At 46.8% G+C, this 240921-nt stretch overlaps 2 protein-coding genes across 3 annotated transcripts; one reads left to right on the top strand and one right to left on the bottom strand.

The window, feature by feature from the left end:
• Positions 1-214: 214 nt before the first annotated feature.
• Positions 215-165226, bottom strand: LOC146809300 (cytochrome c oxidase subunit 6B1-like). 2 transcript variants are annotated; one of them, XM_085616111.1, is made up of 5 exons: positions 165108-165186; positions 116617-116758; positions 11024-11136; positions 5775-5875; positions 215-456 (listed from the first exon to the last, which is right to left on the bottom strand). In XM_085616111.1, exons 3-5 carry the CDS (start codon positions 11127-11129, stop codon positions 403-405), a joined length of 261 nt encoding a protein of 86 aa, XP_085472237.1. In that variant the 5' UTR covers positions 11130-11136; positions 116617-116758; positions 165108-165186; the 3' UTR covers positions 215-402. The 2 variants fall into 2 exon arrangements, with proteins under 2 accessions (XP_085472237.1, XP_085472236.1); XM_085616110.1 differs by lacking the exon at positions 116617-116758 and having other exon boundaries at positions 165108-165226.
• A 1197-nt stretch (positions 165227-166423) lies between these two features.
• LOC146809299 (cytochrome c oxidase subunit 6B1-like) lies at positions 166424-228054 on the top strand. Its single transcript, XM_085616109.1, has 4 exons — positions 166424-166558; positions 192904-193022; positions 203230-203330; positions 227786-228054. The coding sequence occupies exons 2-4, from the start codon at positions 192917-192919 to the stop codon at positions 227837-227839; spliced, it is 261 nt and encodes an 86-aa protein (XP_085472235.1). The 5' UTR covers positions 166424-166558; positions 192904-192916; the 3' UTR covers positions 227840-228054.
• Positions 228055-240921: the final 12867 nt, after the last annotated feature.

Here is a 240921-nt window from a genome sequence, read left to right as displayed (position 1 = left end):
GAATAGAGGCTGTGTGGTTGGGGCTTAGAACAGGCCGGTTGGACAGGTACTTCAAGAGACAAAGATACTATACCACAACAAATCCACCTCGACCAATGAGCAGGGTGCCTTGCAAGGTGGCGCATGGTTTATGATTCGCTCTTCTCAACATCCACAGAGACTGAGCCTATGGAGGGATAGAAAAAGAACCGGGAAATGAAGAGGCGCACACAACTTACGGTCCCTGAGGGTTTATTGAGGTAATCAGATGATGCCCCGAACTTTCAAACAATTCCGTAAACACCACCAGGAATGCGGGCCCAGGAATGACGAAGAAACAAACAACATACATTATATATTAACTCCATTTTACGGCCACAGTGTGGGCTACAAATTCATTTTCAGGAAGTGAGTACTCCCCATTCAGATCTTTCCAGGAAAGGTCCCGGCCGCAATCTCATCATCCCACTTATTAACCTGGAAAAACAGACAGAAAGATTAATGTTCAGTGTCCAGAGGTGACCTGAACACAGACATGTGAACACATTCCAATGATACAAGCACACACAAGCTTCAAAGTAGGCTAGAACGTACAGAATAACTATTCGTAATACAACAATGTATCCAAGAGAACACGTGAGACACGACACCAGCTCCCACCCAACACCACACAGCGAGGCCGATTCAAGGAGAGGCTCTGGGTCCTAACAACATGCCACGATGTCAGTTCTTTACTTGTTTGTGCTGTGTGACCTTTCATTGATGAAGGGCACGCCAGGGGTGTACACAATGCAAGAACTGGTCTCTTCTTTAGGCCACTCTCCTGCCACTACACCACAGAATATGCCCCTAAGTCCCCTGCTCTAGCCTATCTTCCCCTGGTTGCGTGTCAAGCTGTTTTCCCAATATTTATAGGACTGACGTGTGAATATTAATTTTACAAATTCAAGAGTATTATGAGAAAGGGTCCATGCAAACAGCCATCGTAAAGGTATCTTCCACGACTGCAGACCTACATCAAATTCACCCGCACCAGCAACGCCCAAAACAGTATGGAATGAGCTAAAGACGGGTAACAGGGGACTTCTTGAGAGGTTTGGGCAACCTGCAGTTTCCAATCCAAGCATACAGCTCAGTTACACAACTGTCCGCTGTGCAGATGTGGGTGTGTGTCTTGTACTTGTGTGACCCACAACCAGCAGTTCACAGCCTGCAGTCATGCTACAACAGCTCAGTGGGTGATAGCGCTGACTGCAGGTATCTTTATGTTAGCTGCAAGTAAGTTCAAATCGCGGCAGTGATGACTCAGCCTTTCAAGCTTCTGAAGTAGATACATTGGGTCCCATGAAGTTCACAATATCAACAGCCGCTGCAGATACTGGAACCCAATTCATTTTTACAAAAAGTATTCCAACTTGTGATGTGCACATTACCCACAGAGCTCCGGGTGCTTATCCCACTATTTAAATAATTTTTCTGCCTGCTAAAAATAAATAATTTCTTTTATCTGGTTTCACTGTTTGCATCTTCCAAAATTTGATTTATAAACGCCCCAGAAAATGTGTTCCTGTTCCTGTGACCAGCTCCGGCCAGGAACTCGAGGCATTTACATTTATAAGTTGACTTAAAATTTCCAGACGCGGGCCAACTTTCAGAAACGTCAAAACTCAAACTTTTAAGGTTTTAGTGACCAAAGCAACCTAAAAGTGTCCTGAAAATTCTGGCAGCTCGATGTTTGCTGAGCTAGTTCTCCTGGGCGTCCTCTGCAGACAAGCTCCACGTCTATGGGTTCAGGAAGGACAGTACCCAATGTTGAAAGTGCAGGACAGACCACTCCATAAAGCGCCTTGACTTGAGCTATGCACGATTCCCTGACAGCCAGAGCGGCTCATCTGAGGAGCAGCGGCCCCGTTCATCCTCGCAGAGGAGCCCTTGATGCCTCAGCTTTCGCTGAAGGGCAATCTTAAGGCTGACATAACCATCCCAGGCGGGGACGTCAGTGTCACCTGTTTATTACTTTACTCAGTGGGTGGAGCCTCTGATGACTCCAAGTGGCTTTGAACCCTACGAGTATCCCCTCCCCCAATACTGTCTTAACATTGAGGCAAGAGAAATACAAATACAGTTCATTAATTTAATTAAAAAGGATCGAATTATTGTTCATAGCAAAGAAAAAGTGCGTTTTGGGGAACAAAATGAAAACGGATGGAGTCTATATGACATTAATGAGATAGTGTAATAGCAGGGAGACATTTACCATAACAGGGACAGTGTGATTGTTTGAGCTCAGCGATCAGTGGGACTCACTCCATTTTGCACACCGGAAACAGACACCGAATGAATGAACTTGTAAAAAAGTAAGGAAATGTTAAAGAAAGAAGGACAAAGGGGGTGGTCCTCAAGAGTGTGAGCTTAAAGCGTGCCACGTGCAGTAGTGCTAGTGGGGGCCTCGTGTGCAGCCTTGCTCTTGGGGCGATGTGCATATGGAATGCAAGAGAGCGTAGAAGGGAAGAGGATGGTAGTGTCCCGCAGCAGATGGCATATGTCCCAGATAGATGATACAGCCTCCTCCGAAGGATACGCTCTTTTTGTAGGGTGTCTATTGTTGTGCACAAATAGAATATTCTTTGAACTGGTGACGCTATTGTTTTCTGAAGGTTGATCTGGTTTCCCAGTTTGTGTAGCAGTCCTGAGGTTGTTAACAAGTCTGGCTTACTTTTGCCTGACAATGAGCTTTTAGCAACATTTTGTCTAGGTCAGTGGTGCTGGAACAATGTTCAGAGTGGAGGTGCTGCCATCAATCTTGTATCGCTGAAGTCATTGAGATGCTGGAAATTCCAAGACTCATGCAAACAAGTGTAGCAAATAAACCACCCCCATTCAGCAGAACGGTAAGGGTGTGGACAGTGCTGGAAATGGAAAAATAGAAGTGCAGGTACCCTGTGTCAGAGTACCTGCTTGTTTCTGAGAAGTGCCAGCACTCTCTAATTAAAAGTATGACGTCACTCTCGAGAAGTGCCGGTACTATCCCTCTTAAAATAAAAAAGTGCCGGTACTCAGTACCGGGCCATTTAAAACACTGGGTGTGGAACATAGTTGATGATGCATTTTGGAGCACACTTTCACAAATATATTGCTAAAGCATAGTGTGTTAGTCCGCTGTCATTTACAGACAGCACGCCGTCTACTGGAATGGCCACTAAATTTGCACAGACATGTAGTTTTACTGATAAAACTATATAGCGCAGGAACAATAATGTGTTGGAATCGAGTTTTTAGCGATTATTTATCATTTGTGCTTTACCAAGTTAAGTAACATGATTTGTTCTGATCCTATTAAATTCTTTGTTTCCATCACACTTCAGAATTACATGCAAAATTTGCTTCAGTTGTGTTTTTCTAACTGCGGTTATATTTTGAAATATTTGCCCAGATTTTTTTACAGGTATTCACATTTTGAAGTGTATTACAAAACAAATGACATCTTATAGCCTTTCCTTTCCACGTCCATTACCCCAGCAAGAATGTCGCATCTTGGAGGGTGTCACTGGTGGGTTTCAGAGGGCCATGGGGCACGCCGGGGTTACTGGGCCCAAGTGTGATGGTTGAGGCCTTTTAATCCTGATGTCCCAGGGCCTGACCTATTATGGATCCTGCTCAACTGGACCAAGTACACCTTCTGTACTTGACTCTCAGTGGTAGCTGCAATCGAGCAATCAAGGCCTCCTCGGGAAAAATAGTTACAGGTCAGTGAATACAACTCATAACTCAAAGCGCTAACAGTACAAACAATAATTTAATGTCCAGTCAAACACTTGCTTTTATAAGAAAAAGTAGTATTTTATTTCTAGCTGTGTGACCTGCATGCCAGGACTAGTGACTAGTGAACTTAGCAGCTGCGCCGTATACCAGAAGGACCTGCTGTGGTGTGGGCGATTGCGCCTGAGGAGTGTACGTTGTATCATGAAAGATGTCTATCACAACAGGCAAGTCTCTGCCGCTGACTGTTCCACAACACAATTCATGGGAGTGACCAGAGTTCAACCTGGATGTCAGCCACAGTGATTTGTGCATCAAAAGGTTAATCCCAGTTCCCCAGCGCTACACTTCTTGATTCCCTTATCTGCCCTATCTCTCTCCCTGAAATGTGTCCAAGTACCCTTCCTTGTGATCTATCACTCAATCAGAGCAGTCTTTTGAAGTGAAAAGATAGTCTATTTCTTCTCCATCCAGTTTGTCTCACACCTAGCTCCCAGGAATGCAGCAATGCACAAATCTGTCTGGGGATTCCTCTCCTCATGACTTGACCTGGCATGCCTGGGCTTCCCAAAATGGAACCAAGGGTCCTCCATAAACAGGGAACAGTCTTTTACCATGACATTTTTACATGGCAATTACAACGCATTTTTTACATCGCAATTACTTGTACCATGCAAGTCTTTACCAAGCAAGTCTTTACAATGCATATATGTTTCTATTGGTGAGTATGTGATAAGTAGTTTGTATATTTTAAAGGGTAATTAAAAAGGGGGGGGGGTTAAAATATTAGCAAACCTGTAAACAACAGAAATGTCATTTTTTAATATATATATATATATATATATATAATCTTTTTGTTCATATATTGATTAACCATCTGCTCAGCTCACACATCCTCTTTTGCCCGTCTTTTCAATAATCCCTGGTCATGCTGCACTTCTGAGATGCTGGTTTTAACTAGCAAACCTAGTGATGCAGTGTTTGCCAGACGAAGAACATCCAGGTCTCTCCAGATGTTGATTGAAAAGAGGAGAGAATTATAATGGATCACAATCATTAAAGGTGAAATGTTTCGAAATAAATATTCGAGAGAGCTTAGACTTTTATGTAGTGCTACATGTTTCATCTAGGGTTGATTGATTCAAAGCACTAGGTGAAATCCGGGGAGTCTAATGCCTCTAGTCACTAACCACAGAGGCGTGGGTTTAGTTAAACACAAGTTGAAATAGTCCAGTTTGAGCACTTCAAAGCAGACTGGCATGGAAAAGGATGGTCACACCATGGCGTGTTCATCAACTCGCTGGTTCGTTCAGCGATGGAAGAAGACAAGCTAAGCCTCCCTGTCCTTTCTGGGGAAGAGGGCCCCCCAAGAAGAACCATCAGAGTTATTTCCAAGCTCTTTCTGCTTGGCTCAGAGACAAACCCCCTTTCTGTCCACGGTTATCCATAATGCTTCTCCTAACTGATCTTGCTGGTGTGTGAGTCTCGAAGGAGGCCATGCACATCTCAGGGTTGCCCTCCTGAACACTTTTCCACCATAGGAATGAAACCAAGCAGGATGAAGGAAAAACTGGATGAGTGAAGGAATATGTCATTAAAAATAAAAAAATACTTCTATCTTGATAAAAGAAAAGGGCCACCTATCGTCCAAAGACCATGAGAGCGTGTAACAGAGAGAGAGTGTCATAATAGAGAACCATGTTTCTTTATATATGCATTATAAATGTACTTGTATGTTACAGGTATAGCTGCTCCCAACTAGAGCATCATGCTCTCCCCTTTCAGCCTCCTCTCCCGCATTCACCTGCCAGCCAGTAGCAATCTACACCACATAAATAACCCCATGTGCCACACTACATACCAGGCGGTGCCATCTACTCCACACAGATATCCAATACATTACTCTACACCAGAGGGAGAGACAATGGCACGCACTCCTTATAGACATGCACAACAAATGTAAATCAAAGTTCATAAACGTTAAAGTACAGACAAATGATTCTTTTCAACTCCACCATTTTCTCACTGGCACCTACCCAGGACATGGGGCAAAGGGTTTTGTACACACGAAAGTACCACTGGCAAGGGTACGGATCGACACCTTTCTCCTTCAGAGAGCGATCACAACGATGAAAATCTGAAATGGAAGATACATCTCTTAATAAGTAAAACAAAAATAGCATTTTTTGGTGTCTAATCAACACTAGGCAAAGAAGGCAAATCACACGCACTTTGACTTCCTCCCAGTGACGTCAGAGGACATCAGGTCACATGACGGTCTAGCCCAATGAAACCATAGGAAGGGGCTCCACACAAACTTTAACCAGTATGGCACCACACAAAAGTAATAACAAAATGGATACAAAACTTACAATTTGTTTAAAATGCATAAGATAAATACATCATATTATTGAGCAGATCATGCACTTTTAGTAACCAGAGATGTGTTAATGGCGGTGCAGTTGTTAAATGTCATGATGGTCTGAGCCTCTGCTAGAGTGCGAGCCAGTGTGCTGCCAACAATACATATCAGGGTGCTGGCATCATACGTCAAGACTATCACAATATGTCAAGGGCAGTTCCATCGGATGCCAGGTCTCAGTTCAATGTACCATGGCTGTTAGAATCCCCAGGATCCATGGTTGGCTGAGGTAGTTACCATAGGCCAAACAGGGAACCGTGAGCCCCAACATTAGGGAAAAGACAGGTCACCTCTAGAGATAGCCCCTGCCCCACCCCCTTGGTATCTTGGCTCAAGCAGCCAGGCTTATCTTCAAAGCCAATGTGTAAAGTATTTGGAATTGCGCTCACAGCAACCCAATGATGACACCACAAATTGACTACACACATGTTTCATATAAAATAAGTATATGTTTATAAAAAGATATACGATGTGACCACACAATACTAAACCAACATTTGCATCGGGGTGATATTCCCCTGGCCTATTATTATTGAGCTAAACTAAACAATCCTAATGTCATAATATGCAGTTCGTTATGCAACAGTCCGGTACTTCACAACATAAGAATAATGCAGATTGTAACACGGTTATCTGGCGATATGTACTGTCACGGTAACGCAATGCGTAGCGCAACAACGTGGTAAACTGTTATGCCCCCGTAATGCAATGCGTACGGTCCCCTTTCAGGTACTCTGTTTGGAAAAAGCAATGCAACGTGTAATACAGTTATCAAGCAGCTCGTTATGCGAAACTAATGCAATGCGAAACACATATATCCGGCAGTTCAGTATGCAACACTAATACCATGTGTAATACGACAATCCAGCAGATCGTGATGCAGGACTTAAGACACAGTGTAACACATCTATCAGGCAGTTCGTTATGCAAACCTAGTGCAATGCGTAACACACCTATCAGGCAGTTCGTTAGGCAAACTAATGCAATGGGCAATACGACAGAACAGGCAGTCCGTTGAGCAGAAATAAAGCAATGCGTCATACAATCATCAGATACTCCGCTATGCATGAGTAATGCAATACGTAAGTTACTCCGGAACCGTTCACGGTGCCTCCGGTGGTCTCTCCGCCACTCGTACTAGCTTGCGGTTAGTCTCCGGCCACAGTTGCTACTCCCTCACGGGTAAGATAGAACACAATCATTACAACGCGTGTTATTACAACGCGTGCAGTTACATCGCATGCTTTACAACGCATGCGATGTTACAACGCTATGCCATTACAATGCAAGTCTTTACATCGACTTGCACTAGATGGCGTGCTAACATTAGAAAAGTGTCATTTACTATTCCAACTTCAGTCCACGTAACAGTAGAGAAGGTGTTGGGATAGTAAACTACACTATTTGTAATGTTAGCACGCCATCTAGCGCAAGTCGATGTAAAGACTTGCGTTGTAATGGCATTGTGTTGTAACATCGCATGCGTTGTAACGCATGCGATGTAAAAGCTGCGCACGGTAAAAACCGCGTTGTAATGGCTGTTCCCCCACCCGCACACTGAGTCAATCAGACTCACGGAACCTCCGGGTGCACGATAACCCACAACTCCTCATAATGGTCTCAGGCTGCGCACGGCACACGCACGCAGCATCGCCGAGACACACTTGATCTTCTGGTGCCCATGATCACACGGCACCCCTTGCGCAGATCTCAAGCCGTAGAAAGGACACGCACTCCACGTCACTTGAGACACACTTTATCCTCCGGTGCCCCCGATCACAGGGCACCCCTTGCGCAGGTCTCAGGCAGTAGAAAGGACACGCACTCCGTGCCGCTGAGATACACTTTATCTTCCGGTGCCCCCGAACAAAGGGCACCTCCAGCGAGGGTCTCAGGCCGCGAACAGCACACGCACGCCACATCACTGAGACACACTTGCTCTTCTGGTGTGCACGATCACAGACAATCCACACGAAAGTCTCAGGCTGCCCCCAAGCACATGCACACTCTGTCGCTGACACTTACTTGGATCCCCGGTACACACGTCCACAGGATGATCCTCTCGAAGGACTCAGGCTAGACGGAGCACACGCACACCAAGTATCAGAGTCTCGGTTGGAACTCCCGGTGCCCAAGATAACAGGGCACAACTTGCGAAAGTCTCAGGCTAGACAGAGCACACGCACCCACGGCGTATCTGAGAGTCTTCTCTGGAAGATTTTGTGTTCCTGTGTTTCCAAACAGGGAGCCAGCTCACCTCAGGCCCTTGGGGATAGCTACTTCAGGACACAGCACACAGCAAAGTCCTTCAAGCAGGGGGACACAGCACACAGTAAAGTCCCTACAGCCTTTCCTTAGTTGAAACAGCAAACTGCAGGCCAGCCCCAGATCACACAGCAAGAGCAGTCCTATCCAGCAGTGTCTTCAGGTATTTCTTCCTTGGCAAAGGTTCCTCTTGATCCACGAAGTAGCTCAAGTCTTGTTCAAGCCATTCTCCAAAGTTTAGGGGCTTCAGCTTGCATAGTTATACCCCTCAATGGCTTTGAAGTCTTTGTGTTACAGGGGGCACTGACCCCTGCTCAAACCAGTTCTGGGTGCCTCTCTCCCAATGACACCTTCTTCCTTTGATTAGTGGGGGTCTGGATTCTCAAACTCTCAGCAGGAGATGGGACAATTGTTTTATAGCACCAGCCCAGACCTCTTCACCTCTAGGCCTACTCCTCCTCTGACACTCCAGCTACAGGTCAGCCCGTGCTGTCTCACCTCCTCCCCTGAATCAAGACATTCCCCAGATCCTATCACTTTCAAATCCAACCAGTCAATCCACAACCAGGCAGAGACACACAGAAATGTTTAAAGCACAAAAACTCAGTCACTTCTAAAAGAGTGGCTTACAAACACACAATGCAAAAACCATCTTTATAAAAAGATGTGTTATTGCAGGGTGAGTTCAGGCATACTAAACCTCACCTCTCCATCTTAAGCCCTTTGGGAAGACAGGCTGGAAAACATATTACACAGCCTTCCCATTCTATTCTAACGGGAAAGATGGCCTTTCAGCAGTGAAAACAAAATGGAGATTATTTCAGTGCTAGGACATGGTACGCACCTTTCACATGCACTGCACCCTGTCCAGGGGGTACCCTAGACCTACCATAGGGGTGCCTGAGGTGTATGGAATGGGAAGGGCAGAGTCTGGTAAGTGTGTGCACTTACCAAAACAACATGGCAGTTTAGGAATCTGCGCGCAGGCCCTGCAATGGCAGGCTTGTGTTCCCCTTCCAAGGCTACTTGAGTGGGTGGCACAATAAGTGCTGCAGGCCCACCAGTAGCATTTGCATTACTAGCCCTGGCACACATAGTGCACCTCACTAGGGACTTTACTAGTAAAGCAAACATACCAGTAATGGACAACCAATCACCATTACACTTTACACAGGGAGCACTTGCACGTTGACACTGTTTAGTAGTGGCAAAGAGTCAAAAGCCTTTAAGTTGGCAACACCATATCCATCACAGCACCAAAAATAGAGGAGGTAGAGGCAAAAAGTCAGGGGTAGTCACGCCAAGAAATGCCAGGCCTAACAATGGCGATCCAAGAAACTGCAGATTGACTATTGCAATCACATATCCGAAGCGTGCTGCCATCTTGTGTCAGGGATGTGCAACTATCATTTGCTAAGGGGTAGGGCGCTACCATTATGTCAGGTACATGCTGACATTATATTCTAGAAGTGCTGCCCTATTAGGCTCAGGTCATGCCGCCTTTTTAAGTCTGGTATGCTACTATCATAAGGCATGGATGTTCTGGCACTAATGGGCAAGAGTACGCTGCCATCATATGTCAGAGTGCTATTCAATATGCCTGTGGGCTGCTCCTGCTTGGCATGCCATACCTCACCTCAGGCAATATTTCATTTACAGAGATTCAGGCCTAATTCCTTTCAGAGGGACCTCGCTCCGCTGCCGGGGAGAGAGCGCTGTTGGTTCCTTTACAAAGTGAGATCTGGCTCGCCAGCCTACCATCTGGTGTGAGAAGAGAAGCACCCGAAAGGCTAAGAGTCCCTGTAGGGCCTCTTAGTGCCAGCCTTTGGCCAAGTGTAGGGATTTCTGGGTGTAGGGCATGGCCTCTGTCCAGGCCCTACTCCCAGTCACTGTCCCACCCAAACCACCTGCATGCGGCCTTCAGCTAAGCAGAGTGGGCTCTGGATATAGGACTCGGCTTATGGCCAGGCCATGGGTCCAGCCTCCATCCACAAGAATCAGCTGTTTGGTCTTTGGTCATGGGTATCATAATTAAACCAGCTGACCTGGCATTTGGCCATGGACAGTGACACAGGAGTGTCTACAGCCAAGCCCTGTGTCTAGCCCATATTTCACCAAAACCAGCTGCGCATAGACTTCAGCTACACACAGCGACTTCTGGGTTAGGACCTAGGCTGTAGTCATGCTGTTTGTTTCTCAGCACTTATCCCACCCATACCAGCTGTGCCTTCTGTCTAGCTCACATGTTCATGTTGGTCATTGAACGGGGCCTTTTCCATGCAATGTCACACTGTGAATTTACATGTATCTGTTTTTTTTTGTAAAGATTTGCAAACCCATTTCCGCAGATCTGCACCCGTAAATCCAATGCAAAATGCTGGCGGGTTTTCAGTTGCAACCAGCCAATCAGACTGCTACGATTCTCGGATTCTCCTCCAAGGATATCACCAACAACCACCTTTTTTATGCAAACTAAAGCATCCTGTACTTTTGAGCCTGGCCCTAGTTCTGCCGTCATGGAACTTACAACAGTGTAAAGTACATTTTACGAAATAAAATCATACGTCATTATAGCTATGCTTATATTTGATGTCTTACCAAGGTAATTCCGATAGCAGTTTCTGGTCTGGCTCACACTAGGAAATCGGGCATCGAAGGGGGCAGTTTTGTAGTTTTCCAACTTCTTCCGGACTTCCTCTGCCATTGCCTTGCTTTAACACACAATTGAAAACGTTTCATTTTAGACAGTGCCACCAAACAGTCAGAGTTTTTCAAGATGATGCTGACTAAGTTAGAAGACCTTTGGAAAAGGCATGGGGGTATTTCTATAGGGCGCAGTGCTAAACAAAGTATCTCAGTGTGCCATAAAACAGGAGAAAGAGATGAAAGAACAGAGAATAGAAAGGGAGAAAACAGTTTGTTGAGCATTGCTTTAGTAAAACAGTCTTAGGAAGATGGCGATGGCCCTGGAGGCAGTGGTACCTCATTGGTCCCTTGGGCTCAGGGCTGGACACACTAGAATCCTCCTCCAGGATCCCTGGCATTTGTGTATCATTCTATTGAAGCATCGTTACCGCTCCCTCTCACATCAGTGCATCCTATGCCTCACTCATAAAGGTTCAGATTGTGTAATCATCAGAAGGCGCAAAAACCAGAAGTATCAACTCATGGCAGCTACGTGTTAGGTTGATCGACCAATGTGGTTAACACAGCAGAGGTGAATCGTCGGGGAGTATTTAGGTATAAATCAGGCCCGGGGTCCCTCCCATTGGCACAGGGAGCAATGGACCTGCAGCCACACCCATGCCACTAAACTAAAAAAATGGCTTCCCCATTGGTGAATCAAATAGCTAAAAAAGTTGGCCACATTTGAAAATTGGGGTATTTTTGAATTTACAAAGAGGCACAGTATATGGAGGTTTGCAAGGTATGGGTGACTGCATGCATTTATGCTTGCTGCAGGCAATGTTTGCAATAATATCAAGGAAAATCAATAGTGAAAACAATCACACCAAGCATAAAATAGGTCCAAAAATAGCCAAAAAAACGGCCCACAGACTGACTTGTCAGAGCAGCACTAGTGACACTCCGAGATTGCCCTATAGGCAGAGCTGTCTTAACGCAGGGGCAGGCTGAGCAGTTGCCTGGGGACCCTAGGAGCAAAGGGGCCCCATGCAGACCAGAATTTAACACTAATTTTCAGTTAAACATTTGGATTCCTGTGAGTGGTTGTGTGGGCAGAGCCCAGTGCACTGCTTTGCCCAGTGGCCTATAATCCTGTTAAGATGGCGCTACCTGTGGGCCAGGCCGACCTTGCCCGTGAGTCAGACAGCACAGCACCTTCACTCCCATACTGCAAAGCGAGTAACAGGATTCTGCTACACACTCTGTTATGAAGATAACATAATCCAAGGAGAGAACTATCGCCTTAAAATGTTTCTGAAATCGTTTACTATCCTATGTGATTTGGTTACGAATCCAAAGGTGTAGTTGAGGGAATGTCTAGTTGGCTTTGATATTTGATATTGAACAGTGTAATCAAACACAGCTACTACAAACGAACTCCCATGTAATACATACATCAAACTCAAGAGAACCATTTATACCATTGACACTTTAAAATGCCTTGCGACCCTCTGGGTATGAGGCATGTTATATTTGCAGTTAACTAAACAACGTGTGAGATAATGAGAGAAAAATGTAATGAACAAGAATACAAACATCAAACTTTGCTAAATAGTTTAAAAATTGCTTCATAGATGTAAAACAAATATTGGCAAAGTCAATAGGTCCGGTGTGAGATGCCAGTCTTTTGGCTATGTCAATGTCCTTTTTGTTTTGTCATGAGTTTTGTAAAACTCCATTGTTGGGGAAGCAGCTGTATCTCGTCAATCTGGAAAAAACAGCAGTTAGAAGTACAAACATTGTTTTACAGTCACAAAGCACTCTTTGCCACAGTTCTCCCTGGTGCTGAAGAGAACTACTTTCTATTGATATGCGTTTTCTGAAAGAGAGGAATGAAGTCCCTCACAGTGAGGTTAGCCAATGGCTGAAGTGGGCAGAAGGAAAATGTGAAAAACACAACAACAAGCCAATGGATGAAGATGAAAAGGGTTGTCTGAAAGTCCCTTTAAGTATATATATATATATATAAAATTCACTGAAAAAACCATAGGTTTCACACACGTTATAGTTAGGAATTAGCATTTAAAAAACCTTGCAAATTCACTTAAAAAACCATAGGTTTCACACATGTTATAGTTAGCTGGGCATTTCACTCGTGAAAAACCAATGAAATTCCCCCGTTATAGTTAGTGCAGGCAACTATAACTCACGCGACCGCAATCCTCTGCTGATGACGTCAGATATTACATCACTGTATTTAGACACTTATTTACCCATGTCTTCTTCCATTAATTTTTAGCTATACATATATTACAAATATTTTTTTTTCCAGAAAGACACATATGTCATCAGTGATGTATTATCTGACGTCATCAGCAGAGGATTGCGGTCGCGTGAGTTATAGTTGCCTGCACTAACTATAACGGGGGAATTTCATTGGTTTTTCACGAGTGAAATGCCCAGCTAACTATAACATGTGTGAAACCTATGGTTTTTTAAGTGAATTTGCAAGGTTTTTTAAATGCTAATTCCTAACTATAACGTGTGTGAAACCTATGGTTTTTTCAGTGAATTTGTACGGTTTTTTAAATGCTAAGTTATGTATTTATTTATTTATTTATTTATTTTAAGGTTTTTCACCGTGCGCCCACGTTACGTAGTTCACGCAATTTTTCCGTTTCTACCGTGCGCGTACGCTACGCGCACTCCGCGATTTTTCATAAAAAATTTTAAATACATTTTTGCCCTTGGGGGTCCTTCTGGGACCCCCTGACCAAGGCTAGGGGGTCAGGAACAGTCCAGCCTGCCCCCATTACACGTTATCCACCTTTGTTTTTCACCCCCTCAGACTGCGAGAGACAAAATGGCGGCCGACACTTCCTGGTTTCGACCGATTCGAATGTTTACTAAGATCTAACAACCAATCAGAATCGCGCTCGCGCACGGCGGCGTGCGCGTACGGTAAGCTTACGGTACGCGCTCGGAGCGCGCCTATAGATATATATATTGATTTAAATGCTATTTTCTCAGGAAATAATGAACAGATTTACACGAGACCTTCAAAAGGCACATCCCTGACCTGAGGGCTACCTCTCTGCCAAATTTCAAGTAATTCTGTTCAGCAGTTCGGGCTGTAGCTCGGACTAAAGGTCCTATGGAAAAATGCATGGGGAAAACGCGTTTTGGGACCTCCCCTTTTTCTCAGCCCCCGCTTGACGAATCCCCCCGAGACTTTCAGGGAAGGAGCGGAGCGGAGCGCCCCACCTATTTTGAGAATTTCGCGAGGATTCGTCAATCGGCGCCAAAGTTATTCAAAATAGAATGTTGCAGATTTCCTATGGAAACACGGTCCTAACTATAACTATCTACTGGCGACCGCCAGTAGATAATATATATATATATATATATATATAGATAGATAGATAGATAGATAGATAGATAGATAGATAGATAGATAGATAGATAGATAGATAGATAGATAGATAGATAGATAGATAGATAGATAGATAGATAGATAGATAGATAGATAGATATTTGTGAGAGCTCAAGCATTTGCCACAGTTTACCTTGCATTGTATTGCATTGATATTTCTATAGGACTTGTACTTGGATAAAACCATCCATGAAGTGGCAATGAGGGAAAGACGTAAAAGGGAAATGTATTAGATCAACAGGGTCAATTAGACAGGACAGTAAGGAAGTAATTTTGAACTTGGTGAGGCTGGAGCACCACCATAAATAGGGCCTGTTGGACACAGGGCTGTCAGGACATAGTAACCTGTGTATTTCTAAAGCACACACTCACCACTTGGGACATCTTGTTATACAACTCAATGGCCCTCATTTTGTTGATCCCGAAAGGATGAAAGACGCAGTGGACGTGCTGGAATTTGAACCTGTGACCACAAAGTCAAATGGAAAATCCTAAAGTGGATGCATTAATCCACTGGCCCTCCCTATTTATCTAATGATGGTTGCAGAGCAAGAGCGTCACAATGTCTTCAAAGAAGTTGCCAAAGTAGCAGATCTATTGAAGCTAACTGAATCTCTGCTTGCCTTGTGGGGATCTCTAAAAGAGAGATGTAACAAAGGGCCCCATGGTACAGGGAGCCCCCAGGTCACCTGAGGAGGCCCACTCAGCCACCTGCCACCCTTGCCATGATAGTCTGTCCGGGTGAAAGAAGGGGTGTACTTTCAAGGTGGTGGGAGGCAGTATGATTTCATTGCACACCTAATCTAATTATGGCGGAGGTTTGGGCCAGAGAGCGGGCCATCACTGTGCTCATACTCTAAATCAGGCCCTCTGGGCTCAAACAGGTGCAGCAGTGGATGGTATCTGGGCAGTGGCGGGGGAGGAGGGAACCAGGAACGGACAACAACATTAAAACTAAGGGGCATATTATCAAGAAACGGCGTTAAAATTATCGCCGCTTTAGCGGCAGAAAACTGCCGCTAAAGCGGCGATAATGAGCTTGATAATATGCCCTTGAGAATTCCCATAGAAGCCCTTGTTCTGGCGTCAACATGGGCTTCTATTGGAATTCTCTGCGGCATATTATCAAGCCCATTATCGCCGCTTTAGCGGCAGTTTTCTGCCGCTAAAGCGGCAATAATTTTAACGCCGTGCTTGATAATATGCCCCTAACTTACCTGCATCCACAATTATCCGATCTAGCACCGTGCACTGCAGGCACAGGCTCCGAGAATCCCCTGCTGCCACACCTGACACTGCATGAAAGCGGCGTCATGATTGTCCAGAGCGCCGCGAATTTGCGCTCCCAGGTAGACTGCGAGCCTGTGCCTGCTCTCTAACCCAGCAAAGCAGGTGGGATTGGAGAGAGCTTCAGCGCTCATGACGGTTTGGCCGTCCTGAGACGGTCGGCCAAACCATCATGCACACTGTTTATAGTGCAAAACACTCCTTCACCAGCCTGTCATCTCTGGTCCTGCCTCCAAGCCTCGGCTCTGACAGTCAAAATGAAACGATATTAAACAAGCATTTATTATCAGATTTTTTTTTGGCAGCTGGCAGGGGGTTGGGGGGGAGTGATGCTCCCCTGCTATAGCGGAGTAGCTGCCTTTTTATCGGGTGCAAATTGCATTTGTGCTGCATTTACCAGCATGCCACATTAGCAACTGAATGAATTAAGCTTGGTCTTGGTTTACACTGGCAGTTAACAGAAGCTGTTAACTGATGGTAGCTCCTTGTAAAACAGTGTGCAAGGGTAATAACACTAGGGAAACGGCTGCAAAAGTCAAATGCTGATGCTGCTCCCCATACTAGATGAAGCTGGTGTCATAGGGGTTATGCGTCAGAAATCGAATCCTTCGATATCCTCAAGAAGTAATAAGATGGGATTTTACCAGATACAGAGTAGTGCCTTCTGCGTACAAATCGTTCATACCAGTTGCTATCTTTGAACTAATATGTTACGCTATGTTATGGTATATTGATTTGAATAGTGCACTAATCACCCAAGAGGGTATCCAGGTGCTTGGACAGGTGTGTAGGTTTGAGGTCCCCAAGGTGCTTATACGAAGAGCCAAGTCTTAAGCTTCTTACGCACTCAAGAAGAGAGAAGGAGGCACTGATGCGTTGAGGGAGGTCGTTCCATGTCTTGGGTGCAATGCAGGAGAATGATCGACCTCCAGTTGGGCTTTTCAGGATGCGGGGATTGTGTTCAAGTAAGAGTGAGGCAGAGCGTAGAATGTCTGGTGGGTTGGTGAAAGTGGATGCAGATGTTCAGGCATTCTGGTACTGTGTTATTGTTATATTTGTTATCTATTCAGGGTTCCTTTTGGAACGCGGAAGTTGGAATGCATTGGGGATTCTAGAACGAAGTTCCAGGATAGTCAGTTTACTGCTGACATCTGGAGTTGAGGGCCAAATGGAAACAATGGTTCAAAGGTTTGGCAAGGTACATTATAGTAATGGATGGGTCCATATGTAAGCCAGTCAGAAAGCTGGAGCTTTTATATAATTCTTGGGGATCAGAAGGCCAACGCATTTTTGATCATCTTCCATTGGTTTTGCAACCTGATGTTCATAAGAAAGCAGTATATAGGTTAAGTAACTTCTTCAAGGATGCTACAAGTATAATAGTGGAAAGACACAGATTTTATACCAGGTGTCAGCTACAACATGAGTCCATTGAATTTATTTAGCTGAATTGCGAGTATTATTTGCTACTTGTGAATTTGATGGTTGTATTGATTCATATTTGAGGGATCAATTAATTGTGAATTGTCTTAACAAGAAAACACAAGAGAGACTTCTATGTTGCAGAAACCCCAGTTTAAATGAGACGCTGGAAATTACTAGAGGCTTTGAGAGATCAGCCTTAGCCTCAAAGGAATTAAATTAATCTAAAAATTAATCTGATGCTGAATCAGTTAATGCAGTGGTATCCGAACCAAAAGTTGTTACACATAAGACTCTAGAGAATAAAAAGCAAGGTTACTGTTTTATATGTGGATCGTTCACGCATTTAGCTAATGCAAAAAACTGCCCAGCTATAGGTAAACCTTGCATGAACTGCAGGAAGGTTAGACATTTTGCACGAATGTGCAAGAATACTTAGAGTTGGCATACTTGAACAATACGATGAGAATGTAGATCATATTTCTGTCAATACTAGAAGGATTATCATAGTAATGGCCTAGGCCTATTTCATTAAATCTGACTTTGACATAACTAAGCCAGGGGATAGCCTTGGCATTATCCATGGCCATGCAGTCCTTAATAATCGCCCTTGTGAGCTTTAAGTCTTCTGACTGCCAGACTTTGGCCCACAGAATCAACGGGGCGATATGAATCAGATCTTCAATAAAACCCATCCCAACCTCAGAATGGCAGAATGCTGTGGAGGCACATTTTGGGAGCATCGACAATCTTTTTAAGAACTTGTTTTCTAATGTTTGCAGCTGGGTGCCTTTATGAACTCCCCATACTCCCGCCCCATAGGTGGCAATAGACAAGCATTTTGCTTTGTATAAAGTGATAATTTCTACTATGGGTTTGTGGCCTAGCTTACATGCGAAGCGAAAAAGGCCTTCCACAGCACGGTTGGTGTTCATCACCCTAGATGTAATAACGAGGTCCCAGTTATATTTATTAAAAAGAACATTCCCCAGATAGTTAAAATTAGAAATCTTTTCAAATTGCTTGCCCTTTACAATGAATTTCCTTGATTTGGTATGGCATGGACCGCAAACCATAATATAAGATTTTGTGAAATTAACTTTTAGGTCCAAGTCTAACATAAAGTCAGCGGGCCCGATTCACAGAACTAACTTAAGAGAAAATCCTAAACTTACTACCATTTTGGTATTCACAGAAGGCACTTACTCATTTTGGTATTCACAGAAAGCACTTACTCATTTCAGTATTCACAGAAGTTAGGAGTCCTAACTTTAGGTCTCCTAAATGCCTTCTGTGAATACCTAAAGCCTTAAAGTAAGTATTTTTCTCAGTTTAGGAGTAGCACAGTTAGGAGTCCTAACTTTACTACTCCTAAACTGAGAAAAATCCTAACTTTAAGACTTTCGGTATTCACAGAAGGCATTTAGGAGTCCTAAAGTTAGGAGTCCTAACTTTACTACTCCTAAACTGAGAAAAATCCTAACTTTAAGACTTTCGATATTCACATAAGGCATTTAGGAGTCCTAAAGTTAGGAGTCCTAACTTAACTACTGCTAAACTGAGAAAAATCCTAACTTTAAGACTTTTGGTATTCACAGAAGACATTTAGGAGTCCTAAAGTTAGGAGTCCTAACTTCTGTGAATACCGAAATGAGTAAGTGCCTTCTGTAAATACCAAAATGGTAGTAAGTTTAGGATTTGGTCTTAAATTAGTTCTGTGAATCGGGCCCAGTGAAGGTATTCAAAGACTTCTGCAGGCTGTTTGCGGTTAGGGCCATTAAAACCGTGTTGTCCACATATGACAGCAACGGGACCGGACTGCCACCAATTTTCGGAAAATCTAAATTCTGTTCTCTGAGGGCTGCTTCTAGGCCATTTGTATACATGATGAAGAGAATCAGGGTCAGGTTGAGACACTGTGCATTTGTCCCCATGCCTCTTCTGAATCCATATTGGGTTTTGGACATGAGCCCAGATGAATCTGCCCATGTTTCAAATCGCGCCAGGATGACCCTTCCCATCACCTTCACTTTGGCATTAATCAGGGAGATGGGCCTATAACAGGCCGGGTCATCCTTAATATCCTTTTTATACACGGGTACCACTATAGCCTCTTTCCATGAAGTAGGAATGAGGCCACATATAGCCACTCTAAAAACATTTGTCAGAAGGGGTGCCCAAAGTTGAATATTACTTTTAAATAAGTCGAGGGGCACCCATTCAGGCCCTGCAGCTTTAATTTGTATGCCTTTCGTAAGGGCATCTGCAAATTCGCTCACTGCTATGGAAGAGCTCAAAAGTGTGCAGTGGCTTGGTTTGCTGGGGCATCGTGGCTTATGTCCTGGCTAGTGATCCCCTTTGGATTAAAAATGTTTGTGTAGTGCAATTCCCACTCTTTCTCTGGTATTAGTGAATCCATTCCCCTTTTATCCTCTGAGAATAAAGGGCAGTTTATGACCTCCCAAAAACTCCTAGGGCCTTTGAGTGCGCTCGCTTTCTGTAAATCTGTCCAGGCCTCCTTTCTCAATTCCTGCTTCCACTGCGCTACTGCATTGTTGTAGGCCTGTCTTGCACTCTTGATTAGGGTTTTATCCTTAGGGATTATGTGTAGAGCCTTTTTTAAATCCTATTGGGTCATTGAACACTGTGCGTTGAACAATTTAGTCCCCCTAGGTTCTCTAGCTACTATTGTGTTTGTCAAATTTCGAGAAACGTCCCTACAGATTCCCTCAAAACCCTGTATATCTATTTCCGGGGGGGAGTCCTGATCTAAACATTTCAGTATGGAGCTCAAGTTTGCTTTAACAATGCTCTCCTCAAATTGCGGGGGGTTTATCTTATTCCATTTAATTCTCACCCTCTGGTTACGGTTATACTGGAGAGGGCGGCCATCGCCTTTCACCTCCTGAGCAATTACATGTAAGGAGGCGATAAGGGGATTATGATAGCTGGCATTGTTGTGCTCCACTTCAAAACTGCCCACCAACGAGGCAGAATTTCTGGATATTAGCATAACATCAATGACACTTTCACTCCCTCTGCCCATGAAGGTGGGATATTTAATTAATGAGTTACTAGCTACGGTATCCACAAAAATTAAATCATTCACTATGATAATGTCATTTAGGGCATCTCCCTGTGGGGTGTGTACAAAGTGCATCAGGGGTTGTCCTTCAGTGTCCGTTAACCCACATACTCTATCTGTACAATGCCGACATATAGAACAATTAAAATCCCCCACCCAATAAATACACAGGGGCTGCCACTTCCCCGCGACTTTTTCAATTTCCTCCTTAAGATTTATAATAATATCACAGATATTTGAGTCAAAACATTATAATACCAATTAATTAAGAGAGTCTTGACTTGAAACAAGTTAAAAATCAAAATCAATTGATACCACGGTGATTCCACGATGGGCTTTGCTTTAATTGACCCGTATTTAAGGGAAATCAGTGTCGCTAGTCCTCCTTTTGCTCTTCCTGCTGGGGATGCAATCGCATGTACATTCAGGGAACAAAAACCATCTAGTTCAATATTCTCCATGGACCATGTTTCCTGAATGCAGATAATATCAAAACCAGCTATATACTTTAACCACGTATCATCTTCTAGTTTGAGTTCACGGGCTTCTGAGAATGTTATGTTTAAAGACAGATCAATTGTCACTAAAGTATATGTGGCAAAGAAAGGATACAACATTTTAGGATGGGAATATCAAGGGAAATTTGAGATGGTTTTAAGACCAGACACAGCATGTCTAATTTCTTGGTGGGTCTACCCGCAACTAATGATGCTCTTCAGCAGTCGATGCTCAAGCACAATGCCCTATTTGAGGATAGACTAGGCGTGTTGCAAGGTTTTGAACATAAAATAATTCTTAAAAAGGAAGCTGTGCCAGTTATCCATAAAGTACGAAAACTTTTTTTATTGGGTATTCGAGAGTCGTTGTGTGCTGATATGGTTATTGAACATATTGATACTTCACCCTGGATTTCATCCATTGTCATCGCGAAGAAAAAGGGCACGGGTGATATCAGACTTTGCATCGATTTGAAGTCACTGAACATGAACATTTTAATTGATTGCTTCCTTTTGCCAAAGATTCAAGAGATGCTTGCTCAGATGGGTGGTGTCAAGCTCTTTTCATGATAAGACTTGAAGGGGGCTTACCATCAAGTGGAGTTGATCACGCTCTTTGACTGCTTTTAACACTCCCTTTGGAGCTTTTAGGTTCTTGAGGATGCCTTTTGATCTAGCATCCGCTGCCTCTGTTTTTCAGAAGTTAATGTTCAGGCTGTTTGGGGAGTGTAGGAACGTTCTAGCGTATCAGGATGACATGATTTTCTCAAAAGATGCTGAGGAGCACTTGCATGTTTTGAGTGGGTTGTTATGCACTTTGGAGAAACACAGATTCACAGTTAGGAATGTAAAATGTAGGGGCCCGATTCACAGAACTAACTTAAGACAAAATCCTAAACTTACTACCATTTTGGTATTCACAGAAGGCACTTACTCATTTTGGTATTCACATAAGGCACTTACTCATTTCGGTATTCACAGAAGTTAGGAGTCCTAACTTTAGGACTCCTAAATGCCTTCTGTGAATACCGAAAGCCTTAAAATTAGGATTTTTCTCAGTTTAGTAGTAGTACAGTTAGGACTCCTAACTGTAGGACTCCTAAATGCCTTCTGTGAATACCGAAAGTCTTAAAATAAGGATTTTTCTCAATTTAGTAGTAGTAAAGTTAGGACTTCTAACTTTAGGACTCCTAAATGCCTTCTGTGAATACCGAAAGCCTTCAAATTAGGATTTTTCTCAGTTCAGTAGTAGTATAGTTAGGACTCCTAACTTTAGGACTCCTAAATGCCTTCTGTGAATACCGAAAGTCTTAAAATAAGGATTTTTCTCAATTTAGTAGTAGTAAAGTTAGGACTCCTAACTTTAGGACTCCTAAATGCCTTCTGTGAATACCGAAAGCCTTAAAATTAGGATTTTTCTCAGTTTAGTAGTAGTAAAGTTAGGAGTCCTAACTTTAGGACTCCTAAACTGAGAAAAATCCTAATTTTAAGACTTTCGGTATTCACAGAAGGCATTTAGGAGTCCTAAAGTTAGGACTCCTAACGTCTGTGAATACCGCAGTGAGTAAGTGTCTTCTGTGAATACCAAAATGAGTAAGTGCCTTCTGTGAATACCAAAAGCAGTAAGTGCATTCTGTGAATACGAAAATGGTAGTAAGTTTAGGATTGTGTCTTAAGTTAGTTCTGTGAATCGGGCCCTAAATTTTTAGTTGGCCATATAGATTATCTGGGTCACCACATTTCAGGAGCAGGAATTGAACCTAAAGCTGACCTTGTCAAGGTGATCGCTGACAGTCCTAGACCGGAGAACAAAGACCGATTGAGGTCTTTTCTGGGACTTTGTGAATATTATTTATAATTCATTGATAATTTTGCCTCCCAAACAGAGCCCTTTAGAAAATGATTGAGGAAATTAGAGCAATTTGTGTGGGAAGAGCCTGAGACATCAGCGTTTGGTACTTTGAAGGAACTCATTCTGAAAGCACCCGTGTAACATGCGTTTAGGGATAATGTGCAATCCATTGTAACAGTAGATGCAAGCGGGGTAGACCTTGGTTCTGTTCTCACACAAATAGAAGATGGGCAGGTAACAGACTGTTGGTTTCACTTCAAGGTCTCTCTATTCGATGGAGCGCAAGTACAGTACAATAGAAGGGCAGCATTTAGCCTGCATTTAGGCGACCAAACACTTTAAAACCTTTTTTGTGGGGAAACAAATGTGTCCTTGTTACTGATCACAAGCCTCCTGTTTATTTAATGTTTAAGAATGACCATGACAAAGTACTTCCAAGATTGGTGAGTTTGTAACGAAGAATATTTGAATTTAATTTTACAGTAAGGCACATTCCTGTAGGAAAGAATCCTTGTGCATACTTTCTGTCTAGATGTCCCATGGATGAGTTTCAGTATGATGAAGATGTGGAATGTGTGGTTGGTGTAGTTGATGGGTTAGTGGTCCTGGATGGAGCAATAAGCAAACATGAATGGATTGAGTGCTCCAAACGTGACAATACTCAAGAGTTGATTAAGGATTTCATTGTCAAGGGTTGGCCTGAGATGAGGAACCTATATTGCAGTCCTTTCAGAAGGTTAAGGATGAGTTAACTATTGAAGATAATGCCATCATGAGAGGAAATTAACTGGTTCCTCCATCTGAACTAAGATCTGGATTAATTAATTTTGCCCATCAAGGTCATCTTGGGACGATCGGCACAAATAAACGCTTGTGGCAGTATTTTTGGTGGCCCAAAATAGATGTTGAAGTTGAGACATATGTGGGGGAGTGTGTGAATTGCCAAGATGCAGATAAAACTGTGAGTGTGCGCAACACTCCTCTCCAGCCAGTGAGTTCTCCTAATGGCTCCTGGAAGAAGCTGGGTATGGATTTCATAGGCCCAATGTATAAACTTAGTACAGATATGAGGTATACGTTGGTGAAGATTGATTATTACTCAAAGTGGATTGAATGCAAATTTTAGAGAGAACCTACCACCACTGCTGGGTAGAACTATTGAAGGATATATTTTGCAGGGAGGGAGTTCCCCAGATTTTGGTTTCGTACAATGGTGTCCAGTTTAAGTCGCAGGTGATTCAATCGTTAATGAAGATGATGGGAGTTGATCACTTGACAGTGGCCTTGTATAGTCCGCAAGGCACTGGTAAGGTGGAGAAAGAGAACAGGATGCTGAAGGAGATGATTCAGATGATTAAGGGCGGGCGCAAGGGTGTCTGAAGCTGTGCAAGAAAGATTGTGGAGTTATCACAATACTCCACACTCTCTAACTGGGGTTTCGCCTTTTGTGCTGTTAAAGGGACGATATGTATTTTGCAAGTTAAGTGCCAGTTGGGTGTTGGAGCATATGCGCAGTGCGGACAGAATGCCTGATCTGGATCAAGTGTGTGACAAAGTAGAGAATTAAAAACCAAGCTGAGTTATGATAATAATAAGAAGGTGAAAGAAGTTCGGTTTCAAGTGGGTCATGTTATTAAAGTGAAAAGACCAATGGGGATGAAGAAGAACAATTCTAAGTTTTTCCCGAAGATGCACATTGTTAAGGAGTCCAAACTTGCAGTTCGCGTGGAGAATGGGAAATGGTGGAGCAAAAGAAGTGTGGTTTTAGTGGGGAACAAAGGTCTAGTGGATGATAGCTGTGAGGATTCAGGGATGGAATTGTGGCACTTGTTTGAGCAGCATGTTTCTGGCATGCCAGTCCACAATCATTTGGGTGAGAACCACATGCCGAATTTGGGTGAAGGAGATGCCATGCCAGTCAAGGATCACTTGGGTGAGAAGCATATGCTGAATTCGGGTGAAGGAGACACGGCTGGTGGAGCGTTGATTGAAGGGCAAGATAGGAGCCAGGTGGGAGCCCATATGGAGGGCCCTGTGGTTGCAAGGGAGAATCGTAGAAGAGTGCGTCCTCCTCAATATTTGAAATATTATGTGTTGGGATGAGGTGTTACTTTCTGGACACCTGTTCTTAGGCACCTGTTTTCATTCTGTTGTTAGACTTAGTTTTGTCAGGGTGGTCTTAATTGTGCTGTGTTATTTCGTGGCTATTGTTTTGGAATATTTTTGTGTTTGGTGTCTTGTTTCTTTGGGTGTGTTTTTTGTGGTGTGGGTTTAAGTTTCCCTTAGTGGTATGTGTTATAAGGGAGAAGATGTGTTATGATTCGCATATATTCGGGGTTCCTTTTGGAATGTGGGCTTGGAATGCACTGGGAATTCTTGAACGAAGTTTCAGGTTTGTCAGTTTACTGCTGGCACCTGGAGCTGAGGGTTGTCATTGTGCTGTCTGGAAAGAAAGAAATGTACTTGCCTATGCCACAAGTGGATTCCTTTTCTTTCACTGCTCAGAAGAACTCATCAGTTATGTAGGGCTTTGTATGTGTACGTGAGAATTTTGAATTGTCTGCGCTTGTGCATGGGGAGCCAGTGAAGCTTCCCGAGGTGCGGTATGATGTGGGTGCGGCATGGAAGGTTGAGTATGATTTTTGCAGCTGTGTTCTGGATGGTCTGTAGTCTGTGATGGAGTTGTTTGGAGATTCAGGCATAGAGAGGTGCTTGCAAGATGGTCTGCCTGGTGTTCTGATGCTACCATTTGAAAATTATTTGCAGCATGCGTAGGATGTGGAAGCACGAGGTGCACACCGTGATGACTTAAGCCATCATGTTGAGCTTGTCATCTAGGATGATCCCTAGATTTCTTGCGTCGTCTGTGGGTGTTGGTCCTAGCCGAAGACCAGTACTTCTGTCTTGTCTGAGTTGAGCTGCAGGCGATAGGCTTGTATCCAGCCTGCTACCACAATCATGCAGTTAGTGAAGTTGGTTCTGGCGGTGGTTGCTTTGTCCGTCACAGCGAGGATGAGTTGGATGTCATCGGCATAGGAGATGACATTGATGTCTTGTAATCGGATGGTGCTGGCAAGCGCTGACATCATACCCCAACATTTTGTACCAGTGCTCTCTGAATGGCATCGGACATGCAATGTGTGCAAAGAAATGCCTTTAGGTCTGCTTGGAAACGCTATTCACTCAACGGCTCTCAGAATCAGCCAAAATGTTACTACTGCTAGTATTATTGTTGCTATTATTGTCATCTTTATTACCATTATCTATTACCATAAACTATGAATAATATTATTGTTATTATTATGCTTAATTCAATAACATGAATAACATGAAAAATTTGAATGTGTGTAATAACCTCGGTCGTTAGCTTGATGCCTTACTGTTGATTTATCGCGGTGATCTGAAAATAATTCTGAAGTACAGCAATGGATATAGATGAACACCAGGGGGCGCTATGCTTTTAGAGTTGGAACAGTTTGAAGCCCAGCAGCAGAAGCAAACGAATTTTCAGCTTATTTTTGATTGGCTTTTATTTTACGAATCCGGCATGAGACCTTATCGAATGAGATCATATTTCGTTTCACTTTAGTGTTTAACATGGTAATATAAAAGCGTGCTTGCTACTGAGAAGAGGTTTTATTTTACCATTAAAAGTTTTGCATAACTCCAGAGAAGTTGTGGTACTCTCCCTTTCAAAATAAAGAACAGATGCTCAGTGCCTGCCCACTTCAAACACTGCCCTCAACCCAATACTGAGGAGCCGCCTCGCGCTGTGATTAAAGGAACCACGTGACGCTGTTGTGGGCAGTGACGCATGCGTACGCAGTGGGGTGAATTCCTTAAATCGAAACAGATATATATTGAGTGGAAAAAAACTAGTTGATCGAGGGTTTAATGTTGTGTTGGAACACTATCAATCGATGCAATACAAAACACACATAGGCCGGGACAGTGCAGCCTGAATGTGTGCATGATTCCACACGAAGCCATTAGTGTGTAGTGTGGAGTTGGCGGGCCCACATACTCGTAAAAAGGATTACACGGACACAGTTGGTTAGGGTGCATAACTGGCCATGAGCACATGCGCTCGGCCCCATTTATTCTCAGGGTCACCTGACTGGTGACGCCTGTGGTGGGTGGGTGTTCAGTGTGTGGTACAACAGGGGGAAACACTAGAATGCTGATCGAACGATCACTACATCCCTGCCAAACTTTAATAAAGGTCAAAACAATGAAGTCCGAACCTGTGGGAGAGAACATAATATGAAAACAAACACAACACAATAATAATGACTTCCACGGAGTCTCTTTCGTTGCTGGCCAACCGCCGACGTGGGTACCCTTGCAGCCGGGACCACTATTTCTCCTTGGCACGATGTCAGGGTGCCCTGTGAAGGTAGTCTTTCTTGGACTTGCAACGTGGAAGTGTGATCTACAGTCTCTCTCTTCCTATTCCACATCCAGTGAAAGTGCAGATGGAAGGATGGTGGATCAGTTATGTGTTATTTTCCACTGTACAGTCCTGGGTGAAGTACTTTCTCCATCTGGTGATTCTCTACCGTCAACGGGATTTGCAGTTGCAGGACGTCCCTCTCACGGATGCCCCTCCCCCCATGGTGTCCCCTCTCACCAGACGACCCGGGGGCCCTTTGCTGCCAGGCTTCCACTGGACCAGTGGACTTCCGCTGTGTCGCTCCAATGAGGTTGGAGGAGTCGCTACGGGTCACCTCTGCATGTCCTAAGTACCACCGGAAAGGGTGTTGTTGGCACTTGCTCCTTTGCATTCTACCTTTGTCCTCCCAGAGGCCTCTGCCCCTTGGACATCCACGGTCCTGTGTCCGTTCCATTCGAGAGGTGGTTGTTACCAATGGACCGGCCTGCTCGCCTCTGTCGTCACCGGGTGATCTTGGGATTCGCAAGTAGATGTGTACTTCCAGTGATACTGATGTTTTCCAGGCATCCGTGTTCCGATGTTCTTGCACCTTTGCACTTTCTTCTTTCAGGTGTTCCCCTTCTGGTGTGTTGACCTGTCACGCACACTTCTTTACTCTTTTCCTCTTCTTTTCTTCCTTCACCATGGCTTCTTGCCACTCAAGTTCTGTCTTCTCTTTCCTTCCTTCGCGACGCGGTCTGGTCTTCTCTCATGCTGGTCTGCCCTAACCAGGCCTCTCCGTGTAGCGTGCACTCTACACGTGTCTCCCTGGTCTTGTCCTCCCCTAGGACACTATCTTCACCTCGATCTGTGACTGGACCTGCCGCCGCGACCTTCTTTCGTTCGATTACTTCTGATTTCTAGTTAATGTCTTTAAACTTCTCTTCTGTCACTTCCTGGTCCTCTTCGCGGACCTCTCCTCGGTCGTTCACTTCACGGACCTCTTGTCAGATCTCTTCCCTCTCTCTGACCTCTTCGCAGGTCACTTCGCTCTCTGACCTCTTGTAGGTCGGTGTCATCCTTGCGACCATCTGGTAGGTCGGCTTCTTCCTGTTTGCGACCATCTGGCTGGTCGGCTTCTTCCTCCTTGTGACCATCTGGCAGGTCGGCTTCGTCCTCCTTGCAACCATCTGGCTGGTCGGTTTCTTCCCCTTTTGCGGGTTTTCGTGCTCCTGGTGGCCTGTGCAACCACTTCTTCTTCTCTCCGCAGTCGCATTGCTTTGGCGCGCTTCTGATTGCGCCCTTCGTTTGCTTCATTGGGCGTACTTGCTGCACATTCTCTTCAGTCTTTCATTCCTGAAGCTGTAGCCACCGTTCCTGCTCTGCTGCGCACTTGTTTGATGCTGGGTTCCTGAATCACCCTTGTGTTTCTGGTGGTGCTCCTGCTTTGTCTCCGCTGCTGCAGCAACAGCCTGTGGCCACCAGGCATCACTGCGCTCTCTGTCTCAGCTAGGTTCAGTGCTTCTTGTGGTCTGAGGCAGTATTCCTTTTCTCCACGCCCCACTCACTGCTGGTCTTTTGAGGGCGCTTTTGAGGGCGGTCTGCCACTTCTCTGCATGCAGGTACTTTTTCTTTCATTTCCAGCCACGTTGAGCAGCATTTGCGGTCGCTGTGCATTTCTGTTCCCTGTAGTAGTTTCTTTTAGATACGGAGAACACACTGCCGTCAGGGCTGCCACTCCACTTTATTCTGGTACCTTTATTTGCCTTTCACTTGGCCTCAAAACTGTAGCAGCGTGCAAGTTGTCTTGCTGGGCACCATCCTTTATGCCCGGGGAGCCTTCACTGTGTTCTAGGCACATGTTGCTATGCCTTTTTCCTGCAGCTGGTGCAGTACTGCTCCTCGGCCACTAGATGGCGCCACTGTACTGTTCTTTGCGGTCTGCGGCCTTAGTGTGGTGTAGCTCCGTGTTCTTTTGTACAGAGCCTCTCTCCTCTCTACCGGCGCTCTGTCACCACCGTGTGGGGCCTTCACAGGACACGAAGTTTGGCCCGCTGCTGCTGGCCTCTCCCTCGCTGGTGTTCCCCACTATCGGTTGATGTCGGGCACTTCCAGGTCTTCCCTGTTGATCCTGCCGGCCCTGCGCTTTTCAACCACATGGGAGGCGCTCCTGTCCAGACGGCTGCCGCCCGGGACACACGCACACTCGCAGCCCGGTCCTGCAGGACCACCACCCCATCACCGCGGTAAGTGTTTTATTTATTTATTTTTGTTAGCAGCGCCGGCCGCACGCAGTCACTTGGTGCACATGGTACCTGGCAGCAGACCCTTTCACTTTCCAGGCTGTGTGGGGGCTCGTGTCACTGCAGCTGCGGGTGGGCTCCGTGTTAATCTTTTACGACTGACAGCCCATGCCACTGAGGGCCGCCTGGGCTGACATTATCTCGGCATTGTTCGGACAGGCTCTATCAATTGCTCCGGTCGTGCTGGGGCCACACAGAGGGCTGGCGTGGCCTACTCTTTTGCACCTGCTGGCTACACATACAGTCTTTCCTCGAGCGGGGCGCTTACACAAAGGTGGCTCCTCCGAATACATGCCGCCGGAGGCTCTTTCATCACTCAGGTGTCCCGGACCCCACCAGAAGGCTCCGTCTTCAGCCAAGTAAGTGTCCTGACTTTTCGCTGTTTGTGTCATTTGGGTGCCGAGCCCTCGCTGCCACACGCGCTTTGGGGCGGGTACGCACTTTCCGCTACTCTGGGCACTTTCACATTTGCCGCCCCTGTCGGCCGCTGCCCAGACGCTGTCTCCTTTCTCCTCCACCCCACCGCCGCAGCCTCATACCTCACACGCTGCGCGGGGTGGGGGGAGACAGGCACCGTTTGTCGTCTTAGCGGGGGTGGGGAGTAGTTAGCTACTCCACTCCCCGTCCTCCCGCGGCCGGCACACCTTCTCCTGTTTGAGGCGGGGTGGGCTCCCGCGGACCTCCGCTGGTAGTCAGTCTTCGTCGCGCTGTGGTCCCCACACCCCTTCGTGTCTATGGACTCACCTCCTTCCTCAGATGCGGGGTATGCTGCCACTCACCTTCTTTTTCATGCAGGCCTGGGGCACTTTACATGCCCATTGGGCCGTTAGGCGGGCGGCGCGCCTCATCGCCGGGGGTGCCCTCTACATGGGCAGCTCTCTCCCCTATTCCCCATTTGCAGGGCTGCTGCACGCACAGGCACAGCCCCCCTCGTCGCCAATGTGGAGTTGGCGGGCGCTAGGCCCACATACCCGTAAAAGGATTACACGGACACAGTTGGTTAGGGTGCATAACTGGCCATGAGCACGTGCGCTTGGCCCCTTTTATTCTCAGGGTCACCTGATTGGTGACGCCTGTGGTGGATGGGTGTTCAGTGTGTGGTACAGCAGGGTGAAACACTAGAATGCTGATCGGCTCACTGGTTAGAGGAGGCAGACCTGGAAGCAGAGGTCAGCCCAGGACCAGGGTTCAATTCCTGGCTCGGCTGGGTCTTGAGTCCATAAAATGTCCATGGACTCGATAATTCTCGTTCCAGTGCCTACTCGACTCATGGGTTCACACTCTGCGACTCTGGGCAATAGCTTGCTTAATCTCCACATGGGCCCCTCGCGGCGGGATGCCTGGCTTTCACCTTGTGGATGCCCTGCTGGGTTATCTCACAGGGGAATACCAGGACGGGTTCCCTAAGCAAGCGCTTAGAGACCGCTTGGTGATTTGCGCTATATAAATTCCTGCACATTTACATTTACATTTACATGTAGCAGACCTAAGTTTTCTTCCAGGACGAGATCTTGAACGAGAAAGCTATGCTTGTGAATGTGCTGCAGGAAGCTTTCGCCTTTTAAAAGGTAGTTGACTGGTTAAGTACGGTAACAGTCAAAACATCCTAACAATGCATAAGATGAGATGGTGGCTTATAAAAAACACGCACAGCAAACAGGACTGCACACGACTGATGAAGAAATAATACGAAATAACACAAATCCTATCAGATAAAATTCACCCCCTCGGGGGTTCTGCAAGCAAGCCTCAAGCAAAGGAAAAAGGAGTGGAAGGTTATTATATCACTGCCTCAGGCAGACAGAATGCACAGGGTCAGTTCCGGAAATATGCGACAGGAATGTGCGCCAACCCTTCAAGCAATCTCCAATTTACAAATGCCTCAATTAATTTTTAATTAAATCTATACAAATCGTACATTTCGTGGAATATAGACAATATGAAGACGCTTCTAGAGCCCTTCACTATTCCACTCACCTCTGAAGACATGAGGACCAGTCCGTGGCAGATAGTTATTGGCTGAGCAGGCAACCAATACTATGATTGGACTGGGCAAGACTGACTTCCTGCAAAATATTACACAGAAAGAGCTATGCTAGTACCTCAATGTATCCCTGACACTTGAGGCCCGAACACTTTTCAAGACATAGCTCTGACCAGACCACGCCCTTTTCTGAGCATTACTGCTGTGTCACACAGTACCAGTTTCAGTGCCTCCTCACGGTCTATGTTGCGCTTAAGTGCTCACCCACACTGCCCTCTGAAAAGTCAAGATCCAGTCGGCAATGCAACAGTACCAATGGCCATAGGACACCAACGGTAAACAAATCTCACCAGAGAACTGCCCAGTTAACAATGACTGCCCCAGGACCTGCAGAAAAGACCTGAAACACAGGATCCATAATCAAAGGCTAGGCTGTTCCTGTGCAAGCAAACGACATGTTGACTGAAATGTATGTATTTGATTTGACAGCAGGTAAAGAAACAAGAAATTCAGATTATGGCCAAAAACCTGTGGTCACCTCATTCTTCTCTTCTCCCTCCCAACAAAGTACAGACCACATGCCAGAGGGCACTCAGACTAAAATAAGGATAGGCAGGGTCAAACCAAGTTACAGTTAACGCGTTATCACTGCATGTAAAAAGGCACTTAACGCTTGTTGATGTAACTGTCCCCTGACGAAGGGCTGATTGCCCAAAATGCATCGGGAGGGACTTGAACTAAATAATGGATAATCACAATTTCAATTTATAATCCTATGTTTGGATTTATCATCAGTGGTTAAATGTGATATTATAATTATTCTCCATGAGCATTTGGAGAAACAAATAAATATTCACAATTAGAAGCTTGGATGAAGCCTTATTGAGTTGTAAAGATTTCAACAACCCCTGGGGGGGTTCCTGTTGTGCCTATGGGGACTGACCCTATTTAGGGTACGCTATTTTGATACTTTTAGAAAGCTGGCATTTTCCTGTACCTGCAGCCTGTTCCTGGGTCACATAACTGGGTGTAGTTGGTAGTTGGACTTTGTTTATTCCTCCCAGACTGCCACACAATAGATGGATTAGGTGTGCCTGGATGGGCACAACCCCACTTGCAAATCAATAGGCTGTGCCCTGCCTTCACACAAAGGACTTCACACAGCCTCATTGTGCCTGTAGTCAGACTGGAACTAGGGCAGGGGAGGCAGGAAATCCAGAGCAATTCAAGGGAAAATCTCTAGAAACTTCTGCTACTTCAAAGAAGGCACCAGATATAAAAATAGGACCCTCAGGCTTAGTCTTCAGGTCACTTACTGGACCTGTGGAAGGACTCTCAGCACTTTCTGAACCTGCTGCTGTGGACTGCTGTGTACTTGAGAAGGCTGCTTTGCAGAACCTGGAAGGACCACTCTTCTGCCTAATGCCTGCCTTGACCCCTCGGAGGCTTGCCCTGCGGCTTGAGCCTTCTTTCACCTGTTGGACCCTGGACTACCAGACTGACTCCGAGGGCTAGTTGGCTGGCCCCCTAATCAGAGCCTTGGTGATAGAAAAACTCCCACTATCAAGAATCAGCTCCTGGACCTAGCCTGAGTGAGTCCTGTCCCTGCAAGTGCTGCCTCTCCAGTCCTGGACCCTAGGAATTGTTGCCAAGAGTGTTCAGATAGCTAAAATCAAAATTTGGGAGTTAAAAACATTTGGCTCAAAAGTGCTCGGAGAACCAAGAAGAGACCAGGACCTACCTACTCGTCGGTCCACCCAGGATGCATCGCCAGTTGGCCGTAATTCGATGCAGCTCTCTTTAAATTCTTCTCAGCAGTAGCAAATCCTTTTCAGCGGTTGTTAGACCTGGCATCCTTGGCGTGATTTCCTCTAACTTTTTGCCCCTATCTCTTGTATTTTTGGACGTTGTGCTTGCTTAGATGCTTTGGGCACTTTGTCACTGCTGATCAGTGTCAAAGTGCAAGTGCTCCGTGTAAATTACTATTGTCATTGGTTATCCATGATTGACATATTTGAGTTAATGGTAAGCCCCTAGTAAAGTGCACTGAGTGTGCCAGGGCCTGTATGTCAAATGCTACTAGTGGGCCTGCAGCACTGCTTGTGCCACCCACATGAGTAGCCCTGGAAAGGTCTCTCAGACCTGCCACTGCTGCGTCTCCACGCAGTTTTAAACTGCCATGCCAGCCTGCGAATGTACCCACTTGCCAGGCCCTAACCTTCCCTCTTAATACATGTAAGGCACCCCTCAGGAAGAGCCAAGGTACCCTGATGGGTAGGGTGAAGTGTATGTGAAAGGCGGGATATGTACTGGTGTGAATGACATGTCCTGATAGTGAAATACTGCCAATTCCATTTTGAAAGGCTATCAGTCCTATAGAATAACATGAGGGATGCTGTGTAACATCTTACAAGTTATCAGAATTTAATAACACATATTTTAGTAAAGATGTTTTTTAAATGGTGTGTTTGAAAATGCCACTTTTAGAAAGTAGACATTTTCTTTTTTAACCATTCTGTGTGCCTCTGCTTGTTTGTGGATTGACTGTCTGGTTTTGGAGTGACAGGTGCTAGAGATGTGCATTCACTGTAGACAGCCACTTGTGGGGGTGGGGGCGGTGTGTCTGGCCCTTCCTGGATGACTCAGGGCTAGGCTGAATAGACCTTGGCTGCATTTACAGTAGTGGGAGGAGTTTTTCTTGCACCTGAATAGGGCCTGTCTTGCACAATGCTGTTTCCACACCCTGTGGTCATACTGCACCAGTGAGGACAGAACTGGTTTGGACTGGGTTCAGAGACCTTTGCCACAAAGAGAACAATTACATTGTGGGGTATGAGTATTACACCTAAAACCCGAGGACGTTAGAAGACTTCAAGGAACAAGTGCACCCTGCCAACAAGAAGTGTTAAAATGTAAAATCTGATTCTCTTGTTTTCGATTAAGCTATGCCTCATCCATTTCTCACCCCTGCTCTGCCTTTAGCCTGGCTCTATCTTTGACACCGCATCTGTATAAATATGAGTAAATAATCTAGATTGGGGCATTGTAGGCTGTGAATACATGCAGAGTCAGCGCAAAAGAACAGCTGGCGTCTGCACTGGGTTTTTCAGACAGTGGTAAAGCCTCAAGTAAAGATTGCTCAGATAGCATATCTTGTTGTGCAGCTTCAGGATGCGACAGTTACACAAGGCACCAAGGCTTTTGATTCTTACCAATTGTTTCATTTGTGTGTTCTTCCCAAAGCTCTATTTACCACTGGGTGTCCCTTGTTTGTGATCTATTGCTATAAAAACCCATGTAACTATTGTTCGGTATGCTCTCTCCTTGAGTATCTCTATAGTGCTTGTCGGACGGAGCCCCATTCATGAATGCTAATTAAATGACCTATGGTTTGTACTTCGCTCCAGTGTCGATTCCTCCTTACTTGTTAAGAACAAAGGGACTAAAGGGTGACCCTGCACCAGTGGGTTATTAATAATCCACTTGCACACTTGGCACTCAATGTAGGGCCCCATAAAGGGTTTGCAGTCGGACCAGGGGAGGAGATCGGGTCGGTAAGACGAACTTCGCTGAGGTGCGCCCCACCTGAAGAGACTAGTGTTGCTCGTGGTCCGAGGTGATTTTTCGGCTCTCCAACTCTGATCTTCCTGGCGGCTGCTGGCCTAGACTGGGGCCCTCAGACGGTCATTCTTTTGGATCAGGGAGGATCGACAGGTGGGAGTTGAGGACTACACATAAGGTAAATCTGTATTGAACCAGTTCATTTGGTTAGAATTTGTTTTGTATTTGCCTTGGCATTTGTTTGGTATCCATTCGGAAACTACTTGGAATTTTGGAATTTAGAATCTGTTTTGGAACTTGCTATTTGTTTTGACTAACAACTAATATGAGAATATTTTTTATTTTTCTCCGTTTTTTATATCTTATATAACATGCCTGTGATTAGCACTTTTTGGAAGTTTTGTTGTTGCCGCTGCGATAAGCAGAGCATTTTGGAAGCAAGTCAGCCGGCGCCACCAGAAGGTGTGGAAATTTAGCTTGTAACTGAACATTATCTGCGCCATCTTGCCTCTCCCCAGCGCCACGCACAGCGAACGCACGGCCGCCATTTTAGGCACCCCACTCTCTCCCCTGCTCATTGTCGATCGCCAGCGCGTTCCCCTGGCGCTGCAAGCATCCCCCGCGCGCCGGCCACCCCCGCTCTCTCATACACGGGCCATAAACCCTCTCCTTCTGCGCGACCCTGTCATGGAACCACATCCTACGCCTGACCGACATCCCATACATGGTCATGCATCTCTTCTTGATAACCCCCTTCCTCTGCGCCCCATTGTCCGAATCGATCCCAGGCCATCACCTAGCCCTGCGGATGCAGTTTATTGCCCCTACTGTAAGGGAAACACCCCACATCAAAGGGATTACAGTAGATCAAAGCCCCTACTCCCTGAGACCCGGCCGGTCGCACACACCCCCGGGAATTGGCGGAATGTCCAGCTGTGTGATAGCCATCTCCTACTGTGGATGGGGTGGGGACTTCCACTGTAGATATGTGTGGGAACGAGCTCGAAGTGGGGATTCCGAGGATGTTCTTTCATGTTCCAAGACAATCTCAAGAATGTGCCATGTATGATAAACCTGCAATAAAGTCATAAACCTGTGTATAAGAGGCCAGGCCTCAGAGATACAGTTAGAGCACCTCGTCACGATACCTTGCTGTCTGATCTGATGTGTTCTGCTCCGACGGAATAAAAACTTTGTTTCCTGCCTTCCAGTCTCCGGCGCCTGCCTCTTTCATTGGTAAATTATCGAATGGTATGAGAGGCGATTACCGCCGGGCAAATACTTGAAGGGTTATCGACTGAAATTGCCGCTACCATTTAACAATTGGCGTCCCAAGCGTGGGGCCCATCAGCGACACGTGGATCCAGTGGGAGAGGTCCTGACGACAGAGTGAACGACTGCAACGATCGGGAGAGCTCCTGCCCGATAGTCCCTCATCTGGCAGCCGATCATCCGAACTTCACTAGTTCCGAGCAGACCTCTCTCGGGTGATCTACGGTCCTGACTGGGAACCATCAGGAGTGCCGCGGCAAATACGGAGAGTAGAGGACGATCGGGCGCTGGAGGCGGAAGACGAGAAACTGTCCACGCGGTCCGGGTAAGGTCGTGAAACACGACAAATTGCGAAATAATTGATTGATTCTTTGAAATACTAGTATTGCTCATTGATTGTTCTCTTTGAGATATTCGCTGTCTACAAACGGGGAGGAGTAGAAATACTCTCTCTCTCTCCCTTTGCAGATAGTGAAGGGTAGGTAACGCAGACTTTTGTCCCCGTTGTAACCCGTCGTGCCTATCTTTATCTCTCCACTGATTGATTGTCCGAACATTGATTGTTTTATGTTTAAAACGTTTTTATTGAGACAAAACAAACCATGGGGGAGGGGGATAGGAGGTTAGGGTTACATACAATACAGTAAAAGAAAAAGGTGCAACTCAGGAGGGTTGGCGAAGGGTAGCTCGGTGGTCCAGAGGAAAAGCACAGTAAATGAAAGGCAAAAAATGCAATCTGTGGAATCCCTGCGTGCATATCCAACACCCCAAATCTGAGCAATGAAAGCCAGCAGCAACTCAACAAAGCACAATCCAACCCCCCCATCCCCCATCCCCCACCCCCCCAGTAAAGGAAAGAGGAAAAAAAAAACAATACCCCAACACCCCCGTCCAATGGTCCCGCACCAGGTTTATCCGCCCCAAAAAGCCCGCACCCCCCTCCCCGAGGATCCCGTCTCACATGTAGTCTAGTCCGCCGGGATCACCGGCGGCGTCAGCCTAAGAAGCCTAAGATACCTCGGGCAGGTGAGCTCCCGGAATTCGGTGGACAGCAGCGCTAGGAAGGGTTGCCACAGCTCTTCAAATTGGTCTATCTCCCCCGCCACCGTAAGCGACAACTTCTCCATTCCCAGCACATGCCAGAGCCTATGCAACCAACCCGTAATGGAGGGAACAGTGGTGGTGCGCCAGTGGATAAGGATGTTCTGGACCGCAGACCCCAGCGCAATCGCGATCTGCCTACCCCTGCGGGACTTCAGTGGGTACATTAGGTCATTGGGCAGGCCCAGCAGGACATACGCCGGAAAGCGCGGCAGCTCTATCTCAAAGTGCTTATCCACCTCGTCCAAAACTTCCTTCCAGTAAGCGGTCAGCACGGGGCAATCCCAAAGAATGTGTGAGAGGGTACCCTCCTGCCCGCAGCCCCGCCAGCACCCCTTGTCAGTGTGTCTATGCATTTCATACAGTCTCTCCGGGGTGTAGTACCAATAAGTGGACACCTTAGTAAAGGTCTCCGTAAGGCCCGTATGATATGCAGAGTGCCGCGCCCGATACGCAATTTTGTCCCATTCCTTGTGGCTGAGTGTCCTACCCAATTCTCTGTGCCAGCGCTCCCTCCCTGGGTTATAATAGTGAAACGGCGGGGGTTGTAGGTACTTGTACAAATCGGTAATTAGCTTAGCATCGGAGGTCCGGGTAGCCAACCACCTCTCATACGGTGTAATTTGACGAGCAGCGGTGTCACGCACCTGGGGCTGGAGGGCCCAATGCCGAACCTGCATGTAGCGCAATCTGTCCAGCTCCGTCAGGCCGAATTCCCGCCGAAGTTGCTGAAAAGGAATCACGCCCTCCGGTCCATAGATCTGGAAGAGCACCCTGCAGCCCGCATGCACCCAATGGGAAAAAGCTCCCGGCTCCATCCCTGGGGAGAAGTCCGGGTTGCCCACTATGGGTGTGAACGGCGAAGGGAAGGTGGTAAGGCCCCGAACCTCGCAGACTGCATCCCACACCCTCAGGGGGACCCGCGTAACAAAAGAGGCGTAAAGGTTAGGGGGGCGATGCGCGCGGCGCAAGAATGGAACCTCTTGTAAGGTGCGGCCCGCCACTGCCTGGTCTTGAAAAAGCCAGTGTTTGTCGGACTCCCACCTGCTCCACTCCACCAGATATCGCAGCTGCGCCGCTTGAAAGTACTTACGGAGGTCCGGGATACCGAGACCCCCCGCCTCCGGAGCAAGCGTGGAGAGGACCCTCTTCATCCGCGGCTTGCGGCCCTGCCAGACAAAGCGGGAGATGTCAGCCTGCGTTTGTCGTATCCAGCCCACCGGGGGCTGGAGAGGTAAGGCCCGAAAAAGATACAGTATCTGGGGCAACACCGTCATCTTAACCGCCGCGATTCGCCCCAGCCAGGACAGTAGGCCCTTGCTCCAGCGGCCAAGCTCCTCCTTGATCTTCCTGCTGAGGGAGGTATAATTGGCCGTAACCATCTCCGGTAATGTGGGCGCCAGCAGAATCCCCAGGTATGGCACCGTGGACGAGGACCACTGCATGGGGAAGAGTCGCTGAAGGTCCCTCCTGGTATCCGCAACCAGGGACACATCTAACGCCACCAACTTGCTCATATTCATTTTGAAGCCGGCCACACGTGCAAAGGTGTCCAGTTCCTGGAGGCAAGCAGGCAGCGACCTCCTAGGGTCGTCCAAGGTCAACAGGACATCGTCCGCATAGAGACTAACCGTGTGGACATACTGGCCCATCTGGACCCCAATAGCATCCGGGTTGTTGCGAATCCTCTGAGCAAACGGCTCCATGTAGAGGGCAAACAAAAGCGGCGAGAGGGGGCAGCCCTGCCTCGTGCCGCGTTCGATAGCAAATCCACCGGAGCTACACCCATTGACCCGCACCGACGCTGAAGGATGCTTATAACAGTTGAATACCATGGTGCGGAACTTATCACCGATTCCCAGTTTCTTGAGAACCAGCTCGAGATACGGCCAGTGAACTCTGTCGAAGGCCTTCTCCGCATCAACGGACAGCAGCATCCGCTCCCCCGGGATCCGCGAGGCCTTCTACAGAACATGCGTCACCCGCTTGGTATTGTCAACCGTCTGTCTGCCGGGTACAAAGCCAGCCTGGTCCGCCTCCACTAATCCGGGGAGGTGTGGGCCCAGCCTGGACGCTAGAATCCCCGTATACAACTTGAGGTCGACATTTAAAAGCGAAATGGGTCGATACGAACCGCAGAAGGCCCGGTCCTTCCCAGGTTTCGGGATTACCGAGACCGTCACCCTCAGAGATCCGGTGGGATGGCTCCCGGTTCGGAGAAGGAATTAAATAGCCGAGCAAGGACAGGGGCCACAGCCGTGCAAAAAGTCTTATAAAACAGGGACGTGTACCCTTCCGGACCCGGGGCCTTACCATGCTTCAGCCGCGCTATAGCGGAAATCACTTCCTCAACATGGATATCCCGCTCCAGATGGTCCGCCTGAGCAGGATCCAGCGCCGGAAGGGCCACTGATTCCAAATAGTCTTCGGCGTCCCGCAGCGAGGAGGGCTCCTCAGCATACAGCGCCTCGTAGAAGCCGCGGAAAGATTCCGCTACCTCTGCGTCCCCGGAAACGACCACCCCGTCCGTACCCACCAGTTCCTTCACGACGCTACGCTGCTGCGTGACCCGGAGCCGGTGTGCCAGGAGCTTACCACATTTGTCCCCCCCAGTGTAGAAGGCATGCTTCAAGCGCAAGGCGGCATACTCCGCCCTATCAAGATCCAGTGCCGACAGGAGTTTCCTCGCAGCCTTCAACTGCCTCCACACCCTTGTAGCCCCCGTACGGCGGTGGACCTGCTCAAGCTCCCGGACCTGAACGGTCAGCTCGTCCCTTTTCCGTTGCCGCTCCCTATTTTCGGCTGAGGAGATGGAAATAAATTCCCCCCGGAGGACTGCCTTCAATGCCGCCCACCGTGTCGCTTGTGAAGTGTCGGTGTTGCTATTGTGAGTTAAGTAATCCTGTATGACCTCCCCAATGCGTTTCACTACAGACTTTTTGTGTAAAAGGGTATCTCGAAGGCGCCACACCCCCCTAGAGGGAGAGGCCGCCGGCCACTTGAAAACGCCGGCGACTGGTGCATGGTCAGACAGGGTCAGGACCCCAATGTCCGCCGCTGTGGCGGCGGCGCGCATCGGTCCACTCACCAGAAGATAGTCCAGCCGTGAGTAGGTTCGGTGCGCGTGTGAAAAGTAAGAGTAGTCCCTATCAGTGGGGTGCATGGAGCGCCAAAGGTCGTGTAAGTCCATTTCCGCAATCCGGGCCTTCACAGCCTGGGACAGTTCCCCCGTCTGCGGGGAGCGCTGTGCCGACCTGTCCATCACAGAATCGAAGACAATATTAAGGTCTCCCCCCAAGATGACGTGGCGGTCAGGAGAAGCAGTGACATCCACCAACACGGAGTCCAGGAAACGCTCTTGGTGGTCATTTGGGCTATAAACGGAGCCGACTGTGAACGCTATGCCTCCTAAGCGCATGCGATACGCAAGAAGCCTCCCTTTCTGTTCAGCATACTTATACAAAACCTCCCCCCTAAAGGAGCTCGCTAGAAGAATGGCTACCCCCGCAGTCTTGTTCGCTGCCGAGGAGAAGAACTGGGTGGGGAACTTAGCAGAGCGCAGCCTATGGCAATCCCGGGACAATAAGTGGGTCTCCTGCAAGAGGCAAATGTCCGCCTGCGTCCCCTCCAGCAAAGATAAGATCGCTCTGCGCTTCACAGGGTTATTCAGACCCTGAACATTAAGGGTCACTACCTTTAGGGCCGACATTCCTCCCGGGGATCAGGAACGCTGTGCAATGGGCAAGGGATCAGCGGGTGGGGCGCGCGGGGCAGTTGCGCGGGACAAGGCAAAACAGACCAAGCGTGGGCACGGACGACATCGGATGGAACTTCCCCAACCCCAGAACAACCCCTACACCCACCCAAAACACAACCATGGCAACTAGCCAAATGCAAACTTAAACACCCCATTGTCCCAGTCAAGCCCCAAAACGGGCAAGTCCGTAGAAAAAAGCGAAGTGGACGTTCAGCCACTCACCTCCATCCGCTCCCCCCCGACCCCCCCGCCCCATACCCAGCATTAAAGAGCATCTCCCCCCGGAGTGAGTGTTAGGCCGTCAAGGCCACGCCGGTGGAGCCGGCCGAGTCCCTGGCCGCCGCCCTCAAAGCGTCGGCCATGTCCGCCCTGATAGTAGGGGAATCAGGACGCCCTGCACTGGCCGCCGATTGTCTCCTCGTCGACCTCCGCCGGCTCCGTCTCTCCGAGTGCCTCCACGACGGTGTAGCCCCTTCCTCCTCCACCGCCGTAAGCCCCAGGACCCCACAAATGTCCTGCAAGGAGCGTAGCTGATGCAGCACCCCATTCCACCGGAAGATCAGGCGGAAGGGATGTCCCCAAGAGTACGGCGTCTCGTGTTCGCGCAGAAAGTCAGTGGCAATCCTGAAGGACCTGCGTTTCTGCAGCGTGATGGCGGATAGGTCCTGATAAAGCGCTACAGGCCGCTCCCGGAAAGTCAGGGGCTGTTTCCTGCGGGCCTCAGTCATGATGCGTTCCTTCAGCGGGAAGTTGGGCAGGAAAGCCAAAATATCCGATGGAGGTGCCGATGACTGGCGCTGCCGGCCAACTCTGTGTGCCCTATCAATGCGAATAGGGAAGTCCGCAGCTACCCCCAGGATCTCCCGGAACAGGTCTTGCAGATAGCCCCCCAGGTCGGTCCCTTCGTCCGCGGACGGCACACCACGCACTCGGATGTTGTTCCTCCGTGACCTGTTCTCAAGGTCCTCAGAGTGGGCCTGGAGCTCAACACACTGCTCCCGGAGGCGGAGAACGTCCTGTTGAAGATGGACTATCTCCTCATCCCGGCGTTGGGCCTCCGTCTCCACCGTTTCAACGCGCTCGCCAAGGCCCTCCACTTCCCTACGCACTTCCCGGACCTCGCTGGCCACTTCCCGCTTCAGCGTCTGGAAGTCCTCTTTGAGGGAGCTAAACAGTTCTTCCATAAAGGACCTCGTGACCGGTGGCTCCCCCCCAGTCACATCCGCCGAGGCCCGGGAAGACCCCGGCGAGGGCTGTGTTCTGTCCCGTAGTTGCTGGGCCCTGCCAAGCATGTCCGGCAGGGTGCGGTCCCCCTTCCTCGAACCGCCTCTTCCAGTCATCGCAAACGCTGCGGTCGACGAGTAGGCATAGGTCCAGCCGCCCCAGGGATGCCCAGCCGCTGGCAAGCGCTCGACGTGGGGACCCCCCTGCAAGCAGAGTCGCTGCGTCACAGGGGATGAGATGGCGGTTCAGTCCGGGCACCGCCAGCCGCGGGCGCCCATCCGAGACAGCAATTGAAAGCTATAGTAGGGGGCTCCTCATCAGCACGTCCCTCAGAGAGTCAGCCCGGCAGCGGTGGCGGTCACATACATCCGCCAGCAAGGGCTCCTGTGAAGGCCAACACCACCGATCCCTCGGGGACAAAATGGCGGCAGGGCGGGGCAGGGCAGAACGGCCAGGCCCGGCGACACCACCGGGGCCCCCTAGAAACACAGCAATCTGAGAAGTTCCACAGCCGGTTTCACTCTGTCACACACAAGGGCCCAGATGGTCCGACCCCAACAGTGAGTCCGCCGTACTTCGGCCAAGGGATAGGGGCCCACACAGTGCGGGGCGTCGCCGACACAAGTCTGAGCGCCAAAGCACACGTCCAAAGTCCTCCGCACCGCCGGTTCCCAGCCCGCAAAGCTCCTTTATCCTCCGTCGAGCGACGGGTCAGACTTCCTCCAGATCGTCAGCTTTCAGCACCAGGCCCAGCCGAGGCGCCCGGACAGCACTCCGATTCGCTCCGCCTCCCAGGCCCTCCGTCACTCCTCGAACTTGATCGGACTTTTGGGGTACTTCCCCCGAGGCGATCAGGGCCAAAGCGACAGCAACGTGCGCGCCAGGTGCTCCGCCGCACTCCTCTCACACGCTGAGCATCAGCGGGGGGAGAAAAGCGTAAGAAAAGGGCTCGAGCTTAGCCGGGCCGGAGGAGCTACGGGGGGAAGCGTCCGCTCACCCCGCCATCTTGGCCACACCCCCCCACATTGATTGTTTTGAAGAATAGTGCTCTTTGAGATATTCTCTGTTTGCAAATAACGTAGAATAGAAATATTCTGTCTAGTCTTTGCAGATAGTGAAGGGTAGGTAACGCAGACTTTTGTCCCCATTGAAACCCGTCGTGCCTATCTTTATCTCCCCATTGATTGATTGATTGATTGTCCGAACACTAGTTGTTCGATATTGGTTCTTTGGAGGTATTCCCTGCTTACAAATAACGAGGAATAGAGATATTCTGTCTAGTCTTTGCAAGCAGTGAAAAGATAGGTAGTGCTGACTTTTGTCCCCGTTGAAACCCGTCATGCCTATCTTCTCCCCACTGATTGGTAGTTGGTTCTGCCCGGACCGCTTATTAGAGGTGAACCATCCGGCTCCACTGGAGGGCACCCCCTAATAAGGACATGTTCACTAAATATGGACTAGTCGCCGTAGCTTATAGCAAGCTATGGCATAAATATACAAGGAAGGACCCCGAGAGTCAGTGGCCACTGATGGGATCCTTCGACGACCATAAGATAGAAGTGCTAGAAATAGCTCTGCGTAGCAATAAGACGACGCCTACTATGCTTGACAGTATCGGCATGTGGCGCAAAGAAGCAACACAACGGAAAAAGAGGGAAGAAGTAAAAGCAGAAAAGGAATTACGAAAGGCAGCTCACCTTGCCGCTAGAAAGTTAGAAGAAGAAATAAAGGAGAGAAGGGAAACTAAACTAAGACAGGAGCCCGAAACATCAGGCCAGTACGCTGTTAGGACCCCCTCTATGCTCTACCCTGAGTTGTCCTCTAAGCAACGAACGAATGACGAATTACTATTAGGTCCCCCGATCATTTACATGCCCCCTCCATACGCACCCTCCCAATCGGTAGTGCAACACCCACAACCCCCAAACACGAGCGAAAGCAGTACAGGGGCCTCGGTCCTCACGGCCTCCGCGCCGGCCGAGCCTCTTGTACTGAACACAACGTCGGCAATAACGTTGGATGACCCTGAGATGAGAAAGAAAGATTCCACCAGAATGAATCGTCTAACAAAGGATGAACGAGCAGGAATCGACAAGATAGTAGGGACACTGGTGGAGCGAAAGGAAAGTGAGGAGTATATAACAGACGTGTATAACTTGTATGCCGACAGCCGCAGACGACACTTTGTCGTACGACTTTGTTATCACGCCCTGAATACATATGAGGATAGGTACCACGATAAAGGTCCCGAAGGCTTAGCAGCCCTATACAGGAAGGTAGACATTGGGTAAGAAGGAGAGGGCGATGTGACGAACCTCTTCACTCGTACACTCGAGGTCTATCGACACCTTAGAGAACACAGGCAGACCACCAAAGCAGAGACCCCCATAGCGACTAAGCCCCAGGAAGGAAGGACTGATACCATGATGCCCATCAAAGAGGCCGCCCCCTACTGGGTCCCCCCACGAGGTCAGGGAACACACGACGACATCAACCACCAAGATGCGATGGGAAGGGTTGTATATAATTGGGTCTACCAGCCATGGGACCGACAAGATATTTTGACCTTTAGAAAAACTCTACCCGACTTAAGAAAGAACCCGACTGCCTTCTACACCGAACTGGGTACAGCCTTAGGTTCAACAATAATGACTTTAGCAGATATCGACTTGTTCTTCGGGCTATGTCTGCCGGCTGATGTGTGGAAGCAAATCCGGAAAGTTGACCATGCTGAGCCGTTTGGATATACCTGGGTACAACTCGATACCATAGATAAACAGCGAGAACCGGGACAGAAACCCCCGAAAGCCATATTGGAGCTCCCAGACAAGATTGTACAGAAGTTGAAGACTCTAATCCCAGAAAGAAAGGTAGACTGGTCGATAGTGACGGCTTGTCGCCAGAAACCCCAGGAGGATGTGTCTGAATACTTCTCCCGATTCGAGACTGTGTTTTCCGATTATAGTGGCCAGGACATGACCACTGAAACCGGACATCACCTCTTTGTCCAGAATTATGTGAAAGGTCTGTCACAAGAAGTCTCCCAGAAGCTACAGACCAGCGAGAGTAGTTGGGCAGCCTCCAAACCCGCAGCTATCCTCCAGATGGCCCAATACTACGAAAACCAAAAGAATGAGAACGATAGGGCGTCAGAGAGGAAGAAAAAGGAACTGAAGGAGAGGGTAATGATAGCACAGTTGCAAGGGGTGACCATAGGAAGGGAACCCCCGAAAGGGAATTACCAACCAACCGCCCCTAGAAAGCTACCCCCTAGAGACCATACACCTGCACCCTACAACGGACGGAGAGACTTAGATGGGAACCAATGTGCGTTCTGTAGAGGGTTCGGACACTGGAAATCTCAGTGCCCGGTCCTTCTGGAATTGAACAAAAACAGGGACCCCAGAGACACAGCATATGACCCCAGAAATAGAGGACAGGGACGAGGGTACACGAACGACGCCATCAACGACAGGCCAGGCAGACCAAACACCTTTGATCGCCCCCGACAAAACCAGTGTCAGCAGTCCGACTACGAAAGCACCCATGACTTCGCATAGGACCGCCAGGGGCAAGGGAGGGATCCAGTCGAACTCCGTGTTGACCAGCAAGGTCCTTACGTCACCGCTAAGGTCTTGGGCACAAAATCTCCATTCCTGGTAGATACTGGGGCGACACGTAGCGCGTTATCTAAACGACTGATTCCTAGGGCACCCTTGTCTGGCTCACACGTAACCTCAATAGGCTTCGATGGAACGCCCTCCACTAACCCCTTATCAGCACCAATCTCCTTTGACGTAGAAGATAACACCACTGACACGACCTTTCTGCTCTCCTCCAACACCCCCGATGCTATTATCGGACTTGATTTGCTAAAACATTTTCGAGCTACCATCAGATGCTCCCCAGACGGAGTTCGAGTCATCCTGCACGATAACCCAGATCTGTTCAGACCCTGTCACACACGGCGTATGCTCTCTATAACCGATGCTGACCTATCCCTACTCGACACATTACCTTCACATCTATGGGCTAAAACCGACTCAGATGTAGGGCGCATGGTGATCGACCCAGTACACATAACCGTCCGACCGGACGCAGTGCTCCCAAAGCTTCCACAGTATCGGATATCGCCCGAAGGCGAGAAGGCATTAGTGGAAATCATCGAGTCCCTAGTCGATGCAGGAGTGGTAGAAGAAGTAGTCAGTAATGTTTGCAACAGTCCTATCCTACCCATTGTAAAGAAGCAAGGCGAGGGAGATGAGAAAGCATACCGCTTTATTGTTGACTTACGAGAAGTTAACAAAGTAGTCATACCTCAGTACCCCGTGGTCTCAGACATCACCACCATCCTCACCCTGATTCCATCCACTGCCACCACCTTTATCGTCCTTGATCTCAAGAACGCATTCTTTTCCATCCCCATCCACCCAGACAGCCGCTACCTGTTCGGCTTCACTTTAAAAGCCCGTTCGTACAGATTCTGTAGGGCACCCCAAGGCTACACTGAGAGTCCCAGCATTTATAGCCAAGCCCTCAAGAGGCAACTAGATGCAGTCCAACTACCCAATGGAGTGGTGTTAATACAGTACGTCGATGACATTCTTTTGGCGGCCGACACCACTCCACTTGCCGTCACAGCCACCATTCACCTCCTCCACTTCCTCGCGGAGAACGGTCACAAGGTCTCCAGGAAGAAATTGCAATTCTGCCAACCCCAAGTAACATATCTAGGCCACCTACTATCCAAAGACGGGAGAAAACTTACCCCTGACCGAATTCAGACCATCCTACAAACCCCTGTTCCCAAAACTCAGAAGCAAGTGCGGTCCCTAGTAGGCCTCACCTCCTTTTGTCGACAATGGTTGCCAAACTTCAGTCTCATCGTAAAACCTCTGCTTTCCCTGCTGGCTAAAGATGTCCCCTTCCCCCTCCCCTGGACACCCGAATGCCAATCCTCCTTCAAAGAATTACAAGACGCCCTCTGCTCGGCCCCAGTCCTAGGAACCCCAGACTACACTAAACCTTTCTCCCTCTACACCCACGAAAGGGAGGGATGTGCACTGTCTGTCCTAAACCAGTCCATAGGCCCTAAACAACGCCCTTGTGCCTACTTCTCTGCCACTCTTGACCCCGTAGCCAGAGCTTTACCCGCCTGCCTTCGAGCAGTAGCCGCCGCTGCTGTCTCCATCCGACAAAGTGAGGGGATCGTGCTCTCGAACCCCCTCACGGTATTGGTACCCCATGCGGTTGACACCCTCCTGAACCAAACCAAGACTCAACACCTGACTAGCGCACGACTGACTGGTTACGAACTGACTTTACTCGCACCCCACATCACATTGAAACGATGCACCACTCTGAATCCAGCTACTCTACTACCTCTCCCTGACGCTGACCCCAATGCGTCCCCTATACATGACTGCGTGACCCTCAACGACGAACAGACCAAGAGTAGGGTTGACCTCCGGGACACTGCCTTCCCGGACCCTGACGGAGAACTGTGGGTGGATGGCTCATGCATCAAGCTCCCCGATGGCACCACCTCAGCTGCCTATGCAGTCACCACAGCCCGAACAGTTGTTGAGACAGCCCGCATCACGCAGCGATCCGCACAGGCGGCGGAACTAATTGCTCTCACACGAGCCTGCATCCTGGCAGCAGGGACAACCGCAAACATTTACACAGACAGTCAGTATGCCTTCGGGGTAGTTCACCACTTTGGGCTCTTATGGAAAGAGAGGGGATTCTTGACTTCCCATGGCACACCCATCCTGCATGGAGATCTAGTCTCTGCCCTGACCGAAGCAGTCCTCCTCCCCACACGGCTGGCGGTGATCAAATGCCAGGCACACAAGAAGGTGACAGACATTGTAGGACAGGGAAATGCACTAGCTGACATTACTGCCCGAACCACAGCCGAGAATAGGTCCACGACCCATATGTACGTGACCAGGTCACAAACTGAGAAATGGAAGGATGCTAGGGAAACGATTAGGGATATCCAACTAGCCAGCACACCACACGAATGAACTGAATGGGCCCGGGTGGGATTGAAGGACGATGACGGTTGCTGGCGAACTAAAGACTCAAACAAATGGTTGCTACCCGACTCATACTTGGTCCCCATGCTGACCATGGCACACTCCCCCGCACACATAGGGTCTGCTCCCATGATCGAACTCATCTCCAAAGTCTGGCACAACGACAAAATCCCAGACTCAGCCAAACGCCTGGTCCAACAATGCCTGGTATGCCTCCAACACAACCCTGGGAAAGGAACTGCTGTACCCCAGGGAGGGTTTGGGGTCCCCAATCACCCCTTTGAAGTCCTGCAAATGGACTACGTCCAGTTAGAAAGGTGCCAAGTTTTGAAGTACGTACTTGTCGTTGTGTGTGCCTTCAGCAAGTGGGTGGAAGCCTATCCAACCCACGACAACACTGCTATGACTACCGCAAAAGTACTACTGAAAGAATTCTTCCCCAGATACGGCCTTTGTCGAATTTTGTGGAGCGACAACGGCCCCCACTTTGTAGCCGAGGTTATCCAACTCATCTTAAAGGGGCTGGGTGTAAAACAGAAGTTCCATGCGGTCTTCCATCCCCAGTCTGCAGGCTTGGTTGAGCGACATAATGCCACATTGAAGCTTAAGATAGCAAAAATAGTCGCAACTACAGGACTGAAATGGCCAGATGCCCTCCCGCTAGCATTGCTATCAATGCGTTCCACCCCCACTAAACACCACTTGACACCCTACGAGGTCGTTTTCGGGCGGACCATGAACCTTTGGACTGCACCAAAGCCAACATCCATCCACGACGTCCCGGACGTCCTCATGTCTGACTATTTGTATAACCTAACTAAAACGTTGTCTGTTATCCATCAGCAGGTGCTGCACGCCATTCCCGATGTTTCCAGGGGCCCCGGACACGACATCCAACCCAGTGACTTCGTCTTAGTGCGTAACTTCCAGCGCACCAAGAGTCTGGAGCCCCGGTGGACGGGCCCCCTGCAAGTCCTGATCACCACCCGAACAGCTCTTCGAGTGGAGGGGAAACGCAATTGGCTGCATGCACACCACTGCAAGAAGGTATCACCGACCCCGACGGCCACAGACAACATCACCGCCCAAGAAGAACTTCTGGATAAAGATCGACCATCCCTGAGCCGCTGCCCAGATACAGAGACACTTGAATTAGTGAAATATCCCGATCCCACCGTGCCATCCAAGGAAGGGTATAACTTACGGCGAAAGGAGGGAACTTCGGCTAAGCAGACCACAAACTAAGTGGAAATCTCAGAGCGGTAGCCTAGTCACCTCAAAGGCCACCAGGAGAGAAACTAAACAAAGTCTGTGGTTCTGCCCGCTACCGAGTCCCTTGAAGGTGATGGAAGCGCCCGACATGAAGATGATGGAAGCAACCGGATGTCCGAAGATCCACTACAAAAACCCAAAGACTGACAGAATGCACAGCTCAAAGACTATTGCACTTTTCATTACCCTTCTCTTTTGCCTTCTCCTCGTGGTCACCTTCTGGATCATGGAAGAGAGCACACCCGCTCATAAGACATTGCTGACCACCGTTCAACCTACCACCATGAAAGAACACCATCTGATCTCACTCTCACCCCAACTCCGAGAGAGGCGTAAGGAGTTCTGGAATAACTCTTTTGTGCAGTTGCTCCACCAACACAATCTTGCCGCCAACGCCACTAACTGCTGGATCTGTGGATTGCTACCACATGCCACTGGACACTCAATCCCTTTCATCCCTTCACCTTTTTCTGTCCATGGTTCCTGCCTCGCCTGGCTAATCCTCCTGCAGGAAAGCTACAAGGACAATGCCACTTCCGGCAAAACTGTGTCACACTTCTACCATGGGTTCTGGCTGAACAAAACTGGAAAAACTTCTGCCCTCTTCTGCCCTCTGAGATCAAACACTTCCTTTCACATGGACATCCCTGCCAAAGAACGAGTTGAAATGCAAGTGTTCAACAACCCAGCCAGACCTACCTTCTCTTACCTCCGGAAACGAACGGCCGCCACCCTGACAGTGGCCCTATCCGTCATCAACATCACTGGATTTGTGTGCCTCGAAGGCCTGGGGGCGCAGCTGGTGGGCCACAGCTCCTGCCTCATCACCCGAACATTGGACTCAGTCGATCCACCCTCCTTTGTTGCCTCCCCGAATATGTACTTCATCTGTGGTACTAAGGCCTACACCTGGCTCCCGAAAGGTTGGGGGGGCACCTGCTACATCGCTTTTGTCCTTCCACCGACATATGTGGCTCCAGCAAACCATCACCGACAGAAACGTGCCAAAGACCTTGTACAAGCTGACTCCACCGGGGCACAGTTCATGGATGCAGTAAAGGGACTTGTTCCACTCTGGGGCCCAATGGCAAACAGCCGTGCCATCCGCCACTTAACCCAGGCAGTCGAGACGGCAATGAACATTACGGCTGGCATCCTCGCCAACAACACTGCCGAGCTTCAGGCCGTCCGCCTGGTGGCTCTTCAGAACCGCCTCGTTCTAGATGTGGTTCTGGCTGATCGTGGAGGAGCATGCCGCATCATTGGGTCCAGCTGTTGTACCTACGTGCCGGATAACTCACCCTCAGTCTACAAAGCAATTGAACACCTCCACAGACTTTCCGCAGAGGTTCATCAGGAGCAAGAAGGATGGTCCCTTGGAAGCTGGTTTTGGGACACTATTAAAAGTTGGGGATGGAGGCTATTTTCATTTATCCTAATACCGATTGTGATACTATGTGGATGTTGCTTGGGGATTCAGTGTCTGCCACCTTTATGTTCGCTTTTTATGAACTGCATCTGCCCTAAGACTTTGAACTTTGAAGCAGAGCGAATGAAAGCTCTTTATGAGGTGGAAGTTCGTAGTATTATGGGGATAGATCCGAACTAGACAAGCTGGCGAGATATGTTAAAAGGGAGGACTGTGGAAATTTAGCTTGTAACTGAACATTATCTGCGCCATCTTGCCTCTCCCCAGCGCCACGCACAGCGAACGCACGGCGGCCATTTTAGGCACCCCACTCTCTCCCCTGCTCATTGTCGATCGCCAGCGCGTTCCCCTGGCGCTGCAAGCATCCCCCGCACGCAGGCCACCCCCGCTCTCTCATACACGGGCCATAAACCCTCTCCTTCTGCGCGACCCTGTCATGGAACCACATCCTACGCCTGACCGACATCCCATACATGGTCATGCATCTCTTCTTGATAACCCCCTTCCTCTGCGCCCCATTGTCCGAATCGATCCCAGGCCATCACCTAGCCCTGCGGATGCAGTTTATTGCCCCTACTGTAAGGGAAACACCCCACATCAAAGGGATTACAGTAGATCAAAGCCCCTACTCCCTGAGACCCGGCCGGTCGCACACACCCCCGGGAATTGGCGGAATGTCCAGCTGTGTGATAGCCATCTCCTACTGTGGATGGGGTGGGGACTTCCACTGTAGATATGTGTGGGAACGAGCTCGAAGTGGGGATTCCGAGGATGTTCTTTCATGTTCCAAGACAATCTCAAGAATGTGCCATGTATGATAAACCTGCAATAAAGTCATAAACCTGTGTATAAGAGGCCAGGCCTCAGAGATACAGTTAGAGCACCTCGTGACGATATCTTGCTGTCTGATCTGATGTGTTCTGCTCCGACGGAATAAAAACTTTGTTTCCTGCCTTCCAGTCTCCGGCGCCTGCCTCTTTCATTGGTAAATTATCGAATGGTATGAGAGGCGATTACCGCCGGGCAAATACTTGAAGGGTTATCGACTGAAATTGCCGCTACCATTTAACAAAGGTACGCCGAATTTTGAGATGTACATCAAATATGGTATTTGTCCCATCATGTATAATGCATTGTGGAACAAATATACAAAAGGGGATCCCCAATTGCAATGGCCATTAGCGGGAACAATGGACCCTCACAAGCTCGAGTATCTAGAGAAACGATGTTTTTTAAAGAAAGTTAGGCCAGCTATGTTTGACAGTTTGCGTATGTGGAGAAAAGAAGTTAAGGAGTAGCAGCTCAAGGCAGAGACAGTACAAAGGAAACATGAAAGGAAGACAGAGTATCAGAAGTATAAGGAATTGAAGGATAAGGAACTTCAGGAGAAAAAGGAATGTTTAGATAGAGAGCATAGATTATTAATATCTAAGGAATATATAGTTAAACCTACAGTAGCAGTTCAGGTCCACCAAGAGGATGTGGATTCAGACATTGATGGACTATTGATCGAACGACCCCCACCCCCATATGTACCCTTAACACCTCTTCCTCCTGGACCACCAAATGTCGTTCCCCCTGTACCTCCGGTTCCACCTCCTTTGCCCACGGTTGTCCAGCTCCCTATTTTTCAACCAGTACCGGTACATCCTCTACCCCCTCCATTCCAGGCCACTGCGCCCACATCCCAGGCTACTGCACCCAAAATGACTGTGTTGTCCTGTACTTTCTGTATCTGTCGTGACCACTCAAATTCTTCGTTCTACTGTATCTTAATCACGTAAGGATGTGATAAGATTGATGGTATTATATTGGTTGAGTGATCTAGAAATGGAGGTAGGAGAAATGATAGATCAGATACAGGATTTTTCTGAGGACGAGCTTCTTTGTCTCATAAATAAGTTTTCTCATCAACTTATGCTCCAATGGGAGATGACTACAGGACAGAATGGCCCTGATGATGTTAGAGCTATTAATCGACAGTGTCAGATAGTAGCCTTCCCTGTAAGTAGGATTAACACTGCCATAGCATCGATAATTGGATATCGTAATGAACTCTCTTCCTCTGCTCAAATAAGACCTATGAGGGAAGCTGCGCCACAGTTCATTCCTGGAAGAGGGAATGCAGATAATGATGACCCTAATAGTCCTGATGCTAGAGCCCATTTTTTGTATAATTGGATATATACGCCCTGGAAAAGGACGGATGTACTAACTTTAAAAGCCTCCTTACCAGACATACGGAAAAATCTTAGAGGATTTTTTGATGATGTACAGGCAGCCATTGATTCTTGTATCATGACCTTAGCAGATATTGATATGTTTTTTGGTATGATCCTGCCACCAGATAAGTGGCGACTTAGCCGGAAACAGGATCATGCTGTTGACTTGGGAGGAGACTGGGCTGCCATAGTTGCAGCCAATAGGGATATGAACCCTGGTAAGAAACCTAGTCAGCTCTTACTGGATCTTCCTGGAAACATACTCACTTATATAAAAACGATGGTTCCGGCCAGGAAAATAGATTGGGCACTTCTCACTGCTTGTAAAGAAAAACAGGGAGAGGCCGTCCCTGATTTCTTTACTCGCTTTGAGGAAGTGTTCCACAATTTTAGTGGGCAAGATACATGCACATTTATTTGTAGATCAATTTGTGGGAAATTTACTTCCTGATATATCAGTTTGCTTAAAAAATTCTGAGAGTACATGGGCGTCAGTAACCCCGAAAGCTATATTAGATATGGCTCAGTATTATCAGAATCAGGTAACCACTGAGCAAGAGCAAAAATAAGGAAAACTATAAAAATTGAAAACTAAGGTGATGATGGTCAAGGCCTATGGACCTCAAGGTCGAGGTCGTGGTCAAAATTATGGTCAGAATTTCAGGCAACCACCTCTAGTAGGGCCACCGCGTAGACAAACTCCACTAGTGCTGGATCAATGTGCCTATTGTAAGGAAAAGGGACATTGGCGTTCCGAATGTCCTGTTTTAGCTGCTGGTGGGAGAGGAAGGGGACAAGTGAATGGTAGTCAAGGGACATCATCGCCCGACAGCAGCCACAGCAGGTTCAAGCTCCAGAGAGAAATAGGTCAGGAAATTATTTTGATCAACAAAATAATCAATATTCTATGGAGGGTTGGGAATCAGAGGAAACTGTGGGAACACATTTTGCCTCGGACAGCGTAGGACCAGTTGACCAGTCAGGGCCCTATATAACAGCCACTATCCTTTGGCAGGATCAGACATTTTTAGTGAATACAGGGGCGACACATAGTACAATATCTCAGAAACTGGTCCCTGGGTCACCCTTGTCTGGCCAAGTGATTACATCAATAGGATTTGATGGAACACCAACTCCTAGCCCTGTGTCCCAAAAACTACTTTTGCAGGTTAAAATTTTCATCACTACAGCCCCCTTTTTACTTCCCCCACATGCTCCAGATAACATGCTCCAGATAATCTGATGGGACTCGATCTTTTGAAATATTTCCATGCTACTATGCATTGTTCCCCATCTGGAGTACGTGTCATTTTTGGGAAAAAGACATTGCCTAAACAATATAATTTTTCTTTATGTTCGGACCTTGATTCTGTCCCTTCATGTGTTTGGGCTACTGCTGACACAGATGTGGGAAGAATGGACATTTCCCCAGTACATATACAGGTTCGGGAGGATGCTTCCTTACCAAGGGTCCCGCAACATAAAATATCAAAGGAAGGTGAGGATGCGCTGATATCTATCATTGGTGACATGATACGTACAGGAGTGGTTAAGGAAGTTTCCTCTAATATATGCAATAGCCCCATTCTCCCTAACTTAAAACAGGGTGATGAAACAGGGGATAAGATTTACTGATTCATGATTGATTTTAGAGAAGTCTACAAAATAATGATTCCTCAATATCCTGTCGTCTCTGATATTATGACCTTGTTGACATTAATCCCACCTACAGCCACTGTATTTTCCGTTATCGGCCTCAAGAACGCCTTTTCCTATACATGAAAACAGCAGATATCTATTTGGATTTTCATTACGGGGCCGCTCATTTAGATTCTCTAGGGCTCCACAAGGCAATACAGAGAGTCCTAGCATTTACAGTCAGGCACTTAAACGATAGTTGGATGAACTTCTTTTGCCACCAAGAGTTACACTTGTGCAATATGTCGATGATATTTTGCTAGCCGCAGATACAGTTGAGCATTGTAGAGAGGCCACTCTCTCCCTATTGCATCATCTTGCTGTTAAGGGACATAAGGTCTCTAAGAATAAGCTGCAATTTTGTCAGTCTGAGGTCACTTATTTGGGTCACCTCTTGTCTAAGGAAGGCCGCACTCTAACTAAAGACAGGATTCAAACTATCCTAAGAATTCCTATTCCAAGTACTCAAAAAGAAGTCAGGGCACTTATTGGTATTACTTCCTACTCTAGACAGTGGATCCCAAACTTCTCACTTATCATCAAACCTCTTTTGTCCCTTGTTACTGATGACACTCCCTCTCCTCTACCATGGACATCTGAATGTCAGGAAGCATATCAGCAGCTTCGTGCATCCCTTTGTTCTGCTCCAGTGTCAGGCACTCCAGACTATGCAAAACCTTTCATACTATCTGTACACAAGAGAGAAGGATGTGCATTGCCCATCTTCACACAACCATATGCTATTAAGCATCATCCATGTGCTTATGTCTCAGCTGTATTAGACCCAGTGGCCAGAGGACTTCCAGGTTGTCTTAGGGCAGTTGCTGCCACCGCCATCTCTATACGACAATCTGAAGGGATAGTGCTGAGTAACAAGCTTATGGTTATGGTACCACATTCTGTAGATGCACTCCAAAACCAGACTAAAACCCAACACTTGACTAGCGCTAGACTCACAGGATACAAACCTATGCTTTTGGCACCTCATATCACACTCAAGAGATGTTTGACATTAAACCCAGCAACATTATTACCTTTGCCAGCTGAACAAACTCAAGATTTACATGACTGTATTTTCCTCACAGGAGAACAAACTAAGGGAAGAATAGATCTTAAGGATGCACCTTTGTCAGATCCTGAGGGAGAACTATGGGTGGATGGCTCTTGTTTAAAACTACCTGATGGCACCACCTCTGCATCCTATGCTATAACCACATTACAAACTGTGGTGGAAACAGCCTGTATCCCACAAAACTGTGCCCAAGCAGCTGAACTCATTGCGCTTTTAAGGGCTTGCAAACTCAGTCAGGGATTATCAGTAAATATTTATATGGATAGCCAGTTTGCATTTGGTGTGGCACACAATTCTGGCAAACTTTGGAAGGTACGGGGATTCCTAACCTCCCATGGTTCTAAAATGCAACATGGCGAATTAGTCAATAGTCTTATTACTGCCTTGACATTGCCAAAGAGTTTAGCCATTATCAAATGTAGTGCCCACAAGAAAATTACAGACAAGGTGGGACAAGAAAATGCTTTCGCTGACGAAGTTGCACGAGATACTGCATGTGCACTCACGAGTAAAGTATATGTACTACGATCCCAAGCTGAAAGATGGGAAAACGTGTATACAGAGATTAAGGAAATACAGCAGTCAGCCACTGAACAAGAAAGGGCAGAATGGCAAAAGGAAGGAGCGTTAGATGATGAGGGATGTTGGAGGTCCAAAGATATGTTAAAATGGAAGTTGCCCTATGCCTATTTATTACCTTTTGTGACTATGGCTCATGGACCTGCTCACGTTAGTGCCAAAAACACTGTCTCCCAAGTAGATCAGGTCTGGGATAAAACACACTCATTTGGAAAACGGCTGAGCATTTGATTAAACATTGTATGATATGTTTACAGTATAATCCTGGGAAGGGAGTATCAACCCCTACTGGTGGATTTTCTCCAACTCAGGTTCCCTTTGAAGCACTTCAAATGAATTATATTCAGTTGGAGTGCTGTAATAATTTAAAGTATGTAATAGTTGTGGTTTGTTCCTTTAGTAAGTGGGTAGAAGCTTATCCCACCAAAGACAACACAGCCTTGACAACAGCTAAAGTTCTGTTGAAGGAGTTCTTGCCCCGTTTTGTAATTTGTAGAGTCTTATGGAGTGACAACGGCCCCCACTTCACTGGCCAGATAATAGAGTACCTAATGAAGGGTTTAGGGGTAAAACAGACATTTCATGCTGCTACTTATCCTCAGGCAGCAGGTCTGGTAGAAAGGTACAATGCCACATTGAAGTTGAAACAAGCAAAGATACAATCAACGACGGGCCTTAATTGGCCAGATGCCTTGCCTCTAGCATTGTTATTTGTTCGTTCCATCCCACATAGCAAGATTGGACTTTCTCCCTATGAGATAGTCTTTGGTAGGCCTATGAATGTATGGGGACCCCCAAGGCCAAATGTAATTAAAGAAATACAGTACCCTGTTTTGAGTGATTACCTAAACAACTTGACGGAGAAACTGTCTCTGATTCATCAGCAGGTGCATGAAGCTATTCCAGACAAGTCAGAGGGTCCGGCTCATGGTCTTCAAAATGGTGACTTCGTCCTTGTAAAAAACTTCCAACGTTCTAAAAATTTGGAGCCTCGCTGGAAGAATACGGAGCAGATCTTGCTTGCGACTCGAACTGCTGTCTGTGTCACCAACAGACGCCATTGGATTAATGTAGCACACTGCAAGCGAATCCCAGCAACTGTTCTCCAGCCAGAAGGCAGAAACGATCTGAAAGACATCTTACAGACTCAGAAAAGTGCTGCTCCTCTGAACGAAGACACTTTATTTCCTGATCAAACTATGCCTTTAACAACAAGGTATGATTTACGACCAAGGAAGGGAAGGAGCAGATAGAGATACCGGAGGACCGGTTTCAATTAGTGGAACGGTTCGGCTGTGACACAGTAGGATCACCGAATCGGCTGAACTAGCTTCAGAGGGGATTGTGATACGTGTTCAGTGGTGCCTGGATCTCTCTCCGACCTGCGGTTGTATCGATACCAAGAAGGAGAAATGCAGAAATTGGTATCCAAGTTGCGAAGTACTGACAAGACTCTGTATATGGTGACTCTAATCATATTGTTGATAATATTGGCAGCAGTTTTTTGGACAATGGAGAAAGGGATTCCGGCTCGAACCCTATTGCCCGCTACTACTCCTGTCTCACGGAACAGTATTACTACACTCTTCCCTACCATGGATGTCCTACCTCAATAACACTTTCATCCAAATGTTACATCATACTCATAATGCTACGAACACTACCAACTGCTGGGTATGTGGAATGATGCCAGCTCATCAGAAGAAGGGAGGAACACCTTTCATTACCTTGCCATTTTCAGATAATGGCTCCTGTAGAGCCTGGTTCGCACTTTTGTGGGCCTCTACAATTAGTAATATCACTCAAGCTGATGTAGGAAGACTCTTCCCAGCTAAAAGGTTTGTTTCCCCGATGAGGAAGGGGATCTACAAGCAAAAGGAACTGTATGGGAAATGGAGGAGTATCGCAGAGGGAATTCCTCCACAAGATATGTTTTTTTCAAAACTCGAACAGCCAAGGGTAATGGGTCTCCTGTTGTTGCTGTAACTAGAGCCCGAGTAGAACTTTGTGTGAGCAGTATTGGCAGTATTCCCGTGGGAAAAAGTGGCTGTACTACAGTGTTGAATATCACTGGTACGAACAATAGCAGTTTTTTTTTTTCCCATAATACTTACTTCCTTTGTGGTAACAAAGGGTATTATCATCTACTAGTCAGTTTGTCCGGCATCTGTTATGTGTCCTTTTTGCTTCCTCCTGTGTTCTTAGCACCTGCCTCTTATCACAAAGACCAGAAACTGTTTAATGACATTTCTTTGAATAGATTTAAAAGAACTGTAAATAATGATGAGGTAGATCAGACTGATACAGCATTACAGCAATAAGATGATTTGAATTTGGGACTCTTTTTCTTTGTTGATGCGGGCCTAAATAGTAGAAAGATTAGACGCCTGACCCGAGTGGTAGAAGCAATGACTAATCAGACAGCAATCGCTCTAGGAAATATTACAGAAGAGCTCCAAATTACAAGGATTGTAATGCTTCAAAACAGAATGGTGCTTGATGTAGTACTCACCGATCGTGGTGGAGCATGTCGCATCATCGGTAGTAGCTGTTGCGTGTTCATACCTGACCACGCCCCTGCTGTCTATGACTCCATTTCCAAATTACATAAAATAGCTACAGAAATACATCAAGACCAAGGAACATGGTCCTGGTCTGAATGGTTATAGGAACTTATTTCCACTTGGAGTTGTAAATTATTAATGGGAATAGAAATTATAGGAGCCATCTTTCTCACGTGCTGCTGCTGCATTCAATGTGCTCCTACGATATGTACAGCCTGTATAACCACTTGTAATCATATTAAACCTCCCCCGATTAATGTTCATGAATTGAATCGAGAAATGATGATGCACACTGAAATTTACGAACTTATGAATATCAACATTCAAGATTAATATGTATACTTTTTTAGAATGGATTCAGCATAGCTGAAACGGAAGGACTGTTAAAATGTAAAATCAGATTCTCTCGTTTTTAGGTCTCGCCTAGCGGTGCAGCGCATGCGCTGCTCGCTTTGCGAGGCATGCAGTATACACCATTAGTGAGGGAAGCCCCGCCCTCTCACCCGCCCACTTTTTCATTGGCTTGTGGCTTTGCTGTTTCTAAATGCTGCCTTCTGATTGGCTTAGAGGCTGCTAGTCCCGCCTTATAACAGCCATGTCTCCTTCCACGGCTATTGGCCCCTTTACTGGTGTTTCCTGAGCACTACTTTATACCCGTGCCACCCCCTCCCGCTGTACTTGCCTTCTCTCCTGCCCCTCCCACTCCCGTTTTTCATGCTTTAATCAAGCCCGCCCACCCGCACTCCGTCTGCAATACATTAGGTCACGCGTAAATGTGAGTCCTCTTGCATTGCAAATGCTTATTATATCATTGAAGGTAAGGCAATTGGGTGTACTAGGCTCTTAGCAAGACAGAAGGTGTGTAATCCTCTGTTTGGTTAATGCTAACATCGTAGTCCTCTCCTTCTACTGTGCCCGTGAAACGTCAGCCATTTCGTTGTCCTACCTTTATGGCTATGACAACAACAGCAAACTCTGTCCTGGTGTCCCTTGTCTAGTTCCATGACCGGTCCTGTCTATTGACGCTCGGTGCAATCCGTTCTCTATGTCACTGCTCTGCCGTGGCACCCTCCGGTGACCCGGTGGTTTGAGTTGGGGGTAAGACCTAGAAGATGGCGGAGAAGGAATTGTTACTCTGACAGATCGAGCTGCTGCAGGGTGAGTAGGGGATGGAGCCAGGGAGAGGGTGGAGCCAGACCTAGGGGCAGAGGCAGCACAATCACAGGCTTCGTAGTTAGTGTCAGCTTCAGCTTGCTTGTTCCGTTACAATTGACGCTTCCAACGCTTGCCACATGCTTGTTCTGCCACATTATCTGCCTGCTCCAACCAGTGATCGAAGTGGACGAAATCGACAGGGCACGGCTTGCCCCTACTTCTTAAATTCAATCGAATCCGTACCTCTACTTCTTTGATTAAAATATGTGTCCCGGGACGGCTGAAATAGCCTACAGATAAGGCTTGGCGTGCGGGGACGGGTGAGCAGAGAAGGAAAAGGACTCTGGCTTTTCCTTCATGCCCAGAGAAGACAAGGACAGTGTCCACTTCTGCTTTGCCACTGTCAGCTGCCTCATATTCCCTCTCTTTCTGTCTCCCTCCTCCTCACTTACTGAAAACCACAAGCCTCGGTTCTCACCCTCTCTCCTCTGCTCGTTTATTCTTTCCCCTGTGAAATGGATCCTAAAAAGAAAAACACTTTTGCTGGAAAGGTAATCTTTTTCTGACATTTTTCTATTCCAATGTGCAGCCTCTGGATGGAGAGAAATAAAAGGTTAAAAATCTGAAAAATAAATAAATAAAGCAAGTCGAAGCTGTCGCAAAGTGGCCAGATTGGTTTTCTTCTTCACACCTAAACACATTAGTGCCACTTTCCAGTTTGCCAGTGAAGCGCTACTTTCGTATTCTCGTCTTTCTTTGAACAACATTGTTTTCCCCAGGTGGGGAAGTGCACTATTCCTGGGGGTGCTACAGTTCCTGGTTAATGTGTTCATGGATGTGGTCTTTTTAAACCGTACTGCTCACGCTCTGTAAGGATAGAAGCAATGGGCATTAAAACAGGTCCCTTCCTGGCCATGTAGTCACGTCCTTAACTTTTCAGACAAAATCACTAATTGATTTATGAAGAATGAGTATATAAAAGCATTAAGGTAAACATGTTGTTCCTGCTTACATTTCACATGCTTTACTTAATTTTGCATTCCATTGAGTGTTTGCTTTTTCCAGGATATTGTTACTTTCTTTTTAGCGAGCATATTGCTCTTTTCTAGTGCGTAATTTGAATTGAGTGGCTTCCAGGTGTTTATACCGGGGCACAATTGGGTTGTAGTTGAAGGCAGTGCGAGTTTCTCTCCGTGGGGCAGTATGGTGTTCGGTGGAGGGGTGGAGGATGTGGCACTATGGTCAGAGCTGCCGAACTTGGAACTGGGGAACCAGGTTCAGCCTTCATGACCAGTCCACCAGATCACTCCTGAGAGAGCTCATTCCCATGCTAGACCTTAGAAGGCCCGCAAGACTTTAGATGCCCAGGTGTCTTAGCCCCAGCAGGTGGACTCTAACAGTGGCAAGTGTGGGTTAACCTTGAAGGCCTGTCCACCACAATCCATACTGAAGTTCACCTTCAGTCTTGTCGGCAGGCCTACGAAGTAGCACATCCTAGAGTAACAGTGACCCTGTCACTGAGGTCACAGGACCTTTGAGCACGGCATCTCTAGGGCGGTGCGATATCCTCCGGGCGCTGACTTTGGGTGGGGCCATCATGTTTGCAAGTATATTATGGTTTTAAATGCACTTGCTGCCTCCTTCCTGGCCTCCAGACATTTTCAGCAACAATAAAAATGCCATGATAACTTCGGTGATTAATGTTCTTCTAGAGAGAGGTCAGAGTTTTGTCTAGTGGAAATTTTGACTCGTGGAAAGGTAGCTTAGAAGCTTAATGTGCCTGCTGCAAAGGACATGTAACATTCAGATCACAACGTGCACGCAATGTAAATACGTTTGTGGGTTACTGCTTTTGTCAGAGAGATCCTTTTGTTACTTGCAGTTTATAAGTTAAAATCCTAACATTGAACAGTGAGCTATTAACTGTCATCTAAGAGCTGCATGCAAACTGCAAGGCATACATTAGAGTGTTATGTTCTCCCCCGCCCCCCAGTCTTTGATTATCCTAATGTTGCAGAAAAAGGGTTCATTTGGATAGAAATCAACTCTGGTTATTAAAGAGAACCCCCAACCATGGTATTATGTTTTAAATTCTGAGTTTGTGTTTTTCCAGACCAATCACTATTAAACTATACGGCCTACTAGTATGGTTGTCATGTGACTCCTACACCTTGCAGTCTTTAGTCTTATGTAACATTTTCTATACAGTGATTTACACAAGTATAATTGATTGTCTCTAAGTAATGTGTTTAATGTAAAGTGCCCTGACACCCTACACTGGTATCAGTGGCGCTGTAAATCACACTAAATGAATGTGAGAGAGAGTGTGGTTATGGAGACTTGAGGGGCATTGTTAAAGGGTGGTAGTGAGGGAATCCGTGGCGGAGGTGGTCATTGGGAGGCACCAACAAACATTGCACAGGGTGCTGCCAGTGCTAAAGCCGGCCCTGTCCTTGAGGCCAGTCTGCCTTACCCATTGGTACCTTTATTGTCCTTGTTTCAGCAGTAGCAGCTGTAATTTACCAGGGATCGACAGTGCAGGATTTGCATGCACACCAAACTAAGGGGCATATGTACAAGCCCCTATCGCCACCACAACGTCACTTTTTCCGACGTGGTGGCGATAGGGGCTTCCCCTTATTTACAAGGCAGTGTTAAGCCACTTAATGTGGCTTAACGCTGCCTTGTAAATATGGCCTCTTTTCACGCAATGGTTAACGTGAAAGGGGTGGGCAGTGGGTGTTGCGGTGGGCACCCCCTAGCTGTTCACACAGACCTTTCTTTCCCGCTCGCACACACTGTCAAGAGAGGAGCAGGGAGATGCAGGGGAGAAGTGTTATCACTGATTGTCCAGCAAGAGGAGCTTGCAGCACAAAGGAGAGCTCATCACAGCGTGGACTTTTTAAACACCCTGCAAGGCTCTTTATTTCATCAGAGCACGCCGGACCCAGGGCCAAGTCAGCACATATAACACTTGATAGTAAAGCTTTGCATATGTGGAGCTGACACTTGGTCATTAAGAAGGAAGTATGTCAGGATAATTTCCTATTTCATAAAATAGTATTTTATATTCCACAACATTCTAAGCTTAATATGATTAGAATGCAGCTTTTAATCGAATGTCTAACTGGTTTCATCTCTTTTTGTCTATTAATGTAGCTGGCCTTCATGTGTTTCTCCCTGAGAGAATAGGCGCGGTGACGTCGCACATAATATAATTTTGTCCAGGGAAAATTGAGTTTATGCGAACGCAGCTTCACGCTGCAGTGACTGAGCAGTTGTTGGGTAGGGGGGTGTGCAGCTCAGATTATGCAGAGGAAGAGTAGATATAACAAGTATTCACAAAGCCAAAAGCTCTACCTTCTGGGACAGCTTTTAAATTTAGCAACCAAGAGGGGATGGCTAACGGGGGAGGAGGGTTGGATAACTGACTGATTTGAAAAGAGTACTAGAAAGCGTACTGTGCTGCATGCTTCATAGCGCTTTTAGGTCCAGATTGCAGAGAGAGGGTAGGTGTGAGGGGGTGAGGAAGGAGGAAGAAAAAGAGTACAAGGGAGGGAAATGGGAAAACGAGACTGTGGGAAGAAGGGAAAAAGCAAAAAAGAGGACAAAAGGGAAGAAGGAGTTTAAGAACATGAACCACATATTCGCAAAACTGTATTTGGTGAGGATTAGCTGTGAGTTACTACTTTTCACCAGGTTAGTGCCCTTCCATTTCTGGTGCTTTTACAACAGTTTTAAGCACTTATTAGAGTTTCACATTGCTCAAATTGGTATAATTTCTCATTTTTATATATTTCCCTCATCTTCATTGCTTAATTTTGCTTGCGAGAAAATGTCACTCATAGCTGTTGAATGTCACTCATAATTACTCTGAAATTTTGAAAATGTCATACATAAGCCGTCTGAAACCTTGGCAGCTATGCATGTATGAGGTTCCCAGGGCTGTCAATCTTGTAGCGTGCGAAACGCTACGAATGACGGCCAGGGCATCATTTTTGGCCAGCCCCGCGCAGTGCTGCTAAAATGCAGCAGTGACACGTGCCACCACGCGCTCCCTTGAATGAGTGGATTCTCGGCAGCCAAGGGAGTGCTGGGCGATTTGCAGAACCCCTACAGTAGGGGCCCTGCCTCTACTGTGGAGTCTACAGGAGAGGGAAGCTAAATATTCTATTCAGTTGTTTGTGTGCATACAGTTACTGGCTGTAACTTTCTGAACACAAAACAACCTGTATTGCAGAGGACACTTGAAGTCTGATGTTGGGGCTATGTGGGTCTACCTTCATGTATGCCTAAAGGAGCTCTCAATTGTTCTCACACCTGCTTTCATTAGGATTCTATGTTTCTTAGGAGTGATGAGAAGAATTTGTCTGGAATATTGGTAGTGGTGAGTGTTAACATTGCAGTAATGTGCGCTAATGTGCTGCATCGGTAAACAGTTATAAGGTCCTAAAGGCGAGACCGATTGCATTGCAAATGCTTGTTTGATTAATCTATGCCTCATACATTTCTCACCAGTTCTCTGCTTTCAGCCTACCTCTATCCTTGACACCGCATCTGTATAAACATGAGTAAAGAATCTAGATTGGAGCATTGTAGGCTGTGTATACATGCAGTGTCAGCGCAAAAGAACAGCTGGCGTCTGCACGGGGTTTTTCAGACATTGGTAAAGCCTCAAGTTAAGTTTGCTCAGATAGCATATCTTGTTGTGCAGCTTCAGGACGCGACAGTTACACAAGGCACCAAGGCTGCTGATTCTTACTAATTGTTTCATTTGTGTGTTCTTCCCAAAGCTCTATTTACCTCTGGGCATCCCTTGTTTGTGATCTTTTGCTATAAAAACCCATGTAACTATCGTTCAGTGTGCTCTCTCCTTGAGTATCTCTATGGTGCTTGTCGGACGGAGCACCATTCATGAATGCTAATCAAATGACCTATAGTTTGTACTTCGCTCCAGTGTCGATTCCTCCTTACTTGTTAAGAACCCGTGGACTAAAGGGTGACCCTGCACCAGTGGGTTATTAATAATCCACTTTCAGAGAAGAGCGGAAGGAATGTATTAGGAGAGCTGCCTTTTCTGTGTGAGTGGTGGGTTGGCCTGTAGTTGATGCTTCTGTCTATGGTGGAGGAAACAAACTGATTCTTTTTTGCCCTGCTGTGGTATCCTGCTTGTGAATAAGTCTCCAAGGGCCTGTGTGTGCTGGCCTCCTGTTTTAGGAAACTCAGGAACATCAAAGTTTCCACTGTTGCTTGCCAAATCTACAAGGATTACTTAAGGCTTATACTTCCTGAGAAATCCTCTCTGGGTTCTGTGTGGGGAAAGTCTCCCGTGTGCATTCACTGGGCTCATTATCTGGGGCCTGAGGTGCTGAGAGCCTCGTCCTGCGGGTTTTGTGTGTCCCCCAAGCGTTCCCCAGGCTCTGAACTGAGCCCCACCCGCTGTGGAAATGCGACAGGAGCCAGTGGAGGTCTCGCCCAGCAAAAGTGCAGGCAGAAAAGATAAAGGAGTCCTTAGAGATCCCAACCAATCCACTGCCGAAGTTACTGGTGTTGCCCAGCAACCTGCAAGGATCCAAAGAACGCAGTGGGACACCAGTGCAGTTTGAACCGCCAGCAGGCACCACAATGAGTCGTCGGTGGGATCTGTTCTATAAGGATCCCTAGTCCGTAGCAGGATGCCAGCGCAGGCTGAGCCACCAGCAGGCACAACAACAAGTCGTCAGTGCGTTCAGCGCTGTGAGGATCCTGAGCCAAAGCACCGCCAAACAGTACCGCCGGGCGGCGCTTCACTGTGAGGAGTCGGCGCCTCGCGTCTCCCACCTTAGGGACCAGAGAGGGTCCACCTACAGGCATCGGGCATATCGGTCGTTTACCTTTCATCATGCATAAGCAAGTAAGGCATGGGTCGGAGGCCCCACCGCGCGGAGCGACGTGAGCACACCAGGAGGGTGTGCTCGCTAACAGCAAGCCCGAGGTGCTGGTCCCAGAGAAGTGGGCCTGTCAGCTGGTTATTTTCCTCCATTGAGAGGGTCGGGCTGGTTGCGACTAGCCAGTAGTTCCCCTCTTGGCCCAGTTTGATTGAAAGGCCCCACTTCAGGGCCCGGCCAGATAGCCGCGGGTGAATCTGTGCACTGTGAGTTAATACATGTGGCAAATACGTATGCTACCTCTAGGGCACTACCACTGGTGTTAGCCATGCATAACTGACATCGTTCATTTTTCTGCAAGTAATCATGTGCACTGCAAGTTATATATTTTCATACTTGACATCGTTCATTTCTTGACAAAGGGATCTATGTGCAAAGCAAGTGATATGGTTGCCTAATCAACATTGTTCCTTTCTTTACAAAGTGATATATGTGTAAAGCAAGAATTAATTTATGTGATTTGTGGGCTAATGTGTTTTGGTGTACAACACAAAGGAAATATTTTTTTATATACCCTTGTGTGGAGTCTCTTTGTGGTGTGCCTAGTATGTCACTAGTGTGCATGTGTGTTGTGCAAACGCTTTACACATTACCTCTGGGCTATGCCTGATTGTTCTGCCAAGCTACCAAGGGGGTGAGAAGGGGTTATTTTGGGTGTGTAACTCCCTTATCCTGACTACAGTGGTGGGTTCCGCCTGGCTTAGGTGCATACCGTAGCTAACCAGAAACCCCATTCAGCAGACCCGCCAGGATAATGCGATTTCCGAAAACATTGCTAAATAGTCCGTTTTGTAAAAAGTCTATGCTTTTTACAAAACAGCCAGCGAAATGTAATGAATATGACTCCTTTTATTGGCCCAGTGTTGACCGCTGAGTCAAATAAAAGGAGGAGGTCAGTGAGTAGGCGAGATGCTTGTTTACTCACCTACCTGCTGTGTCACATTTCCCTACCTGGAGGCACCTGGAGCGAGCCTGCTGCTGAAGACAGAAGAGGAAGAAGACAGAAGACAATAGAGAGGAAGGAAGAGAGAAGACAGAATGGACAAAAAGAAGACAGAAAAAAAAGTACTCAGGCACGCTAGTTGTGGGCATACGGCAGGTCCAGGTAGGGAGAAAATGTTAAAAAAGAAAAGAATTCAGGCCTGCCACCGTGGGCATGCAGCGGATCCCGCTAGAGGCAATGCTTTTTTTTTAAAGAAAAAATTAGGCCTTGCTGCCCATAGGCATGCAGTTGGTCGCACTACGGGCAATATGATTTTTAAAAAACTAATTCTGGCCCGCCACTTGTGGACATGCTGTGGGACTCGCTGGGGGCAATGTTTAAAAAAGGAAAGTAAAATAATTTGCCATTAAATTCCGCAAAATTCCAATTTTTATTCTACTAAATTCCCATTTTTGTGCCGCTAATTTATGCTGCAATATTCTGGTAGTCTGATTCGGCCTCGTGGAGCCCTCTCCAGCTACAGCTTGCAGCTTCATCCTCCTGGAGGTTTTCAACTTTAAAAAAAGAGACATCGTCCAGTGGCTCTCCAATGATAATGCCTCCTCCTCCCATACTGCCTGCAGCCTTGCCCTGCTGAACTTTACGTTCTCAGACATTTTTCCACTAAATTTCTTCTTAGTCTGTGCCCAATCCACTTCTGGTATTCGACCACTGCCTCATTATTACTGTTTGTGTGCTGCATAAATACTTTACACATTGCCTCCAAATTAAGCCTGACTGCTTTTGTGCCAAACTGCCAGAGTTTTTTTGTATAAGTTAATTTAGTGACTTTGGTGCTGGGATTGTGGCTGTTGCTTGAGCAGGGTTAACATCCCCCCTCAACCAACAACCAAATTTCTCACAACGGTATGTAGCGACAACAGAGTACCCTCAGATGAACCACATGGCAATGATTGACTAAGTGAGCAAGTGCGACCATCTTTTGTTCATTCTTTCCATATTATTTTATGTTAATCATTATTCCATTTTTCCCTTTCTCCGTTGCTCTTTGTAATTTTTCCATTTATGTTTCCTTCAGGCCATTCTTCTTTCATTCAGTCTCTCTTTTTCTTTCAGTCCTTCATTATGTTTTATTTTATTTCCTTTTTCCTCACTTTACTCATTATTCTTTCGTTTTTCACACTTCCTTTTTCTTAACCTGTCATTCCTTTTATGCTTTTCATCCTTCTTTTTTCTTATTGTCCCTGCTTTAATTCTTTTCATTTTTCTCTTCTACCTTCCTTTCATCGCCCTTCCTTGCTAGTTTCATTCCTTCTTTTCACCTCTCCTTCCTTTTTTATATGTTGCTTTTCTTTTTTGAGTTCACATTTTATATTCCTGCTTTCCGTTTCTTCTTTCCCTACTTACCTTTATATCTTTAAAGCCTACTTTTTTTTTCTTTTAGCCATTCTTCATTCTTTCTAATCTTCTTTCCTCCTTCCTTGTTTCTTTCTTTCATTCACTTTCCTCATTTCTAGTGTTCTTTCCATTCTTCCTTTGTTCCTTTTTACTTCTTCAGACGCTGCTCCTTTTCTTTCCTCTTTTTTGCATTGCTCTTTCCATTTTTCTTCACTTTCTCACTTCATTGGCATTTTACCTATTTGTTTTTGTTATTTTCACCATTGTTGCTCTCTCGCATGTTTGCCTCTTTTGGCACACCAGGCTCCCAACCAGAAGCTTGAGCATTTCCTTTCCTGCTGGATTTATTAGCTTCAACTTCTCTCTTGTGACCTAATAGTCAAATAAGAAAGAAACTTGAGGCTGTAAAACTGTTTAAACTGACTGTGAGGCACCCTTACTGAAACTGGTAGTGGGGCTTCGCAACGCCCTTGTGTTGATATGAAATGTGTAAGAAATTGGGTTATTGGTTGAGGAGTGAAAACCGCACTCAGGCAACATACACAATCCTTGTCAAGGTGCACCACCAAAGTCACTAAATTAGTCTGTGCTTAACTTTCTGGCAGTTTGGCACATAAGCAGTCAGGCTTAACTTTCAGGAAATGTGTAAAGCAGGCTTCTCCAACAAGTAGCTCGTGAACTACTGGTAGCTCACTCAGCTACCTTTAAGTAGCTCTCCTATGTGCAGTCCAGTCTTCTAAATTAGTAGCTGTTGATTGGTTGCATTATTATATTTATACCAAATTTAAAAAGAGAGTGTTGGAGATGAAAATATGTGTATTTTTATGACTCATAAGCTGATGTTTTGAGAAAAATGATAGACTCTATAAAATATATTCAAAGACGATATATGAAAGATAAATCAAGCAGCATCAGGGAGACCTATACTTCATATTATTACTTTGGTGCCAGGGGTATCACAGCTATGGCTATTATGAATTACATATGTAGAGGCATTCTAAATTGATAAAGCCTTTTTTTTTTAATTACTGGTGGTGATCACTGCTGATAATCTCACATGGGTGGAAGCTAACGTAATCTTGTCTGGTATGATCAATAGTACAATGGTAATAACAGTACCTCGGAATGATATTCATTGAACATAAGTAGCTTTTTTGTAGAAAAGGTTGAAGGTCCCTGGTGTAAAGTATTTATGTAGCACTCAAACAGCAATAAAGTGGCAATACGATAAAAGAAAAATCCCACACCAATTTACAAAAGTAGAGTAATCTTTAGTAAATAAAACAACAGAACAACAAAAATCCAATCTGTAGAAATGGAGATATACAATTTCAATTTTAGGCATATAGCACCTAAAATCACAAAGCTATTCTCTCAGTTATCTGGTCCTGGGTAAAGACACAAGTACAGGGCTACTGTGATGGAGTGAAGGCCGGATAGAGGAACCAGGTAAGCCCAGCAAAAAATGTTGCCTTCTCAAAGTCTGGCGCAAAGAGTCCAGCTCGCGCTGGAGGATGCTGTGAGGAGCAGAGAGAGCGTCACAAATGGTTGTCGCTGTAGCGCAAAGAGTAGGCCAGGCACCACAGACGGTTGTCACTGTAGCATGAAGATCTAGTCAGGTGTTGTAGATGATCGCTGCTGGAGCTTCTCGTTGGCAGTCATTGCAGCCTAGCATTGCTGTAGCACACATCTCACGTTGCTGGTCATCTCTGGCAGTTGCTATCACATGAAGAGTTGGGCTCACGTGAGCTTCGTGTTGCAGGTCCAGGCAGGTCTAGTTGCAGCAGGTCACCTGGGCAGTTGCAGGGAAGACTCTGGAACTTGTTGGGCCCTATACCTCAGAACAGGCAGTTAGCCAACTTGATGCCACTCAGGTTAGCCTGGGATGAATTGAGTAGGTCCACTTTTTCATCTCAGAGAGCAGGGCAGGCCTCAAGCAGCAGGGCAGTCTGCCTAAAAACAAGGCAGACCTCAACCAGGGCAGTCCTCTGAAGGACTGGAATTTTATGATAAACAAATTGAAGCCATGACATGTCAGAGTTTAACTAAAATCACGAATTACAGGGCACATCTAAGAGATCAACATTGGTTACATAAGATCCATTGGCTAAATCTGCCTGGTAGCAGGAGTGAGGCATAGTCTCGTAGTCTAATGTAGAAGCAATAAGTTGAAACTTGCTCCACCATTCTCCTCAAGAAGTGTCCTCCTAATCTGTGACCCAGAGTTCCTAATATGGGAGCTCAGCAAAGTGTACCTGTTCACGCCAGACTATCTCATCATGTATACTAAAACTCAGGATCAAAGACACACTCCCTCAAGACCTATATTTCTTTGTTATTGGTTTTCATAAGCTCAAATTACGGGGCATTAAAAAAAATGTTCTCTATGACGACAATAAATGCGTATACTAATTATACCTTTAATGTGGATCCTCAATGTTTCCACTGTAGTTCATAAAAGGGCACTGCCAAGGCACTGCTAAGGATCCTAATTGCTCGATCTTATGGTATTCCGGTCGGTAATATCCTCCTGATTTGAAAGGAGACACTATTATCAGTGGGTGGACCTTAATCTAATAGACAACATGTAACCACAACATGTAACAGGTTGATGATGAAAAAGGTGTCAGTGTGTGGGGGAATGTTTATTGGTTTCACTAATTAATCTTAGATGTCGTTACACAGGTGCTGAGATCAGTTGTAACGCATATGGCATTAGTTTTTGAACAATGATATAGCTACAGCAATGTATATGTAAAATGATGTAAAAGGAAATGAAATGATTATGTGTAATGTGTGAAAAAAGAAGAAAACAAAAAGAAAATATGAAATAATAGAAAATAATTTTGTGTGGAGAAGACATTTTTTTTTAATGCCCCGTAATTTGAGCTTATGAAAGCCAATAACAAAGAAATATAGGTCTTGAGGGAGTGTGTCTTTGATCCTTTGGTTGTTTTTTCCCCCTTTTTCCCTGACCTTTAAAGTAATTTCTTACAGGGGGTCGCCTTCTCATCTCAAAATACTAAGGCTCAGGAGCAGGAGGAAGGAGGATCACAGAAGCCAATTTATAAGAACTAAAATAAAAACAAAGTTAACCAAACTGTCTCAAGGATCGCATATACCATGTAACAAAAGGGAGCCTAACACCTCAGATAGGGAAAGGTGGGATGGCCTGACTGATGCCAATAGGGGAGCCTTGGTAGCAGAAACAATGCATAAGAATTCCAGGGGAGGGGAGGGGAGTGGAGCGGAGGCCGACGCCTATAGAGCTACAATAAAAGAGGGCAACGGTGGACTAACAGACCACAGCAGACAGTCATACCTAACGCCTACTTCCTTCTTCATCTGAATCTCCTGAGGAGTCCTCTCTATCCCACTCTACTGGCCCAGCCTGTTTGTCAGGCCTCCCCTCTGTGTCTCCCTCTGGGTGCTCCCAGGCCTCCAACACCTCCATCCACAACCCTGCAATCGGTTGCCTCCTCACCCCTCGAGCATCTTCACAAATCAGCGCCCACTCCTCGGCCCTGGCCCACATGGAGACATTTTTCACCCATGTAACTACCACCGCACCCGTCTTGGACTTCCAAGCCATTGCTATCCTTCTCTTAGCCAGCACTATGGTCAAATCTAAGAACCTACAGCCCACATTCTGTATTCTTGTTCTATGAAAGAATCCCAAGAGGCAGACCTCTAAAGTACAATCGAGAGTTCGGCTCAGGGCGGCATTCAGTGTATCGATCACCATTTCCCAGTATGGTCATAAGTGAGAGCAACTCCAGGTATGTGGCAGACATCTGCATCTAGGGCAGCCTTGCGATTCACTGCCATAAATGATCTTTTGTCTGTGGAATGTTAAGTAAGTCAAATAAACCAAGTTGAATTGAGTGTATTTTAATCTCATATTCCTGGAGACCTTCTTAGGATATGCAAAAACCCTGCACCACTGTAAAGTCTCACCCTAGTATCTCTCCGCACCTATGTCGACGTGTCAACAGGGACTTCCGGACAATTTCGGACAACGATTTATAAAACCACTTCATCAAATGCCTCGCCATGCCCATGGACACCGGCAAATATAGTACTGCATGTGTCATCGGTTCGTCACACCCTCCGGCCCACAAGTCCCTAAACGTCCATGTCAAGGCCTCATAATTCAGAAACTGCTCCAGAGGTAGGTCATATTGGGTTACCAAATCTTCTAGCAGGAGCAGAGCTCCCAGCTAGTACCAGTCACCAACTGCCAGCAGGCCAGCATCTATCCAGGCCAATTGCACTGCCGTAAAAAATGTGAGATGGTCGCCACGTGGGAGAACCACTAACGGTAGAGCAGAGGCGTAAAGAGCTGTCCCCATAGTCCTCAGAACACACCACCTCCAACTTTTCAAGGCCACCGCTAATGGCACGCCGGTTTGGGAGTTGCCATTGTCGGGCATAGCAGCTTTGCCAGCAGTGCACTCTGATGGTGAGCCAGTCTCATCGGGCCTAACTCTTCTTGTGGGGCCTGTCAGGTTAGGCTAAATGGCCCTGTCAAGCTGGACCAACTGGAGCTTTGCCGCTATAATATACAGATCAAAGTCCAGAGCACCTATGCCCCCTAGAACCTCCAGTGACACTCTATGGTGGCCCCCATTCCACATCAGCTCTATAAGCATGATGTCTAATTGTCGAAACGAGAGGCAGGAACCCATACTGGGATGCAGGTTTTGAGTGATCTGAGAGCCCTTCCCAAGTTACCCTCTGGCAAATCCTCCCGGAAGTAAAATATTTGAATTAACAGGTATTTAAATGCAGAGGAGGACCAAGTCAAGCCTTGTGGAATGTCCAACGGCCGCTGGACGCCCCAGGTGTAATGGATAACAAACAGATTTTTGTTTCATTGACTCGAAGGCCAGAAAGTGCCTTAAATTCCCCCCGGAAGGAGTAGCGCGATCACCACACCCATAGGGCATTGGCCAGGTACAGTAGGAGGCCATCTGCATATAAGGAAATAATGTGTACTACTACTACACCGGAGCCCACCCCCTCTTTCCAAAAGAGCTCCACCATTGGCTCAATAGCCAACAAGAAGAGAAGAGAAGGGGGGATAGTGAGCATCCCTGTCTGGTGCCTCCAGAGACATTGTATTACGGGGAGATGGTCTTGCCCGTTCTAACTTGTGCAGTCCAAGCAGTATAAAGTAACTTAACCCAATTAATCCAACGCTCCCCTACACCGATCCAACGAATAGCTTCGAACAAGAAATCCCAACGTACCAAATCAAAGGCCTTTTCAAAGTCCCTAGAAATAAGCAATGCCCAGGTTAAGACTGCACTTCTGGATGACTGAGGACATAATATAACTGCCGAAGATTAAGGGAAGGACTGCGGGCTGTAATGAAATGGCTTTTGGTATTCATGTATCAATGTGAGCATATGAGTAAGTAGCCAAAGGCCAGAACCTTGCTAGGAATTTTGAAGTCCATGTTCACCTTGGACAGAGGGCGAAATGCCGTGGTAGGTGCGCCCTGTATATTAGTCTTGGGAAGTGGGATCAGGACAACGTCTTGTGTGGATTTAGACAGTGATCCATGTTTTAAAGAGTCAGTGTATAGCGACTCCAACCTTGGAGCCTGACTTTCTGCAAAAGCAGACTAGAACGCAGGCAAGCTGTGCGGGCCTGGGATTTTCCCCGTAGCCATTTCCCGGATTGCGAGCCGAATCTCCTAGGTTGTGACAGGGCCCCACAGACTCTCCTGAGCCTCTCAAGGAAGTTCTCTCTGTGGCATTTGTGCAGAAAGGCAGCCTGTCCCCCGATGGATAATCCCAAGGGCACCTATATAATGTTTCATAATATTCCTGAAATGAGGTGGTGATGGTCTTGGGATAGAAAAGCAGCATTCCATTCTCTGCTTGGAGTTGTGTGATGGGGTTCCCTCAGGACTCCGGTCCAATGAGCCGAGCTAGGAACCTACCCGGCAAACCCTCTTTTTTGTGTGCCTTAGCGATGTAATTTTTATAATCATGATACCGCAGTCACTCTCAGATGGTATTAAACTGTTCCCTAGCTTCCCAGAGTCTAGTCTTTGCAGCATTGTTCGTCCCCAGAGCATTATCTAATTTGTGCAGTCTGTTGTCCAATGTTTGAAGTTTGCCATTCAGTTCTCTCCAAACTCCCATAGAGTGACCGAAACAGTGACCGCAAATCAGCACCTTAAAGGCTTCCCACTTAATCAGGCTGGAGGAAGCAGAACCCGGGCTCAATTCGGAGTACCCGGCAATAGCCTCCCTCAAGGAGTTTCAAAAGCAAGCATCCTCTAGGGCAGAGGTCTTCAAACTTTTGGGTGCCGAGACCCCCCTGTCAACATTTTCAGTCATAAGGACCCCATCCTGATAAACATTTCTAAACCTGTAGGCAGGGCTTCTGGAATTACGAGGCAGGTGAGGACCAAATTACACGACAGGCTTGACTAAATAGTGTGGGAAGAAAATTTAAATAATGTTATGTGATGCAGCATTATTTTGGGATAGAATTGCTTCATTATTTTGAATTTTTTTGCACACAGTAACACTGAGGAAAGATTTCACCCCATCAGTACCAGTTTATAACCAAAATACAGCAATTAACATCAGAAAGATGTCTAGTCAACCTTTGTGATGGGCCTTCCACTCCGCAGGAATACGTGCTGCCACATTAGAAGCTCACCTGGCCCTGGCCGGGAGCAGCAGGGGTCCCTTAAAACCCTGGCGGTCTTGTGCAGAGTTGAGCAATTTACCCATGCCACTTTCCTCTCACCCCTCCCTTCCATCCCTCTCTCCTCTCCTCTCCCAATCCTGGATCCCTCTCTCACTTTGCAGGCCATTTTCTTTCACCCCTTCTTACAACTTCTAAACTCTCCCCATTCAACTTCTCACTTCACCCTTAATCACCTCTTGCCATTCTGCCTTTTCACTGACCTCATCTCTAACAGTTTCTCGCATTTATCTCATGGCCTCTCTGGCCCTGTCACCTCCCGTGCCCATCTGCACTTCTCATTCATTTCAAGTCTCTCCGTTCAAATTGTTGTCTATTTGTTTCCTACACCTCTCCAGTCCCCCATTCATCTTTCACATCTATCCTTTGTTTTTTCACACCTTCTTGAACCAATGTCCCTCTCCCCTGTTACCTCAGCACCAGTGCTTAATTTGAGCAGGTGGTTTCCGTTGCTCCGCACTGGCACCTAATTTTGCACACTGGCAATATGACCGTCTGCCACATGCCACTTGATGGCTCTGTCTGTGTAATTTAGAGATGAGCAGAACAGCTGTTTATTAATTCAATGTACATTAAAACCGATAAACTCCTGACATCCATGCCATTCTTATAGCTTTGGGGGCTTGAAATAGTCACAATTGTACAGTATTATGGTTGGTAGTTGCATAGGTATTGTCATTGGCCGCACATGCAAGGCAATGGGTGGGTGGTTAAAGTTGCAGTGGCCTACTGGTGAGGTTCCTGGCACATGTTTAATTACAAATTAATCACTGCTCAGCACCCACCCCAGTACTCCCTCTCTTCCCCTATAGCTGCTGTCCCTCACCAATGTCGCATCAAATTACTTTTTAGGTCACAGATCATCTCTCAGCTATCTTCTCTCAGGGTTTTTCAGTAGCCCTCCTCTGTGCCCTCAACTTTCCCTCACACTCACTTCTTGCGTGTCCGCACTTCCCTTCGGCACTTCACATTTCTCCTCATCCCTGACCTCTTCAATCAAATTCCCTCACTCCCTTGCTGTCCTTTCTCATCCTCTCATCTCTCCTCACCGAGCACACGGGTTGGACCCGTATGCTACTCTTGGCCTGTGCCACTCTGCTTAATTGTTCCCTAATTCAGGAAGGCACGAATTGTCTGTCTTGCTGTTTTGGTGCAGACCACACAGTTATGGAACGTCCACCCTCCTTTGCTTCGCTCCACCAAGAATCTATTATCCTTTAGGAAGATATAAAAACCTGGCTCTATGCTCTGTAGGTCATCCCATTTGGCTGGTTCTCCTTCCCCTTCTGTATGTTTCTCATTTGCCTTCAGGCAGCAGATGGCTATTAGCCCCAGGACACCTTTTGGTAATAGCAGCACACTACAAATGTAAATAATAATAGTAGTAGGCAGAAGCATGGGAGCGACTAGACCCAAACTTCGCGAGGGGGCCTGCACTCCCAGGCAGGGCTGGCCATAGCACTGGCCACTCACGGCGCAACAGTCTTTTTTGGTGCCCCATCCCCGTTTCCTCCTTCTCCATAAATTCCCTCACTACCACTCACCAACAAAGCACCTCATCTCTCTGTAGCACCTTTCTGACAAACATTTTTTTTTTTTATAGTGCTACTCAGTTTACTCACAGTTCTGTGATCTGCATAGTACATGTTCTTTGTAGCAGGCACATTAACCCTCTGCACTCTGTGGATGAGAAGTGTGCCCATGTGAGTGCACGGTGAGTGATGCAACAGTGTGAGAGTAGGGAAAGAGGAGTGACTGCAGGGTGAGTGAGGTGACCATGAATTTGGGTGCGGATGTAAGTGCAGAGTGGGACGAATTAAGGCAAGGTTAATGATGGGCTTGTTTCAGCAAGTTGCAAATTGAGCAGTGAGGGGACAGGTGAATGAGGTGTCACATGAGTGCAGATGAGTGGTGTGACTGCAGGCTGAGGTACAGGGTGAATAACGCAAGTGCATTGTGATTGCAGAGTGATCACTGTGAGTGCAGTGTGAGAGGGTGAATGATGTGAGTGCATGGTGATCAGTGTGAGTGCATTGTGATCGCTGTGAGTGCAGGGTGAGCGTGAAAGTGTAGTACGAGAATGAGAAGTGAGTTCTCTGAATGCAGGGTGCATTCCCAAACACTTGAAGTAACTCAGCATATTATTGACGGCAGCGTAGGGTTTAAGATATAAGTTAAATTATTGCTATTATGACATTAATCAGGGATCGAGGGTGGAGGAAATAAATAATATGCTGATCCTGCAACACACTTCCAGTCCTATGGTTAGGGTTGCCTGTTCATTATTTTGATGTCCCAGACGGTACAAAAATAAGCAGTCACCTAAAGCTGTATATTTCAGCACTCATCTGTGCGTACTTGGAACAGCAAATATAAATATAAAGCACTTTTAATTGTGTTCTAGGGCTGCCTCAATGATCCATGACTGATAATTAAAGGGAACAAAGACAGAAAAGTCACATTACGAATGAATGCATATGATTTTATTTACAATCCCATTTAGTGTCAAGAGGAGGCCTTTGCAGGCTCTTTAAACATCAAATGGCTGGTATTTTTCTTCTTGCAACCCTACTTTATATTTATTTTCATGAAATGCATTCTCACACTACTGCATTAACTGTAAAATACAAATGTAAGGAAAAGGCAGAGTTGGGGCCCAGGGGGTACTGGAACTAGAAAAACAAGCATTTGCAATGCAATAGGTCTCGCATTTACGGGAGTTTGAGCTATTGGCATTGTAAATGACAATGCCTTTTATTTATGTTTTGGTTTTTAAAACATAAAATAAAAGGCATTGTCATTTACAATGCCAATAGCTTCCTCGCGTAAATGCGAGACCTGTTGCATTTTCAATGCTTGTTAGATGAGCTTCAAAGACTTTTGAATGGAAGCATTAAAAGAAAACCTCTCATAACTGTACCAACAAATAGGTCCTTTTTCTCACCAGGCACATGGCATGCATGATTAGAAGCTGTGTAGAAATAGTGTTTCGCGGTACTGTGGTAAACACTAATGTACTGGATTCTTTATTTGAATCCCTTTCGGAGCAGTCAGTAAAAGTGGCAAATATAATTGAAAAATTGAGCAGTTAACATGCACCTTTTGGTTTCACTTTTCCAAAATTATCCTACATAAAATCCTACTGAGCAATGTGCTGGGGGTTACTCACTTGGTGCACATGGGGTCTAAGTTTATACTTTTTGACAGGGCTGTTTTAAATTACCAGTCCGGCCCTGGACGTGTTCCAGAGTCGAGTCAATGACAAAGAAGTGGTCCAAATGCTACATTCAGAAGGGGGAGGGTGTGGCTTAACGGCCAGTGCAGCCGACTTGGGCGCTGAGAGATCCAGGTTTAAGTCTCGTTGTGTGCTCAACATCCTGTGATTCTGGGCAAATCACTTCCCCCTGCCTACGGACAGCGCCTACAGACCCTCACAGGTTATTAGCGGCGCTATACAAATCCAAGTATTATATTATAGTATAATTATTAAGAAGAGAAAGAAGCAGCCAAAAGACGAGGATCAAATTTCCAAGCAAAATGGAAAAAGTGGCCTAGAAGGAGACTAGATAAGAGGGGGGGGGGGGGAGGAGTGGCCCGAACGCTACTCTTAAAAGCTGATGAAACACAACTAGCAGAAATTGACAAAGTATTGAGGAACTATATGCAGCCGTTCCAGGCATTCTGAATTTCCGGTACCGACGGGAATCTCTGTACGCAATTACGAGTTTGCAGACCAAGAATTACTTGGTATAATTCTGCATGGAAAGAAGCATGTTTAAAGCTACAGATCACATTTTTAATGAAACTGCGCTACAGCAACAGCACCGGCCCTGATATAATATTAATGGCCGCCGAGCAGCACGGTAGCAGCAGAAAGCCTTTTAGGCTCTTACGTAACACGTAGCTAAATTAATTATTTGCAGGGAAAGGATCCCATACACCCGGCAGCCTCCGAGGGATCAGTGAGAGCCGGACTGCGGAGGCTCTCATTAGCGACCCTCAAATGTTAGACACCGGGAGGAAAGAAGAGGCCTGACAGGGAAGGAGACACAGTGACACAGAGATCTGGAAGGGAGGGGGCGCGAGAAAGACAGGGACAGCGAGGTACAATGATGGAAGAGGTGGCGACGGAGCGGGCACAAAGAGGGGAAAGGGCGCGAGGTAGACGAGGACTGCAGGTTAGACAGGGGCAGCGAGGTACAATGATGGAAGAGGTGGCGAAGTGAGAAAGGGAGCGGGCACAAAGAGGGGAGAGGGCGCGAGGTAGACGGGGACCACAGGTTAGAGATAGGAAATGATGGAAGGCTCGTGAGAGAGAGCAGGATAGAATGGGGAGAGCGGGAGAGACAAAGAGCAGTAAATTCAAACATAAGCGAAGAGAGAGAGAGCAGTAAATACCGACATAAGCGAAAGGGAATGGGGTCGTAAGAGAGACAGAGGCCTAGGAAAAGGAGGGGAGCCAGGTAGAGAACAAATGCGTATTACGAAGAAAACAAGACAAGCCCGGCTTCTAAAGTGGTCCGGACGCGAGCGCCCGCCGCGCGAAAGTGAAAGCAAATTTGTCACGGCGAGACGCGGCGGAGCGTGGCGCGCGCGCTTGGCGGGGGCGGGGGAGCACATTCCAGGCGGGGGAGCGGACGCTTTGAAGTATGATGCCGAGGGCGCCAGTGGGCTGAAGCGCTTCCCCAAACGGATTGCATGGCGGCACGATGCACGTGATTGTGCGCGTGCTCGCCATGCAATCCACTTTTGGGAGCACTTTGAAATGCCCCTCTTACTAGAGTCTCGCATAGCGATTGCGTAAACGCAATAGCTAGGCAAGACCTAAAAAACTAAGCCTCAGTAACCCCTTTACAAAAGGTATGTAAATCTGCAAATGGTCCTTAACGACCTGTGAAAAACCCAGGAGATAAGACTGCAGACAGCCCAGCGGAGCCCACAGCAGCTCGAGCTGAGACACACTACGGGGGAGGAGGGGGGCTGAATCCCTTGTTGTGCCTGGGCAGAAGTGTGACCGGGAATACGCGACCCCCTTTCCATCACTTCACGGCCCCCCTGGGGGTCGCGCCCCACACTTTGAAGACCCCTGCTCTAGGGACATAGGGTTAAGTCACTATGTGGGAATCTCCAAATGTTCCTCAGTCAGCCAGAAGCTCAACAGCAAGGGACTGTGGTCCGAGACGGCAAGTCCCAGTACTCAGTGTAGGTAACATACTGGCTGAGCCTGTTTGAACACAAATTTATCTAAACTAGTGTGGAGGTAATAAATGTGGGAGCAATAGAAGTAATCTCGCATTACCCCATGTTGGGTCCTTCAAGGGTCCAACAGTTCCTATCTATCTAACCAGTCCCTGAGGCACTCAGCTGTCTTGTAAGCTGTTGTACCTGGTAATGGAGAGGAGTGGGGAGGGGCATTGGGGGGTAGAACGGCCAAGCGCGACATCAGCTAAATCTCCACCAAGCAAAAGGTCAGCTGTAACAAGCGGTGCCAACGGAGCAGAGAGAGCAAAAGAAAGTTGTTTGATCTTGGTTTGGGACATAAATACTTCCTAGAGTAATTTGCCTGCCCAGTTATCTACCCTTAAGTACAATATAGCGCCCTTACTTGTTGATAGTGGAGGGCATAAGCTCAAAGGGTGTTCCCATTTAAAAAAAGAAAGTGATCCCCTTGAAAAAGCAGAAAAGGAGGTAGCATACAACTGGCTTTGCCATGTATGTCACAAGCGCTCAATTTCTCATCTGGCAAAGAAAGTCTCTTGTTATATAGCTACCTGCAACCCCCTACACCACAGGTATTCGTGAATTTAATGGCTAAACCCATCCTCGGGATATTCCAGGTAAAGAAAGTTAGTGTATGATGCTGGTCTTGCATCTGATCAGTGTGTGTGTGTCCTATATACACACTCCAGGCAACCCCCAGTGACCAACTCCCCCACTTCAATTAGTGGTGTAATCCCCAAAACAACCCATACGTACCCCAACTGTTACCTCCCCTGTCCAAGAGCAGCCCAGCACAGGCTGGCCGCCAAAACCTGTAAAGTGAAAACTTTGTCAACAGAACGCCACCTCCAGTCTCCTGGCAGTGGCCAATCGAGAAGGGGTAGGCTATGGAGTGCAGGCTAAACCAGTTCCACACCGACCCCACATTTGAGTACTGTCTGGGCACTCAGGCAAGTGCACACCTAGCATCAAGGGTACCCTCGATCCAGAGTTTCAAAATAAATAGCAGAAGTATATGTCGCAGATTCCACAAACCTAGAACTTCCATAAACCCCCGTCCAGCAGTGCAAAAACAACACCTCTGTTCCACATCCTTTAGTTTGCAGTCTTGCCAGTAACCCAGTTTTGGACCTGGCTATTTTTCAGGGTTATCCCCAAACTTTATGCCATCCGCCTGTATTTTTTCTGACCTGTTTTTGTTGGCTTTGGGACTCAGAGAACTTTACCACAGCTGAACAGTGCTAAAGTGCATGTGCTCTCTCCTTTAAACTTGGCAAGATTGGTCTACAACTGTACTGTAATGTACATGCAAGTCCCTTGTACAGTGGTATCCTATATACACAGGGCCTGTAAAGTAAATGCTACTAGTGGGCCTGCAGCACTGCTTGCGCCACCCACAGAGATAGAGATTCAAACCTGTCTCAGGCCTCTGCCACTGCAGGGCCTGCGTGCACAGTTTACTACCACAGAGACTTGGCATTCAAAGTTACTTGCAAAGCCTGGAATTCCCCTTTTACTACATATAGGTCACCCCTAAGGTAGGCCCTAGATAGCCCTATGGGCAGGGTGCTGTGTAAGTAAAAGGTAGGACATGCGCCTTTGTTGGCTGGCGTGTCCTGGAAGTGACAAACAGCCTATTTGGTTTCTCACTGCTGTGAGGCCTGCTCCTCTCATAGGTTTGCATTAGGAATTCCCTGATATCTGTTTCAGTAGTAATTTCTGATCTGGAATGAGTAGCGTTGCCATGTTTAGTAGGTTTGGAACAGCAGTGATAAATTCTGCTTATAGGTGAATGTAGATTTTTTTATTACTTTTTTTTTTAATGCCACTATAAGAAAGTATTACAGCAAAAAAATGATGGACGGAATGCTGACAATCCAAACAGTCTCCCCCAGTCAAAAGATCTGGGTTAAAACCATCGTTCTTTTGCCCACTACGCCACCCCAGTTTGGACCCAGCCAAATGCAAATCAGTCTTGACCCTGTGCCTCATGGGAACAGTCCGGACCGAACTGCTCCGTGCCGTGCTCTCCATGCCACTGGAATCAAGCTATCCTGGCTGAAGAGGGGTGAAACCCCGAAACCGGTCCTAGGATGCTTGTTTCCAGCCCAGAGAGGACCAGTTCGAGCTGGACTGTTCCCATTGGGCACAGGGTCAAGACTGATTTGCATATGGCTGGGTCCAAACTGGAATGGCATGGTGAGCAAAAAAACTATGGATTTAGGCCCAGATCTCTGTACTGGGGTGAATGTATGACATTGTTCTGCATTCTGTCCATCAATAGTTTTTTTTGCATTTGTCACTCCGAGTGGGACGGGTATGCTCAGACGTGAGTCCCGTGCTCTCCATGCCACTGGAATCAAGTTATCCTGGCTGAAGAGGGGTGAAACCCCAAAAACAGTCCTAGGATGCTTGTTTCCAGTCCAGGGAGGACCTGGCCTGGCAGTTTGGGCTAGACTGTTTCCATTGGGCACAGGGTCAAGACTGATTTGCATATGGCTGGGTCCAAACTGGAATGGCATGGTGAGCAAAAAAACGATGGATTTAGGCCCAGATATCTGTACTGGGGTGAATGTATGACATTGTTCTGCATTCTGTCCATCAATAGTTCTTTTTGCATTTGTCACTCCGAGTGGGACGGGTATGCTCAGACGTGAGTCCCGTGCTCTCCATGCCACTGGAATCAAGCTATCCTGGCTGGAATGGCATGGTGAGCAAAAAAACTATGGATTTAGGCCCAGATCTCTGTACTGGGGTGAATGTATGACACTGTTCTGCATTCTGTCCATCAGTAGTTCTTTTTGCATTTGTCACTCCGAGTGGGACGGGTATGCTCAGACGTGAGTCCCGTGCTCTCCATGCCACTGGAATCAAGCTATCCTGGCTGAAGAGGGGTGAAACCCCAAAACCGGTCCTAGGATGCTTGTTTCAAGTCCAGGGAGGACCTGGCCTGGCAGTTCGGGCTGGACTGTTCCCATTGGGCACAGGGTCAAGACTGATTTGCATACGGCTGGGTCCAAACTGGAATGGCATGGTGAGCAAAAAAATGATGGATTTAGGCCCATATCTCTGTACTGGGGTGAATGTATGACATTGTTTTGCATTCTGTCCATCAATAGTTCTTTTTGCAACTATAAGAAAGTAGGCATTTCTGTGTGCTTATGACTCTATGTGCTTGCAGCCTGACTCTAATCAACGTTTAGACTGAGAGGAGCCTGTTTTCTGCATTCACTCTAGACAGTCAGCAAAGGAGTTGAGGTGTGCCCTGCATATTCTTATGGGTATTCCTGAGCTAGGGTGGTGGGAGGAGCAGTCACCTGCACCTGAATAGGGCTGTGTTTGTCCTCTCACAATGCTGTCTACACCCCTTTGTAGTGTGTCTGGAGCCAGGGCTAGGGATTGAATGGGGGTTTTGTGTACTTCTAAAGTTTGTTTGAAGTTGCCACCACATCAAAAACAATTTGAGTATAAGTACAGGGGTTCTGACCCCATTATTTAAGACACTGTGTGGGACTTGCACCAGACACTGCTGGCTTTACATGCTGCACATTGCCAGGGACTATTATGCTGCCATTTGGACCATTTGCTTTGTTGAGCTGACCTGCTTTAGAGACTGCCACCTTGCTACAAGGATCCGTGTGCTGGCCTGCCTGTCTGTACCCTGCTCTGAGCCCCCAGTGTTCTGTAGGGACTTGTGGGCTTGCCTGCCCTCCCCTTGTTCTGGTGAGAGGTTCTGGAAAAACTCCTTTAAAGTTTTCAGTGTGCCCTGTGTCCGTCAACTCAGCGAGTGGAGAGCACTGCTTAGGGCTCCTTGAACCCAGCATATGAAGAGCGCTTTTTAGGTCTCACTGAGTCAGCGCTCATGCGCTGCTCGGAGAGACATTTTGTATGTGAGATTTCAAAGTGCTGCTGGCTGGCCTAGCGCTTCCGTGCACGTGAGCATGCACGCGTGCAGCTGCCATGCACAGCCGCCATGCATCTTTCCTCCGCGCAATCACTATCACTTCTTCACTTTCGCGTGCGCGCACACAACTCCCAGTCACAACTCCCGGTCGCGTCCGCACGTCTTGTTACTTTCACTTCATCACTTTCGCGTGCGCGTACACAACTCCCGGTCGCACCTGCATGTCTTGCTTGTTTTTTTTTTTGCTAAATGTAACAGGCCGCCATTTGCGTATTATAGGACGGTCTCGAAAGCTTATCAGCTTAGGAGGCGACCGGGGTTAAATGCAACACTATTCATAGCAGAGGTGGAACTTTTTTGTCCCAGTTTAGGACTTACTAGCCCCTCCGTAGCTGCATGTTCTGCCTGTTTCATTCTGTTCTCCCCCCCCACCCTTTTCTTTTCCCTTCCCCTCAGCCCCACATACTTCTTTCTGTAACCCCTCCTCCAAAAGCTTTGTCGAACATTTTTACTCTACTTTATGTATTACTTAAGCGCGTGCTCCTTTCTCTGTGGGTCTTAGGCTTGTGTCACTGTCTCGCGCTAGCAGTGCCCCGTGCGCTGCTCCTTTGTGTGCTGTTCTCTGCGCTCTCTGTGCAGTTTTACACAGCGTGAGCCTGGCCCAACGGTATCGGAGCGCTTTTCATGAGCACCAGATTACATTACAAAGGGGCCGTTTTTAGGCACGGGGTAATTATGCGATGTGGCCAGAATCACAGGATGTTGGGCCGAGGCCGGGACTAGATCTCGGTTTACCAGTTCCATGCTAGGCAGCTCTGGCCTCTTCGGTGACCCTACAGACTCTAATGCACGCACCCCTTTTTAGGTCTCGCTGAGCCAGTGCATGCGCTGTCAGCGAGACATTTAGTATGTGGGCTACCAAAAGTGCTACCAAAAGCTGGCTGGCCACGGGCGTGCGGTTACGCGCACAATGACGAGCAGAGGTGCCATATGGCTTTCCTCTCTCGTCATGGTGCACGCACACCACACAACACTCGCCAGCCAACCTGCTTTCACTTTTGAGCCTCCGTCTTGCCCGCTCTGCTTCAATGCTCCTCCCCCTCCTCGACCACAGAGCACAGCGTGAGAGATGGCGTTACAAAAAAAGAAGCATTAAGATTACTGAACATGACCCTCTTATTCGAAAGAAGAAAAGTTCTGACTTACACAAAACCTGTTAACTAGAGGTTTGTTTGCACGCGGATTGCTGCAGAAGCCACTCTTACCCCTTCAATATATCTTTCCCAGCACATACCCGCAACGATACAAATGCATATCACGTGCAATGTGCAAATCACCTTAAACAGAACATGGCTTGTTTCACCCATGAAAGAAGGCACTCTCTCTTGCGAGATATTCTTTTCTTGTTTTTTTTTTTACTGCTGGACTTTTTTTCTTTCTAATGCGATCTTGCCTACAAGTTGTGAAAAGCACGTCTGATCGCAATGTCCGGATCTGCCCCGCGCCTCCCCAGCTGCTCCCTCCCAGGGAGTGTGGTATCCGTGGCCGCCGGGTCCCTTGGGTTGCGGGAGTGATGCTAGCTGCTTTCAGGGAGCACACTCACTCCACAAGGGAACCGCAAAAGGACACTGGTGCTATTCTACTTTTACCTCCCCCTCTCCCCCCCCATGGTTTTAAAGGAATCTATGGGGCCATTGAAGTGGCTTTGTCATACAATTTGTTGGTATGCGTCGATGGCTTCAAATATGGGAAGGGCTGCAGCGATGCGCTAGACGAAATTTAAATTATGTTAATATTTTGTTCGCAAATAAAATACTGCGATGACTCTGGCATGTGAACGTCAGCTCATCTGTTCGAAAGCTGCAGAGTCTGGATTTTCTTTTGACACAGTTCTGTGTGTTTTCGATCTTTGAATTCTTGTTTTTGTTAATTTGCCTTTAATATGAACAGTTTGTCACTTTATCGTGTTATGAACTCATTGTTTTCTGATACCTCAGCCGGTTTGGATGCATGTTCCTCTGAAATGCCTTATGCAGAACCTACAAGTCCAGACATTCCAGCCCTCGGCAGATGCAGCCAACATACAGTTCAACATGCCATATTCCTTTAAATCAATTTATCAATTTATTTAAAAATAACAAATAACTGCCGTTCAAGCCATAGTTATAGCTTTGGGGGCCTCGATTAGTCTAAATTGGTGCAAATTACTATCACCTGATCAAGAGGGGTTTGGCATTTATGTTATTTTTTTTTCTTTACAAATTAAGCGCTGCGGCAGAGCCTCCTCACCCACTGTGGGCCTGTTCACACCATAGCTACCCTAAACACACTGGAAAGCCAGCAGCAAAGCCGGCGTGGAACTTTTCCCTGACTGCCTGCTGCACGCTCTCACTCAGTCTGGTTTATTCACGTGCTCGTCTCTCTCAGGCACTACAATCCCCACCTCCCCCCAACACCATTATTTTTCTTTTTGCAATTATATAGCTGTTATCTAGTGCTTAATTTGTAATTAAATAAAATGAATACTCCTGTGTTTTACCTTCGGGTCTGCGGCGGTGACTTTTCTTCCTTGGTTTGCTGTGATCTGGCCCTTGACTCGTCCTGTCTCCCGCCGCCGCTTCAACATCCATAGCGGCCGCGGAGCGGAGACAGGACTACACCTCCCAGCGACCCCTGCGGCAGGAAGCCGCCGACGCCGTTTCCGCGCCAGGAGGCGCTTAAGAGATCGCCCCAACCCCCGCTTTGCGGGGCCGCGCGCGGGCAGCGCCGGGCTAAGCCCGGGCAAAGGGCGGGCCCTCTGTGGCCCTCAGAGGCCAGAGGAGGCTGGGCTGGGCCCGAGACTTTGCTGCTACTAAGTTGTTGGACGTAACGCTGCTTTGCACAGTGAGACTTTTATATTATATTGCGTCGGACTGTCCTTTATTGTTTTGTATGTGAAATGTGCTATTTCACCAGTTGATGGTGTGTAAAATCTAGTATAATTCTGTAAGCTTTATTCGGGTATTATTGTATTTTAACTATCCTTGTAGTATGTCTAAGCAGAAGGCCCCTCCTGGACCACGTACCTTGGATAATTATTTGGTGCAGGTGGTGAGCAAAATAAATAATGAAAGGCAGCAGTCACTAGGGATAAGTACATCTCCACCGCGGGCAACCCCTACCCAGTCGCAGTCAGCCCCTTCACTATTGGATAATAATAGTTGTATTCATACTAATAATAATTTGGATGGTTTAGCTGGGGTACTGACCGAGCATGAGCTGATTCTCGCCATTTTAGCGGATTTAGATGATTCTATTGATAACGTAGTACAACACTCTCCAGCCCCAGTAGTGCGGCAAGTTAGAGCATGTAGGAAAAACCAAAATAAAAGAGGGGGAACACGCACTGTAAGGAAACGGGCAGCCTCCCCATTAAAACATTTTGACACAGATGAGGTTGCCAAGTCTAATGATGTCAAATTAGACGCCGATTTAATGAAGAACCTAGCGGACATTATTGACCTAAAGATCAGAGGTATTATGCACCCACTTGTGTCAAAAATTGAACAACCAACAGTAGAAGTCGCTAGACTGGGCGGACTCCTTAAAAAGGCTATTGAAGAACCAGGAAGTGTAACTACCCCTATAATTAGCGGAAAATGCAACACCCAGGTTGTCCCCTCTATGAAGACTACAGGCAGTGGGGAGAATGTTACACATGACTCCACAGCACCCCAAGCGTCAATTTGCAGTGACAGTCAGACTGCCACTATTACCAAAAGTAGTGAGTGTTGGAAAGAAATAAGGAAAGGGCATGTTACTAACCTCCCGCCTGAATGCGCACATATGTGGTAGTACTCATGAATGTACCGCCATTAGAAAATGGGGGTCACCAGGAAACACATGCCTCCTTAAAAAAATACAAGTATAGCCTGCTGAACAAGCAATGTGGTTTTCCGTTAAATCTTTCTGACCAAATCCTGACTACCAGGAGAGTTAAATGGATAGGGAGTTCTAGGAAAAGCTCAAGGGGGGATTGTGTGATTGTAAACTTCAAACATCCACAACATGCTGCCACTGTTTTCCTAAGAGCTGCGTCTCTCCCGACCTCTGATGCTAACGTATGTGCTCGATCGTTGGCTTTCTTTTATAGTCATCTTAACACTAATCATTGTGAGAACAGAGGCAATATCACCTACTCGGCTACCTACAGACCTTACCCTGGTATTCCAACTCAAAATAGATTTCATGCCTTTAGCTCCCTGGACTCTAATGATTGACTTAAACTGGGGGAAGAGCAGTACCAAGAGAAGGATAAAAGTATTGGTAGGGATGACTGTGTAATTAAAACTACAATCATGGCTACACGACCTATGTCCTCATTGACCGAGGTAGAGACTGTTGTAGAGAGATATGAGGAACTGTGTAAAATGGGTCAGCCTATCGGGGGGGCCTCTGTCACTGGACCTGTAATCACCAATGTTAGTAGAAGAGGCACCCGTACCACATTGGTTTGCTGGAACGTGGCCGGCTTAAAATCAAAGGGCAGAGATCCAGGCTGGAAAACGTTTATTAGCAAGTATGATATTTTATGTTTCCAAGAAACCTGGTGCAAAGGTGATGTTAATTATGAGGGATTTGTGTCCTATAACCTACCCGCACGGGGAGAGGGACCTGGTAGAGCCAGAGGTGGTCTACTTATACTTATATTGGTCCACCGCCGGATAGTGGTTAATAAGCATATACCAGTAGGTGATCTTGTTCAGATGCTCTGGATCTCTGAGGGCAAAGGCCGCAATATCCTTTTGATTAACTATTACAATAATATCTTCGACAGCACCAGGAGTAAAGTAGTAACAGATTTGGCCAGTGCCATTGATGCTCTGAGTTTGGAATCCAATGTTGTATTTGATATTATTTGGTGTGGGGACTTTAACACCACGTTGTGTGAATTGTCACCGTTAAAGGCTTGCGGGGTTACTAATAATGCTGGATGGGACGTACTGCACTTTGGTCATGATACCTACGGGGAAACCTTGCATAAACTAATGGGTTGTCATGACCTGGAAATATTGGAATGTTGTAAGGATGGAAATGGCTTGCCCGTTCCAACTTTCAAAAATTGGCGTACTGCTTCTGTGATTGATCATGTGATAGTATCTTCCAGCATTATAGATTGCTTTGCCCCTCCGGAAATTGAAATATCAGCCATACGTGACCACAATTGTATTATTATGGCCACCACTTTGTGGGAAGATAGTGCTGTAGAGGTGGGAACTACAATCGATAATGTAGAAGCTCACAGGGCTAATGGGGTAAGGCTTAGGTGGGTAGGGGAAAAAGCCTCGGAATTGACTATCTCTATAATAAAGGAGAATTTGGTAGACATTGTTTTTATTTTGGAAAATAGATTTGACCAGAGCGGGTCTTATCTTTTTTTAAAGGAATCAACACTGCCATTGATGCAAAGTTTACCGGTCGTAATAGGGGCCGCATAAGGATCGAATTTGAGGACAGACTATAAAAACGCTCTTAAACATAGGAAGGGGGAACTGCAGCAGCAAGCTTGGGACTCACTTAATCAAGCTGCAGAACTATCTAATTGCACACTGTTCTGGGCAACGGTTAACTCACCATTTCTTAAAGAGGCAAATGTACCCGAGTTAACTGCAAATGTTTCCAGTGAAGGGTGGATTACCCACTTTTCGATTATTTTTGACTCTGGTAAAATTACTGATGCTTGTTCCTCCAGTTGGCCTATTTTGCCACTTGATATCTCTGTTAGGGAGGTCGAAAGTGGAATTCGGGCGAGTAAGGGTGGGAAAGCCCAAGGCCCGGATGGGGTGCCGATTGACGTCTATAAAGCTGCACCTGAAGTATGGGGACCATTGCTGGCCGTTGTCTTTAATGCTGCTGTTTGTACTGAGCCCCCCCCCAACTTAGGGGGAGTCTATTATTGTCCCAATTTATAAAAAGGGAAGCAGGTCCGATGCAAAGAACTACCGCCCTATCTCTCTATTGGACTCCTCTATAAAGGTTATGAGTAGAGTCATGCTTGTGAGATTGGAGGAATGGGTGGAACAGGATTGTATTCTGGCAGATAGCCAGTACGGATTCAGGAAAGGCAGGGGTTGATCAGTGTGTTAATTTAGAACTGCTGATCGGGAAGTATACCGATGCAAAACCAGGCCTTATGTACCTGTGCTTCTCAGAGCTGAGCAGCGCCTTCGACATGGTGGACCACTCGATCTTGTGGCCAACCTTGTTGAAAATGGGAGCACCAGAGGGTATAATATTCTTTCTTGCCAGAATGTACGAGAAATTAAAAACTTATGTGCGCTTTGGTAATAAGGGAGAATGTACCCCAAACTTTGGCGTCAAACGTGGTATAAGGCAGAGTTGTGTTTTAGCTCCTCTTTTATTTATTTTATTTATTAATTGAATTGATGCTATTTTAAAGGAAGTAAACGCAGATGCTCCCATGATCAATGGTGTTCCAGTGCCGGTGCTATTATACGCCGATGCCGCTGTTTTGTTATCTAGAACATCTGTGGGACTGCAGCGGCTGATGGATAGCTTTTCGTCCTTTATTAAAGATAGGAAACTTGTTATTAACAAAGGGAAAACACGCACCTTGATTTGTGGTTTAAAGAATATAAAACATACTAATAAAGGTTATTTTATTGATAATGAAAAGGTGCAACAAGTGGATAAGTTCTGCTACCTAGGTATTACCTTTTCTTGTGATAAGAAGTGGATTCATGAATTTAATAATATTCGTAATAAAATGGCTAGAAATGCCCACGGCATCTTCAGATTTGCCACCAAAATCGGGGACCGCAGGACCGGGGATATGCTTAAAATTTATCAGGCCAGATGTGTAACTATTGCACTGTATGGGGCAGGAGTTTGGGGCTATTGTTGTGCCCATAATATACAGCTGGAAGAAAATCTTTTCCTTAAAAAACTTCTATGCTTGCCTACCTCGGCCTCTAATGCTCTGAGTCACCGTGAATTATCTGTTAATTACTTACTTGACTTTTTATCCCTTAGGCCTTTGATGACCTGGCGGTCTATATGGCTGAAGGATGAGAAGTCCTTTACTAGATCTATTATCCAGGACTGTCTGCTATTAGATAAATTTGTAGCAATACCCTGGATTAAATACATCGTTGTATGCTTTTCAGATATTTTTAACATGAATATTGTAAAAGATCCTAAAGCAGTTTTATCAATCCCTAAAGCTGAGCTAAAAAGGGCTTTTCTGGATTTCGCTGGGAGAAAGAGGGCAGTTGCAGACGGTACTTTGTCCACTGTTATGTTTTACAATAGGTATCCATCTATGGAAGGATTTCCTGTCTATTTAACCTTGGTTACTAGGCCCTCGCATAAATTTGTGTTAACAAGACTCAGATTTGGAATGGCACACCATTTGGTGGCCCATCCGATTGCGAGTAAACATCCATTTGGGCCCTGTAGATGTGATGGGATCTCCACACAAAGCACACTGCACTTTATTTTGTTCTGTAAACTGTACACAAATTTTTGTATCGCTTTTCTTAAACCTTTGTTTGTTAAAAATGGAATACGTACAGTTGAGCATGCAATGAAATTAATATTTAATTTGCAATCTGCGGACATCTGTTTTTATACTGCAACTTTTTTAAACAAATGCATCAACTCCAGGAAAAGTATGTGTTTTTAACAAATTGTGTTTTTTCTGTGTTTTAACCAATTCATTGTGATTTTTAAAGTGTTGCCAATGTTCACTGTAACTCTCCTTTTGTACTTTTATAATGTGTATTTTTTGTGCTTTTATGGTCATTAATTTGAACCGAATAAAGCTTAATTGAACTGCCAAAATGAATACAAAAAACAAATGTCAAGGCAAGGGAAAAAGTTTTCTAAGGAGCCCACCGCTGACCGTACTAAGCCCAAACTGTAGTACTGCCTCTTGCCTGTTACTCCTCCTACCCTACACGGCCTGCGCCTGCCTCCTTATCCCTTTCTTGTCCTTAGTCACTGTTTCCCCATAGTTGTCTCCCTTTCCTGCCTTCCTCTCTGCTGCTCAAACTGCAGGCTTTTGGTTTAAGTTTTGTAGCACAAACCGCAAGTTCAACCCGGAGCTGTTGCAGGGCTTACCACGAGCACCAGCTATACTATACACAATGAGTGACACATTCATATAATTCATATTTTTTGTAGACAGATTAATCGGCAACCCATGACATTACTTAAAGCTCTTTAACAGAGATGCGATTAATCTCCCTGTGTCTACAAAAAATATCAACATTTTGTAAGTTACTTTAATGCAGTTAATCACACGTGAGTATGTTTACTTTTATTATGGGTTTACTCATCAGTTTTTTTTAAACTGCGCACAGGTCGAAAGTGGCAAATTCCATTGTGATATTCCTAACAAGAAAAAGCATTACAGTGGTGCACTGTCCTTTGTTATAATCTCGTGATAAGCACCTCTCCCTCCAACCTCACAAACTCCCATACAGTATTACAGTATGCAAACGCTCAGGCAAACCACAGATAAGGACTGAATATTTGAGGGGCTTTTTGAGAAAGTCATCGGGGGCATGTATGTTTTACAAGATAAAATTAAAATCATTAAAGTGGTGCACTGTAAAATCAGGTGTGTCACCTTCACATATAAAAGACACACAGTTTAGCAGCATTAGTTATTTGTTCCTTGTAATAGCTGCTGAGTGTTAGAAATATGACTGGTAATTCCTGATTCTTAGTCCTCTAGAAGGTGCTGTAGCTGCATCTCTGGTCCCAGTGGTAATTCCTCACTCTAAATCCTTTACACAGTGCTGCAGCTGCTACTTTTGTCCCATAGGTAATTCCTGATTCAAAGTCCTCCAGACAGTACTGTTAGGCGCTAGTATGGTCCTGTTTTCAATTCCTCATTCTAAGTCCTCTAGGCAGTGCTGCTGCTGTGGTCCAATCGGTAATTCCTCATTTTAAGTCCTTTAGACAGTGCTGCTAGCTGCTGCTCTGGTACCGTCGGTAATTCCTCATTCTAAGTCCTCTAGACAGTGCTGCTAGCTGCTGCTCTGGTACCGCCGGTAAATCCTCATTTCAAGTCCTCTAGACAGCGCTGCTAGCTGCTGCTCTGGTCCTGTCGGTATTTCCTCATTCTAACCCCTCCACACATTTCTGCAGCTGCTTCTCTGTTCCTATCAGTAATTCACACATTGTAAGTCCTCTAGACAGCATACATGCCAACATTTCAGAAGAGCAAAGTGGGAGATATTTTAGAAAAAATCGGGAGAATGGGGCCTTGAATCGGGTTACTGTCATGTATGTACTTTGGAAGTGTGCTGCTGCAGGATCGGGCATTTGAAACGCAAATGCACTTTTTTTCTTCAAGGAGCGTAATGGCAGGCAGAGAGAGGGCGATGCAAGTGTTGTGCACTGGCCTGGCAGGTTGCTGGCAGTGCATACACCAACACACCCCTCCTCCCCCCTGTGTGGCAGCCCGGCTGAAACAGCTTCCCGGGCACCCACACAGCGCTCCCGGGTACTTCACAGGTCTTTTAAAGACCATTCACTTATTAACGAGGCTTTGTTGGTTTTTCACCCCTTCTAGAGCCCCCGCATCGCCACTCTGACTATTGTTGGAAGAATTAGCACGTTACACAATACCAAGCCCTGTCAGCTGAAACCCAGAGGAATCGGGTTTCTGGATGCTTGAATCGGGAGGCGGGAGACTAGCCTTGAAATCGGTAGTCTCCCGCCTGAATCGGAAGGGTTGGCATGTCTGCTAGACAGTGCTGCAGCTTTGTCTCTGTTCATAGGTCCACTACACTCCAAACAAAACAAGCATTGGCATAGCTAATAGGTCTCGCCTTTGGGACCTTAGAAGTGTTTAGCCATGCAACAGTTGATGTTGTTGCACCAAGGATATTGTGCTGCATAACTAAAAACTTATAAGGTCCCAAAAGCGAGACCTATTGGCTATGCCAATGCTTGTTGTTTCTTTGAGGAAAAGCTCGTTGTAGTGAGGTTCCACACTTCATTCAGGAAAGGAGGAATCATACGAGGATTAAAGTGACAGCTCCAATGTTTATTTCATGTTACTGAGTACAGCCAGAGACCAGCAGCTCATCCAGCACAACGGACACTCAGTTGGAACTCCCACTCATCCCATAACATTCTTATTACAGGTGTAGGTTCTATTCCTACTCACAAGCCTACTTAAAGCGATACACCATCGCTACGCTCGTGCTAATGACCTAGTGTTTTTGGGGCCAAAAGCCCAGTGTCCGCTGGAGACTGCTCCTCACCCCTATAAAGATATTGTGACGAAGCGCTGGTCAAAGCGCCGTGGGCAACAGAGATGCTGAAGTACCGAGGAAAGACTGGGAGCACGGCCCCCACTGTGATCGCGGGCTTCCCCAATGACTGCAGATTCAGTCCGCTGCAGCTATAAAAAGAAACCCCAGGGAGTGGCGAGAACAGGGCTGAGGAACTCTGCTGACATCATGCTGGGCCCCCCGGTATTCACAGCAGGAAGAGGGATTGCCGCCCAGGGAGCCGAAATCCCTGCACTGCTTTCGTACTCCCAGTACGGTTGTTCGCGATGGTAAGGGTCCAGGGAAGTAACAAGGCTTTCCCACCCACAGGTTGGAAAGGTACGCCCTCTAATTACAGAAGCAGCTCCGGCGGCAGTCTATGCATGTTTGCAGGCAGATGCCTTTTAATTTCCTTTCCTGCGGCGGAGACCGAGCAGGATCTCTCCACGGATCGCCACCTGTGTGCGCCCTCCCGCTTCTGTACATACTGTGGGGGAACAGGATCTTGTTCCCAGGGTGGGGTAAATCCTCGACAGTGGTTCCCGGTGTATCCCTTGGAATAAGCACACAGGCAGAGACGTTTTAAGGCATGGGCAAAGTGGGCTCTGGCCCAGGGCCCCAGCCATTCAGGGGGCCCCCTGATAGAGCCAGCTCTGTTCTGCAGCTAGTCCTTCCCTGATGACCTTGACCTAATTCTTAAACAGATTGTTTTAAGTACTGTTTTCCTTTCATTTACGTTTTTTTTACAACTGGTTTTATTACGTTTTTTCTTCATAATAAACACATACCAGGCACACATTGGTTTATTAAGTTGAGACACGCAACAATAACTGACAAAAAAAGAAGGATATTTCTGATATTACATCTTTTGTATCTTGCCTGGCGTCAGGCACATTGTCTTGGGTATATGTCTGTGGTGTCAGTGATGATGTTCCTAATACGTTTTACGCTGTGCAACTGCGCTGTGCCTGCATTTGTCACGATGTGCTCCATAACTGTGGAGGAGGGGTGTTAACGAAACTGTGGCAAAATAATGCTTAAAGGGTTAGGGATCTCAACTGTGAGGCTGGCGTTCAGGTACCCTGGGAGCAACTATCTTGGCATTAATGTCTGTCATTTGTGCTCTGGCGCTGGCTGCTAGCTTGGCAGAGGGATGCTCATGGTTGCACTTATTCGGTGCGTTGGAATACTTTACCTCACTCCTTTCCGCTTCTCCTCCCCGCGTGCTCTCCTCTATGGTATGCGCTCTTGAGGTGTGTCATCTACAGGAGGCTGAGAGGGCATGGCTTTCCCTTGTGTGTGGGTCAGTGCGGTTAGGATTTCATCCCAACTTGCAGCGAGGGGGATCTTGCGGATCCCAAGCGTGTCCTCGCATCTGAGTGCGGTGCTTTCTACTTTGACCCAGTTTAGCATGGAGCGTCTCCACATTATTATGAGCGGCGGGTCAGGGTCCTTCCATCTTTTTGCGATTAGCCTTTTTGCTACTGCAAACCCTAGATCTAAAAATCTAGACGTGGTTTTATTGTTGCGGCTTCTATGTTATAAATGCAGAAAATATACGTGCCATTCAAACAGGAGTGTGCGACCTGTGTAGTGCGCTAGCGCGTCAGCTACTACTGACCAATATTCTGTTAATGTGGGGCACTCCTATAACAGATGCAGCAAGTCCGCATCTAAATGCATACATCCGGGGCATTTGGTGTCTTGGTGTCTAAAGTATTGATTGATCTTCGCTGGTGTGAGGTACGCTCCAGGGATGATATAGAATTGTATTCGTTGCAGGTGCACCTTCCTTGGAACCTGAGTTGAGCTCGCCAATACCGAGGCCCATTCCGTGTCTGTGAGCTGGCGTCCTATGTCTGCCTCCCAGTGCTGGCAGAGGGCCGATAGGTTTGCCGCTGTGTGATGCCTGAGGGATGCTTATGGAGCGTATAGTGTGGTTTTGCGGGTGATATACAGTGCTCTATGAAAGCTCTTGTAGGCCACATTCAGCAGTAGTGAGTCCGGCGGCATGGCTTTTGAACATGGCTGGAATATTACCGCTAGCTCCGTGATCGGTAGGGAGGGTTGTGTGGTTGCTGTATCTCCACTGTGGCGGTACGCAAACCATCTTGTAACGCATTGTATTTGGGCTGCTCAGTAGTACTTTTCCAAGTGTGGAACTGCCAGGCCACCTTGGTTACCGGTAAGTAGAGTTTGCTGATCGCCCTCCTGTGTCTAGATTTTCCCCATATGAAATCTTTTACTAATCTTTCGAGGGGCTGGAAGAAGGACGAAGGGATGTAGTGTAGGAGACTTGTGAAATAATACAAAAACCTGGGCAGTATTACCATCTTTACTATGGCCACTTTCCCTGTCACTGATAGTGGGAGCATGTCCCAAAACGCCATCTGGAAGTGGACTGCGGTCAGTGCTCTGCCCAGGTTGCCATCTTCCAAGTCTTTTGGGCTTCTGTATATGCGAATGCCCAGGTAGCAGGATGTGTATGCGCACCAACGGACACGTGTTCCGTCGAGCACATACTCTGGGTCACCGCATTGTTCACTGAAGAGATATAGACAGGATTTAGTGACGTTTACTCATAGTCCTGATATAGAAGTGAAGTTTTCCAGTATGTTTGCTAATCCCTGTGGGATGCAGTGGATGTCTCTTATGTATAGTAGAAGATCGTACGCGTACAAAGATATCGTGTGTGTGCCGTCTCCTAGTGCAATGTCGTCTGGTTTCTCCGTGTGTATTGCTTCCACTAGTGGCTCAATCGCCAGTGCGAAGAGCAATGGAGACTGCGGGCAGCCCTGCGAGTCCCTCTGCGGACTTCCGTGAGGCCGGATATGAAGGGGCCTGTTTTAACCCTCGCAGTAGGGGCACTATACAGTAGCTTCACCATGTTGAGAAAAGACTCCCCCAGGTTATATTTGTCTAGTGCGACAAATGGGATTCCCTACTCCAGGGAGTCGAATGCCTTCTCCAGGTCAAATATGAGGTAGCCTGCTCTTGGCCATTGGGTTTGCGAATACGTGGCAATCGAAAAGAAGCACCGAAGGTTTAAGGAGGTGCTTCTCGAGGGTACCAACCCGTTTTGGTCATCGTGACCCAGGGAGGGGACCACCGGTGCCAGTCTATTTGCCAAAAGCTTTGCTAGTACTTTGAATCTACGTTAAGTAGGGCAAGCAGCCTTTCCTTTCATTTACTTTTAATGTGGGTAATGTGTGAGTCTGTTACAGACATTTTGCAGAGAAATTATGTGTTTAAGTTTCAAGCAGTGTTCATATAAAAGTGTCTTTTAGGTTAAAACAGGACCTCACATATAAGAAATGGGAGGGTGTCTCAGTAATAATTTCCAGTAATATTAGTGAGCTGCTGCTGTGTTACAATATTGAAAACACACATCACGATCACTGAATATTAGGTGTAAACACATTTAAAATTTGAATGGGTGTGTCTGTGCACTTTCAGTGACTTGGCCAAAGAGGGCATGAAGGAGCTGAAATTGGATCATGAATTAAAAATTGTCCCAAACAGGGGCCCCCAAAACACGTTTGGCCCAGGGCCCCCAAAATCCTTAAGATGTCCCTGCACACAGGTGCTCTGGGTCCTACGCTTGGTGATTGATTACTGTATAACCCATAATAGGTGTGCATGTGCGCTGCAACCTATATTCTAATGGGGATATTTTGTGATCCATGCTGTTATGGTGATGTGATGATTTGTAGGATTTATTTTTAAACTTGTTGCATTTGTCATGTTTATGCCTTGCGCATTCAGGATAACGAGTAATAATGCAGGATTGCCTCGTATGTACAGCATTTATGACTCCATGTGATATCCCTAACATTCCTGCCCTGATGTTATGATATGTGTCATTTTATGCCTTGTAGTGACAGGATAACAAGTCTTATTTCAGGATCTGCATAATATGTACAGGGATGGTGTTTTTATGATGTGAGCAACATACAAGTCTTTATCTTACTGCATTACCTGTGATGTGATGACAATTGACTTCTTGGCAAAGTGATTCATGGTGTATGTCATGTTTGGTTTCTGTGTTATATGCAATATAGGAGATCTTTTTATATATTACTGAGTGGTGTCTCTTTTGTGATGTATTTATTGTGTCACAAGTTTGTGTGTGTTGCACAAACACTTTACACATTGCCTCTGGAATAAGTCTGACTGCTCTGCCAAGCTACCAAGGGGGTGAGCAGGGGTTTTCTTGGTTGTGTACCTCCCCTACACTGACTAGAGTACTGGGTTCTGTCTGGCTTAGGAGCATACCCTAGCCAATCAGAAACCCCATTTGTAACACCCAGCACTTCAGATCAGTTTGTCCACCGACTGTGGAGTCACCAAAGGCAGGGCATTGCCATCCACCAGTGAAGTTCCAGACTCCGAGACCACTGGTCATCAGACCGAACGGGCGTCTATCTCGGAATCTGACTCCTGAATTGACACAATCTCGGCCACTGCTTGGAGTGCGGCAGGCCTTTCTTGTTCAGTAAGTGAAGGGAATGACTGCTTCAGCAACCGGCTGCCTTGGGACCACATGAGGCCTGCGTCTAGGTACTCCCTTTTTGGGTCAGCCACTAGCAAAGTGGACGCTGCCCTTTTGGCCTCCAACCAGTCCCATGCCATGCCTGGATCTTCACAAAAGTGAGCAGTCCCATCAGGTATGATTCTGACTTTGGCAGGGAACATCAAAGAGTACAAGCCTTCCTCTCCGAAGGCATCCTTTACTTCCAAGAAGGAAGCCCGCTTAGCTTGTAATGTTGCAGTGAAGTCGGAAAACACTGATACTTTACTATTGCCCACTGCGAAGAGGTCCCCCGTTTGTGCCTTTTGGAGTATGATATCTGTCCTTATAATGTAGTAATCCTGCCACCACAGGGTAGGGCAGGCGACCGGGCGTCAATAGGTGGGCCAGCACCCTGTGGGCATGTTCCAGTGCAAAGAAGGGGATAGGGTGATTTGGGGCAACCTATGTTTTACGCACTTGGTCAAGATACATCAACCTATCGTCTCCCTCCGTATCCTCAGGGATATTGTTTTGGTGGTTGCAGCCTTCTGCATCTTCCGCCTGATGTTCTAATATGCGTACCCTGTCGGTCAGATTTTCAATCCGACAAGACAGTGTTTGGTGTTCCGGCTGCAGCACTCCACGGAGGCCTCCATTTCCTTAATCTGGTCACTCAACTTAAGGTGTTCAGCCTGCAGAAGGCCAAAGACTACTGTTACTGCACTAATGTCTTTTTGGAGGGTTTCCTTGGGATAAGATATAGTGGCAAGAATCTTGTCTAGGTGGAGATGAATAGAGTTCGATGGGGCATCTGGTCCCTCAGTCTCCATGGCGGGAGCTAGGAAGACTCCCCTGGTTCAGGCTGGGTGCCCACCACCTTGGTCTTTGGATTCACTATAAAAATATGGCCTAAGTCACAACAAAGTACAGGACAACTAGCCCCGGATATGTTTGAGTCACACTCAGCGGTATGGCAGTGGTCTCCCATACAGGGAGCGGGAGCATCCCCGGAGCCCTGAGTCTAAGTAAGCATGTGCCTCACCAGGAGAGGGACAGCTCTTCTAGTAAACCCCCCAAGATGCAGGTCTACGCCATCAGAATCCCAAACAGCCACTCCAGTAAATAGGTAGGGCCCAAGGCATCTCCTCCAATTACCCAAGACCATGAAGCACACTTCAGACCAGGTAAAACGTCAGGGCGTTCCCCTAAGTCCTAAAAGGTGTCAATTGCACCTTGTCGTCCCTGATGGGAGGCTCTGGCACAGAAAGAGCAGGCAAAATTAGTGCTCCACGCCAGGGGGAGGCCCACAAAGCAGCAGACACAAGTCTATGTCAGTATAGTTCATACAGGACCCAGCAGTTATTCCATACCTCCAGTTCATATCTAGGGAGAGAAAGCAGTGACTGCCCTCCACTCAGAGTGCTCAGGGTGAAGTCAATGTCAGAATAGTTCATACAGGCCCCCAGCAGTTTTTCCATACCTCCAGTTCATATCTAAGGAGAGAAGGCAGTGACCGCCCTCCACTCACAGTGCTCAGGGTGAAGTCAGCATAAAGTAGTGGCTTCCAAGACCCTCATCCAAGGCCGCTCCAGTTACCCCAGGCAGGGAACCTCAAATCCTCAATGCCTGAGTTGTAAGCAGCTTGGGCCTCCTGGGGTAGCAGGCAATCTCAGTCCCTCACACCCATCGGTTCAAGTCGACCCCACAGGCCACACACTAACAGTACTATTCAGGCAGCCCCCAGCCCAGTGCAGCAGTTGTTACTAATCGCAAGGGGAGGACTGCTGGCCGGCCCCCAGTCCTTCCCTAGCAGATGCCTTGGCGCCAGGCTCCCAGATAGGCCCTGAGGTACACTGGTCACTTTGTCTGGTGAGCCCTTTCCCCACACAGTTACGTCCTGTAGCCCATAAGTTGGTCGGCCCAGAAGAAAGGCAACCCCGCTAATTCCCTGGCACCATCCCAGGAGTCATGGCCTCGAACAAGGGCAATCTGCACAAATGGAGATACTGAGCCAGGCCCCCAGAGCCCACGCACAACAGGAAGAGGGGTAGCTGGACAGTCCCTCGCCAAACCATTGCCTCACTCTTTACTACTGGACCCAGCTATGGGCCCAACATTTTCTCACTTCCCGGGAGCCAGTGCCCACCGGTCGAAATGGCGTACCCTAGTCAAAAAACAGAGCTTTATTCAGCACCCCCCTCAAAAGTTCAAATCATCCAGACTGTACTGGAAGAATGTTTATTTTACGGTAGGATTCTGAATATCAATTCAATTATTTAAACAGTATTGTAGAGACGAGCCAATAGTAACTCAGCACAAAGTATAAAGAAGTTCCAATTAGTCCAAAGATTCTGTTTGTTGATTTTATTCTTTTTACAGTGTTCCCAGCATGAAAACTGCCATTTGCCAACAAGTGTTCCGTCTTTTACAAGACTTTTTCAAGGCTGGAAAAAGTAGATATCATACATTTATATTTGTTCTTTGTGCAAAAAAAAAATTATTTTTAAAGCTAGTTTAGACCACAGAGGGTGTTAATCACTTAAGAGAATATATTTCAACAAATAGGTAGTAATCTACATTGGGTGGAAAACCCATGAATGTTTCATCTCTATTCTAACCAACTTATGGTTCGCTCTAACAGATGGTTTTTGGATCTTTTCATTTCTCTGATTCTTTTCCGATTGGAAACAAACCTCTTGGCTTGAATAGGGCTAATTTTGTACTAAACTTGTTTTAAAAATTAATTATATCTTTTGCACAAAGAACAAATATAAATGTATGATATCTACTTTTTCCAGCCTTGAAAAAGTCTTGTAAAAGACGAAACACGTGTTGGCAAAGGGCAGTTTTCGTGCTGGGAACACTGTAAAAAGAATAAAATCAACAAACATAATCTTTGGCCTACTTGGAACTTCTATATACTTTGTGCTGAATTACTATTGGCTTGTTTCTACAATACTGTTTAAATAATTGAATTGATAATCAGAATCATATTTTAAGACATTTTTCCAGAACAGTCTGGATGATTTGAACTTTTGAGTGGAGTGCTGAATGTAGCTCTGTTTTTGACTTATGTATACACGTTAGTTTCTAATGTGTTAGTGGTACCTTTTGGTAGTAGGTGTATTGAGTTGCAATAGCACCCCATTCAAACTAAGAATAGAAAATCTACTAATTCACACATGACTGCTTTGATGTTAATACCGATCATTTATTGATTGTGCGGTACCTTCCCTTTTAGGGACCACTACTACCTATTGAATTGTGGAAATGACGTACCCTACTCACCGTTGAAGAGCCGAGAGAAGCCGGCTCTTCCAGAAGACACTTAGGGGTTACTTCACGGGCAAGTTGACCTATGTTAACAGGGGCAGTCCACTTCTCGTGCCCAGCCTGTTCCAACTGGGGAAAACAGCACCATCAATCCCCAGTCACCATCTTGAAGGTGGGGGGCAAACGCTGTGCACAATCTGGCCAGTCTCTACCATCGCAGGGACAGAACTCCTTGCCTTTATAAAGTGGCCCTAAGGAAGCTGCCACTAAGGAAATGGTGCCAGCAAGGAGAGTGTTGCCCCCAAGCAGCAGATGGTGTAGGATAGATGATGGGCCAACACGGAGCAGCAAGCTCATGCGTCTGCCATCTTCAGCTCGTTAGCCATGCCCATAGTTGTGTCAATTACTTATCGTTCATGTTGATACTATGAAATGCTTAACACATGTTCCTCTAGTAAAGCCTGACTGCTCTGTGCCACAATACCAGGACTGAGCTTAGGATTTATTAATGTGAATTCAAGGACCATCTTTGGGGTATTGTGATAGTATTATATGGTGAGGTCTGACCCCGACACCACATAATACTCCACTTTCCTACACATGTTTTCTTCTAAAGTGCCAATGTAGGAAACTGGCCCTATATATACTACACTAAAATGAGGTATAGTGTTATAGTGTTCATGCGACCCCAGAGGTAGGCAGAGTTTAAAGATAGATAGAACCTTACTCTCTATTTGTGGTAGGGTGGTTGAGCAGTAATGCAATGTCAGAGGACAGTGTTAAGCATTTGATGTATACACTCAGTCAGCAAATGAATGCACACACTCAAGAACTGAACTCTAGGCCAAATGTTTTGGTATAAAAAAAAACTGTTATGTTTTTTTTTTTAGAACCAAGCAAGCCTGGCACAGGTAAGCATTAAATATGTTTCAGTAATAAGTTGTTGAATATAGAACAGTTTGAAAATGCTATAGAAATTGTACTTTGTTTGATTTACAGGGGATGCAGTAGGTTGCAACACTTAGCAAATACAGTACATTGAAATGAATAGGCTTTTTCAGTAAATTATAGGTAAGTTACTTTTTACGTTACTTTTCTAACTCAGTGCTGGATACCTAGATTCAGCACTAGGACATTTCCTGCAAACAGGTAAGTAATTATGTTTTGGTTATTTGTGCGATTTTTAAAGAATATTTTTAGATTTCAAAACTCCAGACACAGAAACTTTTTGGAAGAAAATTGTCAATGTTATCCCATGGAGGAAAAACAGGTTTTCGGTTCACAGGTAAGTAATCGACTGTGGGAGTTAAGGTTCTGGGGTTAGACTCAGGAGTCCCCTAGGGTCAGTGATGCACTGTTGTTGCACCCTCAGCAGCACTAGGGCGGCCGGGTGCTGAGTGTTGACGCCCAATGTTATCCAATGGGGGGTAGGGAGCCTCCGGTTGGTGGCTGCTGGCAAGCAGGCCACTGGGTTGTGGGAGCAAAGCTCCTAGGGTTTAGGTCAGGGCACACGGGGAAACAATGTAGCATAAAAGGTGTACCCTCAACGGCACTGAGGCGGCCGGGTGCAGAGTGCTGTTTTGACGTTGGGTGCCCTGTTGTTTTCTATGGAGAACCTCTGGTTTGCAAAAGCACTGCAGGAAGGGAGACAAAGGAATTCTGGGTGCGACCACCACGTGCAGAGGTAAGTTGGGAAGTTAAGGGTTGGTTAGGCACCGTTGGTTTGGGCACACAAGGCCGTGGGGTCGGATCTTCTTACCAGCTCCAGGTTGCGGTTAGGGGGGCCTTCTGGATTTAGACTGCAGGCGTCAGCTGGAGGCAGGTCAGGGGTCGCCGGATCTCGGGTCAGGATCACCGGGGTGACCTCCTCGTGGTGTTTTTCCACTCGAGCTCGGGCCAGGTTTGGCGGGTGCAGAATGGGCTGGATTTGCGGTCTCCAGCTGCTGCCAGAGGTTGCAGTTGAACAAATCCGGTGTTCACGGGAGAAGCAGTCTTTGGAAGTGATGGCAGGCAGGTCCTTCTGGGTTTTCGAGGTTGCTGGCTCCAGGACATACCAGGATTTCGCAGAAGCAGGTTCAAGGGGAGACAGGCCAGTGGGGCTGGGGCCAAATCAGTGGGTGTCTTTCTCCTGTTAGCTGGCTGCATGGCTGTTCGGTCCTTCTTCTTCTTTTCTTCCTGTTGTCAGGCTGCATCTGAGGAAGCACGGTTCAGGGTGCCCCCTAAATATTAAATGTAGGGGCATTACAGGTAGGTAAAGGGCAGGGGCCAATGGGTCCCTTCCTTGGGGTGGGTACAACCCCTATTCTGCCACTCTCCAGTGGGAGGGCGGCAGGAGCCTGTCCCTGGTTGGCTGGGTCTCCCCATCCTCAAGATGGCGGGGACTCGAGGTTGTGCTTAACCTCGCCTTCCCCACCTGAGGGGTGGAGTTGGCAGAGGTGGGCACACCTCTTTCCCTCACTTGTTTTTCCCGCCGGTTCTCCCGCGCCAAATTGGGTGGAAGAACCAGTGGGGACCAGTTGCTGAAAGCAGCAAGTGGTCTGGGGAAGCTCACAAAGGCGCCATGCCTTTGAAGCTTCCCCTTCGTGAACCCTGCCCATCCTGGGGGAGGAGACTTGGCAAACTTTCCCACAGTAGGACACAGTCATGCACTGTTACAAGCAGAAAAGCAGAAAACTATGCACTGACACAAACATCCATTCAGTGACACGCTCACAACCACATGTAGTTATAAACACCCATCCATACACATTCGTGCAAGGACTGTCTCACTCGCACGCACAGACACACACACTCTCTCTCACTTTCATGCACAAATCGCATGGGATACATGCATACTAAACTTTAGAGGCAGAAAGTGATAACCATGACGTGTCTGTTGTGCAGACGCTGGCATGAAACAGGACATACCTGAGCAGTGGAACTGTGAAGTTCAGGATCAAGGCGAGGTAGATTCAGGTGGAAGTTGTTTAGTAAATGAGACTGACTGTGATATGGATACACTCTTGGGGAAAGCAATTGTGCTGGAGGAAACTCTGGCGTAGGATAGGTTGTGGTGGTGAGACCACGAAGTTACGGGGATGGTGCTTGCTAGAAATGGATGGAGTCTCTGTGACATCTCTTACATACCACACATCCAGGCAGTTGATGATGATTAATGATGTGGTGTCCAGATGGGGAGCGGAAAGGTGGGGTACGGAATGCATTCAGATGGTCGATAGAGGATGTTTCTTTAGTAGTAGTGGCAGTACACTTTTAAGTTATATTTCTTTGTATCTTGTTATAAAGAGGTACGGGAGTCCATTAGTTCATGTAAGATACTTCTTTAATGGTAGCTTGGTTCCATCACATGTGGTCAGGATAACAGGAGGAAGTTAGATAGTACAAGATTAGCCCCACCAGGAGCAAGCTCCTTTCAGCTCAGCCTGAGTACACCAACTGACAATCTCCCCTAGAGCAACAACTTCTCGTTGATTTTGTGTGGTGCTGACTGAAGAGGAGACAGAAGATAGACTTTGAGAGGAAGGCTCTGATAGGGAAGGTTGCGATGTGGGTGTAGCCGTGGAAAGGGCTGACTATGTGAAGGGCTGAGCTGTACAGCAGAAACAAAACAGTTAAAAGTGGGGGATACAGACGGGACTTTCCATGGACCTCTAACTTGTCATAAGCCTTGAATGGGTAAGATTAGCTGCCCTCCCTGGACTAGTGAACATCAGCTTCCCCGGCAATTAATTATTTACATCCAAAGTAAACAGAAGGAAGACCGAAGCCTGTTCACCATCTGCCGTTGCCAACTGCCGTCTAGGATCGTGATAAATAGAAAGGAACAGTAGGCGAAAGGAAACATACATGAAAGAAAATGTCACGCGGCAAGAATTGTGATGAAACAAAAATATAAACACTAGTAAAAAAAAGAAAAATATTTTTAAAAGCCATTATACATATACAAATGTCAAATATATCTTTCTGACTGTAATGAAATGTAACCAGGATACTGGTAAGAGAGCCGACCCATTTCAGTACATCCAGGTTAAAAGGAGGGCCCTTGGACCTATGCCTGCTGGTGATAAACACATGGTGCAAGATCAAATAGTACAAATTAGAAAGCCACACGCCCTTCAAGGGTTCATGTAAATGTGGTAGCTGTCCGGGAGCAGAGACATGCTTTATTCTGCGGTCGCCTTCATTTTCTTCTTTTCTTCCTCGTACTGCACCTTTAACGTCTTCTTACCAAGGGTCTCTCCATTGACAGGGCTGCTGCGATCACTCAATGGAAGCATAACATTTTGAGCCCCAATTTAAAAGAATGTAAGCAGAATGCATCCACGTCTGCAACAATTGCAGACTTTCCTCCTATAGCAGGGATATCTTCACCACAATTACTCCAGCAAGAACATAAAAAGCAAGTACCAGGCAGGATAAAGATGTCACAGGTGGTCATGAGAAACTATTGCTTATGTGGTGAAAGGATATGTACCCCCAGTTAAAATCTTAAGACCAAACATACAAATACTCATTTACAGACCAGGATGTTTAATTTGCACACCTTCTGGTTTCTGAACGTGTGCGCAGTTTGCACATGACCTGTGTACTAACAGGCAGTATCACAAATGAGTCATTTGCAGGTAACAAAACGACCTGCCTAATAAATAAATGAAGGTCGCAATTTACGATCACAGAGATTGCTTGCATGTGTAAAGATGGAAGCCTGCAAGGACAGTAGACCACCTTCCTTGAATCTGCATTCCCATTCCAGAATTATTTTCTATTTTTAAAAAGTGCCTGTCCATTAATGAGACAGGTGCTGCATTTCTAAAAATAATAATAAACAATAAGATTTAGGAAGACTTCAGTAATGCAGCTCCACACGATTCCCAAAGGGGACGCTGTCTCATTTCGGTGGTCAGTAACTGATTAATAATTTGCAACCACAATTGTGGTCACAAATACTTGATGTATACGTCTGTTACTTGTAAATAGGTGAGGGGTGCCCATTTAAAGCAGCCTCCTATTTGTGATTCAGTAAAGTTTATGTAATGTTAAATTGATTTGTATAGCGCACTAATCATCCCAGAGGATATTCAGGCGCTTGGGCAGGTGTGAAGGTTTGTGGTCCCCAAGGTCCCTGTGGGACTCAGCATATCAATTTCTTGGTCTTGGATGTGAAGGGTGGCAGCCTGACACTTTGGGTTCTTCCCGTGAGGAAGGATCAGATCCATTTGAGATTGGATCCGTATATGCCATTTCATGGAGTCTTCTGATGAGGGTGTTATGGGAAACAGTGTTGAAGGCCGCAGAGAGGTCGAGCACTCTGAGGGCTGCTTTTTCTCCTCAGTCCAGAATGTTTCGAATTTCATTGGTGGCCACGATGAGTGTTGTTTCAGTGCAGTGGTTCTCTCTTAATCTTGCTTGAGTGTTGTCTCGAAGATGGTGAAGTTTGAGGTGGGTTGTGAGTTGCTTGTTGATGGCCTTCTCAATCACTTTGGCTGGCTAGGGAAGCAGAGAGATGGGTCAAATGTTACTCAGTTGATTGGGGCCAGCTATGGGCATCTTGAGGATGTTTTTTATTCTGCAAGTTTCCATTCATCTAGGAAAGTGACAGACGTGAAGAAGGTGTTGATGATGTGGGGTAGGGTAATGCCGATTAGTGATGTTTCCAGGTTGTACATGAGGTGGGGGCATGGGTTCACTGGGGCCCCTAAGTGGATGGGCTGTATGATTGTCGCTGTGTTGTTTCTGGTGAGGGTTGCCCATTTGGTCAGGTGGCCATCTCGGTTGGTGGTGGGTAGGTTAGCAATGAGTTCTCTAGGGTTGGGTTGGTGTGCAAAGTTGCTGTAGATGTTTACGATTTTTCTGTAGAAGAAGTTGGATAGGTTGTAGCAGTGTTTCTGAGAGGCATCGATGTTGGTGACAGTGGCTGAGGGCGAGGTGAATTCCTTAACAATTGAGAAGATCTCCTAGCAGCTGTTGGAACTTTCTTCGATGCGGTCCACTAGGGCTTTTTTCTTGGTGTAGCTTATTTGCTGGTGAGAGCTTCTGAGTGCAACCTTGCAGGTAGGTCTGTCGCGGCTGGCTCTCCATTTCCTTTCTTGCTATTTACAGTGTTGTTTGATCTCGGAGGTCTTCTGTGTAACATCCAGCCTGTTTGTATGATCTACTATGCTTGTTGGGTTTGATGGGTGCAGGGAGTCTGCACAGTTATTTATCCAGTAGCGGAAGTCATTAATGTCCTTGTTGAGGTTGGCTATGGGGCTAGATTGATCGTGTTGAAGGCACTGAGACAGTCTGCTTCTGTGATTTTGCCCTAGCTGCAGCTTGAAATGCTGAGCCTGGTAGGAGTGTTATTTTAGGTGTGTTGATTTGGAAGTGGATGATGGAGTGATTGGTCCATGTTAGTGGTGTGGTGGAGTTGTAATTGATGCTGTCACTTGTGGTGAAGACGGGAGTCCAGTGTGTGTCCTGTGGTGTGTGTTGGTTCTGGGACGAACTGTGTGAATCTGATGTTGCTCACGCTTTTCAAGAAATGCTGTAGAGGAGGGGTCGTTTGGGTCTTCCAGATAAGGGGTTGAGCAAGGTCTCTCTGGTAAAGAGGATGTCAGGTGCATCAATACTCAGCAGGTTACATATTTTGCTTGTGTGTTTGCTGAGTGAGCGTGTGTTGAGAAGCATGCATGCGAGTGGGAGTTAACTTGCTGGTTTGCTGCGGAGTGTGGTATGGGGTGGTGTTGAAGGTGTTGTTTGTGTGTTGGCAGGGTTGTTGAGGGAGTTGTTAGTATTAGTGTGGGATATGTGGCTGCTGGAGAACTGGCAGTGGGTGCAGGTGAAAGCTCCAATTGTGGTGCGAGGTGCAGCACATCAGCAGTTGAGGGAACGGCGTCGGTGTCTTGTGACCTATGAAGTATCGATGGGCATTGATTTGACCAGGCTTCCTGGCGATAGACACGGTCCTGATGCAAATGGGTGCATATGGGCTTGCCTTCGGCGCACCAGCGGCGTGCCCAGTATGCGTCCATGATTAAGTAGGTCTTGGGAGAGGGGAGGAGTACAGGATGCTGTGATGTCATTGTCCTGTGCTGATGGATGATGGGGAATGAAACTCTCTTTCTTGGCTTCCTCTTTTAAAGACGGTTTTGGCGCAAAATCAATTATGCCACTTCCTGTCCAGATGTATGATGGGAAATTCAATATCACTTCCTGTGTAGGTAGATGATGGGGAGATTCAGTGATGTTAGTGCCAAGTGCCACTGGAGGCTCGCCAGTGGTTTGAAGGATGTGTTGCGGATAGCGCATTCCTGTATGGATATATTAAAGTGGCCAGACAGTGTTAAGTGTATACTGTCCCACAGCATGACTGCATAGAGATATGTAAAGAGAGGTAGCATAATAACGTAATTACAGAGCTGTAGACGTTCACCACACAGTGGATCGGCTTCACAGAAGAACAGTGTCAATGTTAGAGCAGAGTTGTTCCAAACAAGAGGACACTACATGGGCACAATAAACCCCCACAGTGGATTACTAGATCTATCAAAAATGCTGTGTCGAAACACGCCCTGTCATAGGCAGCCAAGAAGCTACAGAAGTTCACCTCAAAACATTTACAAAACTACGAAGAGAGTAAAAAACCAAATTAGCATGGTCACGTTAAGTCCCATACTTGTGGGGTCAATCCACTAACCTACCTAGGCCTAACAGTGGATACATATATCCTATTAAATGAGCTATTATGAGGTAAGTAAAGACTCACCATAGATAGCCAGTAATCTGCCCACCAAATAACATTTACAGCTATATACCAAGTAGCATCACACACCAACACGGTCCATGTTCAGCCCAGTCTGTTTACAGTGGGGAACAAGTTGGACAATAGTACAAAATATCAAACCTTAAACCGATGAGTTCCCCGGGGAGAGGTCTGCATCCAGTTGGGATTCAGATTTATTGTCCAAAAAAGTACAGAGCTCTGCCGGGTCCAAGAAATCTTTGTATTTTGGGCTATTGTATTTTGGGCTATGTCACGCACCGTATACAGCTTTTTGAGGATTATGTCTAGTGTGGAGGAAGTGTCTGGCTCGTCTTTCACCGGAGACTTCAGAATCGGAGGGTCTTGTTTCGAGCGTTCCAGTTTAGCTTTAATTTCCTTTCATGCTGGTGTCCTTGTGGTCAGCCAAGATGTGAGTTTTGTGAAGCAGTCTTATCGTCCAAAGAGTAGAACTGTCTGATTAGCAGTGACGTGCACAGCCTCATGCTTCCGATGATCCAGGAATTAGCAAGGATTTGGTGATTTTCACTGAAGATTGTGCCACTAATGACAAAGTGGGCCAACTAGAGTTTCTCATGTATTACCCCAAGGGTGTGATCTAGCATGTGGGCGCTGAGCACAAAGATCAGGATATGACTCTTGGGGAAACTTTTGAGTGGTTAATATGGCACTTATTTTACTGAACTGATGTGGGGGTCCGGTAGTGCACAGAAAGTTAATCACCGGTCCTTTCACCATCTGACCAAGTGAATTACCGGTCTAGCCACGCCCTCCGTCCCTCTCCACTGCAGGAAGGGATTAGGTATAGAGAACAAGGCACAGAGGCAAAAATGCGGCTGTCACATCAGTCCCAACAGCATTCCTGAAGAAGTTATTGGGCACGCTAAGTTCACAGGCCCTCCATGCGGGGAGTGTTCCTCCTCTGTTGTCTGTATTTGGTGCTCCCATTGTGGGCGTCACCATCTCAGAAGTAACGCTGGGGCAGAGTAGCTGCAGGGTCATCACGATAATTATGACTGAGATGCTCAGGTTTATGGAAGGGAAGCACTTACTGTGACCTTTGCTCCCTTTGCTCTTGTCCCATTGAGTTTCATGGTGCCATCATAAATATGCTCGCTAGAGAGACCCTGAAGTGATCGGTGCTTCAGGTGCATTTGCCATCTTGGGTGAGATCGTCCGATCCGCTCAAGTACGGGGCCCCGCGCTGACACTTGTTGCGGTGGCCCAAGTGCTGGAAACAACTCCCCTCAAGTCCCAACCATTTCCACTTCACCAGATCTTACTTGGAGGTACCGGCATGGCTGTTGCCGGAGATGCATCGGAGGCTTGCCAGAGCTCAGAAATTAGCTGCCATCTTAGCAATGGACCAGGACACACCTCCCTTAATTTAAAACCTTCTTTAATGGTAAAGTCTGATTTTTAATCACAACTTTGAAAATGCCACTTTTGGAAAGTTGGTGTTTTCTTGTCCTATTTGGTGCCAGCAGCCTGGTCCTGGATCACATGAGTAGGTGCAGTTGGCCTTTGCGTATTCCTCCCAGACAGTCACAAAACAGAGAGTTGGGTGTCTGCAGCTGTTGGAGCGGTCACCTGCTACCATTGCAATTTAATGGGGCGGCCTCAGCACAGACACACAAAGGACTTCACACTAGCGCACAATATCCCCAGACAGATTGGGACCAGGGAAAGGAGGCAGGAAATTCCAGAGACCTCTGGAGGGGGAAACTCCAGAAGCTTCTCCCACTTCAAAGTGGGTACCATGTATAAATATTGGACCTTCAGACCTAACTCTTCAGTACACTCCTGAACCTGAGGATACTACGGAAGAAGGATGCCTGCTGCTTGAGGCGTTCCCTGCTTGCTGAGAATGAAAACCTGACCTGCACCGTTCATCCCTGGCTGAACTGACTCCAAGGGTCCACTGACTGACCTCCTGTTGGAGCTACAGAGACATAACAATTTCCAAAGGCCTACCTACATCTGCCTAGCTGGCCTACTGTCTGGATCTGCCTGACCCCCAAGAGGTGCCCCTCAAGTCCTCAAACCTTAATGTGGCATCAACTTAACTCCGAATTATCCAAAAGAGGTTACCCCCTCAACATACTTTGAGGTCCAGGGGCCAGAGGGGAAAAAACATAGAAAAATCGCATGAACAAATGCTCCTGTCAGACCTATATCAATTTATCCAATGGCCAGCTATGGGCTCAAATTGGGCAGTCCCCACAAATCGGTCTAACCATACTCCAATGTGCAAAAATATATTAATTTGTATTCATCTTTTTCCTTTTTTAAAATGTTTAATCATTGTAGCATGTCTGCTGTGACAAATATCACCACGAACATAATGAGCAATTTATTCATTATCATATAGAAATGGCATCTACTAATAGTGTTATTTACAGGTAAAATGCATGAGTAGACACATGAATCTGCTCTTGATCATTCAAACACACAGAAAAAGCCCTGTCAGATGTCCTCACATAAAACAACCGCACCTCTCATACAACACTCTCACAAACAAAACACCCTCACCCATCTCAAAATTCTCACACATCAAACTACAAAGAGAGAACCCCAAATATTTCTTTGGCATACACAAATAACAGGGATAACGGGCTGAGTAAATCACAGTTTTCATCCGCTTTGGTGTTGTCTTGTCAGGGTTCCCGGCAAACTGGTCAACGCACATTTCGGTGGAAATAAACAGCTGCTACTTTAATCAGGACCACTCTTTTGGACAAATTTCAGGTGAGTGGAGTAAGGGGAATCTTGTCAAAACCTGGTAATGGTCTGGATGAATTTCTTATGCTGCCACCGGGGCAAATTGGTGAGAAATCCTCGTATATGGTGATACATGTCAGGTCACACAGGCTGGTCTTGCTATAGTCTCGCTATTGGTACATCATGGGCAATAACTTGTGGATGCCTGCGGGTCTTCTCCAAATAATTTAAGCCAGGGCTTATCCTCTACAGGAAGTCTGAGGTCTTGGCATCTGGTTGCACTTAATGTCCTCCGCTTAAAGATATGGGCAGACTTGAAACACCATGGTTGCGTCTTATATCTCGGAACCAATCGGAAGTGGCATCCCAGTTGAACTCCTCCTTTAAGGTAGGGAGAAATTATGACATTTTGAGCTCTTCACGAATAGGCAGGTTTGCGCCAAGATCTTGCACTTCATGCTACAGCATTGACAGCTCATGTTGACCACCAACATAAATCTCCAACAATGACCATCCGCAAAGGCTGACAGGATCTTCGCACTAAAGTGATGTAGGTCCGAGATACCCAGCCTACTACTCGCGCAAAAGCGACAACCATACGCAATGCTCTCTCTGCTACTCGCTGCCTCCTCCACCACAAACTTTTTCAATGGGTCGTTTAGGCCAACCGTGATGGAGTGCGGGCCAGACACAAGAACCATCACTGTATCCGGCCCGCACTCCATTGCAGTTGTCCTGAATGTGTAACTTTTACCCCGTCTAACATGACTAGATAAACCACCAGTGGTGCTTTGTGCTTTTAGGCGCTATACTTACCTTAAATCTTTAAAATTGCACATCTCCGGTTTTACTGATAGTATTTCTTTATTTTATGAAATTCTATTTGTTTTCTAAATTGGTGAGGCATTTTTCCTCAGTTTTGTTTTTACTTTACATACTGCTCTAAGTTAAGCCTGACTGCTTTTGTGTGAAACAACTAGAGTGTTTAACACCATTTAATTTGGGTTTGAGTTTGACCCTGACAAGAATTGTGGTTGCTGCTTGAGTAGAGTTTCACCCCCCTTAATCAGTACCCCAATTTCAATTTCCTACAATAATCATTTATTGAACTAACAACTAATTTTTATCAGTTGCTTGAGTGGGAAGCACAGGGCATATTCTTCATAACATTAGACATGATTAGTATTAAGAAGAACAAAAGATAGAATACAGAAAGAGAAGCATGAAAAAAGGCACTGGCAGCAACCAAGAGAGGTGGCATTTTTCTCTGTGTCTGTGATGTATAATGTTAAGATGTGTATATAGACGGGGTGGTAGATGTAAGGTGCCAAACCACCGAGATCACAACACTAAAGGTTAAGGTTTCTCGCTTGAAACAAGGAGTAACTGTATTACAAACAAACAGTGGTAAAAGGCCTTGCCTACATGAGATCTATTGACTATGTCTATTTACTCCTTCGCTGCTAGGCCCCCCTCCCCAGCGCTTAGCCTTTTTTTTGATATTTCGCGTAGTTCGTGCTTAGGCCTCTGTAACATGTTGACCACATAAGGTATCCACGCCAAATTTGCCTCCTTTTCTTCCAACATCATGGTGATTCTAAAGGTACCCTGGGTTTGTAGATTCCCCTGGAGGGGACCCAGAAATGAGCTCAAATACAGCTTAATTTGGGTTTTTTGGGGGGAAAAAGTGCTGCAAATTAAAGTGTCTGTTTTTTTCCCTGCAAATGGTATCAACAAAGGGTTTGTGGGGCTGAAATCACAATTTTTTCAGCTTTCAGAGACTGACAGACTTTTGTCAGAAAAACATTTTTTACACAGATTTGGCATTTTACTGGGACATTGTCTATTTTTGCTATTTTTTGTGCTTTCAACCTTCTTCCAGTTGATGGTAGAAATGGGTATGAAAGCAATAATGGATTTTGGAAAGCTATACATTTTAGAAAAGTAGACATATTTCTGAATTCAGCAAGGGGTCATTTGTGTAGATCCTTCAAGGTTTCTTTATAGAACCTAACAGTTAAAAATAGAAAGAATTGAAAATGAGTTGAGAAAAACAGCCATTTGTACCAACGTTTTCACCTGTAACTTCTTCTAACTATGACAGATGTGTGAAAGCAATATACAGTTAATCCGCTGGACCTTTCTAGTTGTGGGGATATATAGGACTTGTAGGTTCACCACGAACTCGACGAACCCAGAGCCAATAACTTAGCAGCGTCTTGCAATGGTTTTTTATTATGCACCGGGTATATAGCAATTAATTTGGGAAAATATATACAGTGAAAAATTGGGATGAAAGACTTCTATGTATTTCTGAAATTGGAACAAAATATAGAGTTTAGAAACAGTAGCTATTTGCACATTTCCGAAATTGTGAGTACCCATATTAGCATGTGAATTATAGTGACTTCTTTTTTACACATTGTCTTTCATTTGGAAGACTTAAATGCATCAAACGTCAATAGGTTATAGTAGTTGCTCTACAATTCTGTGTTACTCTAAGTCTCCCGAGAAAAATGGTACCTCACTTGTGTGGGTAGGCCTAGTGCCCGCAAAAGGAAACGGCCCAAAATGCAACGTGGATACATCACATTTTCACAGTGAAAATTGACCCTTTTTTTGCAAAATGCCTAGCTGTAGGTTTTGAATCCTAGCTCTGCCGGCACCTAGGTAAACCTAGCAAACCTATACATTTTTTTAAAACTAGACACCTAGGGGAATCCAGGATGGGGTGACTTGTCTGGCTCTCACCAGGTTATGTTACCCAGAATCCCTTGCAAACCTCAAACTTGTCCAAAAAAAAAATGTTTCCCACATTTCTGTGGTGGAAAGTTCTGGAATCTGCGTGGATCCACAACATTCCACCCACCCCGCATTCCACAAAGTCTTTTGAGAAAAATGGTACCTCACTTGTGTGGGTAGGCCTAGTGTACGCGACAGGAAATAGCCCAAAACACAACGTGGATACACCACATTTTCACAGTGAAACAGACCCTTTTTTTGCAAAGTGCCTAGCTGTAGATTTTGAACCCTAGCTCTGCCGGCACCTAGGGAAACCTAGCAAACCTATACATTTTTTTAAAACTAGACACCCAGAGGAATCCAGCATGGGGTGACTTGTCTGGCTCTCACCAGGTTCTGTTACCCAGAATCCGTTGCTAACCTCAAAATCTGTTAAAAAAAAAAAAAACATTTTCGGCACATTTCTGTGGTGGAACGTTCTGGATTCGGCATGGATCCACAAAATTCCAACCACCCTGCATTCCCCAAAGTCTATAGAGAAAAATGGTACCTCACTTCTGTTGGCTGGCTTAGTGCCCGCGACAGGAAACGGCCCAACGTGTACACACCGCATTTTCACAGTGAAAACTGACCCTTTTTTTGCAAAGTGCCTAGCTGTAGATTTTGAACCCTAGCTCTGCCGGCACCTAGGGAAACCTAGCAAACCTATACATTTTTTAAAACTAGACACGCAGGGGAATCCAGGATGGGGTCATTTGTCTGGCTCTCACCAGGTTCTGTTACCCAGAATTGCGATTCTCATATTACCATGACTAGAGAATCTGGATTTCATTAAGACAAGGAGGCTGACATTATGCATTATTCCTTTAATGCAGTCCAAGCAGCCGCATACATCACAATATTAAAAGGTTCTAGAATAGAACAATAGCAACACAAAAGAGGCATGAGCCATCAACAATCTACCTCTTTTAAATGTGGAGGAAAATAAGTTCATGAAACTTGAAACTTCTAAACTTCAAAACGATCTTCTGATGAGCAGGATGAAGGAGAAGGAAAAATGAAGGTAAATCCAAAGGCCAGATGACAGGCAGTTAAGGAGTATTACCTGAAAAGAGAAAGAAGTAAATATCTCTTGAATGTAAAAAAATGTGTAAAGCTTATCGAGCTAATAGAAGAAGTAAGGGATGAAACAAGTACTGTTAATAAAAAGTACATTACTAAACTGTAATAAAAAGAGCATTAAATCAGTGTAAGACCACCGAGGGGTGGGATGGGAGGTATAATGTCAGCCTCTGTGTCTTTAATGAAATCCAGATTCTCTAGTTATGGTAATATGAGCATCGCAATTTCATTACAAGAACGAAGGCTACATTATGCATGTTGGTAGCTTTGTAAAACAACATCAGACATATGTTCGATAGGCTTGCAATAATGACGTGCAAAGGTGCTAGCATTTGACCAGTCAGTAGCTTTAAGAATGTCACCCAACTTACCTCCAGACCAGAGAGATTTAATGGCCATAGCACCTCTAAGGGAGTGAGCTTGAAATTTCTTTAAGTCAATACCTGCTAAACTCATAACAGTCTTAACCCATTTAGCAATAGAGGTCAAGGTTATGCCTTTGTGGGGTTTAAAAAAGTATATAAGTAATTGGTTAACACCCTGAGGGCGAAGAGCAAACATTCTGCGATCATACTCTCTCATGCAGTCCACTATGCAAAGTTTTGGACATAATTCAAAACGTGGGTAAAAGATTGAATCAGACATAGTCTTTATTTTTCTATAAATCTCAAATTTGACTCCGAACATGTTAGAAGATCTATTTGTAATCTCCAGGGCTTTGACATCAGAGACCCTTCTGCATGAGATTAGGCATAGTAGAGTAGCCAGCTTAATGGAAAGGCTTTTTCTATTTAGGAGAGTATTAACAGGCCAGTTATTGAAAAGATCAAGGATTAGTTTGACATCCCAGAGACTTTCATATTTAGGTTTAGGAGGTCATCTTAAACAAATGCTTTTCATCACTCTACAAACAGCGACATTTTTACCTACCTTTTTATCGTTGACAAGGACATGACCAGCAGAAATTGCCGATCTAGAGCAATTGATAGTTCTATAGCGGAGACCTTTATCAAATTGTTCAACAAGGAAATTAACTATGTCAACAATAGGTGCTCCCAAGGAATCCAGGTTCCTTTCCAGGCACCAACGTACCCAGATTCTCCATATGTTGTTATATCTGTAGTGAGTGCCTGGGGCCCAAGACTTTACGAGGAGAGTTGCAGCCGCTGCTGAAAGTCCTGAGATTTCATTGGATCTCCTGACACTCTCCAGGCAAGAAGGGTTAACTTCCCGTTATGAATTAGGGGGTGAACTCCTCAGTCTACGTCTGCAAGAAGATTCTCTAGGGTAGGAATTAAGAAGGGGGGGATTGCAAGCTAGTTCTAGAGTGGCGGGTAAACATGCTTGGGATGGCCAAAAGGGAGTTACTAGGACAAGGAATCACTTCTCTGATGAACTCTCTGAATCATGGCAAAGGGAGGGAATGCTTACACCTTGGATCCTTTCGAAGATTGTAGGAAGACATTGACTGCCAGAGCACCAAGGTCGGGCATTCAGCTGAAGTAGTTCTCGAGTTGAAAGGTTAGTCTGCTCGCAAATAAGTCTATCTCTAGAGGGCCCCACATCTTGTTTAGGGTACTGAACACGGATACATTCAGTTTCCAATCGCTGTGATCTAACAGGAATCTTGAGTTCCAGTCTGCAGAGATGTTCGATTTCCCCGGAAGGCATTCCGCTTTCAGAGCGATCTTGTGTTCCAGACAGTACATCCAAAGTTTCTTTGCTAGATTCGAGAGGTCCGCAGATTTGGTGCCTCCCAGATGAATTATATAGGCTAGCGCTGACATGGTGTCCATCTTTAGAGTGAGTGACCTCCCCTGGAGAGAATGTTTGAAGCTCAATAGGGCGTAAAGCCCAGCTGTTCTAAATAATTTATGTGGTGAGATGATTCCTCTTGTGACTAGATACCACCAGTGTTCTGATTGAGAAGGCAAGCTCCCCAGCCATGAAGGCTTGCATCTGATTCTAAAACAAAGATTGCTTTTCTGTTCCACGCGTCTAGGTTCTCGAGCCACCAGGCTAGTTCCGATTTGGCTTCTTGATCCAGACAGATCCGATCTCTGTACCAGAGGCCAGATCTTAGGGCTCTCGCCTTTACCCTTTGGAGGGCCCGATAGTTGAGGGGACCGGGAAAGATGACTTGGCTAGAGGAGGAGAGGAGACCCAGAAGTCTGGCTAGCTGTAGTGATGGCACTTCACACTTTCTTCCCCATAGTCTCCTGCCTAGCCTGTAGAATGTTGACATCATGATGATGTATTAGAATGCTGCAGTGCTCTTGGTTGTCAGTTGAGAGTTAGGGCTGAGCTGGTACCATCCTGCTCCTGGTGGGGTTTATTATATCTTTATTATTTCCTTTACTTTAACTTAATTTATGTACTCTTTTCCTGTACCATCTACTTAAAATAAATATACTTGATCAACTACCTCGATTCCAAGTTCATCCTTCACTACACTAGCTCTCTCAGAGATAAGCCTTGTTGTTTCAGGACGTGTCTTATTTCCTTCCTGATTTTGGTAATTGTTTGGGGAAGGTAGGAAAAGGAGACCTTTCAATGTGTCTACTGTGAAACCTAGGAACTCCAGAGATCTGGAAGGGGTCAGAATTGATTTTTCTTTGTTTATGATGAATCCTAAACTTTTTAGGAGCTCCATCACGGTCTTCAGGTCTTTGGCTAGTTGTGAAGGATCTTGAGACATTATAAGAATGTCGTCTAAGTAAATGATTAAACAAATGCCCCTTATTTTTTTAGATGAGGCAACAGCTCTCATGACCTCGGTGAAGCACCAAGGGGCAGAGGAGAGTCCGAAGGGGAGAGCCTGATATTGGTAAAGACGATTTTTCCAGACAAATTGAAGAAAAGGTTGGTGGGATTCGGCCTAAGGAATGGTGAAGTAAGCATTCATTAGGTCCAATTTGACTAGCTAAGTCTCCCTCTAAAAGTAAATCCCTCAAGAGATGGATGCCCTCCATCTTGAAATGTCTGTAAACCAAATATTTGTTTAGTTCTCTTAAGTTTATGACAGGTCTCCAACCTTTGACTTTCTTTTTTACAAGAAAGAGTGTGCTTATAAATCTTAAGGTTTGTAATGGGATCTCTATTATGGCTCCTTTCTGAAGCATAGAGGAGATCTCCTCCTCTATTATTTTTTGTTGCTCTGGAGAGAGAGGCATGTCTCTCGGGAAAGAGGTTTGTAAAGGTACGAGAGTAGAGTCTATCGTTACCCCATTGACAGTGTTTAAGGCCCAAGGATCTTGAGTGATCAATCTCCAATTGTGAAGGGAGTATTTGGGTCTGCCACCCACTTTTTGGGGAAAGAAGGAGAAGGGAGAGAGGAGAGAGTACTCACTTGCAGGTTTGTTTGAGATGGAGGTTCCATGGGAGCTAAATCCTCTCTTGCGTTGGCCTCTACCTCTCTGGGGGTAGAATTGAGGCACGTTGTACTGCTGATACCCTCTTCCGAAACCACTAGATCTTGGAAATGGCCTTTGATTGAAGCGGCCGGAGGAGAGGCCCCGTCTTCCGGCCCGCCCAAAAAGGTTAGGATTGAATACTCTGCGGATATCTTGTTGTGCCTTGTCCAGTGCGGTGAAAGTGGAGACATATTTCCCCAAGGATTTAATGAGTTCTTCTCCAAAGAGTAAACCTTTTGGGTTTTGCGAGGGTTCTTTATCCGCCATGTCACTTAGTTTTGGATTTATTTTAGTCAAAACGACTCTTCATCTTTCTGCATTAATGCTAGCGTTGGCAATACCCAGTAGTATTAATGCTCTCTGGCTCCATCCCCTGATGAGATTGGTGTTGAGAGGGGTGCTGTTAGAACTGGCACATTGGCGTGAGTCTCCCTTCCACTTTTCTGTTGCTGTGCCTCATGTGTTTTGCTGGTGTTGGCAGCTCAGAGCACTGTGCCACTGCCAACCACTGCCACAGTGCAAGTGCTCCCTATATAAAATGTATATGTTGGTTGGACTCCATGATTGGCCTATTTGGTTTACTGTCAGACCCCAGTAAAGTGCACCAGGAGTGCCCAGGGCGTGTAAATATGAATGCTGCTGGTGGGCTTGCAGCACTGGTTGTGTCACCCACAGAAGTAGCCTTGTAAAATGTGTCTAAGATCTGCCATTGCAGAACCTGCGTGCAGTCTGTAATATCATGCTGACTGGGCAAGTGCACCCACTTGCCAGTCCCTAAACCTTCCCTTTACTTCATGTGAGTCACCCCTATGGTAGGCCCAAGGGCAGGGTGCATTGTAAGCATAAGGTAGGACAAGCCCTGATGTGTGTGGCATGTCCTAATAGTGAATTACAGCCATTTTCGTGTTTCACTATTGCAAGGCTACCTGTTCTCATAGGCCAGAATGGGCTGTTAGAATTGTTACATTCTATGATCCTAACAGACCCAGGGAACATGGTAGAAATTCGAGTTTAGTATGCCTGAACTCAGAATAATAAAATACATCTTTTAGTAAAGTTTATTTTAATATTCTGTGTTTGCAAATACCACTTTTAGAAAGCTGGTATTTGCTTGCCTAACCATTTCAGCCCGCCTCAGCTATGATGTGTATCTGCTGTCTGGTTTCTGTGAGTGACAGGGCTGGGGAATTCCAGGAGACAGGCTGGGGCAGCCCGGTGGTGAATAGAGAGATTACATATAGATGGGTGGGAGGAGTACACCTGCACTCTGAATAGGGCTGTGCTCTGCCACCACAATGCTGGCTCCACCTCCTGTGGAGTGTGACAGCTGCACACTGAAAGGAGAAGCCAGAGTCCGGTAAACAAAGTACTCCAGAACTGGGTTGAACTGGGCAAAGGACCCCTGGCCTGCAAGAACAAAAGAATTGCACTATAAGTATTGGGACCCTGCTCCCAAGAAATTAGATCCTGCTAACAAGACGAACCTCTGCCTGAGGAGAAGGAACCGGGAAAGCTGTAAGGAGGAGTACTGTCCCTGACCTGGGGGATTGGCCTGCAGTGGTTGCCTTGCTGCTGAAGGAGAGGAGAAAGATTGCTGAGAAACTTTATTTCAACTTGTGCTTTTAAGATCTCCAATGGCTTGTGACCGAGCTTGCCCCCTAAACGAAGTCCCAGGACCAGTGGACTTCACCCCCCTTGAGAGCCGCCGCCGAGAACCGCCGTTCTCACCGTGAAACCGAAGCAGAGAGAAGTGTGCGCCTCCTAGATCGGCGCGTACACTAGAAAGCCTGTGCCCAGCTGTCCGGCCCAAACAACGCGACTAAGGCCCCCCTACGAGCCATAGCTCGCACCGAGAAGGAAGGACTTCGTGCCGCACTTTGATTTCCCCTCTCAGCATCGTACTGCTCAAGCGTGCCCCCCTACCCCTGTTGTGGGCAGGCTGCGGCGCGTGGAGTGGTTGGTACGTCGCTCACCATCGGTGTGTACTGCCTGCTTCGCACCGCGCTTTAGGAAAAGGCGCCTCTCTCAAGGTACGGCTCGTACGCCGCAACGAACAGCCAATGATTAAACAAATGCCCCTTATTTTTTTAGATGAGGCAACAGCTCTCATGACCTCGGTGAAGCACCAAGGGGCAGAGGAGAGTCCGAAGGGGAGAGCCTGATATTGGTAAAGACGATTTTTCCAGACAAATTGAAGAAAAGGTTGGTGGGATTCGGCCTAAGGAATGGTGAAGTAAGCATTCATTAGGTCCAATTTGACTAGCTAAGTCTCCCTCTAAAAGTAAATCCCTCAAGAGATGGATGCCCTCCATCTTGAAATGTCTGTAAACCAAATATTTGTTTAGTTCTCTTAAGTTTATGACAGGTCTCCAACCTTTGACTTTCTTTTTTACAAGAAAGAGTGTGCTTATAAATCTTAAGGTTTGTAATGGGATCTCTATTATGGCTCCTTTCTGAAGCATAGAGGAGATCTCCTCCTCTATTATTTTTTGTTGCTCTGGAGAGAGAGGCATGTCTCTCGGGAAAGAGGTTTGTAAAGGTACGAGAGTAGAGTCTATCGTTACCCCATTGACAGTGTTTAAGGCCCAAGGATCTTGAGTGATCAATCTCCAATTGTGAAGGGAGTATTTGGGTCTGCCACCCACTTTTTGGGGAAAGAAGGAGAAGGGAGAGAGGAGAGAGTACTCACTTGCAGGTTTGTTTGAGATGGAGGTTCCATGGGAGCTAAATCCTCTCTTGCGTTGGCCTCTACCTCTCTGGGGGTAGAATTGAGGCACGTTGTACTGCTGATACCCTCTTCCGAAACCACTAGATCTTGGAAATGGCCTTTGATTGAAGCGGCCGGAGGAGAGGCCCCGTCTTCCGGCCCGCCCAAAAAGGTTAGGATTGAATACTCTGCGGATATCTTGTTGTGCCTTGTCCAGTGCGGTGAAAGTGGAGACATATTTCCCCAAGGATTTAATGAGTTCTTCTCCAAAGAGTAAACCTTTTGGGTTTTGCGAGGGTTCTTTATCCGCCATGTCACTTAGTTTTGGATTTATTTTAGTCAAAACGACTCTTCATCTTTCTGCATTAATGCTAGCGTTGGCAATACCCAGTAGTATTAATGCTCTCTGGCTCCATCCCCTGATGAGATTGGTGTTGAGAGGGGTGCTGTTAGAACTGGCACATTGGCGTGAGTCTCCCTTCCACTTTTCTGTTGCTGTGCCTCATGTGTTTTGCTGGTGTTGGCAGCTCAGAGCACTGTGCCACTGCCAACCACTGCCACAGTGCAAGTGCTCCCTATATAAAATGTATATGTTGGTTGGACTCCATGATTGGCCTATTTGGTTTACTGTCAGACCCCAGTAAAGTGCACCAGGAGTGCCCAGGGCGTGTAAATATGAATGCTGCTGGTGGGCTTGCAGCACTGGTTGTGTCACCCACAGAAGTAGCCTTGTAAAATGTGTCTAAGATCTGCCATTGCAGAACCTGCGTGCAGTCTGTAATATCATGCTGACTGGGCAAGTGCACCCACTTGCCAGTCCCTAAACCTTCCCTTTACTTCATGTGAGTCACCCCTATGGTAGGCCCAAGGGCAGGGTGCATTGTAAGCATAAGGTAGGACAAGCCCTGATGTGTGTGGCATGTCCTAATAGTGAATTACAGCCATTTTCGTGTTTCACTATTGCAAGGCTACCTGTTCTCATAGGCCAGAATGGGCTGTTAGAATTGTTACATTCTATGATCCTAACAGACCCAGGGAACATGGTAGAAATTCGAGTTTAGTATGCCTGAACTCAGAATAATAAAATACATCTTTTAGTAAAGTTTATTTTAATATTCTGTGTTTGCAAATACCACTTTTAGAAAGCTGGTATTTGCTTGCCTAACCATTTCAGCCCGCCTCAGCTATGATGTGTATCTGCTGTCTGGTTTCTGTGAGTGACAGGGCTGGGGAATTCCAGGAGACAGGCTGGGGCAGCCCGGTGGTGAATAGAGAGATTACATATAGATGGGTGGGAGGAGTACACCTGCACTCTGAATAGGGCTGTGCTCTGCCACCACAATGCTGGCTCCACCTCCTGTGGAGTGTGACAGCTGCACACTGAAAGGAGAAGCCAGAGTCCGGTAAACAAAGTACTCCAGAACTGGGTTGAACTGGGCAAAGGACCCCTGGCCTGCAAGAACAAAAGAATTGCACTATAAGTATTGGGACCCTGCTCCCAAGAAATTAGATCCTGCTAACAAGACGAACCTCTGCCTGAGGAGAAGGAACCGGGAAAGCTGTAAGGAGGAGTACTGTCCCTGACCTGGGGGATTGGCCTGCAGTGGTTGCCTTGCTGCTGAAGGAGAGGAGAAAGATTGCTGAGAAACTTTATTTCAACTTGTGCTTTTAAGATCTCCAATGGCTTGTGACCGAGCTTGCCCCCTAAACGAAGTCCCAGGACCAGTGGACTTCACCCCCCTTGAGAGCCGCCGCCGAGAACCGCCGTTCTCACCGTGAAACCGAAGCAGAGAGAAGTGTGCGCCTCCTAGATCGGCGCGTACACTAGAAAGCCTGTGCCCAGCTGTCCGGCCCAAACAACGCGACTAAGGCCCCCCTACGAGCCATAGCTCGCACCGAGAAGGAAGGACTTCGTGCCGCACTTTGATTTCCCCTCTCAGCATCGTACTGCTCAAGCGTGCCCCCCTACCCCTGTTGTGGGCAGGCTGCGGCGCGTGGAGTGGTTGGTACGTCGCTCACCATCGGTGTGTACTGCCTGCTTCGCACCGCGCTTTAGGAAAAGGCGCCTCTCTCAAGGTACGGCTCGTACGCCGCAACGAACAGCCAATGATTAAACAAATGCCCCTTATTTTTTTAGATGAGGCAACAGCTCTCATGACCTCGGTGAAGCACCAAGGGGCAGAGGAGAGTCCGAAGGGGAGAGCCTGATATTGGTAAAGACGATTTTTCCAGACAAATTGAAGAAAAGGTTGGTGGGATTCGGCCTAAGGAATGGTGAAGTAAGCATTCATTAGGTCCAATTTGACTAGCTAAGTCTCCCTCTAAAAGTAAATCCCTCAAGAGATGGATGCCCTCCATCTTGAAATGTCTGTAAACCAAATATTTGTTTAGTTCTCTTAAGTTTATGACAGGTCTCCAACCTTTGACTTTCTTTTTTACAAGAAAGAGTGTGCTTATAAATCTTAAGGTTTGTAATGGGATCTCTATTATGGCTCCTTTCTGAAGCATAGAGGAGATCTCCTCCTCTATTATTTTTTGTTGCTCTGGAGAGAGAGGCATGTCTCTCGGGAAAGAGGTTTGTAAAGGTACGAGAGTAGAGTCTATCGTTACCCCATTGACAGTGTTTAAGGCCCAAGGATCTTGAGTGATCAATCTCCAATTGTGAAGGGAGTATTTGGGTCTGCCACCCACTTTTTGGGGAAAGAAGGAGAAGGGAGAGAGGAGAGAGTACTCACTTGCAGGTTTGTTTGAGATGGAGGTTCCATGGGAGCTAAATCCTCTCTTGCGTTGGCCTCTACCTCTCTGGGGGTAGAATTGAGGCACGTTGTACTGCTGATACCCTCTTCCGAAACCACTAGATCTTGGAAATGGCCTTTGATTGAAGCGGCCGGAGGAGAGGCCCCGTCTTCCGGCCCGCCCAAAAAGGTTAGGATTGAATACTCTGCGGATATCTTGTTGTGCCTTGTCCAGTGCGGTGAAAGTGGAGACATATTTCCCCAAGGATTTAATGAGTTCTTCTCCAAAGAGTAAACCTTTTGGGTTTTGCGAGGGTTCTTTATCCGCCATGTCACTTAGTTTTGGATTTATTTTAGTCAAAACGACTCTTCATCTTTCTGCATTAATGCTAGCGTTGGCAATACCCAGTAGTATTAATGCTCTCTGGCTCCATCCCCTGATGAGATTGGTGTTGAGAGGGGTGCTGTTAGAACTGGCACATTGGCGTGAGTCTCCCTTCCACTTTTCTGTTGCTGTGCCTCATGTGTTTTGCTGGTGTTGGCAGCTCAGAGCACTGTGCCACTGCCAACCACTGCCACAGTGCAAGTGCTCCCTATATAAAATGTATATGTTGGTTGGACTCCATGATTGGCCTATTTGGTTTACTGTCAGACCCCAGTAAAGTGCACCAGGAGTGCCCAGGGCGTGTAAATATGAATGCTGCTGGTGGGCTTGCAGCACTGGTTGTGTCACCCACAGAAGTAGCCTTGTAAAATGTGTCTAAGATCTGCCATTGCAGAACCTGCGTGCAGTCTGTAATATCATGCTGACTGGGCAAGTGCACCCACTTGCCAGTCCCTAAACCTTCCCTTTACTTCATGTGAGTCACCCCTATGGTAGGCCCAAGGGCAGGGTGCATTGTAAGCATAAGGTAGGACAAGCCCTGATGTGTGTGGCATGTCCTAATAGTGAATTACAGCCATTTTCGTGTTTCACTATTGCAAGGCTACCTGTTCTCATAGGCCAGAATGGGCTGTTAGAATTGTTACATTCTATGATCCTAACAGACCCAGGGAACATGGTAGAAATTCGAGTTTAGTATGCCTGAACTCAGAATAATAAAATACATCTTTTAGTAAAGTTTATTTTAATATTCTGTGTTTGCAAATACCACTTTTAGAAAGCTGGTATTTGCTTGCCTAACCATTTCAGCCCGCCTCAGCTATGATGTGTATCTGCTGTCTGGTTTCTGTGAGTGACAGGGCTGGGGAATTCCAGGAGACAGGCTGGGGCAGCCCGGTGGTGAATAGAGAGATTACATATAGATGGGTGGGAGGAGTACACCTGCACTCTGAATAGGGCTGTGCTCTGCCACCACAATGCTGGCTCCACCTCCTGTGGAGTGTGACAGCTGCACACTGAAAGGAGAAGCCAGAGTCCGGTAAACAAAGTACTCCAGAACTGGGTTGAACTGGGCAAAGGACCCCTGGCCTGCAAGAACAAAAGAATTGCACTATAAGTATTGGGACCCTGCTCCCAAGAAATTAGATCCTGCTAACAAGACGAACCTCTGCCTGAGGAGAAGGAACCGGGAAAGCTGTAAGGAGGAGTACTGTCCCTGACCTGGGGGATTGGCCTGCAGTGGTTGCCTTGCTGCTGAAGGAGAGGAGAAAGATTGCTGAGAAACTTTATTTCAACTTGTGCTTTTAAGATCTCCAATGGCTTGTGACCGAGCTTGCCCCCTAAACGAAGTCCCAGGACCAGTGGACTTCACCCCCCTTGAGAGCCGCCGCCGAGAACCGCCGTTCTCACCGTGAAACCGAAGCAGAGAGAAGTGTGCGCCTCCTAGATCGGCGCGTACACTAGAAAGCCTGTGCCCAGCTGTCCGGCCCAAACAACGCGACTAAGGCCCCCCTACGAGCCATAGCTCGCACCGAGAAGGAAGGACTTCGTGCCGCACTTTGATTTCCCCTCTCAGCATCGTACTGCTCAAGCGTGCCCCCCTACCCCTGTTGTGGGCAGGCTGCGGCGCGTGGAGTGGTTGGTACGTCGCTCACCATCGGTGTGTACTGCCTGCTTCGCACCGCGCTTTAGGAAAAGGCGCCTCTCTCAAGGTACGGCTCGTACGCCGCAACGAACAGCCAATGATTAAACAAATGCCCCTTATTTTTTTAGATGAGGCAACAGCTCTCATGACCTCGGTGAAGCACCAAGGGGCAGAGGAGAGTCCGAAGGGGAGAGCCTGATATTGGTAAAGACGATTTTTCCAGACAAATTGAAGAAAAGGTTGGTGGGATTCGGCCTAAGGAATGGTGAAGTAAGCATTCATTAGGTCCAATTTGACTAGCTAAGTCTCCCTCTAAAAGTAAATCCCTCAAGAGATGGATGCCCTCCATCTTGAAATGTCTGTAAACCAAATATTTGTTTAGTTCTCTTAAGTTTATGACAGGTCTCCAACCTTTGACTTTCTTTTTTACAAGAAAGAGTGTGCTTATAAATCTTAAGGTTTGTAATGGGATCTCTATTATGGCTCCTTTCTGAAGCATAGAGGAGATCTCCTCCTCTATTATTTTTTGTTGCTCTGGAGAGAGAGGCATGTCTCTCGGGAAAGAGGTTTGTAAAGGTACGAGAGTAGAGTCTATCGTTACCCCATTGACAGTGTTTAAGGCCCAAGGATCTTGAGTGATCAATCTCCAATTGTGAAGGGAGTATTTGGGTCTGCCACCCACTTTTTGGGGAAAGAAGGAGAAGGGAGAGAGGAGAGAGTACTCACTTGCAGGTTTGTTTGAGATGGAGGTTCCATGGGAGCTAAATCCTCTCTTGCGTTGGCCTCTACCTCTCTGGGGGTAGAATTGAGGCACGTTGTACTGCTGATACCCTCTTCCGAAACCACTAGATCTTGGAAATGGCCTTTGATTGAAGCGGCCGGAGGAGAGGCCCCGTCTTCCGGCCCGCCCAAAAAGGTTAGGATTGAATACTCTGCGGATATCTTGTTGTGCCTTGTCCAGTGCGGTGAAAGTGGAGACATATTTCCCCAAGGATTTAATGAGTTCTTCTCCAAAGAGTAAACCTTTTGGGTTTTGCGAGGGTTCTTTATCCGCCATGTCACTTAGTTTTGGATTTATTTTAGTCAAAACGACTCTTCATCTTTCTGCATTAATGCTAGCGTTGGCAATACCCAGTAGTATTAATGCTCTCTGGCTCCATCCCCTGATGAGATTGGTGTTGAGAGGGGTGCTGTTAGAACTGGCACATTGGCGTGAGTCTCCCTTCCACTTTTCTGTTGCTGTGCCTCATGTGTTTTGCTGGTGTTGGCAGCTCAGAGCACTGTGCCACTGCCAACCACTGCCACAGTGCAAGTGCTCCCTATATAAAATGTATATGTTGGTTGGACTCCATGATTGGCCTATTTGGCTTACTGTCAGACCCCAGTAAAGTGCACCAGGAGTGCCCAGGGCGTGTAAATATGAATGCTGCTGGTGGGCTTGCAGCACTGGTTGTGTCACCCACAGAAGTAGCCTTGTAAAATGTGTCTAAGATCTGCCATTGCAGAACCTGCGTGCAGTCTGTAATATCATGCTGACTGGGCAAGTGCACCCACTTGCCAGTCCCTAAACCTTCCCTTTACTTCATGTGAGTCACCCCTATGGTAGGCCCAAGGGCAGGGTGCATTGTAAGCATAAGGTAGGACAAGCCCTGATGTGTGTGGCATGTCCTAATAGTGAATTACAGCCATTTTCGTGTTTCACTATTGCAAGGCTACCTGTTCTCATAGGCCAGAATGGGCTGTTAGAATTGTTACATTCTATGATCCTAACAGACCCAGGGAACATGGTAGAAATTCGAGTTTAGTATGCCTGAACTCAGAATAATAAAATACATCTTTTAGTAAAGTTTATTTTAATATTCTGTGTTTGCAAATACCACTTTTAGAAAGCTGGTATTTGCTTGCCTAACCATTTCAGCCCGCCTCAGCTATGATGTGTATCTGCTGTCTGGTTTCTGTGAGTGACAGGGCTGGGGAATTCCAGGAGACAGGCTGGGGCAGCCCGGTGGTGAATAGAGAGATTACATATAGATGGGTGGGAGGAGTACACCTGCACTCTGAATAGGGCTGTGCTCTGCCACCACAATGCTGGCTCCACCTCCTGTGGAGTGTGACAGCTGCACACTGAAAGGAGAAGCCAGAGTCCGGTAAACAAAGTACTCCAGAACTGGGTTGAACTGGGCAAAGGACCCCTGGCCTGCAAGAACAAAAGAATTGCACTATAAGTATTGGGACCCTGCTCCCAAGAAATTAGATCCTGCTAACAAGACGAACCTCTGCCTGAGGAGAAGGAACCGGGAAAGCTGTAAGGAGGAGTACTGTCCCTGACCTGGGGGATTGGCCTGCAGTGGTTGCCTTGCTGCTGAAGGAGAGGAGAAAGATTGCTGAGAAACTTTATTTCAACTTGTGCTTTTAAGATCTCCAATGGCTTGTGACCGAGCTTGCCCCCTAAACGAAGTCCCAGGACCAGTGGACTTCACCCCCCTTGAGAGCCGCCGCCGAGAACCGCCGTTCTCACCGTGAAACCGAAGCAGAGAGAAGTGTGCGCCTCCTAGATCGGCGCGTACACTAGAAAGCCTGTGCCCAGCTGTCCGGCCCAAACAACGCGACTAAGGCCCCCCTACGAGCCATAGCTCGCACCGAGAAGGAAGGACTTCGTGCCGCACTTTGATTTCCCCTCTCAGCATCGTACTGCTCAAGCGTGCCCCCCTACCCCTGTTGTGGGCAGGCTGCGGCGCGTGGAGTGGTTGGTACGTCGCTCACCATCGGTGTGTACTGCCTGCTTCGCACCGCGCTTTAGGAAAAGGCGCCTCTCTCAAGGTACGGCTCGTACGCCGCAACGAACAGCCAATGATTAAACAAATGCCCCTTATTTTTTTAGATGAGGCAACAGCTCTCATGACCTCGGTGAAGCACCAAGGGGCAGAGGAGAGTCCGAAGGGGAGAGCCTGATATTGGTAAAGACGATTTTTCCAGACAAATTGAAGAAAAGGTTGGTGGGATTCGGCCTAAGGAATGGTGAAGTAAGCATTCATTAGGTCCAATTTGACTAGCTAAGTCTCCCTCTAAAAGTAAATCCCTCAAGAGATGGATGCCCTCCATCTTGAAATGTCTGTAAACCAAATATTTGTTTAGTTCTCTTAAGTTTATGACAGGTCTCCAACCTTTGACTTTCTTTTTTACAAGAAAGAGTGTGCTTATAAATCTTAAGGTTTGTAATGGGATCTCTATTATGGCTCCTTTCTGAAGCATAGAGGAGATCTCCTCCTCTATTATTTTTTGTTGCTCTGGAGAGAGAGGCATGTCTCTCGGGAAAGAGGTTTGTAAAGGTACGAGAGTAGAGTCTATCGTTACCCCATTGACAGTGTTTAAGGCCCAAGGATCTTGAGTGATCAATCTCCAATTGTGAAGGGAGTATTTGGGTCTGCCACCCACTTTTTGGGGAAAGAAGGAGAAGGGAGAGAGGAGAGAGTACTCACTTGCAGGTTTGTTTGAGATGGAGGTTCCATGGGAGCTAAATCCTCTCTTGCGTTGGCCTCTACCTCTCTGGGGGTAGAATTGAGGCACGTTGTACTGCTGATACCCTCTTCCGAAACCACTAGATCTTGGAAATGGCCTTTGATTGAAGCGGCCGGAGGAGAGGCCCCGTCTTCCGGCCCGCCCAAAAAGGTTAGGATTGAATACTCTGCGGATATCTTGTTGTGCCTTGTCCAGTGCGGTGAAAGTGGAGACATATTTCCCCAAGGATTTAATGAGTTCTTCTCCAAAGAGTAAACCTTTTGGGTTTTGCGAGGGTTCTTTATCCGCCATGTCACTTAGTTTTGGATTTATTTTAGTCAAAACGACTCTTCATCTTTCTGCATTAATGCTAGCGTTGGCAATACCCAGTAGTATTAATGCTCTCTGGCTCCATCCCCTGATGAGATTGGTGTTGAGAGGGGTGCTGTTAGAACTGGCACATTGGCGTGAGTCTCCCTTCCACTTTTCTGTTGCTGTGCCTCATGTGTTTTGCTGGTGTTGGCAGCTCAGAGCACTGTGCCACTGCCAACCACTGCCACAGTGCAAGTGCTCCCTATATAAAATGTATATGTTGGTTGGACTCCATGATTGGCCTATTTGGCTTACTGTCAGACCCCAGTAAAGTGCACCAGGAGTGCCCAGGGCGTGTAAATATGAATGCTGCTGGTGGGCTTGCAGCACTGGTTGTGTCACCCACAGAAGTAGCCTTGTAAAATGTGTCTAAGATCTGCCATTGCAGAACCTGCGTGCAGTCTGTAATATCATGCTGACTGGGCAAGTGCACCCACTTGCCAGTCCCTAAACCTTCCCTTTACTTCATGTGAGTCACCCCTATGGTAGGCCCAAGGGCAGGGTGCATTGTAAGCATAAGGTAGGACAAGCCCTGATGTGTGTGGCATGTCCTAATAGTGAATTACAGCCATTTTCGTGTTTCACTATTGCAAGGCTACCTGTTCTCATAGGCCAGAATGGGCTGTTAGAATTGTTACATTCTATGATCCTAACAGACCCAGGGAACATGGTAGAAATTCGAGTTTAGTATGCCTGAACTCAGAATAATAAAATACATCTTTTAGTAAAGTTTATTTTAATATTCTGTGTTTGCAAATACCACTTTTAGAAAGCTGGTATTTGCTTGCCTAACCATTTCAGCCCGCCTCAGCTATGATGTGTATCTGCTGTCTGGTTTCTGTGAGTGACAGGGCTGGGGAATTCCAGGAGACAGGCTGGGGCAGCCCGGTGGTGAATAGAGAGATTACATATAGATGGGTGGGAGGAGTACACCTGCACTCTGAATAGGGCTGTGCTCTGCCACCACAATGCTGGCTCCACCTCCTGTGGAGTGTGACAGCTGCACACTGAAAGGAGAAGCCAGAGTCCGGTAAACAAAGTACTCCAGAACTGGGTTGAACTGGGCAAAGGACCCCTGGCCTGCAAGAACAAAAGAATTGCACTATAAGTATTGGGACCCTGCTCCCAAGAAATTAGATCCTGCTAACAAGACGAACCTCTGCCTGAGGAGAAGGAACCGGGAAAGCTGTAAGGAGGAGTACTGTCCCTGACCTGGGGGATTGGCCTGCAGTGGTTGCCTTGCTGCTGAAGGAGAGGAGAAAGATTGCTGAGAAACTTTATTTCAACTTGTGCTTTTAAGATCTCCAATGGCTTGTGACCGAGCTTGCCCCCTAAACGAAGTCCCAGGACCAGTGGACTTCACCCCCCTCGAGAGCCGCCGCCGAGAACCGCCGTTCTCACCGTGAAACCGAAGCAGAGAGAAGTGTGCGCCTCCTAGATCGGCGCGTACACTAGAAAGCCTGTGCCCAGCTGTCCGGCCCAAACAACGCGACTAAGGCCCCCCTACGAGCCATAGCTCGCACCGAGAAGGAAGGACTTCGTGCCGCACTTTGATTTCCCCTCTCAGCATCGTACTGCTCAAGCGTGCCCCCCTACCCCTGTTGTGGGCAGGCTGCGGCGCGTGGAGTGGTTGGTACGTCGCTCACCATCGGTGTGTACTGCCTGCTTCGCACCGCGCTTTAGGAAAAGGCGCCTCTCTCAAGGTACAGCTCGTACGCCGCAACGAACAGCCAGAGCACCGTACCTACGCACCGTCCCCTCGAACATCGTGACTAAGGCCCCCTACGAGCCATAGCACGCACCGTAACAGGACGACATCGCAACGTACAACGCGCTGGGATTCACCGCATCGTCCGTGACGAACTTTCAATGATAAGGTTCTGTGTACGTAAGCACCGCAAGGTGTACGCTTCGCACCGGAGCGTCTGCAGCGTTTGTGAGCCCCGTTCGTAAGCCCCGCAGGCTGTACACTTCGCACCGGAGCATCTGCAGCGCTTGTGAGACCCGTTCCTAAGCATCTCTCATCCCCGTACGAACTGTACGACGAGGAACGAACCGCACAGAACTTTAACATTACGCTTGCATCAAAGAACTGCTTATTACCAATAGTATTGTGGGCCTTTTTATCATTATTGGGTCTTGTGCTAAGTCTTATTATATAAAAACAATTATTTTTGATAAACCCAGTGTGGAGTCCATTTCTGGGGATATCATTGATTTACTGTATGTGGTCACAAATGCTTAACCATTACGCCCTGAGATAAGCCTTGTCTGCTCGCGCCAAGCTACCTAGAGGGTGAGCAGGGGTTGTGTTGGGAGTGTAACCCCTTACCCTGACTAGAGGAGAGGATTCCTGCTTGACACAAGTCTCTCCCTGTGCCAACCAGAGACCCCGATTCTAACATTGGTGGTCAGCGGTGAGGATTCTTAATTTGCAATTGTGATTCATGTACAGTGATTAGGTGAACGCCACTTAGTGAGTTCAGACCCATAACGTAGCCACATACTTTTTCGATTTTTGGTTGCCAAGGAAAAATCCATTTTTGAAGAATCATGCCTGGTTCAGTCATTATTTAGAAAGCGCCATCTGTAGACTCCGAAAGCGAAGAAGTAGAATGGGAAGAAGAGAGACTAGAGAGCGACACCAAGGCTTAGCTGAAGGGCTTCTGCAAAAAGTTCAAAGTTCCCCATGCTGGATGCAAGGTCAAGGCAGATCTACTCAAGGCGCTGAGGGCCTGGATTGAGTCAAGGTCAACCGAGGATGCGGTAATAATTGAACCAGCAGAAAGCGTCCATAGCTTTGGCAGCGGCCTGTCGCCAGAAGAGTTGGCAGATAGGAAAGAAACCAGGATGCATGAAATGGAGATGGCAAAACTTAAATTGAATGGGCAACTGGAGCTGGAAAGCAAAAAGCTGGCTCTGGAAGAAAGAAAAATCCAAATGGAGCATGAAATGAGGTTGAGGGAATTAGATCTAAAGGCTAAGAGTTTAGAGTCTACTCCCTCTGGTGGCAGCACACCGTCCGTGCAGGTAGAATCAAGGGTGTACATACCAAAGGATGTGGTGAAAGAATTTTTTAAGAATGATGACATAGGGCAGTGGTTCAAAGCCTATGAAGTAGCCATGTCTTCCCACCGGGTCCCTGAGAAGGATTGGGGAGCGGGGTTGTGGGGACGGTTCCTTAGTGAGGGGCGGGACACACTGCTAGACTTACCTTCAGATGTTTATAATTCTTATCCCCATATGAAGGAAGCTTTGATGACTAGGTATGGGTTAACCCCTGAGTTGTATAGGCAAATGTTCAGGGGTTGCACAAAGATTCCAAACAGTACGTATGTTGAGTATGTAACTTTTATTTGCAGGGCACTGGATGGTTGGGTGAAGGGTAGCAAGGTTGATGATTTTCAAGGGCTTCTTGATTTAATGGCATGGGAGCACTTGTCCAGTAATTGTTTTCCTGAGCTACGCCAGCACCTGATTGATAGTAGGCTGACTAACCCTAGAAAGCTTGCTGAGTAGGCGGACCGCTGGGTCAGTACCAGGGTCCACAAGGGTCCAGTGGGAGACTCCGCCAAAGGTGGGCAGGGTCCCCAGCAGAAGAGTGGGGGGGACAGGGGTAACCAGAGGGAGTTCCCAAGAAGGCCCCAAAGTAATCCCCAAGGGAACCAAGGGAAAGGTTCTCAGCCTCCCCACCCCAGAAACCGACCGGGGCCCCGACAGGTCCACCTGTTCAAAAGGGGCCCATAAAATGTTACAAGTGTGGTAACATGGGGCATTTTGCCTCTGATTTGAAGTGTCCTTTGTATGGTAAACCAGCACCCACTGGTGCTCCACCCCGGCAGATGGCTAGTGTAGCCTTGGGGGAGGAGATGGCAGTCCAAGGTGGGTGGGATTCCGCAGAGATGTCCCTTATCTCATTAGGAGACTGTGAGATGGTCCCCCAAACCCAGCTGCCTGATAACTCTAAGAAATACAGGCAGTGGGTGACCATCAATGGCCGTAGGGTTGAAGCTCTGAGAGATACAGGAGCCAGTGTGACAGCTGTCAAGTGTCACCTGGTGTCTTAAGAGCAGGTTGTCCCAGGAGCATTCTATCCAGTTGTTGCCGCTGACAACACAGAGAGTCACTGCAAGGTGGCTCAGGTTCCCTTTGAGTGGGGGGGGGGGGTCTCTGGTACTCTTCAGGTAGCTGTGAGGCCCGCCATGCCTGTAGACTGTCTGTTAGGAAACGATTTGGAGAGCTCACCTTGGGCTAAGGTGGAGCGGAGTGCTCACCTGGAGATGTTGGGTATGCCGGATTGGGCGTGTGTCACCACATGGTCCATGGCAGCAAGTCGAGGTGCTCAAGAGGTCCTGGAGCCTGAGAGGGAGGCCCAGGGACCGGCCTTAGAGAGAAGATGTAGGGGGCGCGGGAAACCAGCCCCTGAAGTTCCCACGGCCCAGGAGGAAGCAGACCTTGAGGGGGATGCCCTGGAGCCTACCGGGGAAGAGATAGCTGAACTGGGGGACCTGCCTGAGCTGACCCATTGGCAGCAAGAAGGAGGGCCCTCCAGGGAGGACTTTTGTAAGGTGCAGAAAAAATGCCCTTCTCTTGTGGGTATGCAGCAGCAGGCTGCAGACCAGGCCACAGGTGATCAGTCTGGGTCACATTTCATTTACTGGGAGAACGACCTCCTATATACAGAGCCTAAGGTTGCTGAGCCTGGGTCAGCCCGTGTGCTGGTGGTAGCCCAGGACTTCAGAGCCTTCCTACTGGGGCTGGCTCACGATGTGCCATTGGCAGGACATTTGGGGCAGGACAAGACCTTTGAAAGGCTTGTCACCCACTTTTATTGGCCTAAAATGCGCAGGAGTTCAGACACTCACAGCAGGACCTGTCAGACTTGCCAGGCAAGTGGAAAGAGTGGGAGGAAGCAGAAGGCTCCTCTCCAGCCATTCCTTGTGGTCAGTACCCCATTCCAGCGAGTGGGGATTAACATTGTGGGGCCCCTGGACCCCAGGACAGCCATGGGCAACAGGTTTATCCTGGTCCTGGTGGACCATGCCACCGGGTACCCGGAAGCCATCCCTCTGAGGACAGTGACGGCCCCCGTGGTGGGACGTGCACTGATGGGAATTTTCTCCAGAGTGGGATTCCCTCCTGAGGTGGTGTCTGACCGGGGTACCAATTTCATATCCAAGTATATGAAATCCCTTTGGCAAGAGTGTGGTGTAACCTACAAGTTTACCACACCTTACCACCCCCAAGGAAATGGGTTGGTTGAGAGATTCAACCGTACCCTCAAAGGCATGATAATGGGTCTGGAAGAACCCATGAGGAGTAAGTGGGACGTCCTCTTACCATGCCTTCTCTTTGCTTATCGTGAGGTGCCACAGAAGTCTCTAGGATTCAGCCCCTTTGAGCTCCTGTATGGCCACCCAGTGAGAGGACCTCTAAGTCTGGTCAAGGAAGGCTGGGAGCAATCTCCCAGGAAACCTCCCCAGAATGTATATAGCTACATGCTGGCCTTCAGGAATCAGACTGGGCGTTTCAGGCAACTTGCTGAGGCAAATCTGGAAGCCAGCCAGGAGGAGATGAAGCGGTGGTACGACCAGATGCCACTCTGGTAGAGCTTCAGCCTGGACAGAAGGTGTGGGTCTTGGCCCCGTGGAGCCTTGTACGCTCCAGGATAAGTGGACCGGTCCCTTTGAGGTTGTGGCGCGCAAGAGTCCTGTTACCTATTTGGTGGACTTGCGGTCTCCCAGGAACCCCTTGAGGGTCCTACATGTCAACCGCCTGAAGCCTCACTTGGAGAGGTCCCAAGTGGGCATGCTCTTGGCAACAGATGCTGGGATGGAAGAGGAGACCGAGCCTCTTCCTGACCTCCTGTCAGCACAGGAGCAAGATGGGTCAGTGGATGGTGTCATCCTCTCTTCCACCCTGACCCCTGAGCAACAGAATTATTGTCTCCAGCTGCTGGGACAATTTTCTGATCTGTTTTCCCTGGTTCCCGGTGTCAGTGATTGGTGCAGCCATGATGTGGACACTGGGGATAGTACACCTGTGAGGCACAAGGCCTACAGGGTGACTGACAGGGTGAGAGCGTGCATCAAGGAGGAGGTCTCCAAGATGTTTGCACTCGGGTAATTGAGTCCTCCGGCAGTGCTTGGGCCAGCCCAGTGGTCTTGGTCCCAAAGGCTGCAGCACCGGGAGTCACACCCCACTCCGGTTCTGTGTGGACTACAGAGGACTCAATTCAGTCACCAGGACTGACGCACACCCCATCCCCAGAGCTGATGAGCTCATAGATCGGCTAGGGGCTGCCAAGTACCTAAGCATGTTTGATTTAACATCTGGGTACTGGCAGATCGCCTTGAGCGATGGGGCCAAAGAGAGGTCAGCATTTTCCACCCCAGATGGGCACTACCAGTTCCGGGTTATGCCCTTTGGGATGAAGAATTCCCCTGCCACCTTCCAGAGGTTGGTCAACCAGGTGTTGGCTGGACTAGATTCGTTCAGTGCTGCCTACCTGGATGACATCGCAGTGTTCAGCTTCACTTGAGAAGAACACCTGCGCAACCTCTGGGAAGTGTTGATGGCGCAGCGGAGGGCAGGCCTCACGATCAAGGCAAGTAAGTGTCAGATCGGGCAGGGTTCCGTGGTGTACTTGGGGCACCAGGTTGGGAGCGGCCAGGTGGCGCCCCTTCAACCCAAGATAGAAACCATCCTGAATTGGGAGTCGCCCAAAACCCAGAAAGAGGTGAGAGCCTTCCTAGGTCTCACCGGGTACTACAGGAGGTTTGTCAAGGGGTATGGCAACATTGTTGCCCCCTTGACAGCGCTGACTTCCAGGAAGCAGCCCAGGAAAGTGATTTGGACTGACACCTGTCAGAAAGCTTTTGAGGCCCTGAAAGCTGCTATGTGCACGGCGCCCGTGCTCTTGGCTCCCAACTTCTCCACAGAGTTTATCGTTCAGACAGACGCTTCAGAGCATGGTGTGGGGGCTGTTCTTTCACAGATTAATGAAAAGGGCCTAGATCAACCTGTAGCCTTCCTTAGCAGGAGGTTACTTCCACGGGAACAGAGATGGAGTGCTATTGAGCGCGAGGCATTTGCTGTGGTCTGGGCACTGAAGAAGTTAAGACCATACCTGTTTGCGTCTCCCTTCCGGGTTCAGACAGACCACAGGCCCCTCAGATGGTTGATGCATATGAGGGGTGAGAATCCTAAGCTGTTGAGGTGGTCCATTTCCCTACAGTGTATGGATTTCACGGTGGAACATCGCCCTGGTACAGATCATGCCAATGCTGACGGTCTGTGCAGATTTTTCCGCCTTAGTGATGAGGAACTCTCTGGGGTAGGGTAGTTCTCCCCACATTTCAGCTGGAGGGGACACATGTTAGACCGGGCACATTGGTGTGAGTCTCCCTTCCACTTTTCTGTTGCTGTGCCTCATGTGTTTTGCTGGTGTTGGCAGCTCAGAGCACTGTGCCACTGCCAACCAGTGCCACAGTGCAAGTGCTCCCTACATAAAATGTATATGTTGGTTGGATTCCATGATTGGCTTATTTGGTTTACTGTCAGACCCCAGTAAAGTGCACCAGGAGTGCCCAGGGCTTGTAAATACGAATGCTGCTGGTGGGCTTGCAGCACTGGTTGTGCCACTCACAGAAGCAGCCTTGTAAAATGTGTCTAAGGTCTGCCATTGCAGAACCTGCGTGCAGTCTGGTACTGTCATTCTGACTGGGCAAGTGCACCCACTTGCCAGTCCCTACACCTTCCCTTTACTTCATGTGAGTCACCCCTATGGTAGTCCCAAGGGCAGGGTGCATTGTAAGCATAAGGTAGGACAAGCCCTGATGTGTGTGGCATGTCCTAATAGTGAATTACAGCCATTTTCGTTTTTCACTATTGCAAGGCTACCTGTTCTCATAGGCCAGAATGGGCTGTTAGAATTGTTACATTCTATGATCCTAACAGACCCAGGGAACATGGTAGAAATTTGAGTTTAGTATGCCTGAACTCAGAATAATAAAATACATCTTTTAGTAAAGTTTATTTTAATATTCTGTGTTTGCAAATACCATTTTTAGAAAGCTGGTATTTGCTTGCCTAACCATTTCAGCCCGCCTCTGCTATGATGTGTATCTGCTGTCTGGTTTCTGTGAGTGACAGGGCTGGGGAATTCCAGGAGACAGGCTGGGGCAGCCCGGTGGTGAATAGAGAGATTACATATAGATGGGTGGGAGGAGTACACCTTCTCTCTGAATAGGGCTGTGCTCTGCCACCACAATGCTGGCTCCACCTCCTGTGGAGCGGCTGATGTCTCTGCCCTGCACACTGAAAGGAGAAGCCAGAGTCCGGTAAACAAAGTACTGCAGAACTGGGTTGAACTGGGAAAAGGCCCCCTGGCCTGCAAGAACAAAAGAATTGCACTATAAGTATTGGGACCCTGCTCACAAGAAATTAGATCCTGCTAACAAGACGAACCTCTGCCTGAGGAGAAGGAACCGGGAAAGCTGTAAGGAGGAGTACTGTCCCTGACCTGGGGGATTGGCCTGCAGTGGTTGCCTTGCTGCTGAAGGAGAGGAGAAAGATTGCTGAGAAACTTTATTTCAACTTGTGCTTTTAAGATCTCCAATGGCTTGTGACCGAGCTTGCCCCCTGAACGAAGTCCCAGGACCAGTGGACTTCACCCCCCTAGAGAGCCGCAGCCGAGAACCGCCGTTCTCACCATGAAACCGAAGCCGAGAGAAGTGTGCACCTCCTAGATCGTCGCGTGCACTAGAAAGCCTGTGCCCAGCTGTCCGGCCCAAACAACGCGACTAAGGCCCCGCTACGAGCCGTAGCTCGCACCGTGAAGGAAGGACTTTGTGCCGCACTTTGATTTCCCCTCTCCGCATCGTACTGCTCAAGCGTGCCCCCCCTACCCCTGTTGTGGGCAGGCTGCAGCGCATGGAGTGGTTGGTACGTCGCTCACCATCGGAGCTACTGCCTGCTTCGCACCGCGCTTTAGGAAAAGGCGCCTCTCTCAAGGTACGGCTCGTACGCCGCAACGAACAGCCAGAGCACCGTACCTACGCACTGTCCCCTCGAACATCATGACTAAGGCCCCCTGCGAGCCGTAGCTCGCACCGTAACAGGAGGACATCGCAACGTACAACGCGCTGGGATTCACCGCATCGTCCGTGACGAACTTTCAACGATAAGGTACTGTGTACATAAGCACCGCAGGGTGTACGCTTTGCACCGGAGCGTCTGCAGCGTTTGTGAGCCCCGTTCGTAAGCACCGCAAGGTGTACGCTTCGCACCGGAGCGTCTGCAGCGTTTGTGAGCCCCTTTCGTAAGCCCCACAGGCTGTACGCTTCGCACCGGAGCGTCTGCAGCGCTTGTGAGACCCGTTCCTAAGCATCCGTACGACGAGGAACAAACCGCACAGAACTTTAACATTACGCTTGAATCAAAGAACTGCTTATTACCAATAGTATTGTGGGCCTTTTTATCGTTATTGGGTCTTGTGCTAAGTCTTATTATATAAAAACAATTATTTTTGATAACCCCAGTGTGGAGTCCATTTGTGGGGGTATCATTGAATTACTATATTTGGTCACAAATGCTTAACCATTACGCCCTGAGATAAGCCTTGTCTGCTCGCGCCAAGCTACCTAGAGGGTGAGCAGGGGTTGTGTTGGGAGTGTAACCCCTTACCCTGACTAGAGGAGAGGATCCCAGCTTGACACAAGTCTCTACCTGTGCCAACCAGAGACCCCCGATTCTAACAGGAGCCATTGATTTGACTGCCTTCTGCGGAATCTAGGATTCTAGCTAATGGTCCCAGTACGTCGAGAAGATGATCTTGGCACCCTTTCAGGGATCTTTCCATCCCTTTTCTTGGATCACGTCCAAGTTTGAATAGGAATGTAATGAATTAGGGTCCAAGTTGCAGGTTTTATCCTCGATAGAAGGTCTAGAGCATTCAGCTCTAAGGATGTTACGAGTGTCCCTTTCTAAGAGGTTTCTTAGCCATTTTTAATGAATTTTGCGACATGGTCCCGAGGGAACCACTCGGAACTTCTTGGGTGTTTCAGATTTAATGGGGAAAACATTTCTTATATATAATGTTATATAATGTCTTTAGAGGATGATGGGAGTTCCTCTTTTGGATTGTAAAATTCTTGATCATCTTCATCAAGATCAAGGACATACTCATCAGGTGTGTCTGAGGATTCTATACCATTAGATTCATTATCTTCCATATTGTAAAGAGAATTATCATATTTTGTGCCGTTAGGGACACACAGATGTTTTGTGCCTCTAAGGACACCCTGATAAGTCTTGCCGCTAGGGACACCTTGGGAGTTCGAGGGGCGAGGACCTCCATTAGAAGTTGAGCTAAGACCTCCCTGAATTGATGAGGTGCTAGGACCTCCTATATTGCTCTTATCAATGTTTTTAGTTTTCTTAAGTCTTTTACCCCTTAATTCAGTGATGTTGTCAGAGTAGGGGTTTGAAATTTCTGTGATTTCCTCCTCATCAAGGAGTGACCTTTTAGAGGACATGATCTGACTTAAGGTCTCAAACATGCAGGACCTCATTTCCTTATGAAAGATTTTTTGCAGGGCTTCGTTGTCTATGTTAGGAGTAGGGGCAGAAGCCTCGTCAGAGTCAGACATAGTATATAGGAAATGTTAACTTGTAAATAGTGGTATAGCCCTTTAATGAAAAGATAATTAGGGAGGGATTTCCCTTAATAATAGTGACATGGTTTATAGATGAAGGAATGCCAAGAGAATATTTCCTCTCTTATTATTATTATTTTGTTATAGAATGTTGAAAAGTCCAGTTAAATGAGGATTTCCTGCTAAAACACCCTTTTTTTATATATATTTATACGGTTGTAGAACTATGACTACTTGCGGTGATACGAAGAGCAGCAGCTGATCGCGTTAGCGCCAAATAACTGACACTCTTGCGATCAGCTGCTGTTGCTATGATGAAATCCGGCATCGAGCGAGAACGTGAATGATCAGCTGGAGGCCGGGAGACAGCGTTATGAGGAAAGACACTTAGCAACAGGTGGAGGAAGCGTCACAATTGCTAACGTGCGTTCCTCTAATCCAACGAGAGATGCAGATCCGCGATAGAGTGCGTGGCCTGCATCGGGGGGGTATAGGCATGACAAACCGAAATAATAAAAGTAGCGAAGAGAGGTGAAAAACGGGAGTTAAACGGAGACATTAGGTAAGCTCATTGTGGCATGAGGAGGTAGAACAAGGATGAAATTGAAGAATAATTGTTTAAACAAACATCAAAATATTAAGGGTCGATTAAACATCTGAAAATCTTTAAATATATTCAAACATTAGAAAATAGTACATTACCTGAGAATATAGTACATAGCCTGAAAAGAAAAGGTAGGTTAATCTGGTCAGTCACGCAAGGATGGGATTAGGGAAAGGGATGTAGGGAGATCTCCGTAAATTGGAGATCGGTATAGAGGCAGTAGGAAGGGGATGGGGTTAAGCCACACACATGGGCACTTCAAAATAGAGATAAAAAATGAATAATAGTAATGAAGGAAGATTAACTTTTCTGCTTGGAGCAGCATTTAAAAGAGGCAGATTGTTGATGGCTCATTCCTCTTAAGTGTTGCTATTGTTCTATTCTGGAACCTTTTAATATTGTGTTGTATGCGGCTGCTTGGACTGCATTAAAGGAATAATGCATAATGTAGCCTCCGTTCTTGTAATAAAATCCCTTGCAAACCTCAAAATCTGTCCAAAAAAACACATTTTCCTCACATTTCTGTGGTGGCAAGTTCTGAAATCTGCTTAGATCCACACATTTCCTACCACCCAACGTTACCCCAGGTCTCCCGATAAAAATGATACCCCACTCATGTGGGTGCCCCAAGTACCCCCCGATAGGCAAGGGCCCATAACATATTGAGGAGACATCAAAATGACCTATCACAAAACAATCTGGTTTTGCAAGGGGAGTCTTCTGGGTTTTTGGCCCCAGGCTAGGCGGCCATCTTGAGAATTCAACCAAACCCACACATTTCAGAAAACACCCGGGGGAGTCCAGCAAGATATGGCTTGCGTGGGTCCCCCAACCTTTTCCGATCCAGAATCCCCTGCAAGCCTCAAATTAAGCTGTAAAATCCCTTTTTTCTCACATTTCTGTGTGAGAAAGTTGTGGAATCTGTGTGGATCCACTAATTTCCTACCACCCAGCGTTCCCCCAGGTCTCCCAATAAAAATGGTACCTCACTCGCATGGGTGGGTCAAGTACCCGCGACAGGGAAGAGCCCAAAACGTATCGAGGAGACATCAAAATTACCTATTACAAAACAACCTAGTTTTGTAAGGGGTCACCTGGGTTTTTGGCCCCGGGCTCCTTGGGAGCCCGGGGCCAACCCCACACATTTCTGAAAACTAGACACCCGGGGGAGAGCGAAGTATGGCTTGCATGCATCCCCAATGTTTTCCTACTCAGAATCCCCTTTCAAACCTCAAATTTAGCTGAAAAAAACACTTTTTCCTTACATTTTTGAGTGGGGTCACTGTACCGGCACAAATGTCCTACCACCACTCCCACGCTGCTCTCAATGCTGCCAGGTAAATCTGTGAGTAGCTAAACCAGTCCGTTGTTCTCCTCTGCATTTTGGGCCTCATAGTTTTCGTTTAGTAATGAGCTAAACATGGCCAAAATTTTATTAAAAATAGTCGGACTGAATGAGCAGTTCGTTGGAAATAGCTACGAAACGCAAGAGCTCGGCACCAGTTATTTTCACATGTAGAAGGGGCGTTTAATCCCTTTAAAGCTGATAAAATTGACAACCTGGGTAGATAAAAGCAAGGGGCCGGCAGTGTCCCAGCAGGGGCTTAGACAGAGCTCTATGAATGCTGCAGGCCCGTCCTTGAATGCCCCCAGTGGAGACCAGGCTTCACGGGACCCCCCCTCCCCCCGCTGCATTACAATGGCTTCCTGTGCAGCTCTTAATGAGCCAAATGTCTGCATTTTAAACACGTAAATTGCAAACGTTTCAATTGGAGATAGCTAAGGTGGTGTTTATTTGGTGGCAAAAAAGCAGTAAAATTAGTGGCCCAGTCTGGCGACCTCACAAGGCCGATTTGCCATCGGTTGGTAGTACACAGTTTGTGAAAGATAAGAGTCCAGCGAGTACACTGCCTGTTGTGTACTTTGGAGGGCTGGCTTTTATAACCAGTGGCTCCTCACTTGCCCGCATGGTGTTATCCTCTGCAAATAAATTTGTGACCATTTGTTACACTCAAACTGAACAATGGGTGTTGGGGGTGCAGCCGCCCACGCAGTATTTAAGGATTGTTGCAGCCTCCGGGCAATATTTTGCAGTTTATATAACTCGTGATTTTAAGCAGTGACATGTCCTGTAATGGCTGCACGCGTACTGCTTCCGTGCATCGATCTCCAGTTTGCAGAGCAAAGCTGTGTACAAACTAAAAGGAAGAGCTATAAATTTAAAAAAAATTTAAACTTCTAGAAGCTACATCTTATTGTCTGACATTCTAATAGCTAGCGCCATGAAGTAGCTTGTGGGCGCATGTCAGCGCTGTAAAGCAAACCGTTCTGAATACTGTGAGGCGTGTACACACACTTGAGAAGAGTGGGAGGGGGGGCAAACAGAGCGTAGGCTGCTAATTAAAACAAGTCCGACAGTCTCAGAAACAGAGCTGCAAAAGCGCTTTGCACTGATGCAGAGAGGAATCGTCTTACACTGCTCGAGTCAACACTAATAGCTCGTCTTCATGACATGGTTTGATGTGCAGGGCACGGGTTGCAGCGTATAATTATATCAACCTAACTACCTAAGCATGCTCAGAACTTAGCATATAAATTGTTTGTATTAAAATACAATTCTAAATTCAACATTTCTTCTCATTTTATCATGCTCAGAACGGTGAAAGGCTGAGCCGTCACAGTGGTGTCTTGAAGTGTCGACATGCGGCTCACACAGAGGGTTCAGAAGCAGTTCTTAACTCGCGGAGAACTCCGGCTGGTCGACGCGTTGTCAATGGTCAAACAGGAAGCGTATTATCTTTACCCCACAGCTGATTGAACAAGCCTTGGAGGTAGAGATGAGCTCATCCGAAGAGGTGGCCAAACCCATCAGTGCAAGTTACCAGGCCATGCGGAAAATACAACGCACATAGATAATTCAGTAAAACTATCCCTTGGTTTGGAAACAAAGCAACATGTTCGATATCGCACGTTGAGTTTTCCCACCATCTCTTTAAGGATGCGATGCAAAACTGTTCATCACTGTTCCAATAAAAACAAGCAAAAGTGCACCAGAGCCAGCGCGACCACGCAACGGTGGGTGAAAGGTGGCACCACGAGCCGAGTCAAAGGAAACAAGCAGTAGTATGATACACAGTCTGTAAAGTATTGATGAAATATTTACCGGGGTGTGGGTTTAAATCATGTAGAGGGTGCCGTGAGGTCAATCTGTGCGGGATGGCGGAAGAATTCAAAGACAGATCTGAAATAGATCTGTGAGTCAAAATTGAGCAGTGATTTACTGGATATAAAGTAAGAGAAGGGTCCGGACAGGGTCTTACCTGAAGCGTTTGTACTCCGAACTCCTCACGGCCGATCACTGTGTTCCGGATAAGGACACGTGATTGACAAGGCCGGAGTTCACTTTTAAAGATACTGCGTAAGCGCTATTTAAAACTAGAACGTTAACCTAATTGATCTAATTGGAACTGTAAGTGTACAAACGTTCTCAAGTAGAGCGGCGCAACAGAGGGAGGGCTTGTGTCTATAACAAGAGTAACATTATTGTATAGGTTCAATGACAATATTGCGCAACCGAGGGAAGGCTCGTGTTCCATTGCAAAAGAAACTTTATTATTGAAGTAAATATAATTGTTGTATTTCCCAGCCAATAAAAAGGTCACCCCTATGAAAAGAATTGTAACGAGGAGAAAGATGAAAAAAATGACAATTGGTACGTATCCCCTGTGACAGGATTTAAATAGAGACAAGGATGTGAAGGATGAAAATAGGGTACATTGCTACCAAGCTTACCATGTCTGAAGAGATAAGAAAGGCAGATGGAAGCTGCGCGATGTGCGGCCGACTGGTGCTAATGACCCGTGAAAGACAGATTGCGCGCATGCACGCTCGCGTGAACGCAAGCGCTAGGCCAGGCAGTAGCACTTTGAAAACTCACCTACTAAATGTCTCGCTGAGCAGCGCATGCGCTGACTCCGCGAGACCTAAAAAGGCAGCGTAGTCGCTGTCGCCTAGTGGGCTTTCTGCCCCCCCCCCCCCGGTGGGCAGATCAAGACTGAAATTTCTCTGGGGGGTGGGTGTAGGTCCTGGGGTCTCCAGGCCCTATGGGGTGGTAACGTGACACGAGCGGTCAGGCCACCAAAGGTCTGTGTGTAAAGCAACCATACAACACGCACCTCAAATGGGATGAGGAACACACACAATAAGTGACGCCACACTGGAGGAGTTATGTAAATACTCAAGTTTATCCAAGTAGATCACGTTAGATGCAGTTCATGAGGTAGCAGTACATTTCAGAAGCAGATAACACAATTCCTAGCGATATACAGATCAGTCAGGAGTTATAAATGTTGATCATACCATAACTGCAATTCATGACATATCAGTACTGCCTGAGATATAATCACCATTCACGTATATGCACTCGCGCGCTTCATTTTCCTGTAGCGCCTGAGGGAGGGTGATTATAGCGCTAGGCGCGCTAAGCGGTGACGACCTCAGAACGGGGCATCTAGCACAGAGAGCTACTCGTAATCAAGGACATTTAGCACTTCAATATGGAACATGAATAACAGAGCGCTATTCGTAATCAATAGCACTTAGCATTTCAATATGGGCGCGAATAACAGAGCGCTACTCGTAATCAATAGCACGTAGCACTTCAATATGAAATATGAATAACAGAGCGCTACTCGTAATCAATAGCACGTAACACTTCAATATGGCACATGAATAACAGAGCGCTACTCGTAATCAATAGCACGTAACACTTCGATATGGCACATGAATAACAGAGCGCTACTCGTAATCAATAGCACGTAACACTTCGATATGGCACATGCATAACGGAGCGCTACTCGTAATTACTGACATTTAGCACTTCAATATGGCACAGGAGCAACAGAGCGCTACTCGTAATTACGGGCACTGAGTACTTCAATACGGGGTAGGACAGTCAATGCGCCTCACGGAGCTTTTAGCGGGGAGTGCCCGGGACTGGAGGAGCGAGTCTCTCGGCTCCGGTGCAGTTCGTAGGGCACCACGCGTCAATACAGTCACGGGGGACACCAGGGAGGGATCCCTCGGCGGGGTCTCTCTGTCGCGTTGATAGGAGGAACTCCCACGGAGAGGGAACCCGGGCTGAGGGTGCGGTGCGGCTCCCGACCAGTAGGGGGCGCACCGGGGACAATCCCAGCCTCCGGGCTTACCTCGTTCTCGGCGTCCGACGGCATCCGCTCCAGCGACGATGGGGAACTCGGCCCCAGGCCTCGCGCACCTTCTCACACAGCTGCGACGGCAGCGGCGGGACCCCGGGCTTCTCACGGGCCTCGCGACTCTGCAGGGCACTTCTTCCGGCCTCCGGGCCGCGGCGGTGAGCGCGCTGGCTTCCACGTCACAGGGGGGTGCTCAAGTTAAGGATGGGGGTTCCGCGCTCAGTGGAGCACGCTGCCGGGGGTCCCAGGCCTGGTCAGGGAGCGCAGGGGTCCCAGCGCTAATACCTGGTCGATCCCCGGTGGCTTTGCATACGGCTTCAGGGGTCAGTCTGGACACGCAGTCTCAGCGCTTGGCATATAAGTTTAGAGTGAATTGAATGAACGAGCGCAGCAGCGTGTTCACAGCTACGATCCAGACGACCTGAGATTACTTCAGGTTGTGCATGTTTTTAAAATCAGTCCCGCTCCTGTTTGCCGACGGTAGCTTGCTCCTAGCAACAGAAGCGCAGCGCACTGTATTTGTTTTAAAATATTTGTCACTATTTTCGCTGTCTCACTCACCTAATTTGCACCAGGCGTGTTCTACTGCTCCACCACCAAAAGTTTGGCAGTGTGGAGGGAACGAGCGCCACACCCGGAAGACCTCCCTCTCCACTTCCGGTGTGCCACCACCTCCTGCAAGGTTAGCTGTCTAGCTCTCCGCCTACCCCACGGTACATAAGACCTGAAGGGCGCTTTTGCAAGGCAGATTGAATTGAATGAACGAGCGCAGCAGCGTGTTCACAGCTACGATCCAGACGACCTGAGATTACTTCAGGTTGTGCATGTTTTTAAAATCAGTCCCGCTCCTGTTTGCCGACGGTAGCTTGCTCCTAGCAACAGAAGCGCAGCGCACTGTATTTGTTTTAAAATATTTGTCACTATTTTCGCTGTCTCACTCACCTAATTTGCACCAGGCGTGTTCTACTGCTCCACCACCAAAAGTTTGGCAGTGTGGAGGGAACGAGCGCCACACCCGGAAGACCTCCCTCTCCACTTCCGGTGTGCCACCACCTCCTGCAAGGTTAGCTGTCTAGCTCTCCGCCTACCCCACGGTACATAAGACCTGAAGGGCGCTTTTGCAAGGCAGATTGAATTGAATGAACGAGCGCAGCAGCGTGTTCACAGCTACGATCCAGACGACCTGACATTACTTCAGGTTGTGCATGTTTTAAAATCAGTCCCGCTCCTGTTTGCCGACGGTAGCTTGCTCCTAGCAACAGAAGCGCAGCGCACTATATTTGTTTTAAAATATTTGTCACTATTTTCGCTGCCTCACTCACCTAATTTGCACCAGGCGTGTTCTACTGCTCCACCACCAAAAGTTTGGCAGTGTGGAGGGAACGAGCGCCACACCCGGAAGACCTCCCTCTCCACTTCCGGTGTGCCACCACCTCCTGCAAGGTTAGCTGTCTAGCTCTCTGCCTACCCCACGGTACATAAGGCGATGCATTCAGTCAAGCGCAGCGGACGTGCGCAGCCGGCGCGCCGTCAGCGCGCCAGAGTCATGCCCGTCTGCGCCCGTCCGCGCCTGGGCCGTGCCGCGTGCCACTCCCCCTGGCCCATCCTCTCTCCACTATATTTACAGTTCCGCGCAACTGCATGCACTGAGACCCTCTCTATTGCTATCACATATGTCCCCTCAATTCTCCCTTTCAGATCACAATTGTGGACCATCTATCTGCAAACTATGTATACGTTCCCCTCCCAAACAAAAAGTATCTAAACCACTACAGGCGGCTCTCATAAATGCACGCTCCCTCTCAAAAGACCATCTTGACATCTTTAACTTTATCTCAGCACACTCGCTGGACATACTGTTTGTCACAGAGACGTGGGGAGATGCAGCAGCTGACCCTGACTTTACGGCGGCTCTTCCACCTGGCTTCTGTGTCAATCGACTAGACAGACCATTAAAAAAGGGAGGCGGCTTGGCCATCATATATAGAGAACATCTTCGCACTATTACTTCCCCCCTCCCCAACATGGACTGCGAAGCACTTTCGTTCACGATCATAATCTCTGGCAATCAGTCATTTACAGGGATTTTAGTCTACCGCCCTCCAGGTTTACGCTCCAAATTCCTAGCCAATGTTAACAGCCTCTTAGAAAATGCTGCAGGGAAATCTAATTTTACCATTCTAGGCGATTTTAATTTCCACCTAGAGGCCAAAACTGACACCGACACGACCTCGCTCCTGGAAGACATGGCAGCCACAGGACTCATCCAACTAGTCACGGCACCAACACATACGGCAGGGCACACCCTTGACGGGATATTCAGTAACAATACTAACATTACCTATTCCTCACAATTACCTCTCACCTGGACTGACCACTCAGCGGTACTGTTCTATATTAAATTTAAACCACCCACGGTTCCTCCATCCAAACCCGGGGCACCAGTCAAGTCCAGGAACTGGAGAAACATCAATATTCCCGAACTAGAGGCTACCCTTGCAACCACACTAGACTCTTCTGACATCGATCCAGTCACAGCTTCCACTAACTATCTTACTCACCTTAATAACGCAATAAATCATCAGGCACCTCTGAAAACAACTTATCCAAATCGTATTTCTCCGTCAGCACCTTGGTTTTCCGAAAACCTGCGCCTGCAGAGACAATTCTGCAAGAATTTAGAAAGAAATTGGCGCAAACATTACAACCTTACTGATCAAATCACATATAAAAACGCGCTTACTAAATACAAACAGCAGCTAGCTACGGAGAAAAGCAGTTATTATGTCACCCAGATCACTTCAGCAGAAAATTCCACCAGAAAGCTCTTTCAGGTGGTCAACCATTTGGCCAACCCTCCCACTCCACCTGAAAACACTTCACAAGAATTCTGCAACTCATTGGCAGACTTTTTTACTGCTAAAGTCACCTCCATATTTTCTGCATTCACACCCCAATCCATACCCAAGGCAAAGATCTCTGTCTCTACCGCATCCCCCATCACCCGATCTTTTCCACATTTTCAGTCTGTCACACTTGAACAAATCTCACACCTCATCACAACCACCAAATCAGGCTCACCACTAGACCCATACCCTCCCTCTATCCTTAACCTTATTCCGGGGGCAATTTCACCAGCCTTAGCCAACATATGCAATAACATGTTTCAAACCGGTATCTACCCAACAGTGTGGAAAAAAGCAATTATTAGACCTTTGTTAAAAAAACCTTCCCTTGATCCCACCGATCCGGCTAGCTATAGACCTATTGCATGCTTACCCTTCCCAGCCAAAATTTTTGAAAACATCATGAATCAACAATTATCACACCCACAACCTTCTGGACGATACACAATTTGGATTCAGGAAAGGCCACGGAACAGAGACAGCACTCATCAAGGCAGCAGATGAGATAAGACACACCATGGACAAGGGAGGAGCGGCAGTCCTGGTGTTGCTGGACTTATCCGCGGCCTTCGACACGGTCGACCACAACATCCTTATCGACCGTGTCGCTGCCATGGGCGTTGTACATAAAGCTAGGGATCTCATTGCTTCTTTCCTAAACAACCGTTCTCACAATGTTAAACTGGGTTCCTTTCTATCATCTCCCCTTTCCCTTCCCTGTGGTGTCCCACAGGGCTCCTCGCTAAGTCCGACCCTTTTTAACATCTATGTGTCGGACCTAGCGAGGGTGATTAAGGAACATGGCATCAGCCTTACTACCTACGCTGATGATACTCACTTAGTCCTTTCAATACACCAGGACGGAGACAGGGTGGCTGCCAACTTCCAACAGGGAATGTTGGCCATCAGTTCCTGGATGGCAGCCAACTGTCTCAAACTGAATTCCAACAAGACCGAGATCATGACCTTCGGTAAACTAGAGCCCTGTTGGTCCCCTCAGTGGTGGCCTAATGATCTGGGCCCTCTTCCTACACCTGTGACTAAAGTGAGAAATCTTGGAGTCATCTTTGATGATCGGCTTCTTTTTAATCATCACGTCAATAATGTTGTCTCAACCTCTTTCTTCACCCTCAGGAAAATTAAAAAGCTTCTACCCTACATCCCAATCTCGGCCGCAAAGACCCTAATCACTTCCCTGGTATTCTCAAAAACCGACTATTGCAACTCTTTACTTCTCAACGCTCAGGAAAAGGTGCTCAAAAAACTTCAGTTGGTACAGAACGCCGCAGCCAGGCTTCTGCTTAACATCCCCAAACATAATTCCATCTCCCACTCCATCCGCACACTTCACTGGCTCCCTGTGAGGTGCCGTATTAAGTTCAAGGCCCTCTGCATAGCTTACAAGGCCATTAATAACTCTGGCCCTCTGTTCCTAAAATACGCTTTTAGACCTTTAGAAACATCCAGAACACTTCGTTCTGCATCAGCCCACCTCCTCAATGTTCCACGCACTAAAAAGGTCACTTGGGGCGACAGAAGCTTCACAGTTGCTACTGCCAAACTGTGGAACTCACTTCCCCTCAGAATCAAGATATGCCCTACACTGCTCAGTTTTAGGAAACAGCTCAAAACGTGGATGTTCGCATAATTGCTGCCCTACTTGTTCAGTTTGATCATCAAAGCGCCGAGACACCCTTTGGGTATTTGCGCGCTGTAAAAATCACAAAAATAAATAAATAAATAAAATAAATAAATAGAGTTCAATCTGGACACGCAGTCTCAGTGCTTGGCATATAAGTTTAGAGTTCAATCTGGACACGCAGTCTCAGTGCTTGGCATCTAAGTTTAGAGTTCAATCTGGACACGCAGTCTCAGTGCTTGGCATATAAGTCTCTGTTCTCAGATGTTAGATGAAGTCTTGTTGGCGCAGATGTATCTGGCGCCCTTAAGGGGTTCTGTTACATGGGGGTAGGGATGGAGAAGGCGACTAGGTCCTTCCTAGTCAGGCTGGGCAGAGGTTCTCTGGGTCCTCCTACTGCTGGGCAAGATCAGTGGGTTTCACAGGGTCCCTCACTCACTTAAGAGGCAGCACCTAAATCCTGTCACTCTCAGAGGCATAAGTCCCTGGCTAGGCCCTACCGCCTACACTCCTGGTGGATTCTTCCAGCTCCGCTTCACCCCACTGGCCAACTCAACTCAAAAAGTTCCCTCCCTTACTTAAGTAGCCCTAGGTCAGGTGACCTCTGGCCAAGGCGGCAAAAGAAAAACCACACCTCCCTTCTAGAAGGTTCCAGCACATTCCAGGAGCTTCCCCACTCTACCTATGGGACAAAAAGGCGGGCTGGTGTCGCAACATTGTTGTGGGGTTCCAGCCAGCTCCTGGCAACTAGGGTGCTACTATGAAAGACCACTCTGCAGTAGCAGGGGCCTGTGGCAGCCATCTTGGGAGAAGGGAGCACCTGCACCTTAACACTGATTGGCAATGAAAAGGCGCCCGGAGACCTAGTCCAACATAAAAATGAGGGTGGAAAAAATGAGGCACGATCAAAAATGGAAGGGGAGACCACCCTAGGGCTGACAGGTCCAACATGCATCCCCCCCAGCCAAAAGAGGGGAGAGCTACCCAACCTCTAGGGAGTTCTCATCACTAAGGCGGAAAAACCTGGAGAGACCGTCAGCATTGGCGTGGTCAACTCCAGGCTGATGTTCCACCCGAAAGTCCATCCCCTGTAGGGAAATGGACCACCTCAACAACTTGGGGTTTTCGCCTCTCATCTGCATGAGCCAGCGAAGAGGCCGGTGGTCGGTCTGAATAAGGAAGTGAGTTCCAAAGAGATATGGCCTCAACTTCTTCAGAGCCCAGACCACCGCGAAGGCTTCTCTCTCAATGGTGCTCCATCGCCGTTCCCGAGGGAGGAGTCTTCTTGATATGAAGGCCACTGGTTGATCTTGGCCCTCGGTATTGAGTTGCGGGAGCACCACACCTATGCCGTGCTCTGAGGTGTCTGTCTGTACAATAAATTCCTTGCTGAAATCTGGTGTTGCTAGTACTGGAGCGGTACACATCGCCTGTTTCAGCGTGTCAAAGGCTTCTTGGCATGCAGTTGTCCATATGACCTTGCGAGGTTGCTTCTTTGAGGTCAATTCCGTCAAGGGGGCTACGATGGTACCATATCCCTTGACGAACCGGCGGTAATACCCAGTGAGGCCGAGGAAAGCTCGGACCTCTGTTTGGGTCTTGGGGGGCTCCCAAGCCAAGATGGTCTCTATTTTGGCCTGGGGGGGTTGCACCTTACCTCTGCCCACCAGGTGTCCCAGGTACACGACAGATCCCTGTCCAATCTGGCACTTGCTGGCTTTAATTGTTAAGCCAGGGCGTTGCAGCGCCTGCAATACCTCCTGGAGGTGTTGCAGATGGTCCTCCCAGGTGCTACTGAAGACAGCTATGTCATCCAGGTAGGCCGCTGAGAAGGACTCCAGGCCAGATAGTACCTTATTCACTAACCGCTGGAATGTGGCCGGAGCATTTTTAAGCCCAAAGGGCATCACTCGAAACTGGTAGTGGCCCTCGGGGGTGGAGAACGTTGTCTTCTCCCTTGCTCCATCGGCCATGGCAATTTGCCAATACCCGGATGTCAGATCAATGGTGCTGAGGTACCGGGCTGCTCCCAGCCGGTCCACCAGCTCATCTGCACGGGGGATGGGGTGAGCATCTGTCTTCGTGACCGAGTTCAACCCCCGGTAGTCCACACAGAACCGAAGCTCCGGTGTCGTACCCGGTGGAGCCGCTTTCGGCACCAACACCACTGGACTAGCCCAGGGGATGCTGGAAGGTTCTATCACCCCCAGCTCAAGGATCTTTGCCACCACATGCTGGATGCTATCCTTCACTCGGTCAAAGAGCCGGTAAGACTTGTTCTTCACCGGGGGGCTGTCCCCTGTGTCCACATCATAGGTACACAAATGAGTGATTCCAGGCGTGAGGGAGAACAACGAGGCGAACTGTCCCAGGACATGGCGACAGTCCCTCTGTTGCTCTGGCGTCAAGGATGGGGAGAGGACTACACCTTCCACCGAACCATCCTTCTCTCGTACCGCTAGAAGGTCAGGAAGAGCCTCACTCTCTTCCTCTTCGCTCCCATCCGTCACCATAAGGAGAGCAAGCTCTGATCGCTCATGGTGCGGCTTCAGGCGGTTGACGTGGAGCACCCTGAGGGGCTGACGGGGGGTTTTCATATCGACTACGTACGTGGTCTGGCCTCGCCGCTCCACAATGTCGAACGGGCCAGTCCACCGGTCCTGGAGGGCACAAAGCTCCCCAGGTTCCATAACCCACACCTTCTGTCCAACGTCTAACTCGACCGTCCGAGCGTTGCAGTCATACCACTCCTTCATCACGGTCTGGCTAGCCTCCAGGTTCTCTGTGGCTGCCTTCCACAGCTTGGCCATCTGGCTGCGGAACGCCAGCATGTAGCTGACAATGTCACGGGGAAGCTTCTGCGAAGTCTTCTCCCACCCCTCTTTCACTAAACTGAGGGGACCCCTAACGGGATGGCCATAGAGCAATTCAAACGGGCTGAACCCGACTCCCTTCTGCGGTACCTCCCGATAGGAGAATAACAAGCAGGGGAGGAGGACGTCCCATTTCCGCCTCAAGCCCTCTGGCAGGCTTCGGATCATCCCCTCCAATGTCTTATTGAAGCGCTCTACAAGTCCGTTAGTCTGGGGATGGTAAGGAGAGGAGAACCGGTAGGTCACCCCACACTCCTTCCACATGGCCTGCATGTAGGCCGACATGAAATTGGTGCCCCTGTCCGACACCACGACCTTGGGGAATCCCACTCGGGTAAAAATCCCCAACAGTGCCCGCGCCACCACCGGTGCAGTGATGGTCCTCAGAGGAATAGCCTCTGGGTACCTTGTGGCGTGGTCCACCAAAACCAAGATGAACCGGTGTCCCGCTGCGGTCGGAGGGTCCAATGGCCCAACAATATCGATACCGACCCTCTCAAAAGGTGTCCCGACCACGGGGAGCGGTTCCAACGGGACCTTCAACTTAGTCCCAGTCTTGCCACTGGCCTGACAAGACTTGCAGGTCTTGCAAAAGGTGTCTGAGGCAATCCTCATCCTGGGCCAATAAAAATGGGGGACCAACCGTGCAAAGGTTTTGTCCTGACCCAGGTGTCCGGCTAAGGGTACCTCGTGCGCTAACTCCAGCAGAAAGGCCCGGTAACATTGGGGGACCACTATGGCCCTCGAAGATCCATGTACCGGCACCCTGGGCTCACTGTATAGGAGACCATCCTCCCAATACACGTGATAACCTCCCAGTTCCTGACTGGCCACTTGGGCTTCGGCCTGCCGTCGCATGCCTTCAAGCGTGGGGCACGCCCTTTGTGCCTGACAAAATTCCTCCCGGGTAGGCCCTCCTTCCACATGCCAGTCAGCAAGGGTCGGCAAGTCCTCCACCGGAACGACATCTACCTCCGCGGACTCCGGGGGCACCTTTGCAGCCTCCCCATCCATCTCACGGGGCATGTCCTCTACCACCTTCTTCTTTCCATGTTTGGCTTTGGGTTGGGCCATTATTCCAGGCTCCAACCCAGGGTGAGTTCCATGCCGGGCAGCCATGCACCGCATGCTTACGCAAGTCCACCCTGGTAATCCCAGCATCTCGGTGTGAGCGTGAAACTCGACATCTTTCCACTTGGTGTGCTCCAGGTCGTTCCCTAGCAAACACCCCACAGGCAAGGCAGGGCTCACAGCAACTCTCAGTAGGCCTCTGACTCCTCCCCACTCAAATGGAACACGAGCCACTGGATAGTGACTCATACTGCCGTCAGCCAATACGGCCGGATGGAACTCCTCGGGGACTACTTGGTCTGGGGACACCAGCCGACGCACGACAGTGGTCATGCTGGCCCCTGTGTCTCTCAGAGCTTCCACCTCCTCCCCATTAATTCTCACCCTCTGCTGATATTTAGCAGTGTTCGGGGGCAGGGACACTACGGGGACTACCTCTCTATCCCCGAGTGAAACCAGCGTCAGGCCTGTCCACTCCCCTTCCCTATCTAAGGGCAGCTCCACCCCAAGCGCTATACTACTCACCCCGGGACTTTTCCCGCCCGTTGGGGCTAGTGGTCGCTTGCGACACTTGGGATCTCCCCTGTAGTGTCCAATCTCCCCACACTCGTAGCACCGCACAATCCTAGGCTGCTGACTCCTGTCAGGGTAAGTGGGTCTTGTGGAATTGGACGGGGGTGGGGTTCCTACTCCCTTCCCAAACTTATTTTGGGGACCTTTCGAGAACTCCACCTTTTTATCTCCCCCCTCTTTCTTCTGGGGGAAACCCTGTCCGCCTTCGAGCCATCTCCCCCGGGGCCCATGTGAGACACCCGGGTGCTCACCCAAATATCTGCCTCCTCCGCAAGCTCACGGGGATCCATCAACTTGCAGTCCACCAGATGTTGGCGCAGCTCCGGAAAGCTCTTATCCAAGAGGTGCTCCCTTAAAAAAAGATCGTACAACCCTTGGTAGTCCTGCACCTCGCTGCCACGCACCCAACCATCTAGTGCCTTCCTCGCATAATCAAAAAAATCTACCCATGTCTGTGTGGACAGCTTATGGCTGCCACAAAACTTTTGCCTGTACCTCTCGGGGTTGAGACCAAACTTTTTTTAACAAGGCCTCTTTCATGGGGGCATACCTTACCTGATCCGCCTTGGCCAAATATAGCAGGGTGTCCCTAACATTGGGAGGTATATACCGGTATGAACCACCTCCCCAATTACTCTCGGGTACCCCATGGGCCGTCAAGGCTACCTCGTATGCCTCCAACCATTTCATGATGTCGTCCCCCACTGTGTAATTGGCAATTACCTCTTTAGGTAGGTAGAACTTTGACTCTTGAGGTTCCTTAGGTATGCTGCCACCATTTTCCTTATTGGACGCGTTCAATTGGAGGGCGCGTAGCTCCAGCTCTTTTAGCTGAAGCTCGTGCGCCAGCTTCTTTTCCTCCATTGCCCATCACCTATTCTCTCTTTCCTGTTCCACTCTGACCAATTCCCTTTCTTTCTCTTGTTCTAACTTGGCCAGCTCCCACCTTAACTGCCTCTCTTCCCTCCTGTCCTCGTACTCCTCTGGAGACGCGCTCCTCCTCGACCCTGTCCTACTACTGGCCCCAGAACGTCTCCCTGGGGGCACATTTTCAGACACATCTTCGTGTAAGGTGTCGATCACTTCTTGGGCGCTCTCCTCCTGAGGTGCATCTGGCGCCTCCTGTCCCTCATCCCCTCTCCCTTCTGGGTGGGCTTCTACCCATGCCCTAATGGAGGTGCGGAGTTCCGGTCCTTTGGCCTTCCGCATCCCAGGCACCCCCATCCCCTGCCCGAATTCCCTTAGTTGCTTCACAGTGTACCCTTCGAGGTCAGCTAACCGGAATTCCATTCTGGCAGGTGGGGACCTAGACACTAAGGAGAAAAATTCCTAGGGTATAGGCAACAGTTATCAGCTAACCAGGCTCCTTGCACTCTCAACCTGGACAGTGGAAACAATAATGCAGCAATCAATGGTTTTCGAGCTCTGGAACAAATAGGTGTTTAATTGTGGCGCCCATACCCTCACGGAAGGGTGCTGTATGGTCACAGGTCCTAAGGATCCCACCGCTCGCCAACAATGTAGGACCTGGGGTCTCCAGGCCCTATGGGGCGGTAACGTAACACGAGCGGTCGGGCCACCAAAGGTCTGTGTGTAAAGCAACCATTCAACACGCACCTCACATGGGACGAGGAACACACACAATAAGTGACGCCACACTGGAGGAGTTATGTAAATACTCAAGTTTATCCAAGTAGATCACGTTAGATGCAGTTCATGAGGTAGCAGTACATTTCAGAAGCAGATAACACAATTCCTAGCGATATACAGATCAGTCAGGAGTTATAAATGTTGATCATACCATAACTGCAATTCATGACATATCAGTACTGCCTGAGATATAATCACCATTCACGTATATGCACTTGCGCGCTTCACTTTCCTGTAGCGCCTGACGGGGGGTGATTATAGCGCTAGGCGCGCTAAGCGGTGACGACCTCAGAACGGGGCATCTAGCACAGAGAGCTACTCGTAATCAAGGACATTTAGCACTTCAATATGGAACATGAATAACAGAGCGCTATTCGTAATCAATAGCACTTAGCATTTCAATATGGGCGCGAATAACAGAGCGCTACTCGTAATCAATAGCACGTAGCACTTCAATATGAAATATGAATAACAGAGCGCTACTCGTAATCAATAGCACGTAACACTTCAATATGGCACATGAATAACAGAGCGCTATTCGTAATCAATAGCACGTAACACTTCGATATGGCACATGAATAACGGAGCGCTACTCGTAATTACTGACATTTAGCACTTCAACATGGCACAGGAGCAACAGAGCGCTACTCGTAATTACGGGCACTGAGTACTTCAATACGGGTAGGACAGTCAATGCGCCCCACGGAGCTTTTAGCGGGGAGTGCCCGGGACTGGAGGAGCGAGTCTCTCGGCTCCGGTGCAGTTCGTAGGGCACCGCGCGTCAATACAGTCACGGGGGACACCAGGGAGGGATCCCTCGGCGGGGTCTCTCTGTCGCGTTGATAGGGGGAACTCCCACGGAGAGGGAACCCGGGCTGAGGGTGCGGTGCGGCTCCCGACCAGTAGGGGGCGCACCGGGGACAATCCCAGCCTCCGTGCTTACCTCGTTCTCGGCGTCCGACGGCGTCCGCTCCAGCGACGATGGGGAACTCGGCCCCAGGCCTCGCGCACCTTCTCACACAGCTGCGACGGCAGTGGCGGGGCCCCGGGCTTCTCACGGGCCTCGCGACTCTGCAGGGCACTTCTTCCGGCCTCCGGGCCGCGGCGAAGAGGGCGCTGGCTTCCACGTCACAGGGGGGTGCTCAAGTTAAGGATGGGGGTTCCGCGCTCAGCGGAGCACCCTGCCGGGGGTCCCAGGCCAGGTCAGGGAGCGCAGGGGTCACAGCGCTAATACCTGGTCGATCCCCGGTGGCTCTTCAATCTGCTTTGCATACGGCTTCAGGGGTCAGTCTGGACACGCAGTCTCAGCGCTTGGCATATAAGTTTAGAGTTCAATCTGGACACGCAGTCTCAGTGCTTGGCATATAAGTTTAGAGTTCAATCTGGACACGCAGTCTCAGTGCTTGGCATCTAAGTTTAGAGTTCAATCTGGACACGCTGTCTCAGTGCTTGGCATATAAGTCTCTGTTCTCAGATGTTAGATGAAGTCTTGTTGGCGCAGATGTATCTGGCGCTCTTAAGAGGTTCTGTTACAGGGGGGTAGGGATGGAGAAGGCGACTAGGTCCTTCCTAGTCAGGCTGGGCAGAGGTTCTCTGGGTCCTCCTACTGCTGGGCAAGATCAGTGGGTTTCACGGGGTCCCTCACTCACTTAAGAGGCAGCACCTAAATCCTGTCACTCTCAGAGGCATAAGTCCCTGGCTAGGCCCTACCGCCTACACTCCTGGTGGATTCTTCCAGCTCCGCTTCACCCCACTGGCCAACTCAACTCAAAAAGTTCCCTCCCTCACTTAAGTAGCCCTAGGTCAGGTGACCTCTGGCCAAGGCGGCAAAAGAAAAACCACACCTCCCTTCTAGATGGTTCCAGCACATTCCAGGAGCTTCCCCACTCTACCTATGGGACAAAAAGGCGGGCTGGTGTCGCAACATTGTTGTGGGGTTCCAGCCAGCTCCTGGCAGCTAGGGTGCTACTATGAAAGACCACTCTGCAGTAGCAGGGGCCTGTGGCAGCCATCTTGGGAGAAGGGAGCACCTGCACCTTAACACTGATTGGCAATGAAAAGGCGCCTTGAGACCTAGTCCAACATAAAAATGAGGGTGGAAAAAATGAGGCACGATCAAAAATGGAAGGGGAGACCACCCTAGGGCTGACAGGTCCAACAGTGGGGGTATTGTCACGTGCATTTTGGGCAGCCCCACCCCTACATGAATACAAAAAAAAATCCCTGGTTTCTAGTGGGCTTTCTGCCCCCATGGGTTTTTTGTCCCCCCGGGGGTGCAGATTGGGGACTACTGCCTCCATCTGCCTCTCCGGCGGGGGGGGGCAGACAGGCTGTAATTTTTATGGGGGGGTGGGACATTGGCATGCCCGTTTTGGGCAGCCCCCACCCCTAATAGTACTTGCAAAAAAATCCCTGGTTCTAGTGGGGGGAGGGGGCAGAAAGGCTGTAATTTTGGTGGGGGCATTGGCATTCCCATTTTGGGCAGGCCCCACCCTAATTCAAATTGCCAAAAAAAATGCCTGGCGGCGGGTGGGCTTTGAAGGGGGGCAGAAAGACTGAATTTAGCCAAGTTTTTTTGGGGAGAGCAAAGGCCCTTGCCCAAGGGGCCACTCCCCTCCCCCTGATGTCTAGTGGGTGGATCCCTGGTTGGGGATCGCCCAAGCAGGGATCCACTGGGGAGGGGTACCAATGAAAAGGGGAGATTCTCTCCTTTCCAATGATATCCCTCCCGTCTTTCTATGTGCTCGGGGGGCTGAGATAGCCCCCTGAGCATATAGAAAGTGAAACTAAAATGAGCTCATTTCAGTTTTGTTTTCTAGACGTGCGCGCAGATCGTCATTTCATAGAAAACGGGGAGGGGGGGGCCTCGGGAACTGGGGTAGCTCTTCCCCAGATCCCGGGGCTTTGGGGGGAGAAAAAGAAATCCCTCTGGTGCCTGCACCAGAGGGATTTCCGGTGCCATGTGCCAGGACGGCAGGGAGCCATCCTGCGCACACGAGCACTGCAACGCACGACGGCTCCCGGTCGTCATGCGCACACAAAGGGTTAAGTTGTATTATAGTATAGCCTGTCATTGTATAGTATGATATGGTATGGCCCGTCATTGAATAGTATGGTATGGTATGCTACCATCTGTTATTGAATTGTATGTATGGTATGGCGTATTATTGGATAGTATGGTATGGACTATGGTTGTGTGGTATGTCAAGACCTGTTATTGTATAGTATGGTACGTATGATATGACCTATCAATATATATATGGCATGGTAAGTTACAGCCCGTCATTGTATTGTATGGCATGGGCTGTCAATATTTGGTACAGTGTGGCCTGTTATTGTATACTATGAAATAATATGTCATTGTATGGCATGGTATGCCATTGTATAGTATGATATGACCTGCTGTCCAGTATGTTATGGGATGTTATTTTATAGTATTTTATTGCATGGGATGATATGGTATAGACTATCATTGCACTGCTGGTATGTATTATATAGGATGGTATGGCTTGCCATTGTATAGCATTGTATGGCCTGTCATTGTATAGGGTGGTTAAGGTATGGTACTAACTGCTTCCCACTGCTACTGTGTTAGCGCAGAGAAGAGAAACAGCAGAGAAAAATAAGAAGTTGCCCTCGAATAACAAGATAGGTCCCAACAAGGCCACTACACGCATCCAGGGACACCCTTTTGTGATACTCAGCTTTCGCAAAACAAGAATCAGAGGATGGTGGTATTCATTACTTGCTCCTAAAGCCTGGAATTCTTGTCTGTTGCATATCCACTTTCTCACAATTGAAACTTTTAGACATGCATTGAAAAGCAGGCTGTTTAAGAAAGCATTTGGCTCATGTGTATAAGGCTAGTTCCCGTAATCAGTACAGTGTCTTTTTGGGATATAGCGTCATGATTCATTTGCGTGAACAATAACTGCTTTACAAAAAAAGAAACATTCCACGTTGAAAAAAAGAAAAGAGTTTTAAACAATAAATAAGTCCTTGGCTACAGTGTCATCCTGAAGGATGAGCAATGTTTAGTAAAGATTGTATTTGTAAAAGGAACAAAATGTATTTGCACATTGAAAAAAATATACACTTTCAAATATGAAATAAGTCCATCCCTACAGTGTGAACTCAGAGAAGAGGCACAGCAGACAAAAACATCCACTGGTATGAACTGCTTTCCATCGCTGCACTATAGTGCTAGTGCGGGGAAATGCAAAGCAGAGGAAAACATGCAGTCACAGGAACTGCTTTAATAAAAATGTAAAATTGCACGTTGAAAAGATGATTGTTGTTCCTCTTTATTTTATCACTTATGTATGCTTAACAGTTCCCACATTGAAATGTTATTATGGAGTCCGTTTCCGACGCGCGAGATGATTGAAGAAGCTTCAGTAATCAGTCTTGGTTGCCCGAGCTTCCTGCTCCCTGGACACCTCTGCATGCTTGGCGGGTGCACATCCTGAAAGCCCTACTTATTGAAGTGTATCGATCCGATACAACATGGCTTCCTCCTTGGTGCGCTCTTGGACGTACCTTAAGGGTTTATATGAGTATACCGATGCTTGAAACATATGACTGCATGCATTTTCAGGAAGGTGAAACAACACTAGACGAAAAGAGCTCTACAAACGCACGGCTGAGAAAATAAGAACTGAAAATGAGAGCTTTCGAATGTTTGTTTCTAGGTGGCAAGAGACGAAAGGGCAAAGGGGCATTCCATAGTGCCACACCCTGTGAAGGGAGTTTTTTTAATGACTGTTCAGACTGTTTCGTGTGAATTTACTACAAAAAAAAGGGAACCTTAAAACTGGAAGTTCGGCTATCAATTTTCACTTAAAACAACAATGCACTCACTTATGTCGTCCCAGTTCACCTTGATTGAAGGTAAACTGAAGATCGTTTAACTCTGTATATACGTGCCTTCTTTTGGATAGCCCGGGATAGGCTCTGGCTCCGAGAATTTGCTAAATATATATTGAACTCTATAATGTGAATGCGGAGTGTGTAAATTTAACTGGCGGCCATGAACGAAACCCAATTACGATGACATAATCCCATACGTAAATTATGAACGTTTGACGTAATCTTCATGCTGGTACCTGGTTTTGAATTTAGAAACAGTAACTATGCAATGCAACCCCAGATTACATTTATAGCATCCAACAAGCTCACACACCAATTCGTTGTCAATAAGAGAGACTGCCAGGTTAATGTCAGTTCTCCATTAATGTGGACGCGTACTTAGGTTCATGCACCTGCTGCACAAACGTTTATTTGCGCGAAACGTCACGGTTACTTTTACTATAGGTTGGTTTCTTTGACAGTGTGAATTGTAAACCACTTAAACACCTCGAAGTTGAGGTGCTGTACAATGAATAGCGAACTAAATGAATTACTCAAGCCTTAAAGTCAGGTTATTTTGGGAACCTGGCTTCAAACTTCGAAGGTTGATGTGAAGGGGGGGGGGGGTGGAGTACGTCTGTGTGCCGAGTGTTGAGTCGAGTGTTGCTGATGCAAGCTAAACCCGTTTCGGAGTTCGGAGGGCCAGCTCCTTAACCTGTGTTTTTAAAATATGATGTGCACATTTCATAAGAATACTGATTTGAACACGCCTGGTCGCCTGCTTCCACTTCATACCCCTATTAACTATCTATGCCTACCCTTCTCCCAATGTGGAGCACAGAAGCGCACATTGGATGCAAGTTTTATTGGAGCGCAGTTTCACTCAAACCACGGTCATCATTTGATGAAAGCCTGACACTTTGCAAGCACTGCCAAACACAGACATTCGGGAAACTTAGAATAAGGTTCATGTGTCTTATTTTAGGACACCTAGTTTCATAAGAAAATTGTGAAATAAATAAACAACGAGGAAAATGTTCGTCAATATTAGGAAATACAAGGGGGGGGGTCTTGCGTAGCTGTCAAATAGAGTTTAAATTATTAAGAGAATCAGGGGCGCGAATGAAAAGAAGACCCTTTCGACCACAATTAGAAAATCGATAACGACGGCCTCATCTATTCTTCAAACAAGCTCGATCTAAATAATTTACAGAGATTCCCCGCTGACGTGTTTAAGCAGTCTGTCTCAGTTCCACACAAAGTAGATCTTACTACTCAGCACGTAGTCTCAACCTGAGGTCTCACCTACGGATGTAGACCTGCTGTCAAAACCACTAGGTCGGAGTGCTAGGGTGAGAGCCTCAACCCTTTGAGCACAGTCACGATCTCAAGTACTTTAAGTCCGGCTCAGAGTCTGCGTGTCTAATATTTTAAAGCACAGTTTCAGTCTTAGCCAACTTTTGGCTTAATACACTCAAATTATACTTAAGAACTATCTGGCATCTCTGCATTAAACAAAGTCCTGCTGTGTATTCTGGTACTCACCCAGTCTCTGGCTCGATCTCAGCTCTCTCCCTTTCTGCAGTAGTGACTACTCACGATGTGCCTCCTACAAGCGTGTCAACTCGAGTAGGGCAGTCCAGGATTGCGTCAGAGGCATGGGGGAGGGAGCGTGGTTTACAATTGTGTTGTGCAGCAATAACCACTCAATCTGGCTTTAGGGGAGGGGTGGGGGTCACATTCAGCGATGCGCATTTGTGATATCCTAGCAATGCGCTCCCACCTCCCGGTGTTAGAAAACTAATACACGAGCGACAAAAATACATTACGTTTTGTATAGAATGTCGAAAGCACTGGAAAGGAAACGAATAGTGTACATACACGTTTACCAGAAGGAAGAAATACTACAAGACGTGCTAAAACAGTATGCATGAATTCAAAATAAATACAGGAATGCGTTCGGACTAGCACATAATTAGATCTGAATCGTTATTCTCCAATATATCAAATAAACTAAAAACAATCTGAAATGCTAGCTTATACACAGGTCTACACTGCCAGTGTTACGTGAGTGTATTTCCAATCAACAGTGAAAGGGATGTAGTTGGACATCTGCTCCTACGGTCTCATGGAAATACCGCATCCTCCGACAGGGAGCGATGGTCCAGTTGTTGGAAGGCAAAACAACACTGAAACTGAAATAAAGAACTCCACTGTCGGAAAATAAAGTCTTAAAGAGCAAAAAACTGGAGGTCAAATTAAACGGGCGCTATTATCCCTCACTTCAAAACAACAATTTACTGAAAACGGCAGTCTAGAGGAAACGGTTTCTTCTTCTGTAATATTCTAGCTTCTTCTGTAAAGGTGATGGATTTTGGTCCTTCTTCCGTTTCTCCCCCCCCCCTCACGCATGCGCTCTTGTTGTTCAAGGGGGTGTGCTAGGGCATCGAGGGCTTCGCTCGGTGGTCTCCATTTCAGGGCAGCAGACATAAAAGAAAGCCTCTACGTCTGCTTTTCCAACGACTTTTGTGTGATCTGCGCAGGTGACACAGTATCCGAAACGCAAGAGCCGTCGAAGCATTAAGAACCAAGCAACAGTTTTAACGTATACGAAGAGCACTTGCAGTGTTAACCAACAAACAGTACGGTTTATGTTATATTATGAGAGGATTGTGGTATTTATTTACACGACACCCCCTGCGCCAACTACATTTTGCAGTGCTTGATAACCTCTTATCCGTACAATAAAAATTGTATTTTATGAGCATAACGAAGGTTGTAAGCTCTCTGTGACTATGCTCGTGTGAAGGGTTCACCAGTAGTCTTTTTCCCAACATGGCGCCTACGCTCTAACGCTAGAGCCCGCCTCTTTCCATTCCCCACTACCTCCCCTTCCCAGGCTCCGGTTTCCGACCGCGCTCTTCCGCTTCCTTAAAGTGACTTTGAGGGCAGCTGCAGCGGACTCTGATCGGGCGGTGCAGGAAGAGAACAATACTGTAAGTGCAGGCGTGTGCCGGGGCGCACGTACGCAGGGCCCAGGGGAGAGGCCCGGGGAGCGGTGCGCGTGACTAGGGGGAGGCGCTGCGGCGGAATTCGCTGAACTGCAGACACCCTCAGGGGGCCACGGCTTCCTCCCGACGGAAGTCTGCCCGTAAATGTACATGTGGTTTCCAAATTGGGGAGTCGCTTGACGTTATGCGCTGACACCTACTTGTATGTACCTGATTGCCTCAGGCCCTGGTTACCTCTCCCAAAGGGGTTTGGGTGTTCTTTTTTTTTAACCTCAGCAGAGCACACCCGTGATAATACGCAGAGGGTCACAGTGTCCTTCAAGGTTGACATCTCTTTTGTCGTTGTTTAATGTTTTCAACCTTTCAAACTGTAAGTGCTTAATACGGTTGTATGGCAAGGCCTGTTTCGAAACGCAGTTTTTGATGTAAGATACTGTAACTATAATCTATGCTGTGTACATATCCTCTTGGAGTAATTACAAGTTCAATGTTTTATTCAAGAAGCCAAAAGAAAGCGTGATCCACCTCTCGCCAGTCGCAGCTCAACTGACAAAGTAGAATCTCCACACAATACATGCATTCTGCAGAACCCTTGTAAGTGAGATTAAAACATATGACGATACTAAATCCCCATGCTGGAATCTAACTCTTGGACATGGTCCTCCCGGTAATGTAGCAGTCTGCGAATTCTGGCCGGGGGTACTTCCCCCTGCGTTGACTGGAACACCATCTATACTACCAACCGGGGTTGTAGTTTCAACTTCAGTTTCCCCATTAACAAAACCCTCAGCACTCGAACCTAGTCTTCTCTCGTCACTCCCAGAAGACCTACTCCTCCTCACATCACTTCCACCTTTCTCGAAGGCACATCTCACACCACGAGTGAAATTCCCAATTAACTCTTGGTCACCAGCCAACATAAAACTGCTTATACCCCCGGGCCATACCTTGTTCGCCTTTGGCATATACACTGTCCCACTTACAGTTTTCGGAAGATTCCACTTATTGCCATTCTCCAACGCAAATTCTTCTCCAGAAGTTAGACAATCCACCACACCCTCAGCCACGCTTGACCTTCACCCAATCACCAGCCCTGACCAGAGTCGGAATGATTTTTCTCCCTGCCTTCCGCACTAGTTTTGTTGCCCTTTTTCGTTAATCATGCAGGTGTCCACATGGTACCACATTTTCTCCCCTCATCCTGTCAAACAGGGTTGTTGAGCGATGAGCCCAAATCATGCCATCCACCACCACATCACTGCCACACTGGTTTGCCATCAAAATGGCACTCATGACCACCCGGTTGGCCCTCTACCATTCAGTTGGCTTGAGGGTAAAGGGATGTGCAATGGTGTTTCACTTTACATTTATCCATATATGCCCTCGTTTCATGTGAAGTAAGTTGTCCCATTGTCTGTGATCAAAAGGCAGGGTCTCCTCTTAAAAAAAACTTTACGTAATGTTCTGATGGTGGTTTTCGTAGTCACTTCTGAAACAAACTTCACAATCAACCACTTAAAGGACACATCCACATAGGTCCTATAAAATCCAAACAAATGGTGCTACATGGTTTCCCTGTATCACTTATATGGCCATGTACTGCCTGAAGACCTGTCTTGAGTTTCTTCTCACTCTCCCTACTGATCACACTGTTCTGCCAACTGCGCGACTTGCCCATCCATCCATGGGACCCAAAGTTCTCATGCAGCTTATTTTTTTCGGTTTAATTTGCACCAAATGCCCCTTGTGGGTCATACTATAAATCCTCTCCTTCAAACCATGAGGCGGCACAAATTTCTCATTTCGGGTAGTTCATCAATAAGGGAATTTTTAAGCACGCTGCTCACACGTGAGGGTCTTGCGGTGCTGGGGGAGAGGGGTAGCAGCTCAGCTTAGTCAAAGAGCTAGGTCTTGAGGGTCTTCCTGAAGATGTGCAGGATGGGGCATGTCTGATGTCGATTGGCAGCTCGTTCCAGATTTTGGCTGCAATGTGGGCAAAGGTTCTTCAACCTGATCTTGTCTTGCGAATGCGTGGGTTTCGTCGAGGTCGGCGGATCAGAGGTTTCTCTTGGGTACGCGGAAGGAGCCCCTGTCGTTGAGATATTGAGGTCCGGTGTTGTGGAGGCATTTCTAGACATGAACAACAGTTCAGCCAACATCTTCACGAACTGTCTCAAAGAAGGTGCAACAGTGCTCTCCCACTGCCTACCACCGGTTTCTTCACACCCTCTAGAACATTATCATCTTCCATACACTTCTACCACTCAGCAGCAGCAAAGACTCCACAGGCACAGTCTTAGCATCGATCACACAAGACACAGCTTCCTCTTCTTCTTTTAGCCATAATATCCTGGCCTCTGACCATTCTAAAGATAACCAAAAAATACAGTTAAGTTGGACATTCTTTCAGCCCAGAATATGTTCTAGCTTATACCTATACTCTTGCACTCTCGAGGCGAGCCTAGCCAACCTGGCAGACCACTTACAAGCACCATCTGGGGTCACCACCTTTACCAAAGGTTTGATCCATACGGATATAAAATTCCAAACCCCAAAAGAAAGTCCTGAAATGTTAAACACTCCTTCCAGCAGCCAAAGCTTCACGTTCAATGACCGTGATTACGTTAACGATCAGTCAATAAGCGTGAAGTGAAGGCCATGGTTCTTTTTCCTCCCTTATGCAATTGTGACAGAAGAGCTCCTATTCCACAAGCACTAGCATCTACAGTCAACATAGACTTTATCCTGGTATCAAAGGGAATGAAGATGCCTGCCTCACACACCCTTCCTCACCATATCAAATGCTTATTGTTCTGCTTCCCATTTGAAGGTGCACCCCTTCTGCAACAACTTTCTCAGATTTTCACTATTAGCTGCAAAGTTGACGACAAACGTAGAAAAATATTCAATCAGCTTCATAAAGGAGCGCAACTGATCCTAGTCTTGTGGCGCTGGAGCTACCTGTATAGGTTTGAGGAGATCACCTTTGGTCTTAAGCCGCTCCCCATAAATGGTATGGCCTAAGTACTCTATTTCCTTGACCAAAACACTTGCACGTGTCCTTCCTAAGGGTAGGCCCCAACTCGCACAGCTTTCTTTAAACAGCCCTAGCGCAACATTATGATCCTGCCTTCCCTTCCCTAATACCAAGATGCCATCCTGGGAAAAAAAATACTAGACCCTTTAAAACTTCCGTCACCATATGCTGGAACACGCTCGCAGCAGAGGAGCCTGAAGGGCATCCTCTTGAACGTGCCCTCCACGGTGACAAATGCTGTCAACTCTTTGGACTCTTCATGCAAGGTTTAAATTTGACCCCTCTGTGCCTTACTGCCCTGTTCACCCTCGTTACTAGACATGTGAAGAGGCACCTTATTTGAGAGCATTTTGCTCCTTGGTTTGTGGTGTTGAACAAAGGCGTTGTCCCATTTCATCAGCAAATGATCAGTGGCCGTTTCCATTCTGCATGCTTTCACTGTTGGGGAGTTTAATGGATGTGAACGTAATCCATATCGGTAGCCGAGACTGCCTTATGGAGACTGATTGCAGCACAATTGGTGTCTATGGCTTGTAAAAGCCCCCGGATACTTTGCCAGAGATATGGTGGGTGAGCACTGCCCCTATTTATTTTAATCTTTTCATTAGAAGACTACTACATTTTGCAAGCTTAGCCATACACAATTTCAATAGTCTGATGAAATTCGTTTTTTTCTTCTTGTAAAGATGAGTGCATACCTTAAACAAGCATTTACAATGCAATGGTCTCGGCAATATTATAGGTAGAGCTATTGGTATTGCTCTTTTTTTTATTTATAAATGGCATTGTCATTTCTATTGGCATTAGCTTTTTTTTTTTTTTGCATATGTGATACCTATTGCATTAGCAGAGAGAGAGAGTGACTTGCGGTGACGGATGCAAAAAGAACAACTGACGGACAGAATGTTGCACAATGTCAAACATTCACCCCAGTACAGAGATCTGCGCCTAAAGCCATCGTTTTTTTTTTTTGCTCCCCATGCCATTCCAGTGCTAGGTCTTGGCATCAAACACAAGCAACATTTACACAAACACTCTTTTAGGCATCGCACTGTAACTCGGAACAGGTAAAGATTCCAATCCAAACACCATCGACTTAATAAATGGTATACTGCCACCACTGCTCACCATACACGTCTCTCCTTGGCCTGGGAGCCAAGCTCTCATGATAAATATCGCGTTTGGGCCCAAGGTATACACAGGATTTCATGGACAGAAAGAAAGCAGGGGTGCCAGATTCTTGGTTGCTGAAATTCACGGTTCACCGCCAGTCAAAATTAAAAGACGGAAGAATGTCAAAATATCATTACAATACCATTAGGACTTATTTTATCCTAAAATTAAAGAGCATGGCGGGATAAGAAATAGGGCTTTTATATCATTGTTTTCCACCGAAAGAAACGTCCTTTATCACTGAAACTACTAAAGACAGCGATGAATAATAGGCATTGTTTACCATTGCACACATGCTCCTTAGTGTCAGCTACCATGAAGCCCCTTAAGGGTACGGGTGCTATGCTGAATGAGATTTGCATACAAGTCAGAGGCACAACTAGAGTCACATTTCGGTGGGGGGAGGGGCTTATTCTTCCAGCAATAGGCAGAGTGGAGTGTGGAGATGAAGGGGTGAAAAAACATCAAAGCCTCGTTAACACGTAAATGGTCTTTTAAAGACCTGTGAAGTACTCTGGTGCGGCTGCGATAAGCTCAAAACCTGACTGTGTGTCAGGTCGGGAAGCTGTCTCAGCCTTAAGCCATTTGAGTCCTATGGGCACAGCAGGGTGCGAATCTAGCAAGTGTCGTGAAAATAATACCCACATGGATCTTAAAGAACGATCACCGCATCTTTCCAGGCTCCTGTTACGCCAGGTATGGCTGTCACAACCGACTTGAGCAGAAGCTAGGAGGGCCTCCCTATCAATTATTAACAGACGTGGTGATAGTCAAGATATAACCCCTCCGCCCATAACATTCCTCCCGTCAGGAAGGACAGAGGATAACGAAACAAACTGCCCCTGCCCGGTCCGTAACCACCCATCTTAGGAAGACCTCCAGCCAAGCCAAAACACCGGCAGGCAGCACCAAAAAGTGCAGACACTCACGTGCAGAACGCACAGCCAATAGCACTTTAGAATTCTGTGTAGCGCACTAGGATTGGGTGAGGTGCCCCCCGATCCTCCAATCTGAGGTCATTTTACAGATTTGCGGAGCCTCCCGCTCCAATTCCAAACCGACTCATAGAATATGTTCCGCCTAGAGATTAACGACTCGGAAGTTCTAAAGTTATGGCCAAATGAATCCGTTAAAACATCAAGAGCAGCTGTAAAGCTGAACTCCGTGTGAGTAGCGAACATGTGTTCACTTGAAGAATGAGGACATTGGGGATAGAAGAAGTTTGAGTGCGTTAAAGTGAAAGCATTCGGGCAGTTTAAAAGCATGTTATGTTAAATCGTTCACGAGATGCTACAGTCCCAACCAAGCATCTTTTAGTATTGTAGTACTGTTTACTTACAGTTAACTCGTGCACCCCTACCAAGAGCAGGGGTAGAGGACACCATGAACACCGCCGCCTTTCTCCGAGGCGAAGCAGAAATGCCTCGGAGAAACGCAGCGGCAGTTTCAGATTCGGGGGCGTGTTTCTTTTTCTCTCCTCTTGCCATTGGCTGGAGGAGAGAAAAACCCGCCCCAGAATCTGAAAAAGACTGAGCCTATTTGGAGGGACGGCTCTCTCCTCCAATGGCTGGCCTCCGTTTAGGAAGCCAGCCAATGGAGGAGAGGCAAAAAGAGGCGGGCTAAGGAGCCACTCTCAAACATTAAATCTCCGACTTCCGGTTCTGCCTTCGGCAGACCGGATAGTCCTCGACCTAAAAACATGGTAGGGGATTTGTCTAGTAGAAAACGCGTAATTGAGGACTGTGTTGTAACCAAAAAGCTAATTAGTAGTCGTACAACAAGATGGAAAAATACTGCATAGTATATTCCTGTTTTTCCATGAAGTATTTTCTTTCATTCAATTTTGATCCTATAATACCTAGGGAAGGGAAGAAGCACCATTTTGTCCACCTTACACCTTATCAAAACTCATTTGAGTCTATCCTAATCCTACCAAAGATCTATTTCAGTTTCAGTGAATCCACAATCGTTGACTGACCTTTAAGAGTTGCAGATGTATCACTTTTCTAAGTAAACTAGATACCAGTTGATGGAAAAAAAACTCCAAATTAGATATTATTAATTGGTCCTGAATGAGGTTGAGCATTGGTAGTACTCCAGTGCTTGTCAAATCTTTGAACAGAGATCTCCATGTATGTTTGCAAAACATGGCCATCCAATGGGAAATGGACTTTTGAGGTCTACTGTGAGCAGTGAGACAGTGCTGCTTTAGAATATGGGGGGGGGGGGGGGAGGAGGGAGAACCCTGAAGTTAATCATTGGATAATAATTTACAAACAGATGACCATGTCAGTGGCTGTGGACATTGATGCTTTCAAGCATCACAATCGAAGTTAGGCCGAAACCTGGCATACATAAATCCCCCACTGCAGTGAGCCCAATTTGCACACTCGCCACACAGACACCCAATGCTCCAGTTATATTAGGTTCTAAACTTGGACACACTTCAAATTTGACAACCCAAGCAAAAACACACCAAAAGTTATCTGTAAAGAGCCAGGAGGCCTCATTGAGAGTAAAGTAATTGTATGGTGGAATCCAGATGTTAGTCTGCATTTCATGTTAATGAAAGAATCATCAAATTTTGCACCGTGTATGTATATTCACCATTACTGGATTCAATCTAGCCTAGCTGATGAGGGGTGTTAATCCAAAACTAGTCCCAGTATGCTTATTTTCCGATCCAAGGAGAACCTGGCCAGGCAGTTTGGGCTGGACTGTTCCCATGAGGAGTAGGGTTGAGACTGATTTGCAAATGGCTAGGTCCAAACTGGAATGGCTTGGCAAGCACAGAACAATGCATTTTAGTCCCGACTGGACTGGGTGTGAATGTTTGACACTGTCAGCATTCCGTCCATCCTTGTTTTGCAATTTTCACACTAAGTGGCAAGGGTATGGCCAGACGTGGGTCACTTGCTCGCGATGCCACCGGATTCAAGCTTACCTGGCTAATGAGGTGTTATGCCCCCAAACCGGTCCCAGGACTCTGGTTTTCAAGTTCAGGGAGGACCTGCTTTGGCAGTTTGGGCTGGACTGTTCACATGAGGAGCAGGAGGAAGAGTTATTTGCACATGGCTAAGTCCAAAGTGGAATGGCGAGTAAAGAAGCAATGGATTTAATCGCAGGCGGGACTGCCGGCGAATGCTTGACACAGTTCAGTGTTCCGTTCATTGTCTTTATATCGTTATATACATGCGTACAAATGTATTTTCACCACAAAAACAAGAACATTAGTTGTTACTCAAATACTGGTTTCTAGCGCGCACAATGCATACCATTAGTTTTGCCAGCTACCATGTTGTTCTAATGATTGCTGTGTTCTTTGTTTCTGTACCTTTTGCAAATTCGTATATTGAGCCAGGGAGTTGTCCTGTGTTATGGCATGATGTGTTCACTGATAACCGGCGCCTGTTCCCCTCCCTCCCCCCCCCCCCCCCCCCTTCCCCCTATTTGACATGTTTGAGCCAGAACCAAAACACTTTAACTGTCGTTTTAAGTGCATTTCAATGTGTGTTTTCTTAATGATGTATTTAATTTCTGCACCCTGCTGTGCATTGCCTTTCCCTTAAAGGAAAATGAAATGCTTAAACAGAATAGAGATGATGATGATGATGATTCTTCTTCTAATGGATCACTGCCTACTCTTAAGTGTTTTTCAACATTCTCAAAGGAAAGAGTTCGCTTAGGGGACTTGGAGTGCGTTCCGCACCACCTGCCATTTCACATGCACCCGCCTGACTCCCACTCCTAACCTAACACTCAACACATATGCATATACACCTGACCCCTCCCCACCACATCGCTCACTGCCCTGCAAGTGCCTCAAAACACATTCCGTCACTAAACGGTCCACCAAATTTTGGGATCTTCTTCACAACCACTCACCTGACTTGCTCTTGCTAACTGAAACCTGGCTGACTCCCTCTGGGAACATCCCCAAAGCAGTCTCCATGGATACAAGATCACGTGACAGGGCAAACCAACCTAGAGGTGAAATATATAGCCTCTTCAAAGAATCCTTCCAATGCTCCACCACCTCGAAAAGCATGACTCAGGCTCTGCAAAGGACAAGACAAAAGTAGTAATATTCGGGGAAGATACCTCTCTCTGAGACTTTGCCTGCTAGCCTGCCAAACTTTTACCCACACCTCCCACCTGATCGATCATGGTTTTCCCTGGGTGCGGGTTTATCTTTAGCCTACGTAAGATCCCCACCTGTGACTGGGTTGTGGACTCATGGCCTGGAAGTCCACATCTCTGACTGGGTTGATATTGAGCTCTCCTTGGGTGAATCCAACAGCAGTAATACAACTTCTACAAATAATGTGGCATCCATTGATGTGTTTACTGACATCCTCAATTTTGTACGTACAGTTGACCTAGTATACATTATTATTGTCTTTTCTGATATTGGCATTGTTATGTATGTATGGATTATGGCATACATTGACATTGTTTCTACTGGTCTCGACATTGTTATGCAGGCATAGTTTATGGTATAAATTGACGTTGCATTTATTGGTATTGCCATTGTCCGGCCTGCAAATATTATGGTACATATTGACACAATTTTCATCTATACTAACAATACCGCAAGTGCTGTACTGGAAACAAAAAAAGGGGAAAATGTGTTTTGACTGTTGTAAGGAAAAAAAAAAGTGTAGATGGGTAAGACTTGAATATATGTACTATTGACATGTGTACAAAATATTCGTAATCTCAGTTAATTCCTTCGTTGGTAAACAAACAATTGAAAATCAGTTATTTATTTTATTCCAATCTCACGAGTTGAATCTTCTGTTTACCCTGTTTGTTTCCTAGGCTAGGAATGATGTCTATACTAAAGTACCTCATGACTTCCTATTAGCTATTCTATGCCTCAGTTGGCTCGGAACCTGCCCAGTGGTTGGCTTTGTCACTCATTCGCTTGCTTCATATTCCAGGACTTGCCTTACCATTTTTTTGATAAGCTGACTTGTATCCTTCCACTACTCACATTTAGGCAACTAATGTTCCTGCTTAATCTCCTTTGATCCCCCAAATTCCTCGCAGCCTCAAACATTTATTTATTTAATTTTGGTGAGCCCTGCAGCTACCACTTGCTTTGAAGACACTCTGCTGTGCTGAAAGTACTTTCATGGATTCATTTTTATTTTAATTTTTTTTTTTTAAGTTAGTGATTCTCAGTGGTCAGCCATCTTGGATCATTAAATGTGGTTTGGGGTAGCTAAGAAAGTGTTTACCCAGGTCATTCTGCTAGTGTATGCATGTCTAGCGACCATGCAGTGGAATTAAGCGGCTACTTTCTTTTTTTGTCTCTGCAGCTCAGCACTTACAAAGCCAGTAGGTCAACAAGATAAAGCGTATTGGCTATCAGTGCTTGTTATCTAACACCCTATAAATTATATCAGGGACTGCAGCATGAATAATCGTATGGGACCTAATAATGCTTACAATTTTATTAGTGTTAGGTTTTGTCACTATTTCCACATTGGCTCAAAAAATAACCTAATATGGAAAACCTAAAGATGTCTGGTACAGCTTAAATAAAAATTAGGTCCAATCTTCAGAAAGTGTTTTTTATATTATTAATATAACACTTAGTAAAGGAACACATTTTAGAATCAAGTTAATGTTGTACCGTGTATTTTCTTTGTCAACTAACAACGAGGATCTTTATTTTGCACGTGCACTTACAATATAACTTTGTTGTATACGGTCCATATAATAATCTTCAAACCATATGACGTTGTTGTCAATAAGCATAGATTGTCTCGTTTTCCAAATTTTGTATGACTATTTTGACTGCTGTATGAATAAATTATTTGAAAGCGCCCAAATCACTCTGTTGTGCTGGCTGGCGGGTTCTGGCTGAGGGAGGTAGTGAGCTGGTCGGTGGTGATCTTGTTCCAGCTCCTGCGAGGAGCCTGTTGTGGGTGGTGGTGAGTCGTGGTCCTTCTGAAGCTGAAGTGGACGCAGCAGTGGTCAGTCCAGTGAAGTCCGGTAGAGTGGCTGAAGGCGATGTGGTTGCTGGAGGAGAAGACTGGGTCAAGCGTGTGGCCGGCGTAGTGGGTGGGGTTGTTCACCAGTTGCTTGAGTCCGAGGTTGTCCAGCAGGGTCGTGGTGTTGCTGTCGTTGTTGTTCTCCAGGTGGAAGTTGAGGTCCCCTAGGAGGATGTAGTCCGAGGAGGCGAGGGCGTGCGGGCTGATGAAGTCTGCGATGTTTTCGCTGAATTGTGTGCGCGGTCCCGGGGGTCTGTAGATGAGGGTGCCTCTTGGGGTTGGTGTGTATCTGGAAGTGGAGGTGTGCGGCGGTGAGGGTGTCGTCGTAGTTGGTCGTGATGCGGATGGTGTTCTTGTGTACGATGGCGATGCCTCCTCCGGTCTGGTTGACGCGGTCCCTCCGGGTGATCTTGTATCCGTCCGGGATGGCGATGTCGGGCGCTGATGAGGCGTTCATCCAGGTTTCCGTGAGGAAGGCGACGTCCGGTGATGTTGTGTCGAGCAGGTTCCAGAGTTCCACGGCGTGTCTGTGGATGGAGTGGGTGTTGAGCAGGATGCACTTGAGGTGGTTGCTGCTTGTGATAGGCTTGGCGGGTGTGGTGCGGGTCCGGAGGCAGGTGAAACGGCAGGCTTGGCAGGCGAAGGGTCCGTGGGTGCATTTCGGGGTGGCTTGGTAGCAGGCAGGGTACCGGCTGTCGTTGAGTGTGTGGAGGGTGGCGGCGTCGTAGGTTCGACGTGTGGTCTGGCGGGGGCCAGGGGTCCCGGCGCTGGGCGCGGTCCGGTCGTGGACGGGCGCAGACGGGCTTGCCTTTGGCGCGCCCGCTGTGCGTACACATGGGCTCTGCCATAAGTGGCGTGGAGGGAGGAGCAGCTGGGAGGCGGGAGCGGGGTGGTGGCAAGGAGGGGGTGATGATACAGAACGAAGAAGGGGGGCGGGGCCGCGGGGGAGCAGCGGCAGGGAGCGGGGAGAGCAGCGGGTAAACAGGCGGCAGAGAGGCACAAGACTGGAAAATACAGGGCACAGTGAGCACAATAGTGGGCACAATAGTAGTAGAAGAAAAAACACGGCAGTGAAAACACAGGTCAACTGGCGGCAGCGAGGCACAAAAAACGGGAAGAATCACAAAGCACAATCGGGGACACCTGAGCCCTGGGGGCAGCGGCGGACAGGAGACAGCAGCGGGGACACCGGTGCATATTCTGTACTAAACGACTGCAGTATTCTGGACCACTTGGCTTTTATTCATTAAAGCTTGATTTGAGGCCACTAATAGTGCATTACAATAGTCCAGGCAACTTGTGGCTAGCGCCTGAATCAATGTTTTTCGCACCTCAAGTGGGAGGAACTGAAATACACTCCGCAAAAGACTCATCGTGTAAAAACCGGTACCAATAGTAGCTCTTACTTGATCTTTCATTGTGAGACATTGATCCAATCGGATACCTATATTTTTTACTAGGATCTTGGGAACTGGAGCTTTGCCTAAATTAGAAGGCCACCACTTTGCAGACCAGAGCTTTCGGGCGTTTCCAAAAAGCATAATCAGTCTTTTGTGCACTTAGTTGGGAGAGCATTGTCATCCTATCTGAAACCGCTTTAATGCCTGACATAAAGCAGGATTTAGTGGAAATTTCACTGTTGTCCAAAGAGAGAAGTTGAGTGTCATCTGCAGAAGAAAAGGAGGTAAACCCAAATTCTTTGACCGTTTTAGCAAGGAGAGCCACGCACTCATTGAACTGGGCGGGGCTAAGGCAGGAGCCCTGCAATACTCCTTTGGTGAGCTCAATAGTGCGAGAGCGGAAGAAGCCCAGATTAATGGTCTGCGTACGCTAACTTAAAAAAACTGGAAAACCACTGTACAGCATTTCCAGCGATCCCTATCTCCTCCAATATATGGAGTAATCTCTGATGTGACTGTGTCAAAGGCTGCCGATAGATCTAATGGCACCAATATTGCAGCCTGATGGATGTCCAGGGAAAGATTGATGTAATCTGTAACTGCTATCTGTGCAGAGTCGGTACTATGCTTGAATCTGAAACTGGACTGAGAAGGGCCCAGGCTGCCTCGGAACTCTATATGTTCCATAAGTATTTTGTTGATCTATCCTTCTAGGAGTTTGCTCATTACTGTGAGAAGTGAAATTGGTCGATAATTTGACAAATCGGATGGAGGGAGGCCAGCATTTTTGCAGATCGGAAGTATCTGTGCCGTTTTCCATACGCAAGGAAGATATCTTTCGTTCAGTGATTGATTTAAAGTTGCGCAGATGGATGGGACTAATTGTGTTGCTTGCAGCGCAAATATCTTTGCTGGTAAAATATCAAGAGGTGACCTGGATTTAGCCACTTTAAGCATTTCCGTTATAATATGTGTCTGGATAAGGATAACATTTTCCAAAAAAGAATCATTCGAGGTGGAAGATGAGATGGAACTGGGTGTGGCTTTCAGAGTATCTGTGACCTTAATTTATCATATATTTTGTTAAAATTGCTGATCATTTTGAAGAAAAAAATTCACATGGTACTTGAGAAGGGGGATGGTGTTGGCACAGGCCGTGGGATGGTTAAAGGATTTAAGGACTTTATAAAGTTCTTTAGTGGAATTACCTGCTTGGCTCAATTGGACGGCAATATGGGCTTTCCGTATATTTTTATTTATTATTTTTTTTTACATTCCTGTGATAAAATGCTGGTGCATTTTTTTTTTTTAAGTTTCCATCTCTTCTAATTTATGAGACTTTTGCCAATATTTCTCTCGTTGTTTGCACCTTGCATTCACTTTACGCAGTTAGATTGAGCTTCTGCATGTCTGTGTTGCTGTTTTAGAGGGGCGAGCGTATCTATAGCTGCTTTTATAGTCCCATGCAATTAATCTAGAGTTGATATCTCCAGACTCTCCAATAGTAGAGGCCTTAAATTCCTGCATAAGGGTATCGTGGGTAATGTTGTGCCACTGCCTCCAAACACTGCGAGAACACACATTAAAGGTAAGGGCTACATTAATCTCAAGGATCTGAAAATGAATCCAGGAGTTATCAGACCATAAAACAGTACGGGGCGCTTCAGTGTGTATGTGTGGAGAGTTGGACAAAATGAGACCCAGCGTGTGGCCCGCCAAATGGGTGGGGCCAGTATTAGTTTTTTCCAGTCCTAGAGTGGTCAAGTCTGCAAGGAACTCAGCAGCATTTATATAGGAACTATTTTCGCAGTAAATATTGACATCGACTAAAAGCATAAACTGTTTGGAAGAGATAACATGAATGGCAATTCATTCCATCAATTTGGCAGTGAAATCTAAAAGTGGCCCTGGTGGAAGATACTCCAGAATACCTTTCCAACAGTCTTGGGCGTGAGCTCGATTTTAAAGATACAAATCGCAAGCTTTTTTTCTGAGCTCTAAAGTGTAGAATTTGTTTTCGGGCTCTTTATAGATAATAGCGATGCCTCTACCTGATCTAACCTACCTGTCCAGCCTTGAAATGTAGTAGTTCTCAGAGGAGCCAGGGCAATAGACGGAGTGGAGGCCTCTTTGAGCCAAGTCTCAGTGAGAAATCGGAAATCCAGGGATTCCTCAGTAATCCAATCCCATAGGCCAAAGTCATGCCTAGGCAACAATCTCACATTACTTAAGAAGCATTTCCAACCATGGGTGGGGTTAGGGGGAGGGGAAGTGAGGGGGAAGATGAATACTTGGGTAAGATTGACTTCTGATCCGCTTGGGATGTAGTAACCTGTGTTACCACCTCTTAATCTAATGTGTGACTCTGAAAATGTATATAGCTGTCTATTGGAATAGTGCTGGCTGACTTGGTCGAATGCGGTACACTAATGTCCATAGCCTTACTTCATATCTATTCTAGAGCCTTAGCGAGCAAGGTTCTTTCCAAATCAAGGGCCAGTGCTAATTTCATACCTTTGTGTGGGATAAGCAGTGGACCGGATTTTAACTCCACAACTACAGGGACTTAATCAGCACCTTCCAAAGCAAGAACCTCATTGATGCCCAAAAATCATTCTTAAAATCAGGATGTGAATTTTTCCTTAATTTTTTTTTTCCTCTGAGAATATTATTCGCCACAATGTTGTTCTTAAAGCTGCTGACCAGATCAAATGATACCCTTTTGCATTCCAGGGTGCCCCATGGACAGTTTTATATGTGAAGATTTAACTGCGTTTTTAGCTCTGTATTCCTCCAGTATATTCTTTGGTGTTGCATCAGCCTGGCATAAGCATCTCCACCCAGCAGCACGGCTACATTTGTCATTTTATCCTTCAAAATTGCATTATTTTTTTTCCTTCAGACATCTAGTAAAGTAACTAATTTTCATAGTTGAAAATATATAAATCCAAATTATGAGGTTGTCTTAAGTCTTCATTTCCTTGGATTCAACTGAGCACTGTACTGCGACCATAATTTGTAACACAATTGTGAGCAACTTTGTTTAGCTTTAATGGGAATGACCAGTTCATCCGAGGGGCGCCCCATTGAAGAAGGAATGCCTGGTAGGGCCTGAGCTGTAAAGCCTTTAATAATTGAGGGATGGAAGTGGGCACCTAGGAGTTGTTTCCTGGATAGGAATTCTCATACATATATTCTTGTATTGCTGGATTATACGCACAGAGCCGCCTATGGTATACTCAGATATGCTCCATGATACAAATCGAACAGAGACCAAGTCATGGCATGTGCTAGGAATTGGAGGGTGTGGGGGTAATCCTTGAAGAATCCATTACCCAGTTGCTCAAAATGATTACTCAGAGGAACACTACCATTTACACTTCAATTTATTGCACATTCTGCCAGGTTGTTTATGGTCACCTTGATGGCATCTCCGCTCCCAACAGCTAGTTATATCACAATTTTTCCTTTCAAAATTACACACAGTGGCTCTAATCTATTCATGAACTAAGCCTCCACATTTTCCATTCTATTGACGTCTGACAATTCTCTAATTCGACAATGCAGATTCTTCTGGACCATTTTATTTTGGAAGCTTTGTACAGTTAAACTTATTTTCATTAATGCTTTATTGTTCTATTTTAACAACTTTATTTCTGCATTTGTGCCATAAATCTTTCAAGTCATTGCAGACCAAACAACTAAATAAATAAAACCTACAGTACTCAAAGTGCATCGAATTGTCGAACTCATGCCACAGTTAGTTGGGTTCTTCAGTGCAAAGACAATAAAAACAGCTGTAAAATACCAGCTATGATGGAGAAGGAAAAATGTGAAACTACCAACTGGAAGATGGGTGTGTATTTATTTCAATGAAAAAACCAAAGGTTACAGGAACGTTCTAGTTGGGCTCCGGTTTCATTCGTACAAAACCAGTGAAATTTAGCAGTTCTAGTTAGTTGAGCCAACCATACTTGGCGCCCACGCAATGCACTGCTTATGATCTCTCATATTACATCACTCATGACATGGTCAGTGACGTCACTGATATCTCCAATTGCATCACTCATGGCGTCATCCTGTGACTAAGTGTTATTAAAAAGTTGAGTGTTAAGTGTATTTACAAATGTGTATTGGTGAATCACTATGTATATGAGTTCTGTGTGGATGATTCAGTAGGTGCATGACTGGCTGTTTAAGTGAATGATTTGGTGTCTCCGGGAATGTATGGGTGAGTGACTAGGTTGTGTATCAGTCTGTCAGTTGGTGTGTAAGTGGCTGTATGGGTGTGTGAGTGGGTACATGAGTGGCTGTATGGGTGAACGATTGGTTGTCTGAATACCTCTAAGGGTGTCTGTGTGGGGAAGATGAGGGTGTGTGTGACTGCCTGTATGGAGGAGTGAGTGGGTGAGTCAGTGGCTGTATGGGTTGGCGAGTGAGAGTGAGAAGGGGGGGCTATATTGGTGAGTGAGTGGATGTCTGTGGTATATGGGTGAGCAACTGGGTATGTAAAAGGCATTCTAGGTGAGCTATGGAGTATGAGTGACTATGGTATGGAGAATGTTAGTGGCTGTATGGGTGAGTGTACTTGTCACTGACTGTATAGGTGAGCGAGTATATGTTAGTATCTGTATGAGTAAGTGTGTAACTGAGTATGTGGCGTTGTAATTGGCTGTGTGGGTAAGTGAGTAGCTCTATGGATGACTGACTCGGTATGTGAGTGGCTGTTTCGGTGTATGAGTGGGTTAGTCAGTGGCTGTATCAGTGGGTGTATGAATGGCTGTATGGGTGAGTGGATGTGTGTGCAGATCTATGAAACGGTGGGTGTGTAAGTACTGGTACGAGTTTGTGAATGGTTGTGTGGGAGTGGGTGTATTAAAGGGACTATGGGGATCTGAGCAGATGTGTTGATGAACCCATGGATTGTCATTTGAGATGTCATGAGTGATGTAATATGGGAGGTCATTAGCAGTTCATTGGGGGGGGGGGGGGGGTGCGAGTTACAGTTGGCTCAGCTAACTAGAACTGCTGAAGTTCACTGGGTTTCTACAAGTGAAACCTGGGCCTAACAATAAAGTCCCTGTAACATTCGTGTTTTCTTTTTCCAGTGATTTTGATTTTTTTTTTTTGATTTTTTTTTTGGGAGCTTTTTCTAAATGCTAATTCCTAACTAGAACGTCCCTGTATCCTTTTATTTATTTTATTAGTAGTAGTCTCGTTTGCAGAGTGGTGGTGGAAAAGGGGTCTGGACCTCAGACCAGCTCTCGGAAATCTTTGTGTTGGACTCACAGAAGGTACCAGGAGGCCTTTTTGGCATCCTAGGTTCCTCAGGAGTACAGTGGACTTCATCCACCAACCTATAGTGCACAAGGAGGCGTGTTTGCAGAGTGGTGGAGAAAGTGAGAATGGCCTCCGAAGGCTTTTTAGAAATCCCACTGTGTGAGACTTACTGGAGGTAACAGGTGGGGTAGTTGGGCCCAGAATAAGTAATTGGGGGGAGGGAAGGGTGGCAACTACCCCTCCTGTTACTTCCAGTAAGTCCCACACATCAGGATTGTTGAGAGGTTGTCGGCAGCAACACCCCCTTTCTCCACAACTCTGCAAACGTGCCTCCTAGCGCACTACTAGTTTAGGAATGAAGTCCCTTTGGCTCTCGAGGGTCTTTGGGGACCAACTAGCCCTCCTGTTACTTCCAGTAAGACCCACACAGCTTAATTGCTGACGGGTAGTCTGAAACAATGCCCACTGTCTCCACCACTCTGCGTATGCGTCTTCTGGTGCACTATTGCTTGGGGGAGAAACAGTCAACTTTAGTCCTGAGGCCCTCAGAAGGTATGGGGACGTCATCCCCCCCCCCCCCCCCCCCCCCCCCCCATCTGCCCCCACCAGCAGTGCGCGGAGAGACACATTTGCAGAGTGGTGGAGAAAGGGTGTGTGGCCTACAACCACCTCTCAGCAATCACTCGGTGCGGAGCTTACTGTAGGAAACGGGAGGTCTTGTTGGCCCCTAAGGAACCTCAACAGGCAAAGGGACTTAATCACCCAATCAGCAGCGTGCCACGATGTGTGTTTACTCAGTGGTGGAGAAAGGGGGCAGGGCCTCTCTCTAGTTCCCACCCTCTTTTTTTTTTTTCTTGTTTTTTTCCCATTTTTTTTTTTTATTTCAAAAGTTTTTTATTGGTTGTTACAGCATAGACATATATAAAGCAAGTCCAGTAGTGTAATATGAGTCATAGATTTACGAATCAAAATTACTGTACGCTACAGTACATCATAGTAAATGACAGTACAAAAGTACAACAGTAGAGTACGTATAACATACTCACGACAATTCAGTAACAGACATTGTATTTCAACAGCATTTTACTCATTCATTAAGGACAAGTATTTATGGTGGCTAGGAGTGCAATGAAGGCAGTCGGGCAGCCTGTGTTGGTGAGTCGTGGGCGGTGTGTGGGCCCATCTAAGGTGGCTTACGTGTCGTGAAGTAGTTATCAAGAGTCGACCATAGTTTTCTCGTGGCAGGTCGCCACGGTGTCTGACGGAGTGTAATATTGTCTGCTCCACGTAAACTAATTATCCAATTCAACCACCCTGCGTAGTTAGCCTTGCTGGTATCTTTCCAGTTGCTGAGGACTGTCTTAACTGCAGCCGAGAGGAGGAGGTCAAGTAATGCCTTATCATCTGCATCAAGGGATGGGTTCTGGGTGAAACCGAAAACTAGGTAGGGGAGCTCTTTCACCGGTGAGATGTGGAATAGCTTTGAGATCAAGTCGAATATATTCTCCCAGAAGTGCGCCACGCAGTCGCAGTCTAGGATGATGTGTGATAAGTCACCCTCCGCGCGTTTGCAATTCCAGCAAAAGGCATCTTGGGAGAGGTTGTGTGCGAATAATCGTGCAGGGGTCCAGAAGGCTTTGTGCAAGAGCCAGTATTTTGTCTGTGATAGTGTGGGGCTGATTTTGTGTCGCGTGCAGGATATCCATGCATTGGTCCAATCCGAGTCTGTGATTGGCCTAGACGAGAGGTTATTCCAGAATTGTGTGATTGGGGCAGTAAGGCCAGATTGTTGGGGACGGCTGAGTTTATAGAGAAAGGAAACCTGGTGTCCTAGTCTGTTTAGTCTGGCAAGGTATGGTGGGAGTGAGGGCGGCGTCGGGGAGAGTTTGAGTTTGGACAAAGCCGTTTTTACATTGAGGAAGTTATAGAATTCAATTGGTGCAAGATCGTATTTGATTTGTAGGTCTCTGAAGGGAATAGGGTATTCCCCCGCGTACAGCTGGTGTGGGAACAGTATGCCTTTTTTGATCCATGCCTCGTTGTGCATGGGCTTACCCTTGTACAAAATGTTACGGTTGTCCCAGAGGGATTCCCAACGTGAGCCTCTGATGTTGAATTCTAGGATTCTATCAAACTTTAGGAGAGCAGATTTTGTGTTATGAAATATCGATTTAGAATGGGTCAGCTGGTTCAGGTTGGATGAGAGGGCCGCGCTAGGGGAGATACCGTTAAGAATTTCCTCCTCAATTTCGAGCCATACTGGGGTGTAGTCAGGTGAGGGAGCGAGCCAGTGGGCTCCTTGTTTGGCTAGGAAAGCGGTCTCATATCTCTTGAAGTCTGGCAAATTAACCCCTCCCGCGGATTTGTCTAAGCGAAGCTTTTTTATGCTGATTCTTGCTCTTTTCCCTTTCCAAAGGAAATTAGAGATGGCCATGTCTAATTTGTGATAGAAGTCTGGTGTGAGGGTTAGTGGGAGCATAGATATGAGGTAATTAACCAGAGGTGAAATCATCATCTTGATGGTTTCCACCCTACCCCACCAAGTGATGAAACGGGGGGACCATCCCTCTAGTTGCGTCTTGATTTTATTTAAAGTGATTTTTTCATTTTGATGGAGGGTCTCCATGAGGGAGTCACCAAACTCGATACCTAGGTACTTCACAAACTCTGGTTGCCAGCATAGTCCTGAGACTCCCAGCACCTCTTTGGTGGTTAAAATATTGAGTGGTTTGACCTCGGATTTATCCCGGTTAAGTTTGTATCCAGAATGGGAAGAGTAACTGTCTATGGTGGGCATTAGTGCAGAGATTGAAGATTCTGGTGATTCCATTATAATCAGGATATCGTCCGCATAGGCGGCGAGTTTGACGCACTTATCCCCGAATTCCACCCCTTTGATGTTATCATTTTTTTTTATATGTGCAATTAGGGGCTCCATTGCCAAGAGGAAAAGTGAAGGGGAGAGGGGGCATCCCTGTCTAGTCCCTTGTTCTAAGGAAAAGGCGTCCGACAGTGAACCATTTATAGCAATGCGTGCGGAAGGTGACCGGTATAGGGCCATAACCAAATCAGTGAAAGTTTCTCCCAGATTAAAGGCGGACATGCAGCTCTTGAGAAAAGACCAGGAGACTCTGTCAAACGCCTTCTCTGCGTCGAGGGTAATGGCTACGGCCGGGGCTGCGAGCATTTTGGCTTTTTCAATGACGTGACAGAGGATCCTCGTATTATCGTTAGACATGCGCTGTTTCATGAAGCCTACTTGTGATGTGCTGATTAGCTTTGGAAGTTGTAGATTTAGACGTGTGGCGAGGATTTTAGCATAAATTTTGCAATCTAAGTTAATTAGGGAGATTTGGTCTGTAATTTTTGGTTAGCAGGGGGTCTTTACCATCTTTAGGTATGACTATGATGGTAGCTTCACTCATGGAATTGGTAATACTTTTTGTTACACTAAAGGATTGGAATAATTTTAGGAGAGTTGGGCTCAGGGAGTTTGTGAGTTCTTTATAGAAGCTGGCTGAGAACCCATCAGGACCCGGTGCTTTCTTACTTTTAAGCGTCTTAATGGACGCTGATATTTCCTGAAGGGTAATCGGAGAGTTCAGTGTGTCCTTATCCGTACCGTTTAGTTTAGGAAGACCCAGTGAGGTTAGGTACCTGTCACAATTTTCCGAGTCAAAGTCTAGGTTGTTATTGTACAAGTCTTGGTAAAATGATTTGAACGTATTAAGAATGAGATTCTGCTTTGTTTGGATGACATTGTCGCTATCTTTAACTGAGGCAATGTTGAATTGCTTATTTTTATGTTTTAGATATGATGCTAAGATCTTCCCAGCTTTGTTGCCCTCACATGTTCTTAGAGCCTTAAACTTATTGATCCAGACCCCTGCCCTTCTGCTGAGTATCGAGTTGTATTCATATTTGAGTTTGGTGAGGTCGTTTAAAATATTCGAGTTTTGGAGATCTGCTATATGGGCGGTTTCCAGCTTTTTGATGTTGTCTTCCAGAGTGGATAGGTCTTTGTTTAGTTTTTTGTTAGTGTGAGCTTGGATGCCTATTATTACTCCTCTCAAAGTGGCTTTGAGTGCCTCCCAAACACTCGCTATGTCTGAGTCGGGGGTGTCATTATGTTTGAGGTAATCAAGGATGGCCTCCTCGATTTTTCGTTTGTTTTCTGGCTCGGAGAATATTTCGTCATTGAATCTCCATCTTTTAGGGGGGAGAATGGAACTAGAACCCACTAGTTTGGTCTGAATGCTGGAGTGGTCGGAAATCAATTTAGGGGCAATACTGGTTTCTTCGATGAGGTGGGTGAAGGGGCTATTAATGAGGTGGGTGAAGGGGCTATTAATGAGGATATAATCTATCCTCGAGTAGGAATTATGAGGATGCGAGTAGAAAGTGTAATCACGGCCATCAGGGTGTTGGAGTCTCCATGAGTCGTGTAAGTTGAATCTGGAACATAGGCGTTGTAAGCTAGTATGTGAGCGTGTGGGGTGGTAGGCGCAATTCGAATGTCGATCGGTGATTGGGGTCAAGTGGCAGGTTGAAATCGCCTCCCACAATTAGTAGTTCTCCCTGGGGAATACAATCTAGGGTCGGGGCTAGTGAATCCCAAAACTCTGGATCGTCAGTATTGGGGCCATATATATTTAAGACATGGATCTGATCTTCGTTTCTCTGAAGGTGTGTCATGATGAAACGGCCGTTATCATCGTGAGTGTGTGAAACTATGGAGATGTTGGATTTCTTAGCTATAAGTGTGAGAACCCCCCTTTTTTTGCCAACTGCTGGGGAGCAAAGGTTGTGAGAAATCCAATGTTGGTTTATAAAGACAGCGTCATCCTTTGATAGTTTAGTCTCCTGCAGGAGTAGAATGTCGCCCTTGGATTTTGCTAGATAATCTAGAACTTTTCTCCTCTTAACCGGATGGTTGAGCCCTTTGACATTGAGGGAAACCATGTTAAGGCCCTCCGAGATGGATGTAGTACGAGTCATTGGATACTATGGTGTCGCTCTAGTTCTGGTGTATTGTTGTTGAAGAGTACGTTAAAGGGTGGTAGGTGTGTGATGAGTATGAATGAGTAAGCTGCGTAATTGGATCTGTACTGTCTCGCTTGTAGCGCTGATACAATGGTGGCGTTAAAACAGACGCATTTCGGGTTTGTAGTGAACATGGTACTGGAGGCTATTGCTGTGGATAGACTAGTAGCACAAGGGGTTAGGTCACCGCATGTGTGCTGCGAGTGCCCCCAAGACATATCGGAAAGCAGTCCTTTTGCTGACATATAGTTGAGAAAGAGCATTAACCTCAAATAGAAAAAGCATGCTGAAACAAACCAGATTTTTCCTCTCCCTTCCCCCCCCCCTTCCCTCCTCCCTCCCTCCCTCTGCTCCCCTCCCCCCTCCCCCCTCCCTTCTCAACAGAACTTGGGAACTGCGACGGCATTGCCATCCATCTGCAGCACAGGAAGGAGTTAGACTGATGGTTGTAATAGGGAACAGGTAATTAACTATATTCGATAGCTGTAATTAGTAAGCAGTATATAGTAGTGTTTGATACACTGATAGTTTTGTAAACATAAAACATAAAACTTAACCAACCAGTGAAGTTTAAGAACATATTCGAAAGGAGTAATGACCGTTTAGCCCCGCACACCGTGTGCATACATGCATGTAAGACATGCGTAAACAACAGGTCTGCACAAATAGAAGACAAGATGACATGAGGGGATGTTCTGCAGATACATATATAGAAAGACCCTGAGGAACAGCTGAGTCCCCGGTGTGATCATGGTGTAGAGAGTGAAGGAACAGAGCATATGCTCCGATTTCGGATTAGAGAGCATCAAGCAAGATCCATTCTAAAACACTTGTTAAGGATATTAATAGAAGTACAGGTGACCATGGTATGAATACTGGGCGGTCTTACCTGACGGAGTCGGTTCAAATCAAAGCATCAACAGAAACTGAAAACAGAGGAGACAGCAGAAAGTTCGGCTGCTCCGGGGTGAAGGTTATTTCAACTAACTATTTATCATAGGAGATACTGAACAATGAGAACATTATGCACTTCAAATTAGAGGTTTGAAATTGTTCCGTTAGAGTCACCCATGACCAGAGCCCGAGTTTATATTTTCTTGCGAGTTGGTCTTCCGTTTGTTTGAAGAGCCATTGGACAAGTCCATGTTCTGCGGTGGAGAGTCGCCGATGAATTGCGCCAGTGCATTGGGGTCCGTGAAGAATTTCGGTTTGCCCTGTATGGTGATCTTGAATTTCGCCGGGCCAACAAAGGAGTATAGAATGCCTTTTGATCTAAGTTTTTCTCTCAGGGCCAGGAAACCTTTCCGGACTTCGAGTGTGTCCTTTGAGTAGTCCTGGGTGAAAGTTATATTATGGCCTTCCCAGGAAATTTTGTGATTGCGTCTTGCGAATTGAAGTATAGCTTCCGTATGTTGGTACCTCAGTGGTTTGCATATCAGTGGACGCGGGCCTCTATATCCATGAGGGATGTAGCTAGGAACTCTGTGGGCTCTGTCGAGTTCAAACTCATGATGGAATGAAATCCCTGTTATCTTCGGAATCCAAGCTTCTAGAAAGTCCACGCAGGAATTCGCATCTTTCTCCGCATTCTCTGGGATTCCAAAAATGCGCACGTTTCCCCTTCTGTTCCTGTCCTCTAATTCCGCCACCTGGCGTCTAAGGTGGACCGTTGATCCCTGTAGATGCTGTATAGAAGTGGATGCAATATTGGATTTGTCTTCTAAGTCACTAATTCTCTGTTCCGCTTCATCTATGCTTTTGTGTACAGAGCTCATGTCGGCTCGAATTGCAGTAAGTTCCAGCTGCATAGAGTCGGTGTTGGATTTGGTTGATTTTGCTAGGTCGTGTACCTCTGCCAGTTTTTTCAGGATTACCTCTAGGGTACTGTTGATGTCCGCCCTCGATTTAATAGGAGAGTCTGATAATGAGGGTTCCGGTTTTACCTTTTTGTTGTTCTTCTTCTCATCCCTGTCCGACATTTTGCAGGCGGGTCGTGTGTGGAGGACGCTATTGCGACGGCCCTCCAGTTTGCGGAAAAGGACAGGGTGGTCTGAAGGATGTCAAAGCGCTGGTCGAGTTAGGTCGTCCAACAGAGATCTCAATAATGTGATCCTAAGGTTCAGAGATCTAGCAGATGGTGTCGGTGCTGGCTAGTGTTCGTGTGTCACTCTCTGCTTGTGGCTGTACTATCATTTGTGGCTGCAATTCCAAAAGATAGTATGACATTAGATTATGCCACCTTGGGTCTGCAGGATTGGTTGAGCAAACTTTCCATTTGTTTAAAGTGCACAGAGCACTATTATTGCATCTCTTTCTCATTTTTCGCGCCGAAAAAAGGTGGAAGATTGAACAGAGTCGCCATCTTGGGGTCAGGCACCAGTGAAGGAAGGTTCTCCCTATTTTCGGCTGAATCGCCACTGAAATTGCGGTCTCGCTACCAAGGGCACCCCTCAGGGAGGCGTAGGGCAGAGGCACCGTGATATTTGGACATTCCGCAGGTCTTTAGCAGCTGTATTAGCGCTGTTGTTGCTTGTAAGGTAGCTGGCGGGCGGCCATCTTAGGGCCAGGCAGGCGGACACACGGAGTTACTGGCAAGCCTGAACCACGCCGTTAAGCTCACCAGTTTTAAAACTGTGAGCATACATTGTCCGGCGCCTCCCTCAGGGCTCACCTTCTCTCCGTGCGCGCGTCTCCTAGGTCCGCCGCTTCCCGCCAGGAGACGTGCAGGCTGACCGCGCTCCGCTCCGCCCTGTGATCAGCGTCGTGGCAGCATGTCGACAAAAAGGTGCGTCCGGCCGATATCAAGAGTCGAGCTTCGCACCGAGTGTGCCTTAGGGGTTCTGAAGTCCAGCTCCGCGGTGCATTCGGGTGAGGATGTGTTTTTCTGCCCCCGAAACTCAATGGGATCGCTCTCCTGCACGGCAGAGAACAGGCTAGGCGGCCATTACCAACGCCGTCCAAGCCACGCCCCCGTTTTTTTCCCATTTTAAATGGCCCCCTTCCTTTGGCTGATTTTGGCCCCGGGGACCTCCTCCCCCAGGGCCTGGCCAGTTTTGTCACATTGGGGACTGGGGACCCCGAAGGCCCCCGCAGTCCCTGCCGGTTCCCCGCATGCTGCGGGACCCAGCATTTCTTTTGGACAGAGGGAGCTGCTAACGGCTCCCTCTGTCCAATAGCAGTTCTGCTCCACATTGAGTAAGCAAGAGCATTTTACATGCGTTCGCTTATTCGAAGCAGAGTGGCGTTTACTATGGCGCAAAGCCGTTTGCTATGGCTATGTACCAGGGCTCACACCCTGGACATTGCAGGAGCCGGCCTTTTGGTGGTTGTCCCCAGAGCCATTTAGGGCTTGAAGAAGGGAGGGGAGTGTGTTGCTCCCTTTATTGGACTACACAGCCCCAGAGAGGTGATGGCCCCTGCATTTAATTTTAAAGTGTTGTTCCCAGAAGGTGGCAGTCCCCTAGCTGCGTGGTGTCCCATGGGCTCTCTCCCTGCACGAATGTCACTTTTGCCCCGGAGAAGTGGCGGTGCCCGGAGCTGCTGGGGTGGGGGGGGCTTTCTCCCCCTCCCATTGCATTAATGTTGTATTTTGCCCTGGGAACATGGCGGTCCCCAGGGCACGGAGGTTGCTGAACAGGCAACCCTTGCTTTTAAAATAAAAATGAGCCCCATGGATGCTAGTCTTAATTTTTTGTGCTATTGCCAAATTAAGGCACATGTGGAGCATTGGGAGGAAAGTGCAAGTGTCTGAATGTACTAATTTTATAGTATAATAGATATATAAAAAATATTACCTTCTGGCGGTTGCCAGTAGGTAGTTATAGTTAGGAACCATATTTACAGTCCAAGGATGACCTGGCTTGGCAGTTCGAGGTAGACTGTTCCCATGAGGCACAGGGTCAGACTGATTTGCATATGGCTGGGTCTAAACTGAGGTGGCATGGTGAGCAAAAGAACAATGGGTTTAACCCAGATCTTTTGACTGGAGGTGAATGGTTGATTTGCTCTGCAGTCCATCCATCTGTGTCTTATCTTTTTTTTTCTTGGGCATTTTCTTTTACTTTAGTGCACTGCTTGTTGATTTGACCGTTTACATACCATCAGACTGATTATTATATAGCACTGGTAATGCGTTTTTAATAACTGATTCCACAAGTTGAGTTTTACAAATGTTTGTTTTATGCAAGGCAATTCACTCTAAATTGCATGATGACTATCAACAAAGAGGAAATGTTGTTCTTAGGGCTCGATGTGAATTTGTAAACCTTTTGAATGCACGGTCACCCTTATTTGATGGGAATGAAGTGTAGATTTCTCAATTTCCTCAATTCTTTTTCACATGGATGCCTTTTGATGCACTGTTATAATTTCTAGTGACTAATGTATAACGTTCAGTTTTAGGTGAAACATGGCAGATGACATCCTGACCAAGATTGAGAACTTCAAAACTGCACCGTTTGATGCCCGCTTTCCAAATATTAACCAGTCAAGGAACTGCTATCAAAATTATCGTGGTAAGACTCTTAGCAAGGCAAAACATTTATGCTTCCCTTTTTGCCAATACAATCATCTGTGCACTGGGCTTCTAGGTTTTTATGTGCCTCCCCTGAACGAGTGTCACAACTCATTCTGGTTTTATTTGGACACACAAAGCAATGTAGGATGTCCTGTTTATATTGTTTTATTCATGTCTTATTTGTCACAAGCCATGCAGTGGAATTTTGAATTGCACGTTGCTTTAGAAACCTACGTCAGTCTACCTACTTACTTATTTATTTTAAAAAAAAAAAAATAATCCCCTTTATATAGTGGCACATACAGTTTCAATTGTACTTGCATTTGTAAAGCACTTCCCAGCCTTGACGGGGTTGTAACGTTCTATGCTAGGCAGCACACTGCACTGGTAACAAAAGGTTAGTGGTTAGTCTTGTGTGGCCAAGCAAACCATTATATGCATTCGCTCAAGTTTCGTTTTCATGAATTATATGGGAGTTATTTGTGGTAATTAGTAGGGGCAGTGGGTGTATATGACACAAGCAAATGTCTGGTGGTATTTATAGAGTTTAGATTGTGGGCATTTTCCTCAAAAAAGAAAAACCATGCATATGGCAGAGTAAGCTATGCTCAGCTAGAGAATGTATGCAGAAGATGGAGGAAGTGTTAAGTAAAGGTCAGTTTTTCATGCCTGATTTTGGGAACATGGTGAACAATTTTTAGGTTTTGCCTAAGACTGCGCATGCGCTCTCTGCAAAATCCTTTGTATCGTAAAAAAATAAGCTTAATATGGGCTTAGTCCACCAATTACTTGCCAATGGTTGGTTTCGACGTAACTGTGTCCTTGCGTTTTTTTTTGTGGTTGTTTTTTTTTTTAACAGATTTTATTTGTCAAATAACACATATAGAGCAGAGCTCTATACCCCAGAGACTTCCGCAGCATCAACATACACCATTTGGATTTTGACTATTTTCATGTAAATGTGGGAAAGAATGAAAAGCGATAGAGATGAAACAGAACAAAAGTACACCAAATGGTGTATGTTGATGCTGCGGAAGTCTGTCATTTTCTTTGTTCAATGGCCTCCAATTTGAGGATGCAAAAGCTAAAGAATGAAACATTTTTTTGCACATGAAGATATTGCTATCCTGGGTATTTTTGATACATGCTAGAATCAGACTAAAGCAAATTGTCTGCTACTACTGTTAGACCACTGCTCCATCCAGGCTGGGTTGAAGAGCTTGAGGGTTTAAAGCAAAAAGTAATGGGTGCATATGGAGCAAATTATAGAGCGCTTTAGGCTGCTCTCTGGAAAAGCAGTAAACTCAATCATAGCAATATTAGAAAATATATGGGTAACTAAGGCAAACGCTGAATGTTTGAGCGGGCGACTTATAATGTTTAAACTAAAGCAAAGTGGGAGTCATTTGGATGGGTCAAACAAAGACTGCTTCCCCAGACAGTGGAATTGTATTGTCTATGGGCCTCGAAATATCTACTCTCCCGCTCGCTATGGCGAATCAGATTTTTTTCAGGTCGAGCTATTTTTAGGACCCACTGGTCCATTCTGGCGAGTGAACTTGAGCTGGAAAGGAACAGGTGTTCTGTACATTCAGAAAGTGAATGAGCAATAAAGATGTGTTAAAATCTTACTTTCATCTGGACACATTTGCTGTCTGTTCAAGGACTGAGGTCCAGGGTCAGTTCATCTTTTCACTAAATGCTGCTTATCTTGGAAGATTTAGGTTTCTTTCTCTTACTACCGTTAATGGATTTTGCCAAGTGAGCTTTAGAAGTGTGAAAAACAAAGATTTAAATAGGAGCAAAACAAATCAGAATTCTTTACTTGGTGATGTGCAATGACAAGTATTTGAAGTGTTTGTAAACTGTTTAGTTTTATCAGACCCGCATGTCAGTGGGATTTTTTGTGGCCATTTAAATGGAAACTGTGCTGATTATAAAGGAGTATGCTAGCACTTCATGCTTTAGTTATGCATTTATTTAAAGTGTTTTTGTTTTAAAACATGATTTGAGAAATATTCCTGCCCAGATGACAAAGCGGTTAATGAACTAAGAGGCAAGTCAGGGGTTGTGTATCCTGTATGTGGCTAGATTTGTGTTCTATATGAAGGTGCTCTCACATGTGATTATGAAGAAAATGGCAGAACAGTGAATGAAAATATTTGCCCAGGATCACACCATTTGAAACCAGTTTATAGGCAAAGAGCAATACAGTGAGGTAGAGTAGATTACGTAAGTCACTAGACCCGGCAGGTCTGGTAAAATGTTTATGGTTTTTTGAGGCCTGGTTTACACTTCTGTAGCTGGTCTGTGGATATCTAGACACTGGACATCTGGTGTGGTAGATAGTGACTGGGTTCCATTTAGAAATTCAGTGAAGGCCTTGTTACCAAGGAGCTGCTGATTTACTGAAGCACTGCTCTTTGGTAAGTGGCATGGCTGAATCGGCATAATGTCTTATGCGAAGGGGGATGGGGGGGGCTTTTAGGTGAGTCCCAGCCTTTTTCCTTTATCCTGTGTTTTCAGCGCTGAAACAACACTCTTTAGGCCTCTATTGTGGGTTCTCTAAGCTGGAGACTACCCTGCTGTGAGGTGCATCACTACACCGATGGTGTCTGATGAAAAGCCTAGAAGGTAATTTCAGTGGAGTACCACCCCAAACCAGTTCTGTGAGGCAATGCTCGTAAAACTGAGGTGCAATTATAGTGCAGTACATTAGAGTGCAAGCACCCAAGTGTCGTGTGTGAAGACTGACACACTTAAGCTGATAATTTATCAGGGAACACGCAAGATCAGTTTCCAAACCAATAACAGAAATGGAAAGTTTCTGATCAGGATAATGGTCCCTAGTCCACAGAGATTTTCATTTTTTTTGTGTCTCGAATAGTTATTCTAGTTCCTTTATTCCACCAATGCATGTCCTCAACAGTGTCCTTTTAAGGGTATCATCGTTTCATGGCTGTGTATAATACCCACTTGTAACAAAGTATCGCCAGTCAACTAGCATTCTTCACTTTTAAGAGATGTGAGATAAGCATATATGGCATTTGAAAGGTGTAATCCAGAATGGAAGATTATTACTCAAAAATCTGCATGTTTTCTATTTTTTGCTTAAACCAGATAACCATAATGCCTTCAGTACCCCCACTCAATCCCACTGCGTGCATGCAGTCTCTCTCAAACACGTGCAGGGCTAGACAAATCTACTCGCTATGGCGAGTCAGAATTTATCAGAGAGCTATATTTAGGGCTGACCCGCCTATTCTGGCGAGCTGACAAACGGGTGTTCAGTTTCCTCACAGAGTGAAGGGACATTAAAGATGGCTTTACATCTTGTTTTTCTTGTCACCATTTATTCTGTGTTCAGAGACAAAGGTCATTTTACATGTACCATTACTTTCCTTTCTTCCGAGTGAAGTTCGAGGATTTTGTAAAGAGAACTGTGACAAACTTGCTGAACAAAAATGTGAAATGAAAGGCTGTAAAATGTCATGGTTTATTCTAACACTTTGAAATGCCTAAAAAGGGAACTGTACAAATACTCTTCCCCCCCCCCCAAAAAAAAAATTCTGTAGTTATTAAAGCCCTTCTCTTGTAATTCTGCGTGATGGAAAAAAATGTAATAGGATAAAACAAATCTGAACACTATACGCTTGGTGTCTGTAAGAATGTTACAGTACTGGGATTGTTAGTGTTTTAGGATTGGCCAATGCAGTAGCAATGTGTGGGTGTTAGTCGAATCTTCTGATATCATTCTGTCATAAAGGTTGCTTTTTTTTCTAAGTACCGCTCCAAGATTAGCTGCTCACTGAAAACGTTAAGTAGAGCTTACTTGGGAGGTGCCCTGTTGTATATATGTGCTTACTTCAGTATGGCTATTTGGGGTCAGTAGTCCCTTCTTTGTGTTTCTATCTTCTCAACCTCCTACAGTACCTAGGAGTGTTCTATTTGGTATGTGAATGTTCCAGTCTTGGCAGTTGATGGTCTGGTCAGCTAGCGAAGTGTTTTATCTCTGCTGTGCAATCTTAATAAATCTATCCTGTAACCTGAAGACGTGTCCTGATGCCTACCTAAACAATTTACAACATTTTGGCGACAATTTGGCTGACCAGACCAAGGCGGAAGCACAGCGCAGCACGAGTAACATTTCGCACCAAGAACCCAAGACACCTTGTCATCCATCTGCGGCTGAAAGCAACTGGAAAAGTAAACTAGATACCTCCTGGTATGCTGAAAAACTTAAAGACACCTGCTGTATGAAAGAAGTTTTCAACCACAAATAGAAGAAACCAACAATCACCAAGAAAAGAGATAAGAACATTGAAAGGAACTGGAAACCTGAGTAACGCGAGGAAAATTGGGAAAAGAAACAAGAATTATCAAACTTGTCATCTCTCCATTTGTTGTCAAACATGAGTCAAGACGACGTGACGGGTATGGAAGACACTTGCTGTTAAAGCGCAGCTAAGAGCTTATCGCGGTTAAAGAATATTGACACTAGGTGCCATGTCAGCGATTGCAAACGTGAAGAGTGTATGTTTTATTGAAACTGACACATTTTAAACCAAGCGCGTTCAAAGCGATTTACTGGATTACATTAAGCCAATGTATGTTTGGAACTGTATATTGCGGAAAACGATATGCGTGGCTGAGGCATGCTATGAGACCTATCTTAAAGACATCTTGTGACATGGACGTGGATAATGAGATAAAAGAAGAAAAAAACGAGACTGTTGAAGAGGAAAGGGAGGCGTGTCCAAGCCTCCGCCTTACCGTTGCTGTTCAGAGATCCTTTCCATTTTTGTTGCCATCCTCCTACTGATGACGTCTTAATCTCCGTGGGTATCGGTTGAGAAGCGTGACATTCCATGTTTAGCGTCTGCTGCCTACCGTCACAGTAACGTAATTCTATCGTTTTCATTACTGCTTCTGGAAGTAAGCTTTCCTCGTAGCCAGGTTGGGCACGTCCTCGCGCAACACGCAACGTCAGGAAGCCATCTTTGCAATTTTGTTTGGTGGTTTCCATGGTAGTGGGATGTACGGGACACTACGCGACATGGCAGTCCATTATCTCGCCGAGGATCAAGTCAGACACCCCAATGTTGGAAAGTGAAGAGCACGCAAGCAGTGTTATTTATTATTTGGATTTTCGAAGCACTTGTGGTTCCGCTTTTAGGTGCATGCGTCTTACTCAAAACATTACGGGTCTTATAGTGGTCATTCACACGCTTCAGCAATTTTATGTCACATTACTTTTTGAATTGCTCTTCCAGCACAAAGGCAAGCCATAAGTCATAGCGTCACATGGAAGCACAGATGAGTTAATTTTAAGGATATTAATCCATTTAAGAGAGTGCCACCTGGTGGATTTTCGAAGGACTTTTTGTAATTTGTATTTTATAATATGGATTGTTATTTTCAGTTGGCAGAAGGAGTGTGACATGGAAATAATACTGGAAAATAATAAAACCTATGGCTGCATTGCTCTTTTGATCAGCATTGGTAAGCTGGAATAGAACTACGGCAGTAAGATTAAAAGTGAGAACAGGGTCAGAGATCTAAAACCTTGTATGTTAAGAACTGGAACAGTAAATGGTTTTGATGATGATGTTCAATAGCACATGTATTTAGTAAAGTAGCGAAGAAGCGCAAAAAGGAGTACCTTCATCAACCACCATCAACTTTTGGAGAGTGTAATTCATTTAATTCCAGCGTTCACTGAGCAGTTCAAAAGCAGGTGTGGCAGATAAAGGAAAAAAAAAAATTAGACCAAGTCATAAGAAAAGATGCCACCTTTCAAAAGTATTGAATGTCTGTAAATTTAAAGAGATGAAATGCAAATGGAAAAATTGGAAAGTAGCAATTCTTATTTCAATATTTACTTTGAGGAAAAAAATATTGCAACTCTTAACCCCGCTTCAGGGAAAAGTAAGGACTGAAGAAGTGAGCCTTGGACCACGACCGGGAGAGGACAACGGTAGTCCCAGGACCGGCAAAACCAGAAACCGGGAGAGGACAAAGGATGTCCCAGGACCGGAAGGGGACAAAGGAGAAGGGGAAATAACAAGAGAACTAAGGTTCCAAACCATCTAGCGGGAGACAACGGATGTCCCAGAATCAACACCGGGACAGGAAAAGAAGAAAAAGTGTCCTTTGACCAGGAGAGTTCACGACCGAGATTCGTGACGACAGGAGTTCCAGTACCACGATAGAAGATCGTGACAAGGGGGTTCTTTCTACTGGGACAAACGTTCCGCGACTAGAGCCGGGCCTTTTAGCCCATAGTACTGAGACAGTTTGTCAACAAAGATTAATTTTAAATGTAATTTAGAGGCCCGAACCACATCTAGAGGCCTATAACCCAAGAAAAGAACCAGAACGTCATTTTGGACTGTAAGAAATCTGGCTCAAATTTTTCTTGGGGAGCATTCTTCCAGAACTTTTTAGCAGTAGAGGCGCTTGTTCAACTCTTATATCTTCAACTATTAGCGGTAAACCGCGACGGACAAAAAACTGATCGGAGAACGTAAACTGTCTCTTCCCGTTTTTGATGGCCACAAGGACTGATTGTAGAGAGTAGACTGTCTCTTTGCGTTTTTCGTCAATCGAAGGGGAGAAGGTGGTCATCCTGATCGTGATCCTCATCATATCCTGCCCCTTTGCCTGCGTGATCTGGAAGTCCAAGAGGTCGCTGACCTCCTACATGTTTTATGTTTCCTTGCTGTTGTTTTCCATGCTTTAAGCTCTTGTTATGTGTTTGAAGCTTTTATTGTGTTTTTCTTTGTAAGGAAGAAGATATGTTGTATATATGTGCTTACTTCAGTATGGCTATTTGGGGTCAGTAGTCCCTTCTTTGTGTTTCTATCTTCTCAACCTCTCACAGTACCTATGAGTGTTCTATTTGGTATGTGAATGTTCCAGTCTTGGCAGTTGATGGTTTGGTCCGCTAGTGAAGTGTTTTATCTCTGCTGTGCTATCTTAATAAATCTATCCTGTAACCTGAAGACGTGTCCTGATGCCTACCTAAACAATTTACAACATGCACTTTAGCAACCGTGGGAAAAGTTAATGCTTACATTACAATTTATGCATCCAGGATACGCATCTACCATAAAATCAAAGGTGCGAAACAGAACTATGGTAATTTGAAAGACCTGGTCTTAAGCAGCTACTGGTCCTGTTAATCATTAAGCCTTTATCCTTACAGGGTGTTTCTCTAGGTCAGCAGAAAAATCCTTCACTATGTGCTGTCCAGCAGCAAAGCTGGGCATCTTTGGTTTATTTTTTTAATAAACTTGGAATGCACCAGCTCAGTTCTTGCTATCTTTGACAAACTATACACAGAAGGGGCTGATTCGGCCATCCCTAGAACAAAACAATTGTGTTTAAAACGGTGGGGGAGATGCAAGTGACTACTACGGTATTAATGTTTAAAAATCCAGTCTGCTTCATGGCACACAATTGACAAGGTACGCATTTGTTTCTGGCAGTTGCTAAATTGCGTTGTACATGAACCGTTTTTCCTGTTTCTTTGTTACGCTCATTTTGTGTATTAAAACCTTTCATGCCCATCCTCAAATTTTCGGGATATCGCAAGGAAAACAGGCTGCTTCAACATATTTTATTTGTGACCATCTTAAGTCGATTTGATGGTAGCTGTGTCAGTCAAAATGTCTGCGTCTTTCTGCTACCTGGAATGCATTATAGGTAACTTAATGTCTTGCAGGACCATACCAAATCAACTCCTCATGGATACAGTAGTGTGGCAACATTTCCAAGATGTATTATATTCCCTTTTGTGCAGACTTTCCCCCCGCAAAATGCAGAGTGCACATCTTTAACTATCTGATTTGGCTTTTCTCTTGGTCATTATATGTGTGTACCTATGTGTGCATATGTTACTGTCTTGCCGATGATGAGTAGGACAGTTCACACAGATCAATGCAGACCGTTTCTACATTCGTTGATATGTACTTTTTAAAGATGTGTGTGTTCAGGAGAGGGCCTCTGATAAGTGAACTGACACTTTTCAGAGATGCTGGAATTGTGTAGTTCAGTGGTTCTAAACAATTGTAAAAATGAACACTTAGTAAATTGTTAAAGTGGGCCAATGAATTAAAGAAATATGCAAACCCCAGATCGAAATTCATATGCAAAAGATTTAGTACATTTACATCCGTAAATAATCCCTAAATACATGGTTGCCAAGGTCGTCTGTGCAGGTTTACTTAAACAGGTTGTATTTACACCTACTGTACAAATTCTCTTAGCCTAAACGCTCAATCATACTCCCACACTCATTCAGTTTCAAATTAATTCGTAGTGCCTGTATTACATGGATCAGTGCACAAAAACAAGTTTTTCCTTTTTATGCACTGTTATTTTACAGATATTTCCATTGCTCTGTATGTAGATTCTATATTTCAATGCATTTAATAATTGAGAATCCTCACTAATAAAGACTCTCAAAACATGGTCTTCACTGGGTCTTTATGACTTACAGATCTGATGCAGAATCGGTGGGACTGGGGAATTTTATACATTACGATTAAGTGGAGTCAAAGCATATATCTATGTTGCAAGGCTAAAGGAGAGTATACATAACATGGCTTAAGAATTTGTGGTCTACGTGCGTTTCGGCAATGCAGCCTTCAGGAAGCCATGGAGATTGGAACCTAAAATGCATATGAAAAAACTATCTGGTTTATACTGTGTTGGCCCCAATGCATTTAATTTGGTATTTTGTATACTAGGCCATTTTGGAACGTGGACCTAGTGAAGACCATGTTTTGAGAGTCTTTATTAGTGAGGATTCTCAATTATTAAAAGCATTGAAATATAGAATTTACATACAGAGCAATGGAAATATCTGTAAAATAACCGTACATAAAAAGGAAAAACTTGTTTTTGTGCACTGATCCATGTAATACAGGCACTACGAATTAATTTGAAACTGAATGAGTGTGGGAGTATGATTGACCTGTCTTACGTAAACCTGCACAGACAACCTTGGCAACAATGTATTTATTGATTAAATACTGATGTATTTGTACTAATAAATGTTATGCATATGAATTTCGATCTAGGGTTTGCATATTTCGTTAATTCATTGGTCCACTTTTCTAACTTTTTCCTAAGTGTTTATTTTCACGATTGTTGTTTATGGCCCGAATTGGGAACGTATCTGTTTTAAGGGGTACCCCTTTTTTGTACAATTAAGTGGTTCTTAACCTTTTGACTCTAGTGAACCCACACTTTCTCATTAGTGGAACCTGGACCCCCACTGAATCATTATTGGATCCCATTTTCGATGATTTGAGCCTCAAACCAATACACTCCCAACACAGAAACCAGCATTCATCAGACAAACACAAATGATTAAATATTTAATTTACAAACAAATATTTAAAAAAAGACATTTTAATGGGAAGGCTGAAGCTTTTCTAAATTTATTTAAGGCCACTCATTGTCCATACTATATTGTTTGATACACCTGCACTACTCCCACAAATCAATCTGAGAATACCAACTTAATTTTTAGCCTCCCAATTTAAATTCCAGCTCATTTAAAGAATATTTTATATTGTTTAATTTTACATTTTGCTTTATGTACGCTTTAGGTACACTTATTCTGATATGTAACTTTCTAAGCAGTCGCGGACCCTCTGAGTAGGCTGTGCGGTCCCCCAGGGGGTCCCCGACCACAGGTTAAGAATCACTCCTGTAGTTTATAGACTTGTGCGAAGTTTTACCCTATTTATTGACTAAGCCACAGCCTGGAAGAGACAGGGAAACATTGAAATGTAGCATCAGTTTTAACATCAATGTCGCAATGATTTTTGGTTTTTAGACTCGCTTAAGTTTAGCTCCCTTTCTTTTGTCATAAGAAAGAGGTAATATGAAAGTAAACCTAATTTACATACTGCTCTCAGAACAAGCATTGTCAAAGCTAACTGGTCTGGTCTTGCAGGCAGGTGTGATTAATTTGTGTTATTTTTATTTTTCGTTGCAAGTTACAGCCACAAAAAAATAAATGGAAAACTAGACTTGCAGCCACCTAACCCACTAAAATGAAAAAGTATTCTCTAATGTGACCCTGTTGATAGCGATATTTTTTTTAATCCCAAGCCTTTTTTATGTAGTGTACTTTATTTTTGGAGATGATTATTCTACTGCCTAAAATTCTTGTTTTGCTTTTATTTCAGACTACTACCGATGCAATAATGCACTGAGTGCTAAAGGAGTGGATACCAAGCCTTGTGAATGGTATTTTAAAGTGTACAAATGCTTGTGTCCTGTCTCTTGGGTAGGTAAACATCTAATTTCATTGAATATTGTATTTAAAACATTGCACGCATGTATGAGCTTCTGCAGTAGTCCTTAATGTCACATTGTTGAGGTATTCTTGAATTTAGAAATGGCTCACTGTAGCAGCAAGTGCAAAGTTAATGATTTTACACTTTTAAAGCGACGTCGCAACAAAGTTTCTGTACAACGGCCACCCATATGCTGCAGACCTTTGCTTGCTTGTCCATTACCCACTTAAAGGAGAGGTCTAGGAGAGACTGAAAACTCCACGCTCCCTTCCCCATGGAACAGAATTCACAGATCTTGCTGTCCCCTCGAGGGTATTTGGAAACTGCCAGCCTCCCACCTGGTGTTCAAGAGCCTGCTGTAAACGTCTGGTCAGGCTACTCTAGGCAACCATGTGGTTAACATGCTAATATGTCCTGTTCTCTCTCCTTCATTTAATCCTTTCTTCTATCCCCATCGTGTAAGGTGATGTATACGCTGTCATTTGCTTATGGGTTCTGAACCAGTAAATTTAAACAGGTTGAATTGTGCCAAATACCCTTTCGCATAACGTTAATAGCCAAGTTAAAGGAATCATCCTGACAGGAGTACAACAAACATGTTGAAGTGACTTTTTTTTTTTCCCTATTCCCTACTCCACCCTCTCCAGAAAACCTAATATTGTTAGTTATTGCTTTTGCCTAATGCTTATCGATTGCTCATATGGTGCCTCTCAATCATTCTTGGACTTCACAACTATTGTTGAATAAATGCCACTTCTCAGAGACCCCCGCTCTTTATTCCTGATTTTCACTTCCCTATTGCCTCTCTACCTGACAGGCAACAAGTAATGCTTATCTCTACAGTTCACAACATAGGGGTGGGTATGCCACAATATTGGCACATCCCGTGCCGTAAAACAATTAGGGAAATAGTTACATAGAACCACACCAAGTGAATGAGGTTGGTCCTCTCCTTGTACAAACACCCTGCCACCTAAGGTGAGAGAGCCAGAAGTGGAAAGACCTGCAGGTTGGCAAACAAAGAAAGTAGTGAAGTACACAGAGCAGTCCAATAGTTATAGTGTAAGGCCAGTAATAAAGTAATTCAAAGTTGTGTTGGTCATATTTATTCTTAGTGTTATTCACATGTCTTGCATCAAAGACTTAATATGCAATACAAACTAGCAGCCGCAGTGTGTTTTGTCATAGACTTTTTCAAGGCTGCAGTAGAATGCATACAACATATTACATTGTTGCGATGACATGAGGATGAAACACTTAGACGTTTGGTTCCCTTCACCAGATAGAACATGAACAAATAGCGATACGTCTGAGAAAACGCCCAAAGGAAATACAGGCATGAATAGGGCACATCACAAACCACACATTCTAGACCATACAGACCAAATGTGCACAACGTGAATAAAATTAGGTGCTCAAACCAAGTAGTGGCATTAAATCAGAGTAGTGAAATAGAGATTTTGCAGCGTGAATCTTTCTGGATTCACTATGCTGTGCATTATTCCGCGATCTTGTGGTTGGGTCCGGATTCGTAGTCTTTTCTTTGTTTTTTTTTTTTTTTTTTTTTTTTTTTTTTGTAGCCCAGGTGGGCGGCGACGACCACCATTTGGTGCACCTTCCGTGACGTCGTCGTGCTTCCTGCGGAAGTCCCACCTTTGGGGCGCCATCTTCAGATTCTTTTTTCCGCCGTTGGGTCTGGATCGTCATCGAGAAGCTCCAGAGTTACAAACCGAAGAAAGAAGAAAGAAAAGCGAGTTTCGTCGACAAATACATCGGAGTTTTCACAGGAAAGGAGGTTATTTCATCAGGAGCGCGAAGGAGGTTCAGCGCCCTTTTTTTCTTCGACCTTGGAGAATGCGCACTCAGAGGCCCTGAGCGCAATGGACAAGACGCCATTCAAGTTCTGCCCAAACTGCCACCACAAGTTCGCGCAGAAGGTCCAGCATCCGGTCTGCAACCTCTGCCTACCGGTCGAACACCAGAGTAAGGACTGCAACGCCTGCTCAGCCTTCGCGCCGAAGACGCTCAGGGTGAGAGATCGGCAGAGAAGAGCCAACGCCAGCATGGATGTCACGGGTAAGGCCCCGTCGCTCTACGATCTGGGCCTCTCCTCGGACGACGAGGACAACGTCGCCGGGACAGCCGAAAACTTCACGGTTGTAGAGACCGACAAGAAAAAAGAAGACGAGGTAAGAGAATCGTCGAGCGAAAAACAGAAAGTACCTCAAACACGAGGGTGACTCGAGAAAATCAGAGTAAGTCCACGAAGGGAGCCCCGGCGCCGAAAATTTCGACGACCAAAGGGGGAACCATGGACAAGAGGCCGAGCGGATCCTTAGAGAAGGACTCCCTGGTGCCGAAAGACGCCGAAAGGCAAGGGTCGTCGAAGACAACCCAGGGAACGGCCCGGTCGACACTGAAAGAACGGTCGACGTTGACGCAAGTTTCGACAAAGATCCGCTGTCGACGCCGAAAGCATCTCCGAGATGGAGAAAAAGAAGAGGCGGCTCGAGGCCGAGATGGAGAACATCCTTCAAAGGAAGAAGGAGTTCGACGCCAAGATGAAGGAATTCAAGATTCCAACGGTTTCATCGGCGGACGTCGTCGAGGTCGAGGATGAATTCGACACCGAGGGACTGATGAGGGATCTCGAAGAGGAAGACGAGACCTATTATGAAGAGGAAGCTGAGGAAGAAGACCAACAGTCGGTCTACGGCTCGGCACCATCGACCAGCCATGAGATCGAATGGCAGGATCTCGACACCGAGAACCCAGAGGAGTCCGTGGACACGTACCCTTCGAGGCCTTCGCCACCCGACGACATCTGGGTGTACAATATGGTGGTCAGGAGCGCAGCGACAGCCTTCGGCGTCAAACTCGACGAAGAGAAGCCGAAAGCGGATTTTCTCGTCGAGACCCTGCTCCCCATCCAGACGAGGAGCCAGTTCCTCCCCATGCTTCAAAGCGTGATGAATCAGGGGAGAGAAGCCTTCAAGGAACCAGCGACCTGCCGGTCGATCACACCCAGGACTGAGAAGAAGTATAAACACTCTTCCCAGGACCCCCCTTACATCAAAGGTAGCGTGACCGCAGACTCCCATCATAGCTTCCACGGCCAGGAGAAGGGCCAACGTACCAGCAACCTCGGGCCCACCACCTGATAAGAGAGCAGGAGGATAGACCTCACAGGAAGAAAGGTCGAGCGGAACGCCGCTATGCACTGGCGCATGGCGAATTCCAATGCTCTCCTCAATAGACACCAGTACCAGCACTGGGACGAGATGGGGGAGCTAGTAAAGCATCTCCCCGAAGAATACCGCCAGAGAGCCTCACCTAGTAGATGAGGGCAAAAACAACGCCAACTCCTGCATAAAGACGGCGTTGGACGGGGCAGAGACTTCAGCAAGACTCATGGCCATAGGGGTCACCGAGAGAAGGCATGCATGGTTAAGAATCTCTGGATTCAAACCGGAGGTGCAGAACAACATCCTTAGCACCCCCTTCAACGGAGAGACACTGTTCGGAGCAACAGTTGACGAGAAGCTCACCCAGCTAAAAAGAGATAACGAAACGGCGAGGTCCATGGGGGCCCTACAGCAGAGGGGAATGAGGCGAGGCAACCCCTCAAGGAGACCCTACGGTAGGGGAGGAAACCAGCAGGGCCCGTCGCACCAGACGTTCCAGCAGGGTCAGCAGGGTCACGGTCACGGTCAGGGTCAACAGAAGCAAAACTGGCAGTACCAGCCCCGGGGCCAGTCCTTTCGCGGGAGAGGGAACGGACGTGGCCAGAGAAGGAGAGGGGGGGGAGCAGCCCTCATCAAAGTGACTCTGCACGCAGGAGGACGCCTACCCTCGACATGCCCCCAGGGGTGAGGCGCGAAACAGTAACATCGAGGGGGAGAGAAGGATCAGAAGCCTACGAGCATACAACACCAGTAGGCGGAAGGCTGAGGCTCTACCTTCACGAGTGGCAGCGTATAACCACAGACAAGTGGATACTGAACATCATGCAGTACGGGTACTGCGTAGATTTGGAAAGGAAACCGCCAAACAGGAAGCCAAGGGAAAGGCAAAGATCGGGTCAAGAACTGACCCTACTCGGAGAAGAAACACGGAAGCTTCTAGAAAAGAGAGCCATAGAGCCGGTGCCGTTCAGAGAACGCAACAAGGGGGTCTACTCAAACTACTTCGTGGTCCCGAAGGTAGACGGGAGCCTCAGACCCATCCTAGACCTGCGATACCTAAACCAGTTCGTCAGAACGCAAAGGTTCAAGATGACTTCGCTGCAGGAGGTGCTGCCCCAAATAAGACACGGAGACTTCATGGTCACCGTGGACCTCAAGGATGCCTACCTGCACATCCCAGTAAACAGAAGACACAAGGGACTTCTAAGGTTCAGCATCGACCAGGAACACTACCAGTTCACAACCCTGGCATTCGGATTAAAATCGGTGCCAAGGGTTTTTACAAAATGCCTGTCGGCGGTCGCGGCCCACCTACGAAAGCAGGGGATACACGTCTACCCCTACTTAGACGACTGGCTGGTCAAGGCAAACTCGCGCGAAAAGTGCGAGAGGCACGCAAAACGCATAACAGACACTCACGAACCTGGGGTTCTCGATTCACTGGGGGAAGTCGTCGATGGAACCGGAGCAGGTGATTTTCCTGGGGGCAAAAATCAACTCCCTGAGCAATACAGTGGTGCCCAGCGACAGGAGGACAGATGCCCTACTGAAGGAGACGCGGCTCTACCAGAAGGGGCGAGCTCTGACAGTGAGGTCGATGAGCAAGTTGATGGGGATGATGGCGTCGTGTATCCAGCTGGTGCCGAATGTACGCCTGCACATGAGACCATTCCAGGAATGGCTACAACAGCAATGGTCACAAGCAAACGGAAGTTGGGAGGATCTAGTGGTTGTTACGCACGCAGTGCAGGAGGAGATAACTTGGTGGAACAGAGACCACATGACAGCAGGGAGAAGCCTGTCACCACCAAACCCAACAATGACCATTACCACGGACGCATCGCAAAAGGGATGGGGAGCACACATGGACAACCTCAGAGTGAGGTCTGTGGGCTCCAGCAGATGCGGTTCGCCATATCAATTACCTCGAGTTGAAGACAATCCTACTAGCCCTGAAGGCATTCCAGAGGCACCTTTACAACCAGAGGGTGTTGGTTCAAACAGACAACACCACGGCAATGTTCTACATCAACAAACAGGGGGGGGGACACAGTTGTTCCCTCTCTCCTCTCTGGCACAGGAGATTTGGAGATGGGCCATACCTCTCAGGATAGATCTACTGGCAATTCACCTACTGGGGAAGGACAATGTGGAGGCAGACTGGCTAAGCAGGCAGACCTCGGCATCTCACGAGTGGGAGCTCAATGGCCAGGAAACGGAGAAGCTTTTCCGGAGATGGGGAACTCCCACAATAGACCTATTTGCAACACGCCAAAATGCAAAATGCCAAAGCTTCGCGTCCAGGGAACCAGATCAGCAATCCCAGGGGAATGCCCTATGGATAAGCTGGTCGAGGACATTTGCCTACGCCTTTCCACCGATACCCCTGTTGCACAGAGTGCTCAACAAGTGCAGAACCAGCAACATGACTCTAATCCTAGTGGCTCCGCAGTGGGCGAGGCAGACATGGTTCTCACAAATTCAAGAAATGGCGCAAGGCAATCCGTACAGGTTCGAGAGGAGAAAAGACCTGCTCTCAATGCAAAACGGGGAGGTCCTGCACCCAGAGCCAGAGACCCTCAACCTGGCAGCATGGCTCCTGAAGACCTAGAGTTCGCACACCTAAGGTTGCCTCAGAGCACTATGCGAGTGCTACGGGAGGCAAGGAAACCAACTACAAGAAAATGCTACAGCGCAAAATGGAAGAGATTCACGGTGTGGTGCAGGAAAAAAGGCCTGCAAAACAGAATGACAAGAGACTCAACTGTGCTGAGGTACCTCACCCACCTTCTAAAAAGTAACCTCTGCTCGAGCTCCCTAAGGGTACACCTAGCAGCGATCGTTGCCTACACCAGAGGTGAGAAGGGTGGAAGTTTCTTCACCTCGGAGGTGGTGAAGAGATTCATGGAGGGAGCCAAAAGAATGGCCCCCCGAAAAGGTTGCCGCCGCCGGCAAGGAATTTAAACGCGGTTCTGACGGAGCTCATGAAGGCGCCGTTTGAACCCATTCACAAAGCCACTCTGCAAATGTTGACGATGAACTGCCTTTCTAGTGGCCATAACCTCACTACGCAGGGTGAGCGAGCTTCAAGCACTAACGCTACAGGAACCCTACATTCAAATTCACAAAGACAGGGTAGTCCTGAGGACGGACCCACACTTCATGCCCAAGGTGGTGTCGGCGTTCCACATGAATCAGAGTATCCAGATACCAAGTTTCTTCCAAAACCCGACTACAAACGCAGAAAAGGCCCTGCACACCCTCGATGCCAGAAGAGCGGTGATGCACTACATTGAGAGAACCAAGGAACTCAGGAAGTCGAAGCAGCTGTTTGTGTCCTTTGCTACTAGCTTCATGGGTAGGCCAGTGACTAAGGGCACCATCGCTAGGTGGATTGCCCTCACTATTCAATTCTGTCACAAACAGGCTGGACAGGAGCTAGCGGAGGGGCCCCAGGCTCACTTCACAAGGAAGAAGGGGGCCACCGTTGCCTTCCTGGCAAACACGCCCATCCAAGACATTTGTCTCGCTGCAACTTGGGCATCTGTGCACACGTTCACGAAACACTACTGCGTGGACATTCAGATGAATAAGGAGGCACAGGTCGGACAGAAGGTGCTCCAACACATTTTCAACGACCAACGCTCATCTTCCACCCAGCCACCACAAAATTAGGAAAACCGCTACAAAGTCTATGCACAGCATAGTGAATCCAGAAAGATTCACGCTGCAAAACGAAAAGTTTCTTACCGGTCGGTGTAGTTTTGCAGCTTGAAGATCTTTCTGGATTCACTAGCGAACCCACCCACCTCCGCCAGGAAGATGAGGCTGGAGGAAGAGGGGGTGAAATGGAAAAGATCAAAGAAATGGAAACGTACAAAATGGACAAGAAGGATTAAGCAATCGCCTAGGGTTAAAAAAAAAAGGGGGGGGGGGGGGAAAGAACCCGAAGATGGCGCCCCAAAGGTGGGACTTCCGCAGGAAGCACGACGACGTCACGGAAGGTGCACCAAATGGTGGTCGTCGCCGCCCACCTGGGCTACAAAAAAAAACAAAAAAAACAAAGAAAAGACTACGAATCAGGACCCAACCACAAGATCGCGGAATAATGCACAGCATAGTGAATCCAGAAAGATCTTCAAGCTGCAAAACTACACCGACAGGTAAGAAACTTTTCGACATGGCAAAGATGAAAGTAGTTGGGGGGGCCAAATAAAGTGCATTCCAGAGCATTAAAAATCACCACCTTGAGAATAGACGATATCAAAGACTTCTTATTAAATGGGTGTCTGATGGAGTGCAGCGTCAAAGATACTGTACCTAACTTGAACGAAAAAGTGCCAATGCTTAGAATGCTATGAGTAAGGTACTCCCTGACTGTAAAAGTACAGAACTGAAAAATGTCAAGCCAAGAGGCAAGTTTTTCTAAAACTTATAACCGGCTACTATCATGGGACAAAGGAACTGAAAAACTACCTCCCAACCATACAAGAGTTTAATGTACTGTAAAGGGATAGATGCTGTAGGGCACCATATAGTGGCAGGGACTTCCAGAAAATCTCACAAATTGCATCCTTTCTTTAAGGTTGTATATGCACCAAGTAATGCTGGCATCATCTAAAGCCCTGTGGTAACGGTCAAGTGTCTAAAAGAGGTGGCACATAGAAACTATCCGGCAAATACCCTAAACCAAATGGGATTTGTTGGACTAAATGACACACATTGCTCGCCTGTTGCTAAAACCTAGAATGTATTTAAATGTGTCCCAAGTTAACATGCCAATATGCTAGCTGTTCAAAAGCATACGAGGAATTAATCATGAATAGCCATCCAGTGGCTGTGGGAGTATAATTTGAAAATGAGTATCTCAAAACTATTAGATAACTTAAGTGCCCCTAACCTCAGTGAAAACTTAGTACTAAATTGTATGTAGTCCCAAGTTAGAACAGCATCCATCTAGCAAGTATATCTTCGTACCTTGTGAAAATGACCATGGCATACCAAATTAATGGAGATAGAGGAATGTACGGCCAAGGCCTTGATAAGCCTATGGAAAGAAAGCAGATAAAGTACAACTGTAACCTACTGTCATCATGGAGAACAGAAGTCTAGTAACATAAGTCCCATAGCACTTACCTGAAAGTGTGAAAGGTACCCTGCGTGTGTGTGGTTCCCAAATCTGCGGCAATTGGCATATGCGTCACGGCCGACTTGCATCGCACATTCTGTGCACTCCATCTGTCTTATCCCTTTATTTAGGCCCAGTCTTTGACATCCTCTGTATTCTCACAGTGTACATTTTTTTTAATGCTTTTTTTTTTTTTTTTTTTAAATTCAGGCACTCACCTGAAGTGTTTGGATTCCATAGAGGGACCAGACAGGGATGTCCGCTCTCCCCCCTCCTTTTTGCTCTGGCCCTGGAACCCCTGGCGTCCTGGGTGCGTAGAGACGTGGTGATTCGTGGCTTCAAGTAGGCCGAAACGCGAGAGGACCGCATCTCCCTTTATGCGGATGACATTTTATTGTTTTTAACATCCCCAAAGGCCTCTCTCACGGCAGTGCTTGATAACTTCACCATATTTGGACGATACTCGGGCTATTCTATTAACTGGGTCAAATCTGTGCTGTACGTCTTCAAGGGACCCCTTGCAGGCCTACCCAGGAACTGTCCTATACAGATCTCCACACAGGGTTTCAAATACCTGGGTATATACATTACCCTAGATCCCGCAGCCAGATTTGAAAATAACTTGCTCCTTCCTCTACAGAGACTCAAGAAGGACTCGGAGCGGTGGATGACGCTCTCACTCTCGCTGCTGGGAAGAGCATCGCTATTCAAAATGATGTCCTTACCCCGGTTCCTCTATGCCCTACAAAATTCACTAGATTTGGTACCTGCAAGTTATTTTAAAGAAATAAAGTTCTGTAGTAGGGGATCTCTGTGTAGATTCATAATCTAGTGAATAGTCCCGCCCATGTGCGTGGACCCGGAGCAATAAAAATAATCTAAGTTGTCAAGCCATGCAGACCTGCATCTACACTTAAGAGGATTCAAAGACAGATAATGCAGCCTATATCCACAGGCTACACTGTCTAGTACTTCTACTAGAAAATTCCACCAACATCCACAAACAGCACTGCCTGCCCAGCTTTTTCCACAGAGAAAAACCTGCCTCTACCAGCAAAAGCCTCTGGAATGATAGAGAGGGAGGAATGGACAGACAAGCCCCATAGGCTGCCATTATGTGGCTCAGAACAGGATACAGTGCCTTTAAGAAAGCTTTCCAGAACTTTTCCAGTATCCTAGAATGCACAGCAGGTCCTTTACTTTCAGTTCTTTTTGAACGCGTAACACACCAGACCTGTAGCATTCTTACATTAACATTTATCTCTCCACCGGGGAGGAGGGCGGGCGCTTATGACTATCAGAGATACCCCTACTACAGAACTGGAGTTACAGAAAAGAAATTACTCCTTCTGTAGTAGGTGATCTCTGTGTATAGTCATAATCTAGTGAATAGAATGGCAAGCCCATCCCCACACCAAAACGGCGGTGGAGAAGACTACAAAATAATACCACTACTGTGCGAACAAATTTCGCCGCGAAGCCTGCCCAACCTGAGCATCTGCCCTGGCATCCGTGTCCAGACAGTAATGCGCAGCAAAGGTATGGACCGACCTCCAAGTGGCCGCCTTGCAGATTTCTGCAATCGGAACATTACGCAGCAAAGCAGTCGTGGCAGCTTTGCCCCTGGTGGAATGAGCCTTAGGTTTACCTCCTAAGGTCTTATTAGGCTTTTGGTAACACAATTGTATACAGGACACAATCCACCGAGAGATGGACTGTTTGGAGGTAGCAAGACCGATCCTGACTGATCCATAATTGATAAAACAACTGGTCTGACCTACGAATATCTTTGGTCTTATCAAGATAAAACTTTAACACCCTCCTAACGTCCAGGGAATGTAGAGACCTTTCCGCTGGAGAAGAGGGATTCTGAAAAAACGTAGGTAAAGTTATGGTCTGGTTGACATGAAAATCAGATATAACCTTAGGAAGAAATTTAGGGTGAGTACACAACCTTAGCAGCATGAAATACCGTATAAGGTTCTTGGCAACACAACGCCTGAAGTTCACTCACCCTGCGGGCCGACTTAATGGCCACTAGGAACGCCGCCTTCTAAGACAGGTGCTGCAACGAAGCCTTGTGAATCGGTTCAAAAGGCTCCTTCATCAATCTGGACAGCACCACATTCAATTCCCATGAAGGCGAGGGAAGTCTGACAGGAGGGAACACTTTCTTCAAGCCTTCCAAAAAATCCTTGATCACAGGGATCTGAAAGGAGGAAGTCTGTGAAGGGCATTTCCTGTAAGCAGTCAAAGCAGCGAGATGGACCTTAATGGAATGGAAATTAAGGCCAGACTGCGCCAAATGCAAAAAGTACGGAAGGATGACATCTTCCTTACATGTCGTCGGGTCAAAGTGCTTGGACTTGCACCAGATGCAGAATGTCTTCCACTTGTAAGCATAGGACGTCCTCGTGAAAGGTCGCTTAGCCTCCTTCAGTATATCCATACAATCTGCTGGTACATTCAAATGGCCATATTGCACTCTCTCAGGAGCCATGCTGCCAAACTCAAAGACGAGAGGTTGGGGCACACCAACTGCCCCCCGAACTTCGTGAGAAGGTCCGGCCTGCAAGGCAGCCGTATGTGAGGACGGAGAGACTGGTGAAGCGGGTCCGTGAACCACCACTGTCTGGGCCATTCCAGGGCAATCCGGATCATCCGCGTCCCGGACTGGGACAGCTTGATGAGCACCGCCAGAATCGGGGGAATGGGTGGAAAAGCGTACAGAAAGCTGTTCGACCAATCGATCCATAGCGCATTCCCCCCAAACCCCACCCCCACCCATCACCCTGCCTGGACCATATCCCTAATCGCAGCACTTCAATTTTTAAATGTTGCACTTCTGTGGCAACATGTTGTTTGCGGTTAAACTGACTGTTCTGCATTTTCAACCTCTATCTTGTTGAATTAGTCCGTCAGCTGACTTGAGTGAGCGCCGCAGACCTCCGTGTCTGCTGTGCTGCTAGTTTATGCTAACTGCTAGTGCAGATTTGCCTCCTTGACTCTAGTCCTTCCTTATTTTTTTTCTGATATTTCTACACACCTTGGCTCTGCCTGAAAATTGAGGTATAGGTGCGAAAACTGCCGATCACTTTAAACAGTTCAAGAATTTCGGAAATTTCCCGACTATTTTTACTGAAAAATCAATGCTGCAAATCTGAACTTTCTGCTTGTGCATAGTTAATAAAATGTTAACACATTACCACTACTCGCCTAAATACTGGATAAGTTGACTCACTTCTGAGACATTTCAAGTTCTAACTGGTTTTCACCGGCCTTCGTTTCGCTCTTGCTACAGTAAGGATAGCACCCTTCAAGACTGTCCTACACCTTTACTTTGTCTTCAGGAAACACCTCTCCATGCAGATGTTTCTTCCTTCTGCATCTCTTCGCCAGAGAAAAAAACATACTCTGGTGTGTGCCCCTTCCTTATTTCCGTCTTCTAGCAACTGCTTGACAGATACCTTATTGATTGGTTACATCAAACAGGGGCAGCCTTATTACCCGAACAAAGCAAGCAAAGTATATATTAATAATGGTTCAAGCTAAAACATTTTTTTTTTTTTACAAAAAACATATAAATGGAAGCGCAATGCAAGAAAATGATACCCCTAGATGGAAACACTTAAGACTTTTTACTAACACAGTAAAAAAATTACAATAAAACAATGAACAAACAGGTGCTCATACAGTTACACAACAAACATTACTAAAGAAACAATCGACAGTGTAAACAGTAAGACCATGGCAGAGGCAAAATATACAAAAACCGAAGTGAACAATTGCAGAAACAGAAATGGCAATTGATGCTGCTTTAATGTAGGCCAAAAAGGATCGTCTATGGTGTTTCAACCAAAACAATTAGTATGGCCATCAGGACACAAGACACAATTCAGAGCATCCAGTATGTAATTTCTGAAATAGAATATAGGGGTATCCTAATCGTAAAATTCAATGTACGCATTGCACAAAGCCAAAAAGGGGTCAGTGTCATGCAAGTTAAAACCAGATCAGTGAAAATATTATGAAGAGCAATTGTAAAGAAAAAGGGAAAGTTATTAAAAATCCCATAAATAGAAAAGTAACAATTCATATTCAGTGAATTAGCAAAGCCATGCATGGTGTAATAGACAAAATAAATAGTGATCACCGATCAAGAAGTGAATCACATGAATGAAAATCGGAAATGGTTCCCATGCCAGGCATAATTGAGTGCCTAAATTATGGCTAGTAAGGTAACTTCCCTCTTTGGTCCCAGGTATGCTAGAACCAGCGATGCAGACTTTCTGGACTCCAGCTACAGTGGGCTCCGCTCCCCCCACTTATTTCCAAGAAATACAACGCCCTCGATCAGGATCCACTGTTTCTTCGATCGGATCCTCCTCCAGATTCGGTAAGATTGGCGGCAGCCAAGAAAACACATCCAGCCTCAATATCCTCCCAAATACCTCCAGAGAAGGACAGTAAAAACATGGACTCTGGACAAAAGGATGTGTTGCACATCGGCATCAGTAATGAAAGTGAATAGTGCCTCAGCTCTCCTAGTGAGGTATGACCGGTCTCTCTGGGACTCTTTGGCCCGAATCACGGAGAAGCTGCCTAAAGAAGATTAGCAAGATTTCCAAGAGATCCTGCAGGAAGGCGGCTTGGTGGCAAACCAGGTCATTAATACAGTTGCTGACGCATCAGATCTGGCTGCTCATGGCATTTGCTCTAGAAGCTGTCTGGTTACGCCTCACAGGGCTAAAACCCGATGCATAGCGGAGAATTGTTAATCTCCTTTCAATGGCACCTCCCTTTTTGGGTCTCATGCGGATGATATGTCACAAATGAACTGAGTTGGACACTCTGAAAGCCCATTGGACTGGAGAAACGAAAAGTTTCGTCGGAAGTTCCAACCCTACGACCAGTGCTCTTTACAGCAGAGAACTCAAACCTCTCACTGGTCGATTCAACATCAACCCAGGTCTCCCTACCATCGGCGAAGGCCTGGTCGAGGAATGGGAGCTGCAAGACAAGCATCTTCTGCAAAGAAACAATCGGTAAAAGGGGCAATGGCTTTCTCTATTCCTGTTGACCACTCTGGTGGGGTAAAGTATTGTTACACCTGGACGATTGGAAGGAAATAACCAAAGACGCGTGGGTACTGAATATTGTGCAGAATGGCTATTTGCTCAGATTCAAATCTCCATCTCCATTGGTGCCTCCGAGAAAATTCTCTTCAAAAACACCACTTGTTGCAAGCGGAGCTGAAAAGTCTTCTGCAGAAAGATGCCATAGAAACGGTCCCTGTTCCACAACGAAGGCAAGGAATCTTTTCTCGCTGTTTTCTGGTACAAAAAGGAGTACTTATCAGAGACTACAGACCAATACTCGACCTGAGACTTTTAAACCAATTCATCCGCAAATACATTTTTGGGATGTTAGCACTGCACCAAATCTTTCCTCCGCTTCACCAAGGGGATTGGATGTGCTCCATAGATCTGCAGGACGCGTACTTTCATGTACCGGTTTCCAAAAAACATCGGAAATTTCTACGGTTTCAAGAAGCGTGCCAGCAGTTCAAGGTTCTCCCGTTTGGACTCAATCAGCTCCCCGCACTTTTTCGAAATGCCTGGCAGTAGTGGCAGCTTTTCTTCGCAAGCAAAGGATATTCATGTATCCTTACCTGAACTACTGGCTTCTGAAGAGCTCGTCACCCACTGCTTCAGAGTCATCTCGCACACTGCATTCAAGTGATGAACAATATGGGCCTGAGAGTAAACTACAAAAAGTTGATCTTCAACCCGACCCAAAAGATCCACTACCTGGGTGCTTCTCTGGATACTGCAAGGGCAAGCATGTGTCTTTCGGTGGCAAGGTTATCCTCAATCCGCGAGAAATGTCGCAATCTTCTCCTTTCTCAGCACTCCCCAGTCATACAGATGTCATAGCTGCTACGCTCTATGGCATCCTGCATCTTCATCGTGCCAAACTCCAGATTACATATGCGTCCTCTGCAGCAATCTCTGGAAGACCAGCGATGCAGGTGTCTGGTCGCAGGGAGGCCCGTGTGTGTCTCCTCCAGTCCGCCAAGGATTCCATCAGATGGTGGATGAAGGAATCCCATCTACTGAAGGGAGTTCCTTTTCACCAGGACCCACCTACTCCGATAATTGTCACAGTTTGCTTCCCTCCAAGGTTGGGTGGAGGGGGCTCATATGGGCCCTCTCCAGGTGCAAGGGCTTTGGTCAGACAGAACAAGGGGATAGGATAGATATTTAGAGTGCTCGATTGCCGTGGCATCTTGCAACTGTGTGATCAGGGGAAGATTAAGATTGTGGAAAACCGGAGGATTCGGTTTTAGTCTCGGGAACAGTCATGATTGTGGAAAACCGGAGGATTCGGTTTTAGTCTCGGGAACAGTCAGGTCTTCAGCGTTTGGCTGCACAAAATGATAAGCTCCGACCCCTCCCCCCATCTTGCTCTACGGATTCTAGGGGTGTGAATGAAGCCTGTATTTGTGGATCTGAGAGTTCTGGAGGGAGAGTATCAAGTGAACACCTTCTGGATCTCCACCGCCCCTCCACCATAAAGGGTTTTGTGCACCAAGCAAAGTGCCTTGGATTCTATTCGTTGCTGGACAGGGAGCCAATGAAGAGACCTTATGTCTGCCAAGTTAGAATGTCCTTTAGAGATGTGTGATAAGTCGTGCCACTGCATTTTGCAGTGATTGCAGTTTCATGATCTGGGTCTTATCAATGCCCATGAAAAGTGTTACAGTAGTCTAGTTTCAACAGCAAGAGCGCTACTACAATAGTTTTTGAAGCTCCCCTGGAATGAAGGGAAAAATCTTCCGTAAAGACTTTAGGAAGAAATAGGAGGAGGTCAGACGATTTAACCTGGGCTGAGAATTTGCGCTGATTAAAAAAAATCACTCCCAGGTTTCTAACCTTCTCAGTAGGGCAAGGGCAGTCACCTGCCTCTGTTGGCCACCAGGTGTTATTCTACAGTGAAAGACCCTTACCAAACTCCAGTGCCTCGGTCTTATCTGTTTATTTTAATAAAGTTCGGGCTCATCCAGAACATTATTTTTGTTAAACACGTATGAAAGCCTTTGGCAACTTTCTGGTTGTTTGGACACAAATTATAAGCTGAGAATCATCAGCGTACGAAACCAAGGTGAAACCATACTTTCTGACGAGTCTGGCCAGGTATCGCATCAACCTCCAGAGCTGTACAGCTAGCACTCCAATCACTGTTCCCTTCCTTCCGGTCCCGTTCCCTGTCTGTTCAAACTGACAATACTACAAAAATGCATTACCTGAACAAACTGGGCAACCTGGTCGAGGCCTCTCTCTCTGGAATCTCAGACTATCTCGAAGTGGCTTCTCGCAAGAAATCTGACCTTTGTGGCGATTCATCTCCCGGGAACTCTCAACATCCAGGCAGTCGTCTTAAGTCAGGACCTTGTCGAAGCTCACGACTGGGTGCTAATCAATGAGGTCTGGCAGGACATCTTCCATCATTGGAGTGCCAGACATAGACCGGTTTGCAGATGCGGCAAATGCAAAATGCTCATTCTTCGCATCCCAGGTTTCACCAACCAGGGTCACAGGGGTGATGCGTTTTTGATAAAATGGTCTCCGGCATTACTTTACGCTTTTCTACCACTCCCATTGATACCCATGGTGATCAAGTTCTACAGGGCCAAAACCAGAATGATACTGATAGCAACAGAATGGCCTTGTCAGTGGTGGTACCCGGACCTTCAGTTATCGGAAGTTCCACCTAGGAGATTGCCATGCTGACCAGACTTGCTGTCCAAGAACGAGTGGAAAGTATTTCACCCCAGCCTCTCATCCCTACGATTGACGGCATGGCTCCTGAAGTCCTTCAATACAGACACTTAAACTTGTCTTCTGACTGCATGAACATACTTCTAGATGCTAAAAGACCCCTCTACTAGAAAATAGTACGCTTTCAAATGGAAGCGATTTTTACTTATGGTGCATGGACAATGGTCATGATACCATTCAGAGTCAAGAGCAGGTGATCCTACTGTATTTTTTGTACCTGGCAAAATCTGGCCTCCATTAAGGTCCATTAAGCTAGCAGCTATCTCAGCATACAGAAGGTCCCCTATACAGGTTTCCTTTTTTCAAATTCCTGTGATTAAAAAAAGGTTTTCTTGAGGAGTTAAAGGTCTACCCACCGATCAGATCTCCATCTTGGAAGCTCAACCTAACTCTTGCTAAATTGATGGGTGCTCCATTTAAACCTATTCAGAGCCTCTCTAAAGCACTTGTCATGGAAGACCGCTTTTTTTTAGTGGCCATCACATCTGCTCTTAGTGAGTGAGATTCAGGCTTTATGCTGTAAAGAGCCTTGTATTGTGGTTCATGTGAACAGAGTGGTTCTTAGAACCCATCTGAGTTTCCTACCTAAAGTGGCCTTGGATTTCCATATCAATCAGGCCATCACTCTTCCCACATTTTTTCCTGACCCTTCAAACCCTCTGGAGAGGTCCCTTGATTCACTAGACCTGAAGAGGGTCCTCAAATTTTACGTAGACAAAACCAAGGCTTTGAGGACCTCCTGTTTGTAAACTATGGCTCCTTAAATACTGGTTGTGCAGCTTCCAAACGGTCCATCTGTAGGTGGATAGTGTCTTGTGTCTTTGTCTTACCAGCTAGCCAACAAAGCCCTCCTGGTCAAACCAAAGGCTCATTCTACCAGGGGAAAGTCTCGACCACGGCTCTCCTTATGAATGTACCCATCTCGGATTTGTAAAGTAGCCACATGGCAATCGGTACACACTTTTACTCGCCATTATTGTTTAGACTGACACACGGGCGGATGCTCAGTTTGGGCAAGCCTCTCTAAGAAATTTGTTTGAATAATTCATCCTTCAGGTGCTAGATTTATGCTGTTGCTCGTCCGCAGGAAAGTGGGTATGGGCTTGCTATTCAATTCAGTGCTTATGACTAATGATGAGTATTTCCTGGAAGAACAGGCTAAGTATCTGAAAGAAACACGTTAGTTAGATTCCTCACCTTAGAATATCCCCAGGCGTCAGACTGGATCCGGAAGATTTTTCGTCAGCAATACCCCTTGCGCGTCGCTAGGCGTCGTCTGCGGCTCCGCGTCCGTCGTCGGCGTCGTGCGCCGGGATGACGTCGTCGGAGTACTTAGACGCCGCCCTCGCGCGCTGACGTCAGTTCTTCTTTTTTCCGCGCCAGTAAGCGCAGATCCGGGAGAGCTACCCCTTTTAGTCTTTTTTGACTAAAATCTTTTTGATCATTTTTGATCCTTGTCTGTCGACATCTGGTGCCGGTAGGATGCCTGGGTTCAAGGCTTGCGAAGATTGTCATCGACTGATGTCGGTGACCGATCACCACCGCCGGTGCCTCTACTGCTTAGGCCTCGACCACGACGCGGAGTCGTGTAAGGACTGTCAGGCCCTGACTTCGAAGGCTAGGCGGGAGCGGTCCCGCAAGCTTCTCGAGCTTCGCCACTCGGCTCCGCGTCGTGCGTGATCCCGGTCCAGGAGGAGGTCCAAGGATCGCTCGCGGAGCCCTAGCCGACGCCACCATCGATCGTCGGGCTCCAAGTCGTCGGGTAAGTCCAAACACTCTAAGAAGTCCAAGAGGCGACATCGCTCTTCGGACACCCCTCGCCGGTTGCGCGACTCGGCCGAGGGTCCAAGTGGTTCCACCCCCGCGGCTCCGGCGGAGCCGCAGGTGCCGCGTCCGCCCCCATACCTTCCGGTCCCTGGGGCTGACGCGGCGCCGGCGGAGATCAGTGCCTTCCTCTCGGCCATGAGGAGCCTGGCCCCGCCGTCGACGCCCGCTGGCGCGCCTTCGGGCCCCGCGGACTCGACTGGGCGACCTCGCGTGCCGGCGGCTCCGGCCCCGGCGCCGTCGACGACTCCGGTCTCGACGCCGCAGGTCCCCGCGGGGCCCATGCCTGGGCCCCAGTCGACGCCGGTTGACCTTGTCACTCCTCCACCGGCGCCGACGCCTGAACCACCGACGCCGGCGCCGCCGACGCCTGTGACGCCGACGCCCCAGTTAAGCCCTCATCCGGACCCGACGCCGGCACGGCGTCCGCCGACGCCGCATCCGACGCCGCTAGAGTCCTACCATCTCTACAGTCCGGTTCCGATCATTCCTCCTGTTTATCAGGAATCGGAAGAAGGGGGCGACTGGGAGGGGTTCGAGGACCCTCTGGCTGTTCAGTCACAGCTTTCTCAGGACTGGGCAGATGAACTGGGGGAGGCCAGCGGGCTGGACACCTCGCCAGACGCTGGATTCACTTCTCCTCCGACCGTGGCTTCGGAGGAGGGTGCAGCATTTTCTGTGGTGCTGCGCAAGGCGGCTGAGGCCCTTGGGCTCGAGTTGCCTGCCGTGGCTGTGAGGACCAACATCCTCACTGAGGTGCTTCAAACCTCAGCAAGCTCCACTGAGCCTCTGCTGCCGTTCAACGAGGCCCTCACTGACGTTCTGCAGGGCACCTGGTCCAAGCCCTCCACAGTTCCTCCTGTGGATAGGAACGTTGCCAGGCGCCACCGCCCTGCTCCGGGCGACCCCAGCTTCCTGTCCCAACACCCCACCCCCGAGAGTCTGGTTATCCAGGCCTCTACTTCCCAATCCTCCTTCCCGACCGCTCCGCCGGACCGGGATTCCAAGAGACTCGAGCAGTTTGGCAAGAAACTGTTCTCGTCCCTTAGTTTGGGCCTGCGGTCCTTAAATACCGCCTGTCTCTTGGACCGTTATTCCCATTCCCTGTGGGATACGGTGGAGGACGTGCTGCCCCTGTGTCCGGAGGAGGTCCGGACGCGTCTTACCCAGGCTTTGGCCGATGGGAGGGATGCAGCACGGCACGCCATAAGATGTGGGCTTGACACCACGGACTCGCTAGGTCGGGCGATTTCCACCACGGTGGCGCTCCGCCGCCACGCCTGGATGCGGTCCACGTCATTTTCCGGGGATGTCCAGAACACCCTCATGGACATGCCCTTTGATGGCACTCGCCTGTTTGGTGAGAAGGCGGACAGTGCGCTGAACCGCTTTAAGGACTCCCGGGCTACGGCCAAGTCCTTGGGCCTCTCGGCTCCGCGGGCGCACACCTCCGCTTTTCGCCCCTTTCGTGGCCAAGGAAGGGGCGCCTCCTCACGTCCGCAAAGCCACCAGCCGCAGAACCAACCTGCGCGCGGTCGCGGACGTGGCTTCCGCCGTGGCGGAAATGGAGGCCGACGTGGTCAGCCCACATCCACCCCGGCAGCATCCGCCTCAAAGCCTTCCTAGTCCGAGCTTTCAGGCCCATACCACGCCAGTGGGCGGCAGAGTTCGCCATCACCTGCTCCACTGGCGGTCCATAACATCGGACAGGTGGGTGCTGCAAATCGTCCGAAGGGGCTACTCCCTCCCCTTCGAGACGACCCCTCCAGCCATGCCACCGCAGCACCACCGTATCTCGGGGGATCATTTGGATCTTCTCCACGAGGAAGTTTCGGCTCTCTTGGCCAAGGGGGCCGTCGAGCGCGTTCCGAGTCCAGAAGTAGGTCGTGGTTGTTATTCCCACTACTTTCTGGTTCCCAAGAAGGGCAAGGGGGGCCTGCGCCCTATCTTGGACCTCCGGAACGTCAATGCCTTCCTCCGAAAGGAAAGGTTCAAGATGCTAACGTTGGCTCAGGTTTTAGCTGCCCTAGACCCTGGAGACTGGATGGTAGCGTTGGACTTGCAGGACGCATATTTCCATATCCCCGTCCTGCCGGCCCACCGGCGTTACCTGCGGTTCACGGTGGGCCAAGAGCACTTTCAGTTTACCATGCTCCCCTTCGGCCTCACCAGTGCCCCTCGGGTGTTCACGAAAGTGATGGCGGTGGTCGCAGCTCATCTGCGCAGATCAGGGGTCCCAGTCTTCCCCTATCTCGACGACTGGTTGTTGAAGGCGGGCTCGCCCCAGGCAGTCGTCTCCCACCTCCAGACTACGGCGGATCTCCTGCATTTGCTGGGGTTTTCCATCAACGTGCCGAAGTCACACTTGAGTCCCTCTCAGAAGCTCCTCTTCATCGGAGCGGTTCTCGATTCGGCGCAGTTCCGGGTCCATCCACCAGAACAGCGGGTCCGGGATATACAGGCCCTGATTCCCATCTTTCGGCCTCTATCCCGGGTTTCGGTCAGGCTAGTGTTGCGGCTTCTGGGGCTGATGGCCTCCTGCATCCTACTAGTGCATCACGCCAGGCGGCGCATGCGGGCTCTGCAGTGGGACCTGAAGTTTCAGTGGGCCCAGCATCACGGCAACCTGTCCGACCATGTCTTGATCTCGGAGGATACTGCACAGCAGTTGCAGTGGTGGCTCACGGACCGCGAATGGGTCAAGGGCAAGAGCCTCTCCCTTCCCCAACCGGAGCATGTCGTAGTGACGGATGCGTCCCTCCTGGGATGGGGTGGCCATATGGGAGAGGCGGAGATCAGAGGCCTCTGGTCTCCGGCGGAGTCTCGTCTCCACATCAACCTGTTGGAGTTGAGGGCGATCCGACTTGCACTGAAAGCCTTCCTTCCCTCTGTCAGGGGAAGTGTCGTGCAGGTGTTCACGGACAACACCACCGCCATGTGGTACTGCAACAAACAGGGCGGGGTGGGGTCGTGGACCCTTTGTCAGGAGGCTCTGCGCCTCTGGACATGGCTGGAACACCAGGGCGTCACCCTGGTGGTTCAACATCTGGCGGGCTCTCTGAACGCCAGAGCAGACGAACTCAGCCGCCGGTGCATGATGGATCACGAATGGCGTCTGAACTCCGAAGTGGTGCAAGGCCTCTTTCAGCAGTGGGGAGAGCCTTGGTTAGATCTATTCGCCACCGAAGAGAACGCGCAATGTCAGCAGTTCTGCGCGTTGGAATTTCCAAGGCGGCACTCGCTCGGCGACGCTTTTCGTCACGAGTGGAGTTGCGGTCTGTTGTACGCCTTTCCGCCTATACCACTTCTGCCCAGAGTGCTGAAGAAGATCAGGCGCGACCGGGCCCAAGTCATCTTGGTGGCTCCGGATTGGGCACGAAGATACTGGTATCCCGAGCTACTCAGTCTGTTAACCGATCCCCCGATACGTCTGCCCCTTCGGGAGGATCTTCTGTCGCAGCAGCAGGGGACGGTCCTCCACCCGAACCTGTCCAGCCTCCACCTCCATGCGTGGAGATTGAGCGGCGGCAGTTGATGCCATTTGACTTGCCTCCTGAAGTCTGTGATATCATTCTGGCAGCCAGGCGTCCCTCCACAAAGTCGGTATACGCCTGCCGGTGGAACAAATTTGTGGCATGGTGCACAGCAAAGGCTGTGGATCCCCTTTCCGCCCCTCTTTCTGAGGTTCTCCTCTTCCTTCTTTCTCTGGCCCGGCAGGGCTCTGCCCTGGGCACCCTGAAAGGTTATCTTGCTGCCATCTCCGCCTTCTTGCGGCTTCCTGATCAGCCTTCTCTTTTCAAGTCCCCTGTGGTTACACGCTTTCTCAAAGGCATTACACACACGTTCCCTCCTGTCCCTTTTGTAATGCCTCAGTGGGACTTGAATCTGGTTTTGACATTCCTGATGTGCGCTCCCTTCGAGCCTCTTCACAATTGCCCTCTTCGTCTTCTAACTCTAAAGACTGCTTTTCTGGTAGCCATCACCTCGGCTAGACGGGTGAGTGAGCTCCAGGCTTTATCTTCAAAGCCTCCTTTTCTATCTGTTCATCCGGACAAGGTTGTCCTTCGGCCTCGTCCCTCTTTTCTTCCTAAAGTGGTGACTCCTTTTCACCTTGGGCAGTCTGTCACCTTGCCCACCTTCTTTCCGCCTCCGCATCCTTCCAAAGAGGAAGAGAGGCTCCACCGTCTGGACCCAAAACGTGCGCTCTCCTTTTATCTGGACCGCACAAAACAGTTCCGGGTGGACGACCAGCTTTTTGTTGGGTACGTGGGCGCTAAGAAGGGGAAAGCTGTGCACAAACGAACCATCTCTCGGTGGGTCGTTTTGTGTATAAAAATCTGCTATTCCTTGGCTAAAAAGGACCCTCCTGTTGGGCTGCGCGCCCATTCTACTCGGGCCACGGCGGCTACTACTGCCTTGGGACGGGGAGTCCCTTTGCAGGACATCTGTCAGGCGGCGACGTGGGCTTCGCTACACACGTTTGCCAGGCATTATTGCCTTGACAGCCAAGTCCGGAGGGATGGCTTCTTTGGCCGTTCTGTCCTCCAGGACTTTCTGGTGTGATCTTGGTTCGCAGACCCACCACCGGGGATGGTATTGCTTGGGTATCTATTCTAAGGTGAGGAATCTAACTAACGTGTTTCTTTCAGATGAACAAGTTACTAACCTTCGGTAACGATGTATCTGTAAGAAACATTAGTTAGTTAGATTCCTCACCGACCCTCCCATCCTCCCCGTTCTGCGAACTGACATCTAGGGTTAAGGTTGTCCTTTCAGGCCCCTAGATTTTATTTTTGGCACCAGTGTCGGTCTTTGCATGGCTCTGCGTTCCTGGCGCGGAAGGCTATGTACAAGAACTGACGTCGGCGCGCGAGGGCGGCGTCTAAGTACTCCGACGACGTCATCCCAGCGCACGACGCCGACGACGGACGCGGAGCCGCAGACGACGCCTAGCGACGCGCAAGGGGTATTGCTGACGAAAAATCTTCCGGATCCAGTCTGACGCCTGGGGATATTCTAAGGTGAGGAATCTAACTAACTAATGTTTCTTACAGATACATCGTTACCGAAGGTTAGTAACTTGTTCTACTAACCTGTAATCCTAGTTCTCTTCCAGGCTTATACTCATGAAAGTCTTAAGCAACCCTCTCTCCTCTCCGGACGTGTTTTGACAGCATAGTAGTGTGGTTTTTTTTTTTGCACCTTTATGTTCTGATTTCCTACAGGTTAACACACCATAAAAGAACTGCCCTAACTATCACCTCTGGTGCATCATGGGAGCAGGGGGCTCCGAAGGTCTTAAAGGCACGGTGTCAAGGTACTGCAAAGTCTTAAAGGCAAGGTGCCAAGTTTTCTGTACTGTTTTCTGTACTGTGATGTTTCATATATGCAGCCTATGGGCTAATTGCCTGCTATTACTATTTGTTTTCTCTGAAAATAAAGGGTGATATTGGAACATTATGTTCTGTTTTACTGTATTTATATGCAAATGTATTTTCCTAAATGAGAAACCCATGTAATTTTGGCATAGTAGCCTATTGGAAGTCTAATAGGCTGCATGTTTGTATAATGCGTATGTTTTGGGAGTACTCCGTACTTTTGTGCTCAAACATACACATATATATGTATTTTATATATGCTCCAGGGTCCCGCACATGAGCTGGGATTATTCAGGGTTTATGATTTTGAGTAAATACCCCTGGAAGAGAACTAAGATTACAGGTAAGTAATGTATCCCCTTTCACTTATCACTTATTCATACTGTGGGAATGGACAGCCTAAGGGTTTGTATTGTAGTGGGCTGGAATTACTTTTCTGTTGGACAAAATAAGCATAAGTGTTTTCCTCTATCTTAAACGATATGCCCTGGCATCGGGTGATGGGAATAAACACACCCCTGGTTTTATTCCAATCCGCCTTTTCCAGCTTTTCTTTTTTGCAGTAGGAGTAGGGCTTGCTGGAGAAAATTTGCAACTCCAGTGGGTTATTAGGGTTCTAAAAAATTTTAATTTTTTATGTTGGCTGTTCGTTTTGTACTAGAAGCGCGTGGTTTCTGTCGGTCAGGCAAATGTTCCCAAAGAACTACATGTGCTCTGTGCTTATAAGTCTTTTGTTGGTATGTTTGATGTGAGCTTGCATGAGTTTGAAGGTGACAGCCTACAGAGATTGTTGAGAGAAGAACCAATGTTTAAAAACACTGGAGGGGGCTTTTTAATTTTCATGTGGTTTGCTAGTTTGTAAATACTGTATTGAAAAATTAAAGGCTGTGTAAAGTTTTATAGCCTTCATCTCTGGGATGAACACCCTCTTGCAAAACGTAGCTTTACTCGCATGAATTGAGTGTGAGACAACTAAATCACATAGTACATCTATGCCCTCTGACACTCAGACCAACTTTCTGTAATGAATTTATAAATTTTTTTCTTTGGCTGCATCAGAATACTTTATTGCATGTTTTGATTTTTCAGGTGACAAAATGGGATGAGGAGAGAGAAGCTGGCACGTTTCCAGGGAAGATTTAAGGAAAAGATTGCTACAAAGAACGAAGATTATTAAGCAATGTCTGACAATGCTGAACACTTAAGTTTGAATGGTTCTCTAATTGGTTGTGACAGTCTGTTGGATCAAATGTAAGCATTCATAACCCGAGTAAATGTGCAAATGAAGCATTTGAGCCAAGGTGAACCCCTCAATTATACAAAGCTAAAGAACGAAATCAATAAAAGTGTTGCTCTTATTGTGTCTAGAGGTTCGTCATTTACTTTAGCTATTGGGTCTCTGCCAGGCTCCATTGCACGTATTGGGAAGCTCTTCTATAATCAACGCTGACCAACAATTATCTTCCCGTGTGGACGCTGCACTGTGTAACGATATAATGTCTCAACTTAACTTGCATAACTATTTTGTATTGGAATTGCATTTATATAGCTCTTACTACCCCTGACAAGGCGGAGAAGCGTTTTTTTTTCTCGGTTTTTTTTTGTTTGTTTTTTGTGAGCAGCACGCTACTCCGGAACCCATAAAGGATTAGTGGTGAATTAGTATAGTGAAATATGAAAGCAGTTTGAGTGGTGGATGTTAGTGGGTTATTTGGATTGAAAAGGATGGTGGAGGGATAGAAGAGGAAAGTATATTTTGTTTTTTCTTTTTGATAGTTTTGGAGCTCATAGCAGTAGGACGAGGGTTGGTATTAGTAAAAGGTAAGTCAACGGGTCAGAGGGAAGGGTTTAGAAAGGCTTGTTTAGGGGAATCTGAATAGTAAGTAGGAGATGATGTAGGTGGGGTGGGGTAGAGTAGGGAAGAGTCTAGAAAGGGTGATTTTGGGGATCTTAGTAGTGGTATAGGATGACAGAGTGGAGGTAGAGAAAATATAGATGGAGGTATAGGGTGATAAATGGGGCAATGCATTGGAAAGAGTAGTAGAAAGGTTTGAGATGAGTCAGAGTTGAAGTAGAGGGTATATTGAGAGCGGTATAGTGTGAGAAATTGGGGTAGTGCATTGGATATGCTAAATTAGAAGAAAATAAATCTATAGATCCTCAAGTACATGGAAGGTTCATAGATGCATAAAGAAAGGTAGTATATGTAATTGAAGGTGCATTAAACTCCTGCTTTCAAGTGTTGTTGTACTTACAAAAAATATATAAATATAATTAATTATAATTCAATAGTGAAGCAATGGTAGATGTGATAAAAGATTTACTTATCTAGGCAGTCAATTATATACATATTAAACCTACAATAATTTAACTATCCGCAATATGCACATTTGTGAATCTGAACTAATTAACATTTTTCTTAAAGCATAATTCTACACATTTATACATAGCAATACATATATATATGTACATGTAAATGCTTCTATACAGCGAGATGCTGTATATTTCTGTTAACGTATGGTTATGTGGGGAAGAGCCAATTCTTGAGTAGTTTTCTGAAGAGAAGGTGGATATCCATGGATCTTATGTTAGAGGGAGGCGTGGAGGTAAAAGAGTTCCATAGTTTGGCTGCTTGAACAGAGAATGATGTGCCACCCATGGTTTTTAGGTCAAGCCTAGCGGCAGCGCGCATGTACTGCTCGCTCCGAGAGACTGCTGTAGTAGAGTATGGGAGAGAGCAGAGCCCACTCTTCCCATATTTTTCATTGGCTGGTTTCATTGTCTTTAGTATATGCTACCTTCGAATTCGTTAATAGGCTTGTTAGTCCCTCCTTGGTACGGCCTTGTCTTCATTTGTACCCTTTCATGGCGACTGACCCTTTTACTTCGGTTGTTACACAAGACCTGTTATCTAGCCTGTAAGCACTATTTATTTACTTTATTGAGTTTCTCTACTGCAGGCTGGATATGCGCTGCTTCAGCTGAAATTGCTTGTGTTATTTCAGGCAGCACAGCTGTCCCCGTAACTCTGGCGTCTGCTTTCAATCGCATTAAACCGGCATTGTCTTATCTTTTTAAACAAAAAAAAAGCCCTGCACCCGAAGGCGAAGCTAGTGCGCTACTACAGCTGGAGTGTTGTTTTATTAGGCCTTAGTTAGCAATGACACTACACAATGACACACAGCACACTCAAATCACGGAGAGGGCAGGAACTAGCCCCCTCCCACCAACCCCGCTCTTCCTCCTGAACTGCGACAGTGTAATCACAGAGTGAAAGGTGTTGGAACGCTTTGTTAGTGTTTCTAGCTCGGATCATATGTAACTCACTTCACACTTTGCGTCTGTGTAATTTACAAAACTTACACATCGTCACTGCACTATTTATCACTACTTTGAAGAAGTTGCAGGCCGGTCGCTTCCTCTGATATTTACAATCTAACACACGGTCGAGAAGGCCCTTTATTGCAATGCTATAGGTCTTACATTTGCAAGAGTTTAAGCTAGAAGTATTTTAAATTACACTGCCATTTATTTAGGTTTTAAATCAAAAATAAAAGGCATTGTTATTTACAATGCCAATAGCTCAAACTTGCGTAAAAGCGAGGCCTATTGCATTGCAAATGCTTGTTTCTTGGGATTTTGAGGCGAAGTGCCACGCTAAAGCGGAGGTTCCTTTGATTGTGTTTGGTGATTTTATTCCTAGTCCCGTTCCATGTATCGCTTTGTGGGTGATAAAAAGCAGATTGAACGTGGATCTTTTGGCAACCTGTAACCAATGCAGTGCTTTCAAGACAGGAGAGATGTGGTCTTGCGGTTTTATATGTAAGAATATTCTGGCAGCCAAGTTCTGACTCCGTTGTAGTCTTTTCTTGGTCTTTAAAGGTGATCCATGGTAGAGGCTATTGGCGTAATCCAGTTTGGACAGAACAAGGGAGGTGGTAGCCTGGACCTTGTGTGGAAATCCCAAAAGGGGGAAGATCTGTCAGTTTTTACAGTAATAAAGCTTGATCTTCCTAATTTGTCCTCTTGTGCATTCGTTGATAGCTTTGAGTCCACGGTCATGCCGAAGTTTCTTGCTTCCTTTGATACTTTAGGCGGTGTTCCCAGGTCATAATGTTTCCAATCGCCACACGAGTATTTCCATTTTGGAAGCATTCAATTTGAGATGGCTCCACGTCCTCCATTGATCCACATCTCTGAGACAACTGAAAATTGTAAAGTTTCCAGGTTCTTTGAGGCCTTCCATTTGGAGTATTTCCGTGTCATCTGCATAGTTACCTCACATTAAGTGAAATTTATTAGTAAGTGCAGTAATGACTTCATGTAGATGTTAAAAGCCATGGGCGAGATGATAGAGCCTTGATGGGCCCCTGCTTTATTGAAGTACGGTTTGGATGAGAAAGCTGGGGTACAGATAACATTAGTTCTGTTGAGAAGGTAGGATGTGATCCAGTGTAGAGCAGAGCAGTCCCCTCAATGCCATCTTTGTAGAGTCTTTGTATCAGAGTGTCATGGTCAACAATGTCGAAGGCAGCCAAGAGGTCCAAAGGAAGTAGCCCACAAACCTTTGCTGTCAACTGTGTTCTGCAGCTCATCGCAGATGGCAAGGAGGGCAGATTCGTTGCCCGTTTCTTGACTTGAATCCCGTATGGAAGTCAAAATATTGCATTCTCTTCAGTGAATTGTGACCCCTGGGTAAACACTGCTCTTTCGATCAGCTTTCCCAGGAAAGGCCCATTTGTAATGTCTGTAGTTCAGTTTAGCGGGATACAAGTTTTTGTTTTTTTCTTCAGTAATGGGCGTATATATGACTTTGAGTTCTACTAGAAATATTCTGGTAGTTAAGGAGTTGTTGAGGATTCTTCTTACTGGAGTGGCAGCAGCGGTTGTTAGAGTTGCCTTGAAGGGTTTGTGGTAGACATGGGTCAGAAGGGCTCCCAGCAGGCCTGCTTGTTTTGACCAGTCCATAAATTTATCTTGTGAAGTATTACAAGGAAAAAAGAGCCCGAGTATTCTTGAATTGTTCGGTAAAAGGGTTAGCACTGATGCTTTGTCTTTTGTTTTAAGTAGGAGTCCAACGCATCTACTTTGTCCATGTAATTTGTCAGTTTGTCTGAAATCTTGAGTAACTGGATGAGCTCCTTCTACACAATTAGGTTTACGAAATTAATTGTGAATTTTATAGAATTCTTTATTTGAACATTTAGCATTTTGAATTCTGTGAGAATAGTATCTTTTCTTAGCTTTTTTGATAGCTGACTTGTATAATGTTAGTTTTCTGTAGGTGAAGTTTGCCATGATTGACATTTGTTTTGAGATAGGCACGTTGCAGCTTTCTAATTTGTTTTATCTTTTTTTTCTCAGTATTTCTTGTTTTCTTTTGTTGTGGTGTTTTTAGGGGTATCGGGATATCAAAAGGTTCCTAGTGCCACTCAGGTTTTTGAGCAGAATGTATGGTTTCTAGATCCGTGCTGGAAATTAGTTGTTTCTAAGTGTTCCAGATTTAGTTTGTTCCACGGTCGATAGGTGGATGCACGTAAGGGTGTTTTAGGTGCGTTGCTTGGTGTTCATGTTGTAAGGCAAGCAAGCAAATGGTGGTCTGACCATGTGACCGGAGTCATTGTTACAAAGGTGTAACTAGTTCTGTATCAGCAAAAATGACATCTAGGATGTGCCCAGCAGTGTGTTTGTGGATGATCTGATGCAGGTTCAGTGCGTCTAGGCCAGAGATTATTGAGGTCACCCAGAAAGCATAAGTTGGAGTGTAGTGTTATCCGGTTTGAAACTGTGTCTAGGAATGTTGCATTGCTAGTTGGAAGGTCTGTAAAGCAGCAGGAAGTTACAGGAGGAAGATTGTGTAGGATTGTATCTGGTGAAAACAGCCTCGCAATCTTTTACGGAGGTGTTGTCAACTTGAATGTAATGTTTGCCTGAACACAACGGCAAGGCCACCTCCTTATTTGCCAATACGATTTTTGTCATTTGTTTGATAACCTCTGGGAACGGCTTTATGTACGACTGGAGCCATATCCTCTCCCAGCCATGATTCAGTTATGGATAGTTTATCTGGATTTGTGTCTGTGTGAAGGTCGTAGATGTGATGTTTGTTTTTTAGAGAGCAATCGAGCATTTGTTAATTGACAGTTTAGAGAATCTGCTTTAGTGATAGTGTGATGTTTGTTTTGTAGAGGGGTGAGTAGGGCTTGCAGTAGGCTAAGCAGGTATTTTGATGGGGTCTGCGTGTGTAGATATTAGAGATGGTGTTTGAGAGAGTTGGTGTGCTGTTTTTGGTGTAATTTTGTGGTGCAGTAGACATGGAGAAGAAAAGTTGTGAGGTGTGGCACGTTGCTTACTTTGTGTTTAGGGTGGAAGGTGTATGAGTTAGGGGTGGTAGTGCTCATGTGTCCTCTAGTAAGGTTAGAATTGTCCAGTGGATGAGAGGCAGTTAAAAGTTGCTGTATATGTGTTAAGTGTGGTGGAAAAGAGAAAGCTTGGCATTGAAGTTTAATTTGTGTAGTTTGAAAGGTGGGTGTATGTTTGTAGTTTGTGATGGTAAGTATTATGAGGTGTTGCGCTTGAGAGAATTTTTTTATGCTGGTGTGCATGATAGGTTTTGTTCTTGAGGAGCAGTGAAAGGTGTGTTTTTTTTTTTTTTTTTTTTAAGATGGATTTGATAGTATAGTACTATTTGTGAGTGGAAGTTGTAAGGTAAAGGGGGTGGTGATAGTGAGTAGTGTGTTTGTTGTGTGTACACATGGATGAAGTAAAGTTAAGAGTAAAAGTATTTCAGAATTTATCTGGAAGTACGAAAACTTTTTTTTGTAAAGTGTATGTGAAAATCAAGATTTTTAACAGGAGCAGAACACTTGACTTGGTGATGTGCAAATTACATATTTGCAGAAAAATTGTTTCCAAACATTATACACTATATAATTTTATCAGTAAAACCACAAGTCCATGGGAAATCTTGTGGCCAGTACAATGGAAAATCTGCTGACTACAAATAAGTGTGCCACCATCTCATGCTTCAAGTATGTATTTCTAAAACGTGATGGCTTTAAAAAAATATTTCAGACTTGTTCACACTCTCCCGGATTACAGTGCAATTAATGAACTAAGAGGCAAGTCAGCTGTCATGTGTTTCCTATATGTGGAGAGATTTTCATTATATATGGAGCAAAGGTGGTCTATTAGTGTTTTTTTTTTGTACAGTAGGCATGCTGAACTCTAGTATTTGAAGGTGCTCACATATGTGATAAAGAAGAACATGGCAACTCAATGAATTAAAATATTTGCCCAGGACCGCGTCATTTGTAACCAGTTTATTGGTCGCGCACTATAATTTGGTCAAGTAGATTATTTAAGCCACTAGACCTGCAGGTATAGTAACATTTTTGACTTTGAGGCCTGGTGAGGATACCACCACAATGCAGAAGTGTATTGTTTGCTCTCCTGTGGCAAGATGGTAGAGCTAGAGACACTGTATGCACTCCATGCAGCACAAAATATAAAACCTAAACGTTTGCGGTCTAATCTGCTTGAATAATTAGTGTCAAGGGATGCTATGAGTGTCGAATGCTCTCAAACTGAATAGCTGAAGTCAGATAAACGTGGCATGAAATATGCCTGCTGTTTGAGATGCTAGCAAAATTAGATGCACAGTGTGTGTATTGGAGATAGATGCTTTACAAATGTGAAAAACCTGATGTAAACAAGCCTAGTATGTGACAAAAACTAGATGCTGTGTGAGAGGCAGGTCATCCTAATGCTAAAAAACTTAGTGTGAGAAACAGAGTACCCTATGTCATGAGATGTTTGAAACCATGAGAAATGTGGCACCGGCTTGTGAGATGCTCCTAGAAATTCAGTATGGTGAAATATGCAGAACAAGAAGAGAGTGATGTTTAGGTAAAAAGCAAATTGAAGGTCGGTTTTATTTTTGTGGTTTTTTTTTTTTTTTTTTTTTTTTTTGGCCACTACAGGCTTTTATTCATAGAATCATTTGAAGCTTCATGGTGTCAGTTATTCTTTTCTGAAAGGCAGTACAAGGTTATCACTAAAGGAAAGGTTTGCACTAGGTACAGTCAAAATGCGTCAGTAAAAAAAAATTGGGAAATCACTATAGGCATTTAAACAGTGAGGGGCACATTTGTGACTTGATACAATGTAGCACAGTCTCCTATTAATGCAGGAAAGGATCTTTGATTAGAGTAGATCGGCACCATATCTACTAAGGTATGGCATCAATTTACTCTATCCCTGTGCTGGCGCACATTTGGTTGCCTTGCGCCAGTGCACACAGTCATGCACTTTAATGCATGGGTGTGTTTGAAGTCAAGCATAGGTTTTTGTAGTGAAAGGGTACCCTTTGTACGTAAACATGCTTTAACATAATTTAATATTGTTACCACTGTATGTATGCCAAAGTGCTGCACATGCGTAAAGTTTCAAAAGTTAAGAGAAAATAAAACATTACTCATTCTTTGACTGCCTTAAGAAGTTCATTTTTGGCACAAAGTCCTATTTAACTTTTTTTTTTTATTTTTATAGTAAAGCCTTAGCATCAAAAACCATGGCTGTAAAATGAAGAGCAAACTAAGCATTTCACTGCTCTAATGATTTTATTTCATCTGAGAAGACCCACCCTACTGCATCCAGCCAGGCACAGCTTACTCACCTGTACCATATTCAAACTCTAGAAGCTTCAAAACCTATATGGAATGCTCCCATGTAATACCAGTCACGACCTAGCTGAGACTGGCTAAACGCATATACCAGCTCCTTTCATTATAACTGGTAAATATTAAAACATACTTAACTTCTAATATATATATATATATATATATAAAGTCTGTAATTCAAACAAATGTGAAGATGTGTACACAACCATACACTATATACAGAGAGCCCACCACCATGGTAAGACCATAACAAAACTCAAGCAAATGTAAGACCATGGAAACCAAACACAAACATACGCAAAACATGCACAATACTATACATACATAACTGATAAGAAGGCCACAACCGAGAATGATCATAATACAATGAAAGCTATGCAACTCTACTCCTTTCCTTAGAAGAATAATAAAATAAACTTAATCCCCCCAAATAAAGAGTTCTTATTCTTTTACCACATACTAAATTCCCTAGCTCTGTGTTTACCTGTGACTAGGAAATTACCTGTCGCCCATGACTAACCATGAGTAATTAGGAATTTCTTTATCCATCACACTACACTGTATTTCACCCTTTTTCTGATAGAACACCACCCTGCTAAGGTTCCAGGTTTGCCCATTGTCCAATTTGACCCAATGCCACCACTTGATTTGACTTTGAATGGACCTCTGACCTTGGACAAACCTTTAATTACTCCTCCTGTTTTAACCTTTACCCAATCCACCACCTGAATTCATCTTCATCCCTCTTTGCTTAAACAATATTGTTTCTTCCCTGCAACACATTCACACATCCAGAATGGGATCAATTTTGTGCCTGGTTGTCTGCCACACACCATTTCAAAAGGACTCCTTCCTGTTCCTGCATGTATAGTAGCACAATATGCCCATATTGCTGTTGCCTCTTATGTTTTTGCTGGTTTTAGATGCTTTGGGCACTGTGCCACTGCTATTCAGTGCCACAGTGCAAGTCCTCCCTATGGTAAATTGATGTATGGATTAGTGACTCCATGATTGGCTTGTTTGGTTTACTTGTCAGACCCCAGTACAGTGTACTGCATGTGCCCAGGGCTTGTAAATCAAATGCTGCTGTTGGCCTTGCAGCACTGATTGTGCCACCCACAGGAGCAGCTTGTAAAGTGTCTCAGGCCTGCCACTGCAGAGCCTGTATGCATTCTGATTCTGCCATGCTGACTTGGCAAGTGCACCCACTTGCAAGTCCCCAAACATTCCCCTTTTACATATCCGACAACCCTAAGGTAGGCCCATGGGCAGAGTGCACTGTAGGTAAAAGGTAGGACATGCCCTGATGTGTGTGGCATGTCCTAATTACAGCCTTTTTTGTTTTTCACAATTGCACGGCTACCTGCTCCCATAGGCCAGAATGGGCACTTTGATTATAACACCTTATAATCCTAACTGACCCAGGGAACATGGTAGAAATTGGAGTGTAGTATGCATGAACTCAGAATGATAAAACACATGTTTTAGTGAAATACATCTCTCAGTGAAGTTGGTTTAACCTCTTCAATGCCTATGACGAGCTGGTCTCGTCATGGGCCGCGGTTGCGCTGTGCCCATGACGAGACCAGCTCGTCCTAAACCCTGCCCGCTAATACAACGGCCGGCACAGGGCGGGGAAAGGGGCGGGCACTGAAGGGGTTAAACATTGTGTTTGAAAATACCACTTTTAGAAAGTAGGTATTTTCTTGACTATCCAAGCCTGCCCCTGCTAGGTTGTTTATTCCATGTCTGGTTTCTGAGTGACAGGGGCTAGGGGACTCCAGGAGACAGGGTGAGTCAGCAGAAGGCTGAATAGACCTATCTGCATGAGGAGTAGCACCTGGGCCTGAATAGGGCTGTGCCTGCCTTCCACAATTCTGGCTCCACCTCCTGTCATGTGTGTGAGTACCCTGGCCCACACTGACAAAGAAGGTGTACACTGGCAGAATGCACCCAGAACTGGTTTGGACTAGCTACAGAAACACTGCCTTCAGAGACTAAGAATTTTGGTGTATAAAAAGGGGGACCCAGACCTTTAGATCACTTCTGGGAATCAAGACTAGCCTTTGCTGAGGAGAAGAACCAGGAAGCTGAAGGAGGAGACTAACCCTGTGCTGTGTGTTTGGGGGTTGGCCTGCAGTGGCTGCTTAGTTGCCAAAGAAAGGAGAAGAGGACTGAGTGTGCTGTTCATCAACTTGAAAAAGAATCTCCAAGGGCTTTAGCTTTGAGCTTGCCTCCTGCTTGAAGTCTCAGAGATACAAGACTTCACCCACCAGCTCCTCACCCCCTCCCTCCTGAATTCCCTGGCTGGGACTTGAAGTGCCTGCTGTTGTGTGGGGCCTTCGAGAGCTGCGTGTCGCTGGAAGCGTGACTCAGCGAGGAGGAACATGTTTCCGCCTCAGTTGCCGTTGCATCGCCAAGGAAGTGTGCCGCCGCTGGTTCCATTGCATCACCGAATCTCGTCGCATCACCGGAGAAGTGTGCTGCCACCACAGAGGTTGCTGTCTCATCACCGGAAAGTGTCGCAGGGCCTGTCGCGGCTCAGAAGACAGTTGCTGACCCTCCGTCGGTCAGGCACGCATCGCGTTAACATTGTCCCATCGCAACCAAGACGCCATATTGTTGCATCGCCCCGGAGAGCAGTAAGAAACCGACGCATCACCTCCCCACACAGTAAGAAAGCGAGCATCAACTCCATTGTGCAGCAGTAAGGAACCGACGCATCACCTTCCCTGCGACCCTTTTGTTTGCTTTGCGTAACACATCTAAGGTACTTTCGGAGTAAAGTGTCGCATTTACAGTCTTAAGAGAACTGAGCTATTTCCTACCATTTTAAAGTCTATTTTTGAGTACAGTATTGTGGATTTTTGTCGTTTTGGTCTTGTGTTAAGTCTATATAAAAATTCTTATTTTTATAATACAAGGGGGTGTGGTATCCATCTGTAGTGTCGCTGTATTACTGTATGTGTTCACAAATGCTTTACATACTACCTCTGAGATAAGCCTGCCTGCTCGTGCCAAGCTACCAAGGGGGTGAGCAGGGGTTATTTTAGGAGTGTAGCCCCTTACCCTGACTAGACGCAAGGGTCCCTATTTGGTCAAAGGTACCTACCTCTGCCAACTAGAGACCCCCAAATCTAACAGTGCAAGTAATGACCGCGTCAACAATCCTCTGACTGTACAAGAGGTCCTGATGTGAGCTGTGTCTTGAACAAATCCCTGTGCCTGGTTGACAGCTAACTTCTGTCACCAGCTCTAGACAGGCAGTACTGGCGCCCAATAGGGTGGCATCAGATCCAGACAACCGTTCTCAATGAAGCAAGGGCCCTATAATGATCCCCTTGGCTACCAAGACCCTCATGAGGCTCACCATAGTGCCTGGCAGATCTAGCACCACAGAAGGTCTACACTGATTTCACCCTAGCACAGGGTTGGATTGGGGTCAAACAAGTCCGGGCACCCTAAAAAGGTGGCTCAAATTTGCAGATTATGCCTTTTCGCAAAGGTGTTTTGAGTATTATGAAAAGGACTGAGTCTCTAAAAGAGGTATGTTTTCTTAATTTCACTGAAATAAAACACCAAATCCAAACATTGCCAGGACTCTGTATGGGTTACTTCTCAATGGTGAACCTCCACTGAATGAGTGAGGCCACCTCAGCTTAGGGCCGCTGCTCAATCTGCATACATTAATATGTCGGTCCAGCGAGCGACTGGGAATGACACCTTTGCCCCGTTGGTAAACGGGAGGTAATAGAGGCCTATCTGCCTCTGGAGAGGCCGCTCAGGCCTCCCTGGCGGCATCTGAATAGCCGTGCCAGAAGCGGCGGCTACGCTGGCCAAAAGTGTGGCCCACAGCTGCAACTCAGAAACCGTCCCATTGCCCATGTCTATCCACCTTACCAATCCAACCCTTCCCTGGCACCGAGCAACACTGATTAGTGCCCACTGCACTGCAGGGACGTGCCACAGATAAACTACCCTTGCTGTGGGAGGATGGTGGTTTCTGACCGGTGCAGACTGTGGGGTGTCCTTTTAAATGTCTCATTACTCTCACCCCGGCTCGGGCCATTACTGACTATCCCTTCCGCCTGGACCTCAGACAAACAACCCAGGGCTTGACGCTATACAAAACGTACAGAGGCAGCCGACCATTCACAGCTACTCCGATCAAGCCTTGCTCACCACAGCCTGACCAGACACACGAGAGGAGGCTATCACTTACAGCCAAGAAAAGGGGCAAAACCTTACAGCCAGGCACTTAATTTCCAGCCAGGCACGGGGGCCTTGTTGCACTCTGTTCCCCCCTAGCCCTGCTTCCTCCCCCCCCCCCCCCCCCACTTTTACCCTCTCCACCATGCTCGCGGCTCCTCTGCATCCAGCGGTGCATGCACCCAGCAGCAGCAAGCCCTTCTTCATAGCGTGTGCCACAAAAGACGAAAATATCTCCTTTATAGAATCCAATTTGATGTTCATTTTGTATGTGTTCTGCCACTGTAACGGTATTGAAGTGCTGGGACAGAGAAATCTGTAGATTAGAGCATGTACGCTGACCTAGGTTTTGTGATGGCATGGTGTGGTATCCTGGTTTCTGGGTAACAGAATGCTACAGGCTCTAGTGGGATTTGAAAATGGTGAAGTGAGGGTGGCAGTTGGAGGCACTTACTGAGTGAGAGGGATTGTACCTGCTTGCTCTAATAAAGCATACTACTTACCTGCTTTACGTGTCCTGGGAGTCTTTACATCTGACAAGTTTAATTGGTGTTACCTGTGGTGTACTTTATGCTGCTCTTGATCCGGTGCACTCCATTCCACGGTTCGTGTTGGGTCCTGCCCAGTGTGGTGAGCAATCCTGTATGCGCCGCAACTGGTTCCCTTTTCTGATTTCAGGATTTGGGGAGGCGGCCAACTACTTCAGAGGTGAAGGCTAACTACGTCAACGGTGAGGCTGAGGCGCTGCGAAAATCGACGATTGTGTCGCGTGAGTAGGTGCAAGAGCCAGCAGGTCTCTGGTTGCTTAGTGTTGTAATCTTCTCAACAGCGCGCGAGATTCCACCCGACGAACGTCTTGTGCTCAACCAACCTTGGAAAGAAAGAAGGCTGGTACGCTGCTCACGTTCATCGGACAAGCCCTACTTCCTTCAGATAGCACGTCACCACGACGTCGGCGGCCATCTTGTTAAAGTATTTTCACAGCTTTGCATCAGCTGTTATTACGGCTGTCTTCTTTTGACCTTTACACGGACTTGGCACCCGATCGTTCAACGCGCAGGCAAAGATCACTTTGCAAGGTACACTTTACCCTAATAATCTTCTGACAGCTTAAAATTTAGCGCTTTCTTTATTTTTAACAGTGCGGTGTGCATGTGCTCGGAGCCCTTCTATCTTGTGACTGTTCAAGTATTTACATTGATTTCACACAGTCACAGTGGCGATGGCATCACAGAGCTCAATCCTTTCACCTCCCGTTTTTCTAGCATCGTCAGGACCTTTATCTATTGAATGGGAAGATTGGCTACCCATGTTTGAAAATTACATTGATGCTCT

The sequence above is a fragment of the Triturus cristatus genome, chromosome 7 (assembly GCF_964204655.1).
Source record: "Triturus cristatus chromosome 7, aTriCri1.1, whole genome shotgun sequence".
Classification (NCBI taxonomy): domain Eukaryota; kingdom Metazoa; phylum Chordata; class Amphibia; order Caudata; family Salamandridae; genus Triturus; species Triturus cristatus.
This window is presented reverse-complemented; position numbering and strand designations above follow the sequence as displayed.

Coding starts and splice junctions, on each gene's coding strand:
- LOC146809299 (XM_085616109.1), top strand. CDS start 192,917: ATGGCAGATGACATCCTGACCAAGATTGAGAACTTCAAAACTGCACCG. Junction 193,023..203,229: donor CTGCTATCAAAATTATCGTG/GTAAGACTCTTA, acceptor CTTTTATTTCAG/ACTACTACCGATGCAATAAT. Junction 203,331..227,785: donor GCTTGTGTCCTGTCTCTTGG/GTAGGTAAACAT, acceptor TTGATTTTTCAG/GTGACAAAATGGGATGAGGA.
- LOC146809300 (XM_085616110.1), bottom strand. CDS start 11,129: ATGGCAGAGGAAGTCCGGAAGAAGTTGGAAAACTACAAAACTGCCCCC. Junction 5,876..11,023: donor CTGCTATCGGAATTACCTTG/GTAAGACATCAA, acceptor CTTCCATTTCAG/ATTTTCATCGTTGTGATCGC. Junction 457..5,774: donor CCCTTTGCCCCATGTCCTGG/GTAGGTGCCAGT, acceptor CTGTTTTTCCAG/GTTAATAAGTGGGATGATGA.